This window comes from Kogia breviceps, chromosome 1, assembly GCF_026419965.1.
Source record: "Kogia breviceps isolate mKogBre1 chromosome 1, mKogBre1 haplotype 1, whole genome shotgun sequence".
NCBI lineage: Eukaryota > Metazoa > Chordata > Mammalia > Artiodactyla > Physeteridae > Kogia > Kogia breviceps.
This window is the reverse complement of record NC_081310.1, coordinates 73,541,599-73,829,956: the sequence shown is the minus strand read 5'-3', so window position 1 is coordinate 73,829,956 and position 288,358 is coordinate 73,541,599. Positions and strand designations below refer to the sequence as shown.

The following is a 288,358-nucleotide window of genomic DNA, read 5'->3' as shown; positions in this document are numbered from 1 at the left end:
GAATAAAGGTCTAAAGATTTCAGCTGTTTCCTGAATATCATTAGACTTGGTCTGATTTCTGCATCAACATGAGCCTTTAGCTTTAGATTCCTTGTCATTTAAGTCAGTGTTAAATGTATAGGAGTTTGGCCATAAAGAAGGAGCTGTGTCCCCTTTATATTTCAAAATAATTTTTCTACCAAAGTTGGGGAGTGCATCAGGGCCTATTTTCCCAAACACAAAATTCTCAGTAATCATTAACTAAGGGAAATGAGCATTCAGGAAATGTTTCTTCTTTTTATAAAATTATCTGAAATAAAGATACCAAAATTATTTTCATAAATATCTCTATTTTTTAAATTCAGTCAACAAATATGTACATTAAAAGTTAGATGATGATTGGTCCTGTGAAGACAGAGCAGAGTAGAGAGGGAGAGAGAGAGAGGGAGAGAAGAGAGAGAGAGGAACAATTTTAGACACAGAGTACAGGCAAGGTCTCTCTTCTAAGGAGACAACTGAAAAATAAAGACCTGAAAGACATGAGAGAAAGAGTTATGAAGATAATCAGCAAAAGAGCATTAGAGGGAGAGGAAATGGCTCCTGCAAAGGCCCTGCAGCAAGAGGGTTTATGGCATGTTATAGGAACAGAGAGAGCCCATGCGAAGGGAACAGAACAGTCAAGGGGAGCCTGGGAGACAGGGCATCAGAGAGGTGTCAAGGAGCCAGATCACATCACACCTTTAGGTTGTGGGAAAGATTTTGGATGTTCTCTGAGTGAGATGAGATGCTAGTTAAGGATTTGCCAGGCCATAGGTGGGGAGATGGACTGACAAGTTTTAAAAGTACCACTTAGGTTATAGAACTGATCATTAGGGACAAGGATGGAAGCAAGGTAAGCTGCAGAAGACAACCTCACTAGTCCAAGGGGTAGAAGATGATGGCTTGGACCAGAGGAGATGCTGTGGAGGTGCTGAGGTGTTGTTGGATTCCAGGTGTATTTGAAGGAAGAACCTTCAGGAAATTGCTTTGAATTGGATGTGATATGATCGAAAGAGAGGAGATAAGCATGACTCCATGGTTTTACCCTGAGAAACAGGACCAACATTTATGAGATGAGGAAGAATATAGAAGGAGCAAGGTTGGAAGGCAGTTTAAGAGTTCTGTTTTGAGCCAGTCAAGTTCAAAACATTATGGACATCCAAATAGAGAAGTCTATAGTTCAGGGAAGAGTCTGAGTTAAAGTTACAAGTTTGGGAGTCATCAGCATAGAAATGACTTTTGAAGCTAAGACACTTCAAGCTAAGACAGGATGATATTTTACTTAAGAGTTGAGTGTAGTCAGAAAAGACATCTAAGAGAATTCCCTGGTGGTCCAGTGGTTAGGACTTGGTGTTTTCACTTCCTTGGACCCAGGTTTGATCCTTGGTTGGGGAACTAAGATCCCACAAGCCATGTAGCACAGCCAAAAAAAAAAAAAAAGATACTAGAAAAAGAAAAAAAAATAAAAGACATCTAAGGACTGAGCTGAGCCCTGGAAACCATAACATAAAAAGAGGTAGCAAAAATCAGGAGAAACAAGCAAAAATATAGAAAAGAAGTACTAGACAGTGAACAGAATAACCAGACCAGAAAAAAATTGTACCAGAAGCCAAGAGAATTCTTTCAAAAGTAATCATGTCAGATATACTGATAAGTGAGAAAGATGAGGATTGAGAAGAGCCCACTTGTTTTGGCAAGGTGAGGTCATAGCTGAACTTGGAAGAGGCTGTTTTGGTAGAGTGATGGGGCTGAAAGCCCAACTAGAGTTGGTTGAGAGGAGTCCAAGAGGATAATAAATGGAGGCAGTGAATAAGGACAACTCTTTTGAGGAGTTTTCCTGTAAAGGAGTAGAGCTGGAAGACAGTGTGAGGCCAAGGCAGGGTTTTGTTTTGTTTTCGAAAATGGAGTACAGTATTTAGCTTGTTTGTGATGTGAATAGTTTAGTAGAAAGGAAAAAGTAGATGATATAGAAACATACAAAGGATTTCAGGAGAGGTGCTATATTAGTTTACCAGGGCTGCCATAACAAAGTGTCATAGACTGGGTGGTTGACAACAGAAATTTATTGTCTCAGTTATGGAGGCTAGAAGTCTGAAATCAAGGTGTTGGTAAGATTGGTTTCTGCTGAAGACCTCTCTTCTTGGCTTGTAGATGGCTGTTTTCTATTGTCTTCACATGATCTTCCCTCTGTTCCTGTCTGTGTCCTAATCTTCTCTTATAAGGACACCAGTCTTATTGGATTAGGTTCCACCCATATGACATCACTTAACCTTAATTACCTCTTTAAAGACCTTATGTCCAAATACAGTCACATTCTGATTCTGAGGTACTGGGGTTTAGGACTTCAACATCTGAACTTTGGAGGGACACAATTCAGCCCATAATGGATGCCCTTGGGTAGATGAGAGGGGATGGGCTGAAGTGCATATATAGAAGGTTTTAGCATATCCATAAAAAGAGGCTGGAGGAAGAAAACATGGGAACAGATATACAGAGTTCCCTTGGTTTAGTGTTTTCTTCATGAAATAAGAAGCCAGGTAATGGCCAAGAAGGAAGTTGGAGGAGATGTTGGAGGTTTAAGAAGAATGGAAAAGAGGTAAAGCAGTAATCTAGGAAAGTGGTGGAGTGACTGGTAAAGGGAAATAGAGTAGACTTGCGGGGCAGCACGAGGACCCACCTGAACTAAGTTGCCATGGCTTAAATGTGAGCTCCATACATGAGACTGAGAGCTTTATTCTCCTGTTATGTTCAGCTTCCTAGGAATGATATGGAGTAGAGATTTTAGTTTAATTAAAGTTGCGGTTTTGCTAGATGAGTATGGTGATGGGAGAGAGGAATGAAAGAGCTGAGTTTGTGTACAAGGTCGTGATTATGATGATGAACCATGGAATCAAAGGTGGGAGGAAAAAGAGGAGATAAGGAAAGATGACTGATAGTGCAAATGGAGTAGGATCCATAGGTTTGTAGCTTTCTGTGGAATTAGGGAACTATTGGAGACAAGAGACTAGATAGAGTGAGTTTAAAGGATAGGAAATGCTAGTCATGGAGAGGAACGCTTGAAATGAGTTCTAGAATAGCTGCAGTTCTTTTTCTTTCTTTCTTTTTTTTTTTTGCAGTACGCGGGCCTCTCACTGTTGTGGCCTCTCCCCTTGCGGAGCACAGGCTCCGGACGCGCAGGCTCAGTGGCCACAGCTCATGGGCCCAGCCGCTCCGCGGCATGTGGGATCTTCCCGGACCGGGGCACGAACCTGCGTCCCCTACATCAGCAGGAGGACTCTCAACCACTGCGCCACCAGGGAAGCCCTAGCTGCAGTTCTTGGTCATGACTAAACTGAGGTAGAACTCCAGAATGAGAGTAGAACTAAGAATGAGTGGTTTAGTAAGAGTAGGAGGCGTTCATTGCCCCTAGGGATTTGAAAACATCATGAATATATTACAGGAATTGTTTTATAGAGTGGGGTATCAGCAAGGTGCTGAAATATTCAAGGGATAAAGGGGAGAGGCCTAGAGGTCTGTAGCTGACTGCAGCAAGAAAGAGCAGTAGACAGTAGAGCCTGAGAGCATGACAATAAGCTGGGCAGCGAAGAGGGTAGAGAGGGGGCAGGAGAATGGTCTGGAGGAGACAATGAAGGCCAATGAATGAAGAGTAAGGGGAACACCTCAAGCACTCCAGGTATAGGAAAGAAACAGGCACTGCCTGAGAGGGCTATAGAAAGAGTACCCTCAGAAAGAGCCAGGTTTGGATTAAGATTAGAGCAGGAAAGAGTTGAGGATTGGAGGTTTTTGCTGAAGACAGACAGCGAGTTCCGGGTGGATGTGTCGGGGGTTGAAGAAATCTGTGCCAATGGGTCAGTTTAGGGGAAGAGAGTCTGGTGACAAGGAATGACCTGGGAGTCTTGGGCACCCCATCTGACTGAGATACAGGGGTATGGGGAGGGAAGAGAGAAATACTGACAGTCTCTAATACCAAGGTCAGGGATGCTGTGTTTGGGGTGGAGTGCAGGTCCAGCTGTTCAGGGCCTAGAGAACCATGGTGGAGGATGTGGGCAGGGATAGGGAATGTTTATCCGAATCCTTAGGGAATCAGATAAACACACTAACAGTGAGCATAGGTAACAGGTCCAAAGAGTGTTGGGTAAGTATGCTTATAGGTGTGACCGTATGGTGGTGAAGATAATTTTTAATGCGCCTGTTTGATTAATCATATTTCATGGCCATTCTTTGGGTGAGGTTCATGTACACATTATGATAACCTACCAAGAAATTATATCCAGAACAGGCCTATGGGCATTTAGGATGATGCAGGGGAAAGAACATTGGATTTGTAGTGAAAGGTACCCAAGCTCAAGGTCAGGTTTTGCCCCTTTCCACCTGTGGGGCATAGGGCAGGAAATTTAAGCACTCTGAGCTCCAGCCTACTCTTCTGGAAAATGGAGTTAATAATATCGTAACAGGATAGTTGTGAGGGTTAAATTACATAATGGGTTCAAAATGCTGAGCATTAAGTAGTATTACTAAATGATGTTATGAAACAAAATCATAGATGGATGAACTTTCAACTGAGAGATGGATAATACTAGTTGAGAGGTTAAATCTCACTTTGCCCAGCCTAGGAACCCATTGTTAAGCTGTCACTCTGTCCCTCATCTGGGAGACCTCCAAGACTAGCTGGATCGGCTTCCATCCAGTAGAGGGCAGTCATGAGGGGCACATGTTAGGTACCATGGGATTTATGAAGAGGAGAATTTAAGCTGCTCTTCTGCAGCATCTTCCAAGAGAGGTCCCCTCTAAGAACTGACTTTTCTCTAGACTTCTTGTTATGTGCAGTGATGAACATTCGAATTGGGTTTTTTTAAAGATAGCATCAATCAGGTGCTTCCCTGCAGTTGAATTCCTCAAATGGGACCACCTTAGCAAGCTGTTGTGCACATGCATGCATGTGTGTGCTTGTACATGTCAACGTGAAACACACAACTACTACTCAAGCAGTTCTGACAGTCCTTGGAGCTCAGAAATGAGCGAGTCCCTCTAGGAAGTATTTCTCAGGGAAATGGGCGTGAGGAATGCTGAAAATTTAACCTTTGCCTCACCTTAAATGATCAGCAAAGCATAGAGTGTTGCTTCTGTGTAGAATTGGTTTGGGAACAATTGTGATCCACCTTTTTGATACTCTGCTTGATGTTTTTCTCCTACAGCTGAGAACCGGGGATTCCAAGCACCAGGGGGAGAGGGGAAAATTCGATTCACCTCCAACATTGTTCTCTAGAACAGGCCTCTCCTAGTGTAGCTACATCCTGCAAACCTCCCCAGAATCCAACACCTCTCCCCCAAAAAGGCAAAAAATGCAGTGATTTAGATGCTTATTTTATGTTCTTGGATATCCTGCTAAAATAAATTCATTGAAAGCAGAAGAGACTCATTCGTGTTTTTGAAACCCCTACATGAAATGCTTAACAAGTATTTCTACAATGTGATCCACTGTAAAATGTTGGTCTATCGATACAGAATCCATTCTGGTCTTATCTCCCTAAAGAAAGCAATGGAAATCTATCGAGCCAAAAATGAACCAAGCCAAGTGTTAATTCTTCACAACCCCCTGGCTCCTGTAGATTCCAGAACCTGCCATTGACCAACTTTGACAATTAAGCTTTCCCAGTGGAGGCTTCAAAAACACTAGTGAGTCTCTTTTGCTTTCAGTGAGTTTATATTTCAGCAAAAAATCCAAGAGCACAAAATAAGCATCTAAATCACTGCATTTTTTTCTTATTTTTTGGTGGGGAGGGCAACGTCAGATGCGGGGGAATTTTGCTGGATGTAGCCTTGATTGGCCTTGAGCCATGGACAGTTAAGAGAACTGCAGGTATGTATTCAAACAGATATTTGATTAATGTTTATTAATTTCCCAAGTTTAATGACACACACTCACACATACAAATATACAATGAATACACATGCTTTTTATGTCCTCAAACCCTGGGAAACAGATTGCTGTAATGTGATCAGTCACCCATAGTTGCTTTGTGAACACAAACTACCACACTTCACAAGAACTCACTGAACATATCTAAAAGTGTCAGAACTGAGACTCACAGCTAGGAGCCTTGACTGTTTAGCCACCAGTAAAGACAGCTCATCTCTGCCCCACACTCACCCTACCCCATGCCATGTCCCTGTAAGGTGCTGTGAATCTCAGGCAAATGTCCATGTCAGCAGCTCTCTGTGGAGCCTGCTGTCTGTCTGAACAAGGGGTAGAAATTCTAACCTCTTCTTCCCAACAGTCCAACCCTGTCCCTCATCACAACTGGTATGGGGCTGCCCCCTGGAGGTTTAAGAACGCCTGTTCCCTTAAAGGCAGGCCACAGAGGCATTTCAAATTTTGAATCTGGAAGAGATCATCTGACCCCTCGCATAGGATAGAGCAGCTTCAACATTGGGAATCAAGTAGCACAGATGCAATCATTTTCGGAGATCCCTCCCAGCAATGCAAGACAGTGGGATTCATAGTAAATTTCTCATCAGGGAACTTACTGCAGCTTTTGAAACTGGGAAAAAGGGCTTTAAGTTTATCTATTAGTATCCGGATTGTTCAGGAAGATAATTCATGTCTTGATGGCACTTATTGTATATCTACTGCAGACAAGACAATGAGCTTGGCATTATCCATTAGTCGTTTGCTTCCTGATCACTATAACTAACCTGTTAATCCCAATATACCTAATTTCAGGAAATAAATTATCCAAAGTAGCTGCTCAACTTTCTGGTGCTATGAAAATGATTATGTTTAAAAGCAGTAATCCTCTGACCTCTTTATTATCTGGCAAATGCAAGTAAACAGGCCATGCTTTTTGTATCTCTGCATAATCAGTTTCAGTCAACTGGTTCCCCCAAACTATACACAGTGGAGTCAAACAGCTCATGCTGAATATGGGCACTTGCTGAATATGTAGGAATGAGTGTGTGAGGCTGAGAGAGTAAATAGTGATGAGCATAGACCACCCTGAGTTATCTCACTGCATGTGAAAATCTGTGCAATTTGGGAAGAGCATGTGGAAAGTCTCCTCATTACAGGTCCCTGCTATTGATAGAGATAGGAGTCAATTAAATGTGACACAAAGAGATGATCACAGTATGTTATTAATTAGGAGAAAACCAGGTCACAAAGCCTTCTGATAATATTTGAGAAAGTAAAAATATGTGTCTAAGCCTAGAAAAGCTGTTTTGTTGGGATATTAGTGATTGTCTCTGGCTGGTAGGATAACAATAGATTTTTGCTTTCTCTGAGAAAACCAATTAAAGAAAAAGAAAAGGAAAAGAAAGTACAACACTACTGGAATCCTAGGAGACAGATTCCAGTTCTCAATTGGTGAGTTTGAAATCAAAACAAGCATTAAAACAAGGGGCAAAAAAGGAAGTGCTGGCCTGTAACTGGTGCATGTAAGATTTTTGCTCCCCTACAGAGAAAAAAAATGATTAAAGAGTTGTTATCATTTCTTTTCTAAGCAACAAGCATACTCTTGAAGCAGTTTTGAAATAGCTGAAATGCTTTTTTAAGATGTAAGTTGCTGGACTCTATTTCATATTGACTAAGCTGCAAGTTGTCGAAACTCCTTTGAATAAGAGATTTAAGGATGAGGGCCATACCACTTTCAGAGGGAGATTTCCCTTCTCAGTGGAGCTAAGCGGTGTTTCTAAAATATCTGGCTGGATCTTAAAAGTCATCCATGACAGGTGATAATTGATTACATATTGAGTTTTGCCAGAAACTCTAATGTCATTGGCATATAGAGACACAGCATTACCACAGTGTGTATGTGCAGAGAACTGGAACACAAATAGAGGGCTTCATAAATTAAATTTAATGTTTCGTAGCTCCTCTTTAACTAAACAAAGTAGGTGTGGAAATTATTTTAAGTTAAAATTTATTTCTGTGCAAAATAAAATCCAGCCTCTGGGTGTATATGTGGGACAAGAAAGCAGAATTTAACATCATATGTAGCCCTAATTGAACATTTAAAAAAAAGATATTTTCATATCATAAGGACAATCTCAGATTTTGAAATTTCAAATATTTCCAAACATGAGCTGTAGACAAAATAATAATGATAATGACAACGACAGTTACATACACACACCATTGAATGGGAAAGTTGTCAGTGAGTAGCTTTTAATTGGATAAATTGATCTGTGCATCTCTTCAAAACTTAATAGTCATTTCTATTTTATTAAAAGGTCCTATACCTTTGATCACTGCTAATGTGCCTGAAGAGAGAAGAAATTGAAGGTAGGTGAGGAAACTCAGTGACTAAGAGTGAAATTAAACCCTCACATTTAAGACATTTGTGATTTGTGTAAAATTTCTGAAATTACATTCTATCCCCTAGAGCAAAAAGTGACAAACCAAGTGACCATGGGTCAAATTAGGACCAGACTAGCTTTATTTGGCTTACACAGTACATTTTGTTTTATTTTGCACTTGTTTTGCTGTGGTTATGGTTGTTCCTATTTTTAAGACATTTTAAATATTCTTACAAGGGTCATAGATTATATCAATTTATCCACAGGCTAGCTTTTGTCATACCCAGGCAAATTAACAAATTTATAGTAACTGGTTTATATGTACATCTTTATTTGTTTTGTTTTATTTTGGTTTTGCTTTGATCTCTATTCCAGAGCAGTTTATTTTTTAAAATGTCAATCTCCAGTCATTAGAGGCTGTGAAATCCATTCAGTGGGTCTGGGATCAGCATTGTTTTCCACAAACTAGAATAGATAGAAATTAGCAGTGCATCACAATATAAAGGTAAGCATATTTTATAAAACTTCTACCTTGTGTGCATACCTGTGTGTGCATGTGTATATGAGTGTGCATGCATACACATGTATAGACTATATGTACAAATTTAAAATGCATTTCTTGTGGTGGTAGTCCAAAAAGTGTGGAAAGCACTGCTCTAGAGAGTATCTCAGAAGGATTAAGGTCTTCCTTAAGTTTATATTGAAATTACACATTCCATAAACATATACATATAATTTATTTCACATACTATATCTGTTCTACAAATGCAGATTATATTCTTTTGACAGATATTTATTTTCTGCTACTGTATGTGTGAAGAATTTTTCAAATTCTTCTGCCTTCAAGGAACTTACGTGCATAATGTTGAGTACACATGCTTAAAATATTTGATTACCTAAAGAATCCTTTAGGTCTTTTCTCTTTCCCAGTCCAGGCTCAACCCACTTCCTGTTCACCTTGCCCATCAATTCTTTCTTGATCACCCTGGATGAAAATGAAGAATTAAATCTCTTGCTGCCTGCCTATGCCACCCTTTTGGCACTTATTATATAGGATCTTGTGGCATTTTTTCTGTTGTTTTATTAAGTGACATTTTAATATTGTAGATGAACACAAAAAAACCTCGGTATGGACACTATTTTCCTTCCCTTCCCGGGAAGATCCTTAACTGCATTGCTTGACTGTTGAGCCCTAACTATGCTGAGCACAGTCACAACGGAACTTAAAAAGCAGAGAGATGCTATGGGTCACGCTACATAAATAAGAAAAACATTATTATACCCTGAGAACAGAAGGAAAGATCCAGGAAGTGGGAAAAAGAGGGTGAGAAAGAGGGGCTGGTGATGAATTAAATAGAAGAGTCAGCTGGTCTAGAGTTTGAAATAGATAAGTAAAGGAGATTTTAGGAAGTTTTCTGAATTTAAAAAACTCTCCTTTGCTACCTGTTCAAGAAATCTTCAGTAGAAGCCTCCTGCTATATTTCAATATATATTTTTTTAATAATAAGAGTAACCACGTCTTTTTTAAAAAATAAATTTGTTTATTTTATTTATTTAGTTTGGGCTGCGTTGGGTCTTTGCTGCGCGCGGGCTTTCTATAGTTGGGTGAGCGGGGGCTACTCTTCGTTGCTGTGCACGGGCTTCTCATTGCAGTGGCTTCTCTTGTTGCTGAGCACAGGCTCTAGGCACGTGGGCTTCAGTAGTTGCGGCGCGCAGGCTCAGTAGTTGTGGCGCATGGGCTTAGTTGTTCCGCGGCATGTGGAATCTTCCTGGACCAGGGATTGAACCCGTGTCCCCTGCATCGGCAGGTGGATTCTCAACCACTGTGCCACAGGGAAGCCCTATTTCAATGTTTTATGGAGTGTTTGTGGCACTTAAGGATATTGCACTGTGCCTCTGGGTACCCAAGTTTATTTGGATTACAACTATATTATCTAATACTTCCTAGGACTGTGCTTAGCCTTCACAGTCAGATTGTGACATTTGAAGAAGGAGTTTTAGACTCTACTGCTAACTCCATGACACTGAACTTGCAAGATTCACGTTTGAAGGGCTAGTTTTTATCTTTCCTCTGCAGTGAAGACTCAGTGCATTTGAAGGTAATTTTCCACCTATCCAAAGTTCAGGGTTTGGACCTTTTGTCACCTTTAAAATCATCAGAAGAAAGACATCACACCTTGTACTTGGTGCATAACTTGCCTATGAGGATTTCAGAAAGAATCTATGAAAGTCGATAAGATATTAGAGAAACTACTCACAACAGTGGGCACACTACCCTTTCCTCTCTGCAGTATGTCAAAGAAAACTAATATATTTGGATTTTCCATCAATAAATCTGAAGTCTTGTTATTATTCTGTCCAGTTTTCTGACCTCAGACTTGAAGGTCTTTAACTCTGTCTTACATGACATCAGACAGAATCACTCTGGGAATAAGGCCATTTCACTGCTTCCTGAATTAAAAAGTGGCATGTTGCATGATCATTCTCACTCTGCAATCCCATGGATACATAGTTGTGTATACACAATAGCATTAAATGTGTCAGTTAATCACCATGTGTAACCTATCAATTCAGGAACAGTAATCTATCCAGCATGTGCAGTGCTGTGTGAGAAAATCTCAAGAGAGATGCTCTTATCTCCACATTTAAGGAAACCATTTTCCTGTACACAGAACCAGACATTTGGTATTTCTGTGTCTTAAATGCATTTTCTATTGATGCCCTTTATCAATCTGAGCACTAACTACATACACTGTAATTATTTATTGTTTAAATAAGATTTCTTGCTTTGAGGATATATTTTATATGAGCTGACACCTCTGGACCATTAATTTCCATTTCTGTAAGTTGTTTATATTATGCAGGACTAGTCAGTCACTAAGATAATAATGAGCTTTTCTTTGATGTACCTCAATCTTCACATCTGCTTCAGTTCCTCTACCAGATGTTCTTATTTATTTATATTCTTTGCTTAAGTTTTTGAGATATTTCTGCTCTGGGGAAAGACATATTAGTACAATAAACTATATTACACAGAATGTCAAAATAGTGTGCTCACCAGAATTGAACATAACAAAGTGATATGTTCTATAATTTCTTAAAAACATACTTATAACGAGTTCATAAATCCTTTCTTATTTCATATTCTAAGTCTTAGTAGCCTTGAAGTATCCACTGGCACAATGCAAAGTAGCCTTTTTAAAATTGTTTCATTCCTGCAAATTGTCTAATATAATCAAACCGATTGTATCTCTCTGTGATCATTTAGTGCCTGTAACTACAGTCCTCCCTCTGTATCCAGAGAGATTCGTTCCAAGACCCCCCACGGATACCAAAACTCTCAGATGCTCAAGTCCATGTTATAACATGTCGTGTTTGTATATAACCTACCCACACCCTCCCATATACTTTAAATCCTCCCTTGATTACTTATGATACCTAATACAGTGTAAATGTTAGGTAAATAGAGCTGATGTGGAGTAAATCCAAGTTTTGTTTTTTGGGAACTTTCTGGACTTTTCCAAATATTTTTGATCCAAAGTTGGTTGAATCCGTGGATATGATACCTTAAGATATGGAGAGCAGACTGTGTATCCGAATTACCTCTAAATTTATGTCCATGGCAAAATTGTTTATATGTATTGAACTCTTACTCTGTGACAGGTGTCAACTACAAATTGGCATTTTCCATTGGCACTTGCCATCTACCTCTACAAGGATTAAATCGTGCTGCTGCAGCTGCTGACTTTCAATACCCCCTGAAATGAGTTCAGGGTGGAGGACAGAAATGAGGCATCCTGTGCTCTGAGAAAAACTGGCAGAACAGGTCTTCAGATAGATATTTTCAGGAGCCGATTTTATGAGCCAAATTCTTGTATCTTCTCATATCTAGAAAAGCACTAAAATTCTTCATAGTGATGTCCGCTCCTCGTGACTAGCAGTAACCTGCACAAGACTAGCAGAAAACTTCTGTAAAAAATAAGTGCTGATTGCATATATTCCCCCTTCACCAAAATCACATATATACTGACCTTCCCCCCTGCCTCTTTGGAGCAGTTTCTCAGAGCTATCTGGTATGCTGTCTCCCGGGCTGCAGTCCTCATTTTGCACCGGATAAAACTTAAGTCGCAACTCTCAAATTGTGCATTCTTTTTAAGTCAACACAGGCATATGCACAATTCTTTACAGACCTCCCGTTGAATCCTCACAGCAACATCGGGAGTTAATTGTCACTATAATGCCCATCTTACAGATGAGGAAACTGAGGCTACATGAGGTTGTATACTTGGTAAGTGACAGAGCAAGGGATCAAGGTTAGAACTGCTTAGCTCTCTCCTAACTTCTGTGCTACACCACGTTAATATCAAGCAGAACGATTTCATCTATAAATCAGATATATGTTAATAGACACAATTGATCAGAAAATAAATACCTTGCCACACATCCATGTAGGAACTTGCTTTAGGTTAATTTGTAGAATTTCAAGTAAAGGGAGGCCAGTTGAAGGAGCCCTGGATAGGAGCTGAGACTGGCTCCCCCAGGCGTGTTTCTTTAGGGACAAAGTGGTGCATCTTCCTGGGTAGGATTATTTTTTCCTCAATGATAAGTAGTGTAAAACAATACTTTTAGTTAAAACAAACATGGGTATATTATGGAATGAATCCAAAAAATTCCATTGAAGTTTTAAATTAAAAGTGACAATTACCCTTTCTGGGAGAATTGCCCCAAGGCTCTTGAGAGTCAGGCATGTCCTCTCTCCTGCATTCAGGGTATATATACTCATCGTGCTAGGAGCAGGGGAGCCCTGGCAAAGTCTGGAGCAGGTTCTGCGGGGCATTTCATTCTGGCAACAGTTTGGAAGACGGATGTGAAAGAAGCAAGGTGAGAGGGAGGGGAAAATTTAGAAAGCCTGATAATAAGGGCAAAACACAGGTAAAGGATAAGAAGCAACACACTCAGGCGTTTCTCTCTTTCTCTCTCTCTCTCTCTCTCTCTCTCTCTCTCTCTCTCTCACACACACACACACACACACACACACACACACAGCCTGCAAAATGAAGATGTATAAATGATTTAAAGGGCACGTGTCCAAATATCTCCCTCCACTTTCCCTCCCCAGCCACTCTATCTTCACGTTAAATGTTTGTCACATCTGCGTACGCTTGGCCTGGTTTGCTCATTCAACCTGCCTTACCGAGCAGAGCCCCTCCAGCCATGACCCTGACTAAACATTTTCACACTCTGGGAAGTTTGCCATGGTCATTTTGTCACAGCCAATTATGTTTCTGGGCAAGTCCTGAAGAAGTCTGAGATGTCTGCATAATGGTGCTCTACATAGTCCAATGGACACATGTTTGGAGAAAGAGGGTCTCATGGTGGGAAGGAATGTTTTATTTTTTTCTCCTTTTCAGCTGAAGAGTGTTGTTTCAGGATGTAGTGACTTCCATTGGTGAGAGAGATTTATTACTTACTTCCTGGGGAGAGCAGTTTTCTCTCGAGTGTGAACATTTCGACGGGGACATCCAAAAAAGTCACTAATTTGGGGCTTTTGCAACTTAGAGGGAAAGAGAAATTTAAATCTTCCCAATTTCCCCCCTCTCCTCAGGAGTGAGCAGTGCTGTGCTCTCCAGAACCACAAGGCAGAGAGGGACCCCGTGCTCCTTCTTTGCAGGGAGAGCACAGAATCACCAGCTGCAGCTAACAGCCTCTGTATCCACAAACTAACACAAATTTTTTAGTGGCTTTGGAAATCCATTGCAGCAAGGGCACAGCAACACAACTGCTTATGTATCCTGTCCTCTCTCACATCCCAATGATGGCTGTGAAGATGTGCTTTTATCGATATTTTGTAATTTTACTGAAGGGTGGCAAGGAGGTCTCAATACCTGCAAGGCCTTATTCTCACTACCTTCCCTCCCTGGGCAATTTCATCCATTCCCATTGCTCTCCTTATCACTTATGAGCAAATGATTGACCAATCCATATTCACACCCATGTCCCTCTGCTGAGTGCCAACCCATACAGCAACAACCTAACCTCCTAATCTCCCCTCAGATGCCAAACCCCACAAGTCGAAGCCTGAGCTCATCACCTTCCCTCTCAACCCAGTTCATTCTGGTGTGCTCCATATTTCAGGGGCCAGCACCATTTTCCACTCACTTTCTCAAACCAGGAACTCTGAGCATCCTATTTCTCTCACTCTCTCGACACACAACTTGTTCAATCAGTCATCAGTTTCAGGTGGTTCTTACTTGTAAGCACCTCTAGAAGCTGCTTGGGTTACTTCTCTCCATTCCCACCTCCACCACCATCCAATCGGTCTGTCTGCCCCTCAGTCTTTTGCCCTATCTAATTCTCCATCCTTGTTTCCACACTGCTGCCAAAAAGAATATTCTCAAAAGCATGCCTAGTCATATTAACCCTTTTAAAAAAATTCCCTGATGGATATCTATTAACCTAAGAAGAAAGTTCAAATACCTTAACATATACTATCAATACAAGATACTTCATGGGCTGGCCCTGTTTACCTCTCATCTTTCACGTCTATAACTCTTACATCTATGACTCTACTCCCAAATCCAGACATACTAAGGCATTTGCAGTTTCCTGTATTTCTGTCTCTTTCCCCTAAACCTTTGCACACGCTGTTCTCTTTGCCTGGAACAGCATAAACTCAAGCATACTGTCACCTTTCATACTCAGGGCACGGGACTAAGAGTACATGTGCATGACCCCAAGAGTGGGCACCTGCTTCAATTTTATACCATAGGTGACTTTCTTGCCTCACCCTAGTTCCAGCCCTACGTACACTTAATGTCACTTTCTTCCTGATCCATATTATCTTCTTTCCTCAAAGTGGATTAGGTGCCTCTCCTGTTTTCTCCGTTTGCATTCACTATTCCCCCCTGCTGTGACATTTATTCTGCTGTATTGTAATTGCTTTTTGCTTGTTTTTCTTCCCCATTAAGCTGTGAGTGCTTTGAGAGCAGGGACCTTGTATAACTTTCCTTGTCATAGCACTTGACAATAGTAGGCAATTAATGTGCTTTGCATAAATGAATGTACTTTCAGCCCTTTATGTCTTTGATATGACAGCATACCTATAGAATCAAAGAAAATTTGACTTGAGAGGGACCCCATAAATCATCAGGTTGAACCCCTCATTTTACAAATGAAGAAGTTGAGGTCAAGAAACTTAGGGCAAGACTGTCAGAATGACATAAGCTGGAAAAGTATTCTACTATTTTATTTTTAGCAGATATGAGTTGTCAGTGAAGTGAAGCATAAGCTATTCACCAATGACATTTAATATTCAAGCCAAATAATGTAATATGGTGCTCAAAATGATTTTATAACTCCTTATAAAATAAAATAAATCAAGTTTTCATGAGATATTTTTTTAAGTCAGTAAGTTAGCCTCCCCCCTCCAAACCACCCACATTTCACAGTTGAACAACTGGGAAAATGCTAGAAAGAATAAGTAGAAATGCAACTAGAAAGAAGAGTGTTTACTAATTTGTGATACTATGTAACTTACTAAGCAAGACCTTTCCCTCAACTTCTGAAGAAGAGGGGACAGATGGCATTGCCAATCTCTTGAACATTTCCTCTGTAAAGTTCTTAGAGCCATGAACATTGTAAGGAGTGGGGATTGTCATGAGTGGGCAGTCAAGGCAAGGAGTTTCTTAAGGTGGCACTTATTTCTCTATATGAAATTTTAGGTAATATATTAAGGAATTAAATTATTCATACTTGGAGCACTCAAGCAGTTATGCTAAATATCATTTAACAAAATGATAGTTCATTAGGCTTTGAAATTTAATATCAATCTCCAAACAAATCAAACTTGAATCTGTTTGTTTTATATTCATGAAGAAGGATAGTGGTGAGAAAGCAGAAAGAAATATTCAATACATGGAAAGTATATTTTTAAAAAAAGAAAAACAGAATGCTGGAGAGATAATAATGCTAAATTGAGAACCTTCTCCAGGGTACATGCCAGCAATTAGCAAAGCCATAATAAAAACTTCTTTATCAGCTGTTTCACTTGAAAATCTGAAAAGCACAGGATCCTGCTATGTGTTGTCAATTAACGGTAAAAGATGACTTTGGCGTTTCTACCCTGTGAAAAGATAACTGTTGAAATAAAATGAGCTTAGAATTTTGATGCTGACATAAACTTTATTTTACCACTTATATGATGTGGAGAAAACCATATCTAGCAGGCCGTCTCTCTACCAAAATTTTCCTTTACAGAAAATGTGAAACAATTAAGGACCTGAGGGGGTTCTTATTTACTGAAGATCTCCCTGTCCCATTTCCTACTCCCACTTTGAATCTCTCTGTAGACACTTGAAACCAGTGGTGTGCTGGTAAATGTTTAACAGCCGGTTTTTCAGGGGAAAAAATGCCATGATTTGTAGCATTTGCCAATTTCTGTGTTGTAAATACTCCCACCACGGCCCGTTACAAGTCACCCAGGTCACAGATTGCAGAGTTGGGAAAAGATGTGTGCACAGTCAGCTTTTCAAGGCCAGTGCGAGGCAGCTCCAGTGCACCACTGCTTGAAACCCTGGGGCTGCCTGATCTGAAGAGAAGTCTTCTGTGTCGCTCCTGCCAGAGCAGATCTTCAGGCCCTCCTTGCTTCCAACCCAAATTCCTCTATATTAGCCATGATTAGCAAGGTTATGCTACACAACAAATTAGCCCTGAACTCTCAGTGGCTTAAAACAGCAAAGGTTTATGTTTCATTCATGATGCCTGTCCAGCATGGGTCCACTGCAGGAGAGTACTCTGCTTAACAAAATTACTCAGGTTCCAGACTGATAGGGCTTCATCTGGACAATGCTGGTGTCAGTGAAGGAGAGTCTGGAGATTTGTACTTGGGCCTTCATCATCTCAGCTCACGTTTCATTTGTCAGAACTAGTCTCACAGCTCCACCTATATGCAAGGGATTTGGCAAGTGTGAGGAAGTGGATGGAATGTTGGTGAGTAGCACAGTCTCATCACAACCATGATAGTTTCGGTAGGCATCAGTGTTTCTTGATGGTTCAGGGCATACCAGAGTCAGGGGACCCAGCAGGGTTAAGGAGAAATAAAGGACCCAATCCTTCATTGCTTTGGGGAGATCAGAAGCTCAACAAGAATCTTCAAACAACCTTTTTTTTTTTTTTTTTTTTTTTTTACTGTTAATAAATACTAATGTGCCAAACCAATAGTTCTGTGGCCAGGAAGGAGACTTACAACTCAACAAGATCCCCAGCTAGGTTTTGCTCGGTCCTCTTTGCCACACTTGAGAAATGCGGCAAGTTGTTATGAATTTGCTTGTCTAAACAATAAACTAGCAATTTGACGTTTTTCTGCAGAGTCTAAAGCCCATATCCAGGAGCACAGAGCATTCCTGGGAGGAGGCGGGTCTTCAGAGTCCAAGTCCCCTGGAGACAGGGAACGTCTAAGGCTGTGGGGACTCCCAGGGACTTGCCTAAGACCGCAGCATTTCATTTTGCTTCAACAGATGTGGATTTTGTGCCCAGGGAGAACCAGGTGTGGAGGCTTCCCTCAGGGCTTCTGCAGAGGGGAGGGCATCAGGTCCCTCGAATCTCTTACTCCTTCCTGGATCTGTATTAGCTGATTAGACGCAAGATCACTTTAAACACCTCTCTTCTGAAAGCAAATAGCTATGTGTCTAGGACTGGGAAAATGCACTGAAATGGGTACCAGAAGAATATGATTTCAACACCAACTCGGCCCCTAGTTAATTACCAGAGCTGAACAAGTTTCTTCATCTCTAGCGTCTCCATTTCCTCATCCACACATTGTAGGAGTAGGACTGGAACTACGGTGCTCACACTTTCTTTGTGAAGCCTTCCGGGCTGATCTGCACAGGGGAGAGAAGCTTGTGGGCAAGGCCCCAGGACCCCATTCTAACTTCCAAACAGAGCAAGTATGTATATATTTTTAAGGTATTCGATTTGCGAGCAGATCTTTGGTTTGTTTGGTTTTCTTCCAAAGGGGTGATATCACTTCATAAGAGTTCTTAAAGACATTTCTAATACTTTTTTTTTTTTTTTAACGTTTCAAAGCCACTGGACTCATCTGACTACCTGAGTGAGCTGGAGAAAGTGACATAGACTGATGACACTTCTGTCCCCAGAGGTAAGGGTGCCTGATGGCCCACGTGGCACTCTGCTAGGACGCTTCCCTCCCTCAAACAGATTGTTAGCCAGACTTCTCTAACTGCTGCCTCTCCCTCTAACTTGCCAGCACGTTTCAAAAAGCTCAGACTAAGTAAGCAATATGCAGAGTAGTCGGGAGTAGGACTTGCCTGAAATGAGGTAAAAGATGCAACCTGCTCAGAGAGCATGTGGTTTGGTGTATTTCCAGAGAATATTAAATTATACAAGAATTTTCACTCATCTTCATCTTGGAGGTCACAACATGACTCTCTAATGAATTCTTTATATTGGCAGCTCTTCTGTTTTTCTCCCTTCCTCCCCTGGTTACTCACTCCCACCTCTACCCTCCTCCCCACCTTGCCATGAGCAGCCCTCTCTCCTTTAGTCTCCGTGCGGGAACATGTGGTAATACTTTTCCTTGATGTAGGCCTTGACTTTGGTCTACACCCATGTAGGCCTTCAAGGAACGGCTCAGCGGTCCGCTAGGTGAGGTTGCGCTCTCTGCACACACTTGCTCACCTCCCTGGCAGGCCAGCCACTGCCTCTCCTCCTTCCCCTGGCTGCAGGAATCTCCAGATGGTGCTCCCAATATGCTGGTTTATGAGTCAAGGTACCGGTGATGTGAGATCTCACCTCAGGGTGTCCTTCCTCATGAAGCAAAGGGTTAATTTACAAAAGCTTGCAGCCTCAAAAGAAAGAGAACAAAGAGAGACAGAGAGTGAGAGGGAAAAAAAAGAAGAGAGAAATCATTTGTACTGGGAACTTTTTAATGGCAAGCACTATCCTACTTTAATATGAGGGTGATTTTGTTTCCATTTCATAAGTGAGAACACTGAGTCTCGGAGAAGTCAAGTGAGGTACCCAAGGTCTCAGAACCAGGAAGTGGCAGAACCAAGATTTAAAGACAGATTCTTATTTCAAGTCCAAAATTCTCTCTGATTTATCAAGCCCTTATTTTTTGCTTTTGAAGTTATCCACCATATTATAAGTATAAACCCAGGTACTATATATACTATGTGCCCTATGGACATTCTCTCATTTTTACTACCCAACAAGGTAGGTTTTAATATTGTTAGCTTGAAGATTTACAAGCCTCACTACAGAAATGAGGCTCATAAAGGTTACATTACCCAAGATCACATAGCCAAACACAGAAATGATTCTGATACTTTCTGCCCCAAATCTATCAATTACTTTCCAAGACTTTCCAGGATAAAGAGCTCCTCAGAACTTCCCATGCTTTCAGAATAAAAGTGAATCCTCATCTTAACACACCAGGCCCATCATGGTCTGGCTCCTGCTCACCTTTCTTACTGCTCCTCCATTGATGCCAATCTCCCCTACCATATGGAGCTCTTTTCAATTCCTCAAGCCAGTGTCTCAACCCTGTGCGTCATATGTACTGTCTACTCTTCCCATCTTCATCTACTTTTACCTTCCTCCAACTCAGTTTGTGGTCCCTTTTCTGGGAAGCACCCTGCCCCCACATGTCCCACCACCACCCCCGTCATCACAAAGTCAGGTTTAATTACCAGTCCTCTTGCTCTTGCAATACCTGATGAATATCTAAACCAAAGCACTGAGCACACCATCATGTAATTGTCTGTTGAGGTAACCGTCACCACCATCAGACCCTATCCCCCTTGAAGATACACCATGTATTTTATATAACTTTGTATTCCCAAAGTTTACCATAATACCTAAAACCAAGCAGAGCTCAGAAAGTTTGTTGAATAAGTGAAAGAATGAGAAAAGTAGTAGGGAAGGGGAGGGGAGGGGAGAGGAGAGAAGGACTGAAGGGAATAAAGGGAGAGGGTAATAAGGACTGAGCTCAGATCTTTCTGATTCCAAAGCAGACAAGACTTCTACCATCCCATACTCAACCCAAGATGTTCCCCACTCTATCAAAGATGTGACTGTGCTCTCATTCTCCCATTTAAAAAAAATGAAGTAACTCACAATATTATGTGAGTCCTTTCTCTTTTTCAGTCAGGCACTGAGAGCCTCATTCTCTGCTATAGCTACCACCTGGCTCTGCTCATGACACCAAATAGCTCCCTGCTAGTATTCTTCAGAGTTCTCCATAAGACTACTCTCCTCTGTATATTTGTCTATTTCAATAGCTAATATCTACTTCATAAATGTTGTGAGCAGGCACTGGTCTAAGCACTTTATGTGGATTAATTTTAACCCTCAGAACAATCTCATGAGATTGGCATAATTATTAATTCTGCTTAACATATGGGGAAACTGAGGCAGGCGAGGCTGACTTGCTCAAGGCCATACATAAATTAAGTGGTAGAGCTGGGATTTGAACCAAAGCAGCGTAACTCTTAAGAATGTGCTTTATTTTAAAATCTACTGCTTCACACACACATAAACTTGAGATCAGATTGTACAAACTATGTTAGTAACTTGCTTTTTTGTAGTTAATAATATACCTAGAAAAGTTTTCATGTAATTTAATACTCTTCTAAAACATCATTTTAATAGGTACATAATATTTCATCATATTTATGAGCCATTATTAGTGAATTAATCAATTTCCTATTGGCAGAAATTTAGATTATTTTCCAACCTACTATAAACACACTGTGATGAACATCATAACTGAATTTTTGTTTACAACTTAGAATTGAAATCACTTGGCCGAAAGGTAAGAAATTTACACATATCCACCATCCACACCCTCCAGTGTAGCTCAAACATAAATGGACTGTACAGTAGGTTCCCCCTCATCCGTGGTTTTGATTTCCATGCTTTCAGTTACCTGCAGTCAACTGAGGTCCGAAAATATTAAATGGAAAATTCCACAAATAAATAAATGATAAATTTTAAATTGTGTGCTGTTCTGAGTAGCGCGATGAAATCTCACACGCTTCCTGCTGGGGTGTGAACCATCCTTTTGTCTCATGTATCCCACCCGTTAGTCACTTAGTAACCATCGTGGTTATCAGACTGACTATCCTGTATCACAGTGTTTGTGTTCAAGTCACCCTTATTTTATTTAATGAAAGCCCCAAAACACTAGAGTTGTGATGCCAGCAACTTGGATTTGCCAAAGAGAAGCTGTAAAGTGCTTTCTTTAAGTGAAAATGTAAAAGTTCTTGACTTTAAAAGGGAGAAGAAAAAAAAATCATATGCTGCGGTTGCTTACGGTTAGTTAAGCTTGATGTTAGTTAAGATGGAAAAGGCATTAAATTTATACAAAAAGTATTTTGAGAGAGAGACCATATATTCACATAACTTTTATTTCAGTATATTGATATAATTGTTCTATTTTATTATTAGTTACTGTGCCTAATTTATAAATTAAACATCATAGGTGTGGATGTCTAGGAAAAAAACATAGTATTTGTAGGGTTTGGTACTATTCGTGGTTTCAGGCATCCACTTGGGGTCTTTGAACGTATCCCCCCATGGATAACAGAGGACTGCTGTATCTCAGTTGTTGATCACTGGAGATATTAAGTAGAACAGCTTGCCCTCTAGGGCTTTTCTGCCAAGTTCTTCCCTATTCTTAGGCCTGACCATAATAAATGGAGGAAGAAAAAAAACATCCTAAGCCAGGCATGTGCTGTTGTCAAAGATTGTCCAGATACTTCCCCTTGGACCAGTGCCACCACCTACTGCTCAGGTGCACGCCTCCCTCAGCCTTTCTCCTCTATCAATGCCACATCAGAATGAGTTATCATTTGCAGTTCAGCAGTTGGTCTCATCAACATGGGGCCCCTTCCCATTTGGAATTCCTACCAAAGGAATGACAGCAGGAAGTGGGAGGTGCAGAAAGGTCCTGGAGGGAGAGGTATAAGGAGGATCCCTATAAGCTAACATGCCCATTTACCTACATAGCATCTCCTTGGAGAATTCAGGAGGGGATAAGCAAAACCTCTCTTTAGAAGGTGATGAACCTCACTTAGGATAGGGAGACCATGTAAAATAATCCAAGTGAGAAGAAAATAGAGATAAACAGAAAAGTATGTCTTAAGTGTTTATTAAAATAGTGAAGATAGCTGGAGAATCCTCTGTATGCTAATTAAAGTGAAGAAGAAAGAAATTTAGAAAATAACACACTAAGAAGGACCTTGAGAAATAACACAGCAAATACAGCAAATACAGATGATGGCTGGTATCCTCTGAGTTTTCTGTCAAACCATTTTGTTATGAACCTCCTCATCTGGGCACCATACGAGGAATGATGAGTAATTATCTGACACATTCATTCAAGGATGTCTTATTGAGCCCCTAAAACTAACTAATGTTTACCAAGCTCTTTATAGTTTATAAAACTCTGTTCATACACATTTATCACGTCTTATCCTCAAACAATCATGTGGAGCAATTATTACTATTACTTAATATTTGTGAGTAAACTGAAGCTAACAAACTGAAGTAACTTACCCAGAAGCATATACTGTGGTGGTTAATTTTATGTGTCAACCTGACTGGGTCATGGAATACGCAGATATTTGGTTAAATGTTATTTCTAGATCTGTCTGTGCCTGCGTTTCTGGAAGAGACTAGCATTTAAATCAGTGGACTAAATAAAGCAGATTGCCCTCCCCAATGTGGGGTGGGGCAGCATTATCCAACTTGTTGAGGGCTTAAACAGAACAAAGAGACAGAGGAAGGGAGAATTTGTGCTCTTGGCTCCACTGTGTGAGTGGGGACATCAGTCCTCTCCTGCCCTCAGGCTCAGACATACACCTTACGTTTGTTCTCCTCATCCTCAGGCCTTCGGGTTAGACTGGAGCTACACGTGGCAGACTGTGGGATTTCTCAGCCTCCAGAATTGTGAGAGCCAATTCCTTAGAATAAATCTCTTTAAAAATATATATATAATATATGTATACATATATATTCATCAAATATATATTATATATATAAATCTGTATTTGTTGTGCTCTTTTTAAAGTCCTTCTTAATGTGATATATATATATATCTCCCATTGGTTCTGTTTCTCTGGAGAACCCTAACCAATACACATAGCTAGAGCTGGAATTTGAATACAGGCCTCCTGACTCCAAATCCTGTGGTACCTACTCAGTGCAAGACCTTGCCAGCAAGGCAGACATGAAAGTGCAATGCACGTAGAGAGAGTGCATGAAAGACCAGTGGGGAGGAAACTATCTTTTCTGTGCTTGAGACAACGGCCTCCAGTAATCAATAACAGACAGTAAGTCCCAAATTCCATTGTGTGTCTAACACTGACCTAGGCACATTGGAAACTAAAAGAGAAATAGAATATGTCTGGGGGATCCTTTGCCTAAGCATGAACCCTATTAAGAGACATAAAACAGTTATTGAAATGAAGTTGTTAGTGTTGGCTAGAAGAATTAATAACACTTTCCTAAAGAAGGCAAGATTTAATCTAAGAAAAACTTACAGAGGAGAAGGGATCATTTCAGTGGTGGGTCATAATGAGTAAAAACATGAAAATAATGACCAGCCATGATTTTGTGGGTAGATGAGGAGGAGGGTGGGGAAAGCTAGTCAAAGATGAGTTTAATTAGAATATAGTGTTTGTATTAAAAAGTAGAAGAAAAAGTGGGTGAGTAGAATGAGACCAGGTTATAGAGGAAGACTTAGAAAGCAAACAAAATCCATCCCTTTAACCAAGATTTACTGAGTGCCTTCTATGTGCTAAGCCCCAGGGATAAATAAAAATGAATAAATCATGGTGTCTTCTCATCAAAAGTTATCTGCTCCCAGCCTTCGGAACTTGGATTCCACACTGTAGGCAAGAGAGAGTTATTAAAGTTCCTTGAGTGGAGAGGAACCAAGATGGCGGAGTAGAAGGATGTGCTCTCACTCCCTCTTGTGAGAACACCAGGATCACAACTAGCTGCTGGGCAGTCATCAACAGGAAGACACTGGAACCCACCAAAAAAGATACCCCACATCCAAAGACAAAGGAGAAGCCACAATGAGATGGTAGGAGGGGTGCAATCACAGTAAAATCAAATCCCATAGCTGGTGGGTGGGTGACTCACAGACTGGCAAACACGTATACCACAGAAGTCCACCCACTGGAGTGAAGGTTCTGAGCCCCACGTCAGGCTTCCCAACCTGGGGTTCCAGCAACAGGAGGAGGAATTCCTGGAGAATCAGACTTTGAAGCCTAGTAGGAATTGATTGCAGGACTTTGACAGGACTGGGGGAAACAGAGACTCCACCCTTGGAGGGCACACACAAAGTAGTGTGTGCATCAGGACCCAGGGGAAGGGGCAGTGACCCCAGGGGAGACTGAACTAGACCTACCTGCTAGTGTTGGAGGGTCTCCTGCAGAGGCAGGGGGTGGCTCTGTTTTATGGTGGGGACTAGGACACTGGCAACAGAAGTTCTGGGAAGTACTCCTTGGTGTGAGCCCTCCCAGAATCTGTCATTAGCCCAACCAAAGAGCCCAGGTAGTCTCCAGTGTTGGGTTGCCTCAGGCCAAACAACCAACAGGGAGGGAACCCAGACCCACCCATCGACAGTCAACTGGATTAAAGTTTTACTGAGCTCTGCCCACCAGAGCAACAGTCAGCTCTACCTACCACCAGTCTGTACCATCAAGCCTCTTACATAGCCTCATCCACCAGAGGGCAGACAGCAGAAGCAAGAAGAACTACAATCCTACAGCCTGTGGAACAAAAACCACATTCACAGAAAGATAGACAAGATGAAAAGGCAGAGAGCTATATACCAGATGAAGGAATAAGATAAAACCCCAGAAAAACAACTAAATGAAGTGGAGATAGGCAACCTTCCAGAAAAAAGAATTCAGGATAATGATAGTGAAGATGATCCAGGACCTCGGAAAAAGAATGGAGGCAAAGCTCAAGAAGATGCAAGAAATGTTTAACAAAGACCTAGAAGTATTAAAGAACAAACAAACAGAGATGAACAATACAATCAATAACTGAAATGAAAACTACACTAGAAGGAATCAATAGCAGAATAACTGAGGCAGAAGAACGGATAAGTGACCTAGAAGGCAGAATGGTGGAACACACTGCTGCGGAAAAAACTGAAGAAAAAAGAATGAAAAGAAATGAAGACAGACTAAGAGACCTCTGGGACAACATTAAACACAACAACATTCGCATTATAGGGGTCCCAGAAGGAGAAGAGAGAGAGAAAGGACCAGAGAAAACATTTGAAGATATTATAGTCGAAAACTTCCCTAACATGGGAAAGGAAATAGCCACCCAAGTCCAGGAAGCAGAGTGAGTCCCATACAGGATAAACCCAAGGAGAAACACACTGAGACACATAGAAATCAAATTGGCAAAAATTAAAGACAAAGAAAAATTATTGAAAACAGCAAGGGAAAAACAACAAATAGCATACAAGGGAACTCCCATAAGGTTAACAGCTGATTTCTCAGCAGAAACTCTACAAGCCAGAAGGGAATGGCATGATATACTTAAAGTGATGAAAGGGAAGAACCTACAACCAAGATTACTCTAACTGGCAACGATCTCATTCAGATTTGATGGAGAAATCAAAAGCTTTACAGACAAGCAAAAGCTGAGAGAATTCAGCACCACCAAACCAGCTCTACAACAAATGCTAAAGGAACTTCTCTAATTGGGAAACACAAGAGAAGAAAATGATCTACAAAAACAGACCCAAAACAATTAAGAAAATGGTCATAGGAACAGACATATCAATAATTACCTTAAACGTGAATGGATTAAATGCTCCAACCAAAAGACACAGGCTTGCTGAATGGATACAAAAACAAGACCCATCTATATGCTGTCTAAAAGAGAGCCACTTCGGACCTAGGGACACATACAGACTGAAAATTAGGGGATGGAAAAAGATATTCCATGCAAATGGAAATCAAAAGAAAGCTGGAGTAGCTATACTCATATCAGATAAAATAGACTTTAAAATAATGTTACAAGAGACAAGGAAGGATACTACATAATGATCAAGGGATCAATCCGAGAAGAAGTTATAACAGTTATAAATATATATATATGCACCCAACATAGGAGCACCTCAATACAAAAGGCAACTGCAAACAGCTATAAAAGAGGAAATCGACAGTAACACAATAATAGTGGGCGACTTTAACACCTCACTTACACCAATGGACAGATCATGCAAAATGAAAATAAATAAGGAAACTGAAGCTTTAAATGACACAATAGACCAGATAGATTTAATTGATATTTATAGGGCATTCCATCCCAAAACAGCAGATTACACTTTCTTCTCAAGTGCACATGGAACATTCTCCAGGATAGATCACATCTTGGGTCACAAATCACACCTCAGTAAATTTAAGAAAATTGAAATCATATCAAGCTTCTTTTCTTACCACAATGCTATGAGATTAGAAATGAATTACAGGGAAAAAAATGTAAAAAACACAAACACATGGAGTCTAAACAATACGTTATGAAATAACCAAGAGATCACTGAAGAGATCAACGAAGGAATCAAAAAGTGCCTAGAGACAAATGACAATGAAAACACGATGATCCAAAACCTATGGGATGCGGCAAAAGCAGTTCTAAGAGGGAAGTTTAGAGCTCGACAAGCCTACCTCAAGAAACAAGAAAAATCTCAAGTAAACAATCTAACCTTACACCTAAAGGAACTAGAGAAAGAAGAACAAACAAAACCCAAAGTTAGCAGAAGGAAAGAAATCATAAAAATCAGAGCAGAAATAAATGAAATAGAAACAAAGAAAACAATAGCGAAGATCAATAAAACTAAAAGCTGGTTCTTTGAGAAGATAAAATTGATAAACCATTAGCCAGACTCATCAAGAAAAAGAGGGAGAGGACACATATCAATAAAATTAGAAATGAAAAAGGAGAAGTTACAACAGATACTGCAGAAATACAAAGCATCCTAAGAGACTACAACAAGCAACTCTATGCCAATAAAATGGACAACCTGGAAAAAATGGACAAATTCTTAGAAAGGTATAACCTTCCAAGACTGAACCAGGAAGAAACAGAAAATGTGAACAGACCAATCACAAGTAATGAAATTGAAACTGTGATTTAAAATCTTCCAACAAACAAAAGTCCAGGACCAGATGGCTTCACAGGTGAATTCAATCAAACATTTAGAGAACAGCTAACACCCATCCTTCTCAAAGTCTTCCAAAAAATTGCAGAGGAAAGAACACTCCCAAACTCATTCTATGAGGCCATCATCACACTGACCAAAACCAGACAAAGATACTACATAAAAAGAAAATTACAGACCCATATCACTGATGAATATAGATGCAAAAATCCTCAACAAAATACTAGCAAACAGAATCCAACAACACATTAAAGGGCTCATACGCCACAATCAAGTGGGATTTTTCCCAGGGATGCAAGGATTCTTCAATATATGCAAATCAATCAATGTGATACACCATATTAACAAACTGAAGAATAAAAACCTTATGATCATCTCAATAGATGCAGAAAAAGCTTTGGACAAAATTCGACACCCAGTTATGATCAAAACTCTCCAGAAAGTGGGCATAGAGGGAACCTACCTCAACAAAATAAAGGCCATATATGACAAACCCACAGCAAACATCATTCTCAATGGTGAAAAACTGAAAGCATTTCCTCTAAGATCAGGAATGAGACAAGGATGTCCACTCTCAGCAATATTATTCAACATAGTTTTGGAAGTCCTAGCCACGGCAGTCAGGAAGTAAAAGGAATACACATTGGAAAAGAAGTAAAACTGTCACTGCTTGCAGATGACATGATACTATAAATAGAGAATCCTAAAAATGCCACCAGAAAACTACTAGAGCTAATCAATGAATTTGGTAAAGTTGCAGGATACGAAATTAATGCACAGAAATCTCTTGTATTCCTATACACTAATGATGAAAAATATGAAAGAGAAATTATGGAAACACTCCCATTTACCATTGAAACAAAAAGAATAAAATACCTAGGAATAAACCTACCTAGGGAGGCAAAAGACCTGTATGCAGAAAACTGTAAGACACTGCTGAAAGAAATTACAGGTGACACCAACAGATGGAGAGATATACCATGTTCTTGGATTGGAAGAATCAATATTTTGAAAATGTCTATACTACCCAAAGCAATCTACAGACTCAATGCAATCCCTATCAAATTACCAATGGCATTTTTTTATGGAACTAGAACAAATCATCTTAAAATTTGTATGGAGACACAAAAGACGCCGAATAGCCAAAGCAGTCTTGAGGGAAAAAAACGGAGCTGGAGGAATCAGACTCCCTGACTTCAGACTACACTACAAAGCTACAGTAATCAAGGCAATATGGTACTGGCACAAAAACAGAAACATAGATCAATGGAATAAGATAAAAAGCCCAGAGATAAACCCACACACCTATGGTCAACTAATCTATGACAAGGGAGGCAAAGATATACAATGGAGACAAGACAGTCTCTTCAATAAGTGGTGCTGGGAAAACTGGACAGCTACATATAAAAGAATGAAATTAAAACACTCCCTAACACCATACACAAAAATAAACTCAAAATGGATTCGAGACCTATATGTGAGACCAGACACTATAAAACTCTTAGAGGAAAACATAGGAAGAACACTCTATGACATAAATCACAGCAAGATCTTTTTTGATCCACCTCCTAGAGTAATAGAAATAAAAGCAAAAATAAACAAATGGGACCTAATGTAACTTCAAAGCTTTTGCACAGTAAAGGAAACCATAAACAAGACGAAAAGACAACCCTCAGGATGGGAGAAAATATTTGCAAACAAATCATCGGACAAAGGATTAATCTCCAAAATATATAAACAGCTCATGCAGCTCAATATTAAAGAAACAAACAACCCAATCCAAAAATGGGCAGAAGACCTAAATAGACATTTCTCCAAAGAAGACATACAGATGGCCAAGAAGCCCATGAAAAGCTGCTCAACATCACTAATTATTAGAGAAATGCAAGTCAAAACTACAATGAGGTATTACCTCACACCAGTTAAAATGGGCATCATCAGAAAATCTACAAACAACAAATGCTGGAGAGGGTGTGGGGAAAAGGGAACCCTCTTGCATTGTTGGTGGGAATGTAAATTGATACAGCCACTATGGAGAACAGTATGAAGGTTCCTTTAAAAATTAAAAATAGAACTGCCATACAACCCAGCAATCCCACTATTAGTCATATACCCAAACAAAGCCATAATTCAAAAAGACACATGCACCTCAATGTTCATTGCAGCACTGTCTACAATAGCCACGTCATGGAAACAACTAAATGCCCATCGACAGATGAATGCATAAAGAAGTTGTGGTATATATGTACAGTGGAATATTACTCAGCCATAAAAAGGAACGAAATTGAGTCATTTGTTGAGACGTGGATGGATCTAGAGACTGTCATACAGAATGAAGTAAGTCAGAAAGAGAAAAACAAATATAGTATATTAACGCATGTATGAGGAACCTAGAAAAATGGTACAGGTGAAATGGTTTGCAGGGCAGAAGTTGAGACACAGATGTAGAGAACAAACGTATGGACACCAAGAGGGGAAAGACGTGGGGGGTGTGGGGATGGTGGTGTGATGAATTGGGCGATTGGGATTGACATATATACACTGATGTGTATAAAATTGATGACTAATAAGAACCTGCAGTATAAAACAAACAAACAAAAAAAACAACTATTACTAAACTTTCTTTGGATTATTTGTATGGAAATATGTTAATATAAGTGTTTCAGACATTACATGAAATTTCTAAAAATGTTTTAAAAAATAGGTCCTTGAGTGAAGTAGTGACAAAATAAAAAATTATCTCCACATAGCTATAATCTCTTAAGCAGCAGACAGAGAAGAAATGAGAGGGCAAGAGAATTGTTACAGACCCACCCATGGTGGCAGTGTGGTTATTAGGATAGTACATAGGGCAGGTTACAGGTAGTATTTTCAAAGAAATCTGTATAAAAGAGTTCTAGTGTGAGTGACAGGAACTAGCTTTCATGTAAAGAATCCAATGTGTAGGGAGATAAAGAGGGCCAGAATAAGGGGCAGAGATGCCAAAGGGGGAGGAAGGATGCCAATGTGAGAGGAAAGCATCATCACCTAGAAACTAGACAAGGTGAGAACCCAGGAATGGGAAACAGGGTAGAAACCCAAATAACAGGATCAGGGCACAGTGGCAGAGTTCAGAACTAGAAACAAGGCAAAAGCTTGATGTATGAATCAGAGTACAAAATCAGTCTGGGCCCAGAAGCATGACTGCCTGTCTCTTGGGTCAGGACCGAGCCTATGGATGGAGACGAGACTGATTTATTGGAAAACCTAATGAGGTTCAAGACCCAGGAGTCAAACCGATCATGATTCACATCTCTGAAATTTTCTAAGGAGAGCCTCTGTAATCTGGCTTGATACTGGCTACTAACCTTATATCCTGCACATCTTTATTTTAACACACTCTTGATTCCGATCTTGTTGGTCTCGTTGCTGTAGCCCCCGAACCCACCCCAACTGACTAACATAACACATACACACACACGCACACACACAGCACAGACTTTTCCTTTTTGATGTTTTACCTGTGCCCACTCTCTCACCTATAATGTTCTCTCTCTTCATCCAGGTGCTTTCCAGCTCTTGTCTGAAATTGCCAGATTTAAGGGTTCCTTGCTGTGAATCAGTGGACAGCTTCACCTGCTCCTTCCATTGACTAGCTTCTTTATTGTCATAGCATGGAAAACTTTTCACAGGCCTGAAAGTCGCCGACTCATTTGTTTACTTCCACTTGGATTTTGTTTCTAAGGGAAGTTCATTCTGAATTTCAACTTGGGAGATTAGGAAAATATCCATTCCTTCTCCTTTCCTGGGCTGAAGAAGGGAGAGGACCCTTTCTGTTTCCTAACATTAAGACAACACCAGCAGCAGAAAAATAAGTTAAAGATTCCAGTGGGTGAGAGGTCAAGAAAGGAGATATAATTAATATGCAAGGTTTCTATCTAATATTGCAGATGAACCAGAGGCATTAGCGGCCAGAATAAAATAATAGGGAAAACAGCCATGGGTGTTTTATATGAGTGAATTGGTTTTTGTTTATCAGAGACCATCAGCCTAAAGATATTATAAGTTACTGGTAACATCTATTTTATAAGGCCAATAATAATAATGAAAATGAAATCCATAATGGCTACCGTTTATTGATGTTTATATGTGTCAATCATTGTGCTAGCACTGATTTTACAGGGACTTCTTATGCTTTGTTGTTGGAACCATCAAGTACATGACGAGTCTTTGTGGGAGTAATTACAGGAGCAAGAATCGGTAATTTTGCCTCATTTTCGGCGATTGTATCTCTCTGCCACCACAAAAGTCTTCTCGTTGTAACTATCAACCATGATCAGAATTATGATTTTAATCAGAATCATGGTGACAATATGTAATGCATGGGGAGGGGATGATTAATCCTTGATTTCAGAGGCGTAACATTCTAGATTGGATATTTGATCTGAATGTAAGTATTCAGAATTTCTGCAGAGTTTCAGCACATGTATTTATTTCAGCTTGAATTCCAATCAGCAAGCATTAAGTTGTGTAAAGTACATGTCATCTTAAGATTCTACTTCATGTAAAATTCTACTTCATGTAAATCTGATAACATTCTGAATTTTAACTTAGGAAGTTTGGAAAATACCCTTCTCCTTTCCTGGGCTGCTAAATAGAATTTAATTAGTATGAAACTATTCTTATTATACTTGTGATTTTCAAGTTGATTATTTTCAGAACAGATCCTTTTGGATCAGCATTTCCATGGGCATTGGAAATGTAACCCATTGAGAAAAGTCATATTTTTTCTTTAAACCAGTTTGACAGGAAGTTACATATAAAGTTCTTCCATTATTCCATATTGTCCCTGGATAAAAATGTGAGGGGAGTTAAAATTATAAAGAGGCTCTGAATCTCAGAGCCAAAATTGCTTTCCCTTTAACGACCCAAAGAAAATCCAAACAAGCTCCCCAGACGTCTCTGCATCTGGCTGCCACAACTAGTCTTTCTGTTGAAAACCTAAGCCCCGTACCTTCTTCCTCTTGTTCTTTGTGCTTTCCTCTTCTGCCCCCTCCCACTCCAAAATGCTCAAGAAATGCAATTCACAGAGCTGTTATACTGCCAGCAGCCCATTCCATCTGTTTCCATCCATAAAGCCCCTCCTTAATATTTCTTAGTGCATTGTTCATTTCCCAAGGGCAATATAGGGCCTTGTACACCAGGAAAAAGGAGTAAATGTAGGGTGTGGTTCCATTCAAATCTGCATTTTATATCTATGCTGTTCCCCCAGCAAGTGATTTTGTACAGTTTGTTGCCTATTAATGTGTGACCTTTGACTAGAGGATTTCCTATGCTCTGCATATGTGCTCAGTATTCCTCTCATGTGGTAGACAATGCCTTTGATTGCAATGACATTTATTCCATGCCTGGAAGATTTATTCCATCTCACTCTCAGAAGATCCTTCTGTTGCATTTTTGGCTTACACTAGTTTTCAAAGTCTTTGTGGGGGGATTAGGGTCCAAAGGACACTACCTTTGGCTCTTCCTGAGAATATTTGAATGGTCATATTTTTTAGAGATTTTACCACCTCACATAGGTTCTCTCCTTTATATTCAAGTGTTTCTATCACTGAATAGGTTTTGTTCATTTTTGGTACTTATAAGCAAAAAATAAATATCAATTTCAGGACAATTAATTCTTAAAACTTGTTCACATAAAGAATGTTCTTCCTGGGCTTCCCTGGTGGCGCAGTGGTTGAGAGTCCGCCTGCCGATGCAGGAGACACGGGTTCGTGCCCTGGTCCGGGAAGATCCCACATGCCGCGGAGCAACTAAGCCCGTGAGCCATGGCCGCCAGGCCTGCGCGTCCGGAGCCTGTGCTCCGCAACCGGAGAGGCCACAACAGTGAGAGGCCCGCATACCGCAAAAAAAAAAAAAAAAAAAAAAAAAAAAGAATGTTCTTCCTAAAAGATACAAATACTAATGAGGCTGCATATGTTGAAGCAGAATTGCCAGACGTCCACCACCTGATCAGACGGGAGTTCTTGACTGCGAGGATAATTTAAGAGGAAAGAGGTTACCTGTTGCACTTTCATTTTGAAAGCTGCCTTGTCTAGAATAGACATTATTTGAAAATAGATTATAATACTTCTGACAGTATGATACACTAAGTACAGTGAACAACCTTCTCCTTACGAAAAACTTTAAAATTCTGACTAAAGTTGTATTTTAAATATATTAAAGTATACTATTGAGCTGATAAGAATATAAGAGAAATCCTTAGAGGCCAATAACAAAGTATCTGTAAAAGCAGGAAACCGGGAAGGTAAGGAAGCACCAAAGTGACCATGCGCTTCCATTCTGACAATACCGTGAGGAGCGGAAGGACTAGAGAGAATGCCTAGGGCTTACTCGAGGTGGGTCATTGAATAGTAGGCCCCCACATAAAGCTGAAACTGCAAGGGAGTACAGCTTTGCTGTAATAGTCCAAATGTATGCATATATAAAGTCCACTCCAGAGAGGGTGACAGCAAAGAAACTTGCTTGTCCTAGCCTTGGCAGAGGGTGAAAACTAAATCTCTCTGAGTCTTTAAAACTGCAACCCCACCCTCAAAGCTTTGTAGTTTTGTAATCTGCAAAATTTCAAATTTAGAAATAGCATACATATGCTTATGAGAGAAAGATACCTTCAGTCCAGGCCTTAAATATTTCAGTAATATGTACTCAAAGAAAGTAATAATAATAAAATGCCCAAAGCAGCAATGCTCCATGAGTGAAAAAAGATGTATTCAGAGACACTTACTACTTCAAATGGTAGAATTATCAGGGAAGAATATAAAATAAGCATGCTTACTATGTTAAAAGAAATAAAAGAGTATTGAATAGATCAAGGAATAAATAAGACACACCAGGCACATTTTTTAAAAATTCACATAGATTTTTTTACCAAAATATTGCATATTTTTTTAAATTTTCATAAAAATGAAATATTAAGCAGCAAGTTAGACATGGATGAAGAGAAAATTAGTGTAATACAAGATAAATCTGAATGAATTACAGAAAATTTGGTATAGGCATACCTTGTTTTATGGCACTTTGCTTAATTATGCTTCTCAGATACTATATATTTTACAAATTGAAGGTTTGTGTCAACCCTGTGTTGAGCAAGTCTTTCGGCACCATTTTTCCAACAGCATTTTTTCACTTCCTGTGTCTGTGTCACATTTTGCTAATTCTCACAATATTTCAAACTTTTTTATTATCATTATAATTTTTTGGTGATCTATGATCAATGATCTTTGATGCTACTATTGCAAAAAATTACAAATTGCGGAAGATTCAGATGATGGTTAGTAGTTTTTAGCAATGAAATATTTAAAAAAGTTTTATTGGAGTATAGTTGATTTACAATGTTGTGTTAGTTTCAGGTGTACAGCAAAGTGAACCAGTTATACATATACATATATATCCACTCTTATTTAGATGCTTTTTCCACATAGGCCATTACAGAGTATTGAGTAGATCCCTGTGCTATACAGTAGGTCCTTATTAGTTATCTATTTTATAAATAGTAGTGTGTATATGTCAATCCCAGTCTCCCAATTTATCCTTTCCCCCACTTTCCCCCCAATAGCCAGAAGTTTGTTTCCTACATCTGTGATTCTATTTCTGTTCCTTAAATAAGTTTATTTATACCATTTTTAAAGATTCCACATATAAGTGATATCATATGATATTTGTTTTTCTCTAACTTCACTCAGTATGACAATCTCTAGGTCCACCCATGTTGCTGCAAATGGCGTTATTTCATTCTTTTTATGGCTGAGTAATATTGCATTGTATATGTGTACCACATCTTCTTTATCCATTCCTCTGCCAATGGACATTTAAGTAACTTCCATGTCTTGGCTATTGTGAATAGTGCTGCAGTGAACACTGGGGTGCATGTAACTTTTCGAATTATGGTTTTCTCTGGATATATGCCCAGGAGTGGGATTGCTGGATCATATGGTAGCTCTATTTCTTTTTTTTGGTAGCTCTATTTTTAATTAAGGTATGTACATTGTTTTTTAGACATAATGCTACTGCACACTTACTAGATTACAGTATAGTGTGAACACAACTTTTATATGCACTGGGAAGTTTTAAAATTCATATGACTTGCTTATTGCAATATTTGCTTTATTGCAGTAGTATGGAACTGAACCCCCAATATCTCTGAGCTATGCCTACAAAGAGAAACAAAGATATGGAAAATATAAGACAAGTAATAAATGTAAGGATAGAGTAAGAAGATCAAACATACATCTTGGAATTTCAAATGAAAACAATAGCAAAAATGGATGAGAGGAAATATGTGAAGACATACTTGCTGAGAAAATCTCCATAATTTATTAAAGATATTAATTGACAGATTCAGGAAGCAGAATGAATCCCAAGCAGGATAAATAAAAAGCAGTCATTACTAGATATATCATAATGACACTGTAGAAAATCACAGATGAGGAGAAGATCCTGATAAAACCAGAGAGGGCATAACAGCTACACACAAAGAAACAACAAATAATCTTACTGCTGACTTGTCAGTAACCATGGAAACCAGAAAACTGGAGAATAATTCCTTCAACATTCTGAAAGGAAGTTATCATCAACTTAGAATCATATGCCAAATGAAATTATCTTCTAAGAATTTAGTAACATACTTTTTCATACAAATAAAATCTATTTTATCTCCAAAAGATTATCATTAAAGTAAATTATAAGGGTTGAACTGCACAAAGAAGGGAAAATAGAAGAGGAAAGATCTGAATCAAAAGAAGAAATGATGGGCAAAGAATAACCCAAATAGTGGATAAATCTAAGTACCTAAGCAAACAAACATTGACAATCTTGTTGGGGACAGGACAAATGGAATGAAATACTACCCAACAGCAGTGTACAAATGACAAAGGGTTGATGAATTTTAAAGTGGTCTAAAGTCCTTGTTTTGTTTGGGAGGAGACTTTGATAATTCAAGTGTGCATGTTAAAATTTCTAAGGTAACCTTTAAAAGAATAAAAATGGAGTGTATAACTTGCATACTAGTAGAGGGTAAAAATGAAGCAATCAAGAAAAGCCTCAGCAAATAAACATAATAATAATAAAATGTCAAGAAAGGAGGAAAAAAACTACAGATAGCTAGAAAAGCAGAACAAAGAGTACAAAATAATATGGTAGAAATAAACCTAAATAAATTGTTGATAATAATCAGTGTGTATGCTCTAAAATTAGACAAAGACTTCTGGGCTGAATTTCTTAAATGATTATTTGCTGTTAAACAAAAAGAATACAAAAAGCTTGAAAAGGATGAAAATAGGTGAACCAGGCAAAAACTATCCAAATGAAAGTTTGATTAGCCTTACTAACATAAAAAATAATAGACTTTGGGCTTCCCTGGTGGCGCAGTGGTTGAGAATCCGCCTGCCGATGCAGGGGACACGGGTTCGTGCCCCGGTCCGGGAAGATCCCACATGCCGTGGAGCGGCTGGGCCCGTGAGCCATGGCCACTGAGCCTGCGCGTCCGGAGCCTGTGCTCCACAACGGGAGAGGCCACAACAGCGAGAGGCCTGCTTACCGCAAAAATAAATAAATAAATAAATAAATAAAATAAAATAATAATAGACTTTAAGGCAAAAATCATTCTGCAAAAGCAACAGAATCACTACATAATGATAGAAAGTCTTATATCACTACTAACTAGTGATATGACAATATCACTAATATGAAAATAATAAGGCATAATAGTTCTAAACTTGTGTGAGTCAAATGACAACATATATAAAGCAAAGTCTGATAAAACTTTCAAGGATGAATTTAAGGAGAGAGATTTTACCTTTTAAGGAGAGAGATTTTAACACCTTTCTAAATAATTGATAGATTAACCAGGCAAAAATATCAGCAGGAATTCTGAAAAAAAATGAAAATACAAGCTCAATCTTACCTTTACACAGGACATTGCTTCCACCAATTGAGGAATACTGAATTTTAAGTAAACATAAAACATTGACAAAAATAAAACACAGATTTGGCCATTAAGTGTATGTCAATAATTTCAAAGAATAAATACCATTTAGAACAAATTAATCTTTATACAATTAAGTTAAAAATAAATATAATAAGTTCATACATTTGGAAACATAAAATCACATTTCTAATAACTTACAGGTCAAAAAGAAATTACAATGACAATTAGAAGACATAACAGTAGTAAAATACTAACCAAAACTTGTGATATAAAACTAAAATAGTACTTGGATGGAAATATGAGGGCTTAAATTATTAGTAAATAGAAAAGGTTAAATTAATGTACTACACACTCAACTTTATAAATTTGATAACATCAAATACAACATAGAAAATAGAGGAAATAACAAAGAGCAAAAAATAATAAAAAAGAAAATACAATAGAAAGAAAAAATCTCAGAGTTCTTAGAAAAGACTAATAAAATTGGCAAACCTCTGGAAAGATTACTCAAGACAAAAGAGAGCAAGCATATATATACAACCTTCAGAATGAAGGCAGAGATATAATTACATTCTTTCAGTGATAAAAATAATGGAGAATATTATAACAACTTTATATCATTAATTTTATTTATATTCAGTTTTGTTTTTTATGTTAGAGGGGAAAATGTGATTTTTTTCATGTTTTAAACATTTTTTAATGCAGACAACCTAATCTTAACTGATAGATAACAATTAGAATGTAAGTTCCTTTAAAGCAGAGGTCTTTTACATTTTGTTTAAAGCCTAAGATATAGGCAGGCCCATAATAGAGGCTAAAGAATATTTGTTAAATCTGAACCCCTGAATCTAACTCTTTTCTTTGTATATTGTTTGAATAACTCTCCTGTCTACCTCTTCTTCTCTTTTCTTCTTTTCCTACATAATTTCCCAAATTATTTACTGTATTGTCTTTTTGTTTACTCTTCCACCAGTCTTTGTTCCTAAAATTGACCACTGTAGTTATCTTGTCCCTTCTTATTTAGATAATAGTCTTCCCCAATGAGAAATGAGCAAAATATAAATCTAAAGGACATGAAAATTCTTCTTTATTATTTTCTATCAAATTTGTTTTAAATAGAGACCAGGCTGATAGGCCACTGTATCATTCTTTTTTTTTAATTTTAATTTTATTGGAGTATAGTTGATTTTGATTTTGTGTTAGTTTCAGGTGTACAGCAAAGTGCTTCAGTTATACATATATGTATATTCATTCTTTTCTTAGATTTTTTCTCATATATAAGTTATCACAGAGTAATGAGTAGAGTTCCCTGTGCTATACAGTAGGCCTTTGTTTGTTATATATCATATATAGTAGTGTGTGTATGTTCATCCCAAACTCCTAATTTGTCTCCCCTCCACGTTTCCATCTGTAAGTCTCTTTCTGTCTTGTAAATAAGTTCCTTTGTATCTTTTTAAATTAGACTCCACATATGAGTGATGTCATATATTTGTCTTTGTCTGATTTACATCACTTAATATAATAATCTCTAGGTGCATCCAAGTTACTGCAAATGGCATTATTTCATTCTTTTTTATGGCTGAGTGATAGTCCATTGTATATATGTACCACATCTTCTTTATCCATTCCTCTGATGATGGACATTTAGGTTGCTTCTATGTCTCGGTTATCGTAAATAGTGCTGCAATGAACACTGGTGTGCATGTATACTTTCAGGTTTTGGCTTTCTCTGGATATATATATACCCAGGAGTGGGATTGCTGGATCACATGGTAGCGCTATATTCATTTTTTTTAAGCATTTTAATTTTTTAAAAATGAATTTATTTATTTATTTATTTGTGGCTGTGTTGGGTCTTCGTTTCTGGGTGAGGGCTTTCTCTAGTTGTGGCAAGCGTGGGCCACTCTTCATCGTGGTGCACTTGCCTCTCACTATCATGGCCTCTCTTGTTGCGGAGCACAGGCTCCAGATGCGCAGGCTCAGTAGTTGTGGCTCACAGGCCTAGTTGCTCCGTGGCATGTGGGATCCTCCCAGACCAGGGCTCGAACCCATGTCCTCTGCATTAGCAGGCAGATTCTCAACCACTGCACCACTAGGGAAGCCCTATATTCATTTTTTGAAGGAACTTCCATAGTGTTCTCCATAGTGGTTGTACCAATTTATGTTCCCACCGACAATGTAGGAGTGTTCCCTTTTCTCCACACCCTCTCCAGCATTTATTGTTTGTAGACTTTTGATGATGGCTATTCTGACCTGTGTGAGGTGACACCTCATTGTAGTTTTGATTTGCATTTCTCTGATAATCAGTGATGTTGAGCACATTTTCATGTGCTTTTTGGCCGTCTGTATGTTTTCTTTGGAGAAATGTATATTTAGATTTTCTGCCCATTTTTTGATTGGGTTGTTTATTTTTTTGACATAGAGCTGCATGAGTTGTTCATATATTTTGGAGATTAATCTCTTGTTGGTTGCTTCATTTGCAAATAATTTCTCCCATTCTGTGGGTGGTCTTTTCATTTTGTTTATGGTTTCCTGTGCTGTGAAGAAGCTTTTAAGTTTAAGTAGGTCCCATTTGTTTATTTTTGTTTTTGTTTTCATTACTCTAGGAGGTGGATCAAAAAAGATCTTGCTGCGATTTTTGTCAAAGAGTGTTCTGCCTATGTTTTCCTCTGAGAGTTTTATGGTGTCTGGCCTTACATTTAGGTCTTTGATCCATTTCGAGTTAATTTTTGTGTATGGTGTTAGAGAATGTTATAATTTCTTTCTTTTATATTTAGCTATCCTGTTTTCCCAGCACCACTTATTGAAGAGACTGTCTTTTCTCCATTGTATATTTTTGCCTCCTTTGTCATAGATTAATTGACTGTAGGTGTGTGAGTTTACTTCTGGGCTTTCTATCCTGTTCCATTGATCTATATTTCTATTTTTATGCCAGTACCATACTATTTTGATTACCTTTGGCTATTCAGGGTCTTTTGTGTCTCCATATAAATTGTGAAATTTTTTGTTCTAGTTCTGTGAAAACTGCCATTGGTAATTTGATAGGTATTGCATTGAATCTGTAGACTGCCTTGGGTATTATAGTCACTTTCACAATATTGATTCTTCCAATCCAAGAACATGGTATATCTTTACATCTGATTTTGCCAACTTTTATTTCTTTCATCAGTGTTTTATAGTTTTCAGAAGAGAGGTCTTTTGTCTCCTTAGGTAAGGTTATTCCTAGGTATTTTATTCTTTTTGATGCGATGGTAAATGGAATTGTTCCCTTAATTTATCTTTCTTTTTTTTCATTTTAAAAAATTTTTTATTTGGGTATAATTCATTTATAATGTTGTGTTAGTTTCAGGTGTGCAACAAAGTGAATCTGTTATACAAATACATATATCCACTCTTTTTAGATTCTTTTCCCATACAGGCCTTACAGAGTATTGAGTAGAGTTTCCTGTGCTCTACAGTAGGTCCTTATTAGTTATCTATTTTATATATAATAGTGTGTATGTATCAATCCCAATCTTCCAATTTATCCTTTCTCCCATCTTTACTCCCTGGTAAATATAAGTTTATTTTCTACGTCTGTAACTCTATTTAAGTTTTGTAGATAAGTTCATTTGTAGGCTTTTTTTAGATTCCACATATAGGTGATATAACATGATATTTGTCTTTTTCTGACTTACTTCACTTGGTACGACAATCTCTAGGTCTATCCATGTTGCTGCAAATGGCATTACTTCATTCTTTTTTATGGCTGAGTGATAGTCCATTGTATATATATATATATACCACATTTTCTTTATCCATTCCTCTGATGATGGACATTTAGGTTGCTTCCGTGTCCTGGCTATTGTGAATAGTGCTGCAGTGAACATTGGGGTGCATGTATCTTTTTGAATTATGGTTTTCTCCAGATATACACCCAGGAGTGGGATTGCCAGTTCATATGGTAGCTCTATTTTCATTTTTTGAAGGAACCTGCAAACTGTTCTCCATGCTGGTTGTACCAGTTTACATTCCCACCAACAATGTAGGAGGGTTCCCTTTACTCCACACCCTCTCCAGCATTTATTGTTTGTAGATTTTTTGATGATGGCCATTCTGACTTGTATGAGGTGATAGCTCATTGTAGTTTTGACTTGCATTTCTCTAATAATTAGTGATGTTGAGCATCTCTTCATGTGCTTTTTGGCCATCTGTATATTTTCTTTGGAAACTGTCTATTTAGATTTTCTGCCCATTTTTTGATTGGGTTGTTTTTCTTTCTGACATAGAGCTGCATAAGCTGTTTGTATATTTTGGAGATTAATCCCTTGTCAGTTGATTCATTTGCAAATATTTTTTTCCCATTCTGAGGGTTTCCCTTTCATTTTGTTTATGGTTTCCTTTGCTGTGCAAAAGCTTTGAAGTTTAATTATGTCCCATTTGTTTATTTATTTTAAAAATTGTGTGTGTGTGTGTGTGTGTGTGTGTGTGTGTGGTACGCGGGCCTCTCACTGTTGTGGCCTCTCCCGTTGCAGAGCACAGGCTCCGGACGTGCAGGCTCAGTGGCCATGGCTCACGGGCACAGCCACTCCACGGCATGTGGGATCCTCCTGGACCGGGGCACGAACCCATGTCCCCTGCATTGGCAGGCTGATTCTCAACCACTGAGCCACCAGGGAAGCCCCCCATTTGTTTATTTTTGTTTTTATTTTCGTTACTCTAGGAGGTAGATCCAAAAAGATCTTGCTGCGATTTATGTCAGAGAGTGTCCTCACTATATTTTCCTCTAAAAGTTTTCTAGTATCTGTCTGGCCTTACATTTAGGTTCTTTAATCCTTTTTTTTTTTTTTTTTTAAGTTTTGTCTTTTTTTTTTTTCTTTTTGGCTGTGTTGGGTCTTCGTTGCTGGACATGGGCTTTCTCTAATTGTGGTGAGCAGGGGCTACTCTTTGTTGTGGTGCACAGGCTTCTCATTGTGGTGGCTTCTCTTGTTGTGGAGCCTGGGCTCTAGGCACACGGGCTCCAGTAGTTGTGGCTTGCAGGCTCTAGAGTGCAGGCTCAGTAGTTGTGGTGCATGGGCTTAGTTGCTCCGTGGCATATGGAATTTTCCCGGACCAGGGATCGAACCTGTTTCCCCTGCACTGGCAGGTAGATTCTTATCCACTGTGCCACCAGGGAAGCCCTTTAATCCATTTTGAGTTTATTTTTGTGTATGGTGTTAGTTAATGTTCTAATTTCATTCTTTTACATGTAGCTGTCCAGTTTTCCCAGCACCACTTATTGAAGAGGCTGTCTTTTCTCCATTGTAATTCTTGCCTCTTTTGCCACAGATTAGGTGACCATAAGTGTGTGGGTTTATCTCTGGACTTACTGTCCTATTCCATTGATCTATATTTCTGTTTTTGTGCCAGTACCATACTGTTTTGATTGTTGTAGCTTTGCAGTATAGTCTGAAGTCAGGGAGCCTGATTCCTCTAGCTCCATTTTTCTTTCTCAAGGTTTCTTTGGCTATTCTTGGTCTTTTGTGTTTCCATACAAATTGTAAAATTTTTGTTCTAATTTTGTGAAAAATGCTATTGGTAATTTGATAGAGATTGCATTGAATCTGTAGATTGCTTTGGGTAGTATATTCATTTTCACAATATTGATTCTTCCAATGCAAGAACATTGTATATCTTTCCAACTTTTGTGTCATCTTTGATTTTTTTCATCAGTAATTTATAGTTTTCTGACTACAGGTCTTTTGCCTCCTTAGGCAGGTTTATTCCTAGGTATTGTATTATTTCTGATGCAGTGATAAATGGGATTGTTTCTTTAATCTCTCTTTCTGATCTTTCATTGTCAGTGTATAGGAATGCAAGAGATTTCTATGTATTAATTTTGTATCCTGCAACTTTACCAGATTCACTGATGAGCTCTTGTAGTTTTCTGTTAGCATCTTTAGGATTTTCTATGTATATTATCATGTCATCTGCAAACAGTGACAGTTTTAGCTCTTTTCCAATTTATATTCCTTTTATTTCTTGTTCTTCTCTGATTGCTGTGGCTAGGACTTCCAAAACTATGTTGAATAAAAGTGGTGACAATGGACATCCTTATATCATTAATTTTAAAAGAAATGAAAACATTTTTAGAAAAGTATAACTGGCTAAAACTATCTCACAAATAACTAGAAAACCTAAATAATGTTAAAAACCATTCAAATCAGTAGTTGAATAATTTTTAACAACAAAAGAAATTAAATCACTGGGCCCATATAGTTTTGTAGGTGATCTCTTCTGAATAATCCAGGAATTTTTCATTCCAGTCTTATATAAACTCCATCAGCAGATGGAAAAATGATTATATGGCACAGTCCATTTTGCAGGCTAGTATAAATTTGTTATCCAAACAAAACTAAGACAGTATGAGAAAGAAAATTACAAGTGAGTTTCCTACATGGACAGAGATAATCTTAGTTTCCCTCAAGTGGTGAGAAGGATCGGGTTGAATTTAACCTAAAGGAAAATATTTACTAAGTGTAAGAATATATAAAAATGTCATTGAACTTTTTTCAGTAAACAGCAAAGAAAGGCACTAAAATCAGCAGCCCTATAGTGTTTTGCATGAATAGAGATCATCTATCTGCCCAGTAGAATAGCTTGTGCCCTGCAATTTCTCACAGAAATACATGACCATTTGTGGCCTCCTCTGTGAAGCATCCCATACAAATTCATACATGTCAGTAGCACTCATAAGATACCACTATAGACAAAACACCTTAGCAATAACCTATATTCTTCAAGGAATTCTGTAGTCAAAAATGAGATGTGAAAGAGCTTTGGAATGGAAGTAGTAATATGCTTATCATATTATAGTTTCTTTTCTGCTGGAGTGTGTTTTATGAGAGATGAAAAATTGCAGAGGACAAGGAGTTGGAAGAGAAGTGAGGGTAGAGAGGGAAATAGGTGAATAGAAAGTAGTACAGTCTTGGAAGTGGGGTAATGAAGTATGGTGGGAAAAATAGAGAGATGTGAAAATAAACTATTATGAGTGATGTCAATCCTTGGTAATACCAAAGAGCTAAAGTAAAAATTTAAGCTGTCACCTGAATTCTAAGCCACATGAGAGTAGGGACAGTATCCACCATACTTTCTATTCCTCAGTCCTGAGCATAAGGCCTGGCATCTAATAGGCACTCAACAAAATCTGTTGAATGAATGAATAGCTAATAAAATATTAGCAGGCTAGAAGGAACTGTGTGGTATTGGATTGGAGTGGTAAACATCAGTATGAACTCGTGTTTACCTTAATAGAGACACATATGTATATATAGAAATAATTGTGTGTATGTGTATATACATGTGCTATTTCTTAATTCTTTCTACTGAGAGAGCCTAGAAACAAAACACACTCCAGTAGCAAAGAGCATGCCCAGTGCCCAGATCTGGGTTTTTAATGCAGTTCTCCAATATAAGGAGCTAGGTCTCCTTGGAGAAATGGCTGATTCTAGGGCTGGGGCAGGAATATGCAACATGAGCCCAGAGCATCTTGTAATGCCAAGAAGTAAGGAAGTGCTCAAAGGAAAAAGGAAAACAATGTGGGGGTATATCAAGGAGACCCAGGAGCCAAATGAAAGTACTCCCAACAGCCAAAGCTGGAACTACTGAGTTAAGTTCCAAAATAAATAATGTAGTATTAGATTGTAATCCAAAGGATAAAATAAATATTTATGATCCTTAGTGATGTAAATAAATGATTGACTGATTGAATAAAATAAATGAGAGTAGAAGTTTTCTGATACAGAAGAATTTCAAATATCTGTGTAGATACCGCCCCCCTCAAGGAGGTAGAACATAACTCCCCAGATTTTAAATGTGGGCTGGGACTGCACATAGTGACTTCCTTGCAAAGAATATAGTGTGGAAAGTTGGGGGATGGGACCCTTCTTGTGGAGAAACCTAAGCCAAGTGATCTAGATTAACATCCTCAATAATAAGGCATGTTGAGAGCAGGTACTCTTGATGTGATGTGATTCTCATGAATGGTACCTTATGTCTTCAGTCTTTCTCCCAAATCCCATGACTCCTGCCTAAGTATCAATATAAGAAAAACATCAGACAAACCAAAATCCAGGGACATTCTGCAAAATATTTTATAACCCCAAATTGTCAAATCATCAAAAACAAGGAAAGTTTGAGAAATTGTCACAGTTTAGAGAAGCCTAAGGAAACACGATATCTCAATGGACTTCAGCCTCCTAGATGGGATCCTGCAACAGAAAAAAGGACATTAGATTAAAAGTCATTAGTTAATAATAGTATATCAATATTGATTTATTAGTTGTGACAAATTTAACATGCTAATTTAAGATGTAGGGAAAACTGGGTGTGAGGTATATGGGCACAGTGTGCACTAGCTTTGCAACTTTTCTGTGAATCTAAAACTACTGTAAAATAAAAAGTTTATTTGAAAAATATTAGCTAGCATATATTGAGGGCACAGTATATGCCATGAACTGTACTAAGCAGTTATATCTACTAACTATTTTAATCTTCACAACAACCCTGTAGTGCAAACATGATTATCCCCATTTCAAAAAGAAACTGAAGCAAAGAAGGGTTAAGTGATTTGGTCAAGGTTGTCACACAGCCAGCAGAGGGTGAACCAGGAGAAAGAATTTTGTCCTGTCAGTACAAGATGATCTCTGGAAGTGCCTCTTGGCACACGATTTGATTCTCTGATTTTTAATAAGCCTCTGTTGTATTGAGGAAGGAGAGTATGGCAAGTCAGAAAGCTAATATGGAGGAGTTTGGGAAACTCTGATAATAAATAAATAGGGTTTGAGACTTCTACCAGAGTGAAGTGGGAAGGAGAAGAGATTATGAGCATACATGTGAGTAACTTAAGTTTTATATAGGGACTTCCCTGGTGGCACAGTGGTTAAGAGTCCGCCTGCCAATGCAGGGGACACGGGTTCAAGCCCTGGCCCGGGAAGATCCCACATGCCGTGGAGCAGCTAAGCCCGTGTGTCACAACTACTGGGCTTGCGCTCTAGAGGCCACGAGCCACAACTATTGAGCCCTCGTGCCACAACGAAGAGTAGCCCCCACTCACCACAACTAGAGAAAGCCCACGCAGCAACGAAGACCCAACACAGCCAAAAATAAACACATTTTTAAAAACCTTTATATAAACAATTTCAATAAAATGAGGAATTTACTTAGCAGGATAAATTGGCAATGGTAATTACCCAAAAGTATAGTAGAGAAAAATGGCCATACTCTAAAGGATTAAGACAGCTGGCTCAAATGGCATGCATACTGTTAGGCAAAAATAATCATAAAAGTTTTAAAATGTGGATGATTGACAAATTGTATAACTTGATTGTGAACAAAAATAGAAGCTTAGAGATTAATAGCCAGCCTAAGGGTTCAGGGGGAAACTATGGGAGCATAAAGAAGGCACTGCTATACACAAAAGAAAAAGTGTAACAATCAAAGCACAACAAAGAATGAGGTTTTGTTTAATATAGCAAAGAGTTGAAATATAAGAAAGAGTCAATGAAACCATTATTTTGGTAGGTGAAGTTAGAAGTGGTTGGCTCCCGTAAAGGAAATAGTGGAAGAACTGAATAGATTCATTCAGAAATGGAGTGAGGCAGAGAAAGCAACCCCTAATATGACCTTTAAAAGCAATATTTGTTCTGCTGATTGACTTGTGCATCAGCTGAATTTATTTTATTTTTGAATGAGTATTTTCTTATAGTCTTCCTTTTCTTCCTAATATCTGACTTCAAATGTTTTCTTTTTCCTCATATTCTTTCATTATATCCACTTACATCAGCCATAGATGGAGCTTTCATTGGAAGTTTTCTGAGAATATGTATTTGGAAGGGGACAGAAATTGAGTGTAGGACCTTTTCCTAACATCAGGGAATCCTTCCTTTTTTAGACAGACATTTTCACAAAGCATCATTAAAGTAGATTTCAGTAAGATGGTGTTTTTTCTATTAAATTCTTACTAGAAAGAATCTTTAGGTTTCAATGAAATCCCCTCTTAAATTTCTTAAAAACATAAAAGATGCCAGTGTTGTAAATATTTCTTTATACTTCACATAGAAGCCAATACTAATCGATATCAAAAAAGGTCAAAAAATGCACACAATAAAAACTGCGTATTGATATGATTTTTAAAGAACTCTCTGCATATAAAACCATAGGAAATGTAACTTTTTAAAAATGCACTCTTTTTTTTTTTTTTTTTTTTTTGTGGTATGCGGGCCTCTCACTGTTGTGGCCTCTCCCGTTGTGGAGCGCAGGCTCCGGACACACAGGCTCAGCGGCCATGGCTCACGGGCCCAGTTGCTCCGTGGCATGCGGGATCTTCCCGGACCGGGGCACGAACCCGCGTCCCTTGCATCGGCAGGCGGACTCTCAACCACTGTGCCACCATGGAAGCCCTAAAAATGCGCTCTTAAAGATTAATGTATTAGGGTTCTTCAGAGAAACAACCAATAGGAGATCTATATCTATATCTATATCTATAGATAAAGAGATAGATAGATATTTAAAAAATGAGAGTTTGGCTCATGAGATTTTAGAGGCTGAGAAGTCCCATGATCTGCTCTCTGAAATCTGGAAGCCCAGGAAAGCCAGTGGTGTGCAGTTTCATTCCAAAACCAAAGGACTGAGAACCAGGAGCACTGACGTTTGAGGGCAGAAGATGGATGTTCCAGCTCAGGCAGAGAGCAAATTTGTCTTTCATCTGCTTTTTGTTCTATTCAGGCCCTCAGTCAACTGGATGATGCTCACAGAATTGGTGAGGGTAGTCTTCTTTACTCAGTCTACCGATTCAAATGCTAATCTCTTCCAGAAATAGTCTGACAGACACAGCCAGAAATAGTATTTTACCAGCTATCTGGGCATCCCTTAGCCCAGTCAAGTTGACATATGAACAACCACCACAATTAATTTGATCTAAGAACAGTAAGAAAAATTACCTGCGTAGGAGTTACATTCAAATGAACACTGCTGCTATTTTCTTTTTTTATATTGAAGTTTAATTGACATACAATTTCAGGTGTACTACATAGGGATTTAACATTTGCATACATTATAAAATGATCACCATGATAAGTCTAGTAACCATCTGTCCCCAGACAAAATTATTACAATGTTATTGACCATATTCCTTATGCTGTATATTACATCCCTGTGGCTTATTTTATAACTAGAGGTTTATACCTCTTAATCACTCCTTCACCTGTATCACCCCCCTCACCTTCCTCCTCTCTGGCAACCACCTGTATCCATGAGTGTGTTTTTGTTTTGTTTCTTTAGACTCCATACATAAGTGATATCATAAGGCGTTTGTCTTTCTCTGACTTTTTTTCACTTAGCATAATCCCCTCTAGATCCATCCATGTTGTTGCAGATAGCAAGATCTTACTTTTTATGTCTGAGTAATATTCCATTGTATCTACCACATCTTCTTTATCCATTCGTCTATCAGTGGACTTTTCCAAAGACTTCGAAGTAAAGCAGCCAACCACCACTGACCTCTTTGTTCCTACATCCAGCAGTCATTTTTCAGACTTTCTTACCTGGCTTCTCAGTAGCAGTCAGGACTACTGGGCCCTCCCTCATTCTGGAAATACCCCCAGCCTTTGGCTCCAGTGACCTGAGCCCCACTTGGATTCCTTCCTTCCTCTCTAGCCAGACGCCCACTCCCAGGCCCATCCTCTTCCTCACAGCCACTGACCGTCGGACGCCTAAAGCTCAGCCTTAGACCTTGCTCCCCTGCTCACTGGGTGGTCTCTCCAGGCAAGCTCATCTACTCAGGCTCGATTGCTACATATAAGTAAATGACTCACCTATGTCTACCCCTGCTCTGAGTACCAGGCCCACATACCCAGTTACCCACTTTACATGTTTGAATGTCTCAGGTGTATACAAACTGAATTTCTCTCAAAACCAAAGTCCTAATTTCCTCACCAGCCCACTCCCAGACCCTTCTTCTTCTGGTATTCCCTATCCCTATAAATAATATCACCAATCAACCAGTGAAATAAAATGATATTTAATCAGAGAAATTCATATTCTTTCATGGATATGGATATGTTATAAAATACCACATTTGGAGGGCAGAAGAAACCTAAGCAAGCACACTAAAAGTCATTGAATAAACAAGTGATCTGTGAGTTTGAAATATAAGAGGAAATGAAGCAGCTTCGTCCCACTGAACAGGACCCCTTTTCTCAGTAAGTGGAGCAGTATGATGCCTACAGATAGTCTTAATTTGGGAGCATTTGGCAGCAGAATGTTACACAAAAGTTGGAAGCCAGCAAAAGCAAGATTTTAATTCATGGAAACAAGGAGTGGCATGTATAAGATAGAAAAAAGCAACTCTGCATAGTTGCATTTAAGATGTACAAGATCATAGTTAGAGACAAACTTCCTTGGAAATCATTTGGACATCTCCCTAGTGGTACCCTGCATTTTTTAGGAAGGTTGAGAGAGAGTGTCAAGCTGGAAAAGAGAAAGATAGAAGTTGAGGAAGGAGAGGCAGCAGATAACCACTGTTTGTCTAAACCACCATATATAATTCTCCCAGCTCCTCATAACCCCATGACAAATCATCTTTTCTCCCTAAAAGATTGCTCCATGGTCTGGCATAATACACTTTGGTATAGGTTCCCCTCAAACATAGATTTTGTACTTTGTCCACAATTTTAAAATGTTATTATTTAACATAGTACAAATGTATAAGTAACAGACATCTGATAAAACATTAAGAAATCAAACATTTAGCTAAGCATTTAGAGAAATGACTTACCATGAGTTATGGATTTTGAAATAGTCCCCAAAGGATTTTTAGCAAATCCCTTCACTGAAGACATTTAAAATTAGATTCAAAGAAAAACTTGAGTGAGAGAATACTCGAGTAAAAACTCCCACACTAACAAATATGAAACAGATGAATTGTAGCTTTTCCTATTTTTTCATATATACAACTTATTTTTCTGATTCATTAAAACGTAGATTGATATTCTAAATGCTTGGCCACAAATTACATGAAATAACATAAAAATTAAATCAGCAGCACTTAATTATGGTTCCAGAGATGTATAGTTATATGACAAGACACTCAAGGCCAAAACGGTAAACTTTGAATATTGCTTTTATCATTGACAGAAACAGGGTTCCTAGGAAGTTCCTCTTTATAAAGTGATCTACTCCCAGGCTCCCCACAATTCACTGGGGATTATGAACTGCAAGCACTGCAACTGATTTTAGTTGCCACAGTGATGCATAAGGAGAGATGTGATATCTGGAGTAACTGGCTTCTAAACAATGAGGAGCTTTAAAGATTAAAGTCAACACTTTAAATTGCACTCAGGACGGAATAGGAAGCTAATGCTGACCATTGAAAGCAGGTGTAATATTCTCCATATGTTTTGGACCTTGTAGCTGAAAGAGATCAAGCCCTCTGTATCACACACAATAAAAACTCCAGGACAATGCATTATAACGTTCTATTTGGAACGTTAGAAACACGTTAATCATGATGGTAAATAGCACAACCAGATAGTGAAAGGTGTTCTTAGATGTAGGATGCCAATCTGAGAAACCAGAGGACATCTATGAGTCCTTCTGAGCTGAGGGCAAGCAGGTTGCTGCAGCTAAATGTACTTTGAATGCCTGCAATCTTGGCCTAGAAGCGAATTGGTCCATAGCTCCTGATGTTACCTGGTAACAGTGGAAACACTGGGCACATCAATAGCTGCCTAGAACCTTTCATGTATGAGAGTCATGCCTCAGACATTACACCTGAATAAGAGTTCACTGAACTTACTATAAGATCACAGTGTAAAACTTGAAAAAAATAATTCCATAATCACTGTTTCCTAAAGAAACAGTGCATCCCTAAAAGTAGACGATCCTTGGTGAGCTAAATAATGTTAAATGCAAAATCTTACTGGAAAAACTGAAACAAACCAGGAGTGACTCTGCCAATGTGAAAGAAAATTCTCCAAATAGCTTTGTTTCAGCCACAGACATATGGGAAAATTTATGTAGTAAAGTATATGCTTATAAAGTTTCAACTTATATTTAGTGGGGGAAACAATTTATTATACCAAAAGAGCATAAATGTATGACAGATGGTAATGATTTTTTTTCTATTCTTGCCAGGGTCCCCTTTTAGCTGAATGGCTTTTGCTTCTGAAAACTATGAACATTGTCATTCACACCTATTTTCTAAAATTAAACAGACCAATTCTAAGATGAAACTCCCTATAAATTTGGTTACTGTATAATGTCTTCCCCTTTTGTATCATAACTTATATAGAGTACCACTTTCTCTGGAATAATGAAATAGGCCAAAACTGGCAAAAAGCATTCTGTAATAAAACCTTTATTTTCAATTCTCTAAATCAATTTTGGAAAACCTATATTTAAATTTATCCTGGTAGGACTTTACAAAGGGATCCATAAAAGATTATACTGGAAGTGCATTCTTCCATCCTGAAATCTTCATTTTTTGAATTTTAAAATGTTTAATTCTTTAAAACCATTTGCTAAATTACAATTTAGACTCAGATAATCCTGGATTCTAAATTTGGTGCCATCAGTGATACACTATGGGACTTGGAGCAAGGTTGTTTTAAGAATTAAATAATATAACTGTGTACAGCATATAACCAGTGCTCAAAAAACAAGAGTTGTTATTACCATTATTATTATTACTATCATTATTACTTTGGGAACTCTGTCTGATCAGGATATTTCAGATATTGGTGCTGCAGGTGGGGAAAGGGGGAAAAGACTCTAGTTAGCAGTGGAGGACAGTGTAAAAGAACTGGGGCTACTCAGGCAGAGAAAAAGGTTTATAAAGACAGTAATCCCAACTATAATTATATAAAGGGTCCTGTGGAAGAGTGATTGGACTTGTTTAGTAAGGCCCTGGGAGGCAGAACCAAGACCAAAGCAGAGGATGGAGGTCGGGAGACAAATCTGGCTCACATAGTGAAGCATCTTGGGCAGATTAGAGTGGAAGAGAAAACTGGCATGGGCTGTTTTCTGAGGAGAGTCAGTTCTTCCTTCTAGGTTACCCAGGGTGAAAGTAATCTTGGTGAAGAAGTCCTGGACGGGATTCCAGGGATTTTGAATTTCAGGACAATGCCTCGGGCCAGAGAAGGCTCTAAAAAGAAGCAGAGGGTAGAAGTGAGTAAAAGAAAGCTTGACCAGCTCGAGGCCAGCCTCGTCCTTTCCCTCTCCACTTGCACATTTCTTCTGCTGGGAAATCCAAAGATTTAACCAAGGGGACTGGAGTCCCGCCCACAAGTTGCAGCGTGCTCCAGGAAACTCGGTTGCCATGGCGACAGAAGCGGTTGACCTGAGGATTCAGAACAGGTTTGGCAGAGGGGAGACAATTCCTTCAGGAACTGGGCGTGGCTGAGGTTACTATGGCAGCGGGGACGCTTAGTCCAGGCCTGAGGACTGTTTAGAGGCCAATGCTCCTCCCATTCTCTGCATGGCGCCCAAAAAAGAGAAAGGCGGGACAGCGACCATAGGTTCTAAGATATGGGAACCCTCGCTCATCGCGGAACCCTTCAACCAGGTATGCCCCGAACCCCGTAAATCCTCTCTGCCCCCCCGCAATGCTAAAGCCCGACCAGGCCCTGCAGGCAACTCTGCCAGGCTAGCCTTCCTTTCCAGACGCCACCGCTGTCCCCTCTGAAAATTGTACTTGATACTGCTCTCCCAAGCCTGATGGTTTCACACAAAACGACCCAGGGTCCCATCCGCAGGGAGTGCTTGACCAAATGAGCGTTAAGGGAAGAAGGAAGGGGAAGTGGATTTCAGAAGGTGGTGAAAGGTGCGTGGTGGTGAAGAGACAAGGTGTCCTTCTGACACCTCAGCATCCTTTTCAGTGAAGTCATCCAGATGGCACTCCACAATTGTACTGGAGTTGTCTTTATGAACTGCTCGCTTCCTCCTGACTTCTCCTGAAGAAAGAAGTCCTGCTGGATCATCTGTAGCCTGGTGCATAGTACAGCTTTAATAAATGCTGTATGAAAACAGACATGGAATACCTAAGGTATCAACGTATTTAATACAAGTGAGCCTTCTACAGATAGGAAAGGATGACTTTCTTATGTAATGCCCTGATACCACAATATCAAAAGTTTTGATATATTTTTAAGGTACTGTAGGAGATCAGAGCTAGACTCATCTGTAGGATGACACAAAGGCAATCTATAACCCACCTGCCACATGACTTCAAGTTGCCATCCCAGAGCTGACTAGCTCCCTCACTCACACCCACCCACCTCCAGTGAGCTGGTCAGCCCAATAGTTCCTGTCATCCGCTGCCAGAATTTCACTTCAACACTAAGTTGTTTCTAAGATGACATTTGGAAGGAGGAAGCTAGATTCTGGGAATTCCAGCCTGCCATTGCAAAACACTTTAAAAACTAGAATTTTTTTTTTCATTTTCTATGTGTGTGTATGTTTCACTAGAGAGTTAGTACTTAAAGGAAAAATACATCTAAAGTCTTATGATGCCCTCATGAGAAATGTCTACCTATTTGTCCTTATTTTCCACTATAATTGTTTTTTTCCCTATGAACAGTAATTCTGTCTGATATGAAATTCTACCAGATGAAGAATTTTATGAAAGTAGTTAAGATACTGCCGATGCTGACATGATGTCATGGAATTTGGAGTTATTTCTATAACCTTAGGAATGAAGGATGTCAACTCAGTAATTCTCAGTTACGTTCTCAAATTCTTAGATGTTTTTTGAAATACTCTATAAAAGACCCTCTCTTTTGCTTTTATAAGTTAGCACGAGCCAAAATAATTTTTTCTTCATTTTCTTTGAAATTGTGTAGGCCAAGTTTGGGCTTGGAGTGAACATTTCTGCTTGAATTATAAACTGCTGAACAACAGAGTTTGATGGAGCTGCTGACATTGCATTAGCTTTAGTGCTGCAAATATGAAGCTATAATTTTCCTAGTTGAGTGGAAAACCTAAAGGCACTATTTTTCCTTATGGCTTGAAAACCTGAAATAATTTTCAGCTTTCTTGTTCCTGTTTAAACAATATAATTTCAATAAATCTTATATATTAATAGAAATAATTTGAACTCAAAGTAATATGTAGTTTTAACTACAACAAGTAAACTTCTTCATTGTTGAAATATGGGTTCTTTATTGCAGGGGTAAGACAACTACCCTCCACCTCCTCTCATATTTTTTTCTCAGCTTGGTTTCATGTCTGATCCAAGAGGAAAATTCCCAGATTAAGCCAATGCCCAGAAGCATGCCCTAACCACCAATGTAATAGAGTCTGAATTTTGGCTAAAGATGACTGTAGATGTGTGAATTCCTCATTCATAGGGCTCAGCAAAGTGCTTCGCACATATTGGGTGCTCAAAAAATGTTACTGCTTTAGTTTCCAGAGTTTCTTTCCATAAAGTTGCGACTTCTGTGCAAACTGTGCTCCAGTGTACGTGGTTGAGTATGTGTGTGCTACTGTGTGTGTGTTGCATGTGTATTGGGGGTCGCAGAGAGGGAATTTTTCCTCCCAGTCTTCCATAAGCCAGTTTAGTAATCCTAATCAATAGTGATTTTGAACTCATATTCGTATTGAGCTGCACTAGAGTTGACAGAGAATAAGCAAGTTCACAATTTGCTTTTAGTGAATGTACCTTGTATCACTGTTTTGGGCTATCCTTTCAGGCTAGAATAATCATCAATTTCTCAGTACATTTTAGTTGGTTCTAAAACATAAAATGATAGCAAATAATACAAGGCAGTCTATTACTAAGCACTAAATGATTATATAGAGTCTAGACGTTAGGAGGATGAAAGTGGGCTGGGATAGCCAGGAAATGCTTTATAAAATACTCTCCTTTGGCTGAGCTGTAAAGAATAGGTAGAATTTGAGTGGGTAGAAGGAAGGAGGACAATTATTTTAGGAAAGGAGACCAGCATGTGCCTTAAATAAATCTGGGACACTTAAATTGAGAGAGAGAAAAATGTAGGTTACGCGGCTCCTGGGGGTACATTGCTCATAAATTAATTCTGTCAATCAAATGATCATTTACTGACTTTGCTATCCATGTATCAGATATTTAGCTTATTATTGTATATGTGAATAAATAATATTATTTGTGAGTATATTGTATTAATAATGTATGCAAAATATCACACCTCAAATTAGATATACAGGAAATATTTAGGTACAAGGTTATAAAAATGCATCTTAGTGTGGGCTTTATATGACATAGACATATTTATGATATCTAGCAGCATTAAGAAGTTAAAAATACTGTGGTGTCATAGAAATTAAAATCTTTTCATGAAACTCTCAAGGCAACCTCTGTTGGCCACAGTGAGAGGAGGATGTGTTAACCCAGGTGCTCAGTGACAGAAAGTACTATCTGGAAACATTTTGGTCTAAGATATTCTATTTGTATTTTTTACTGTGGCAAAATATACAGACCATGAAATTTACCATTTTAAACATTTTTAAATATACCATTCAGTGGCATTAAGTATCTTCACATTGTTGTGCAACCATCACCACCTTCCATCTTCAAAACTCTTTCATCTTCCCCAGCTGAAAATACATCCATTAACTAGTTCCCCCACTTCCCTCCCCCCAGCACCTGGCAACCCCCATTCTACTTTCTGTGTCTACAAATTTGACTACTCTAGGTGCCTCATGTAAATGTAATCATACAATATTTGTCTTATGACTAGCTTATTTCACTTAGCATAATGTCCTCAAGCTTCATTCAGGTTGTAGCATGTATTGGAATTTCCTTGTTTTTAATTTAAGGCTGAATAATATTTCATTGTCTGTATAGACCACATTTTATTTATCCATTCATTCGTTGATGGCCATTTGGGTTGCTTCCAACTCTTGGCTGTTGTAAATAATGCTGCTATTAATATGAGTGTGCAAAAATCTGTTTGAGTCCCTGCTTTCAATTTTTTGACTGTATATCCACAAGTAGATTTGCCAAATCATATGGTAATTTTATGTTTAATTTTTTGAGAAACAGCCATACCATTTTCCATAGCAGCTATAACATTTTTATATTCCCACCAGTTTCTCCACATCCTCACCAAATGCTTTTAACAGTTTGTGTTTTTTATTTACATACTTATATATAACAGCCATCCTAATGGGTGTGAAGTAGTATTTCATTGTGGTTTTGATTTGCATTTCCCTGATTATTTTTGATGTTGAACATCTTTTAATGTACTTTTAGGCCATTTGTGTATCTTCTTTTGCCAATTTTTAGTCAAGTTGCTTGGTTTTTTATTGTTAAATTGTTGAGGTTTTTTTAAAAATATATTCCGGGTATTAATCCCTTATCAGATACATGGTTTGCAAATATTTTATCCTATTTCATGGGTTACCTTTTTACTCTTTGACTGTGTACTGTAATGTACAGAGTTTTTAATTTTGATGAAGTTCAGTTTAAGTTTTCTTTTGTTGCCTATGCATTTGGTGTCATATCAAAGAAATCATTGCCAAACCCAGAGTCACGAAGATTTTACCCTATGTTTTCTACTAAGAGTTTTCTGTCTTCCATTTAGGTCTTTGGTCCATTTTTAGTTTATTTATGGTATGAGGTAAGAGTCCAACTTCATTCTTTTGCATGTAAATACACAGTTTTCCCAGCATGAATTATTGAAAAGATTGCCCTTTCTCCAGAGAAAGGGTGGGGCAAGGGAGAGTAGAAGTGCCACAAAATTTCCTACCATATTGAATGTGGCTTTTTATTGATTGGGCATTCATTCGGTTGCTTTAGATCTTTGGTTTCAGAGCTCCTGTAAAGTTATTATAGTCAATCTCTGGTTGTTTTTCTAATGTTTCTGTGAAGGACAGAGGGCCTAGAGCTTTCTAGTTGGCCATCTTGCTGATCTTACTGTGGTCTGAGAGATTTTGTAATCAACTCTGATTTTTTCCATTTCTTACAAACCTACATAGCAGGTGATGCTGGGGAAGGGGAGATTAGTAGAAGCTTAGCTCATGAAAATTTAGGAAGATATACCAAAATTGTTCAAACAGCATAACCATTCCTTTTAGAAGCCTACAGATTGTCACGTGGCCTCAAAATGAGTGAGCTATGTGTTTCAAATGGAATCTTGTGTTATGATCAAGACTTTTGTGTTAACACAGTGGGGAAAATCCTCACAATGTTATCTGTGTTAAGTGACAGCATGATACCAGTATAGTGAATATTCAGAAGCCAGATACAAACCCTTTTCATTTTCTTTAAGGTATTATAGACTTTTGTCCCAAACATGTTCTTCAGAATTTGAGGGTTCTCCAAAGTTTGTCTGAGTTGATTTGGTTTGGGATTTTGTTAGTTTTAATTCTTAAGTACCTTCATATTTTCAAATTATCCAAGATGGTTATTTCTTTTCATTTGTTCCAAGTTTAATTTCTCCTTTTTAGGTGTAGCAAGAAGGCAGCCATAACTTGTGAGACCAACTATTGGCACAGCAATTATTTCATTCACTTACTGTGACCCACCATAGAGAATGTTAAAAAAAAAAAACAACAGAAAAAAAAGTATGGCAATCTACACATTCCCTAACGCAGCCAGCCTCACTATTCCAATTCACTGATTTCATTTTGTAATGATGATTTCAGGTCCCTAATACCAGCTTAAGGGAATGGATACTCATTTTCATTTGCCTTATATTTATCATTAAGATTTTGCTTCTTGGGCTTCCCTGGTGGTGCAGTGGTTGAGAGTCCGCCTGCCGATGCAGGGGACACGGGTTCGTGCCCCGGTCCAGGAGGATCCCGCGTGCTGCGGAGCAGCTGGGCCCGTGAGCCATGGCCGCTGAGCCTGCGTGTCCGGAGCCTGTGCTCCGCAACGGGAGAGTCCACAACAGTGAGAGACCCGCGTACCGAAAAAAAAAAAAAAAAAAGATTTTGCTTCTTGATTAAGCCTTCAAATCTTCTTTAATATAAATATCCACATATTTTTAAATAATGATTTTTTTTTGGGGGGGCCGTGTTGGGTCTTCGTTGATGCACGGACTTTCTTTAGTTGTGGCGAGCTGGGGCTACTCTTTGCGGTACACGGGCTTCTCATTGCGGTGGCTTCTCTTGTTGTGGAGCATGGGCTCTAGGTACGTGGGCTTCAGTAGTTGTGGCACAAGGGGTCAGTAGTTGTGGCTCACAGGCTCTAGAGTGCAGGCTCAGTAGTTGTGGCACCCGGGCTTAGCTGCTCCGCGGCATGTGGGATCTTCCCGGACCAGGGATCGAACCCGTGTCCGCTGCATTGGCAGGCGGATTCTTAACCACTACACCACCAAGGAAGCCCTATGGCCCGCATTTAACCATCACATTGAATTGCTAGAGGCAAGACATTCTCTTCATTGAAGCATAGACACAAAGGAGGCAATGAGTTGCTGGAGAAAGCCCCAGCTCTGGGGCCAGGTAGACCTAGGTGTCGAATCCTGATTTTGAAAGGCCTAATGGGTGACCTACAGGAAATGTCTTACCTTCTCTGATCCTCATTCTCCTTTTGTCATATGGAGATTATAATATCCACCTCAAAGATTTGCTGTGAGGAAGGAGTAAATGATATTTATTTCATTTCATAAATATTTTACCACATCTGGCATCTAATAACCCTTCAATAAGAGAGTTCACTCCCTGCATCCTGCTTTTTCACTCATATTAGTCTCTTTGCTTGAAATGAATTTCCACCTTCCCTCCCCTTATCAGACCCATTCTTCGAGGCTCTCATAAAGCCATGCATTGCAGTGAGCTTTCCTAAATACCCTAACCCACATTTATCTTCCCCCACCTTGGATCTAGGCTCTGTCTTTCACAACTCAGTCCTTGGTTGTGAGAATGCCTTGAATTATTTGCTATCATTTCATGTTTTATAGAGCACAAGTATTGATGTAATGTGAGCTGCTTCACAGAAAAATCATATCTTATACTCCTTATATCTACTCCACAATGACCAGAATGTTTATAGGCACACAGAACCACACTCAAACTCTTTATGAAATTAATTCACTGATTTACTTTGAAATATGAAGAAACCTTTATTGTAGAAACCAGGACAGTTAGACTGAGGAGATGTTTTCTAAGAGAAGAGGAAGGGACAGAAAACATTTATATAAAAAACCATCATAGCAGATATATAGGCTGATTGTAACAGTACCCCCAAAATAACTATGCAATGATTCCATTTCACTTCACAGAGATATTTTATCTGCCAACCAGGAGACATTTAAGTGAACGCTCTTTAGAACATATAGTTAGCAGTTTCTCCTCCTCATTAGACTTCAGCTGAGGAATAATATTTTTCTCTTATTAAATGTAGCTTAGTGACAATAGCTGAGTTGTGCATACTTGAAAAATAGTAACAGAATTTCCTTGGAGTCTTGAACATAGCTTCTATCTTATAAGGGTTTGGAAAGTAGATAAGGGCTCCAGATAGGTATTGCTGAAATATTAATATTACAGACCTCTTAAAGTTGTAAAGTATATGGATACTAGGATGATAACAAGCAGTCTCGGTAGGTTTGGGAGGAAAAATGTTCAATTGAATTGAAGTGCTTGAAGCTGTTATAAATGCAGTTTATCAAAAGAGAAATACATTTTATGGACAGAACCCCTGAATACTTTGTGAGAGTCAGTGAAGAATTTTTCAACTTTTTTGATCTTAAACAGTAAGCTATTTCTCATGTTAATGTATAAGACTTGCTGGAAATACTCATAATATGAGCTGAAGACTGATGTCTGGCAGCAAGGATGTTTCTGAAATTGGATTGGTTTTTATTACTGTATTTTCTGAAATATGCTTTCATGGATATTTACCAAACAAATTGCCAGTTCACACAAAGGTTGTTTTAATAAAGGCCAATGAAAACAACTGAGTTGCTAGGAAGAATGTTAAGAGGGAAATGGACTTTTCATAACCTCATATTATAATTTCTCTTTTTAGACAAAAATGTATTATTTGAATGAGTTTGGAACCAAAGGAAGTTCGCATGTCAAAATATCTACCTAGATGTTATACGTGATTGTTTATATAGCAAATGAAAAATATTAAATACAAGTAAAACGTAACTGTTGCCAGTATGAGTTTGGCAACATACTAGGGAAATGTTAAGAAATGGTAAATGTTGACCATGTTTCAGCTCTAGCCATAGAAACTGTCATTGGCTCCCAGTTACCCACAAGATAAAATGCAAGATGTTCTGCCTGGCTTTCATGGCCCTGCCTAATTTGGTCTTTCTCTGCCCATCCGTCTTTATCTTCCTTTACTCCAGTTGAGTGGTCTCATACTGACTTTTCCCATGTAGTTTTCTGGCCTGAAGATCTCCCTGCCTCCATCCAACTCCTTCTCGTTAAAACCCTCCCTTATATCTTCCAGAAGGGAGCTTAATCACATTGTTCTGGTCCCTACTGACTTTTCTCCTTCCACTAAATTACTTCAGTGATTGTTACCTTTAATTAATTTATTTATTTATTTATTTTTGGCTGCATTGGATCTTTGCTGCTGCACGTGGGCTTTCTCTAGTTGCGGTGAGCGGGGGCTCCCCCTCGTTGCGGTGTGCGGGCTTCTCACCGTGGTGGCTTCTCTTGTTGCAGAGCACAGGCTCTAGGTGTGCGGGCTTCAGTAGTTGTGGTGCGTGGGCTCAGTAGTTGTGGCTGTACTCAGTACTATATTACTGTATAGTAATAGTTTCCCCTCTCTCTCCTAAATTTGTTTCAGTCAGTTCTCCCATTGAAGTCCCTCCTTTCCTGTGACCAGTTTATTTGCCATTTTGTGACTCTTTCCAGCTATTCAATCTCTTTTTAGGTTTTATGCCTAAAACTCAACACAACTTTCCAAGTACTTAGACCCTCTGGTTTTGTACAGTTGTAGGGTAATGTTTTCTGTTTTGTTTCCACTTTTTTCTAGATCTGGTGAGCCAAGGCGTTTCAATGGAACTGCAGCACATTAAGCTGATGGTTATGGGGAAGCATTACATATAGGCACCTTTCCTGTAACTGATCATCAAAGCTTCTAAACTTTTTTTTTTAATTGAAGCATAGTTGATTTACAATGTTGTGTTAGTTTCTGATGGAGAGCAAAGTGGTTCAGTTATACACCTATATTCTTTTTCATATTCTTTTCCATTATGGTTCACTACAGGATATTGACTATAGTTCCCCATGCTGTGTAGTAGGACCTTGTTGTTTATTTTACATATAGTAGTGTGTATCTGCTAACCCCAGACTCCTAATATATCCCTCCTCCACCCCTTTTCCCCTTTGGTAACCTCAAGTTTGTTTTCTGTGTCTGTGAGTCTGTTTCTGTTTTGTAAATAAGTTCATTTGCATCATATTTTAGATTCCACATACAAGTAATATCATACGGTATTTGTCTTTCTCTGACTTACTTCACTTAATATTGATAATCCCTAGGTCCATCCATGTTGCTGCAAATGACATTATTTCATTCTTTTTATGGCTGAGTAGTATTCTCTCTCTCTATATATATATATATGCCACATCTTCTTTATCCATTATTCTGTCAATGGATATTTAGATTGCTTCCATGTCTTGGCTGTTGTAAATAGTGCTGCAATGAACATTGGAGTGCACATGTCTTTTCGAATTAGAGTTTTCTCCGGATATATGCCCAGGAGTGGGATTGCTGGGTCATATAAAGCCTCTAAACTTCTGACTGGAGTTTAGATTATGTTTTCTTCAATGCATTTACTTATATTTTCCACACTGAATATCATCTGACACACATGCTTGCTCAACTCAGAAGGCTTTGTGAAATCTCCCTGTAGTGTTTAATTGTCCCCTTGGCATAATGTCATTGGCACAACCTCTGGCAGTGAAGCCAAGGCAGGGTGGCAGAGGAAGGCCCATAGTCTAGGAATCAGGACATGCTTCTTGCTAGCTGTGTCACCTTGACCAAGTCTCCATGTCATAGATTTTTTTACCCCCACCTGCAAAATGTAGGAATTGGACTAAATGGCAATGAAAGAAATCGCCTAGCATTAAATTCTGAAAGTTTGCGTTTCACTATAGCTATTTACGTATTTCGTATAAAGGCAGTTAAATAAGACATATACAAGGAAGGTTCCCAGGGCTCCCTGCTGTTAACACTTCTCCATCCAGAGAGATGTCTGCTTAACTTTGCCTTTGTTTTTTAGCCAGTTCTCTGTGACAAAACATTTCCTCTACTTCCATGGTAACTCAATGTTTTTGGTATGTAAACTTGTGAAATGCTTTCTAAAATTAAATAAATTGTTTCCTGGCTTCCCCTTGTCCTCACCCCTCACAATCATGATTCTCTGTGTTGTTCTTATTGTGTTTTCTGCTAAATATGACTATAGTGTGTGGCCTTGGGTGGTACAGACAGCATAACAGTTACTCAGGCAGGATATATTGAATAGAAATGGAGAGGAAATCCCCCAAATTATATAAGCACCAATGAAAAATCATGTGATCTCTAAAACTGTCTATGACTCCATATATGTATTTAGTAATTGAGTTTTGGTTAAACTAGTTTGAGGTTAGGAATATTGACTTCAACTGCCTCTGTCTTTTTTTTGAATTTTTTATTGAAGTGTAGTTGATTTACAATGTTGTGTTAATTACTGCTATACAGCAAAGTAACTCAGTTTTGGGGTTTTTTTTGTTTTTTTGTTGTTTTTTTTTTTTGCGTTATGCGGGCCTCTCACTGTTGTGGCCTCTCCCATTGCGGAGCACAGGCTCCGGACGCGCAGGCTCAGTGGCCATGGCTCACGGACCCAGCCACTCCGCGGCATGTGGGATCTTCCCAGACCGGGGCACGAACCCGTGTCCCCTGCATTGGCAGGTGGATTCTCAACCACTGCTCCACCAGGGAAGCCCAGTAACTCAGTTTTAAACACAAACACACACACACACACACACACACACACACACATTCTTTCTCATATTCTTTTCCATTATGTCAGCTACCTCTGTCTTCACATCAAGTATTTAGATGGCTGAGCAAGGATAGAAAGCGTTTCATTATTCACAGTTGTTACTGTAATCATAAAGGTGAAGCATTAGAGAATGTTTATTGTTTAACTTGTCATGCATATCTTATAAATTTAGCACCAACCTAGGAAAATGTTTGGGGAAAAATGATTTATTAGGACCATATTTTCAACCTTTGAGAAGGAAATAACTGTGAATGTGTTATTTTATTCTTTGTGATGAAGATGTCACTTTTGCTCAGAAGGGTATACGCTTTAAAACATATTTAAAGCAACGATTATCTGTTTTTCTGAAGAAAGTTTTTTTGCTTAGTCCCTCTTGTGTTCAGTAATTAAGAGCAGTCATGTCTAGAGACCAAAGAGTTTGGTCGTGTGGACCAGAATTTGGGGTCACGTGAAGTCCATATGGGAACTGGACCTCTGACTATACCCTCATCAGTACTGTCTTCAAAACAGCTGAGGAAATTCTCTCATCTTACACAGCGTATACCACACAAAGAGTCTATTGGTGGCTTCACTGGAAGTTGGTTCTCAGCCTCCTTGGCAGCATTTTTTCTTTCGCTTTATCTCCATGTTGACCTCATCAGCATCTCTAATTAGTCTTATTTTATAGAAGCCAGTGTTCCTCCAAAGTCAAGGAGGTTGAAAGTTTCCTCTCTACTTTGAATTTTAGCTGCGAGAAAAAGTCTTTAAAATTATCCAACTTAATTTGGTCAATGAAAATTTTCGGTCAAACAAACAAGCATCTTGAAACAAAAGAACTGTATTTAAATGTTTTAAATGAATTCAGTAGGAAATATTGTTCATCTTGAATTTTTCAGTTTGGGCTGGAGAAAGTGGGATTAAAATAAAATCAAGCTAGGAAAGATGGATGCCTTCCTAGATCTTCCTTATGTAAGTCTATAGTAGACGTACCCCACTGGTCAATTCCAAGCCCTAAACTTGGTCAGCTGTGGAGCTGGATCTTCTTTCTCCAATGTATCTTTAGCCCAGTAGCAGTTGAGTCATGGGTGAGCCAGGGGGAGAATAGCAATTACTAAGTTGCCAACCATTATCTTCCCCAGACTTGGGGATAAAATTACCCTTTTAATGTCTTCTGAAAGCTCTCCCTATTTTTCTTCCTCTGTCCTGTTTTGGTGTGGACACCTTCCTTCTAATCCCCCTCACTGCCAGTCCATCTCTAGGCTTCAGAGGAGGCAGAGAGTGGTCCTTGACACAGAAACGTACTTTCATAGGGGAATTATTTAAAGCATTATGAATTTCCAGAATGTAAGATAGGCCCATCCCAAAATATAACTTTAAAATGCATTCCAAAGGAAAATAGAAATAATTTCCTTTATTAAATTCCTAGAGTCCATATACCTCTCTACTAACACGAAGAATTGAAGCTTGAGGCTATATCTATATCTAATGTGGTTTTTATACACAAATAGTATATTGTTTACCTGCCATCACTAAGACATTCTCCTTTAGTAGATTTTTAAATATTGGAAATGGTTTAAGACTGAGTACAACCAGCTAGTGAATATGGGGTTTGACCATAGCTCCAGTAAGTGATTAAATTCAGTTGAAAAACATTTGTTCCTTTTGCATTAAACTACTGCCCTGTGTACTACCTGGGATGTGTAGAAAGGGGAGGATGGGTCAATAGAAAAAGGAACAATACAGCATTCCTGCCACCTAGAGCTCATCTGAGAAAACATAGACACCAGTGATTCTAAAAGTGTAATCCCTGGACCAGAAGCAACAGCATCGCCTGGGAACTTATAAGAAATGCAAATTCCCAGGCCCCGCCATAGACTTACTGAATCAGAAACTTGGGGTGGAGCGTAGTTTGTACTTAGATTTGTACTTTAACAAACATGATTCTCATGCACACTAAAGCTGAAGACCCACACTAATATCATGACTTCAATGTAAGTACTATGTTACTAGTATAGTACTGATAATGAGTTTTCACAGGCAAGCGGAGGACACAGCGGTCACTGTTGGGCTGAGATGTTTAGGGAAAGAGCCACAGACGAAGCAGGAATTTCACCTGGAAGCAAGGAATTCTGTATAAAAGGACCATGATGAGCAGAGAGCTGAGAAAACACATGACATATTTGTGATACATAATTAACCACTCACTAGGCACTGGATTAGGGGCTTTACACACACTATCATGGTTCATCCTCACCACAGCTCTAAAAATATTATTCCCATTTACATGGCAAAATTAAGGCTCAAGAACTTACATAGAACAATATGAGAGCTGTAAGAGTTTAGAAATAATGGGAGATACGGTGTTTAAAATTTGTGGGGAAGAGAATGTAAAGGATTTTGAATTCAATAGAGTTTGGACTTATCCCATTAGAGTCGAAGAGTTAGACAGTTAAAATACTTTCTGTGAGGGAAGCATGAAATGATTAAATTGATGTCTTAGAAAAAATTAATAGGTTAGAGATGGAAGAAGCTGGAGGCTTGAATAGACCCTGTAGAAGGTATTTTCAGTGGTCTAGGTTTGAGGTAGTTATAGGTTGAACTAGCCGAATCACCATGAGAATAAAAAGGAAGTGACAGATCCAAGAAATTCTAGAAAGAAAGTAACTGTGATTGTATATACAAAAGGAGAATGAGGGAGGATTTGAAGTATGATGACTGGGAAAAATGGAAAGTCTCAGAAACTGACAAATTCAGTTAAATGAACTTGGATGATTTTTATTGTTTGGGATAGGATTTTGTTTGTTTTGTTTTTAGGGTATACAGAGAGGTAAAGAACTCAGTTTTCAGACTCTGAGTTTGAGATGATGGTAGAACATCAAAGTAGAAATTCATCAGGAAGTCCATGGACTATAACTCACAGTCCATAGTTGGACACGTCGACTCAGGGATTGTCAGTAGAGAAGTGGAGTGGATGCTGTGGGAGGACCTAGAATATCCAATAGAGAGAATGTGCCAGGAGAAGAACAGAAGGTTGAGCACAGAATTCTATGGAATATCTAAAGGTCCTCACTTATGAGGTAGAAAGAAAGGAAAGAGTCTGATGGTCAGAGAAGAAACAGCCAAAGGAATAAAGACAGAATGAGAACAGTGTTGTGTCATGGAAATCAGTCCAGGGAGAAGGGCACGAAATGGCATTTGAAGTCCCCACCTATGGAGATCTAGGGAGAACAGGGCAAGGCAACCATATTTGGCGATGAGGACACAATTAGTGATCTTAAAGGATGCAGTTTCAATAGAGTGAATGGTGGTGGAAGTGAGGGAGGGAGGTGGAAGCAATACTGTGGCTTTTCAGGATCCAGGGCCTCAAGTGCTAGGTCCCATGTCTGGGGAGTTTGACTATGAAGAAGAGAAGATCGTATGGAAAATGGTTAGCGGGGAGACCGGGATTAGGTGAAGATAGCTATGCATTTGTGAGATGGGATAGAGAGGAGAGGGGAGGAAGGGATTGAAAACTGGAGGAGGAGAGATAGGATTGACGGAACAATCTGGAAAAGCAGGTCAAAGGAAAGTGGGTCATTTCCTCTAGTACAACAGAGAAAAGATCAGAATCTTTCCCTCAGCCCTAGAAAAAGGAGCAAGTTCTTCAGACTGGTGAGGGACGTACTGAGATGAAAATGTGAAAAGGGGAAGAAACCTAAGCAAGAGGGCCTTGCTCTTCTGAGGAGGTGGAGGTGTGGCCACTGTGTAGGTAGAAGGTTGACACGCAAGAGACATAGGCAAAGAATTCCTTCCACTCTTTCTTCAAGTGGCATCTGCCCATGAGGCAGGGACATAAGACGCAGGGAGAGATGTGGTCTACAGTAAAACCCGTATCATTTTATGTTCTGACTGTGCACATATCTGCCTCCCTTACTAGAATGTGGGTCTTTTGAGAGCAGAGACTTCCTTCTTTTTTAATGCAGGAAAGCACAAAGGGTAATATAACAAGGACATTTGTACCATCGTGACAATTGCTCGTTTCTCTTTCTTTTTTTTTTTAAATAAACACCGGGAAGAAAATGGAAGAACACTTTGTCCTTACCCCCAGCTCCTGTTCCATTCCTTTCTCTCCCTTCCTAGGAGCACACACTGTCATGAATGTATATCCTCTGAGCCTATCTATGTATCTATTTATCGATATCCATGAATATTATGTAATATTGTTTATGATTTTTTAAATTTATACCAATGGTTCCATATTGTACATACCAGTTCTGCAATTTATCTTTTTTTTAATTCATCATTATGTTTTGAAGTCTAACCATGCTGAGAAATACAGATTTAGTTCATTTCCTTCAATTTCCCTTGTCTTATTAATCTTTGCATCCTTCATTTCCAGTGTAGCATAGGTACCCACATAGCAAAAGGTATTAGCAAATAAATTAGGATAAACAATATAATAAAAGAAATGGATACTTTATACAGCACTTTCTTATGAAATAGTTTTAACTATAATCTCTTTTCTCCGTTATTTGTGGATTTTTCTTCCCCAGACTGATGCTATTTAAGGGTAGTGATTATGCCTTATGCCTGTGCATTCTATTCCTAATACCCATTTCAATGTTTGATACGTAGTAGCTCCTCAGTAAATATTTATTGAATGAATGGATGACTCCCTACTGTAAGTATTATTTTGTTAAGGTCCAGGTTCTGAGTACATGAGTGTTTTTCCAAGACCACGTGGTTGGAATCAGGACTAATGATCAGGTTTTCTGATACTGAATCCAGTGGTCTTTTCATTTATAACATTGAAAGAGCTATTGTAAGGACTATATTAGGGAATCAATAGGAAAGGAATAATTAAAATGAATTACTGCCCTGATGTAACCAAAAAATAGACTCCATGTACCTATGTAGTTAGGGAAAATTAATAACCATAACCAGGTCTAGGGCTTGAAATTTATCATAATCATTAACTTAGAATATATTGTCATGTGGTCCTTAAACCATGTGAGGTTCATATTATAAAGGAGATATGTGAATTATGAGGGCGTATAGGATTGCAGGAGTGAAGGAATGAGCAGGAAGCAGTTTCACTCAAGTACAACTGCTTTTGCTAAGGTCAGTGGTAACCTTCTAATTGCCTTTGACGACATACTCCACTGTTCTGCTGGCTTCAGTGACACCTCCCCTCCTAGCTCTCCTTCACCTCACCTTCTTGTCCACCTCCTAGAAACCCTTCCCTACAACAGAGACAGTTGAGTGGAGATCTGAAGGAAATTACAAGCAGTCTAGGAAAAAGATCTCAGGAGCTGCCTCAGATACCCACCCACGCTCCAATCTGCCCTCCCACTAGGATTGATTGGTACTGATCAATACATTTAACCCTTCACTTGATGATTTGGAGGTTTTGCCCCAGTTTCCTCACTCAGAGGCAGATCTCCATCACCTCTTGTGTCCCTGGAACAAGTCTTGGGTCCTGGGCAGCTGGAAAAGTCAGGATTGCTGCAGAGAACAAGCTCTGGGGAGCAATGCACCCTAACTCCTTTGACAGGCCAGTCAAAGCAACTGGGTAGCCAAGTAGCTTGTACAAGGAAAAGACCTTTGAAGGAACTTATTTTCATGTATAAGCACTGTTTGCCCACTTTCAAACTCCTACCTTAGTCATTTTGGGGTATCCTTTACAGTTTGTTATATCTTGGACATTTAACCAGAGTAATTTAATAAATGCTGGTTGAGTTGAACTCCGCCTCTTTTTTTGTTGAATTGAGGCAGAGCACAGATTCTCTACCACACTTCTTGCTCAAGGTACACTCTCATAGTTTTTCTGACACCCTCAGGGAGTGTTTGGATAGTCTCATCGTTCCCTACTAACGTGACACAAACTCAGGTATCTAGAAGATCTGATACTGCCTGGGATCATCCTTGGATGTCCCTTCTTTCCCACATCATAATTTGAAGACCATAGCTTTAGACCTAAAAATCAGAGCAGGTGGTCAGACAAAGAATTTTTGTTCTGCTTCCAGGTATTAGAGACTGTATGGGGAATGAAATTTGGCTACCAAAATATTGGCATTTCTTAGACATTTTATTGGATTTGGGGGCAAATAGGACAGAGTGCTTGTAATGAGGACAGTCTTATATCCTTGTGATAGAAATATCCTTGGGTGTTCCACACTCACTCAAGATGAATGTAGAAATTAAACTGTATCAGTGGCTTTGTAGTGAACAAATGACAAGTGAGATGTAACAAACCAAGCAGCAGCTATGGGGCATGGATGGCTCATTAGAAGGAGCATTGGTTGGTTATTTTGTTTCCTTTGTGTAGCGTAGTACCAAAGCCATACAAGTTCATGGACTATGTCACAATGCTTAGGGAAAAAATGACATTTAATTAGACAAAGGAAGGTGAGGGGAAAAAAAAAGGAAAGGGCTAAATTGGATAACTAATGAGCTCATATTGAGTCTTGAAAGTATATCTTAATTTTTTAACTTGGAAGATAGTAATTCAATACTGAAGGGACTCGAGGAAGGCACAAAGGGGTCTCATGTCTGAGGAGGGAGTTGATGAAAGGTTGTAGCCTTTAATATCTGATGATGAAAAGAGATCTCCTTTCTTTGGGGTGAGTCCCTGATTCCAACTTTACATTCGTGGAGCAATTAGCAGGACTCCTCTTGGCTTTGCTTGGTCTCCTCCGTTAGAAGAATGCCTCTGATATGTAATATTTGTTTGAAAACCCAAGGAAGCTTGTTTCCTTTTGAGGTTTGCCTTATTTTTTATGTTCTGAAGTTCATTTTGGACCTCAGATTTTGCTCCAAGCAATAAAATTGGCTGGATTGTACTAACATAATGGAGCTGTAATTTTAGCCCACTCTGGGGGTGGGGAGATAGTTAAGGTGTGTAGCGGTTTCTGTGGCTTCTCTGTGGAGTAGAATTCCCTGCAAAGCTTTTCCATGTGGTATTTTAATAGCTGTCTTAAAACTCTCTGATGCATGGAGCAAAACCGAATTAGACTCATGTACTGCATTGCTGGGATGAGCCAAGAACCCTGAAAAACAAAAGACAAACAATCAAACAGCCTAAGCTCAGAGGCTAAACTATCCAAAGAAGATCCTCAGGACATATCCAAATTCAAAATTACAGAAATAATCACCCGTTTTAACCTATTTTTTGCAAAATTTTCTAAGGAGAATAGTAATCTTTTCTTTGCATGCATTAGTATTTTACCTTTGCATGTAGCTTTACAATTTACAAAATGCTTCAATATATATATTTTATCATTAGAGACTTCCCACAACCTTTGGAAGTTTCTATTATAAGCCCCATTTTTATAAATGAGAAAACTGAGTCACAAAGATAGATCCAAGGTCATTTAGCAGAGAAACTACAGAGGCAGAATTCGATACCACTTCAGAGCTCTGTATCTTTACACCAGAACTTCAGTAAGTTTAATTAGTGATCACGTTTGATATTCATGAAGACATGGAACACCAGACAGGTAGTATGTGCATACACAGTAAAGATGCTTCTAGGCTTCTGAGTTCTCATCAGTGAATATAAGACATTACAGTGTTGTCTGAACATCCAGAGGATATGCTCTTCCTTTCATTCAAATGCTCAGTGATTCAGAGACATGGTTCCTTCCAAAGTGCTGAGTATAGCCGATAAAATGCCGCATACTTAGTTGGCATTCTCATACTAAGCATGTGTAAAAATTCTCTTTAGTGTGTGGTTTTGGCTGCTAGGTTCCAGAAACATTTATTGAAAGCTACTATATGCCAGGCACATGGGCAAAGTAGGAAGTTATCCAGGTGGTATGATTCTAGGGGAGCCTTTTATACTGGCCCAGCCCACAGCCTAAAATACTCTCCTTAGCAGGGCATCCCTTTGAGTTAGTCCAGGAGTCACTGGGATTCCTTTTTGAAAATGAAGATAGTTTGGTAAGAAAAAGATACTTTTTAATTAAAAAAATACTTTTTAAAGTATTTTTTTAAATACTAAATTTCACTAAAGCCTTGAGGTATATTTATTCATCCAGTTACCAAAATCAACTATCAAGGCCCTGAGTTGAATAGGAGGTGATGTGGATAAATTTTATTCTACCCAGGAGACGGGGATGGTGAATTCTAGAAATTCACCTGTAAGGGCCCAGGGAAGCCAGGATATAGCAGCAGGTCAGGGAGCCCATCTTATCTGGAGAGAGGGATGCACTAAGTTTCTCTATCAAGAATAAACTTAAGTCACTTTGCTTTTTTTTTTTTTTTTTTTTTTTTGCGGTACGCGGGCCTCTCACTGTTGTGGCCTCTCCCGCCGCGGAGCACAGGCTCCGGATGCGCAGGCTCAGCGGCCATGCCTCACGGGCCCAGCCGCTCTGCGGCACGTGGGATCCTCCCAGACTGGGGCACGAAGCCGCGCCCCCTGCATTGGCAGGTGGATTCTCAACCACTGCGCCACCAGGGAAGCCCTGCTTTTGTTTTTAAGAACTAGCCCTACCTGATATATTTAAAAGCCAAGTTCTTATTTGTTTAAAACCAAGTAAGCAGGTCCCCATCTCTAATGAAAATCAGCCTGGTAGCTGGTCCTCTGTGTGGCTACCTCAGAACTCATCATCTCCTTAGTCAGCCTCTGTACTCCTTATTTAACTAAAATCGATGTCTTTTCACAGTTGATGGATTGAGATCGCTGACAAACCTGCACCAGGTGCAAAAGGATTTAAAGTTCCCTCCTGCCTCCTCTCACATCCTCTCCCACAGCTCTGAGAATTCTATACCTGTAGAATTTTAAATATCCTGTGTTCATGATTTTTGGCCTCTCTTCCAAAGACCTAAAATATTTTAAAAATATGTTAGTTAACAACTTTATTGTTATCGAAGAGAAAATGATTTTATAAGTTGACTGTCACTCATGAGGCAGCTGTCGATACTCTGTTTGATTTTTTTTTTCTTCATTCACCCCTAAGTTTTCCACACTTGAAACAGCATGTATGGAACAACCATGTTTGTTCTAATGACTAACCCAAGGAGAAGCCCCCCAAATAATATCCATCATGATGGCTATGATTGTTGCTAAGTGCTGTGCTCAGAAAGATTCTCTATAGATTGTCTCATTCAATCTTCACAACAATCCCAAAAGGTAGGTACTGTAGTTACCCTCATTTATACATGAGGCACAGAGAAGTTAAGTAACTTGCCCAAGGACACACAGCTGGTTTGCTGAGATTCAAAAACCGGCATTCTGTCTCCTGAGTCCAGGCTCTTAATTACTATGCCACAATGACCTGTGCTTCTCCAAGGGGCCACCAAAATATGAGGGAGCCTCGTCACCTATGGACAAGGGGTGCTGGGGCCCTCCCATGGCAATGACCCCAGTGCTCAGATCCTGAGTGTGGAAGTAGACCCCTGAGATGGCCAAGAGGAAAGGAGAACCTTGGAGTAGTTGGCCCTGCTCTTCCCACAGTGGCCTCTCTGTCCTTACCTTGTCACCTGTTGTTATAGAGCCCATTTTGAAGGATAGTGCTTAAGGCTGGCATCAGCAGACACTTAATTATGAATTCACATAGCACACTGCTGCACAATGTGTATTGGGGTTGGGAGGGGCAATAGATGGAGAGAATCTGCTTTGCCCTCAGTATTTTCTCAGAGCCAGCCTTGGCCTTTTAAATCAAATTCGTCTGTAAGTCAGCCTTAGACCAAAAGGCCTTCCTGGGATGGGGGCCCTCGATGTGCTGGTAAATGTTTAATCACCTGCTCTCCAGGAGGAAAGCTCTTATTGGTAGCATTTGCCATTGCCTTAGTTTAAATGCTCCCACCACAGCAAGTTTCAGGTTACCAACACAGCCCCACGGAACAGAGTCAGGAAGAGCTGTGGGCAATCAGATCCAGCACACTCTTGGGCGAGGTCAGAAGATTAGGTTAGACGGGCCCAGTGGTAGTGCTGCTGCAGGGGGCAAGGCTCAGGTTCAGATTCTGGACCTAGAGGGCTCATTTTCTATGTGGCTCCTTCTCTCCCCACCCTACCCTGATACCTTTCACCATAGACTCAAGCTCTAAGAATATCAAAGGGGTCTTGAAAGATAAAAGAATCATAGAATTTGCAGCCCGTAGGCAGTAGGTGGAAGGGAAAAGGAAGCAGGACATCCTCTCTTGATGTCAGATGGGAGAAAGGAGGAAGAAGGAAAGAGATGGGAGGAATGGTTTTATAATCAACACGTGTGTATGTGAGTCCTTGGCTTTTCCCTACTGTCAGGAAGAGCTGCCTCGTTCCCCTGGCTGCCAGTCTGGTTGCTAGTCTGAGTCACTCCCGGGAAACATGTTTTAGCAGAGGAATGGCTTAGCAGGGTCTAACTCCTCACACCCTTGTTAATGACCCTGAGATAGATCAGATACAGTCTGTTTTCCTCCCGAAGGACTTCAAGGCTATGTATGCCCTGCTCAGTTTCCTGACATTCTAGTGCTTTATGATTCCCAGGGTCAAAATTGTCCTTCTAAGCATTTTCTCTGTTGAACAACAGATATTTACATAGAGAGCCTTGCTCTGTTTTCCATTCACTATTGGACACTATGAGCCGCAAAACACATAAAACAATTTTTCCAGCCGAAAGAGCTTACAATCTCGTTGAGAAAATGTGACAGCCCTGTGAACTAATTCCTAAATAAGGAGCACTTATAACAGCATGATGATGATATGTCAAAGAATAGTCTTTATAATAAATTGTGAGGAACCTATAATTAAAGGAGAGTCTATAATGAGAACTTATTTAGTAAAGACAGTCAAACTGCATATCTTGGTCCTTTATATTGTCCTTGTTTATTACGTAATGTGTACCCATTTTTAAAACATATTCCCGACTCATTTTACAGTTAGAATCCCTTTTTAACAAATAACGATTAGAGCAGCCAGTTCAATGTAATAAAAATATTTCTTCTGCTGGCCAACAGCCCATACTAACACTCCTTTGCTGATGGAGATCCAAGACTCCTTTTGAAGGAAAAACCCGGTATGAGAAAGACATTCACAAATCCCTGTCCATTTGGCAGTAAATCTACTTAACAAAAAGGTTATCCTTTCAGCAGAGTATTGACAAAGTACAGCTTTGCATATCTGCACGGTATTAAATAACTCTTGACAGAACCTGACTTTTTCAATGTTGCATTGATTTTATTTGGGGCTTTTATAGGGGCTTTTGCTTCATAGAGCTCCATAGGCTCTGATCAGTTCAGGGTAGATGACTGTGGGAATCTCACCTCTGATCATCCAGGGCAACAGACCCCCTGACACACTAGCAAAGGCAGCAGAAGAGAGCAGACATACGTGTCTGCCCTTGTCTTCCCTTGTATCAGCTGATTATTTGTGCTAATAGAAGGAAGCAGTCTCACTCTCATCATCCAAAAGCTACTTTTCACTTGCTTTTTTGTCAATTTATTTTACTGAAGTATTTTTGATTTACAATGTTGTGTTATTATAATTTCTGCTGTACAGCAAAGTGATTCAGTTATACATATATATATATATATATATATACATTCTTTTTCATATTCTTTTCAATTATGGTTTAATCACAGGATATTGAATAAAGTTCCTTGTGCAATGTTTCACTTATTTTTGAGAGGGTTTTGGTAATTCTATTAGAATATAGGAACACCTAAGTAAAATTTGGAGAATTTGTAGTATATGAAAGAAAAATAGTTATGGATCTACCCTGTGTCTCTGGGACAGTGGGCTCCTGTGAGTCAGCCAGATTCTCTGCATTTACGTGAGTACTTTCTTGCCATAGAAGTCTAGGGTGTAAGTGTTTAGGTTAGGACTAGGGTGTAAGTGTTTAGGTTAGGACGCCCTCCTGCCAGGCTTCAAATTAGGTGAGGCTGATAAAGTAAATAAAAGGTAATGGATTTTGTCCATACATGACTTCATTCCATCCTTTGAATGATTTTATCAATAACTGCTAGAGGGCAAGACTCAGCAATTACCATGTACAGTTGATGTCTCCAGGCAATAGAAAGCTGATTTTATTTCCTAAGGTGTTTGAGGTGTGCCAGACTAAAACCCTCTTCCTTCACTGATACATCTAGTATGTAGTTTTCCTGAAATGATTAATGTTTTCTTTCTCTAGGCTTATGCTACTAATTACACCCAAGCTCCTTGAACTGTCTTAAACAAATTCACACACAGGTAGGAGCCCTGCAGGACTCACAGGTGTGATGAATCAGGTTCTGTGCCATATGCTTTCATTTCTCCCCTCTGGTCAACATTTGTTTTCTCTGTACTGATTTTTCTTGCTGCCCTGTGAACTGAAATTTAAGGGCTGTGTTTAGCTGCATGTTGGGGTGGGATATGAGTGGAAGGGTGTATTTTAATATTATTTTGCCAAATTTAATTTGGGTTGAATGTTTTCCAAAATAATTTCCTATTTCTAAAACTGCTGCCAGTTAGGAGAGATTTGGAATCTACCCTTATACTGAAATACTAAGAAAAGGCTCAAAAGTTATATTTGCAGAGTGTCATTTACTTAACGAGTCTCCCTAGTTAGACACAGAGAAGTGACTTTGCTCTCCGTTATGAGAATATGGTGCATTTCCTGGCATCTCGCTGCCCCCTAGTGCAACATGCCAGTGAGCGCATCCTTCCCTGCAAGCAATCTTTGCGTTATTACCGTCTGATCAGTCCATTTCATGCTTCCCTGGGTTCTGGAAATGTGATTAAACACTAATCCATGGCTCCAACAGAGTCCTCCATGGGTCCGATTTTGCCAAATAGATCTAACTTTTGGAGCAGGAGTTTGGCGGGCTAGAGAGTACAGATGGGAAAGTGGACTCTTGAGACCCCTTCCAATGGGGAGACATGGCCCAGCTCCCAATGGGCCTTGTAGAGAGCTCTGAACATGAACAAATCTGGACCTGCTCTAAAGCCGGCAGACTGTCTCAGGGTGATCTGAGGGAGCCCATAAGTTTCAGTACAGTGCCAAGAATCAGAGGAACTGATCTTACGTTAAGATACACTCCTAGAGTGCAAAGTAGCAAGAGCCACGGGCTTGAAGAGAGAGACAACCTTGGAAAATTCCCTCCAACTCTTTTAGCCTTTGTAACACGACTATTGATAAAAAGTAATCTTAGACGTTTTAAGATTTTAATACATTCATCTGTTTTTGAAGGTTCTATACACTTTAACATGTGATCTAAATCTTCTTCTATTAGGTTTACTGTGGCCAAAGTAGCCATTAGGTGCAGTTTAAGGATTATGGAAAGGCATTCTGACCCTAAATGCTTGCTCTCAAAACTATTCTGAAATGATCACCAAATTGTGAGCCATGTATGTGATCTCCATGAAGTTCTGCCAAAATGACCTGGAACAACTTCATTGGGCCTCTCTGTTTTTCTATCTATAAAGTATTAGTGCCCCTATTTAAATGGATTACTTAGGGATTCAATGAGATAACATATGCCAGGCACATGGCAGATTTCAATAACTGTTAGTTCCTACCTCCTCCTTCCCTCCCACCCCTTTTTTTCTGGACTGAAATAGTCAACACCCATCTTGGATACCAGATGCTAATGGGTAGATGGTGGATTACGATGCCCTCTTTCTGAATTGTCCCCCCAAAAGCTGAGAGGCAGCCATTGCTTGTCACTATTAGGTTTTGAATATTGGCAAGGAAATTTGCAAGAGGGAGTGGGATGAGGGGGTAGAGGTGGTCGTTAAAATCTTCAGTGCCGAAAACTGTAACTGACAGGAACTTCAAGGTATTGCCTGTTCAGGAACCACGTCTCTTTATTATGGAATGAAAGATTTTTGTTCTTTAATGATGATTGTAATTACAGTTTTGACTGAGGGAGCAGTCAAGACAAAAGAAAGGCATCCAGTGTGGGGAAAGGTCATTTTGTGATCATGGAATTTTTTTTCAGAAGACTGTGTTACAAATATCATACTTGCTTTTCAGAATCAGGCTATTTGAAAAACAGATGCTCAGTCTTCCTATGGTGAATTAGTAAACAAACAAAAAAAGAGTTTAAACTCAGTGTAACAGAGGGAAACACAGAGCCACACCTACATGCGTGTACACGGGTACAAATACATACTTTGTAGATTAAATAGACATTTTTATGCTTTTATATGTGTTTTCTGTTTTGGTGATAGCATTGAAAATTGTGTGGGTTTTGTTAGGTAGTTAGGGTTAGTGAGTTTCCATGGAGAGAAGTAAGAGAAGTTTAAGAACAAATTCTTAAGTTTAAGGACAAATTCCTCCTTACCTTTGATGGTAGGGAAGAATTTGTACTAAGGTCTTTCCTCGCATCTATACTCTAGTTCTGTCATTACCCTGACTATGAATTGGACAGAAACCAGAGAGAACCATGTAAAATTATGCATTTCATTAAATTTGTGTAAAGTCTTTCCAAATCTTCTTAGACATTGTTTTGGAATTGACCAAGGGGGAGTTTTACTCTATTTGTATCAGATCTCTGGAGTGGAACTAGAGGGAAGGTTACATATTGCCCTGTCCAACCCCTTTATTTTATAAATGGAGAAACTAAAGTCTAAAGAGGTCACAGGGCCAGAGTGCCCTCCCTTATTATTATCTCTCTTTCCTGTTGTCTGTATCATGTTTGCTTGGTCCCTCTTCCCATAAGGTGGTGAGTGTTCAAAAGCACTAGACCTGATTTGCATGAGTTTAGCCTTCCTCAGCACCACACAATGGGAAAGTCGGTAAATTCCATTCTTAATCTCCTCCAGAGAATTGCCTCTTCCCAACAGAAATTATAATAGAGAGAAAGGGATTACTGAGTAAGAATATTGGTTTTTAGTAATATTTCTTTACACTATTCGACAAAGAATTTCATGTCCAAGTTTAATATTGCAGTCCATTTTTTTAAAATAAATTTATTTATTTATTTTTGGCTGTGTTGGGTCTTCATTGCTGCATGCAGCCTTGTTGTGGTGCGCAGGCTTCTCATTGTGGTGGCTTCTCTTGTTGTGGAGCGTGGGCTCTAAGCACACGGGCTTCAGTAGTTGTGGCACACGGGTTCAGTAGCTGTGGCTTGCAGACTCTAGAGCAAAGGCTCAGTAGTTGTGGCACACAGGCTTAGGTGCTCTGCGGCATGTGGGATCTTCCCGGACGAGGGCTCGAACCCATGTCCCCTGCATTGACAGGCGGATTCTCAACCACTGAGCCACCAGGGAAGTCCTGCAGTCTATTTCTTGACAGTGGAAAGGTGGAAGGAACCCATATGTGAATTAGCAATGAGAATTTTGTGTTACATTAGGAGGAAAAGATGTGTTCTAGTTCTGTCCTTTACAAAAGTCTGGGATTGAATTTTACCTCCTATAAAAAAAGCCCATTTTGAAACTCGTTCAATATCACGCAACAATCAACAAATATTTATCAAGCCTCTACTGTGTTCCTAGCAGTATTTAGAGTCTTAAGATGTATCAGGAAACAAAACAAAGATTTCTGCCTTGGAGATTGTATCTTCATGTATACTTGTAACATATGAATGAACTATTACTTTCCAACACAAAAATTATTCTTGCACAGCATTCTAATGAAAGTGTGTCTTTTTTTTTTTTAATTGTCTTCCTTAAAATAAAAGACCTCGTTTCTCAAGAAAATTGCTTTTTGGGCAAGTTGCATGAAATTTGTCACAATACTGCCGCCTTGCGGCTGCTTGAATCAGAAACCCACATACACTCTAAGGTCAACTGTCTTTATAAAGGTAAGGTTTATAGGACAATTATCCTGCTCTTCAATGGAAGCCTTTGATACAAAATTACCTAGCCAGGAGTACTTAGAATCTCATTCCTTCTGATTTTGTCACAGAATGACTGGAAGAGCTCCATAGCTTTTGTCGTTGGAAACCGAGTTGAGGATGAACTTCTCATTCAAGCCCTCACCCTCGCTGTCCAAGTTCCTCAGCGCAGACTCTTCAGTATGGTTTCCTGGCAGGACATTCTCCAGCAGGTACCTGTCTCTTCCCACCCCTAAGCCCCTTGGAGACTTTCTTCTTAAAATAATAGAATAAAATAATGAAATAAATAAAACTATCATATTCTTGGGCTGTTTGGCAAGTTTTGGTGCATTACTTTGCACAAACACCTGGCTAGATTAAATTTGAATCATCTAATCTGGAAGGATTATTTTTTTGTCGGTGAATGTTGCCCTTTCAACATTCATTCATTCAACAAAAATGTCTGAGGTCATACTAGGCTCCATGCTAGGTTCTGTGAGGAATTATTTAATAAAAGACTCAATAACAAAAAAAGAAAAAACTATTTAATATTCCAAGGAAGCCCATAACTAACTGGAAAAATGAAGCCTCCAGAGAATCCTAGCTGTCAGAGGTTAGAGGGGAATGATAACACAGAAAAGTTCTGTCAACTGGCACATCCTCATATAATTACTAACAGCTTATCAAAGTGACTGTAAATATTTGAACTAATTGATGACTATCTCTTCCTTGCTAGGTTCCCCAACCCCTCAAGTCACCAAGGTATTTGAAAGTTACATATATCTAAGGATTCTTTAAGAAAGCCTTTCTTTTTCATTATAGATGAATTTTCTTACAGATCCATGGAACAAGTGTACTTTTTGGAAATACATCTAAAAAGGCAGAGAAACCTCTAGGCGGTAGTGCTCCCTTATATTATGAGGTAAGTGAACGTATTGATTGAAGAGATTTTTGTAATTTTTAGAAAACAAGAATTGAAGTAATAATTTTATAGTCACTTTTTAAAAAATTTAATTCATTCTTTGAAAGCAAATCCCCACTCATTGTTGGAGCTGTTTGTTCCTGATGGTGGGCGTGTAAAAAAATCTGCTTCCCTTTTAACAAAATCCCCCTTTAGGACCAAAGTTGTCCCAGATTGTCTACACTGTCACTGTATCCAATTGAAGAATATAAATCAGAAATGTGTGTATACAAAAGTGTTGGATCATACTTTTTCATGGTAATTACTGAGTATGTGACGGTATTAAAGGGGGTTGTGTCATTAGTGTATTACAAAGTGTTAGTTTTACCAAAGAAACACTGTAAAAATGCCCCAGAATGTGCTTCCTGCACATGACAGAGACAACTGGAATAATTTTCCATCCATTTGTGAACTTTGTGTCCATTTTACATTCTACTTTAATCTGTGTGAAAGTAAGGATAATCTTCAGATTAATGGTCCATTCCGTTTCTAGCAGATGCAAAAGTCTGGTCTGGCTGGCCAGTGGGTTTGTGCAAAGGACTTAGAACTCAGGCTCAGTACAGAGGCTTTCCTCTTACCCTGTCTTGTTAATATCCAACTTACAGCTTACAGGAAACTATAAAAATCCAGTGATTAATTAGAATATCACTTGAAATTTTTCAGGCACTATTTTATGACGCTGTAGACTGAAAGCATAAAGATTTGGGGATCTTTCAAGATGAACTTGTTTGTACTTTATTTCAGTGATAACTAATAAAGTTTTTATGTGTCTCGGTTCTTGGGTGATTTCATAATGGACTCTGTAGTGTTGCCTGAGTACTATCTGAACAAGTTCCATTGGACTTATTTACAATTGCCAATACTGTGGATTTTATAGCATTAACTCTTGCTACACTACTCTCACTATCATGGCAAACTAATTCTGCACTGATGAAGTAAAATAATGAGCCTTCTAGCTTTTGTTATGATGTCCTGCATGTGCATGCCCTAGTTGAAACATTATGTGGTACCTGGATTTAAAATATTGGAAGTTTTCTTCTGAAGTAGCCATAGAAATCCATGTCCAATTCTCAGGCCTGGGATCAATTAGCCCCCGCCTCCAAAGGACTCTTTCTTCTTCAAAGATGCTCAGTGAAAATCAGAGATGATAACGGGCCAGTTTTGACGTCTGATGTGGACAGGCATTTTGACTTGGATGTGGGATAGCCCGATGTTATAAATCCAGAGTTCGGTTAGAAAGCCATTCCTCTCCAATATGTGCTGTGACTCCTCGTAGCCTTCACTCAGGGGAGGTCCATTTCACATCTGGCTCTCCTGCATTCTTCCAGTGGAGCATTTGGGCAATAAGCCTCCCACACCCTCTCACATACCCTTTTCTGAATGGTTCCAGAAGAAAAGGGAAGGCAGCAGGAGTACCACAGAGGTGGACCTGGGGTGCACCAGACGTGCATTAATGTCAATCACTGTAGCAAAAATGGATCAAAAACATAAAACAAATTTGGGTTCCTGGGCAGCATCAGCCAAGACCAGAATGCACATCTGGAGAAGAAGGGCACATATCCAACCTCAGTCCCTCCACACTTAGGACCTGTTGTGGTCCTTCTTCCCAAGAGAAGTGAAAAGCTACAAGCAGTGCCTACCGAGAGCCCCAAGGCAGTTAGGAGTGTGGCTGTGAAAGAGACCCACAAGCCAAACTCTTTGGGGACCTCTGGACTTTCCAGGCACACAGACAGCCGGCTCTTGACCCTATTTCTGCTTAAAATCTTGCATGGTCTGTAGCACCTAGGAGAGTGGCTACAGGTGAATTCCTCAGGAGCCTGTTTAGGAAGTCTTATATTTTCCTTCTCAAAGGAAACTCTGCTATGGGGAAAGAAAAGCGAATCCAACAAAATTACTTATGTTACATGGGAAATTCACAGAGTTCTGTTTCCTTTTAGATCTCCATTTTGGAGGAAGGAGAACCCAAGATAGATATTATAAAGGCCACGCACTTACATTGACTTCTATTTGTAGGATACTCTCATTGGCCTTAGATCAGAGCCTTGTCGTTCTTACTTTAAACACAGTTCTAACCAATTTGGCTTTCTGGTTTCCCAGCCTGCGGTCGATTAGGAGCAGAGAATTCGAGTGAAACTTCCTTCTAGCGCAGTTGATCCATGAGTAGTAAAAGAGTGTCAGAACCACATTACATATTTCCAATAACGACTTGAAATGTCTGGGCTAGCAAAGACCACATTCCATAATGATTTGCTCAAGCTTTCATTTGGATGGTTTGGTCCTGTGTACACACAGCCTCGTTTTGAAATTGTGTAATTTTCCCTGAAACTTTAGAATTTCGTCTAGCCATGGTATTGTATATATGAGAGAATATTTATTTATAAACCACAGTTCTTTGAAAACCTGCTTAGATTTGTGCTAATGTGGTTCCACAGAGACATAGCTACCCATGTGTTCCTTCACCTTCTCTTTTTGGAAACAAGTTTTGCTCTAGCAGGAACTACTCCAAGGACCTATGTGGGAATGGGAAGAGAAGTTTCCCCTTTGCCTATAGTCTCAGGAATATTAGCTATCACTTTATTTTTCTTATAATAGTAGTAGTAGTGTAGTAGTAGGTATAGTAGTAGCATTTAATGAGGATGAATATAATTATGATCCCATACACTGGCATTACTTATAAGCATAATTTTCACCATGCAATCCTATTTGAAGAAGTGTACACATATGAGAATGGATATACAGATGTTGCCTGAATTATTAGTGACCAGTTTTACCAAATACCAAACAATTAACCAGTACATTCTTGTTCAAGCACTAGGTGTCAAACACTATCTAGACAATGGAGAGAGGGGAATATGAATATTATAAAGACTTTAACCTCAAGAAGCTTAAGGACTAGTTAGGAAAAAAAGAAAAAGATATATATATATATATATATATATATATATATATGCCTGGCACATAGTAGGTATTCAATAAATGTTTGTTAAATTGAGTAACATAATGCAGAAAATAATCAGGGAAGTCTATGAGGGAGAGATGGAGTGTTCTGAACATTTAAAGGAAGATGAGGTTACTGTTAGCCTGGGTGGATTGGGGAGGGGTGAGATCTAGAGGAGCTTTGCGGAGACAGTGGCATTGGAAAAGAAGGGGAGCTGACAAGTTTGATCTTTTAAACATGTTATCCCGATTGACCCATATCACAGTTCTAAAGGGAAATGTATATACCCGCATCTTACACAGGGGAAGATGGAGGCATAGAGAAGGTAGGAAGCTTGCTAATTAGAAAACTGAAGAACTTGGATTTAACCATAGTTAAATACATAGCCTCAAATTTTTCCACTTTACCACAAACCCAGTACTCTTTCACTGGGCTCAAAGCTGTCCACCCTTTGGATGGATAGATCTTGACTTTCAAATGTGGGAGAGGGCACATTCTCTGAGAAGGGAACAACTCAAGCAAAGGCACAGGAGTGGGAGAGAAGAATGAACGCATATGTACTAAATTTGTAGTTACATGGTACAATATATACAAAATAGGAAAGGTAAACCCTGTACCTATCTTAATTCCAACTTTAAGATCCTAAAGGTGGAAGTCTATGAGAAAACATTTCAAACACTGGGAAAAAAACCACGCTTTAAGATCCATGGCTGCACTTAAATTAATGCACTAAATATGCACAAATATTTGTGTGTGTGCTTTATGGTCCACATAGAGAATCTGACCTGTTCATTTGCAGGTATACTCAGTCCTGACCAAAACCAAAAAGGAAAATATTAATGGTCATTCAAAGCCAACTGAACTGTTACCTATGAGAGAGGTCTAAGTATATCATACATGCAAAGATTATACCTCTTATGGTTAAATCTGATACACGGTATGTGAACACTATGAGAGATGTAAAATTTTCAGACTTTGACATTGTAGTTTTGATAAATTAAAAAGAAAAAACTACCAACTGGACAAGGGGGTTGTTTATCCAACTTATCTGAAATCAGAGTCTACCATCTTAAAAGTTGTATATTCCACTGTGTAGTTCTCATTCCATAAGGGTGATTATCATGCCTCCCTATCGGGAGATGGGCCTCTATCCGCACATAGGCTGTGGTTTATGTGCCTGTCTGTGACTTATTCAGAAAAGACAAATTGGGTCACTATCCAAACAAAACCCAATAGTCTGCTGAAACAAAAATCATCTTTAAAGAATAAAGTTTTTTATGTCCTTGTTTATGTCTCACTTACTTCAAAGAATAGTCAATTCTATACAATAAAGAACTTGGACAATCCTAAAGATTATGTGATACATTGCAATTTTACAAATACAAATAATTATTAATTTTCCTCTTTACTCCTCTCAGTAAAAAATAAAACTTTTTATTTAAATATTAAAATATTATATTAAAATGGGCTTTTCCATTGGGAGATAATTCTGGGAGATTATTAAATGTGGAAAGACTTTTATGGTATTAGATATGAGAGTAATAAACCAAATGCAGTTAAAACAGATATAAGATGCAAATTTTATGTCTTCTGATCAAATTAGTTTCACCACATTTTTAAAACACTTTGATAGTACTTTGGATTAGAATTCCCAGATATAATAGTTCCATTTTTGGTTCCTATTCCTGGGTGTGTAGACATATTTCTCAGCTCTTTCCCCAGAATGTGTTTATAATAACTCACAAGTAAGAACACAGACTTAATTATTATCTAGTTGCCTCCCTTTTCCAGATTCCTAATATGAAACATTTCTTAAACAGTGCCTCAAATTAATAATCTATTCAGTAGAATTGTAAACCCTTATTTTTTGGGGTGGCCCTTGTCTAAATGAAAAATGGAAAACTCATGCTTCAGAGATAGGAACGAATAATAAGTGAACACATTTAAGAAGTTTGAAGTTATTAAAATGGGAGATCTACTGGGAACAGAAAGAGCAGTATGTCATGGAAGGAACGAAGGGAAAGCGAGACAGGAAGCGTTCTCTGGCCTTTTCAATCCTGCGTTTTAAAACAAAACAAAAAAAGTCAGGAAGAATTGGAAGGTAGCCAACCTAATGCCGTTATTTCATAGAGCTTAGGGACACACCAGGAAATTACAGACCAGTTAGTTTAACTTCACTTGTAGGGAAAGTATTAAAAACTGCTGCAGGAGATCAAGTAAAAGGATGCTTAGAAAAGCACAGCTTGATTAAGACAAGCCTGGCCAACGTGGTTTTCGGAAAGGGAAGGTCATGTCTTAGGAACTTGTTGAAATTCTTTGAAGCTATTATGGCCAGTACAGTCTTCAAAGAACACAGCGAGGCCCAGGGTCTGAGTATCTTTTCTGTTCCACATCAGTCCTTCAGGGATGCTTGCAGAACATGGCCCACATCAGGGCCTTGGCGCTCCAGGTTTAGAAACCACTATCAAAATAGAAGAAAATAACCTCTGATGGAACATTTTTAAAGCTGGAACCAATTAATACAACCTGATATTTATAAATGTAAAATAATGACTTGGAACAAAATTTAGGAATATTGAGCTGTAACAAAGAAGTACTACGTTGGGACTATGAAAACAATCTGGGAGTTGTTGTGTCAAAAGCTGGGTTTTGGAGGCATTTCTCACCCAAACGAGGGAAAACGAGGGGAAATCACAGTGCTAGAAATGTTTATAAAGGGTTATGAAGAGTTGCAAGCGAATGAATTTTGTCGAAATGGGAAAAAGAGCAGTCAGATGGGTTATCAACCCCGAGCCTCCTCTTTCTGGAGGAGGCCTGAGCAGCCCAGCAGAGAAAGTAAGGCCAAGCTAGTCACTGAGAAGCAGGAGGTCAGGGCTCCTGGGGTGCAGTATGTTTGCTTCGCATGTCAGAAACCTGGAGTTCTGTTTTCAGAGAAGAGCACAACTCAAGCAAAGGCATTCAGAGACATCCAAATCATGCCCCCAGCTCTTTTCCACCCTGAGGCACAGGCGGCTGGCCAAGCCCACATGGCAAATACTCAACAGTCCAGGGGGAGGCCAGTAGTCACTGGGGAAGAATGGTACCTGAAGCTGAGGACCCTGGGATTCATCAGCATGAAATGCACACCGTGCAAGGATTGGGGTGCTGGCTAGGACCTTTGACCAGTGGGAGAACTGCTGGGCAAGGCAGGAATCTAGTCAAGAATTCCAGGACACACAGATATCAGTGGAGGAGCAGCCACAAGAATAAAGCAAGGTTCAGCTAGTGAAGAGTGGCCATCACTGTCTTAACTGGGTTGGGTTTGGAGCCTCTCCAACATGTTACACTACACTCCCACAATGATTGGAAGGATACTGGAGAAAGAATCATGAAGATGATCTCATCCTATTCCTTTATCTAAGACTGTGATTAACCCCGCTTTATATACGGTAATAATAGTTACCATTCATTGAACACTTAGTTTATTCCAAGTTTTGTGTGCTGGGTGTCTCGTATATATTAGCTAACCTAATCTTCGCAACAACTTGCCAGGAGATAATTAACAAATGATGACAGTGAAGCTCAGGAAGTTTAAGTAACTGGTTGATTTCCTTCTCCTTGTCTTTACACAAAAATTAAGAATAGTTTAGATTCTACAAGTGGTGGTTGTGGTTTCACATTTCTTGAATACAAGCTACTGTTAGTAATTAGAATTAAGCTTGAAATCTCTCAGTAGTTCTGTCATATGGTTATTACTTTTCCTACTAAGGCGAAAACAGTGAAGGTATATCAGCAGATAATGAAGGTGTCAAACAATTTTAGTTATTTTTGAGCCATGTTCATGAGTGGCTTCTGCTCAAATGTTTGGGTCAACAGGAATTTTTAATTCTTAGAGTTAAGATTTGTATGGTTAAGGTGACTGAGTCTTTCAGAGTACCTTCTGCTAGTCTGATGAGACCTAGACCCAGGAGTTAGATGCACTGATCCAAACCAGACTGCCTGGGCTATATGCTGATGGTACTACTTACTAGCTATGTAATCTTGGACAAGTTACATAACTCTGCTGTACTTCAGTTCTTTGTAAACTCAGCGTTGATAATACTATCTACTTCATAAAGCTGTAATGATGATTAAATGAAACAGTAAATATAAAATACTTAGCATAATTCTTGACCTCGAGGAAGTGTCCAATAAGGTTAGCTATTATAATTAATGTTATTTTTAAAATTTCTATTCTCAGTCTCAGTGATTGTTACAGTTTTGTACTTTAAGAAGCAAGAAAGAAAAGAAACATCTATGAGCAGGGTTTTTAATTTTTTATTGTGGTTAAAAAAATACATAAAATTTACAGTCTTAACTATTTCTAAGTGTACAGTTCCATAGTGTTAAATATATTCACATTGTGGTGCAGCAAACCTTCCCAACTTTTTTTATCTTACAAAACTACAACTCTGTATTCAGTAAACAACTCCTCATTCCCTGCCCCCAGCCCTGACAATCATTCTACCTTCTGTTTCTAACAATTAAACAGCTGTAGGTACCTCATATAGGTGAAATCATACAGTATTTGTCCTCTAGTGACTAGCTTATTTCACTAAGCATAATGTCTTCAAGGTTTATCCACATTGTAGCATATGTCAGAATTTCCTTCTTTTTCAAGGCCGAATAATATTCCATTGTATGTATCGATGACATTTTGTTTATCTATTCAGTCATCGATGCACAGACACACGGCTTTGGCTAAGTGATCAAGTGACAATAACTAAGGTTTAAGAAATGCTTCACTTTCATGCATTGCACAAATCTTTGAATGTCTATCATGTACCAAATCTATGGCTGAGTTTATCTTAGTGTATAAAACAGATATAATTTCCTGCCCTCACAGAGCTTATATTTGAATGGGGAAGGCAGACAGACATTAAGCAAAAATCAGAGAAGCAAACAAATATATACACAGTTAAAATTGTGATAATTGCTTTAAATCAGAAGGAATTACATGGGAAAATACTTTAAACTGAGTGTTTGGAGATAAACTGAAAGATGAAAAAAAGGCCAAGTGAGAAGAGTGGGGAAAATATTCAGGCAGAGGGAACAGCACGTGCAAAGAGTCTGAGGCAGGAGTGAAAGATGTCAACCTCTCAGAGGAATGAAAAAGGCCAGTGTGCCTAGAATTTAATTAGAGAGAGAGTGTGAGACAGAGGTGGACAGGGACCAGATCTGCAGGAACTAGTATGTCCTTGTTAAGAAAGAGTTTGCATTTTTACTTCCTAGGAAACAGGAAGCCGTCAAGGCTTTTAAAGGGGAAAGTGACACAATCTGAGTTCTTTTTCAGAATATTTTCCTACTTCAGAGTGAAATACAAATTGGGATGGGGTCATGAGATAAACATGGAAGTGAACAGACCAGTTAGGAGGTCATTGGGGTACCCAGGTGGAGATGGAGAGAGCAGGCAGATTCAAAGTACATTAAGGAAGAAGAATCAGCATAATGATGCCACTGTGAGGTGTGAGGGCTGAGGGAGAAGAAGTGAGTTTCAGGAGTGATTCCAAAGTTCTGACTTGAGAAACTGAGTAAAAATATCTTCCAATAGAAAAAACTGAAGAAGATTAAATTTGGGCAAAACGTGGAAGTACAGTTTGGCCTGGGTTAAATTTGATATGTCTGAGAGATATTCTAAGAGGAGGAATGTCAAAAAGGAAGTCAGATTTTTTAGTCTTTTTCATTTTTTATATGTTTACGTGCCTGATGTGGTGCTGGTACATAATAAGTATTGAAGAGGTGTTTGCTGTCTGAAAAAACTAATTTATTAATGAAGGACTAGTGAGACTTACTGGTAAAGACCACAAGCAGGACACATCGAACCATTTCAACAATGGTAGTTCAGTAATATCTCCTGGGTACTAGCAGTTTGGGTCCCTTCTTTTTTCTCTTTCTTGGTTCCATATCCCATATGGTGGTTTCCTAATTGTGGGTTACAACCCAGTGGTTTACACAGATATTTAGTTGGTGGCAACTGTGTGTGTATGTGTGTGGTTTGTGATGTACACAGTTTTTGCTGTAAATATAGGTCCGAAAAAGTTTGAAAAACCAATACCTTAGAGTCCTCTAAACCTATTTTGTGTTATCTTCCTTTTGCATCTCCCTGGAGTAAAGGGTACTGTAGACACTCATCCTAGTTCAGCCGTCGCTCAGCAGACGTTTACAGAGTTTCTATTGCAGGCTGCATAGCGGGCACAAGATTCAGTTAGACCTGGTCTCTGCCCTCAAGAGCTGGTAGCCCATCATGTTGTAAATACTATGTTTGTTTCCTGCTATTTCATGACATTTTAATACTTTGTAGCAAGTCTGATGTAAAAGTTACAGATTTAATCCTTGGTTATAATTGAGTCTGTCCTTCATTGAGCCCTGTGGCTGACCTCACTTATTGTTCACAACTTTCAGCCAAAAGGGTAATGGTCCCCAGACAGGGTATGTTGGAAAGAGGGGAGAGGGAGGGGCAGAGCCGTCACCAAAACAATCAGAGATGCAACAAAGATATAGATGGCCTTGCTTCCTGAGAGGGAGAGAATATGTAGCTGGAATTGAAGTATGGTAACAATTTTCATGCTTCTACATATTTTTAGTGTGACCTCTATTTCTGAAATTCTAACTCATTCCCCCATCTTTGGTAGCAAGGAAAGGAAGAAGAAATACCAAACTAAAGGTGAGAGAACTGACTATTAGAAATTCATTTATATTTACTGAAAAGCTACTGTGCATATTAATTCACAGAATATTAATTTGAATAAGTGAATTTCAGATAGATATTATGTTTTGAAATCCATCCATTCTTCTATTTCACAAACTTGACTGGCCGAAAAACCCCTCAAACCCAGTTAAGTAGCCTGATAATGTAAGTTAACTAAAATATGATCTCTATGTTGCTTCTAAAATATATTAAAATATATCATTACAAGTTTAGAGGTTTGAAAAATAGAAAACCAGTCGTACAACAATTCTTACCCAGAAAAAGTGAAATCGTTCAATAAACCCCTTCCTTTAAAATTGCATCTTTCGGCTTCATACTTATTTGGATACAGTGCTCCTAACCATTTGAAATCTATAGAGTTCTGATAGTGAGCAAGGCCAACAGGATGCCCTGCAGAATATTCTGTACTACGTCAAACATTCCCAAATGGACAAGTTTATGACTATCCATGTTAGCCTTTATCAAGAATTTATATGAAAAAGGTAAACTCACCTGGGGCTCACTCACTCATTGGGAAATATTTAATTAGATTATCCTCTTCATCGGAAGAACATGTAATTAGTTCAGTTATTCTCAAGTCTTATAACATTATCCTTTATCGCTGGAGCTGCAGAGAAGCAGAGGAGAAGCTAATAACATGTAACATAGTCACAGGCCACCACTGCTGAGTCCTACGAATTTATGAGGAGCTAGTCTTGTAGTACATTCTCAAAGATTCATTTTAGGAATATCATTGAGAGGGGGGGAAAAAAGGGGTAGATCCTATCTGGATTTAATGCAAGGGGCTAATATATTACTTTTTGTAACTAATAAAATTTCAGGGACTGACAGCAAATTTCTGATTTGCTTTTCCCCTAGTAAAATGTCTGCTTTGAATTATGCAGAAAGAATTCTTCTTCCTGCCAACTTGTTTCAATTCCATGTGCAAAACCATCCACAGAACATTGTCAGGGGTTTCTTATAGAGGTTCATTTCAGGATTCCTCAATCATTGGAGGAACACACACACACACACACACACACACACACACACACACACACACACACACACTCTTTTCTCCTCTTTTTGGAGCAAGCAAAGGAAAATGTATTGGATTGGTAAAGTCTATGTATGGTGCTTTCCCTTTCTGAAAGTAGAGACAAAGATTAGTCATCAGATGGGAGAAAGAGGTTTTAGTGTCCTGTTTTATGTATACAGGCCCACCCTGTATGTCGGTGGAGAGGGCAGTTGCTGTGAGATATGATTTAAGAGGTGCTGGAAGTTCTGCCTGTCTAAAAATATCCCCCGCAAGGCCTGGGTTCAGGCACAGGGTTGGTAAAACCCTGGTTCAGATGAAATGAAACTGCATTTTTCAGAATGCCAACCCATTATACCGTTATCCTATCAGCATGCGTTTATTTATCAGAAATAAAAGCTGGACCTTTGAAGGAATGTTCATTTGGATAGGGAGAGTAGGGGAAGGAGTTAGCAAGATCAAAGGCACAGGGTAACAATGCGAGTCCCCAGAAGCAACTTCTGCATCACCATTGAGTGAGTTTGTTGAAACTAAACCTCTTCCACATTCGTTCACTCAGTCAGTCTTTTTTGAATCAGTATTTTATGGAATGTGACATTTTCTCAAACAGGCAATGCTTTTTTGCTGGGACTTTATTAACAAGAATAATAACACATTTGGAAGATGCCTTTTAGAGTATAAAATACTTTTCACACACAATGTAGATTTGATCCCAACAACCTTGTGAAGCTGACTTACATCTTATCATTCTCATGTAGCAAATGAGCAAAGAGTCTCGAAGAGGTTAAGTGACTTGCCTTGCGCCCGCAGCTGATAATGTCAGAGCCCCCTGTTGGAACACAGGCTCCAAATTCAGGCTTCACCCTGTTACTTCAAGCTCTTTGAGACACAGTCCCTACAGACAAGGAGCTGACAGTTAAGTTTAACCTGCTTAGTAATTCACCTAAACAAAGGAGCAAGCTCTCTGGGAGTTTTCTCTAGTGCTGTTACGGAGGAAGTGTTTCCCCTGGTCTTAAAGTTTCTAAAAGAATTGTGCCAAACACAGGCTTCTGCAGGCACACATTTGGCCTCAGACTTTGGATTAGACTTTATTAGTCATTCACATCATTTCCAGGGCTAAAGACATTCCCCACTTAGAATACCTGACCCCTCTGCACAAAGTTGTAAAATAAATAAACCAAATTAGATAGGGAAAATACAAATACGAATCGGCAGGTATTAACTTAGGATTTTCTCTAGAGCCCTTGGGACCTGGGTTTTTTTTTTGAGGAGATAAAAGGTTGGGGTAGAACTTGATCAAGAATGATGAAGTGACTGTAAATCTAGAATTTCTATATCAAATCACGTCTACCTTGCACCGTAAGCAAACACACACACATCTCCATCCCTTTAGGTGATGAAGCCACAGTTTTGTAGCAGCTCTAGCTCATCCCTTTTTAGCCATTTTGCACTTCATTCACTTTATACCCCTTCCTCAGTAAGTGCAAAGTGCATCGAGTTAAATAGAATTATGTAAAATTTAGACTTAAACGTTCCCATTTAGCAGCCAAATAACCCTGTTCAAATGCTATCTCTTTTGTGAAACCTTCTTGGATTCCCGCAGGCAAAGTTCATCTTGCTGTGTTATATTGTGGTTGTTTGTTTGTATCTGCCTCCCCCTACTTTGTAGTGAACGGCATGAGCATTAGAGGACATGTGTTATTCATCACTAAAACCCCAGCACTCTAGGCTAGCAATCCCAAGTTATTTTGATCACATATCCCATCAGTTCAAAAAAAAAAAAAATTGAGCGTTTGTTCCGTGTACATTGTGTGTGTGTATGAACATATTACAGATATCATAGAACATCCTCAAAATTAACAATTAGAAAGGACAAAATAGGGCTTCGCTGGTGGCGCAGTGCTTGAGAATCCGCCTGCCGATGCAGTGGACACGGGTTTGTGCCCCGGTCCGGGAGGATCCCACATGCCGCGGAGCGGCTGGGCCCGTGAACCATGGCCGCTGAGCCTGCGCGTCCGGAGCCTGTGCTCCGCGACGGGAGAGGCCACAGCAGTGAGAGGCCCGCGTACCGAAAAAAAAAAAAAAAAAAAAAGACAAAATAAAGGCAAATGTAATCAGGGGTTCTAATATTTCCCCCCCTCTTGGTGGATAGTCTTGCTCATGCCCAGGGATGCATTTGGAGACCGAATCCACTGATTTTCGCACTTTGGCTGGACACAATAAATGTTTGTGCAGTGGGTCTGTGGAATGAGTCTCTGGCCCATCAGGCACTTCCCCTGACACCAGTCACTTTCTCAATTAGTGAACTAGTGCCAAGTGTCTTCCCAGCCTCCGAGCACACTGACTTCGCAAGAGGAGGGCTGGCTGAATGTCAGCCACGCTGGCCGTCACAGGGTACCCTTTTACAAGGGACAACCTGCACGATGTTTGTGAAGGGCTTTGTGATTTGTGTGCTGATTCTTTCATTCAGCATGTATTGTATTGGTTGTTTACCATGTGCCCATCATAAAGTTAATTCCAGCCTTCAACCTAAAAGACAGATATGGAAATGAGAAGTTTATCACCATATGATAACAGCAAAGTTGTTAAGGGTACATTGAATGCACAGAGCAATGCCTAAATCTTTCTAAAGTTTTGAGGGAAAGGTTTTAGGAAAATGGCTAGAAAGCTGAATGGGGAATTCATGAAGTAAGGAAGGAGGAGGGGGAATTCTAGGCAGAGGAATCAGCCCAGGCATAATCAGGCAGACATAGACAGCACGGCATAACCAAGAAATTCCAAATAGTGAGCATCCCTGAAGGATAGGAGGGAAAGTGGAAGGAGCAGCTAGGAACGAGGCCAGACAAGTATGTCAAGACTAGGTCATAAAGGGCTTGGTGCGCCCTGCTAAGGAGTGAACACTTTATCCTTTCAGTATGGGAATCCATTGAGGAATTCTGAGCTGGAAAGTAATATGAGAGGTGAAGATATTAGAATCAGCGTGCAGGAAAAATTCTGCAGGAGGATGGAAGGGTGGCACTATTAAAAACAGTCCATTGCTGTATATCATTTACATTGTATATTTCATTTTTTGGCTGTTTTATTAAAAAAGCAATACAGTACGTGTTAATTGTGGAAAATTTGGGAAATGTAGAAAGAGCATAGCCCATATAGTATTAGGCGCTTAAGTATCTGTAGACTATTCCACCATTCAGAGATGCATTCTTCTTTTTAAAAAATAGGAACTATATATACTTTCTATCATATCCTTTTCATATATTATGACATTAGCCTTTTTCTAAATCCATATACAGTGTCTATATAATAGAAAGCATGTCTCTATTCAATAATTCACTTAACCACTCCCCCTTTTGCTAAATTTAGACTGTTTACCAATAGTGAGGACCCTGATTGTTTCCTTATGAAAAATTTCAAGAAGTGTAATTACTGAGTCAAAGTATATAAATCTTTGTAAAGCTCTTGACATACATTGTCAAAATGCATTCGAGATAATTTGTGCCAATTTACATTCCTTCTAACAGTTCCAATTTAACCACACCCTCTTCAACATTGTATTTTTTATCTTAGTCAATTTGATAAGCAAAAATTGTAAGGTTAAACATTGAATCATATTTTTATTGGCTGTGTTTTGTTATTACAGAATTCATGAAAGCGAAATGATTACGTAATTTTGTTTTCGGATCTCTTGTGATAATGGGAGGGGAACCACTGTTGTCTAAATTCTGAATGAGGAACATTTGCTTTGATTTCAAAGCAGATTTTAAATGCTGTGAGGGTTACAAAAAGGAAGAAGCCATCATTGGGGGCCCTGCCAAGCTCCAGGTGCCCTGCAGGAGAAGGACACACATGCAAGGCTGCTAATACAGGCGCGCCTGCAGGAGGGGACTGGATGGAAATATGAACAAGGGCCGGGGAGCGGGACCAGGGAGAATTGTCTCAGACAGGGGAATCTGGGAAGGGTTGTTGCAGGAAGGCCTTTGGTGTGAGCCCTTCCGATTGCTAAACCTCTTCTTGCCTCTTCGTGTCAGTGGTCCTCAAAGTGGCAAGCCTCAAAATCACCTGCAGAGCTCATTTAGAAATGCCTATGCGAGATCTCAGCCACAGTGATGGGGATCAGGGGTGTCTTCAGGAAAGTCCAGGAACACACCTTCTCAACAAGCATCCAGGCACTCCCAAGCCTGCACTGGGAGAGACGCAGCCACACCTATGTCCACGTACTGCTCATGGGGCCGGGAGAGGGGCCATCCTCCCCAAAGGTGAACTCTTCATCTGTACTCTGGCTCCCCCTCACCACCACCCAGAACAGGACAATGGCCCCACTTATTCTTCTCCTCCCATTCCCCATTGCCCAGTGTTCATCCATCCATCCATTCTTTCACTTTTGAGCACTTGTGCCAGGCAGTGTTCTCAGAGCTGGAGAAACAGAAGTACCATTGAAGGCCCTTTCCTTTAGGATATTTACATTCTCCAATCTGTTGAGTTCTGCCAAAGTAACAGTGATCTGAGAAGGGCCAGAGAATGTTCATGCTTTGCTCATTCCCCTGCTCTACAAGGCGGATGGTACTGCCTGCCTGCCCACTTCTTTGCCTACAGCCTCTGAGCGAAGCAGAATACCTCTGATCAACATACATGCCTCTAGCGCTAGGAGCAAATGACAGTCAAACAAAGCTGGAGGGGGAGGGTACAGAGTGTAAGCCCTGAAATACACATTCAAGGGTTTTGAGGTTTGCCATGCGTTACCAAGACATGTAAGAAAGCCTGGGGGTTTTGCTGCATAAGAACAGTCACAGAAGATAAATGAAATGCCAGGACTCAGAAGGAGACCGCTATACATCTGATCATGTCTCTTACCTGCTTAAAACTCTGTGTCTCCTTATCACTTTCAAGACAAAATCCAAATTCCTTTAGTATGTTATTTGAGCAGCTGGTGGCCTCACCCCTGCTTACTTCTTCAATGTCAAGTTTCCCCTAATTCTCTCCCCTCCCCATCCCCCCCACCTGCCACTCTTGGCCCCCCACACCCCTCGAGTGCTTTCAATCACTCTCAGTTTCTGGAATACACCCCTCTTCTATGGGCTAGAAAGACTGGGGAAAGCAAAGCAAGGGATAAAGTCAGACTAATGACACTATCACCTTAGCTCTGACAGTCTCAAAATGGTTCTCCTTGAGAACTTGCTATCTTAGGGTGACCAACTGTCCTGGGTGCCAGAGACTTTCAGTTTTAGCACTGAAAGTACCAAGCCCTGGGAAAACCCTCGGTTAGTCACCCTAGGGTCAATATGTAAATGACCTTTGCCCCAGTTCTTAAACTCAAGGGTTTTTAAGAATCTCTAGAATGCTTGTTGAAACTTTATGCTCCTAGAACCTCACCTCCAGAGATTTATTTGGTGGTTCTGGGGGTAGATCCCAGGTAATCTGTATCTTTAACTAGAGTCCCAGGGATAATGGGACAGGTTGTCCACAGGGCACGCAGAGAAACACTTATGGGAAACTAGGCAGCATTCGTCTGCTCACAAGGGGCTCTCCCAGTAGCCAGCTAGGAGACATCCATACCCTCTATGCTTCCTCTATGAGTCCAAGAGATTAGGAGAGGATACGGGAAACTTAAAAAACAAGCCTCTTTATGGGACAGGTTTGGAATAGATTGAAAGTTAGGAGGCAGCAATAGCCTTGAAGAATACTGTCCACAACCAGGCTAGAGAAACACTACAGCTTTTTTATAATTGCCAAGGAGTCGAGTTTTGAGGGGGAAAAAGGTGAGAGTTGACACACTGAATACATTCTTTGCCCAGCAGGACATTAGCAGAGATCCCACTCCAGGCTGTCCTCTGAAACAGGCAGCTTGGTGACTCTATATTTTAGAAAGATAGATATAAAAAATTAAGCAATATAGATGCACATTACTAAGAACAAGGGACGCAGGGGTGCTGATAATATGTGAGTTAAATATGTTAGTATGAAAGGCCACCAAAGAAACCAGAAAGCAGGGGCTCTCAAACCTCGAGTACATCAGGATCACCTGAGAGCTTGTTAAACCACAATCTGCTGGGCCCACCCCCAGAGCCTCAGATGCAGCAGGTCTGGGCGGAGCCCAAGAATTCACATAACTAACAAGTTCCCAGGTGATGCTGATGCTGCTGACCTGAAAGACACATGATCACCGTTTTGTTTTTTTTTTTTTTTAAAAAGTCTCTACTAGTTTGAAGGCATGAATCTCACCATATCGGTACCAGCTTGGTCACCTTACTTCTAAATTCACAAGAAAAAAATTAAAACTGGCTTAGACAAAAGGGAGTGTACTGGCTTGTATAACTAGAAGTCTAGACAGGTTTGGGGGTCAGCTTAGCCCACAGGCTCCAGCCCCACTTCCTGCATCTGTGAGGAACGGCCCTTCCTCCATCTGTGTGGCGGCTCCAGCTTCCTTTGGTGGTGGGATGGCTGCAGCCTCTTCCGAAAGCGTCAGGACTGAGGAAATGGGATCCGGCAACCCCAGGAGACCACTCCTCACATCCCACTGGCCTGAACTAGGTCACAAGCTCATCCTGAGCCAATCCTGGACCAGAGAGAGGTTAGGATTATTTCTAGTGCAAAGGGGTCCAGCCCTGGAGCTGCGAGTCCCCAGAGGCACACAAGCCAATTGGAAGAGGGGTGAACGCCTAAAAAAAGTCAGATTCTCCCAGAAAGGAAGGAAGGTGTGGGTGGGCACCCAGCAACTTCCAGTCTAGGAAGGAAGTGGAACGTGGAATCTAACTAAATGGCAAATGACTCACCTAGTGGTCTGGCGTTGGGGTGCGGGAAGTTCGGGGACCAGCCGTACTCAGATATCTAGGCCAGTCAGTGACTAGCAGGTATCAGTCACTGGACTCAGACTGAGGCAGGATTTTAGGGGAACGGTCCAGGATCGAAGGAGAAGACAACTAGGAAAGGAAGGTGGATGCCAGCCTGAGTTTCTAAGACATGAGTTCAGGCCTGGGGACGAGAGACAGATGAAGTACAGGGGAGGTAACTTTCTACCTTTACCCTTTTAGGCTTCTTCTTGGCTGGGTCCAAGAATTGAATTGACATTGGACAGATGGACAGGAGAAAAGCTTGCAAATTTGCATATGTTTTACCTGACACAGGAGCCCTCGTAAGGAAATTAAGAAGCCCCACTCCCAAAGAAATGGCAAGAACTATGGGGCCTTTATATTGGGTAGAACAGAGAGAGGCAGTGTGAAAAAGTAGGTAAACTATGCGGGGAGGCTAAAAGAAGTTAAGAATTATTTTAGCAAGGTCTTCGTGTATAGAATTCTCTGTGTCAACTTCTGGTCCTCAGTGACGATGATGTTAATTTCCTTCTGGTACAGGGAGGGCATCTTTCACATGGAAGCTTTTATCTCCTGTTTTCATGAAGAAAAAGGGAGATTAGAATGCCCTTCCTGCATCTGCCATTTTTCAAGTGCCTTTAGTTCAGAATAATTCTTATGCCAAAGTGGCACATTCTGCCACCTTTCAGAGCTATTTTAGGATCTGAGGGGTCTCAGATCCCCACTAGGTCTCAGGAAAAAAAAGAAGCACAGCTCTCTAGAGTGGAGGCACCAGGTAAAGAAAAAACTAGTAAGAGAGTCAAGAGTATTTAAACATTAAAAAAAAAAAAGCTACAAAGCTCTACGTCCCTCCAGCTAAGATGGAGACTGGGTATAGAGACTGTGGAGGGGCTGGGATACTAGATGGGAGCCCGGTAGCTCCGTTTCAGGGGTGAAAAGGCTTCTGTGAGGCCACTGAATATGGTGATGAGGAGTAGGACCTTGGAACTAGGTGGCCTGAGTTCAGATCCCACAGCTACTACTTACTTGTGATCACCAGGCCTCAGTTTCTTTATCTATAAAATGGGGTGATGAGTCCCCACCTCAGAGGAAAGGTGAGAGTTAGTTAAATGAGGTAGACTATCTAAAGTGCAATCCTTAGATTATTTTAGTGCCACTGTTGGAACAGTCCTTATCTGGCACATAGTGTGTGCCATGTAGCCGCTTACGTGTTACTTATTTAGACTGAGAACCTACTGCTACTTGCAGTCTACTCCTAGACCTTTGTGATGGTAGCTATGAATACTGGAAAACACCCAGATTCAAGTCAAACAAGAAAAAACTCCAAAAGCCATTCTAAATTTATTCAATGACATATGCATCGATTCTATGCGAGGTTGGAGACAGATGAATCAGATCAGGATCAGCCCTTCCAAGCTCCTAGAGATTACAAACCCTGCACACAAATAATTCCAAAACAAGAGAGCCAACTCCCTTAGGGAAGATTCAAAAAAGTCGTAGGGTTGTTCAGTTGTAGCTTTCATGACAAACTGAAGGAACCAAGAATGACTTCAGAGGGGTGGGGGCATCTTGGGACTGAGGAAAAGAGCTTGATCTAAAATTTAAAAAGGATTACCATGATAATAGAATCGTGTGCTACTAATATACACCTAAAGCTAATATATATCTGAACTTTCTATATCATCCTTCCCCATATTATCATATTCAGCTTCATGTGCCTTTATTTTGTGGGTATACAAAAACCCAAATGCTACTTAAAAAAGGAAAGCTTTAGGGACTTCCCTGGTGGCACAGTGATTAAGAATCCACCTGCCACTGCAGGGGACACGGGTTCGAGCCCTGGTCCAGGAAGATCTCACATGCTGTGGAGTGAGTAAGCCTGCGAGCCACAACTACTGAAGCCCGTGTGCCTAGATCCTGTGCTCTGCAATTAGAGAAGCCACGGCAATGAGAAGCCCGTGCACCGCAACGAAGAGTAGCCCCCGCACGCCACAACTAGAGAAAGCCCACGCACAGCAACAAAGGCCCAATGCAGCCAAAAATAAATAAATTAAAAAATAAATAAATTTAAATTTTAAAAAAATGGAAAGCTTTGCTTTTTCCTTCTTTGGAAGAGTAAGTCCAACAAACATTTCTAAGATAAGTCCTGTGCTTTTTGACATGAGCATACTAGATGTTCAAAATGCACCTCTCCCTTGGGAAATTCATCACATTTCAAATTATACATGTCTGTTAAAGCATAGATCTGTTCTACCTTCTATGTATTTGTTATTGCTGCTTCTGAAACTTCCTTATGGCCCCAAAGAGGTCTTAATCCCTGTCAAATGTTATTATGTTACCGACTTTTATATAGTCTTGAAAGGGGTTGTTTATTTAGTTTCAGTGACTCCTTGTTACTGCCAAATATTATTTCATTTCAGCCCAGATGTAAGGGGTCCAATGACTGGAATTATTTCACAGCCCTGACATTGTCGAGAGATGGATACCAGTTTAATTATGGACAGCTGAAAATGATCCAGGAGTCACCTGCTATGGATATTTATCATCATTATGAACTTCTCACCAAGCTGTGGTCTGAGCCCTTTCATAACGTTCCATTTGCGTTAGACAGACAGGATGACCTACATGGAACCCAGATCTTCTGTCACCTTGAAATTTATGTAGGGACAGCTTCATATTGCTTGATTATTTTCTTTTCCTCTGCTCAAAGTGAGAAAATATGTTTCAGTCATTCCTATTCTTTTTCTTTCCTCTTGTCTCTCTCCATTGCCTTCTCTCACTGCTACCCTGCTCCTTCCAGCTGTTTTTCCAATTATGCCTCATTGGAAATTATTCATTACTTAAAGAATGTGAACTGAATAGACGAGACACATAAAGGATCAAGCAATGCAATGACTGCAATGTAGCTGGCACCCAGTAAATGCAGGAGGAATGAAGGAGGGAAGAGAGTGGAGGGAACAGCAAGGGACGCTGAGGAGTTGCAGAGCACTCAGATCATTACTCTGTCTCATTTTAGAAGAGATTAAGAATAACAGACTTCCTCCTCTCCCCCTCCCAGAATACACTGCACCATAACAGAATCTGTTTTACACCTTTTCTTTTTATCTCTGCTTTCCCTAAATGCATCTTGATCTGTCCTTGTCAGAGCAGAGAAAGGGTTAAATGAAAGGAGCAGCCAGGTTACCACCAGCTGATAATAAATTAAAGTTCCCCTTCTGCCCGCCCAAATGCCCATTTCTCCATTACCTTTTTCTTTCCCCCAACCTGAGCTGAAAGGTCTTCAAGAATTCCAATCCTGCCCTGGATGTAAGCATAACAACAGTAAGAGCTCACTTTAGTGAGGGTTTACTGTGCATAGATCATTCACCATGCTAAGTCTTTTTTATGTGTTTCTTCATGCAGTGCTCGATACAGTCTTGTGAGATCAGCACTATTCATATTCTCTTTCTGTACATCAATGGTTCTCAACCAGGGACAGTTTTGTCCCCCAGGGAAATTTGGCAATGTCTGGAGATACCTTTGGTTGTCACAGTGGGGTAGCCAGAGATGTGCTAAAAACATCCTCTAGTGCATGCAAAAACCTCCTGCAATAAAGAATTAGCTGGCTCAAAATGTCTATAGTGCCACTGTTGAGAAACCCTGCTGTAACTTAAAAAGCTGAAGTTTAAAGGAGTTGAGTAACTTTCCCAAGGCCACCCAGTGGTATTTGAGAAGACTGGAATACAAACGCAGCCTGTGCTTCTGCTTTATGCTGCCCGTGAGTAGTTACGGCTTCAGCAGCTGGTTCATCATCCCTTGTACCAGAGGGCCTAAAATTCCCAACAGGAATCTATTCCTATGAGGGCATCTCCATATAAGTGGCCCTTTTCAGTCACTTGAAATCACCTGCTCATCCATCCTTTTCATCAAATATGCAGAATCAGTCCCATCTAAAGCAGCCCTTGACTCTAAACATTGAAAATTTTGTGAAAACACACACACGTACATAACACACACACACACACACACACACACACACACACACACACACACACACACACTGGGGCAATACTTCCTCTGACTTTGTCATTTTATAAGCAGATATAGCGTATATAAGATAAAAGCAGAATGCATAAGCATCAAACTTTGAAGATGGCATATATAGTTACAGTTTACCTTGATGAATAAATTATACATATTTAATCTGACACGTGTTTAATGATAAACATAAGCACTTGTGTTCTGCAGAATAATTAGCTAAAAATGATAAACAGCAGTATTACTTTTAAGATGTCAATCAAAGATGTTAGTATTCTTCTCTTTTTATTAATTCTTCAGTATCTACAATCTCAGTTTTGCCAAAGTTTTGAGAAACTGGGTATCTTTTAATAACCTTAATCATCCCCAAAGGCAGCTACCAAAGCACACATACTCTTGTGCAGACATGCACACACAGGCACATGCATGCACACAGACCCATGAGTCTGTGCCCAGTCTCGTGGTCACACACAGTCACACACCACATATCCACACACCCTTGGACACAGTAACACACAGACAAGTCCCATGTCTTACTCCCCAGAGCAGCTTCCTTTGCCTTGACTCCTCCCTCACAATACAGAGCTGCTGTCTCACAGGTTTTCTGCCCCACCCACCCACTCACCCTCTCTGATGCTTCTCCTCTGACCGTAATCTGAAGGGTATTTCCATTTTCCCTTCAGAGCCCTTCCTCTGAATGACCTAGCCCTGGTGTATAAGAGCAACTTCAGGCAGTGAAACTTGAGGGTGGATGCATGGGAAACTAGTCATGGCCTCAAGACTGCTGTCACACTGCAGCCTCCCAGTGTCACAAAGGTGAAACCATATTTATCTTCAGAGCCAGCCTTAGGCATTGCAAGCTTTCAGGTTAGAGAGAATAGCTACCTCCCATCCTAAATTCTCAAATGCCACATCTGTTACTTCTTGCTTGAAATTCTATCATCAGTGGCTAGTCCCTTTCATTCTATAAATAAGGGATAAAATTTTATAATACAGCTTACTCACTGGTATGAGTAAAATTCATTCAAAGTGAGTTACCAAGTTAAATATTTTCTATTTTAGCGGCAGGAGGGATTTAGAAAACAAAAAGGTGCTCTGTATCTTTCTGAATTTTTCCTTGGACCAGCCCTGTTTATCCTCACCTGTACAAGGGCACATTTCTTAAATGAACAGGAATAAATGTCTTAGCCTGGAAGTCACAGATTTTCATTATCTTTCACTGTGTAATATCTGAGTGCACCATTACTATTTTATAAGGCATGTAAGCATTTCCTACATTAATAAACTTAGCCAAGGATGGTGCCAAATAGGATATCTTTCCTTTCAGTTTTGGCATAAAATCTAAGGGACAAAGTGATGGGATGATTAAACAAACTTTATTTTATATGTTGAAGTATAGTTGATTTACAGTATTGTGTTAGTTTCAGGTGTACAGCAGAGTGATTCAGTTATATATATAACTGAATATGTATATATATATAAACTGAATCACTTTTCACTATCACACAGACATGTTCTGACCAAAACAGGAGCCACTAGTTACATGTGGCTATTTACATTTTAATTTAATCCATTAAAAAATAAAATTAAAACTTCAATTCCTCAGTCACACTAGCAATATTCAAGTGCTCAATAACCACGAATGACTGGTGGCTACTCTTTTGTACAGTACAGGTAAAGAACACTTCCATGATCACAGGAAGATCTGTCAGCAGTGATATAGACAAAGAAAAGTTGGAGAATATCCAGCGTTAATGCGGGCAGTGGGGAAACAGACCCTTTCGTAGAGTGATGGTAGAAATAAAAATACTGCTAACTTTTCAAATGTCAATTTGGAAGTAACAATAAATATTTAAAATACACATGCACTTAGTAGGAAAAAAACCTGAAATTACCTAAATGTCCATCAATAAGAAACTGGTTATAAATAAATGACCAAACACCCATACAGTAGGAAGTTATGCCAATAATTTAAAAATACATGTGTAAACAATACGTGTCAGCACAGAAAGCTGTCCTAGATAACTTTTTTAAAAAAACATATTTATTTGGGCATACTTTAATGCTTAGTTTTAGAATATAATTTCAAGAAACCCAAATATAATGTTATACACTGATTTTTACCTTGAGATTGGCCTGAATTCTTTTAACATTCATAATTACATTTATGCAAAGACTATTTATACATGAAGACACATAAACACATACACAGCTACTTTTGGGCTATGAGTAATAAGTGGTCTCTTCTCTCATACAGAGGTGTCCTAGATAACTTTGGATGTAAAAACACAAACCACCTGACGATATGAAAGTGTGATACTATTTGTATTAAAATATAAAAAGATATAAGTATATGTCTATATATGCATAGGAAATTACATAAGGATACACAAGAACTGGTTAATGGAATGCAGGAGATTGGGGAAGCATTTTCTTTTCATTGTACATCCTTCTGGTACTGCTTGCACTTTTTACCGTGATGAGGAACTATTGCGCTTGGTCATATGTTAAGGAAATGAGAGAAAAGAATGTGGTACCAAATGAATGAATGAATGAATGAAGAAACAAACAAAGCGAATTAGATCTGCATGTCAAAAACCTGTTTGCTCAGCCCTGGGCTAGTTTGGACTGAGCCCAGTTTATGGATTCTGCTCCTATTTGCTGAGGTCTTTATATATCCAAACCAATCCTAAGTCATTGACCCAAGAATAATGGGTTAAATATGAAATCATATCTTATGCATTTTTACAGCTGCTGTAACAAATACCATGGACCCTCAAGGAGGGCCCTGAAACCAAAAGACTTTTAGGAAAAATGGTGACTATATTTGGAGTTCCTGGAGGAAAAGCGTTCCCTCATCCCATCCCTCTCCTATCATCCTTCCCTTCTCTGCCCCACTTAACCACACCTTTCCCTCTCCTCCACCACCTCTTTTCCCTGGTTTGTTCCAGGCAAGAGAAACGCAGATCCAAAATCTTTACCCTTCCTCAGAACTCACCTGGATTGAACATGCAGCAAGTTAAGCAACGATTCAAGCTGTTCCTTGTGCCTCGTTGTAAGCACACCAGGGAAGCCAGGCAGCAGACCTGCAGACCTCATGGAAGTCCTATCTATCTATCTATCTATCTATCTATATCTATCTGTATCTATCTATCCATATCTATCATCCATCTATTTATGTATCATGTATACACATACATATATGTTTGCATATGTGTTTATATATCTGTATGTATACATGCACTTGTGCACACACATACATTTTGTTTTCATGGGAATCTGTGGAGCAGTTCTAAGTGTTTGTCCCAGCCGATGCCGTGCTTACTACTAATGTGGAGGAGGATCCACAGAGAGGAGGATGGAAGAGGGAAAGGGAGGGCACTAGTGTCTGTGGGTGGGCCTGATCCCCAGGCAAGGAGAGAATTTGGCTCATTTGGTGTATTTTTGTTGGATCAGATCATTAGGTAGTAAATATGACATACGTCTTTGAATCAGGTCAGTGATAAAGAGAGAAATGTTTTTCTTAGTGTGCTCAGAATCACAAACTTCCTAACAGACAAAGGGCATCCACCCTCAAAATAAGATCTTTACAATCGTGTCTTCCTGCCTCAGCTGCACTCTTGGATGCTAAATTTCCTCTTACACCAGTCTTTCCCAGAACCAAGCACCTCGGGTAGCTTGGCCTGGATGTCCCCACAGCCCTGGCAGGTCCCGAGGCCTGGCCTGAGTATGTCCAGGAGACACATACAGGCCTCGTCTGGGAACAGTTTTTCTCCATTTAATAAGTCTCATTTGCCCATAAGACGCATTTTTAAAGTTTCTGACTCATGCCAGGCTCATTTATTTGGTATTCTGGCTTGACGAGTACCTAGGTTTTAACCCACTTAGGGCTGTTTTTCTGCCTAGTTCTGGAAACTTTGGGGTTTGTCTAATTACTCCTCAACCCTGCTCAGCTCACGGCTCCCTTTTTCTCTTGTATCCCTCATCCTCCCAAGACCTACTGCCCTTGTCGGCTTGCCTCCCCAGCACACAGACACACACAGAGACACACACAGAGACACACAGATATACAGACACACAGACACACAGAGACACACAGAGACACACCCACATGGACTAGATACTGGACAAGTAACACTTACAATGCTGGAAGGTTGAAGATTTGATTATTATCTCAGTTAATACGAGTAAGGCAAGGGAAGGGAAGCCTTTCCGGAATGTTATGTGAGAAGCTGCACTACCTCTTAAAATCTGTGTCTTCTGCAGATGTTTTCTTCTTCCCTCAAAGACTTATCCTTCAAACAAAGGCCCTCTAAGGATTTGTTTCTCATCTGAGACCAAACTACTGGCTGTTGATTGGCTGGAAGTGTGAACTATGGGGTGTGAAAAGAAAGACTTTTCAGTAGAAATTCACTTATAAACATTTTTCTTTTTCTGCCTCTTCTGGAGATGACCCACATTCCATAAACATTTTCAGTCTAAGATGTTTTTCAGCAGAGACTTTCATTTACATCAATTATCCCAAGGATTCACATTACCATTCCCTTTGGGAGAAGCACAGAAAGAAAATGGCATGCCTGGGAGTCAAACCTCCTCCGAGCAACCTCCTCTGGGAAGTACAAGCATGCCGGTTTCTGCCATTGCCAACAGTGCCACATGCAGTGCTGTGCCCTCCTCCGGGAGTGTGGGCATCGGCACTGAGTCTGCCTCTGACTAGGTCGCCCTGGGCTGCTCAGGAAGGAGGGAGCATCCTCCAGGCTCGCCCCGCCACTGCTCTTACTGGCTTTGTGTCCATGAGATCACGGGTGCCCAGCTATTCCTAATCTCCCCATTTCACAGTAGGGTATCATTCTTATTTTGAGGCTGTGCCAGATTTTTGTTTTAAACCCAGCTCTCTACAGACGGTTTTCGATTGACCAGAAATAACATTTATGGCCCGGAAAACACCTTTCTCTTGGGACATTTTGTTGTGCTTTGAGTACATTTTAACACAGTGAGGTAACATTCGTAGCCTAATAGGGACATGGGGATAGAAAACAACTCCAGAGACATCCCATCCATCACCATGACTCCAGCAGGCTTCACCCATACCACCCGAGACATAGGTAAATATCCTGTTTTCACAGGTCATCAGGAAAAGAAACCCAGTCCAGTGTTGACTTCCCTTCAACGCTGTCATTAGGTTTGTATCACAGGGAAACGCCCCATCCTAGACTGCTATGAGCTTCAAAACTCAAAGCTGTATATTTTGAACCAGATGTCACAGAGAAGCCTGATATTGGACACACTGTTTAGCTGGTATTGAAAAATAACATTTCAAACCAAATACACCTACCCTTTGAGCCTGGACCCAATCGAACAGCTTTCATTTTATGTGTGACTGTCCGTCCCCTTAGGATTCCCTTCTCTCTTGAGTCTGGTCATCATTAAGTGGTGAGATTCCACAGGTGTATCCTTATGTTTTCCAACTCCCAGAAATCACAGCCATCATGTCCCTTTCCCTAAATCGTGTTAGCAGGAGCGGAACTGCCATAAAAAGCAAAGAGCTCTGTTTCATGGAGGGTGTTTGTTTAGACACATGCAAAGCTTTCTGACATTTGGTTTGTTCCTTTGGTTTTTGGAAACAGCAGCTTTTAAGAAGTCCTTTCCCTGGCTTTCCCCTCCTGTGTTGCAATGCAGGAAACCCCAATGTGGTCTCGAGGCGGTCCGATTACATTTTGGCATATGATAATCCACAGGGCCATCTGCAGTTAGAAGCAAAATAGCCATCTCCCTTTCTTTCAGCTATTTCCCTTGGCAAAGTGAAAAGTCATAAGGAACCGGATTGGTCAGGAAAGCCCTGACCAAGGGCTGGTATGAACCTCAGACAAGATGCAGCCCGATGAGATGCAGTGTGCGCCTTCATTATCTGAGACTGAGGCTGTGAAATTGACACCATATGCGCCCAGAGGAGTAATTGCACCGAGGGGGGAGAAAAGCAACATGTCAGGACATTTTAGTAACACCTAATTCATCCCGAGGTTATAAATAAATCTGATGCTTGCTTGAAAACAAAAGTCGAAAAACACTTTGACTAGATTACTGTTGTGACAGTGCTTCCGGCCGAGGTGAACTTTATTAGGGAGACAACATGAAGAAAGAGAAATACATAACAACTTTTTATGATATATTTTACATGATTTTATTTTTTATTTTTTTGCAGTAAATAAAGTGGTTATAGGGCTCCAAGGAAAAGGGCCTGGATGTTAGAGAGTTGTGTGAAATTTAGAGGAAACAAGCTGTAAAAAGTGCAGTTATAAAACAGGCTGTCAGTGCCACACATCTGGACAATACAGCTGTATGTTCCTAGTGGCTGTCGTCACCCAAAGAAAACTCAATAACCTTATTTCACCCCAATTAGGCTGCATACCAACAGGATCAACCTTAAATTGCAAGGGGGTGGGGGTAGGGGAGCAGCATTTGCTCGGCGCCTCTGTGTCAAACAGCTTTTATCTTTCATTTGAATTTGGTCACCAAGAAATGAAAAACTGCTAACATAGCCATTTCCATTTTTATAAAACCCTATTTAATTTATAGTGTCCTAAGAAGTCAGAGTTTGACAGTTTGGACTATTGGCTGTGCCAAACAACAGACTTTCTGTAGCATGAAACTGACCTACCCGGTCATCCTAACACAGAGCTCCACCTGTCTTTCCTCCACCCATGTTTGGGAGTCTGAGTCTAGCACCATCATGGGAAGCACTTGTTGGAAAAAGTTCATTTTCAGACAACCCAATCTACTTAGAGTAGAGGGTAAATGCCTCTCTTTATGGCATTGGGGCATTTTTCCCTAATTTTCTTGGCCTGCAATGAGGCACCATTGCGGCAAGACAAATATTACAAAACTCAAAATACCATTTCATCTTTTCATCACTGACAGACATGCCAAAGGTTATAAAATGCCACTTTCCTGATAATTGTGTTTCTTCATAGGTTTTAACGGCAGCAAAAGCAATTATGGACAGCGGAGAGAAATTCACCTTACCACTGATAGGGAAACTCTTGAAATTTCAGCTTCTCCAGGTTAAATTGAAGGACCAACAGCGACGGGAAAACGAGAAGAAGGTACTGAGAGGGCGATGGTGGGTTTTCTAAATACGGCAAGGAGTGAGTGAACTGCAGCCAGGTTCTCTGGGGCACTTCCTCTCTCCGTAAGCCTGCCACAAAGTGTTACGTAGCACATTTAACTGTTGCCTCAACTTTTTAGGGAAAAGGCTATCCAAAGCACTGTTGGAGGAATTACATTTTCTCAAAGACAAACCCATTAAAAATAAGTTCTCCTATGCAGAAATGTGACAATATACCAGGGTATGTGGCTGAGGTTGTTTTTATGATAGTCTATTTATATGTTAGGAACAAATTAGGGAACCAAAGCAGAGATACAGAGTCAGGATAAGTAAATATAAAAAGGTGAGAAAACCCCACAAAGTCAGGGTCTAACTATTTTAAATATTTTACATGCTATTCAATAGGAATACCTATTAAACTAATGGGCTATATCTGCATCTTCCTAATAATCTAAATATTTCAGCAGCGCTCCATTACTTCTACTCCTATATTATATACCTGCTTATTTCTTCATGTGTAGACTTTTCATTTAATTTGCCTATGGAAATCAATCTGTGTGTTTTCCAAAGATTTGTATTTTTCATCTGAAAAAATATTTTAAAATAGTTTTAGCAAAGTGATTCCAGTTTCAAATCCATTTGCTGTTTAACCTTAGTCAAAATGAGAGATGTTTTTCTTATTTTCCAAATCATGCTGAAATATTTTTGGAAAGCCAAATGCTTCTGTATGTACATGTGTAATGTGTATGTATGAAATGGGTGTATAAGTAAATTGTTTCTTTATGCCTCTAAGTGGGAGAGGCAAAACCAAGTCATGGAAGAAGAGAAAAGTGAACATGTTCCAGTAATACCTGCTTCCCCTTTGTAAGACCCCCCCCCCAAATCTGGCTTTCCTATTTGAATTGAACTCTTGACAGGGTAACTGTAGAAAAAAATAATAATGCCACCTTAAATTTATAATATAGGGCTTTATGTTTTTCAAAGAGATTCCGCATTTAGCATCTTACTAGGGTGGTGTGTATTGTCCCCAGAAAAATTCTACTTATTTGAAAACAATTGATGGTATAGTTTTCCATCTATATGAAGCTCTTTCCAATGTGTACAGGAGATTCGTACCTTAAAAAGTACTCAGGGACACTAAGACTTGGCAGAAGAAAAATTGGAAAATTTGAAACTACTATAGAAAGATCTTTTCCTGTCTTTGTAAAATTCCACTGTCACATGGGAATCGGAATTACAAAAAGTAGACTGTAAGTCCTGCAAAAATTCTTGCACCTTCTGTTTGCTTTGTGCTTTCCCACAGCACCTACAAATATACATAACACATTAAGAGTGTCAGTTTCCTTGTTTGCCACCTGTTTTAAGTCGGTAATTGTTTGTAATAGGAGTAGGTTTTAGATTTCAGTTAACAAATTTTAAGTAACAATAAATGGAATATCCTGGCAACCGAGGAAATGTTTTTAAAACTAACAGTATAAAGATATCTCTGCACTGTTATTTTGCTCAGCATTTTTTTGAAATGTGAACAATATAATAAGACAGTTATGAGATTCTGAGGATACGGAAATTATCTTTATTTGCTGAAAATTCAAGACTCTTAACGAATTGGGAGTTCAATTTTAGATTTATAAAAATAAAAAAGTAATAGATGCATAAGAGGACTCTTTGAGCAATTAAGAGCCAGCAATTACATAATCTAATTTGATGTCTTCATTAGATTGGGTTCCCAAAACAGCAGCCCCAAATCTCTGAGTTGCAACCACACAAGTCAGTACTAAATAAATTGATGAAAACTGATTGGAAGGGAGAACTCTCCAGAAAAATATTCTCGGTAAAGGCAAGACTAAGGGAGTTGATGGAAGGATGATGATATAATCTATGTTCATTTCAACAACACTGCCCAGCAGGTCATTTGGTACAACGGAGGTTAATGCTTGTCAGCCAGGGAATTTAGCAGAAAGCAAAATAAGTATAAAGTATGTAAAGCTGACACCACACTGTGGTTTAGAAAATGGAAAAAAAAGGAAAGAGGGCTTTACCCAATTTCTTCCTCTTTCTGAACCCTGGGTGAGATTCTGAGATTCCTGCAAGGGGAGTGACTGTCTCTTCGGCTTTTTAACATCAACATAAGATATATGCGGTTGCTTTCTCTTAAATACTAGTTATATGTTTACATCTGTACAACCCAGAATGTTTTGTATCTTCTATGTTGAATTTTTGGAATTGAATTTTTAAAAACGAATGCTTGAAAAATATCCATTGCAGTAATTACAGAAAATACTAGGGAGACGCTGAGGACAAAAACTACTAATATGAGTACATCCCTGTCCTTTTAACCCAATGGAAAAAAAATGTAACGTATACGACATATTTGATAATGTTTTTTTTTTTTTTAACTTGCTTTTTAAATTTATTTATTTATTTATTTATTTATGGCTGTGTTGGGTCTTCGTTTCTGTGCTAGGGCTTTCTCTAGTTGCGGCAAGCGAGGGCCACTCTTCATTGCGGTGCGCAGGCCTCTCACTATCGCGGCCTCTGTTGTTGCGGAGCACAGGCTCCAGACGCGCAGGCTCAGTAGTTGTGGCTTACGGGCCCAGTTAACTGCTCCACGGCATGTGGGATCTTCCCAGACCAGGGCTCGAACCCGTGTCCCCTGCATTGTCAGACAGATTGTCAACCACTGTACCACCAGGGAAGCCCTTTGATTCTGTTTTAACCATCAAAACTTTTCTTAATAACATAGTTACAATAGCCAGATACAGTGAAAATATCATTATTTTAGATTCCACTAATTTTAATAATTTATAACACTTTAGTCCAGGCTATGCTTAACATTGCATTTGCTTTGTCCATGAAGAAAGTTAGCTGGATAATTAATATTATAAAAAATAACACAAGGAAGATATTTCTTAGAAGTACAGTTTAGAAGCCTTTAGCATATAAATTTTCTGAGAGGCAAATCCCTTCCTCTAATTGTAATAAGTTGAATATATTTCAAAACTTTTATATATTCAGAAACATCTTGTTGATTACTTCCAAATATACATATAATGAAGAAAATACACTTTATTTCTAGAAATGTATTTCAGCATTTCAGAACTTCTGAATATGATTCTTTCATATAATTAATCCCAAATTAGATTTTATTATATCTTAAAATCTGAATAAGAGAGTGTTTTGTTTAGAAATAAGTTTTCCTTGCGCACATCATTATCTCAACATTTATTCTGCATTTTTAGTTATATCATTATCAATTTGTTGTTAATTCATTAACTTAACAAACATTTAGAGAAACAATGTATTGAGCACGTATATTTTCATAAGGTTCATTATAATTTTAAAATAAATTGCTTGGTTTCTATTCTGACCATGTTTTAATTTAGTCATTATCTGAATATTACAGTATTTTTCACATTTTTACTTCTTTTTAACTCCAACTTTTATGTTATATATTAATTATAAACATTTTTAAAACCAAAACACTTCATTGTGAATCAAAATATTTAAAATATATTGAGAATTCAGCTAAAAGAAAACATTTAATCATCAAACGATTTAAAACGGCTATAATACAAGCAAAATTAACCCATTTAAATAATCAGCCAAATTAAATCTAGGCTGTGCCTCTGAGTTGAGTTCAGAACATTTGGATAGTTTTTAGGAAAGGATCCAAATATATTCTAACTGTGCTTTTAATTTGTGAATTCAAATAACCAGTCCATATTTTCTTGGATATTTTTAGCATATCTTTTATATAAAAGCAGAACAGTTCTTTCTCTTTCTGGCTTATCTACTTAGTACAAGTTGCCTTATTTTTCAATGTCCTAGAATTGACTAGATGGAAGACAGGCAGTAAAGAATATGGACAGATGGTATGGGTAAACTTTTCTTAAAACATCTCAAAATTAAAAGCACCTAAATTTGATCAGATATCATGAAGAAGCCCAAACAACCCAGAGCCTGCTCCAAAGGACCGACAAAGAGAAATTAGGGTAAATTTCACAGACGTTTTCCAGCTTACTCCAGTTAAAACCCCGAAACACTGGAAACCAGCCAATGTAATGCCATTTTGTATGTGTGTTTTGTTTTAAAAGAAAGGCCATAGGGACATACCAGGAAATTACAGGCTGGTTAGTTTTGATTCAGTTGTGGTTAAAATCTTCAGAAACTATTCTAAGAAATCAAACAGAGGAAGAGCAGAAACTCAGTTTAGAGGGACCCGTGTGGTTTCAGGAAAGGAATAACTTGCCTCACTAACTGGATGGAATTCTTTGAGGCTGGATTATCGAAATGAGGATACTACCAACAAAACTGTTGGATCTGAAGAGCTACAAAATTCAACAATTCAGGGTAAATTATAAATGAGTCCCTGGCTGGCTTATCTGTAAACTAGAGCAGTACTTTCCTAATTGGGATGCTATTAATTAATGAAACCTTTTTACAGACTTCAGGAAAAATGTAAAGAAACACACACATTTAAAATAGAGCAGTATTTTGAAATACAAAAAGCTACAGTTACAGCAGCTAATAATAGTAATTAGGTACCATTATTGACTGCTTGCCACTATACTAAGCTCTGTACATGTGTTTTAACATTTAATGCTTTCAATGACTTTATGAGTTACAGAGTATTATTCTCAATTTGCAGATGGGGAAACTAGGGTGTGAAAAGCTAAGTAACTTTCCCAAGGCTAAATAACTACTCAGGATTTAAATCCAGAACTGTCAGACTCTAAGATTATGTTCTTAACCACTGTACATACCCCTTCTGAGTGTGTCTCAATAATTAACGCAAAATAGCACTCTTGGCTCACAATCAGTAGAGAACTTCCCAGGGATGCTTCTTTGAAGGAGCAAATGGCTTTGCTCAGTGGGATCTACCAACTCGCTAATTATATCATGTAATTCCACGTTGCATAAAACATCCTGAGGTTAACCGGGGGAGGAGACTGGTCAGAGAAAGGAACAAAGTCCACCAAAGACAAAGGCCACTGAGCTAACCAACCACCAATTCCCAAGGGAATCCTGACTTCTTATCCCACCCCTCTGACCAGAAATGAGCTGGTCTCTGGGAGAATCTCTTAGAAAGAGACTTCCTGGGATTATTTCAAACATCCTTAGCCCTTCTCTCTGCCCTTCTGGATGTTGAAGTTGGATAGCATTGGCTGATCCAGTGCTAAAACCTCTAAATCACGTAGGATCATGCAGGATACAGACATCAGGTAGACATCAGACCCACTCCCTCACCACCACCACACACAGACAGGGCCATGTTCTGAGTCTGTGGATGAAGAATTGCACCCTGAAGATGTCAATGTGGCACCCCAGGACTTTGTGCAATCTTTAGATTGCATCATTTGGTTGAGTGAACCCAGTATATTCGTAGGCTTACGTTTTCTACACCTCAGCCACTCTCTAGAAAAGCAAGCTCCTAACTCAATCCCATACATTATATTTTCTATTTGGTAGGTAAGCAGAGAGGGGAAAGAAATAGAAAATATAGAAAAGGAAAAACAAAATGTTCATAATGCCATAACCCTATTATAACTAATGTTAACATTTTGGTATATTTCCTTTGTTTCTGTGGATTTGTTTCTTTACATAGCTGTAATCAGTGTAAAAAGAAATTTTAATCCATTTTTTTTCAATTAAAATATACCATAATTTTTTCTCATTATCACAGCATCCACATCTATCGTTGTTATTGGCTAGGTGACATTCTATTGACTACCATACTTTTCTTAAAGTTCCTTTATTGTTGAACATTTCCATTATTTCTGTGTTGTTTCATAGTAAAAAATGTTGTGATGAACAACCTTACCGTATACAATTCTTCATATTTTGGATAATTTCCTTAGCATACATTTATAGAAATGGATTAATTGGGCCCCCAAATGTTCCCACAACCTTTTCTTTCCAAAATAGGTTCTGGAACCATTTAGACCTAGTTATCCATTAAAAAAGATAACAAATGACCCCCTGTTCAAATTAACTTTATATTAGCTTATTAAAGATGGAGGAGTTTCATGAAAACAAATCTCTTTAACATTGTTTAATCTATTCTCTCTCAAACTTACTTGACACCATACATTTCTTTCAGTCCATCTATTGTCCTCTCATCATCTGTGACCAATAGATTGTTTATGCGATAGAGTGATATCTTGAAAGAGAACTGAGTAGCACTCAGAAGATAGACCCTGTTTCTCATAAGTCACATAATAGTGGGGTGACTTAGTCATTTAACTGCTATGACATCTTTTCTTATCTATATCCTTAATAATATTATTGTGGGAATCTTATGATAGAACATATATGAAGCACAAAGTTATACACAAATATGTAGATGTGCTATTATCTATAAGTAAGTGGAAGTATAGGTATTTACCACCAGTTCCACTGACTTTTACCATTTACTTCCCTTTCACTGTGAAAAACAACAGAATGAATACCCATCAAGGTATTTGAATTTGGGTATTAAGAAGTAATTTAGAAATAAAATACAGTCTAAAATATTTTTGAAACATCAAATAACTAGGTTGCCCAATTCCAGAGAGGGAGAATTTTGTATTTTTCCTTTTAAGAGGTGAGAATAACAAGATTAAGGATTCTAGGTAGGTGTCACGTAATACTCAAGTGAGTGTGTGAAACCCTAATACAGTTTTATTTGTTGCTAAGACAAGAGCCCCACATCTGCTATGTAGCTTAACTGGTAAGAAATCTCCATGCCTACCCAAAGCCTTCCCAGAGGAGGAAAAGGCATCCAGATGCTTTTGGTACACAGTGCATTTTAAAGAAAATGTACTCTGTAATGAACTTGACTCTCGCTTCATATGCTGAGGAGTATGTGTTCCCCAAACACAGTAGAAAGAGGGGCCTGTTAGATACACACCTCCTAAATTTTTATCTTGAATTGGCAAGAGTTTCCTCTGAGTTCTTTCAGTTGTAAGTAGATGACCCTAAATGGGAACATGCATGTTATGCTACCCAAAAGCAAGAAAGGCAAAAGAGGTTGGTGTTGAACAAATTTTAGCTTATGATTTAGAAGGGGGCTCAGCAAACCTGGTTCACTTCTCCCCACTCCCGCCCTTAAATCCCAAGATGTAAACCCATAGAGGGGAGGGGCTTATTCAGAATGTGAGAGAAGAGAGGGAAAGGGAAGGAGATAGGAGGTGATTTTCCTGCAACTAGGGCTTAGTAGAAAAGGATGGACCTTTTGACCAGAGTAGAATTCTAAGGGGCCAAGTAGTCAATCATTGTTCAGAAGCAGAGGAACAAAGGGACTATCCTGGTTCAGCTCAGGTGTGGAGGTTGGGAGATACAGACTGGATACAGGAGAGGAGTGGGGAGACCACCACTAGAGTCAGGCACAGGGGAGTAGTGGGGACTGGGTAGGGCAAAGAACATGTTCAGAAATTTACCAAGGACTTCTCTGCCTGCCCCTGGCACCCAGGAGGACTCAGGTGCTTTCATTTGCTTCTGTTCTCTACCATTTAGTGTCTCTGCACACCAGGAACTCACATATATAGTCACTATGAGGAATATTTTACATAGCAATACTTCTTGATATGCTACCAATTAAACATACATCCACTGTTACATGGAAAATGCAGAACACTAAGTTATATAGAGACAACAATAACGATTACATTAAAATGACGCCTAAACATAATTTGAAAGAATGCATCATAGTAGCCTCTTCACTCATCTTCTCTAGATGGTGGAATTGTGATTTTTGTAAGTTCTCTATGATTTTTTCCAGTTTTTCAGTACTGATTATTTTTAGAATTTAAAAACATACCTAAAGAAGTAAATCAGGATTTAGAAGTACTTTTTAAATGCTTTTGTGAAAGGAGGGAGATCAATATTGCTAATTTCAGTGTTACTGGAAATTAGTTTAGAACATGCTTGTCTCCAGGGTACCAAGTTTGGCCTTGCTAAGGGAATGCAAAGGCAAAAAGAAAGAGAGGGAAAGAGGAGCTGAGGGAAATGAAGCACACGGAGAAACAGAAGAGCATTCAGCTAGTATTATTCAGCCCTTGGAACGATGGAGTAGAGAGGGCCGACAAGCATGGAGAAGAAAGTTGCAAGGGCGTCGAAGGCTGAGGCTACAGGAGAACCATGGAAATAAAATGAGTTTGAGGTTTGGAGTCACACCAACTTGTGTCTCTACCACAGCTGTGTGCTTGTGAAGGAAACTGTTGGTCTTAATTTATACAGTGGGAATAATTACCCATTTGGCATGTTGCTTTGTGAGAACAAATTAAAGATGATGATGTCTAGAAAGCACATATCATACTGTATAGCTGTGTCTCTGCTAAGTTACCACTTACTTTGAAATTTTGGTTGTGATCAGCCTTGCTTCCTCTAGGATCCTAAGAAACCTTACAGGATAAAGGGCTCAGGAAGTTGCTTACCTTGTAGTCTCTCTTTGCTAGAGAGACTCCAAAGGAATGAGAGCTATGTGTCTGCACAGGTCCTACACCCCACCTAGGAGAACCTGCAGGGCCAGAGGGCCCTTTTACTGCCTTACTGGGAAAAAAATGTCCACTGCAGTCAGGAAGTGTTTTTTGGAATGATGGAATATGAATGCATATATAAAGTTGAATGAAATGAATGAAGGTGAACTTTAGAATAATTTAATCTAAAACAGTTTCTTCTTTTCAGTTCTAAAGATCACCCTGCCATTTTATTTCCAATGATAGCTGTAGAAGTTTCTGGCAGATTTTTTTTGGCCAAGTTGGGACTTCTCTATGGTGAGGCTAGCTGTCCACCTCACAGCTGTACAGGTGTTTTTCCCTCTAGTGGACTCACCATGATCCAAGGTGTGGCTGGGAGAGCTCCTACTTGCACGAATCTTACCAGTACCTCCAAGCTGATTGGAGTCAGGGGCACTGATTTGGGCTCTGGTTTCATTTTCAATGAACAATCTCAAAATTTCCAATAAGCTCTCCACATTGGCAGAGAGTTCTACCATATATCTTCAGTAAGCTGGCTCTCCCACTTTCTGAGATGACTCACATTATCTTCTCTAGTCAAACCTCCTACCTCATACCTGCCCATCTTGAGTTGATAACCTTGCCTCATCTTTCACTTGAAAACATTGAAACATTCCCCCAACACCATCAAGACCTCTCTCTTTCTTGCACCTACACCCAGCCACTCATCCCCTCTTTGCTCCTTTCATTAAACTGAGAAATTGCCTTTCTTCCTATCAAAGTCCAGTTATTGACACATTCTCTTCATCTTATCCCATCTTTTCTCCTCAAGGATTTTAGTCTCCCCCATGTTTTCAACGTCCCCCTCTCTGCTGGATCATTCCATCAGCCTGCAAAGACAATATCTCCTGACTTTACTTACATACATACATAGCTTGACGTTATACTCCCCTTCTGCCCACTTATCCACTGAACAATCTCAGATCCCCAGTTCCCCTTTACAAGCAAATGTCTTTTTTTTTCTTTTAAGGCTGTTCTCTTTCCTTTTTTTTTAATGCATTTACATTAGTTTTGTTTTTTACTTTTTTATTGAAGTATAGTTGATTTACAGTGTTGTGTTAATCTCTGCTACACAGCAAAGTGATGCAGTTATACATACATACATGCATTTTAAATATTCTTTTTCAATATGGTTTATCAAAAGATATTGAATCTAGTTCCCTGTGCTATGCAGTTGGACCTTGTTGTTTATCCATTCTCTATATAATAGCTCACCTCTGCTAACCCCAAACTCCCCCTCCCTCCCTCCCCCACCCCCTCCCCCTTGGCAACAGCAAGTCTGTTCTCTACGTCCATGAGTCTGTTTCTGTTTCATAGATAGGTTCATTTACACCATATTTTAGATTCCAAATATAAGTGATATTGTATGGTATTTGTCTTTCTCTTTCTAACTTACATTACTTAGTATGATAATCTCTAGGTCCATCTATACTGCAAATGGCATTATTTCGTTCTTTCGTATGGTTGAGTAGTATTCCACTGTATATATGCACCACATCTTCTTTATCCATTCATCTGTTGATGGACATTAGGTTGTTTCCATGTCTTGGCTATTGTGCATCATGCTCACAAGGAAGATTCCTGAAGCCGTTGTCCACACAAGTGGTCACCCAACTGTTCCTGCCTCTGTGTTAACTACCTCCACACTCCATCATAACTGCTTCCATAATGTAGCCTATAACTACCCATACTTTTCAGTCCCTTGGTTCTCTAGCTTCATACTCTGTAATTTTTCCTACCTTCTAAGTCACTTCTCTCTTTTACCCACATCCCCTCCTATACCCAGTTGGTAAGTATTGGAGTTTCCAGCATGATCCCAGTTTCAATTCTCATATTTCTTGGGAGCTCTTTTCCCAGGGGGTCTTATTTCTTCCCGTGCAGTTAATTACTATCTCTATGTCACCCACACCTGAATTTGTAACTCCAGCCACATCTCTCTTCTGAGAGGAGAACATGTGTATTCAATTGTCTCCTTGTCATCTCAGGACCATCTCAGATTTAACAAGATCTTTCTGAATAGTCTGCCCACCTTAAGTAAAAATTATTTCTCACCCCAATGCTTCTGTCTCTGTGAGTGGCGCCATCAACCAACTTGTTATTCAAACTAAATCCAGAGCATTATCGTTGTTGCCTCCTCCTTCCTTCCTTGTTTCTAATCTTTCAACCCCTGTAATTTCAACATCCACAATAGATCTTAAATCCATCTACCTTTCTCCACTCTACCAACACTTTAATCTGAGTTACTGTTAGGTCTTATCTGGACTATTGCTAGAGTTTCCCTACTGGTGTCCTGGTTTCCTATCTTGCAAAATCACAGTAGTCCTCCATTTAAACCCTTATGGGCTTTCGAATGCATTTTTAATAAAATATAAACTTGTGAACCAGCCCCCACCAAAGCCCTGGATGACCTGGCCCATGACCTACCTTCCCCGCCCCATCCTGGCCACTCTTGCCCTTGCCCACTATTCTCCTGCTATACTCACCTCCTTTCAGCTCCTTGCGCATACCCATCTCCTTTATAACTCAGGGCCTCTGGCACACACTTCACCTTTCCCTGCTTCTCACATGGATGCTCCTCATCCTTCAGGTCTTCACTCAAATATCACTCCCTCAGAGGCCTTCCATCACCAGCTTACTAGCGAGTGGTGACTTGTGTGTCTATTACTACATTGGGTTTTATCCTTCATAAAATTCGTGAAAATTTTCAGTCATACTTTTGTTCCTCTGTTCATGTGCTTTTTTCTCTTTCTTCCCCAGTAGAGTAGGAGCTCAAGAGGATAGAGCTCAACCCTATTTTTTTTCACATCTTTATTGGAGTATAATTGCTTTACAATGTTGTGTTAGTTTCTGCTGTGCAACAAAGTGAATCAGCTATATGTATACATATATCCCCATATCCCCTCCCTCTTGAACCTCCCTCCCACCCTCCCTACTCCACCCCTCTAGGTGGTCACAAAACATCGAATTGAATTCCCTGCACTATGCAGCAGCTTCCCACTAGCCATCCATTTTACATTTGGTAGTGTATATATGTCAATGCTACTCTCTCACTTCATCCCAGCTTCCCCTTTCCCCTCTGTGTCCTCAAGTCCGTTCTCTACATCTGCATCTTTATTCCTGCCCTGCCCCTAGGTTCATCAGTACCATTTTTGTAGATTCCATATATATGCATTAGCATATGCCAACCCTGTTTTTATGGGCCAATTTGTATCTGGTGCAGAGAGAAACACTGGGGCTTTTCATACCCGTGTACTTTACCTTGTGCTTTCCTTGCTGCCTCTATCCAAGGCTATTAGTGGCATCTGCAGCCTCCACTGATATTTCCCTCTGTTGAGGAGCAGGTGGTGGGGAGGTCAAGTTTCCCCACCACTGGAGCCACAGGTGCCAGCCATGCACAGAGGGTCCATGGGCACCTCTGATGCTTCCTCCGGGTGCTACAGCTAAACTGGGTTTGGGACTTCCGTGGCAGTCCAGTGGTTAAGACCCCACGCTACTACTGCAGGGGGCATGGGTTCGATCCCTGGTCTAGAAACGAAGATCCCACATGCCACGTGGAGTGGCGAAAAAGATTTTTAAAAATCCAACACTGGGGTTCTCTGGAACCATCAACATCCAGAAAACACGCAGAGGAGGCAGACGCTCCTCTCCCCTCCTGAGCTACCTTCTGTTAGCTGGGTGCCAAAACAATATATCTTCTACTTTCCTTGTCTCTAATGTCTTAGGACTGAGTTCTTCAAATTTGGTTTCACGACCTCAGGAAAATACAGAACCCCCAATGTTGCTACAGTAATTTAGTTTAGTTATTTTTGTGCCCAATTTTGTTGAACATGGGAAAAATAAATAACATAAGCATATTCTGGATCTTCTGTATGGTCCAATACTACCACGTCATTTCAATGAACTCAACCAATATGTATTTATAACACGTGAATGGAAAGTGTAATTACATTACGACATAATGTACAAAGGTTTTGGCAATTGTTTGAAAAGAAAGCCTTTGTTAGACCCAGATGGAGACCCCAGGGTTAGGCTACTTGATAAACCTAAGTCCCTGCCATCACAATGTACTCAGAATCCACCACTCTCCCTGCCAGCCATTAACTGAGGTTGTTTATTAGGCCAAGGGGGGCTCCTTTAAGATGAATTCCCTTCCAGAAAAATGTGTGTGTGTGACAGTCTCCTAGCATCCACCCCTCTAGTCTTTGTACTTGATGTGCCTTCTCACAGCTTAGGCTCAACCTGGAATCTCCACTATCCTGGCTTGAAGAATGAATCAGTGAGTAAAGGAGTGATTGAATGAAATAAAGATTTAATTCGTCTGACAGTAGAAAAGCCATTGCCTGCTCACTGTGTGGTTTAACCAAAAGTATTCTGTCTTTCCAGGTGATAGAAGACAGATTTAAGGTAGAAAAGGATAAAGGGAAAGCAAAATCTCCCAAGGAGAAAAAGTCCCCAATTGCCAAGGTTGCCAAAGGAAAGGGAAAAGACCAGCCTGAGGCAAACACATCAGTAAAAAAGACCACCCAGTTACTAAGAAGGGGAGAAGAGGATGACACCAAACATTACATTGGTCAGTAAGATGCTCCTTTCACTTCTTGCCTGATGACCTACAAACTTGAAAAATCATTCCAACCACTATGCTTAATCTTCCCCAGCCTTTTCACCTTTTTAAAAGCATAAATCCTATACTCCCCATGACACCCTAATAGAAAAATATTTCTATTTGCAATTCATTTTTGTTTTCAGTCAATATATCTTTAGCATGTGTCTTGCTATAGGCACATTTTCATAGTGCAGATAAAAGATGAATTGACTAGCTGGGAACATTTGAGAAAGTCAGAAACACTTAAAAAGCAAAGTAAAAAGTGATTATTGTCACGAGTGTAATACAGTGGTAATAAAATCAGACCTGTTAATTTGTGACTCAGAGCACGTAGCTTCCTAACCTCAGCTTCTCCCACTATCTGTCCTAGATAGAACAACCAGAATTTTCTTTCATTTAGATTATTGATATAAAAAATTATTTGACTTGAGCAGCTATGGGTAATTCATTGCCACCTTCCCATGAACCCAAGTGGAGCTACTGTTTTTAATTTGTCTCATATTTAAATGAGATGGCACCTCTTCACATCCTTTGACAACTTGACTCCCCTAATATATCTCTGCTCTAAACCCACTAGACATAGAAGCAATTATATTATGGATTCCGTGAGCAGTATCAATACTGATTTGTTTTAGTAGCTGAAGAAAAATCACTACTTGAAGATCAAAAGTTTGTGCATCTGTTGCTCTATTTGTAAATTGATCTTGAAGAACCATTGTGAGACGTGATGTTTTCGTGTACCATCTAGTATTGATATTAAAGTACAACAATTATTCTCACCCCCCAGAATCTCACATTCTAAAATAAACTCATGTTTTAACACTTATAGAACAGTATAGCCAGGACAAAATTGAGGAGAAAAATTTTAGAAAAGTGAGCAATATATATTTTTTAACTTGAATGCAATAAATATATAGCTGCTACATAACCCATACTCAGCATGCACACCTATTGGCATAAACACACAGTATGCTTTGGTAGGGAGTTTGTTCATATTCAGTATTTCCCTCTTCTGTAAACACCTCTGCATATAAAATACCACAAAGCTGCAGCTACTTGTAATTCAGGAGTAAAGCCAGATGTTGCTCAAAAGCGATTAGAACCAAGAAAAATTACAGCCTAGACATTCTTTTTTTTTTTTTTAGAAAAACCCAAGCACACATTTTCCATGACGACAGGCCCTCTGTATGTTTGTCCTCCTATTACGCCTATGTCTCATTTACAAAAGTGATTTAATATTTTGTAAAATGGCCACAGCCTTCTTACTGGAAGGGCAATAATGAAAACCAGTCAACATGACTGCATTCCAGCCAACTGGACTGCTTTTGGCAGCCCGAGGGATGATAAACGCATGCATAATGTATAGAGCCATTGAACTGGCTGACTGCAACCTGTTCTCTTTTAAAATGACGGCTGCTCTTCTCTACGGTATTTTGAACAGACGATGAGCCAGATGACGGTGCCCAGCATTACATTATAGTTGTGGGCTTCAACAATCCTCAGTTATTAGCGATCATGACTGAGCTCGGCATTCCCATAAGCAGCGTGATTAAAATATCATCAGAGAATTATGAACCTCTGCAGACACACCTGGCAGCAGTTAGCCAGCAGCAGGAAAGTTTTCTTCAGCCAGAAGGTATGCAATCTGCTACACAACTTACTGAATCCTTCAATATTATCCACTGTCCTTAAAGTACAAATACAATTTTCTGCCCAAAGTATAGTCATACAATACATACATTATTAAATCCTTTCAAGACTTTGAGTTGCTATTTATGCCACTTGCACTAGCCAGGTGTTGTAAATTTTGCAAATTCAAATCATACCCTGTGTTTCTATCCCTGTGTAGCCACAGAGAACATAGACTTGGTTATCCAACTACATTTCTCAGGAATTTTGCTCTATAACTTTTACCTAAAGCATGAGTGGGATGGATCATCTGTAGGTAATCGATTCTGCCAGAAGCCACAGTCACCAAATGGCCCAAGGGAGGTCATAGCTTTGGATTCTTGCTCAGATTTGCTACTGGCTTATTCTGATAAATCAGAGGGGATGCTTACCTTCCAGGCCTTAGACCAGGAAGCTGTGGGATGAAGTCCCAACTACACTACCATTCAGCCACTACATTACTCTTCTGCACTACTATTCAGACCTCAGGGTCTTCATCTAAGGGAATTGTACCAGACTCCCTCTGTGGGATGGGAAGAAAGTCTACTGTCTATTTCAGATAGTAAAATTAGGATGCAATATAAGGCTGTGTGACCTGGAAGTCCAAGCTCTTTTTGCCATATGCTATTGTGCTTTTTTGTTATTTATTAGTAATATGCTTTCACAGGGCTTTGTAACCTATACAGCCACATCCGGATTTCTATAACACAATATTTTTAAAATTGCTGTTCCAGGTTAGAAATGGCTACCCCTGATAATAATAATAGCTACCATTTATTGGGCACAGGCCTTGGGACTAGGCTTAATGGTAAGGGCTTTAAGTGTGTTGATTCGTGTAGTTTCCATGACAACCCTCGGAAGTATGTTTTATTATTTCCATTTTACCAAAAACGACTCTGTCTAGAGGCAGCTATTATGTAAGAGTATAGATTCAAACCTAGCTATTTCTATCTTAAAGGCTAGTTGTAACATTCAATAACTTATTATTGAAGCCAGTGAGAAAACGCTGCATAAGCTCCATAGTCTTTCTGTTAAAAATATTTAATATATAAAAATAAAATCATAGAAAAAGAGACTTTACAGTAGAATTGTGAGATCTTAGTAGTAGAACCTATTTAGTTATAGATGGAAAAACCAAACCATGTCAGACAAATTTTCAAGTGTAACTTTATGGAAAACTGTCGTTATTTTATACAGTCAGAGCACAAATGCCCAGAGAAGCCAGTAGCTATTTCAATGTGACCAAAAGTTAACTGAAGCAGAAATCATGGATACAGTCTGTTTTTACCCACATGGGAAGGAGAACTGGATCAACTGCATTTCTAACCAGTTATGCAGCAAACAAATGCTAAAATAGTCAAAAAGTGATCTGGCAGAAAAACTGCTCCTATATAGATACAATCTCAGAGTGATGGAAGTGTTGACCATTTTTAGCTCCCCAAATGTGTGACCTTATAATCTTTCTGGGCCTCAACTATAAAATAAAGGGGTGGAAAAAGCTCATAGTTAATAACAATTTCAGGAGTAAAGTCCTCTGATATTTAATTATGTAGTCTAGGTCCAAACACTTCTCAAAATTACATTTCTTTATTTGCATTTTCTGGTACTGTACAGACATCATGCGATGCATATGACTCACCACAAACACTTAAAGTGGGAAGAAATTCGACAGTCTCATTTTGTAGTATAAACATGTTGCTCTTATTAGATATAGAAGCTGAAACATTGAAGAAAGAGAATGACATAAAAGAACTTGAAATCTTCTGGAAGTACTTGGAACCAATCCTGAATAATGAGAAACCGGAAACAAATCTCTTTGATGTCGCTCGGCTTGAATACATGGTCAAGGCTGACAAGTTTCCTTGTGACTGGTCGGACAGTGAGATGTTGGTTAGTACACGCATTAATGAGAGTGACTGGTTTGAACATGTGACACTGTGGTTCCATTTACTCCATTCATTCATTCCACACATATTTATTAATCGCTGTCTACAGAGAAGGCTTTGTGCTAGGTTCCTTTATCTTCAAGACAGTGATCACATTGAATGTCCAATAGTGGCTATAGCCTGATTCTTCAGCTTTTAGTGTATGGATTAATGACAAAGGAATAAGATGACATGAAGAAAAAGGATGGTAAGTATTTTATTTGGTGACGTGGCTTTGCTTCATACCGTAACAATGTTCTAAGCACTAGGGTCTTAATATACATTAATTGTGAAAATTGTAAATTTTACAGTTTGTCATATTACATTGCTTTTTTTTATGTATCAGTTCAAAACATTGTTCTTCTAGGCCCTTGCTTTTATTGCCAAAATTTTATTTTTCATGTATTTTCCTGGCAAGGTCTATCTTAATAGAATGACTTGACCCCAGCCCAACAGTTAGTAGACATTTCCTGAGAGTATTTATTGGCCCCTGCTATTGAGGTGCTCGCAGAGAGGCAAGACCAAAACCGTGAAACAGGGAGGCAGTGTTCAAGGTGCCACGCACCTATGTGTTATGTGAAACACACTCTAAGTTTCCTGTTAATTCAGAAAAAGAAGACATGGGATGCTTTGAAAAATAACAAATGCTAAATACATGAGGGTGTTTTTTAAAAGAACATTGAGTAACTTTATCATTGTTGGGGAAGTTTTCCAGGCATTCCTGTTGTAAAAAAAGAGACCTCTCAGGTCTCTTTCTGGTTGACCCCTGTCCCAACAAACAGGGGCCCAGGAGTATTGAATCCCTTGCAGGGTGATATATATCAGCATTAAAGGGAATTGAACTGAAAGCAGAGTCTTGGAGATGGACCACATCAAGTATGCCGTGAAGGGAGCTGGGAAAAGCAGGATGGAGGAGGGGCACAGGTGTCTGTGGACAATGACACAGCTGTGGGTAGCTGCCAAACAAACAACCGAACCTGGCTGTCTAAGAGGAGGAGAATGACATCAAAGCCTGGAGCAGTTTCCGAGCAAAAGGGTAGGCTGCCCATGGCCATGGATTGGAGCATGGACAGTTCTCACTATGAGAGTCCCTGATTCTGTTACCTTGAAATGGATGTGCACTGGGTGAAGTAAATGAAAACACTGAGGAGGGAAGCCTAGATCTGAACCTTGAAGAATGGACAGGATTTGAATAAGTAGCAATGGAGAGATCAGTTTGAGTTACAGAGACTGTCAACATAAGGCGTTAGATGTCACCATGTAGAAACAGAACACTTAAGTCTGATACCTTGGCAATAGTAAGAATAAATATAAGTCTTGACCTATATATGGAAACAATGCTGAACATAGAAAAGCTGTGGCTGAAGGCAAAGCTTGTTGTAGGCAAAACTGGTTACTGTGGACTCCCTTTGCTTTGTGTCATCCCACTCCTTCATCTAGATATCCTCCTCTTTCCTGCTTTGTCTTTCACTCCCTGCCTCTAATTCTGAGCTTAGAAAAGAGTCCATCTGTCCTCTACTACTTTGTGTTAAGTTGGGCCATGTTTCTCTATCCCAGAGATACTGGCATACCAGGTACCATCATACTATGACTATTCTATCCTATTTTATTGGAATTCCAGATTATGCCCAGCAAACGTGAGATATGTTTGAGAAAGAGGTCATATCCCTGGGATCCTGAAACACTATCTGAAATACAGCTTTCTACTCTTGCTCTATATTAGACCCGCTCTTCTCCCGAGAACATAAAAATCTATGCCTAACTTAAAAACCCACATCCACAAATTTAAGTTTTGTGGAAACAGTCCTCCTGACATTTGGGCCAAGTTCTGGCCACATACCTTATAAAGAACTTATATGCATTTTGGTTCAATAAGGCATAGGAGATCCCAGCCATACAGATCTTGAATCCTAATTCAGAGGAGGCAATACCAAGAGTCTTCTAAGGCAGCCTCAAACCAAGAAACTTTTGCTCCTGTTCTAACTAGAGCTGCCTTCCATGTGTCTTATTTACTCCCCAGGCATAGACTGAGAACAGCTGATGTGCATTGAGCCCAAGGTAGAAGACATTCTGTTGCATCATTAGTACATAGATGTGAACAGCAAGGCACACAACTGCAGCTCCAAGTGACCCAGCACCATTCCCAGCATCCTGTTTCTAATCCCAGTGTTAACAACTTAGTGTTAACCAGAAGATTTTAATCCCTCCGTTTTTAAAGACAGTAAATGTGACTATGTTTTCCTTTTTAAAAATAGAGTGGAAGAGTTTAAATGGCAATTAAAGTTCATAAATTTCATGTTGAAAAAAATAGTATCAGCTTCATTGACATACTGACTTCAGAACTAGAGGATTAATGTCTAGGGTCTCTAGTTGGGCCATGAAGATAAGAGGAATGAGACCATTTAGCTATGCTGCCCAACTGGACACACCAATCTTCTACTGATCACTTTGCAAATATTTATTGAACATCTCCTTCATGCCAGGGCTGCAGTCTGGGTCCAACTGCAGGGGACTTTTAGGCCAAGGCATGCCTCTGTAAGATATGGTTTGTGAGTGAACAAGCCAGCATGGGGGATGAAGGGGAAAGAAAGCCTTGAAAGCAATTCAGTAATAGACTTGGGTTACAGGAGAGAAGGCCATTGGATTTAATACTGAAGATAAAATTCATTTTAAACTTGGGATTACTTACAAAATATAAAAGTAATAAACCTATTTCTAATACCGGTAGCCTAAATACATGGGGTAGATACATGGTATCCCACTCTCAGCTATATCTGAAAGTTGATAATGGCCTCATATCCAAGCCAGGAGCCAGCCAAGTAGTCGTAGTGCTTCTTCCTCTCTGGAAGAAGGAAAGCATTAGTACCCTTGGCTGCAAGCAGGCAAGCTGTATTTCTGCTGAACACAGGTAACGAAAGCTTTATATCAAATAAATGCCCATCAAGAAGTGCTAACTGCCTATGAACAACATCTGCAACATCTCAAGTTAAGCCCTTGGTTGCTGAAATAATTTTCTGGCTTTTAACATGCAAGTTGCTATTTGATTTGAAAAGAAATTAGCTAGTTACCCTAAGGGATAATAGGGCAGAAGTTTTTACTATATTTCTTTTTTTCAAAACAACTTTATTGGAGTATAATTGCTTTAAAATGGTGTGTTAGTTTCTGCTATACAACAAAGTGAATCAATTATACATACACATATGTTCCCATATCTCTTCCCTCTTGCGTCTTCCTTCCTCCCACTCTCCCTATCCCGCCCCTCTAGGTGGTCACAGACCACCTAGCTGATCTCCCTGTGCCAGGCAGCTGCTTCCCACTAGCTATCCACCCTACTTTGGGGAGTGTATATATGTCCATGCCACTCTCTCACTTCGTCACAGCTTACCCTTTCCTCTCCCCATATCCTCAACTCCATGCTCTAGTAGGTCTGTGTTTTATTCCCGTCCTACCACTAATCTCTTCATGACATTTTTTTTTCTTAGATTCCATATATATGTGTTAGCATACGGTATTTGTATTTCTCTGACTTACTTCACTCTGTATGACAGACTCCAGGTCCATCCACCTGACTACAAATAACTCAGTTTCATTTCTTTATATGGCTGAGTAATATTCCATTGTATATATGTGCCACACCTTCTTTATCCGTTCATCTGTTGATGGACACTTAGGTTGCTTCCATGTCCTGGCGATTGTAAATAGAGCTGCACTGAATATTTTGGTACATGACTCTTTATGAATTATGGTTTTCTCAGGGTATATGCCCAGTAGTGGGATTGCGGGGTCATATGGTAGTTCTATTTGTAGTTTTTTAAGAAACCTCCATACTGTTCTCCATAGTGGCTGTATCAATTTACATTCCCACCAGCAGTGCAAGAGTGTTCCTTTTTCTCCACACCGTCTCCAGCATTTATTGTTTCTAGATTTTTTGATGATGGCCATTCTGACCGGTGTGATATGATATCTCATTGTAGTTTTGATTTGCATTTCTCTAATGATTAATGATGTTGAGCATCCTTTCATGTGTTTGTTGGCAATCTGTTTATCTTTGGAGAAATATCTATTTACGTCTTCTGCCCATTTTTGGATTCGGTTGGTTTTTTTTTGTTATTGAGCTGCATGAGCTGTTTGTAAATTTTGGAGATTAATCCTTTGTCAGTTGCTTCATTTGCAACTATTTTCTCCTACTCTGAGGGTTGTCTTTTGGTCTTGTTTATGGTATCCTTTGCTGTGCAAAAGCTTTTAAGTTTCATTAGGTCCCATTTGTTTATTTTTGTTTTCATTTCCATTTCTGTAGGAGGTGGGTCAAAAAGGATCTTGCTGTGATTTATGTCTGCCTATGTTTTCCTCTAAGAGTTTGATAGTGTCTGGCGTTACATGTAGGTCTTTAACCCATTTTGAGTTTATTTTTGTGTATGGTGTTAGGGAGTGTTCTAGTTTCATACTTTTACATGTACCTGTCCAGTTTTCCCACCACCAGTTATGAAGAGGCTGTCTTTTCTCCACTGTATATTCTTCCCTCCTTTATCAAAGATAAGGTGACCATATGTGTGTGGGTTTATCTCTGGGCTTTCTATCCTGTTCCATTGATCTATATTTCTGTTTTTCTGCCAGTATCATACTGTCTTCATTACTGTAGCTTTGTAGTGTAGTCTGAAGTCAGGGACCCTAATTCCTCCAGCTCCATTTTTCGTTCTCAAGATTGCTTTGGCTATTCGGGGTCTTTTGTGTTTCCATACAAATTGTGAAATTTTTTGTTCTAGTTCTGTAAAAAATGCCAGTGGTAATTTGATAGGGATCGCAATGAATCTGTAGATTGCTTTGGGTAGTAGAGTCATTTTCACAATGTTGATTCTTCCAATCCAAGAACATGGTATATCTCTCCATCTATTTGTATCATCTTTAATTTCTTTCATCAGTGTCTTATAATTTTCTGCATACAGGTCTTCTGTCTCCTTAGGTAGGCTTATTCCTAGATATTTTATTCTTTTTGTTGCAGTGGTAAATGGGAGTGTTTTCCTAATTTCACTCTTAGATTTTTCATCATTAGTGTATAAGAATGCCAGAGATTTCTGTGCATTACTTTTGTACCCTGCTACTTTACCAAATTCATTGATTAGCTCTAATAGTTGTCTAGTAGCATCCTTAGGATTCTCTATGTATAGTATCATGTCACCTGCAAACAGTGACAGCTTTACTTCTTCTTTTCTGTTTTAGATTCCTTTTATTTCTTTTTCTTCTCTGATTGCTGTGGCTAGAACTTCCAAAACTATGTTGAATAAGAGTGGTGAGAGTGGGCAACCTTGTCTTGTTCCTGATCTTCATGGAAATGGTTTCAGTTTTTCACCATTGAGAACGATGCTGGCTGTGGGTTTGTCATATATGGCCTTTATTATGTTGAGGAAAGTTCCCTCTATGCCTATTTTCTGCAGGGCTTTTATCATAAATGGATGTTGAATTTTGTCAAAAGCTTTCTCTGCATCTATTGAGATGATCATATGGTTTTTCTCCTTCAGTTTGTAGATATGGCGTATCACGTTGATTGATTTGCGTATATTGAAGAATCCTTGCATTCCTGGAATAAACCCCACTTGATCATGGTGTATGATCGTTTTAATGTGCTGTTGGATTCTATTTGCTAGTATTTTGTTGAGGATTTTTCCGTCTATGTTCATCAGTGATGTTGGCCTGTAGTTTTCTTTCTTTGTGACATCTTTGTCTGGTTTGGGTATCAGGGTGATGATGTCCTCATAGAATAAGTTTAGGAGTGTCCCTCCCTCTGCTATATTTTGGAAGAGTTTGAGAAGGATAGGTGTTAGTTCTTCTCTAAATGTTTGATAGAATTCGCCTGTGAAGGCATCTGGTCCTGGGTTTTTGTTTCTTGGAAGATTTTTCATCACAGTTTCAATTTCAGTGCTTGTGATTGGTCTGTTCTTATTTTCTATTTCTTCCTGGTTCAGTCTCGGCAGCATGTGCATTTCGAAGAATTTTTCCATTTCTTCCAGTTTGTCCATTTTATTGGCATACAGTTGCTGGTGGTAATCTCTCATAATCTTTTGTATTTCTGCAGTGTCCGTTGTTACCTCTCCTTTTTCATTTCTAATTCTGTTCATTTGAGTCTTCTCCCTTTTTTTCGTGATGAGTCTGGCTAATGATTTATCAATTTTGTTTATCTTCTCAAAGAACCAGCTTTTAGTTTTATTGATCTTTGCTACCGTTTCCTTCATTTCTTTTTCATTTATTTCTGATCTGATCTTTGTGATTTCTTTCCTTCTCCTAAATGTGGGGTTTTTTTTGTTCTTCTTTCTCTGATTGCTTTAGGTGCAAAGTTAGGTTGTTTATTCGAGATGTTTCCTGTTTCTTAAGGTATGATTTTATTGCTATAAACTTCCCTCTTAGAACTGCTTTTGCTTTATCCCATAGGTTTTGGGTCATCGTGTCTCCATTTTCATTTGTTTCTAAGTATTTTTTGATAATCTCTTTGATTTCTTCAGTGATCGCTTCATTATGAAGTAGTATATTGTTTAGCCTCCATGTGTTTGTATTTTTTACAGATCTTTTCCTGTAATTGATATCTAGTCTCATAGCATTGTGATTGAAAAAGATACTTGATACGATTTCCATTTTCTTAAATTTACCAAGGCTAGATTTGTGACCCAAGATATGATCTATCCTGGAGAATGTTCCATGAGCACTTGAGAAAAATGTGTATTTTGTTGTTTTCGGATGGAATGTTCTATAAATATGAATTAAGTCCATCTTGTTTAATGTATCATTTAAAGCTTGTGTTTCCTTATTTATTTTCATTTTGGACGATTTGTCCTTTGGTGAAACTGGGGTGTTAAAGTCCCCCACTATGATTGTGTTACTGTCAATTTCCCCGTTTATGGCTGTTAGTATTTGCCTTATTTATTGAGGTGCTCCTATGTTGGGTGCATAAATATTTACAATTGTTATATCTTCTTCATGGATGGATCCCTTGATCATTATGTAGTGTCCTTCTTTGTCTCTTGTAATAGTCTTTATTTTAAAGTCTATTTTGTCTGATATGAGAATTGCTACTCCATCTTTCTTCTGATTTCCATTTGCATGGAATATCTTTTTCCGTCCCCTCACTTTCAGTCTGTATGCGTCCCTAGGACTGAAGTGGGTCTCTTGTAGGCAGCATATATATGGGTCTTGTTTTTGTATCCATTCAGCCAGTCTGTGTCTTTTGGTGGGAGCATTGAATCCATTTACATTTAAGGTAATTATCAATATGTATGTTCCTATTACCATTTACTTAATTGTTTCGAGTTTGTTCTTGTAGGTCTTTTTCTTCTCTTGTGTTTCTTGCCTAGAGAAGTTCCTTTAGCATTTGTTGTAAAGATGGTTTGGTGGTGCTGAACTCGCTCAGCTTTTGCTTGTCTGTAAAGTTTTAAATTTCTCCATCAAATCTGAATGAGATCCTTGCTAGGTAGAGTAATCTTGGTTGTAGGTTTTTCCCTTTCATCACTTTAAATATGTCCTGCCACTCCCTTCTGGCTTGCAGAGTTTCTGCTGAAAGATCAGCTGTTAACCTGATGGGGATTCCCTTGTGTGTTATCTGTTGTTTTTCCCTTGCTGCTTTTAATATGTTTTCTTTGTATTTAATTTTTGACAGTTTGATTAATATGTGTCTTGGCGTGTTTCTCCCTGGATTTATCCTGTATGGGACTCTCTGTGCTTCCTGGACTTGATTAACTATTTCCTTTCCCATATTAGGGAAGTTTTCAACTGTAATCTCTTCAAATATTTTCTCAGTCCCTTTCTTTTTCTCTTCTTCTTCTGGGACCCCTATAATTCGAATGTTGGTGCATTTAATGTTGTCCCAGAGGTCTCTGAGACTGTCCTCAGTTCTTTTCATTCTTTTTTCTTTATTCTGCTCTGCAGTAGTTACTTCCACTATTTTACCTTCCAGGTCACTTATCCGTTCTTCTGCCTCAGTTATTCTGCTATTGATCCCATCTAGAGTATTTTTAATTTCATTTATTGTGTTGCTCATTGTTTCTTGCTTCCTCTTTATTGCTTCTAGGTCCTTGTTAAATGTTTCTTGCATTTTGTCTATTCTATTTCCAAGATTTTGGATCATCTTTACTATCATTCTTCTGAATTCTTTTTCAGGTAGACTGCCTATTTCCTTTACATTTCTTAGGTCTGGTGGCTGTTTACCTTGCTCCTTCATCTGCTGTGTGTTTTTCTGTCTTTTATTTTGCTTACTGTGTTTGGGGTCTCCTTTTTGCAGGCTGCAGGTTCGTAGTTCCCATTGTTTTTGGTGGCTGTCCCCAGTGGCTAAGGTTGATTCAGTGGGTTGAGTATGTTTTCTGGTTGGGGGGACTAGTTCCTGTATTCTGGTGGATGAGGCTGGATCTTGTCTTTCTGCTGGGCAGGTCCATGTCTGGTGATGTGTTTGGGGGTGTCAGTAGCCATATTATGATTTTAGGCAGCCTCTCTGCTAATGGATGGGGCTGTAGTCCTGTCTTGCTAGTTGTTGGGCATAGGGTGTCCAGCATTGTAGCTTGCTGGCCGTTGAGTGAAGCTGGGTCTTGGTGTTGAGATGGAGATCTCTGGGAGATTTTCACCATTTGATATTACGTGGGGCTGGGAGGTCTCTTGTGGACCAGTGCCCTGAAGTTGGTTCTCCTACCCCAGAGACACAGCCCTGATGCCTGGCTGGAGCACCAAGAGCCTTTAATCCACACGGCTCAGAATAAAGGGGAGAAAAAATAGGAAGGAATGGAAAGGAAAGGAAAGTAAGTAAGTAAGGAAGGAAGGAAGGAAGGAAGAAAGAAAGGAGGAAAGGAAGGAAGGAAGGAGGAAAGGAAGAAAGGAAGGAAGGAAGGAGAGAAGGAAGAAAGGAAGATGATAAAATAAAGTTGGATAAAATGAAGTTATTAAAATAAAAATAATTACTAAGAAGAAAAAATTTTTAAAGTAAAAAAAAAAAAAAAGGGTCAGTCAGAACCCTAGGACAAATGGTGAAAGCAAAGCTATACAGTAGACAAAATCTTACACAGCAGCACACACATACACACTCACAAAAAGAGAAAAAGGGGAAAATAATAATGTCTCCCAAAGTCCAAATAATAATATATCTTGCTCCCAAAGTCCACCTCCTCAACTTGGGATGATTCGCTGTCTATTCAGGTTTTCCACAGATGCAGGGCACTTCAAATTGATTGTGGAGCTTTAATCCGCTGCTTCTGAGGCTGCTGGGAGAGACCTCCCCCTCTCCTCTTTGTTCGCACAGCTCCCGGGCTTCAGCTTTGGACTTAGTCCCGCCTCTGCGCATAGGTCGCCCGAGGGCGTCTGCTCTTCTCTCAGACAGGACGGGGTTAAAGGAGCAGCTGATGCGGGGGCTCTGGCTCACTCAGGCCAGGTGGGGAGGGAGGGGCACGGATGCGGGGCGAGCCTGCGGTGGCAGAGGCCGGCATGACGTTGCACCAGCCTGAGGCACGCCGTGCGTTCTTCCGGGGAAGTTGTCTCTGGATCCCAGGACCCCGGCAGTGGTGGGCTGCACAGGCTCCTGGGAGGGGAGGTGTGGAGAGTGACCTGTGGTCGCACATAGGCTTCTTGGTGGCGGCAGCAGCCTTAGCGTCTCATTCTCATCTTTGCGGTATGCACTGATAGCCGCGGCTCGCGCCTGCTTCTGGAGCTCCTTTAAGCGGCGCGCTTAATCCCCTCTCCTCGCGCCCAGGAAGCAAAGAGGGAAGAAAAGGTCTCTTGCCTCTTCGGCAGCTCCAGAATTCTCCCGGACTTCCTCCTGGCTAGCCGTGGTGCACTAATCCCTTCAGGTTGTGTTCACGAAGCCAACCCCAGTCCTCTCCCTACAATCCGACCGAAGCCCGATCCTCAGCTCCCAGCCCCCACCCGCCCCGGTGGGTGAGCACACGAGCCTCTCGGACAGGTGAGTGCTGGTTGGCACCGATCCTGTGTGCGGGAATCTCTCCGCTTTGCCCTCCGCACCCTGTGGCTGCGCTGTCCTCCACGGCTCCGGAGCTTCCCCCTCGGCCACCCGCAGTCTCCGCCCACGAAGGGGCTTCCAGTGTGTGGGAACCTTTCCTCCTTCACGGCTCCCTCCCACTGGTGCAGGTCCCATCCCTATTCTTTTGTCTCTGTTTATTCTTTTTTCTTTTGCCCTACCCAGGTACGTGGGGAGTTTCTTGCCTTGTGGGAGGTCTGAGGTCTTCTGCCAGCGTTCGGTGGGTGTTCTATAGGAGCAGTTCCACGTGTAGATGTATTTCTGATGTCTCTGTGAGGAGGAAGGTGATCTCCGCGTCTTACTCTTCTGCCATCTTCTCTCCTCTCTACTATATTTCTTATAAATACAAACAAACTAAAATGTGTTTATATGCCAGAATGCGGGCAAAGAATATCAGCTTGAAGCTTAACTGAGGAATTCTCAGTCTTAGAGGGGACACATGAAGTCCAGACTGATAGCTGTGCTGTGAGGATGGGCAAGGTTTGGTACTTTCCTGGTCTCACGCCAGACTGTGATTCGCTGGCTCCCACCAGGTGCTTTCTCTCTCTACCTTACCGCTGTGGCTGGGACAGAGGAGGAGCCTATTTAATCCTTCTTTGCTTTCAAGCAGACACAGCTAGTGCTAACAGTGCTTTTCCACTTCTGGAAATGAAAGCCTAGGTAATAGAGGTATCTGATACATAACCCGCTTGCCAGATCATAAAATTTGTGGGTATTATAGTAGTACTAGTCTACCAGGATGTCTTAGGGGTTTTTTTTTCCCCTAAAGGTGGCACAGATGAGGAAAGGAAGAAATCCTGACTGCACACATACTGCAGTGACCTTGTGGGGATGGTGTGCAAAGCCGAGAGGCTGATTGCCATCGCTATTCTTGTGTCTGTCGCCAAGCAAGAGCTCATCCCCAGCTTGTCTTGGGCTGAGGATATGGAAATTACCTATCTAATGAGTTGCTTTAGGAATGGAGATACCTAGAAAATAGGCCACATTGCTGAAATGAATGAATAGGGTACTTTTCACCTCATTGAAACATTAATTAGGCTCTTAGCAATACTAGGCAGCCATAGGCCCTCCAGAGGGAACAGTCTGCATTGTGGTGAACAAGAAGGACCAGAGGGGTTCAGCAAATGGAGACTTGGTCACCATGACTGGGATTCAGTGGTTTGGGGAGCAGCTGGGGAAGGGCTTCCCTGTCAAAAGTGATAGGTTTGGCTCTAAGGGAGATACAAATCATGCATCTGATTCCAACAGTATGAAACTAAGGACTAACTGCCATGAATTCTCTCACCTGTAGCTGGAATTGGGCACCAACATTTTTGAAAATATTGCCTGTTTGATGTACGACAGCCTGGACTGGAAAAGGCAGCACCAGCACTATTTGGAAAACATGCAGCTTATTAACATCCCACAGGTGGTTAGTGAGAAACCTATCATAGAAGCTACGTTGACTTCTGAGGTAGGCATATGCTAGAATGTCTTTAGTTGGCCGAATGATTTGCCGAACAACTTAATTTTCACGTTTATAAAACATGGAGGAAAAAAAATCACATAAATACCGGTAGCAAGGGAACACTGCCTGCTGGGATTTAATGGGTGCGGGTGGGATCCAGGCCCCCAGGCACAGCATTAAAGGGCATCCATGTGATGGAAGCTTTATGAAACCCCCAACTACCTGCCACACACAGAGGGGATGATAGAACACACTTTTCAGCCATGGAGCAATAAATAACATCTGGAACAAGGAGGGTTACTGATAACTTAATCACCATGTTATTTTAGCCCCTACCGTGTGCTGGCACTGTACCAGGTGCTAGTACTGATACTATCATGAACAAGACCCATCCTCTGTCCTCCTCATTGTGGTTAACCTTTAAAGGGGAATGGCAGTCAAGTCAAAGGTGGTTTCAGTTTAGCATGATGAGCACCGTGAGGACAGTCAGCTGAGCTTGCAGGAGAAGCTATAAATACGGCAGCTAACGTGCTCCTGAGCAGAGTAGAGTGGAGAGGCGGGAGTCGGGAGTCGGGAGTCGGGAGGATGTTACCAGGCAGGGTAAGTGATGTGCTGAAGGCTGCAGATGAATTTTCTGGGCAAAAGCTGACTGGGGAGAGGGACAGAGTGGTATTCTCAAGAAGGGGGCAAAGACGTACAAAGACATGGAGGTCAAAGAGAAGAAGTATTGCGTCCAGGACCACACCACGGGGTAGGGTAGTGCTCCCAGGTCATACATGCAAAGTGGAGAGCAGCAACACGAGCTGGAAAGGTGGGAGCCAGAATGTTCTTTGGTGCTGAGCTCAAGAGTTTGGGTTTTATCCTGAAGGTTGTGGGAGAACCACTGAAGGATTCTTAGAGGGAGAATGGCATGATTCTGTGTCACCCCGGGGTTACACAGAAGAGAAATACCCCATCTTCCCATCTCTTTCCTGGCAATCTCTCAGTGGGCTCTGTTAGGAAAAACTGAAAAGTGTCCATACCCATTAACTTCTTTCCTTCCTCAAACAAAACCCATTTATTTGATCCTAATATTAGCAAATGATTTTGTGGTGTGAACATAATCATACAATCTCAGAATCCCATCATACCAGCATTGGATGAAAGCATCTCTCGGCTGGATGTTTCAATTTTTTTTTTAATTATTCTTATTTTAGCCCCCACAAACTGTTGCTGTAAGCCCTGGAAAGAAGAGAGCACAACAATATGAAGAGCTGCAAGCTCCAGCTCCAGCTCCACCACCACCACCAGGCATGTATGAAACCTGTTGCTGGAGTATCAGTGCCAGGAGCTGGTGCTTTGAGGAATGACTGTCCTTGGTGTTGCTTTCACATCTCTCTCCACCTCAAGATCCTACATGTATCAGTTCATGTTCAGAGTTTGAATCTGTGGATGAAATTGTGATGGGAGAAACGGAAAACACATCTTAATTGAACAGCGGAATTTTGTATCTTTTACAGTGGCTTCCGTCATCACAAATGAAGTAGACATGCGATATTACAATGATTTGCTGAATCCAATTCCAGAAGAATTCATTTCTGTGCCCTTGATACTGCATTGTATGCTGGAACAGGTAAGTGGATACACGCTGAAGCTCTCTTCCCAGGTGGGCAACCTTGAGTCAATCACTTCATCTCTCTTTGCTTCAGGTTTTTTTGTTTTTTAACTGTTTTAAAATTACCCTCATAATACCTGAATGCATTCTCCTTTGCAAAGATTAGAACATTTTAGATAAAGCTAAAATCTGCTTTATCAGCTTCAATCCTCTTTTTCTTGTTACATTTTGGAATGATTTTATATAACATTTGCTGAAGTTTTGGTAGGCATATCTTTAAAACTATCAGGTGTTGTTTTAATGAAAGAGAAAGGAGTTGGGCAGGTGGGTGGGGTGGTAAATGGTCCTCAACTGTATTTAACATTTCTTTTACACTTGTAGATTTAATCAGATTTTTCTATTTCTGAGGGCAATTTTAGTCATTCATATTTTTAAATGAACATGTCCATTTTATTTGTTTTCAATATCATAAAAGTTCTTTATTCAGTAATATACATTGAAAAGTTTTCCTCTGTATCTAGTTATGTTCCTTTCCTATGCCTGATGTTATTTATTGGTGCCCTCTTTTTTTGATCATGGATGTCAATTGTATATCGATTATTGGTCTTTTCAAAGAACCAGCATTCTGTTTCACTGATCCACTTTTTACTTTTTATTTTACGAATTTCTTCATGTATCTTTATTATTTCCTTCTTCCTACTTTGTTTGGGTTTATTTCTATTTCACTTTTACTGAAAGCTCACTTTGTTTATTTTTAGTCTATTTCACTTTACCTAAGGCTATGCATTTCCTTTTGAGTATTTCTTTGGCTGCATCATGATGCTTTCAATGTATTCAGTTCTAAATCTTTTAATTTCCACTGTTTACTGTCCATTTCTAATTTTATTGCATTATGGTCAATAAGCATGATCTGGATGTTAAAAATATTTTTTAATTTCCTGGGCTTCCCCTGTGACCTGGTGTATGTGGTCAATTCTCGTGAGTACTGTATATGCATTTGAAAAGAATTTGCTGTTAATTAACTCATTTAATCCTTAGAACAGCCCTATGGAGCAGGAACTATTTTTATTCCCCATTTCTCAGATAAGGAAACTGAGGCCTAAAAAGTTAAATAAATTGTCCAAGTAGTAAGTGACAGAAACCACTTTTGAACCTCATCAGTCTAAGTGGAAAAGTATTTTGGTAGCATTGCTCTGTTGTGGTCTTCCCTTCTAATGCTGCTGATGAGAAGTCTGATGTCAATCTGATACGTTTCCTTTGTAGGTAGTCTATTTTTTCTTTCTGGCAGTTATTAGAGTTTTATCTTTTTTTTTAACATCTTTACTTGAGTATAATTGCTTTACAATGGTGTGTTAGTGTCTGCTTTATAACAAAGTGAATCAGCTACACCGATACATATATCCCCATATCGCCTTCCCTCCAAGGCTACATATAGTTATGGCTTCGTTTTTTCATTGCCTCTGTGATCTAAAGGATTATGATCTGGTTTCTGATCACATTCTGAGTTAAATCAAAATTCCTTGTGCTGGGCAATAAAGACCCTAAAAATATGGTTCTGGGATGTTTGTCATCTCATCTCCTGCCCCTCTCTCCATCTCTCTCTCTCTTTCTCTCTCTCTACTGGTCATCTACACAGACCTTCAGGTTTTTCCTCACATTCACTAATTACACCTTAGTTTTTGTACACTAACTTCTCTTCCTAGAAAGTTTTGTTCCCACATGTCTGTCTGCCTGGTGGATACTCCTTATCATTCAGTCCCCGGTGAAAGTGGCATTTCTGTGACAGGCTTTCTCTGACCACCTGATCTAAAGAAGGCCCACAACAACACAGAGTGCTCTCTACCACTTCACCTTATTTTATTTTCTTATGAACAACTGCTCTTTAAAAAAAAAAAATGTTTATTTGCTTTATGTATTACCTTCTTCTCACTAGAATGTAAGCTCCATGCAAGCAGGGACCTAATCGAGTCTTGTGCTTTGCTCTCTGCTCAGCACACAGTAACCACACCTAGCCCATAGTAGACCCTGAATATATATTTGTTCAATTAAATTATATCTTCAAATATTATTTCTTTTGATTTATCCTAATTATTATTAGACAGATGTTGGAATTTCTAGTTTTTTCCTCCATGTATTTTAAATTTTCTTTCAATTTTACCCCTTTGGGAATTTCAGCTTAACTTCCAACTAATTTATTCTTAGGTGGAATCTAGTCTGCTACTGAAGTTTTGCTTCAACAATAACATTTTTAATTTATAAATTCTCTAATTTCTTTTTATGACTGTCCTTCTTATTTCATGTTTGTAACATATTCCTTTATCTCACTGAATATTAAAATAGTTTTAGACTCTAATCATCTCTTACCTCCGGCATACATTTTTATGCTGTTGACTTCTTTAATTTTCTAACCAATTAGGTAGGCACACTCATATTTGCCTTTAATTACCCTGTAAGGCTTTTGGAAATCAGTAGTTTTATTATATCAATGAATTTGTAAAAGTTTAATAGCCCTATATGGCTTACAGTATCATCATTTTATTTATCTTAATCTTACTTATTTTATTCAACTCAACTCAAAGCAACAAATATTTATTAACCATCTACTGTTTTCTGTGTACCAAAGGGGACAGTTGATGAGCTCACTGCCTGACACATAGAAGGCTCCAATAAGAGATACATGTTGAGTGAATAAGTGCTTAATAATAAAGGGATGAAAAATTGAAATATAAGAGGAATCGGGTGGGATTTTATAGGAGGGGATATTAGAGTTTAACATTTCAGAGATGGAACAGTTCTGCATGGTCTCTTGTGATTGGAGTGGGTCCAAGAGATGGTAGGAAGAGAGAAAGTGGAGACAGGAGTGACTCTTTTAAAAGTAATGTGTTGATAAACAGTAAAGAGTATATGCCTATTTTGTTATTGTTCTCAACGGGGGTGGGGGTTGCCTCCCAGGGGACATTTGGCAATGTCTGGAGATATTGGAGGGGTACTACTGGCATCAAATGGGTAGAGGCCAGGGATGCTGCTAAACATTCTGTAGTGCACAAGATAGCTCCCATGACAAAAATCTAGTCCAAATGTCTTTAAATTTCTTTTGAACAGCAAAGGAAACCATAAATAAGACCAAAAGACAACCCTCAGAATGGGAGAAAATAGTTGCAAATGAAGCAACTGACAAAGGATTAATCTCCAAAATTTACAAGCAGCTCATGCAGCTCAATATCAAAAAAACAAACAGCCCAATCCAAAAATGGGCAGAAAACCTAAATAGACATTTCTCCAAAAAAGATACACAGATTACCAACAAACACATGAAAGAATGCTCAACATTATTAATCATTAGAGAAATGCAAATCAAAACTACAATGAGATATCATCTCATACCAGTCAGAATGGCCATCATCAAAAAATCTAGAAACAATAAATGCTGGAGAAGGTGTGGAGAAAAGGGAACCCTCTTGCACTGTTGGTGGGAATGTAAATTGATACAGCCACTATGGAGAACAGTATGGAGGTTCCTTAAAAAACTACAAATAGAGCTACCATATGACCCAGCAATCCCACTACTGGGCGTATACCCTGAGAAAACCATAATTCAAAAAGAGTCATGTACCAAAATGTTCATTGCAACTCTGTTTACAATAGCCAGGACATGGTAGCAACCTAAGTGTCCATCATTGGATGAACGGATAAAGAAGATGTGGCACATATATACAATGGAATATTACTCAGCCATAAAAAGAAATGAAATTGAGTTATTTGTAGTGAGGTGGATGGACCTAGAGTCTGTCATACAGAGTGAAGTAAGTCAGAGAAAAACCAATATCATATGCTAACACATATATATGGAATCTAAGAAAAAAAAAAGTCATGAAGAACCTAGGGGTAAGACGGGAATAAAGACACAGACCTACTAGCGAATGGACTTGAGGATATGGGGAGGGGGGAGGGTAAGCTGTGACAAAGTGAGAGAGTGGCATGGACATATATACACTACCAAACATAAAATAGATAGCTAGTGGGAAGCTGCCGCATAGCACAGGGAGATCAGCTCGGTGCTTTGTGACCACCTAGAGGGGTGGGAGGGAGGGAGACTCAAGAGGGAAGAGATATGGGAACATATGTATATGTATAACTGATTCACTTAGTTGTAAAGTGGAAACTAGCACACCATTTTAAAGCAATTATACTCCAATAAAGATGTTAAAAAAAATCCTGTAGAGTGGTATGAAATCATAGAGGGTGATTTTGGTATTTAAGGTGAAGAGAACAACTATAAATTAGATGCCTATCTTGATTATATTTCAACTTCTTGTTTACCATGTAAAATTGAACAAGTCATTTAATCTTTCTAGGCCTCACTTTCTCCGTATTAAGAAGAATATTACCCTTTACTGATCTCACCATGTATAACTTTTCTATCTTAAGGACTTGACCTGAATCCCAGTTCCTCCCAGTAAGCAGCCTTGGGCTTGGGCCAGTCATATAATTTCCCTCACCCTAATTCCATTTCTGTAAAATGGAAAATAATAGCTATTTAGCAGTATTGCTGTGAGGCTTATGAGATAATGTATGTGAGGGTGGCCCACACAGTGCTTGGCATGTGGTAGGCACTCAATAAATACTTATTGAATCCAGAGATGTGAGAGCACAGTTTTGAGTGCTTTAAAAGAAAGAGTAAATCATTATGAAAAATTATATTAATATTGTTAGTTTGATTTCTACCATGGTAAATTTTCCTGTTTACCATTTGCATTTTGTGTTATCTATTCTAGTATATGTATAAAAATTATATATACTTTAATAATTTAATATATATATAATTATATATAAATTAATGTTTTAATGGATTATAAACTTTTTTCCTTTCATTTTGGTAGTCACTAGTAATTATACTGCTACTTTGTATAATCACCAAACTTTTTGGTAGAAACTGCCTTGTTTTTACTAAAAGCAATGGAAATACGTGACTATCAGTAAGGAACTGACCATTAAATGGATTCCTCCCAACTCTTTATGTCAACAGGTTGTGGCAAGTGAAGAAGACCTTGTCCCACCGAGTCTGGTGGAGCCGCCTCCCAGAGCAGATGGGCTGGACCACAGAATTGCAGCTCACATCATGTCCATTCTGCCCTCTCTCTGTCTGACAGAGAGGGAGAAAAAGGTCAGATGGTGTGAGAAAACCAAAAAGTGTGCGTGCTTTGAAAAGTATGAACTCTCTCTTTACATCAATACTGTTTTAATTTGAATAGAATCTCCATGAAATATTCTTATCTGAAGAGGAAAATGAAAGCAAACCAGTGCCCAGAGGCCCTCTCCTACTGAACTATCACGATGCCCTAGCCCACAAGAAATACGTGCTAAAGGTAATAAGTAACCAGGTTACCCTGAGGATAACAGATGTAAGAAAGCTCATTAGTAATTATTCAGTTGAAGAAATCTTAATGAGATAGCTTTACCAATGCTTAAATTACCAGTAATGTACGAAGTAGATACCTGCTTGCAAAGTAAGATCTCAGAAAATGGAAATGAATAAAGGAGAAATTACATCAGCAAAGAAAACTGGCCTAAGTACAGAGGTCCAACGGACCATTAAATTGATTATGACTACACCAAATTTGCATTAAAGCCTTGTAGTTATTTGCTTTATACGTCTGCTAATATGAAAAAACTATTGGAGGCCAGAAAAGGATCTCAGAAGGGAGGGAGGAATACATTTGAGACTTTGGCAGTTTGTCACTGTGAATGAGGAATCCATCATTTGTGTGCACCAAGAACCTCTGGCAAAGTGAGAACTAGCTTTTTTGACCTTCAGCAAAATACCAACAGTTTGTCTTCCCCAATTACCATTGATTTCCCCTGTTCCCAAATAATGAGAGCAAGGGTATCATGTTTTGCCTTCTCCATATGCATAAGGCACTTGACAGCTCATTTTAATGTCTTCTGTCATGTTGCTCTTTTTCATCAGGACCTAAAGAATTTTGACCTGGTTCAAATTGAGCAGAAGATGCAGTCTAAGTTGCCACTGTGGGAATTCCTTGAATTCCCTTTGCCCCCGCCATGGAACAGCACGAAACGTCTAGCTGCAATTCATGAGCTCATGCACTTTTGTACAAGTGGTGAGTACATTGCTTTTTCGTAGCTTAAATTCATTCATTTATGGTCACGTGTGCCTCTAACGATTACACCCCCATCTGCAAAAAGTATTTTGATTATTGACGTTTCAGAGTCTGGGGTGGGTATTTTGATTGCCGTTTTCTTATCTTGAATAATGTCATTAGCAGTAGGATGATAGCTATGATGCATAACATTCTTCAGTTTGATGCCCTGGCTTTTCTTTCCACTGTGTTCTACAAGCATAATCCCCTTCTTTATTCCTCCTCCCCGCCTCCCAATCCCACATCCCCTCATTAACGTCATTGGAGATGACATGGTAGCCCCAATCCTGGTTAAGAGGAGAGCTTAGAGCGCCCCCTGTGGTGTAGTGCTGAGAGTGTTAATACCAGTTCACCTCCTCTCAAGACAGGAAGGGCCATTTTCTGCTGTTTGAGGACAGTGGAAGGAGGGGTCATTAAAAATATCTAAAATCAGCTTCTCATTGCAGAGTTCATGGGAATTTTATGATACAGACAATCATTTCCTAAAACATATCCTATTTCCACTTGAGGCAATATGCAAATACCTTCCTGCTTATAAGAAGAAATATGAAATTACATAGACATCTTGATTTGACCTAGAAAAGAAAAAAGCATGTGCAGATTCTTCCTTCTCCTTTCATTTCTAACTCTAAGCAAATTATGAAATATTTTAATCTTGATTTCTTTTTTCATTTTTTTAGTAGGCTTAGTAATAGAAAAAAACTAGTATTTTTAATACTGCCATGCCTTCACCTCATGGAAATGTGGGGTGTAGTCTAGTGGGCCTGGATATGTCATGTCTATTGTTTACATAGTCACCCTCTTCCTGGTGTCCTGAGAACATCTTACCTTTACGTCTCTCCTGCCACACTCCTATTCTCCTTCTGCCCTGTGATATGATTTCTTTCTCTCTCCACCTCACTTCTACCCTCCACGGCACAGGATGCTTGGGTTTTTTTTTAAATATGAACAAGCACATTTATTGAATCATTTTTTTGCAGTAGCAAAATACTGGAAACAAATTGAATGTCCATCAAAAGCTCTCATTAAAATATCAGACACCTATGTGGTACAAAATCATGAGACTTAACAACAATGAGGCATATCTATATCATGATGTGGAACAATCTCCCAGATAATTAAGTTAAAAAAGGAAAGGGAGGGCTTCCCTGGTGGTGCAGTGGTTGAGAGTCCACCTGCCGATGCAGGGGACACGGGTTCGTGCCCCGGTCTGGGAAGATCCCACATGCCGCGGAGCGGCTGGGCCCGTGAGCCATGGCCACCGAGCCTGTGCATCCAGAGCCTGTGCTCCGTAATGGGAGAGGCCACAACAGTGAGAGGCCCATGTACCGCAAAAAAAAAAAAAAAAAAAAAAGGAAAGGAAATAAAAGATAAGAGGATGATTTGTATGCTCGCATTTGCTTTTGTCTTTTATGGGAGAATATGTACACATTTTTTTAATACAATTTTTAAAGGTCACACTCCAGTTACTACAAAATATGAGCTATATTCCCCATGTTGTACAATACACAAGATTCTTGTTTGTGTTGCTACCACCGAAACTGCCCACATATTCTGCTCCCATATCCCATCCCAAACCCTTCTCGCTCTGCCTCTCCTCCTTTTCTCTTTCCTCATGCTTAACAAGTTCAAAACCAAACTCTTGATTTCCTCAAAACGTGTCTCTGGGGCTTCCCTGGTGGCGCAGTGGTTGAGAGTCTGCCTGCCGATGCAGAGGACACGGGTTCGTGCCCCGGTCCGGGAGGATCCCACATGCCGCGAAGCGGCTGGGCCCGTGAGCCATGGCCGCTGAGCCTGCGTGTCTGGAGCCTGTGCCCCGCAACGGAAAAGGCCCGCGTACCGAAAAAAAAAAACGTGTCTCTTCATGGTCCTCCTTACTTCAGTAAATGGCGAATATTTTCTACCAAAACCTTGGAGTCATCCTGGTTCCTATTTTTTCTCACGCCCCACAACCAATCCCACCACATCCCTCACTACCAGCCCAGTCCAGCACCACCTCTCACTTGGACTATTTCAATAGCTTTCCAGTTGGTCTCCAGGCTTTCCCCATTTTACCTACAGTCTTTTCTTCACACAATAATGGGAATGACCCTTCTAAAATGTCAGATCATGTGCCTTCTTAGCCCCAAACCCTCTAGTGATTACCCATTTCCCTCAGAGTATTAATAAAATCTAAACTGTTCTGCCGCCCACTTTTGGAGTTCATCATCTGTCAAGCTCTCATTGTTCTACTCCACTCTGTCTAGTTGGCCTTACTGTGATTCCTTGGACTAGTCACTTGCACCCCTGCCTCCATCTTTGCATTTTTTCTTTTCCACATATCGATATGGTTCCCCCACTTCTTTCACATTTTTGCTTTACTTGTTCAGAGGGCTTTTTTTCTGGCTACCTTATATAAAATAGAAGCCTCTCCCCAACCATGATCACTTCTTATCCCCTTACCTGGCTTTATTCTTCTTATCATCTCTGATACACTGTACACTTAGCTCTTTATTCTGTTTCTAACTGCTACAATGGGTACTCCATAAAATCAGTAGTTCATTGATTTGTTTACTGCTATAATCCCTTTCCTAAAGTCACTGGCAACTAGTAGGTGCTCAGAAAATATTTGTGAAATGAATGAATGAACAAACTTAATTCTGTCACTTTTACCTCTTTCCTGTCTCTCTTCTGAATTTCCTTGTATTTTTTCCAAAAGGAACCTTCCTGCTGCCCTCACCTCTGTTGGAGAGGAAGTGTAGGTGACCTCTGATTCATTGATCTGTCACTGTCATTTCACCTTCCCTCACTGAATTCCATGGTTATTTGTTAACACCTACCTCCCACCTCTCTATCTTGAACTTCTAAAGCACAAGAACCAAATCTTTTCCTTGAATCTCAGGCAAAGAAAAATACATAGAGTACAAAACCTAATACATAGAAAACAAAAACAGGTGAGTGAGTGAACGCATGAATAAATGCTATAAAAGAATAAATATACAAGTTAATATAGCCCCTTGAAGGCTGATAACCTTTAAAGTAAAATTATGAAAAGTACTGTAACCAGTTCGGTGGGTGGAAAGAGGCCTTTTCTTAGCCTGAGTGAACAGAAAAGCCTACTGAACATAACAGCCTATGTTAGACATGAGTGAGTGATTTCTCTGTCTTAAATTAGAACAGCAGCAAAAGTTGCTTTTGCTTAAAAATGACGTTTTCTTAATTTATTTATTGAAGTATAGTTGATTTACAATGTTGTGTTAATTTCTGCTGTACAGCAAAGTGGCTCAGTTATACACATACATTCTTTTTTACATTCTTTTCTGTTATGGTTTATCCAAGGATATTGAATGTAATTCCCTGTGCTATACAGTAGGACCTTGTTGTTTATCCATTCTATATGTAATAGTTTGCATCTACTAACCCCAAACTCCCAGTCCATCCCTCTCCTACCCCCTGCCCCTTGGCAACCACAAGTCTGCTCTCTATGAAAAATGACAAGTTTTAAATATATTCAACCAATATGATACCCCGGAAAGTCCATGTGAATTAATCTGGACACCTAATATTCATTCAGCTATGAAGCAGTTTGTGAGCATTATCTTAATAAATTATATCTTGATTGTGCAGCTTTCTTATTATTAGTTACCTTTGGTATTTGTTGCAGAATTGTGGAGCCCGTGTGTAAAGTCAGGTCAACACCCATCATGGTATGACTCCTTTGTCATTTTGGTGGACTGACTCCCTGGTTGTCCCTCTTTTAGCCCTGTACCGTGTGGTAATAAAGAATATTCCTAGCAGCACTTGTCCTACTTTCTTACAGAAGTCTTGAGCTGGAATGAAGTAGAAAGAGCCTTCAAAGTATTTACTTTTGAGAGCCTGAAACTCTCTGAGGTTGATGAAGAAGGGAAACTGAAGCATTCTAGAATGATGTATGGGACAGATTCTGAGATGTTCAACATACCGTGGGACAACCCTGCGAGATTTGCTAAACAGATAAGACAAAAATACATCATGAAAATGAATACCCAAGAGACCAGACAGCAAACAGGTACACTGCCTGGAAGGAACAAAAAGTATTCTCACATTGTATGATTGTCCATTTGTCTAGCATTGTATCTTATGGATCCTCTTTACACTGCCTAGATAGTGGAATCAAAGACAGAATTTTATTTCTGGATCAGAATTGGTCAACATCTATGCAAGATGATGAGATCAACAAAGAACCTTCCAATCCTAGTCAGCCTGATACTAACAATATGAAGTATTCTGACCTGGATAATAGGAAATCCTTAGACTCTGATTACAGAGAACCATCAGAGCAGGAGAACAGCTTGAAGTCGCAGCTCCAACCTGAGCCTTTGAGTAAGTAAACTTGTGTCTCTGTGTGTGTACGTGTGTCTGTATGTGTGTGCATGCATGTGTATAGACGCTACTAGAGAATGTATAAACCAAAAAAAAAAAAAAAGATTCAAGATGCATTATTTAAATGCCTCCCTATTTCAGTTGAAAAACTGTTTAATATCTAAATTATTTGGTACTTAAATGTTACTGAGTGTTGTTAGTAAGTCCTCATTATTTAAAAAAATTTTTTTATTGAAGTAGAGTTGATTTACAATGTTTCTGATATATATAGCAAAGTGATTCAGTTATATATATATATTCTCTTTCAGATTGTTTTCCATTATAGGTTATTACAAGATATTAAATATAGTTCCCTGTGCTATACAGTTGGTCCTTTTTGTTTATCTATTTTATATATAATAGTGTGTATCTGTTGATCCCATACACCTAATTTATTCCTCCCCTCCCCAAGTTTGTTTTCTGTCTGTGAGCCTCTTTCTGTTTTGTAAATAAGTTCATTTGTATCATTTTTTAGACTCCACATGTAAATGATATTGTATGATATTTGTCTTTCTCTTTCTGATTTCTTTTAATATGATCTAGGTCCATCCATGTTGTTGCAAATGGAATTATTTTATTCTTTTTTATGGCTGAGTAATATTCCTGTGTGTGTGTGTGTGTATACTATATCCTCTTTATCCTTTCATCTTTCAATAGACATTTAGGTTGCTTCCACGTCTTGGCTATTGAAAATAGTGCTGCTTTGAACATAGGGGTGCGGGTATCTCTTTGAATTATACTTGTATCTGGATACGGTTGTATGCCCAGGAGTGGGATTGCTGTATCCTATGGTAGCTCTATTTTTCATTTTTTAAGGAACCTCCATACTGTTCTCCATAGTGGTTGTACCAATTTTCATTCCAACCAACAGTGTAGGAGGGTTCCCTTTTCTCCACACCCTCTCCAGCATTTATTATTTGTAGAGTAAGTCCTCATAATTTCAACCCTTTTTTTCCCCAAAATATCATAAAACCTTTTAGTCTACTCTTACCTTCATAAATGTAGGACAGTGAACATAATTAAAACTTTCATCATTAGTATTTCACAAGGCTATTGTGATTATTTGCAAAAATTATTTAAAATTACCTGCAGTAACATAATGAACTGCCCAGTGCAGAGCTTGGTACAAAATCATTGCTCAGTGAACATCAGTTCCCTTCCCTCCTCTTCATGGCTTAGGCAGTTACTCTCATTCTAGAATAAAGCATAATAAATATTGTTATATTAGGAGGTATAGAAGCATAGAAGAATATTAGGCTAAATTTTTATTGAGCTATCTTACACACAACTGTCAGATTAATTACTTAAAATACCCTTCTGTTATGTCCCTACTTATAACCTTCAGTGGTTCCCTACTACCTGCATTATAGAACCCAACTTCTTGGCCTGCTTTACATGCTTCTTCAGCAATACCAGATTACTTTTCCCAAACCCTTTCTACTTGTTCCCTTTTGCCCACTTATCGTATGTTCTAGCCAAACAGAATTAGGCCCTATTTCCTCTAGGCAGTCTGCTCTTTTCAATCTCTGTGTCTTTTCCCCACAATACCCTCCAACTAGAGTTCTCTTTTTGATTATTATTAGGTTTGAATGGCACCTCCATGAAACTTTGTTACATGTGATCACCAGGAAATGCCTCCTTTACCATTCCATATGGTCATAATTAATCTATGCTTCCTTTATGGCATCAGTTATCATTTCCTACTACTTACTACCATTATTCATATGCCTATATAAGGCCTCCTTAATACTATAGCTTCTTAGAGGTCATAAATATGTTTATCTTAAAAATATTAATCATATACTACATCAGAAAACAAGTCCTAAAACAAATTTTCACAGATCAAAACTACAGAGTATGCTCTCAAACCACAAAGAAATTATGGAAAATATAGATGCAATAGGTAGAACAAATAAAATGAAAAAGTTTAGTTCTTTGAAAAGATTTTTTTAATTGAGAAATTTTTTTTTACAAAAGGCTGATCACAAAAAGAAGCATGAATAACCATATTAGAAATAAAGCTGTATCAGGAATAAAAATCATTAGGAATAAAGAAATGGACTTCCTTTTAATCCTATAGAAATTTAAAAGACAGTAAAAGGATATAAACAACTTTATTCCACTAAGTCTAAAAATGAAAGGAGCAAATTACTAGAGGAGTATAACTTACTAACATTCACTCAAAAAGAAATAGAGAACCTGAATAGTCTTGTAACTATTTAAATAAATTAAATCAATAATTTAAAATCTTCCCAAATAATGTCATTGGCTAGTGATATTCAACACTCAAAAAAAGAAATAGTTCTAATCTTAACAAAAATTAATTCCAGGAACTATATAGAAGGGGTATTCTCTCCCACTCATTTTATGAAACTAGCATCAGCCTTATAATAAAACTGTCAAGGATAGTACAATAAAAGAAAATTATAAATCAAAGTTATTCATGAACATATAGGCCAAAATCCTGAATAAAACATAAGCAAACTGATCTAGCAATATACAAAATGATAATAATCAAGTACAAGCTTTTATAACAAGATTGAAGGAAAAAACATACATTGTAAAATCAACATCATTTATCAATTAACACAGTAAGAAAAATATAATCTCAATAGATGCAGAAAAAGCACTTAAAATTCGACAGCGATTTATGAAGTCAATTTAACAAACTAGCAATAGAAAGAAAATTTCTCTACTTTATAAAGGTTATTTTTAAAATTACTATAATAAACATTATATATCAAGATGAAAAGTTGAAAGATTTCCCTGGATCAGGAGGCTATCCACTATAAACACTCATATTTAGGATTACACTGGAGATGCTAGCCAACTCAGTAAGGCAAGAGAAAGATAATAGTGTAAAGGTTGAAATGGAAGAAACAAAATGTTATTATTTGTAAATAGTGTGTATGTAGAAAACCCAAAATAATCCACAAAAAAATCAGGAATAATATGAAAGTTTAATAAAGAAGTGTGATTGTGAAAGAGCATGTATAAGATGTCTGGAGTGCTGGGACTTTTCTTTATAATTATTCATTATACCAAGCATTTATGCTGTTTGTACTTTTCTGTATTGTTGTATTTCATAATTTTAAAAAGCATTAAAAAATGGTTAGTGCCACAAAAGAATAGGTGTTAAGTCAGTATTGACTAAATGGTCATCTTACCATTTTCATTTACTTAAATGAGGGTAGAAGAGGAAGTCATCAATGGAGTGGAATTAGGGAAAATCTCCTTGCCTGTTAGCAGAGCAGATAAGTGAGGATGAGGGGGACAAAGGAGGGAGGGAGATAACATTTATTTAATATTGCCTGCTATATTCCAAGCACTGTGCTATTTTACATGTATTAACTAATACTTTATATAAACATCAAGCCTATGAGGAAGTTACTATTAGCGAAATTCTGAAGACAAGGAAACAAAGACTCAGAGTGGTTAAGTAACTTTTTCAACCACATACAAGCAGGAGGTCAGGATTCCAAAGAGGACTATCTAACTCCAAATCAATGCTTCCTCCACTGTGTCTTGTGACTTCCTCAGTTCCAGAAATTCCTTGCGATGCATCTGATAGTTTAGCCATATTCATAGTCTCTTTTTCATGGCAATACTTAACCTGATTTTGTTGCCTTCGGGTCTTCCTAGGGCTGGTTCCTTACCATTAGGGCTGGTTCCTTACCATTAGGGCTGGTTCCCTATTTCTCTGTTCTAAATACCCTTACCTATTAGCCTAGCTCACAAAAAATTAAGCCAAATAAGTTAGCCTACAATGTTATGGCATTAGTGAATCCTATGGGAATGTACATGTATGGCAAAGAAGTCATTTTTCTTTTAAATACTTTTATTTATTTATTTGGCTGCACCTGGTCTTAGTTGTGGCACACAGGATCTTCCTTGTGGCATCCGTGATCTTCCTTGCAGCATGCAGGATCTTTAGTTGGGGCATGCAAACTTGTAGTTGCAGTATGTGGGATCTAGATTCCTGACCAGGGATCGAACCTGGGCCCCCTGCATTGGGAGTGCAGAATCTTAGCCACCAGACCACCAAGGAAGTTCCTAAGAAGTCATTTTGAGTTAATGTAGAGCCAGAATAAGCCAGGAGAGATATAAGGCCTGAGGGGTTTTTTTTGCTTTTTTTAATTTTTAATTTTTTTTTTTTTTAAGAGCAGCTGGTATAGTTTTTTCTCAGGCAACTTTTGCCACCTGGTGGTCAAACCACATAAGTTGGTGTTCTGGATCCTGGTGCAAAGTAAATGTTTATAGCAACTCCCTAAATCATCAAGGCTGAAAATGCTGTGATGGACAATGTATCCTAGAGGCCAAGCAATCGTGAGAGCTGAACCCCATAAGGGTGGCCTGTAAGGGATTCTACAGGGAGTAGGCTGGTCTACATCAAGAAACTGTTACATTTGGGTGGGGGAGGGCAGCTGAGCCTTGGTTCCTCACTGTGGCTGTTATATGTAAGGGAATTTTTTGTTGTTGTTGCTAATCTTTTTTTTTTTTGCTTTTTTCCCTAACCCCGAGTCACATTTCTAAAGCATCGACTTTAGGTCTCTTTAAACAAAGCAGAAATTGTTCATGGGTTTCCTACACAACCATCTTAGCATCAGATATGTATAAAAGCCTGTTCCTGGACATGAAGAGCTGAGTATTTGTGCTTTTCTCAACCAAACATCCATCTGAGACTGTTTTTGAACTTGACAGGACCTATTGGATATTTATGAAAAACCTGAGAGTTGATAACTGTGAGGCTATAGGTTTAGATGTGCCCTTTATGCTTGTTGGGTGTTTTTTTAATAAAGTAACTGCTTTGCAGAGGGATCTTGTTATCTCTAAAGTAAAACAGATTAGGAAAGTTGTTTTTCAAAGGGATGAGAATGCATCCATTTCCAGATGTGTCAAAAACTACTGAATCACACTGTCAAGGGATTATGTGGTTGAAGGGAGAAATCAAGAAGAAAGAAAAAATGACTCTTGCTTTACTATTAAATAGAGAGTTCAGATTAGTCTTAGAATGTTCTTTCCTTTGACAAAATAACTGGTGCACAAATTTTTAGAACATATTTTTTAAACTGGAGACTTTTTTCTGCTGGATCCTTAGACACAAGAGGGAATATCAAATCTCCTGGAAAACTGGCAGCCCACAGAATAGAATAATTTTTATTCCACAGATTTCATATCAATTGCTTCAAGGACACATGGGACATCATGGTCTCTTTAGAGTTATAGTTGGCCTGAGTTTTCTCTTGAGTGGGTTTTCTCTTTATATAAATACTGAATTGTCTTTATAGTTTTCTTCTAAATCAAAATGGAACATTCATGCTGTCACCCTCACCAGCCCAAGGCAAGATGGAACTAGTAGCAAAATATAAGTAGCTATGCTCCCCAAAGCAAGGAAAACATTGGACTATCCTGCTTAGACATAATTAACTACTCCCTCTAGAAGCCCAGATAGGCTTCTCTTTGCCACAGAATGAAAACTCAAATCTTATGCTTACCCCCAAATAAGCTTTTGTTGTAGGATTTCTTCCACATTTCTGCTCTCTCTATATGGCTCTGTATTTATTTCCAGTTTCAGTATATTGTATAGACTTCTCTCATTCAATCAAAACATATATATATTTACTGAGCTCCTAGCATGTGTTGGTTGCTCAGAATACAGTTAGGGAAAATAAGATAAAGTTCTTATTCTCTAGAAATTCACATATGATATGGAGAGACAGACATAAACAAATATTATTAGGCACTGATAAATACCATGATCAAAAATAAAGCAGGATAAGAAGTGAAGGCTCTTGAGGAGGTGACATTTGAGCAGCAAAAATATGAATGAAGTAAGGGTTTGAAACAGATGACTATCTAAGGCAAAGCATGCCAGACAGAGCAAAGCCAGTTCAAAAACTTCAAGACACAACAAGAAAGCCAGTGAATCTGGTGTGGAATGAGCAAGGGAGAGTGGAAGGAGGTGTGATTGGAGAGTTAAGCTGGAGCCATTTCATATATGATTTTGTAGGGATTAATTTGCTATTATTCTAAGGGTGATCAAATGTCCGGCTGGCTGTTATTCAGTAGCATGACAGGTATGTTACAAGATTCATCCCCTGACTCTATTACTTTGGTCAAATTTGGAATATGCTATGTACTTTATACATTTCTTTGTTAGAGATTCACAGTCACAAGAGCATATTACAAACTCTGAGACATTCACAGTAAAGATATCTATCCATGTGGAACATATATCATGGAACTCTTCTACGTAACATTTGTTAACTTTAGTAATTACTGAAGCATGGTGATTCAGAAATCAACAGCATGATTCTGTTTCCTCTCTGTCCATTTATATGGCTGTTGGCTCAGTACTCAAGAAGGATATCACAATCCTAGTTATCATATAAGTCTACTGTTTGGTCACGGGGAGAACTAATGTGCATGACTCACATTGGTCCATGGTATGGGGCAGTGGAGTCCAGCTCCCGATTCATTTTATTCATTTAACTAACTTTTTAAAACTCTATAAATCTGCAGATGCCCATTAAATGGGTTTAAAATTAATAAACAATTAATGAGTGGAAAAATAGCTTTACAGGATGGTGTATAGTATTATTTTTTCTGGTAGGAGTTGCCTTTATCTGGTAGTTATATCCTTTCCATACATCCCCTGCCCCTGTCTAGTCTGTCACCCATAAGATATGACCAAGAAGTTTGAAAATCCTTTGTGATAGTTGCCAGCATGACAAGACACAACAGTGCATAGTGAGCAGTTGACATAGTTTAATCAGTAAATATTTGCAGCTTGTAAGGTAAAGGTACATTGTTAGAAGTGAGCCATACAGCCTGAAGGCAGACTATCTAACATGATTTAGGAATGTATTGTATAGGAAGCTGCGTTCTTTTCAAAGGACTTAGCATAACTTTTCTACTTAGACACTGATTTAGAATTATTGACACAGACACCTTTTTGGAGGCATGAAACATGCCTTTTAGGAATTACCTTTTCAGCACAGAAACCTAGATCATATGGCAACCAAAATGCACAGCGTTGACTAAAACAAGAACAAAGCCCAAGCACAACTGGATGTTGGTGTCTTTGATTTACAGAGCAGACCATGAACAATGAGATCAAAGATAAAGCGGTCACAAATGCTGATCCTCTTGAAAAGGTAGGAAATTATTACTCTAAACATGTAGATGCGAGTAAGATGATCTGAGAAAACCATGAACTAAAAAAAGGAGAGAGAGAGAAGCTTAACAGGAGAATGCTGGTGCTAGAGGAGAAGGGATTATTCAGACATCCCCTGACGAGCTCCAACTGGAGAGAAAGGAGTTAATTTCACCAGCCACTCAAGCAAAACTTCCAGGCTCCATGCTCCTCTCTAGACAGTGTGGCTTGGCAACGTCACGAACACCTGCTGGCCATACAGCCATGTAGAACTAATGCTGTCTTGAAGTGAGTTCAGAAAACCTGCCTATAATTGCTAACAGGACTCAGAAGAGTATAACCTAACAATAAAAATATTTAGATTATGTTGCCCATGAAAAAATAAGTCAAAGGCATACTCTTTCTGGCAGCAGTTCTCTTAAAGTGTTGCCATATGGATTTATACATATGCAGATTTCCCCAATTAGATGGAGTGCATGCTGGTTAGTTGATGGAGTCCAAGAGGGCTCCATTTGGACTTAAACAAATTAAGGCTGAAATTGGATTCCTATGATTTTTTAGAAACCCAAGAAGATGACTGTGAAAGCAGAGTTACAGGACATAAAGAAAATGCAGCAACGCAATCTAATGGACTGGAGTTTTACTGAACATTTTAAGCCAGAAGTTCTGCTTCAGGTATTAATGGTCTGTGAGTCTCTGGAAGACAGTCAGATGGGTCTGTAGAGGCATGGTGTGATTTAGAACAGTTCACTTCTAGGTCACTCTCAGATCTAGTTCAGATCAATACTCCCATTTACTTCACCTATAAAGTGAGTTTAATCCCAGATTGAGCTTTGCATGCCCAAAATAGTTTAAAATATACTTTCTAAAAGGAAGTTTTTTATAAAGTCTTTTAAGGAAAAAAACTGTATATATGCATGACTGTTGCACATGTTTTTTGCTTTTTTTAATAGTAATAAAAGTAAGACATTGGGAAGCAACCTTATTTTTCCCCATATTGCCTGTCAGTTCTCTTCAGTTTTCACAACATTTCAAAGTATTTTCTGATACAATTAACAGGTCAATGGAAGCTGTGATAGCTAACATTTACTGAGCACTTACCATATGCTAGTCAATGATTAATATGTATTATTAGCTTATTTAATCTCTTCAGTAATCCTGTGAAGTAGAAACTATTTAAATAGTAGGAAACTGAGGCACCCTGACCAACAGTAACTTTTGTCCAAGGTCACATGGCTGATGAGTGAGAGAAGCAAGATACGAACCCAAGAAATCCAGCCCCAGAACTTGTGCCCTTAACCACTATGAAAAATAATGAGTAATGCTAAAATGAACTTTTTGTTGCTTTTATGTTTTATGCAAAAACCTGTGCTCTTTTGTTTTATCTTTTTAATTTCAATTTTACTTTTATCAAAGTTTTACAACCACATTTTTTTAACATCTTTATTGGAGTATAATTGCTTTACAATGGTGTGTTACTTTCTGCTTTATAACAAAGTGAATTAGCTATACATATACATATATCCCCATATCCCCTCCCTCTTGAGCCTCCCTTCCACCCTTCCTATCCCACCCCTCTGTGTGGTCACAAAGCACCCAGCTGATCTCCCTGTGCTATGCGGCTGCTTCCCACTAGCTATCTGTTTTACATTTGGTAGTGTATATGTGTCCATGCCACTCTCTCACTTCGTCCCAGCTTACCCTTCCCCCTCCACGTGTCCTCAAATCCATTCTCTACATCTGTGTCTTTATTCCTGTCCTGCCCCTAGGTTCTTCAGAACCATTTTTTTTTAGATTCCATATATATGTGTTAGCATACAGTATTTGTTTTCTCTTTCTGACTTACTTCATTCTGTATGACAGACTCTAGGTCCATCCACCTCACTACAAATAACTCAGTTTCATTTCTTTTTATGGCTGAGTAATATTCCATTGTATATATGTGCCACGTCTTCTTTATCCGTTCATCTGTTGATGGACACTTAGGTTGCTTCCATGTCCTGGCTATTGTAAATAGTGCTGCAATGAATATTGTGGTACATGACTCTTTTCGAATTATGGTTTTCTCAGGGTATATGCTCAGTAGTGGGATTGCTGGATTGTATGGTAGTGCTATTTGTAGTTTTTTAAGGAACCTCCATACTGTTCTCCATAGTCATCCACATATTTTTAAAGCCAAAAAATTGTATAAAGAATCTTACAAAAAATAGCAGCTCCCTCCCACTCCCATGCCAAAATTCCCAGAGGTAAAAATCTTCAAGGTATTTACCTGTTTCTTTTGTTACTTAATAATCTCTAAATAACAAGTATATTTAGTCTTAGTTTTAGTTTGGGACATCATCATCAATTAACTCCTTCTTGAGAAAACAGCTTGCCCACCCCCCATATAACACACATTCAGACACATACACACACACACATGCACATACATTCACTCATATACCCCTACACTCACAGCAGCATTTCTCCTTGCCATTCTCCAACACTGTTAACTATATCATAATTTTTGGTTAGATTTCAAGATTTACCTTATTTCAATTATATAAAAACTATTCACAACTGAACTGTATAGTATTCTATGATTACATTTCCTTTTCATTTGTTTAGTTTGTTATGCATTTATCATTACTACCCCCCAAATTCTCTACCAAAGAGTAAATCTCCTCTCAATACATTAAAACCTGACAGATATTCTGTCAATTTTTTTGTCTAAGCAATGCCTTTCCTGTGTGCTCTCAACCTCTGCTTGCCCTCTACTTGTCTTCTCAGTTCACAGGGTCACAAATGAATAGGAATTTTGCCCAAGGAGGGACCAGGAAACTGAGTCTCACCCATAACTGATTTAGAAGATATTTAGATAAAATTTGGGCCTTAGAGTTGATGCTGGAAAGGGTTAAAACTTTGAAGGATATTGGGATTGGGTGAATATATTTTACACATCGGGAGGATATGAATTTGAGAGGCCACAGTGTGGATTGTTAAGTGTTGAACAGTGTCTCTGAAAAGATTTTATAGAATCCTTACACCAGGACCTAAAAGTGTTACCTTATTTGGAATTAGTGTGTCTAAAAGATGTAATCAAGTTAGGATGAGGGCGTTATGGTGTGCTCTAATCAAATATGACTGACGTCCTTGTAAGAAGAAGAAAATACCAAGTAAAGACAAAGACACACAGGGAGAAGAATATTTTGTGACCAGAGAGGCGGAGATTAGAATGATGCAGATGCAAGCCAAAATACACCAAGGATTGATGGCCACTGCCAGAAGCTACAAAGCAGCAAAGAAAATTCTACCAATTTTCAGAGAAAGCCTGCTGCACAGCTGTGGTCCTGTGATCTCCCTTCACTATCATGGCCACATTCTTTGCCTCTATTTCCAGTTAGATACTCTGTCCTCTGAATCCCATGTTGTCCTCCCTCTTGGGTTACTCTTTTTGTAGGGGACCGTCTCTTCAAATTGCTTCCATAAATTTTTGAGGCATTGGTTGTTTGAAAGTATTTTAATTCTATCCTTACATTTGACTGCCAGTTTGGCTTTATATAAAATGCTAAGGTAAAAAGTATTTTCCTTTGACATTTTGAAGACATTCCTCAATAGTCTTTTAGCTTTCCAGATTGTCCTTGAGAAAAGAGAATGAAATTCTGATTCCTGATCACTTGAGTCTGTTTTTGTTTTTGTTTTTTCTTATCTCTGTAAGGTTTTTAAGATTTTTCTCTTTGTTCCAGTGTTCTAGATTTCCTCTTGATGTGCCTTGGTATGTGGTTCTATTCCTCATATTGTACTGGGGAGCCCAGTATAATCCAAGAGACTCCTTCTTTATATTCTGGGAAATGTTCTACAATCATCACTCTAATAATCATCTCCCCTCTGTTTTCTTTAGTCTTTTTTCCTGAAACTCCTATTATTCTGGTGTTGGACTTCCTGGACTGAACTTCCAGGTTCTTTACCTTTTCCCTCCTAGTTTACAACACCTTTTCTTCTTATTCTGGAAATATGGCTCTGCTTTCATTCAATTTTTCTATTGCGTCTTCTGTGTCTGTTGTTATAATGTAAATTTCCTAAAGTTCTATTTATAATTACAAATTACCTCTATAGAGCACACTGTTCACATTCCCTGGTACCATATCTTCTCTTATCTCTATGAGGTTATTAAAGCCCTTTGAAGTCATAGTGTCTTCTCCCTGCATTGTCTCTTTTCCTCAAATTTTTTTTAACTTTTTGTTTTTTAGGGGAGAGGAGGGGAGATCTTCATTTTTCGTATTGGAGAATAATATCTAGTGATATTTGCCTCTTTGTTCATATTAATAATGAGACACTAAAAATATGATAGGAAGTGCTACCTGAGGTCAGGGTAGAGGGAAGTTGTCAATAACTGGACTTTGTTGTTGGGTAAGTTGGCTGGGGGGTTTTCTTGGGACACCCATCAGTGTTAATGTATTAGTTCTGTACTCTTGGGCCATTTAGAGTCTCCAGGAAAAAAAGAAAAATCGAATATCCTGTCTTCAAGATATAACCTACCAGTCAGGGTTTTAGGAGTTGAGTGATAGAGGGAAAGAGTTTAAGGTGTCTTCCCACTCAGCCTCCAGATCTGCGTTGTCCAGTGTGGTAACCACTAGTCACATGTAGTTTCTGAGTACTTGAAATGTTGCGAGTTAAAGTGAGATGGACTATAAGTAGGTTATACACTACATAAGTATAGCTATATAAATGCTGTGCACACCAGATTTCAAGGATGTAGTTGAAAAAGGTGATACATTTCATTAGCAATTTTTACATTAATGACATATTGAAATGTTAATATATTTTTGACATATTAGGTTAAATAAAATATACAGTTATAATTTTACCTTTTTTAACTTTTAAAATATGGCTACTATAAAATTTTATATTACACACATGGCTCACATTTGTGGCTTACCTTATATTTCTCTTGGACCATGCCAATTTAGACTTTTACAGAATTCTTTTTTTTCTGTGGTATAGGTCTCCTTCAGTGGTGCCTAGGGTCCCTCTTCTTAGAATCCACAGGGTCACCTTCTGTTGGGAATAATCCTCCCATCTGCTGAGGTGGGAGATGGACAGTCCCCCAGCTGCTCAGGACTGTTGAGGCTTCTTAAAAGACTTTAACCTTCCTATTTTCAATGCCACTTTCACTCCATTTTCAGAGGTACCTCACTCTGCCATTTCTTGAGCCTTTCTGTATTTCTGCACACAAATGAAGTTCCGTCTGGTCTCTCTTAAAACTACTCTTAGGATTTGGCTTTCCATGTTCTGCTAAATCTGTTACTACTTATCATTCTGCTTTCTAGCTTCTAAAATGCTGTTGCTTTCGTCTCCTCTTCTGTGGCCTTCAACATTGTGATATTAAAACTCAAAATTTTTACAGTCCCTTTACTAAGGGGTTAGGGAGTACATGTGTTTAATCTTCCATTTTTAACTGGAAATTCACTTCAGACTATTTCGATTTAGCTCTGTCCTTCCCACTCCATGAAGCTTCACTTTTCAAGGTCACACATAATTGTCCTGCCAAACCTAAATGAACACTTATCTCTGTTCATCTTCCTTGACCTTTTCATCACAAATCTGATCAATTCCCTGTGAAACACTCTTTGCTCTTGGTTTCCAAGACACCATACTGGATTCCTCCTCAGTGCTCCATTTGGAATTTTGTGGAATACTTCTCCTCCACCTAATATCTAAATATTGAAGTGCCTCAAGTCTCAGTTCTGAATTGTCTTCTTTCCTCTGTAAACATTCTTTTAATGATTTTATCTATTATATATGTCTAACCCTAATGACTCATAAAATTTTATCTTCCAAATTATCTCTATCTTGAGCTCCACATTAGTGTACCTACCTCTAAATTCCACTTGAATTTCTGATAGTCCTCTTAAATATTTAGTGTCCCACATGAAGCAGATAATTTTCCCACCTAAGCATGTTTCACCCCTCATCCATATCAGAAAATATCACCATCAACCCAAAAGGTTAAGAGTCATTCCTTACTTCAGCTTTTCCTTTGTCCTGCATGTCTGATCCATCAAGTTTTGAGGGTATAACCTCAAAATATATCTTCAAGCTCTTCACCATCTCCACTGCTGCTACTTTAATTCAAGTACCATCCTGTCCATCTACTGTAATATCCTCCTAGTCATCAGCCTGCTCCACTCTTGGTCCATGCCAATCCCTTCTGTCCATATCAGATGTTCCATCAATTTCATCTTCTTAGACACACATCTCTGAACTCCAGAATTTTATATAAAAATCTTAATCAGATTTTGGAGAAAAATCTTACCTATCTTGTTCATTTTGTTTTTCTAGAACCTACACAGTGTCTGGCACATAGTAGGTCTTCATTTTTTTTTTTTAACATCTTTATTGGAGTATAATTGTTTTACAATAGTGTGTTAGTTTTTCCTTTACAACAAACTGAATCAGTTATACATATACATATGTTCCCATATCTCTTCCCTCTTGCATCACCCTCTCTCCCACCCTCCCTATCCCACCCCTCTAGGTGGTCACAAAGTACAGAGGTGATCTCCCTGTGCTATGCAGCAGCTTCCCACTAGCTATCTAATTTACATTTGATAGTGAAAGTAGTTAATGAGAACAATATTAATGCAGAATAATAGGTAAAAGCCAAGTTTTAAAAATTTATTTTATTGTAGTATAGTTGATTTACAGTGCTGTGGCCAAATTTTTTAAAAGGACAGGAAATACATTGTATGAAAGCTTATCAAATATTAAGAACTACAGCTCTGAGAAACTTAGTGCTATTAGCAAACCAAATGCAGTAATTTATAAAAAATAAAAGATAACATAATGTACAATTTGAATTTTCACAGGAATGTAAGGTTGAACACTAGAATATCTATTAATAAAATTTAGCACTTTAACAGATTAAAGAATAAAAAAGGACACCTAAAGTGATGCAGAAAAATCATTTGATATGATTTAATAGTCACTAATGATTAAGAACTCAGAACAAACTAGTAATAGGAGGAACTTTTCTAACCTAATAAGGAGTATTAGGTTACATAAACCCTACAGCAAAAAAACAAAAATAAAAACATACTTAATAGATGTCTACCCCAGCAGTAAAAGTAAATGTGAAAACACAAAGATTGTGGAGCTCTCTAATACAAGGAAGAATACATGTTCATCAGAAATAAAAATATTTGGTTTTTGGACTTAAAATATGAAAGGAATTTGCCAAAAAAGTAAAGTAATGGATAGCACCCCACATAGCAAAATTTTTTTAATGCAAAAATATTTACCACATGTGTGTTTCTTGTATTGACTCTCAGGGAACAGATGTAAAAATTTAAATGCCACTTCATAAAGACACTCATAGAGGGGACTAGACTGGGGAAGTACAGGTATTATTTTAGTTATGCTACCAGTGTAAAATTGAAACCAAAAATAAAACAGTCCTTTCCTGACATAATGTGCAATTCCATGCCTTCAGATCATCCGAAAGGTAGAGAACAGAAAGCTGCGGTCACCGAATTGATATGGACAAGGAAAACAAAAGCAAAACCCACAGCTGTCTAATTGCTTTCCCTATGCATGTATTTCCTTATGTTAATTGGCATAAGGAAAAGGCAACAGGACAGCAAGCTGCCTACTCTGCCCCTCTGTGGCTGCAATTGCAATGCTGAAGATAGAATGTTTTGGAAAGAGCCAGGGATAGAAGTCATGTATAAACAATATGTATCAGGAGGACCACTCACAGCATGTCTCTGTACTACAGCATGGTGTAGTGGAGAGCACTATGTGGAGTGTGAAATGTGACATGTAGAGTCGAAAGACTGGTATGGACCCTGGCACCAGAACTTAGGGACTCCCTATTCTTGGACAAGTATCTTATCCCCCCTTGGCCACAACTGATGCTGAAAAATGCAGCTTTTAATATTTTGAAATGGAAAAAAATAATCATACCTATTTATCTGGGGCTTTTATGATGACAAAATGAGATCTATATGAAGGCATGGAAAATGTTAAATAAATAACTCCTAGACTTAATTATTATCTCCCAGCATTAATGAAGAACACTTGAGTAAATGCCTCTGCGCCTGGAGCCTAGGATTTGTTTTTCTTTAAAAGTTGTTAAAATGCTCCTGAAAATGTCTGCCATCTATGCTCTCACCTTGACTAACATCATGGAGATAAGTGGAGAAAAAGAAGGGGCAGAGAAATGCCCTAGCAGGAGACCCTTCTCTTGGGAAAAAGACACAACAATGGATTTGTTTTGATTTTCAGGTTCTTCAAGAAGCCAATCAGCAATACAGGTGTATTGATTCTTATTACCACACCCAAGATAACTCTTTACTGTTGGTCTTTCATAATCCAATGAATTTGCAACGTCTGCACTGTGAACATTGGAACATTGCTCTTCACTCTAATGTTGGATTCAGGTAACCAACTTAGATAGTTTGGTTATTTAGTTGTCTTAGCTTAGTTTGTTAGTTACCTAGTTTTTAGTTCTTATAGCCTAAGCTGGGTGGTTAAACTTGATAAAAAAACATTTGTGTGATACTATAGATTCAATTCAGCTCACCAAGTTGAATGTGTGTGCCAGGCACTGTGATAGGCATTGAAACTATCTCCCCGAGGAAGACAGACGTCATTCCCTATCCCATTGAATCTAGGGATATTATTAAATTACATTTGATTCATTTAGACTCCAATAAAACAGCCTCTGAAAGATTTAAAGTAGGAACTACAAAATATGACATTCCTCATGCTGGTTTGTGGTAACTCCACTTGATCTAGGGAAGACTCAAAAGTAGGGCAGCTGAGTGACACATGCAGTCAGGTTCCCAGCAAACTGAGGCCTCTAGGAATCAGTGATTTTTTTTCTTCCCAGATTCTTATTCCATTGCTAACTTAAAATTTTGCTTTCTCTTCTTATTAATGAGGACTTTTCATTATTTTTCAATACTGGTTAATGTATATTCAGTATTTGTTATTTGTATAGAATTGTTTTAGTCCTAAGGGATACAGAAAGATACAGAGGATGAACATGGTCCTGTAGAATAATTGGGGAAATAGGTTGTGTGCATACATATATGCATACATGGGAACACACATTTTAAAGTCATGAGATGATTTTTCAAAATTAAGGCACACAACAGATGTACCAAGCTAATATCTTAAACTGTGCTTTTCTTTGTTTTGTTTCTCATTCCAGTAATTTTACTTTTCATTTCTTTGCCAACTAGGACTTCCAATACAATTTTGAGAACATCTTTGTCTTGCTCTAGGTTTTGAATATTTATCTATTAAGTATGTTTTTGCTTTTGTTTTTCTGCTGCAGGGTTTATGTAAATACTCCTTATTAGGTTAGAAAAATTCCTCCTGTTACTAGTTTGCTCTGAGTTCTTAATCATAAGTGACTATTAAATCATATCAAATGATTTTTCTACATCAATTTAGGTGTTCTTTTTTATTTATTAAAGTGCTGAATTTTATTTATCGATATTCTAGTGTTCAACCTTATTCCTGTGAAAATCCAATTTGTCCATTATGTTATCTTTTTTTATAAATTACTGCATTAGGTTTGCTAATAGATTATTTACAATATTTGGATCTGTAATCGTGGGTAAAACTCAACTATAATTTTACTTTCTTTAAATGTTCTTGTCTGGCTTTCGTATTGGGGTTTTATTAGCCTCATAAATTAATGGGTGGATGTTCTCCTTTTTCATTTCTATTTTTTGATTTTTTGAATGAGTTTGTGCAAGACTAAGGTATATGTTCCTTTGGCATTTGGTAAAACTTCCAAATAAGAACATCTGGACCTGGGATGATGTTTAATTACTGATACAACTTCTGTCATGGTTATTAGACTCTTTGGGTTTACTATTTATTTATTTACTTACTTATTTATTTATTTTAACATCTTTATTGGAGTATAATTGCTTTACAATGGTGTGTTAGTTTCTGCTTTATAACAAAGTGAATCAGCTATACATATACATATATGCCCATATCTCCTCCCTTTTGTGCCTCCCTTCCACACTCCCTACCTCACCCCTCTAGGTGGTCACAAAGCACAGAGCTGATCTCCCTGTGCTATGCGGCTGCTTCCCACTAGCTATCTATTTTACATTTGGTAGTGTATATATGTCAATGCCACTCTCTCACTTCATCTCAGCTTACCCTTCCCCCTCCCTATGTCCTCAGGTCCATTCTCTACATCTGAGTTTTTGTTCCTGTCCTGCCTCTAGGTTCTTCAGAACCTCTTTATTTTTTAGATTCCATATATATATGTTACCATACAGTATTTGTTTTTCTCTTTCTGACTTACTTCACTCTGTATGACTGACTCTAGGTACATCGACCTCACTACAAATAATTCAATTTCGTTTCTTTTTATGGCTGAGTAATATTCCATTGTATATATATGCCACATCTTCTTTATCCATTCATGCAGTGGTGGACACTTAGCTTGCTTCCATGTCCTGTCTATTGTAAATAGTGCTGCAATGAACATTGTGGTACATGTCTCTTTTTGAATTATGGTTTTCTCAGGGTATATGCCCAGTAGTGGGATTGCTGGGTCATATGGTAGTTCTATTTTTAGTTTTTTAAAGAACCTCCATACTGTTCTCCATAGTGGCTGTATCAATTTACATTCCCACCAACAGTGCAAGAAGATTCCCTTTTCTCCACACCCTCTCCAGCATTTACTGTTTGTAGATTTTTTGATGATTGCCATTCTGAGTGGTATAAGATGATACCTCATTGTAGTTTTGATTTGCATTTCTCTAATGATTAGTGATGTTGACCATCCTTTAATGTACTTGTTGGCAATCTGTATATGTTGTATGGAGAAATGTCTGTTTAGGTCTTCTGCCCATTTTTGGATTGGGTTGTTGTTTTTTTTTGATATTGAGCTGCATAAGCTGCTTGTAAATTTTGGAGATTAATTCTTTTGTCAGTTGCTTCATTTGCAAATATTTTCTCCCATTCTGAGGGTTGTCTTTTCATCTTGTTTCTGGTTTCCTTTGCTGTGCAAAAGCTTTTAAGTTTCATTAGGTCCCATTTGTTTATTTTTGTTTTTATTTCTATTTCTCTAGGAGGTGGGTCAAAAAGGATCTTGCTGTGATTTATGTCATAGAGTGTTCTGCCTATGTTTTCCTCTAAGAGTTTGATAGTGTCTGGCCTTACATTTAGGTCTTTAATCCATTTTGAGTTGGCTTTTGTGTATGGTGTTAGCGATTGTTCTAATTTCATTCTTTTACATGTAGCTGTCCAGTTTTCCCAGCACCACTTATTGAATAGGCTGTCTTTTCTTCATTGTATATTCTTGCCTCCTCTATCAAACATAAGGTGACTATATGTGCATGGGTTTCTCTCTGGGCTTTCTAGCCTGTTCCATTAATCTATATTTGTTTTTGTGCCAGTACCATACTGTCTTGATTACTGCAGCCTTGCAGTACTGCCTGAAGTCTGGGAGCCTGATTCCTCTAGCTTCATTTTACTTTCTCAAGATTGCTTTGGCTATTCGGCGTCGTTTGTGTCTCCAAACAAATTGCGATATTTTTTCTTCTAGTTCTGTGAAAAATGCCATTGGTAGTTTGATAAAGATTGCATTGACTCTGTAGATTGCTTTGGGTATTATAGTCATTTTCACAATATTGATTCTTCCAATCCAAGAATATGGTATATCTCTCCATCTGTTTGTATCATCTTTACTTTCTTTCATCAGTGTGTTATAGTTTTCTGCTATAGGTCTTTTGTCTCCTCAGGTAGGTTTATTCTTAGGTACTTTGTTCTTTTTGTTGCAGTGGTGCATGGGAGCGTTTCCTTAGTTTCTCTTTCAGATTTTTCATCATTAGTGTATACGAATGCAAGAGATTTCTGTGCATTAATTTTGTACCCTGCTACTTTACCATATTCATTGATTAGCTCTAGTAGTTTTCTGGTAGCATCTTTAGGATGCTGTATGTATAGTATCATGTCCTCTGCAAACAGTGACAGCTTTACTTCTTCTTTTCCAATTTGGATTCCTTTTATTTCTTTTTCTTCTCTGATTGCTGTGTCTAAAACTTCCAAACTATGTTGAATAATAGTGGTGAGAGTGAGCAACCTTGTTCCTAATCTTAGTGGAAATGGTTTCAGTTTTTTACCATTGAGAACAATGTTGGCTGTGGGTTTGTCATATATGGCCTTTTATTATGTTGATGTAAGTTCCCTCTATGACTACTTTCTGGAGAGTTTTTATCATAAATGTGTGTTGAATTTTGTCGAAAGCTTTTTCTGCATCTGTTGAGATTATCATATGGTTTTCATCTTTCAATTAGTTAATATGGTGTATCACATTGATTGATTTGCATATATTAAAGATTCCTTGCATTCCTGGGATAAACCCCATTTGATCATCATTTATGATCCTTTTAATGTACTGCTGGATTCTGTTTACTAGTATTTTCTTGAGGATTTTTGCATCTATGTTCAACAGTGATATTGGCCTGTAGTTTTCTTTTTTTGTAACATCTTTGTCTGCTTTTGGTATCAGGGTGATGGTGGTCTTGTAGAATGAGTTAGGGAGTGCTCCTCCTTTTGCTATATTTTGAAAGAATTGGAGAAGGATAGGTGTTAACTCTTCTCTAAATATTTGATAGGATTTGCCTGTGAAGCCATCTGGTCCTGGGCTTTTGTCTGTTGGAAGATTTTTAACCACAGTTTCAATTTCAGTGCTTGTGATCAGTCTGTTTATATTTTCTATTTCTTCCTGGATCAGTTTCAGAAGGTTGTGCTTTTCTAAGAATTTGTCCATTTCTTCCAGGTTGTTCATTTTATTGCCATATAGGTGCTTGTAGTAATCTCTCATGATCCTTTGTATTTCTGCAGTGTCCATTGTTACTTCTCCTTTTTTATTTCTAATTCTGTTGATTTGAGTCTTCTTCCTCTTTTTCTTAATGAGTCTGGCTGATGGTTTATCAATTTTGTTTATCTTCTCAAAGAACCAGCTTTTAGTTTTATTGATCTTTGTTATTGTTTTCTTCATCTCTCTTTCATTTATTTCTGATCTGATAGTTATGATTTCTTTCCTTCTGCCAAATTTAGGGTTTTTTGGTTCTTCTCTCTCTAATTACTTTAGGTGTAAGTTTAGGTTGTTTATTTGAGGTGTTTCTTCTTTCTTGAGGTAAGATTGTATTGCTATAAATTTCCCTCTTTGAACTGCTTTTGCTGCATCCCATAGGTTTTGGGTCATCATGTTTTCATTGTCCTTTGTTTCTATGTATTTTTTTTATTTCATCTTTGATTGCTTCAGTGATCTCCTGCTTATTTTGTTTAGCCTCCATGTGTTTGTATTTTTTACAGTTTGTTTTCCTGTAATTGATATCTAGTCTCATAGCATTATGGTTGGAAAAGATATGTGATATGATTTCGTTTTCATAAATTTACCAAGGTTTGGTTTGTGACCCAAGATAATCTATCCTGGTGAATACTCCATGAGCTCTTGAGAAGGAAGTGTATTCTGTTGTATTTGGATGCAGTGTCCTATAAATATCAATTAAGTCCATCTTGTTTAAGGTTTCATTTAAAGCTTGTGTTTCCTTATTTATTTTCATTTTGGTTGATCTGTCCATTGGTGAAAGTGGGATATTAAATTCCCCTACTATGATTATGCTACCGTCAAATTCCTCTTTTATGGCTATTAGCATTTGCCTTATGTATTGAGTTGCTGCTATGTTGGGTGCATAAATATTTACAATTGTTATATCTTCTTGGATTGATCCCTTGATCATTATGTAGTGTCCTTCTTTGTCTCTTGTAATAGTCTTTATTTTAAAGTCTATTTTGTCTAATATGAGAATTCCTACTCCACCTTTGTTTTGATTTCCATTTGCATGGAATATCTTTTTCCATCCCCTCCCTTTCAGTCTATATGTTTCCTTAGGTCTGAAGAGGGTCCCTGTAGACAGCAAATATACAGGTCTTGTTTTTGTATCCATTCAGCCAGTCTATGTCTTTTGGTTGGTGCATTTAATCCATTTACATTTAAGGTAATTATCAATATGTATGTTTCTATTTCCATTTTCATACTTGTTTTGTTTTGTTTATGTAGGACTTTTCCTTCTCTTGTGTTTCCCGCCTAGAGAAGTTCCTTTAGCATTTGTTGTAAAGCTGATTTGGTGATGCTGAATTCTCTTAGGTTTTGCTTGTCTGAAAAGGTTTTAATTTCTCCATGCAATCTGAATGAGATCCTTGCTGTGTAGAGTCATCTTGGTTTTTGATTTTTCCCTTTCATCACTTTAAATATGTCCTGCCACTCCCTTCTGAGACTTGCAGAGTTTCTGCTGGAAGATCAGCTCTTAACCTTATGGGGATTCCTTTGTATGTTATTTGTTGTTTTTTCCTTGCTGCTTTTAATATTTTTTCTTTGTACTTAATTTTTGATAGTTTGATTAATATGTGTCTTGACGTGTTTCTCCTTGTATTTATCCTGTAAGGGACTCTCTGCACTTCCTGGACTTGATTGACTATTTCCTTTCCCATATTAGGGAAGTTTTCAACTATGGTCTCTTCAGATATTTTCTCAGTCCCTTTCTTTTTCCTCTTCTGGGACCCCTATAATTCGAATGTTCGTGCATTTAATGTTGTCCAGAGGTCTCTAAGAATGTCCTCCATTCTTTTCATTCATTTTTCTTTATTCTGCTCTGCAGTAGTTATTTCCACTCTTTTATCTTCCAGGTCACGTACCTGTTCTTCTGCCTCAGTTATTCTGCTATTGATTCCTTCTAGAGAAATTTTGATTTCATTTATTATGGGGCTCATCATTGTTTGTTTGCTCTTTAGTTCTTCTAGGTCCTTGTTAAATGGTTCTTGTATTTTCTCCATTCTGTTTCCAAGATTTTGTATCATCTTTACTCTCATTACTCTGAATTCTTTTTCAGGTAGACTGCCTATCTCCTGTTCATTTGTTTGTTCTGGTGGGTTTTTACCTTGCTCCTTCATCTGCTGTGTATTTCTCTGTCTTCTCATTTTTTCTTAACTTATTGTGTTTGGGGCCTCCTTTTCACAGGCTGCCGTTTTGTAGTTCCTGTTGTGTTTGGTATCTGACCCCAGTGGCTAAGGTTGGTTCAGTGGGTTGTGTAGGCTTCATTGTGGAGGGGACTCATGCCTGTGTTCTGGTGGATGAAGTTGAATCTTGTGTTTTTGGTGGACAGGACCACATCTGGTGGTGTGTTTTGGGGTGTCTGTGAACTCAGTATGATTTTAGGCAACCTCTCTGCTAATGGGTGGGTTTGTGTTCCCATCTTGCTAGCTGTTTGGCATGGGATGTCCAACACTGGAGTTTGCTTGTCGTTGGTTGGAGCTTGGTCTTAGCATTGAGACAGAGATCTCTGGGAGAGCTCTCACTGATTGGTATTATGTGGGGCCAGGAGGCCTCTGGTGGACCAATGTCCTGAACTTGGCTCTCACACCTCAGAGGGTCAGGCCTGACACCTGGCTGGAGCACTAAGACCCTGTGAGCCACACGGCTGGAGTGCCTTCAGAGTTGGAGATGCTGGCCTGCAGTGTCTCTCCTTCTGTGCTGCACACTAGGATCACCTGCTTGTTACTTGTTTTGCCCCAAAGGTAGTGTTCCACAGAGAAAAACTATAGCCTTGAAGACAGTCACATCTCTGAGATGGCTTTTCTTTCCTTTGTGCTTAGTCTGGTTTCCCTTGCTCACAGGGGGCCACGTGCAGAGGCCTTGCACCTGGCTCTTCCAACCAGAGTTCCTAGTGCTAAATGGCTGCCACCAACACTTCAGCTCAGGCAGGCCATGTGCAGAAGTGCAACAAAGGACACTGCATCCAAGATGGCAGCCAGGGACCGTGTCTTACCATTAAATTTATAAACACACATTTTTACTTAAGGATTGATCCCTTTCCTTCCTTTTGTTAGATTCAGTTTTCTTAGTTCATTCTTAGCATGTGATTTTTTAAAGTCATACATTCCATTTGTATTCTTCTAGAAGTTACACTTATCCTTTTAAATCACATATTTAAACATTTTTATATAATAACTAGGATTAAAGAATATTAATATCATTTCACAGAAAATGTTAAAATCTTTAACATATTTTCACTTACTCCCAAAAAATCTCCTACCTCCCATTTAGAAATTGCCTAAAAATTTTATTTCCAATTGTAAAGTAGTATTTTTTAATCATAAATAAGTGGCATAAATAGTTACCTACATTTAATTGTAAATTTTATTATTTCTCAACTCTTACTTACATGCCATGTTGTCTTGGATGTTTTTTCTTAATGCAGCTGGAATACATTTGTGAGTAATTCTTTCAGAAAGTATCTGTGGGTGGCAAATTTCCTGATTCCTTGCATGCTGAAATATTCCTTATTTTGTTATCTCATTTGAAATATACATATCCATGTTCTCTCATCACGATCAGTAGTAATGATTCTGGGTTTTGTTTAAAATGCAGACTTACTGAAAGGTCCTGAGCATAAGAGAGACATGATATGACTTAAGGATGAAAGGGATTTTCCTACTTGCTCTCTCTAGAATAGACTACAGGGGGTCAAGGGTAGGAACAAGGAGATTTGTTGGGAGTCTATGGCAGCAATCCTAGCAAAAGGTGGTAGTGACAGAACAGGACGACAGTGGTAAAGGGAGTGAGAAGTGATCAGATTCTGAATGTATTCTAAATATGTTTTAAAAAATCACTTCGATTTCCTGACAGATTGGAAGAAGAACATGAGAAACAAGAGTAGTCAAAGATAACTTCAGGGTATTTGACCTATTCAACTCAACCTGATGACAAGTGCAGACTTGCCATCAGCTAAGAGGCCAAAGGGCTTGATGAGCAGTTTGGAGTGGAAGATCAGGAGTTTGATTTGGGGCATGCTGAGTTTGAGATATCTTTTACCTTCCAAATGAAGATGTTGTGTAACCATAATTCATAGTCTACAATTTTCAGTTTATTTCTTTCTCTTTTTTTGGCAAGTAAGGTATTTTATTATTAAAATTTTTTATTATTTTTAAATTTTTATTGGAGTATAGATGCTTTACCATGTTGTGTTAGTTTCTGCTGTACAGCAAAATGAATCAGCTATACATATACATACATCCCCTCTTTTGTGGATTTCCTTCCCATTTAGGTCACTACAGTGCATTAAGCAGAGTTCCCTGTGCTATACAGTATGTTCTCATTAGTTGTCTCTTTTATAACTAATATCAATAGTGTATATGTGTCAATCCCAATCTCCCAGTTCCTCCCACCCGACCCCTTTCTCCCTTGGTATCCATACATTTGTTCTCTATGTCTGTGTCTCTATTTCTGCTTTGCAAATAAGATCATCTATACCATTTTTCTAAATTCCATATATATACATTAATATACAATATTTGTTTATCTCTTTCTGACTTACTTCGGTCTGTATGACACTCTCTAGGTCTATCAACATCTCTATAAATGACCAGTTTTGTTCCTTTTTATGGCTGAGTAATATTCCATTGTATATATGTACCACATCTTCTTCATCCATTTCTCTATTGATGGACATTTAGGTTGCTTCCATGTCCTGGCTATTGTAAATAGTGCTGCGGTGAACACTGGGGTACATGTGTCTTTTCAAAGTATGGTTTTTCTCTGGATATATGCCCAGGAGTGGGATTGCTGGATCATATGGTTACTCTATTTTTAGTTTTTTAAGGAAACTCCATACTGTTCCCCATAGTGGCTGTACCAATTTACATTCCCACAAACAGTGCCAGAGAGTTCCCTTTTCTCCACACCCTCTCCAGCATTTATTATTTGTAGACTTTTTGATGATGGTCATTCTGACTGGTATGAGGTGAAACCTAATTGTAGTTTTGATTTGCATTTCTCTAGTAATTAACAACATTGAGCATTTTTTCATGTGCCTATTGGCCATCTGTATGTCTTCATTGGAGAAATGACTATTTAGATCTTCTGCCCATTTTTTTATTGGGTTGTTTGTTTGTTTTTTTAATTGAGCTGTATGTGTTGTTTGTATATTTTGAAACTCAATCCCTTCTCCATCAGATAGTTTGCAAATATTTTCTCCCATTCTGTAGGTTATCTTTTCATTTTGTTTATGGTTTCCTTTGCTGTGCAAAAGCTTTTAAGTTTAATTAGGAGCCATTTGTTTATTTTTGTTTTTATTTCCATTTTTCTAGGAGACAGATCCAAAAAAATATTGCTGCAGTTTATATCAAAGAGTGTTCTGCCTATGTTTTCCTCTAAGCATTTTATAGTGTCTGGCGTTACATTTAGGTCTTTAATCCATTTTGAGTTTATTTTTGTGTGTGGTATTAGGGAGTGTTCTAATTTCATTCTTTTACATGTAGCTGTCCAGTTTTCCCAGCACCACTTATTGAAGAGACTATCTTTTCTCCATTGTTTTGTATATTCTTGCCTCCTTTTCCATAGATTTTAATTGCCCATAAGTGTGTGGGTTTATTTCTGGGCTTTCTATCCTGTTCCATTGGTCTATGTTTCTGTTTTTGTGCCAGTACCATGCTGTTTTGATGACTGTAGTTTTGTAGTATAGTCTGAAGTCAGGGATCCTGATTCCTCCAGCTCCATTCTTCTTTTTCAAGATTGCTTTGGCTGTTCAGGGTCTTTTGTATTTCCATACAAATTTTAAATATTGTGTTCTAGTTCTGTGAAAAATGCCATTGGGCATTTGATACTGGTTGCATTGGATCTATAGATAGCCTTGCTTAGTATGGTCATTTTACCCATATTGATTCTTCCAATCCAAGAACACAGTATATCTTTCCATCTGTTTGTGTCCTCTTCAGTTTCTTTCATCAGTGTCTTATAGTTTTTGGAGGATAGGTTTTTTGCCTCCTTAGGTAGGTTTATTCCTAGGTATTTTATTCTTTTTGATGCAATGATAAGTGGGATTGTTTACTTAATTTATCTTTCTGCTATTTCGTTTTTAGTGTATAGAAGTGCAACAGATTTCTGTGTATTAATTTTGTATCCTGCAACTTTACCAAATTAACTGATGAGGTCTAGTAGTTTTCTAGTAGTATCTTCAGGATTTTCTATGTATAATACCATGTCATGTGCAAACCGTGACAGTTTTACTACTTCTTTTCCATTTTGCATTTCTTTTCTTTAAAAGAGATCAAGAATTAAAGAAAATAATGAAGCAACTTGAGTATAGAATTCATCTAGCTTTATTTTTTAAAAACTTTTGTCCTCACTTTCATACAATTTGACAGCAACTAATCTTTATTGTCAAACCTAACTATTTCAACCTTTTTCCCTAGCAACAACTTTCTTTGGATATTCATATATTGTAAGTGTACATAACATTTAGTTAAAATAATTACAATAATCAGTATAAATAGAATAAATGGATTTGGGAGCAAATATTACTGAATCCTAGTAAGCAATAAGATGCTGATGTATACATAAATGCACAAGCAGCTTAGGGTGTAGTATTTAGGATGTGGGTATTCAAGGGCCGGTAAGTTTTATAGCAAGAGTACAGTGTTTCAGCTAATCCAGTGAGTCACTTAGCTGGCAGTCAATTAAGATAGTACCTATTGGGCTTCCCTGGTGGCGCAGTGGTTGAGAATCTGCCTGCCGATGCAGGGGACACAGGTTCATGCCCTGGTCCGGGAAGATCCCACATGCCACGGAGCAGCTGTGCCCGTGAGCCATGGCTACTGAGCCTTGCGTCTGGAGCCTGTGCTCCACAACAGGAGAGGCCACAACAGTGAGAGGCCCACGTACCACAAAAAAAAAAAAAAAAGAGAGATAGTACCTATTGTGCTATAAAATTACCCTAAAAAGAGATTTTGCCATATTACTCTCCAATTAATAGCATTGAGAATGACTGTTTCTCCAAACCGTCATCAGTTCTTGGTATTATCAAGCATTTTAATCTTTGGTTTGGATGGAAATATCTAATTTTTAATTTTATACATCTTTAATCGTGAAGGAAGCTGAACAATTTTCAAATGTTTATTGGATGTTTATATATGACTACTTTGTACAAAATATATTCTAGGATATATCGCTATTATATTTGTTACATGGACAATTTAGAATCAGTTCATTTTTTAAAAGTTCATTTGCACAATCAGTATCTTAAGCACTTGTTGACTTTAATATTAACTCAATTGTCACCTGCTGTTCTTTGCTTTTTTAAAGGAATTATTTGGAACTTGTTGCAAAATCCATTCAAGATTGGATCATAAAAGAAGAAGCTGTATATCAGGAAGCTAAAATGGCTGAGGAAATCAGTAGGACCACGAATGAGCTGGAAATAAAATCTTCTGCTGGTACCAAAATTTCTTCTACTAGCAAAATTTATTCTATTAAAAAATCTAAAAATAAGTAACCAGTTGAACTTATACATAAGTCCAAAGACATTCTATTTATTAATTACTCAAGACAGTGAACATTTCAGGATTAAAAAGAGTTGTCCACAAAATTTCTGTGACTCTTCACTTTCCCTAAAAAATAGAATAGCTACATTCTAAATATGATGAAAATATTTGTTGTATATTGATTGATACTTGTCTTATATTGACCATACTTCCTGCCAGATCTGAAAGATTCAATCTATTCAGATCCAGTGTGATACTGAGAAATGCCAAATGTCTTTATTTTGCTGGGATTGATAGGTTCACCTCTCTAAGTTTTGTTGTCAATACGTGGGTTAGATTCAGAGTCAGTATGTCTCTGTAAGAATCATTATGGCTTCCAAAATGAGATTAAAACAAGACCTTCCTTAGAAGAGTAAACAAAATAGTCCCGAGACTAACTGGGAGTTAGAATTTTAAAATGAAGGAAAAACGGATTATTGGGGGCCTGTGACATGGACTCGAGAGGATGTTGGATCAATAGATATTTTCATTTTTGTTGTTGTCAATTTTCATGTCTTTGATGCTGTCAGAGAGAAGAGGGTGAGAAAAAGGGGAAGGATACTTGATAAATAAGTGAAATGTTGAGGTAATTCATCTGGAAAATAAAGATATTTCACTGGGTTCGTACAAAGGAAATGAACTCTGTGTGAATAATACTCATTGTTTCTGTTAACCAAGTTGAGAGTGATTTCCTATAAAGAAGCAAAACTATATAATTTCCAAAGTTTTTGCAACCACTGTAAACTACCAAAGGAATTTGTGCTTGGCTTGATTCGAAAATAAAACTTGAAAAACCAAGTCAAAGATGAAGCATTCACCTTTCACCAAAATGGTTACATAATCCATCCATCAACTCAGCCTTCCTCCTGATGGGGTGCAGCAGGACAGCACTAGGTAATTGGAATACTCAATGGGACTATCTAAAAAGACAGGTAGGGCTGCCCTCTCACAATCGTGTCCAGGCCATACTTTACTGTTAGTAGCAAAAATTGTGGGTTGACTGCCTTTTCTTTATTCTGCTTCTGAGCAGAACCAAAAACTTAATAATTATCTGGGTGTCTATGGACCAAATTCAGAAAATGGTTTATTTGGAATTGGGATTAGAATATACCTGTTAGGTATTGCATTCATTTTGAGGCCTCTGAAGTCAGGACAGATGTAAATCTTCACAATAGAATAACTATAATGGCAAGAGGAGGGCTTCAGTATAGAAAGAAAAGTTAAATTTGTTCTGTTTGGTCTTAAGGGGTTAAATTAGGATTAATTAGGTTAAAACTCTAGTGAGAGAGAGTCCAGTTCAATAAAATCTTCAAAATCTCAGCACTTTGAGAATGGAATGTACTGCCTCCACAGATGGTGAGTTGTTCATTCCTAAAAGAGCTCAGTTCCACTTCAGATGTCCACTCTACAGATGGCAAAGAAAGAATTCAGAGATGAGTGAATGGGGATCCCCTACAACCCAGATGCTTGGTCCTTCTATAAAGCCTTATTTTAGAGAGTTTTACTAAGAAGTTTCATTTTCTCTGGTTATAGGTAACAAAGAAATGAGCAAAACAGAGATATCAGATCAAGAAAAAGAAAAAGAAAAGGAGAAGGAAAAGATTCCTTTTATTTTAGAAGGCTCTCTCAAGGTAATCAAGGAAAGAAAAATGACACTGACAAATCACAAATTCAAAGTTATTTTGTGCTAGTTTGTGTGGTATAACAGGAAATGATCTTTTTTCTAAACTTGAAATGACAATCTCTCCACCAAGCTGTCTCCTTCACCAGATGATAAGCCTTTAGGAAACTGTGCCCAAATCCAGGGCAGTGCCTTGTTCATAGTTGGTAAACTCTCTCTCTGCATCTGCTGCAGGAAGTTGTTTTTGTTTGCATTTTTATTGGAATTTTTAATTACAAAAGTAATACATGCTTTTATAAGAAATCAAACTTAACCTGGCTGTTCTAAGACCCTGAAGTCAGAAATATTAATGATTTGGCATGTTCTATGCTCATACAAGCATGCATGCACAAATATAAGAGGGTATTCATGTTTGGTTTTGGTTTAGGTTTGGTATGTTTCTTTTTAACTCTGCTACATGCTCTTTTCTCTTGGCAACACATCATGAATATCACTTCTGGACAATATCTAGAGATCTAACTTATTTTCATAGCATTATATTAGTCTATGATTTGGATGTTCCTTAATTTATTAAACAATTTCCTTCATAATAAATAGCACTTTTTTCTATTTATACAGAAATATTTAACTTTTATGTAGTCAAATCAATCATCTTTGGCCAAAATTTAAAAGACACAATGCCAGATTTTGTCAAGGATGTGAAGTAAAGCAAATTCTTATACACTGCTGATTGAAGTATAAGTTGGTACTTCCACTTTGGAAAATTGGACATACATACTAAAGTTAAGCATATGATTTCTCTTTAACCAAATAGTTTCACTCCTAAGTATATACCTAATATACTTATGCATGCATGTGTTCACCAAGACGCATGGACACAGTTTTTCTTGCAGCATTATTTTTAATTCTCCTGAACTGGATACAATTCAAAGATTCATCAGCAGAATGCCTAGAATGGTTCATGTAATGAAATGCAATGCAGCTCTGGAAATAAATGACATATAGCTACAAACAGAAATATGGATGATCTCACACACAACATGTTAAGCAAAAGAAGAGAAAGTTAAAAGACTATATACCTATGTAGGATTTCATTTACATAAGTTTTTAAATAGGCAAAGCTAAACTAATGTATTAAAAATTAGGATGATATTTGCCTTTGGGCCAGTACAAGTGGGTGGTAATTGAGGAGAAGCTGAGGAAGGCTTCTGGGGAGCTGGAGATCATCTGTTTCTTGACCTGGTGGTAGTTTTACAGGAGCACTTACTTGGTGGTAATTCATTCAGCTGTTCACTTAGGATTTGTGCTCTTTTTGTATGTATGTTACAGCTTGTCAAAAAAAGGGTTTTAAAAATCTTTCTTTTTTTTTTTATGGTTTTAGGGCTTCTGTGTTTTCGGTTCCATAAGGTTGATTCCATCTTGAGTTTGTATGTTAATTTTCCTGCACTCTCTTAGAATATTTTCATAGATATCATTTTTATATTCAGAGATCTAATCTATTTGAAATACATGTTTTGTAGCATAATGTAAGGGTCTTTTTCTCTGCCCAGATGGACTGTCATTTTACTAGTACCATTTAATTAAATGTAATATTAATCCCCACCCCTTAAACAAATGGGAATATTGATATGTCACATATTAGGTACCCATTTTTTAATCCATTTTTAAAGATCCCTATAAAATGATAAGAGATATCCTGAACTCTTCTGAACACTATAGTGTCTACTGAGTGTTCGTGTCCTTCAAAATTCATACGTTAAAAACCTAATCCCAACGTGATGGTATTTTAAACCATGTTTGAATGCTGTATTCTGTTTCAGTCACCCACTTAATTATTCTTATACAAGTACCATACTATTTTAATTACAGTAGCTTTGTCGTAAGCTTATAGATTGTGTAGGCAGGAGCTGATTTCCCCACCTCCATCAGTATGCAATAACCCTCAAAAGAGCATTGGTTAAGATTGGTGAGCTTCTCTGGCTTCTTGGTATTAATGGTAAAAATAATTACATGGCAAATCTTTAAGTTTATTATTATTTGCTGCTTAATCTTATTAAATTTTTAAAGTACCTGTTGGTATTGAAACTAATATCTATTGGGGTTTTATTCCCTTTATTTAGAAGATATATTGAATTATGAGATTGATTTAACAATATGAATAACCTTCGTATTTCTAAAACAAACTTCTCTTCAGCATTTCCTAAAGTTTAGTCCTTATCCCATGAAACCACATATGCCATAATTGCCTAGGTATCTCTTGGGGGAGGAGAGACTTAAAATATACATGTTTTCACTCCATCCTAACTGATCTTTGGGAATAGAACCGAGGAATTTTAATTTTTAATAAGCCCTGGGTCCATCTTTATGTACATTATTGATGAAAAATTATAGCACCATTTTTTTCATGGAATGTTATTGTAATAATATTTTAATTAATAATTTAATATTTAATTAATATTTATTTTAATAAACAACTGACTGTTCTGATAGTATTTTATCTAGAATTTTTGTGTCTATGATGAATGAAATGATAGGCTTTTTTGTTGTTCTTAACAAGCATTACTATTAAGGTTATGTTGGCTTCTTTTTTGGGGGGGGGCACTGCACCTCACAGTATGTGGAACTTCCCTGAACAGGGATCGAACCCACACCTCCTGTAGTGGAAGCATGGAATCTTAACCACCAGACCACCAGGGAAGCACCATGTGTTGGCTCCTTTTAAAAATTTAGGTATAGTTGATGTACAGTATTATATAAGTTACAGGTGTTCAATATAGTGATTCACAATTTTATAAAGACAGCAATGGCTACTACAAAGGCAGCACCTAATCAAAAGATTGTGAAGCCTGTGAAGGTTCCTGCACCCCAAGTTGGTGGAAAGCACTAAGTTGGCAGATAGATTTTCAAATAAAGATCTGACTATAACTAAAAGAAAAATCACTACATTTATAGTTGTTACAAAATATTGGCTATATTCCCTGTGTTGTACAATAGATCCATGTAGTTTATTTTATACCTAATACTTTGTACCTCTTAATCTCCTTCCCCTATATTGCCCTTCCCCCTCCCTCTCCCCACTAGTAACTACTAATCTGTTCTCTATATCTGTGAGTCTGTTTCTTTTTTGTTATATTCACTAGGATTTTTTTGTATTTTTTAGATTCTACATGTAAGTGATATCATACAGTATTTGTCTTTCTCTGACTTATTTCATGTAGCTTAATACCCTCCAAGTCTATCCATGTTGTTGCACATGGCAAAATTTCATTCTTTTTACAGCTGAGTAGTATTCCATTGTATATATTTATATCACATCTACTTTAGCTGTGCATCTGTTGATGGACACTTAGGTTGCTTCCATATCTTGGCTATTGTAAATAATGCTGCTATGAAATTTGGGTGCATGTTGGCTTTGAAAATGAATTAAGGAAGCACAGCAAGGTTACTGTATGCAAGATTAACATAGAAAAAAAAAATCGCTGGAGTTCCTATTCACCAGCAATAACCGATTAGAAAATGTAACATAAAACCAATATCATTCACAAGAGCAACAAAAACTATAAGGTGCCAAGAAAAATAAATTAATAAAATATTTTTCTTTATGAAGAAAGTTACAACATATTATTGAAAGACAATAAACACCTGAATAAGTGGGAAAATATACCATTGTCATGGATGAAAAGACTCAGTTTAGGATATGAAATATATATCTTTAAAAGTATATACTCGGGCTTCCCTGGTGGCGCAGTGGTTGAGAACCCGCCTGCCGATGCAGGGGATACGGGTTCGTGCCCCAGTCCGGGAAGATCCCACATGCCGCAGAGCAGCTGGGCCCGTGAGCCATGGCCGCTGAGCCTGTGCGTCCGGAGCCTGTGCTCCGCAATGGGAGAGGCCACAACAGTGAGAGGCCCGCGTACCACAAAAAAAAAAGTATATACTCATACTTTCTTTTGTTTTGGTTTTTTAATTATTTATTTATTTATTTTTGGCTGTGTTGGGTCTTCGTTGCAGCCTGCGGGCTTCTCTAGTTGCAGCGAGCAGGGACTACTCTTCTTTGCAGTGTGTGGGCTTGTCGTTGCAGAGCAGGGCTCTAGGCATGCGGGCTTTAGCACTTGTGGCAAATGGGCTAGGTAGTTGTGGCTCACTGGCTCTAGAGTACAGGCTTAGTAGTTGTGGTGCACGGGCTTAGTTGCTCCACTGCATGTGGGATTCCCAGACCAGGAATCGAACCCGTGTCCCCTGCATTGGTAGGTGGATTCTTAATCACTGTGCCATCAGGGAAGTTCCATGGGGCTGTTTTTAAATTGGTACTTTTTCATATCTGTGCCAGGCTGACCTCTTCTAGGTCCTGAGTCAGGTCAGCTCGTTTGGGTTTTGTTAGTTACATTGGTTGATTTTGTTTTCTGCTGTGTTCCATGCACACACTTAACAGCCATCCACTTCTGCTCAGAGCTAAAAGTGTATTCAGCTTTTCTGATATAATCCTGTTGAAGTCCATCAAGACCCATCTTCACTGAAAGAGCAATTAAGGCTCCTTCCCGTTGGTTTCCCCATTGGAGTGTTGTTTCTAATTACAGCATCATTGCACACACAGCCCCCTCAACAGTTCTGCTAACAGATGGGTTATAGAATCCATGAACAAAATCACCATCAACAATCACTTCCCCAAATGGATTGTAGCCAACTCCAGTAACCTTAGCACGCAGGACATCTGAAGTAAATATGTAGGTAACAGTCATTTCATTCTTCGTCAGGGTTCCAGTTTTATCTGAACAAATCACGTTACAGCAGCCCAGAGTTTCAACAATAGGTAGTTTTTTCACCATGGCCCTTTTCTTCACCATTCTCATAACACCAATTGTTCTGTTTCCAGAACAATACAAGGAATTATTAAAATGGCTTCCTCTCTCCCAACCTGTGTTTAAATTTTATCTTGATTTTTTTTGTTCCCACAAATTAGACATTATTATTGTCATTGCTTTATACCGTCAATGTTATTGAGATTTAGCCCCATGCTTACCATTTGTTTTGTTGAGCACTTCTTCTCACATCTTCTATTTTGGGAGTATTTCCTTTAGAACTTCCTTTAGTGGGGGTTTGTTGCTATTGAACATGTCTGAAAAATGGTTTTACATGTCTGAAAAATGGTTTTACTTTACCCTTATTCATTAAACATAGTTTTAATTTATAAAATTCTTGGTTGACATTTTTGTATCCTGTTCGTACTCTCAAGATTTTTTTCCACATTTTTCTACCTGATGCTGTAGTTGTTAATATTGGGTTGGCCAAAATTTTGTTCAGGTTTTTCCATAAGATGTTATGGAACAGACTTTTTGGCCAACCCAATAAATTGACTGTCAATCTAACTTGTCATTCTTTTATAGACAGTTCATCTTTTCTCTCTAACTGCTTTAAAAACATGTGATGGTGTGCTGGCAAATGTTTAGCATTAGCTCTCTAGGAAAAAAACTTCTGTATAGATAGATAGTTTATTCTAAATTTTATTGATATATGGTATGTATAGCACACAATTTACAAATAATAAAATATGTAATACTCTTTATTGTAAATTCCAGTTAGCCAGTTGATTCTCACAAAATTACTTTCATTGATTTTTACTAAGCTCTTACATCTTTAGCCAGCCTATAGTTGCAATTGACAAACAAGTGTAGTTCCACAATGAATGCTGATTGATATTTTCATTTACATGAGCAAGTAAGACAAAAGTGAGCAACAGAGGGATATGTCTCACTTATTCACCAATGACATTAGCAACTTCTTTGCTGAATCAGGTAATAGTTTTTAAACACTGGAAGAATATTTCCCCAATTTTTTTTGTGCTAGTTACAATGTAACAGATCAAAACACAACACACTGCATTATTAGCATCTTCTCCATCATTTTTTAAAGTCTATATAATCAACGAGCAGTCAATAAGTCCCTGATTTGTAGCATTTGCTGATCTCTGCAGTGTAAATACTCCCATCATGGCTGACTTCAAGCTACTGATAGGATGTCACTGTATGCGGAGTTGGAAACAATATGCAGTAGCACACTATTATAGTTCTACCATACAGATACAATTTACATAGATAACCCCGAGGGCATAGATCAGGGGTCCCCAACCCCCAGGCCGCTGACCGCTACTGGTCCGTGGCCTGTTAGGAACTGGGCCGCACAGCAGGAGGTGAGCTGTGGGCGGGGAGTGAGGGAAGCTTCATTTGCTGCTCCCTTTCACTCCCCATCACTCACATTACCGCCTGAACCGTCACTAGCGTTACCGCCTGAACCACCCCCCACCCAGCCCTGTCCGTGGAAAAAATTGTCTTCCACTAAACCGGTCCCTGGTGCCAAAAAGGTTGGGGACCGCTGGCATAAATCGTAGTTAAATGTAACAAAATAGTTAGGAAAGTGGTACGTTTTGAGTATTTATTGCCTTTGTTTTTAATAGTATTTTATTGTGCATTTGTATCGTTTGATTTTAAGAATGGATGTGGTTAAAACTGGCTCGCAGAATTCCTGAAAATTTAACAATAAACTCTCCAAAGTCAATATGACCCAGGTCCAGCACATCACTATCATTTCCTGGGTTTGATTCACTGGTTAGTGTCTTTCATCAGCTCCAGAAATGTCTCATCCATTATCTGTTCAAAACTGCCTTTTCAAAAATCCTATTCCATTTCTAATAGGGCTTTCAAACTCACTGATTTTTGATATGCTCTTATTTTTACTGATACTTTTGATGCCTCCTTTTCTTTCTTTAAGCATATTACTTATTTTGTATTCTCTGTTTGATAATTCCAATATCTGCAGTCTTTGCAAGTATAATTTCAGAGTTTGTTTCTTCTTCAGGTTTTTGATTTTGACTTAGTTTCTCACATTTTGTGATTTTCCTTTGTGAACTCACATTTTGCCCACAATCTTTTCAGAATACTTTTAAGGTGATGTACATTTTGGCCACAAATCTATGTGAGGACAGGCTTGTGGTTAAGAGTTCTCAGGGCCAATTTCCTCTTGCCCTCTCTGCTCCTACTTTAACTCAGGGCCAGGGAAGCTGACTAGGTTTCATGATTTTACTCTATGGGGCAAGATTTTTTTCTAGTTCACTCAGTGAAGGTGCCATTTAAAAAAATACCCGTGCTGTTCACAGCTCTCTGGTCTCCTGGGTTCTGGCTGTAGTCCCTATAACTCCCAAAACCCGAGTTCTTGGCTTCCAGGGTTGGGCAGATAACCCTGGAAAACTGCTGTTCTCAGTGCTTCCTTCCCTCATTGAATTAGTGCTTTCTCATATTTTTTACTTTGCTGCCAGCACTGCTATGCATTACAATGATGATTTGATATTTTAGCCATCATTTCTGAAATATTTTATGCGAGGAATGTTTCTTTGGACATCTAGTCTACCATACTGCTGATTAACCATGTTTATAGAACCTAAACTGGGGATTGAATTCTTGTGGAAAAGTATAAGAGCCAGGGAGAACAGCTAAGAGGCTGATGCAATAGTTCAGGTTAAAGATAAAAAGACCTGAAGTAAAGAAAATTTCAACAGAGGGTGAGAGAAAAAGCTGCAGTGAAGAGAGATCTCTGAAGAGGATTGGCAGGGTTTAGAATACAGAAGTTGGGTGAGAGAAAAGAGAATCAAGGATGACACCACAATTTCTAGCTCAGTATTTTGATCCATCAGAGATACAGCTTATAGAAATCATGTTAAATATTCTCCAGAGTGAACCTGAATAGGATCAGATTTGTTTCAAAATCCTATGAATTTTTTTTAAATGTGTTTACAGGCATGGAAAGAACAACATAGGTTAGCTGAAGAGGAACGCTTAACGGAAGAAAAAAAAGCAGACAAGAAGAGTAAGGAATCTGGTAAAAAGAAAGGCAAGGAAAAACTAGAGAAAGAAGATAGTAGGAATTTCAAGAGCAAAAATGTTTTAAAGGAGAAATTGAAAGAAGAGCAAATAAAGACCCCGGAAATAACAGAGGAGCCCCTCCAGGAACCAGAACCTGAGATCATTTACTCGGTAAAATCAATTTTCTAAAAAGCTCCTTTGGGTCATTCCTAATTGTTTGGGGAAGCACACAGCTTCTGTGGAAACATAAGTTTTTCAGTCTTCACTGCCACCACAGAGGCCTTGGGGTTTCTTCTAGTATAGAAGATCTCAGACCTGCAGTCCACCGTGTGATACCTAGGACCTTCTTTGCAGCCAATCACCAAAACAGGAACACCCTTAGGCCAGTTTTTCTTGAGTGCCATGAAGCTAGGTTTCTAGGGGTGGTAAAGATGGAAATTTGACACAAAAGCATTCACTTACGTGTATGTAAATAAGCAGCTGTGATAGGTCAACATGTTATCAAACCAAACTTGGGTCCACTTGCCTGCACACAGTAATGCCAGTCTACTGACACCGGGTTGTGGTGAAGGAAAGTGCAGCATTTATCACAGGGCACCAAGCAAGGAGTCCTGGGCAGCTAGTGCTCAAAACAACGAACTTCCCGATGGGTTTCAGAAAAGCATTTTTAAAGGCCAGGTGAGGGAGGGAAGTCGCAGGGTATGTGACCATCTCCTGAAGAATTCTCTGATTGGTTGATGGTGAGGTAACAGGGCAGTGTCACAGGGGTTAACATTATCAATCCTTAGGCACCAGTAGGCCTGGGGGCTATGGTGCTCATGGTCATCAAGTACAATAGTTCATTTCTTCCATTTGGTACTGGTTTTAGTATCTGTAAGGCAACTCAGGAAATGTGCCTCAAATACTATTATCTAGGTACTTCAGAGGAGCTAAAGCAGAGGATGTGGGGGAGGAGTCTGTCCCAGGAAGGCCCCATAGGGTCCTGCTCAGTTACAATAGTGGTCAAAGAGGTTGGTTATTTCTGTCTCAGATGATGGGACTTGCTGAGTACATTGGGTTATCTCTCTGTATGCACCCACATTTCTTGCCTGTATGCTTTTGTGAAAGCTTCCCTTTGCCAATCTCTCCCTCAAGCTGTTTTATGAGAAAAACCTAATCAGGAAAAGATGGGGAAAAAGTAACAGCCCTTGTCCTTTCTAGTTACTACTCTGAGCCAGTTGTTCTCAAGCTTTAGCATGCATCAGTATCACTTGGAGCTCTATTAGTGACACTTATTTTTTTTAAAAAAGTCTTTAACACATGACCTTCTAAAATGTAAAGTATCAACACTCCTCAGTATATTAGCTCTCTTCAAACAGAAAATTAACAGCCAATGAAAGAGAAATTGATAACTTTTCGCACTGCCTTGGCAATAGTCCAATGATTTGATTTGCACTGGGTTATGAGGATGCTCCAATGAACAGAGCTTAAAATCATGGAACTCCTTTAATTCTACCTGTCATTATAACACTACAGGAGGTGCCAAAGATAAGATGGACACTGGCCTCTGAGTCTACAAAGTGACAAATCATTTAGCAGAAATTAGGCTTATGGCAGCTTTAACTGGCTCACATGGATGACCTAATTTTTGTCAATTGCCATTCCACACTCAAAGCACGATGTTTTCTTTTCTAGTTTCGTGGATACAACATGGGAGAAACACCAGTCCAAATCTCAGGAACAAATTATTATCTATATCCTTCCGATGGAGGGCAGATTGAAGTAGAAAAGACAACATTTGAAAAAGGTACATTTTGAAAGCAGCTGGTTAATGGTTTGGAAGATATTAACCCATTTCAGGTAATCCTGGGGCCTTATACTCCTGAGTATAATAGGTGAGAGCGGTAATGTGCCCCCAGTGATTCATTTATGCACAATGTTCCCCACTTTCAGACTTCACACTCTTCTGTTGTAATAGCCTCTGCAAGGCACAGGCCAGCCGTGAGGTTACCTGGGCACACTAAGACAAACATTCCAGTTGTTAAAATATGGAAGTATTTCCATAGGATTGGAAAATAGTATAATAGTAACTGCAGTAAGCAAATCGTTACTTAATAATGTTAATTACAACACATAGTGTTATCTCAGAAACTAAGCACATACTATGAATTTAGAGCAAATTCCTGATTTGGTTTCTGGAGCACAGAGTTTGGGGGCCTGCTGCCGACATCCAGTTATTTTTGTTATAAAGAAATTGCCTCTGGATTCAGAAGTCATTAAGTGGGAGGGAGGTCTTGGAGATGAGCTGAGGAGGACCTAGTCTGGAAAAAGGAAATGCTTCATTCTCCCCAAGGGAAGAGCAGATCTGGGCTCTAGGGAACTTATTGGGGACATCTTGTAGAGCTTCTCTTTTCACTGTGCTTTAAAGATTTCTTAGGATGGATTTGAGGACCTGGGTTTTATTTGACAGCTTATTGTCTAGTAGGGAGCTGTGGTCTCTGAGAGCTGGGAAGAGTCAGTGGGGAGGGAGTGTGAGCAGGGTCCTGTTTAATGTCCACAAGATTATGCAACCCAGCAAGGAACACCAGGGATCCTACCACCCACACTGCCTGCGACACCAGCCCACCCCTTCTCACTCCCTACCCTTCCTCCAGCCCTCTCTTAATTTTCCTTCCTTCCTTCCTTCCTATCATCAAATGACCATCAATTTAATGAGGAAATCATTACAAGAGTGAGAATGCTATTCCCTATGTGGAATCATGGCTCAAGCATCATTAGATAGTAACTGCCACATCAAACAAAAGATCCTACCAATGATTTTTAAAATAAAAAGGCCTACAAATTATTCAAGTTATTTAAAGTATGGTTTGTGGTACAACTTATGTCAAATGCCAGACTGTTTTATTATATAAGGTTTGTTTATTTAAAACATGAAAGGGGGGACTTCCCTGGCGGTACAGTGGTGAGGACTCCGGCTTCCACTGCAGGGGGTGGGGGCTTCAATCCCTGGTCGGTGAACTGAGATCCCGCAGGCCACTTGGTGCAGCCAAAAACAATAAAGAAAAATAAAGACATTTAAAACATGAAAGGGATTTTTATTAATAGATAAGTGTGCATATTTATTTATATTACAATATTTTTTAGTGTTTAATATTTTGAATATCAACCCTGGGTGTAGGGTACAAATAGTAGTAATTAAAAATGGAACTCAGAATCACAGAACTGAGGAAAGCACTGGACTCAAGTTTTAAAATACTATGTTCCATTTTCAGTAACCATTCTTTACTCTTATCAGTATTTGCATATGCATATAATATATATGTTTCAGATGGTTCATAGTAAGTATATTTTTATCTTAATTCTATCAACTTTGAGATATGATCATTCAAAGAAAGTTGAAAAGAAAAGGCTGGGTTAAAAAAAAAAAGCTGGAAGATGAGACAAAGAATGAGTCAGAACACTAGCAGAAAATGTGTTGTTTGGGAAATTCTTATATGTTCCTACTAACAATAATAACTACTGTAACTAACATTTAACATGCAATTCTTTATCAATTACAAAATCCTTTCACGTTAACCATCACGTGTGATTGATCATAAAGTTGAGTATAGGTATACCTTAGCCAATTTACTCTCCCTTCTGTAATTTGATTTTAGGTATGAGCAGAAAGTCTGCAAACATCTCCCTGATCCACCTGCTGTTTCTTCCTGTAATTCCACCATCACTTTATTCTTTTAGGTATCTTTTTATAAAAGTGGTGACATCCCTAGGTATTTCTATTCCCTGACTTAAATGCTATGCTGCATTATTTAGAGATCTTATCACAGTGCTTAATTGGGGCATCACAATCAGCCCATTTTCTATCCCATGATTCTTCTCCAGGCCCAACTTTTATCAAAGTGAACGTGAAAAAGGACAAGCACAATTTTTTAATTCATTTAAGAGACCCTAAGAAAATTGTGAAAAAGGAGAAAAAAGGGGATTATCCTTCAGAAGATGAGAAAGAAGAAAGAGAAGGAGAGCAACATTTTGAAAAGGGTAAGCAGCTGCATCTTTGTGGCACTGGGTATCAGTACTTCTTCCATAGGTCAAACCTATCCACCTAACAGAAACACATGCATCGCTGGCAGGTAGCATGTGTAATTTTTACAGATGATAACTGAAGTGTTTTGTCATCTTGTTTATATCCACTTTCCCTAATGTAAAGGGGATATACATCATAAACGTAGCCCATCTATAGTGGGCTGCTTACTTGGTTTTGCCTCCTCTGGGAACCCCAGCTCTTGATTCCAGCTGACATGCTGGCTACCTTTTTGTAGCAACATTGAGTTTGCAATGTCCTTTCTGCCCTGAAATTTGTTTTATGCACTGTACTAAGTGCAATCTCTAGGACTCAGGTCCTTATTAATTGATTCCTACTGAAGGTTTGGCTTCTCTGCAATATTGACTGTGAATGATAGGGTTTCTATCTATGCTCTATCACTTGGATCTCCATGTAGTATCAAATCTCTTAAACTGCAAGAACAAGAAAAAAATCCTAAGTTTGGCCTTGAGCATCTCTACCTGCTTGTAGATGAGAGTTCCAAGTGGATGTCCATTGATCATATACCATGAAACTTTTTGATAACACCATTTAACATGTCCTGGCAACACCAGCTGGAAAAATTAATTGCTTCTTGCCCAGTGTAGGTTATACCTGCAAATGGAGATGAGTTAATTAATAAAATGCTTTTGGACTCAAGTTAGTAATAAGTAATAAGATCAATAACTAAATCTTGCTAATAAATTTAGTTATAGTCTCAGTGTTTTCTAAATTCAAGGTAAGAATACAATGTTTGACAAGTTTGAATGTACCCAAGAACTTAAAAACAGAAATTTAAAAATTACTCTTCTTTGTTTCATCTGATTTAAAAATATGGTTTAGTATAAAGATTAGGAAATATAGGAATACTTTAAAAAGATGACAGTTGCTCATAATTCTACCACCCCAGCAGTAACCACTATTCACAGTGTATTTCTTTCATTTTATCATGATGAGCAGTTTCCTATTCATTGAATATTTTTAAAAATAATATTATAATAACTGTATGGTGCTTAATCTATAAAAATATCAAACCTCTATGCTGTGTACCTGAAACTAATGTAATATTGAAGTCAATTATACTTTGATTAAAAAAATATATATCTAAAGATTTAAAAAAACAAGACTTTTTAATGATTTCATAATAATTCATTGGTATATGTACATATCATAATTTACTTAATCATATCCATGCTTTTACATATTTGGGTGATTTCCACGTCACACTGAGTTTTGCTTACATTTCTTTTTGATAAAACAAAAATGTCCTTGATTTGATTTTACCTTTTAGAAGAATCAAATGCAGAGAATAAAGCTGTCAGCAAGTTTGGATCTTTTTCTGCCACCTTGGAAAATGGAATCTGCCTCTCAATAAGTTACTATGGATCGAGTGGAATGGCGCCAGGTGAATTAAACACAACAGAAAGGATAAGTGTCCCGTGACCAAGGGCAGATGCCCACCCTCCATCAGCTTACTTGTTGATAAACATGTTCTGATTTAATGCCCCTCATTTCCTGAGCAGTGGGAATATATGTGTGTGTACATACATATGTGTGTGTACATATGTATGTACATATATAATCTTTCATTTGTAGAAAATAACAATAGGTTGACATTTTAAACAGCACTTTTCATACATATAATCTCACATATAACCACATGTACATATATATAAGTTATCTTTGTTAACTAACCCATGAAAATAAGTCTGTTAGTTGGTACCAAAAAAAAACCATGATTTACCAAAGAATCCCTTGATTTTCTACTGATTAATATTTCTATGAATCCTGTGTTTATGGAACTCCTCAATGTGCTTCAGAACATTAATCTTAATGGAGCCATTCATTGGACATCTTGAAGGATTTATTTACCCTACTCTTAATAAACAAATTCTCCAACTGGAAGCTATTTCCTTACAAACCACAAAATGACCTGTCACTTTACCAAGAACCAGTTAGGAAATCTTGTGGGTTCTCATGCATTTTACAGGGATCTAACCACAAGAGATTAAAAAAACTGTATAAAATCAAAAGGTAATCCCTATGTTGTGTGACCTTAAACTACATGTGAATTGTGGTGATCCAATTATCTGCCGTACTATGTAGTTTCATTTCTCTAGAGACAATATTCCCATGGATCATTAATCCATGTTTCTTACCTTGTGCCAAGTATTGCAGTACTTTAGTGAGTTAGAGAGCCCATTAAATTTGTTAGTATTTTTGCTTTCTGGGGGGTTTTGACTTTTAATTTTGTAGTTGATTCATTTTTAACCCAACACTTGGAAAAGTCATTTGTTGCCTAACAAATTATGTATTAAAATCCACAATCACTAACAAACCATACTCCTACTGAACAAGGCTATCATTATTTTACATTAAGATATTTACACTCTATATCAACTATGTTGATGCTATTTCCTAAGTGATTTACTTATTCTTGATCTAATCCTTAAATTAATATGTAATCTTTCCATTTAATACAGATGTTCCTAATTTCAGTTTATAGGTACTGCATTTGAAAATGTTTATAGTGTAGATAATAAGTAATGTTTTACTACCTATATATTAAAAAAGTTGAAGGCATGAGTCTTTGTAAAAACTATATTAGAAATTCCTTAAGGATGCATATAATACCAATATTTAAGAACGTTTATCTGCTAGTGGCTAAACAAATTTCCAATCCAATTCCCCCCTCTTAATTCAATATATACAGCTCTCTAGAGCTTATTGATCTTGCTTAACTGAAACTTATGCCCGTTGATTATGATATTACTTTATGCTTCCAATTTCCTTCTCTCCCCAGCCCCTGGCAACCACCATTCTACTCTTTGATTCTATGAATTCAACTATTTTAGATACCTCACATAAGTGGAATCATGCAGTGTTTGTCTTTCTATGACTGGCTTATTTCACTTAGCATAATGTGCTCAAGGATCATCCACATTGTTACACATTACAGAATTTCTTTCTTAAGACTGAACAGCATTCCACTGCATGTATACAGCACATTTTATTTATCCAGTCATCTGTCAGTAGATATTTAGGTTATCTCCAGCTCTTGGCTACCCTAGTCTTTTTTGTGCCTTTCAGTTCCTTGATGAACTGTGCTCTCTCTTATCTCTGACCAATTTCCCATGCTGTGCCCCTTGCTCAGAATTCTTTCTCTTGCTATGTACATCACCACTTTCAACAATGAACTTCCTCCTATACTTCAGGACTCAGCTTACAGGTTACTTGCTCTGAGGAATACTTCACCCATGTGAACTGGGTCTTTGGAGGTGAGAAGAAATTGTTTAGGCAAAGAATCAAAGGAAGGGAATTCTAAACCAGGAATAGCATGTGCAAAAGCTCCGTAGTATAAAAAGCATGTCACGTTTGTGGAAAAGCAAACTGCGCAGTACAGTCAGTTCTCTGTATCCCATATCCATGGGTTCTGAATTCACAGATTCAACCAACCTTGAATTGAAAATATTCTTTTTAAAAAATTCCAGAAAATTGCAAAAAGCAAAATTTTGCCCCCAAATTTGCCCCATGCCGATCACTATGCTGAAGCCACGTGAATAAAGTGATGTGTAGGCACACCCTACTTCGGCCACCTACCATGTCACAGATCTGCACTCTCTCCAGTGCTCATTGTCTGAGCCTTGCTGGTCTGGTGTCCCGTTCGTTTGCTACTTGTATTGTGTGTTCATGCTTGGTTTCTGTGAAAAATGGCTCCCCAAAAGCAGTTAAGTGGTCAAAACAATCCCTCAAACGCCAAGAGGGAGCAGAAAGTGCTGTCTCTTGACAAGAAAATACAAATCTTTGATCTTCTGAAAAGTGGCGTGTGGCTTGCCAAAGTGGGATGTAAGGTCACTAAGAACGAATGGAACATTCTCACAGTAAAGCAGAAAGAAGCCAAAGTTCATGGAAGGGTTAGAGCTGCCTCTACAATGGCAAAAATGGTCTCGCAGTTTCAGGACAAAGTGCTTACGAAGTGCTTGTATTTTGTTTGTGGGTAGGGGACATGTTACAGAAGCATGTCCCTTTGGATGGCAAAATTACGCATGAAAGAGCACTTAGCCTCTGTGAGCACTGTTGTGAGGGGTGGGGAGAGAGAGAGGAAGGAGTTTAAGGGCATTAATAGATGGCTGGTTAGCTGGTAAAATGCTACACCCTCAAGAACTTAAAGATCACAGGAGAATCGACATTGGTCAGTGCCAAAGCAACATCAGTGTTCCCAGAAGAACTCAAGAAGAGAAAGGCTAACTTCTAGAGCAAATCTTCAATTGTGATAATACAGACTGATGCCCAGTCATACCTACATCCATCAGAATGCCAAGCAGGCCCTGGGGTTCAAGGACTGGAAAGCTTACCTTACTCTCAGGCTATGTGGCAATGCAGCAGGTCGCATGATCAAGCCTAGTCTATGAGCAAACAACTCCTGGGCCCAAAAGAACAGAAACAAAAATTGTCTATGCTGTTCTGGCAGCACAACAGGAAAACTTGGGTGACAGCCGTCTTGTTCTTGGAATGGTTCCACCAGTGCTTCATTCCTGAAATGAAGAAATATCTCAAAGAGAAGGAGCTACCATTCAAGGTGCTCCTCATAATTGACAATGCTCCCAACTAACTCAATTTCTCTGCCTCATTGACAAGGAAGTGGAAGTGATGTTCCTGCCTCCTAACACTGTATCACAGCTGCAGCCACTCAATCAAGGCATCATCAAGGACATTAAGGCAACTTATACCTGCCTCACCTTCAGGAAGATTCGTGCTGCCCTTGGTGCTAACCCTGATTGCAACATTGTGGATTTAGGGACTTCCCTCGTGGTGCAGTGGTTAAGAATCTGCCTGCCAATGCAGGGGACACAGGTTCCATCCATGGTCCAGAAAGATCCCACATGCTGCAGAGCAACTAAGCCCATGCACCACAACTACTGAGCCCGCGTGCTGCAACTACTGAAGCCCACGCACCTAGAGCCCGCACTTGGCAACAAGAAAAGCCACTGCAGTGAGAAGCCCGTGCACCACAACGAAGAGTAGCCCCCGCTCACCGCAACTAGAGAAAGTCCATGCACAGCAACAAAGACCCAATGCAGCTAAAATTAAGTAAATAAATAAATAAATTTATTTTTTTTAAATAGTGGATTTATGGAAGAGCGTCACAACTGTGGTTGGAACTGTGCTTACTGCAGAGGCTGTAGGTGCCCTAAAGCCTAAGACAGTCAATGCACGTTGGAAGCCATTATGGAGTGAGGTAGTCGATGATCTCAGGGGCTTCCCCACTATTGATGTAGAAATCAGGAATATCTTGAATGTTGCAAGGGAAGTTGGGGGGGAAGAGGCTTCTTTGATATGATCTGGGGTGACATCGAGGAACACATAGAAGAGTGTAGAGGAATCCTTACCAACAAGGAACTCAAAGATCTGCCGAAGTCATCTACAGATGATTATGATAATACAGAAAATTTAGAGGAAGCAGAGCCATCAATCTGGACACGTGAAAATATTGCAGTGCTTTTTCAATAGGTGTAAGTGTTAAAGGATATGATCCTCAAATACAATCCTTTGATGGACTGAAGCCTCTGTGGTATCCAAGGTATAGCAGTATGCCAACAATCATTGCAAGACTTAGTAGATGATGCAAAGAAAAGGAAGAAACAGCTTCTTATAACAGTGTTTCTAACTAAAGCATCTGCAGTTGTGAAGCCTAGAACTTCAATGCTTGAAGATCCTCAGCCCTCAACCTCCAGATATCCTGACATTAGTATTATTGAGCCTCCTCCAAAGTGACAGAGTCTGCAATTGGAACCCAATTCTCCTGACTAGATAATCCTTCTGACATCCTGTTAGAAGATTTAACTCAACCTGATGTCTCACCACTTACCTAGAGTGCCACACATCTCATCGCCTTGCCACATCGGTACTATAGACACCATATAGCAATCATCATCATCATACAAGGGTAATCAAGACAGGAGAACTAGGGTTTTGGTGATTGTTAATACTGTGTGTGTGTGTGTGTGTGTGTGTGTGTGTGTGTGTTTGTGTGTGTGTGTGAGAGAGAGAGAGAGAGAGAGAGAGAGAGAATTAATTAATTAATATTTTTTCCATGATTATATTTTCTATATGTATCTTAAATATTCTGTGTTTTATTCCATGTATTTCTCTTTTGGGTCATTAAACAAAAGCCATCTGTAAGTGTTGAAAGATAATGTTATGTTGTTGCTGACGTGTACCATGTAGTTAAGCACATGATGGTTGCATGATTCCATCTGTACTGAACATGTACAGACTAATTTTTTGTCATTATTTCCTAAATGATGCAGTATAATAACTATTTTATAGCATTTACATTGTATTAGGTATTATAAGTAATCTAGAAATGATTTAAAGTATATGGGAGAATGTCCATAGGTTATATGCAAATAAATACTACACTATTTTATATAAGGGACTTGAGCATCCACAGATATTGGTATCCATGGGGTGTTCTGGGACCAACCCCCTGTGTATACTGAAGGACAACTGTATATAGTACAGCTTGTATGGAAGTGTTTTGTGGCAAAAATGCCTTTCTTCTGGGTTCCCCTGTTGCTCTGCACTTTCCCTATCACAGACTTAACACACAACATTGAATACCTGAGGTTCTCTTCATCTGAACTTCTCATTACATTACAAGTTCCTGATGTCTCATTCATCACTGGTTACCCAATGCATGGTATATAGTAGTAGGTACTCAGTAAATATTTACTGATTGAGTAAATGGATGGGGGTGAGATGGAGGAGTTTCCAGCTGCCTCTGACTAGATGCCATTCACTATTTATATTCTGTACTTGCTATGAGTCAAGCATCTTGCTGGCACAGAGTCACTAAGATGAATAAAACCATGTTACATCTACTCAAAGAATTCATTGTCTAATGGGAACAGAAACCATAAATAGTGAAATAACTGCATAAGTGCTAGAAATCATATACAAACCAAGTACTGGGGACAGCCAGAAAATACTTGAGAGAGAAAGCATAGCATCTGAGTTGAGACTTTATAGATGAGTAGGAACTATCCTGACAAAGCAGCAAGGAAAGGGAATTCTAGACAGTAAGAACGATTTGTATAAATATACAATTGGGTAAGCATGACATCTTTACAGAAAAATGAGAAGTTAAGTGTGACTGAAGTGGAGGAGGGTGAGCATTGTGTGTCCTATAAGATTTGTGAGCGCCAGAGTTTTTTAAGTACAAAAAGGGAAGTGACATGAAAAGATTTCAGTTTAGGAACATAATCATAGTGATAGTTTGGAAAGTACACTGAGGTGGTGGTATTAGGAAACTGCTACAAAAAATCAAGCAAGAGGGTAAGAATATGAACTAAGGTGGTAGGAATAGATAGGAGAGGCATGATTTGAGAGAAATTTCTGAGGGCTCTGTGACTGGTTGGATGTATAGGGTGAGTCAAAAAGAGAAAATGCATACAATCTCAATGTCTAACTTGAGAAACAAAGTGCATGATTGGTCATGGCATTGACTGAGGTTGAGAACATAGGAGGGAGGGTTATCTGCTTGGAAGAGGAGAGACTTACTGATTTTGAAATGTCTCCAGTACCACAAGCAGGGGGAGATGTCTAAGAGCAGTTGGAAATACAGATCTGAAGCTGAGAAGAAAGCTCATGCCTGGAGATGAAATGTAGGTGACAGCTGGAGCCCCAGTAGTGAACAGGATACTCAGATCTAATAGAGATAATAAAGGCTCTCAACCCTGACTGTGTATCACAATCACATGTGATTGTGTTTCACAACTATAAATGCCTGGGTCTTGTCCCCAGAGAGTCAAGGTGGGGGTCTGAGCATTTCATTTAATTCCATGAAAAATGATTTTGGGCAGCCAGAGTTGAGAACCTCTGTTGTGTAATGAGAAGGGGGAAAAAAACTGGGACCTACCAACATTTAACAAAGAGGAAGAGTTAGTAAAGAAGACTGAGAAAAAAAATGACCAAAGAGGTAAGAGGAGATCCAGGTGGGAGTGTTACCCTGGAACCCAGAAGAGAATATAACCTAAGACGTAAGGGGATGCTTGGAAGTTTCCAACATAGTTCCTCCATGGGTTGGCTCTCCTTTTAGAATTCTGACAATCCATTAAACCCAGAATAAAATCAGTTTTCAATAAGAAAACTTCTTTTATCATCTCAGCCAGAAATAATCTATTTCTTTTCTAAATTTCCTTGTTTGTATCCCTTATGTTTCTATTTAATATGTCCTTATATTGAAGCTATTTGAGTACAGATCTTATTTAGACTTTTGACTTCATAAGGTCCTTTATTTTTCTTTTTCATTATTATCCACTGCTCCACACATTTTACATATGAGCCTCAATAAATATTTCTCAAAAAAAATGAAGAGATGGTTACTGCCCTATCGTTAGGAGTTTACAGTCTAGATAGGGAGGCAAGAGTGTGTGAAATCATGACTCAATCAAATACATCAAAGTATTAAGTGCCTCAAATTTCTAAGCTACAATTTTGATTTCCAAATCAACTATATTACCCTTGAAACCTATCCAACTGATCAATCCTACTCAGCAAGGTAAAAATTGCCAAGTGGTATAAATGTTTGCGATGTAAATTTTATTTAACAAACATCTCAAATATAAATGTCTAATTTACTTGTTTTCTCCTTTTTCTCTTTATAGAGGATAAGGATCCTAACTTGGAAGCAATGTTGAATATCCCATCAGCACATACTCCAACAGTAATTCCTGTTATAGTGAGTATTCCTCAAAGCAAAGGAAAAGAGAAAACAAAAAGCAAAGAAAAACCCAAAGAATCTCTTAAAGAAGAGGAGCTCCCAAAGGAAGAAGAGAAAAAGGTAAGTGGACCTTGCCATGTATTCCCAAACTCTGCTTCTGCCTCAATGTTAACGTTTTTAAAATGATGAGTTATATCAATAGTGTTATTACAGTGCATATATTTTACTGTGCAGATTCAGTAACATTCCTTGTACTTTCAGTTTTGAATGGACAAGAAGAGGTCTGCACACAGGAGTTGAATTCCCACACCAGGAGACATAATGTCTTAAACAAACTGTCTCAGGTCATTCATTTCAAACTGATAATAACTAGTTCAACCATTTTCTCACATTGGATCTTGGATGTTCTTTGCTTAGATGGTCAAGTTCCTACCATTCCTTATTTTCAATACTGAATTTAATTCCATTGAGATAAACAACAATTGGAAGGGGAGGATCTCTAACTAAATAGTGGAAACACTTCTGTTAGGTAGTTCTGGACTTAGATATTGATGTACTAAGAATTCAGCAAGACTAAAGGACAACCCACTTCCAGTTAAAGAGCAGTCCACCCTCTACCTCTAACCCTTCACCATAATGCAAACAAGCGCACACACACACACACACACACACACACACACATGCTTGAGAGCTCTTTGACTCTAAACATTTTCCTAATAGAGGTATATAGATCAAAAGAGGTTCTAAAAGAATGACAAGAAGGAAACTACTGATCAAATCTTGACTCTTTCAGTTTTACTAGTACAGTTGTACAGTTTGTACAATGACAAATTCTCAATTTATTAGAAAAAAAAGTGTTAAAAAGTGATCAGGGACCTGGATTTCAGAGCCTGACCCTTTGAAAGTTATGGGGTTTGAATGTTACTTAGCCTCTGCACCATATTTACACAGCTTTACTAGATGAGTTTTCTCAAGCTAGGACACTTGACCCTTAAGTAGAAATGTTCAAGTACTGAGTAGAGGATCACCAGGTAACTCATTAATTTAGCTGAAAGTAATTTGGTGGCAAACCAGTAGGTCCACCCAACATTTTTTTTAAATTGATGACAATGAAAAGGTGGGGGATAATTACTGGTTTTGAGTGTAGTGATACATTTTTCATGGCTTGTTTGTGTCTTTGAGCAGTATTGTTCATTTTACAGAATTTCATAAGCTTTTACCTCTTAATTTTGCTTTGTGTTTTTAATTGATTTTCAGCCAATGATCCAGATTTTATTCTCTATTAATAACAAAGGCAGAACAACCTAAATGATCAACAATAGAGGACTAGAGAGAATAAATTAAAGATCCAACACTGGAGGATCAGTTGGAATGATTTTAGTGGCAAGCCACTAAGCAAATCAACTGGAAAAACTGAAAGGATTACCGTTAGGGGTGGGTTGGAAGTAACTGAATAATTTTCATCCTGGAGTACATATAGCCAAACAAGGGATTCAGGCATAGTGAGCATAAAATTATTTATAATTTGTTAAGTAGACACACCCAAACCCTCATTAAAACTTATAAATAATCTTTTTTATTGTCTTTTATTATTTTTACTTACTACAAAAGCAGTGTATGCTCATTATAGAAAAATAAAGACATATCCTAATAGCGTAATGTCTCTAGCATCCAAACTGTAAGAATCACACAAGGAAGGTGATGAGGATCTTGGTCAGCCCTTATATCTACATGTCCAAACTGAGGCATCTTTCAAGGCCTAGTTCAAGCTTCAGCTCCTCCATGATCCTTTCCTAATTAGTCTCATTAACTTTGATATCTCCCTTTTCTGAGGAAAGATGTGCCAACCGTTTGGTACTGTTATTTAGCTGTTTCATATGTCTGTGTGCCATTCTACAGGCAAAATATCAACTGCACAAAGGTAGAGTCTCATGCATCCTTATAGGCTCCACTTCAGGGCTCACTAGTCCTGGGCAAGTCATAGTCTAAGCATTCAGCAAGTCTTTGTTGAGTCATAATAAATAAATATCTCATTTAGAAAATGACAGGAAATTATTCACATGTTGAACTATTTACAGGAAGAAGTGGAAACAGAACCTGTTTTACAAGAGACTCTTTATGTTCCCACCTTCCAAAACCTGAACGTGTCTTGCCCCAATGGGCTCCAAGTGACCTTCATTGGGCAAGAGTCCCCAGGTGAGTGCTGGCCAGGAGGTTGAGGAGGCAGGGGGAAAAGGTCATATAGAAAACACTTCAATCACCATTGAAATTGTGTATTTTCCTACCAGTTAAATAAACTTGTTGATAATGAATAATAGGCTAATAATAACAATGACCACCATTTTTGAGCACTTACTGTGGGCCAGGTACTATCTAAATACTTAACATACATGACAAAATACAACTACTATAAGCTAAGTCCTAATAATTTCCTTTCACAAAATAAAGAAATTGAGGCATCAGAAGGTTCAGTAACTTACCCCAGGTCACTCAGTTCCTAAGTGGCAGAGATAAAATGCCATTCTTGGTCCAGTGGTGGCAAAGCCAATGCTCTTAATAACTACTGTTTGGCCCTGTGTCCTTTACAAAGGGCCACAGGAACAGAACTTTGCTGGTCTGATCAAAACAAAGGACAATGAGCACAGAGTAGGTAAAGATAAGTGCAGGTAAAATGGATGAAGAAAACCAGTCTCGTTCCCAGGTATCGGTATATACTTTTATAGAGTCTCTTACTTCTGTTGATTCTGTATGTGGCTCCTTACCTATTAAGATGAATAAGTAAGTACAACAGGATTCCTTTAATTAACCTGATGCAGGGGGGCATCCACATTGGTAATTGATTTGAACATCATTTAAATGAAGACCCCCTATTTCAGTAGAAGTAGGAGAGGCAACAAAGCAAGCAAGGAGCCAGGACTTGAGTTCTAATTAACTGTATGGTCCTTTCAGTAACTTACAGTCTTTGGACCATATTTCTTAATCTGATAAATGTTATATCAGTGAATCCTATTTTCACAACCAAATATACTCTTTATTATAATTTCCTTATGTACCCCATATTTAAAAAGTGTATCAAAGAAAAAGAGTATGCTTATTGAAAAATAATTCAATGTTGTATTCACTTGCCAGCCAAATGAGAAGAAACTTAATGTTGTAGTCGATCTATTTCATCTCAATTTTTCTTTTCACTGGGCTTTCTGAATTATTAAAAATAGACCATGAACCCTTGTTTCTATTTCCATGGATTCCTAGTGATCCAGGTTTTCCATGATGGGACCAACTGTGTGTGCTAAGACTGAAGGCCACTGACAGTCTTCCAAAGTCAAAGATGCTATGAGGGAACTGAAAGGGATATTCTTTTTAAGTTTAAGGACATATTTGTTTCCTTTCTTGTTTTCTTGATTCTGCTAGCAAACCACAGTTTAATACTTGTTTCACTGGTCTTTTCCATTAGTTTCATTTCCTAGTCTGATATTTTCATCTTTATGTCAGGGTAGATAGTGTGGTTAATAATAACTCTGCCTGGGGACTTCCCTGGTGTTGCAGTGGTTAAGAATCCGCCTGACAATGCAGAGAACACAGGTTCAATCCCTGGTCAAGGAAGATACCACATGCCATGGACCAACTTAGCCCATGAGCCATAGCTACTGAGCCTGAGCTCTAGAGCCCATGCTCCACAACAAGAGAGGCCACCGCAATGAGAAGCCCACGCACCGCAACAGAGTAGCCCCTGCTCGCTGCAACCAGAGAAAGCCCACGTGCAACAACAAAGGCACAATGCAGCCAAAAATAAATTAAAAAGTAAATTTATTTTTTTAAATACTGTTGGATCCTTTAAAAAATAATAACTGTAACAAATAATCTTTTTAAAACCCTCCATATATTGTGATTATCCTAATTCAAGTCTGAATATAATTACAGCATAAGTATCAAAGTAGCACTATCTTCATAGAGTCATCCTTGGGCAAGGGAGAGAAGGTCACAGGGTGTAAGAAGAAAGAGCCTAGATTTGAGTTCTTGCCAGGGTGACCTTGGACAAGTCATAACCCCTCCCCACCTGAATTTCTTCATTTATAAAATAACATCATCTACTAAACAGAGTTACTATAAATATTAAATGAGAAAATACTTTCTAATTTGGAAAGTATTATTCCAATGTTAGATTTTTGCTTTTGTTTTTGGTCATGGTAGCAGTGGTTGTTTTTACAGCATAAGAAAATAGTTAAGCACGGAGACTTGGTTCAAATCTAAGCTCTGCTCTTACCAGCTATGTGACATTGGAGAAGTTAGCCTCCATTTATTCATTGGAAAGCTCTGGAAAATGAAAGTGTCTACCTTATAGGGTTGTTGAGGTGGGCTGAACAAAATACATACACAAAGCATTTCACATATAGAAATATCTCAACAAATGTTTATTATTTTATTATTACTTCTGTGACTTGAAGGGTACCATGAAGGGTGCTTATTCCAAAATATTTTCCCACTAGCCTGATATAGTCCTTGAAATACCATCATTTCATGTTAATAAACCACTTTTTTTTCCTCCTGAACCAATGCCTTTTTTTTTTTTTTTTTTTTTTTTTTGGTGGTACGCGGGCGTCTCACTGTTGTGGCCTCTCCCCTTGCGGAGCACAGGCTCCAGACGCACAGGCTCAGCGGCCATGGCTCACGGGCCCAGCCGCTCCGCGGCACGCGGGATCCTCCCGGACCGGGGCACGAACCCGCGTCCCCTGCATCGGCAGGCGGACTCTCAACCACTGCACCACCAGGGAAGCCCCCAATGCCATTTTATTTTAACTTTTAATACAGAAAAATATAATACATAATATAACAAGTACTGATGTGCTGGCCAGACAAAATAAAGATTTCTTTTTGTCATATTTTAATATATTTTTTAAATTACAGACACAGCTGTAACCCCAAATTTCCCTCTACAGTCTATTCCTTCTCTTTCTCCTACAGTGAACACTAACAAGACTTAGATTTTTGTGCAAATAGGTTTATACAAATGTGCTATATGTATGCCTTCATAATAACAAGTAATGTTAAGCTGTAGATAATGCAAAATTTACATAAATTATATTTTATTGTAAATATTTTTCTGCAAATAGCCTTTTTATTCAATCTCTATTTTGGATATTCAAGGTGATACACATTTATCAAATGTATTTCTTTCAAAATCTAGATAACATCTCATCAAATGAATAGACTGTGATTTTTTAATGGACTCCATCACTGACAGACATTGGATTTTATGTTATTAAACCACTTTTTAAATGGAGAAGAGGAAATTATTCAGTTAGCGAAATCTGAGTAGCTGCTGTGTACCAGAAATTCTCAATAATAATACTCTTTTGGAGGAATTTATTAGGTGTTTTCTTCTTGATAGCCAGCTAAGAGTAGAACTCTGAGATAAATCTGGACTTGGTTAGAGATGAGAGGGTTGTGTTAACTTTGAAAGATGATAAATGATTTAAGAAGGGAAAGCCTGAGTGAGTGACTTCACCTGAGGCTCCAGGAAACTGGGGGACCCCAGGGGAACATTGTGTATCCAGGGTGAGAGAAAAATACCAATGAGGAGAAAAGGCAACATCTAAGATAGAATAACTCTCTCCCTTCCTAATTTTGCCCTGAAATGTTCTGGACATCATTAGAAACACTGGCTTATACATGGAGAAAGTATGTATTAAGTACTTGTAACTGACCTTATTTACTACATGCGACTATAAGAAAGGCAGCAAAGAACCAGTACTCTGGCCATCTGTCATGACATGAAAACTGCCCTAGTAACCAGATGTAGACAAAAGAATGAAAACAATTAAGCAGGAAGATAAGATCCCAGCCATACAGCATTGCACAGTTCTCAGTAAGCTCTTTTTTCTTTTTAAGATCAATATTTTATAGACGAGGAACCCACTTGGGACATCATGGTCCGACAGAGCTACCCCCAGAAGGTGAAGCACTATGAATTCTGTAAAACAGTGATGCCACCTCTGGAGCAGGAGGCATCAAGAGTTATCACCAGTCAAGGCACTGTTGTCAAATACCTGTTGGATGGATCCACACAGGTAAAAGAATATGTTAGATAAATTACTTTTTCCTGCTGCAAAGTAAAATACAAACAAGCTAAAGGTGAGGAACAGTACTATGACAAGGAAGAGAAACAACTCATTTGAAAATGAATGATGCCTTAAAATGGCAAAGAATAATACAGTTGGAAGAAAAAACACTGCCTTAGATGCTATACATACTATACATACTAGATAGATATTGATAGAAACTAAACATTTAAATATGTGATAAAGTTTTAAATGTAGTCATTAGAAAAATTGAAATAGGGTAAATAATTTCCCAATTACATAGGGGAAGAGTGAAGAATGGGAAAATGTAAAACAAGTCAATGTGATAAAAGATAGGAAATGAAAAGAAACAAAAAAAGAAAGTAAATGGAAAACAAAGTAATATTATTGTGCTGGTTATTAATCTGTTGTCTCTGAGCTCCAAATCTACCCTTCTATAACATGCTTTATACTGCTGAGTCTGGATGTCAGCAAACAGCATTTCTCTGAGTTATTTTTAACCTATTTCAGTTTGACACACAGTATTGTTAACCAGTTTCTTCCTCGTTTCTGAGAATGCTGAAATTTATTGCTTTTTCTTCAGATTCTCTTTGCAGATGGTACTGTGAGCAGTAGTCCTGGTTCAGGGCCTGTTGGTCTTTCTGCTGACGTGCCAGCAAGCGCTCTCAGCGGGGACTTGATGGACACGGTTTCTCAGCAAAAATCAGAAACAGCACCATCAGAGACTGTCATCGCAAAGAAAGGTAATAACCAAAGCCTCTCAATTTATAATGGATTTAATAAATCCAAGGGCTTAATCAATGTTCAATATTATTATTATTACACTTATCTTTTCATTGAATACATGCAAATTTCAGTGGGAATCACAACATTACACACTGTTTCATGAATTGCTTTTATCTCTATGTAATAAATAGCAAACATTTTCCTGTGTCATCATGTACTCTGACACGACATTAGCTCTAATGCCTACACTATTGTTTTAGGGTTAGATGAGTGATCAGTGATATCAAGTCTCTCTGTAGGCTTCTCTGTCCTTCTCTTTTCCCCGAAATCACAAGAGGGCCACATCAGCTCCAGGCACGAGGGCCTCATGTCGTAACTTCCAAAACAGAAAGGAAAGAGGGTGAACACAAGAGATTTCAAGTGTCTCTCTTTATCATGGAGGAAAATGGCCCCAGATTACACCAGTCTCCCCCACCCCCAGTGGGTCTCCTCTTATATGTCATTGACTAGACCTGGTTGGGGTCCTAGGCTGGGAAAACAGCATCTGAAACTTTTGGCTTTTTTCTCAGGAGATGAGCACTACTAGTAAGGAAAAAGGAAGGTGGAGAAGAGTTTTGTAAGCAATTAACCATGTCTGCCATAATCTAAATTACAGACTTGCTCCCCTCCAAGACATTTGCAATGTATACCCCTACCTCCAGCACAGTATGAAAGTGTCTGCTTCCTCATACCCTTGCCAATGCCGGGTATTGTCATTCTTTTCATGTTACTCAGTTTGATAGACAATTAATGCATCTTATTATTATATTAATTTGCATTTCATTGATTACTGATGAGATTAAACATTTAAAGATGTTTGTTGCTTTTTTTAACTTTTTGTTAATTTTCTATTCACATCTTTCCTTGGTTTGCTGTTGGGATGTTCATCACTTTAATTTTAAGAGATCTTAATGTATAGGAGATGTGTGCTTGTGTACCAGGCACAATTCTGGATACTTCAAAATATTAAGTCAGTGAATACTCACAACAACTCTGTGAGGTGTGTATCTTAATAATATCAATTTACAGATGAGAAAATTGAGACACAAAGAGGTTAACTAACTTCCTTGAAGTCTCTCAACTAGTAAGTGGTAAAGCTTGGATTTGAGTCTGGGCAACTAACCCCTAAATTACACTGTCTCTCAGGCTTTACAAATTTTTCTCAATTTCTCGTATGCCTTTAATGATCTGTGAGACTAAGACTTAGTCTTTTCCTCTCAGATTCACATATCTCACCACAGTACCCAGTAACATTGTATGGAGGCAAAGTGAATTCTTTTTTTGATAACTCAAAATTTAATGAAATGATATACTGGGTCATTTGGTAGTTCTATTTTTAGTTTTTTGAGAAACCTCCATAACATTTTCCACAGTGACTGCACCAATTTACATTCCCACCAACAGTGTACAAGTGTTCCTTTTTCTCCACATCCTCTCCAACATTTGTTATTTGTGTTCTTTTTGATGATAGCCATTCTGAGAGGTGTGAGGTAGTATATCATTGTCGTTGATTTGCATTTCTCTGATGATTAGGAATGTTGAGCATCTTTTCATATGTCATATCATATGATATTTGTCTTTGACTTACTTCACTTAGTATGATAATCTCTAGGTCTATCCATGTTGCTGCAAATGGCATTATTTCATTCTTTTTTATGGCTAAGTACTATTCCATAGTATACATATATGACATCTTCACATCGGTCAGAATGGCTATCATCAAAAAGTCTACAAACAATACATGCTGGAGAAGGTGTGGAGAAAAGGGAACCCTCGTACATTGTCAGTGGGAATGTAAATTGGTAAAATCACTACGGAGAACAGTATGGAGTTTCCTTAAAAAACTAAAAATAGGGGCTTCCCTGGTGGCGCAGTTGTTGAGAGTCAGCCTGCTGATGCAGAGGACACGGTTTTGTGCCCCAGTCCGGGAGGATCCCACATGCTGCAGAGTGGCTGGGCCCGTGGGCCATGGCCGCTGAGCCTGCGTGTCCGGAGCCTGTGCTCCGCAATGGGGGAGGCCACAACAGTGAGAGACCCACATACTGCAAAAAAAAAAAAAAACAAACAAACTAAAAATAGAACTATCATATGAAGTAGCAATCCCACTCCTGGGCATATATCTGGAGAAAACCATAATTCGAAAAGGTACATGTACCCAATGTTCATTGCAGCACTGTTCACAATAGCCAGGACATGGAAGAAACCTAAATGTCCATTGACAGAGGAATGGATATGGTCAAGTTTTTTTTAAAATTCTGTCTGTGTTTGAAAAGTTGAAAACTGCATATATCCTGCAGCTATTGAGTACAGAGTTCTCTTTTTTAAATTAAATTTAATTAATTAATTAATATATATATATTTATACAGCAGGTTACAGAGTTCTCTTTATATCTGTTAGATCAAATCTGTTAGTTGTGTTGTCCAGTTTATATCCAGGTTCAGGAAACTTCTCTGTAAAGGGCAAGATAGTAAATGTTTTAGACACTTGGAGCCATATGGTCTCCATCACAACTACTAACTCTGCTATTGTAGTGTAAAAGTAGCCTTAGAAAATACATAATCAAATGAGCATGCTGTGTTGTGTTCCAATAAAACTTTTATATGTTCACTAAAATTTGAATTTAATATAATTTTCATATATAAAAAAATATTCTTTTGATTTTTTAATTATGTAGAAATGTACAAAGAATTATTCACAGACTGTACCAAAACAGACAGTAGGCCATATTTGCCTCACATTCAAACTTTGACATTTCTTATTCTATATCCTTATGGACTTTTTAATGTACAATGTCAACTTATTCAGCAGAAGTATGTTTAAATTTCCTGAAAGGGTAGAATAGCCTCTTCACTGCTTATAGTTTAATCCATATTTCTTTTTTCTGAAATAGTTGTCTTTTTTATAGTTCTCAGATTTGCCTTTATATATTTTGAGGATATGATTTTAGATACTTACACATTTAGAATTGTTTTATCTTCATGGGGAATTTAACTTTTTATCAGTACACAATGACTTTTTATTCTAGGTTTCTTTTTTACTCTAATGTTGATTTTGCTTATATTATTATAGCTTCATCAGCTATTATTTCATACTTTTCCAGTATAACTTTTCCCACACTTTATTTTACTTTCTATGATTTATGTTTAAAAGTGTGTCTTGTGAGCAGCATATAGGTGTATATTTTTAAAATTAGACATTTTTGTGTTTTAACTGGAAGTTTTAAGCTATTTATGGCATAACAGATATTTTCTGAAAATGTCTTTATGTTGTCCTCATTCTTGAAAAATAATTTCACTGGGTGTAGAATTCCAGATTGACAGGTATTTTCTCTCAGTATGTGGAAAATAATTCTTCATATTTTTCTTGCTTCCACTATTGCTGTTGAAAAGTTGGCTGTCAGTCTAATTGTTGTTAGACAATCTAACTGCCTTTAAAATATTTTCTTTTTTATTATAATATCAATATGATTTAACTAGGTGTGGATTTCTTTTTATTTATCCAAGTGGGCTTCTTGAATCTGTAAATTAGTATCTTTCATTCCTTGTGGAACTTTCTCAATATTATCTTTTCAAATATTGTTTATCATCCATTTCTTTCTCTTCTTCTTCTAGAATTCCAATTAAATGTGTATTAGAGAGCTTTTACCTCTCTTTCATTACTTCTGTCACATTGGCTCTCTGAGCTTCATTCTAAATAATTTCTACAGGTCTATCTTTCAGTTCTCTTTTAATGCTCTGGAAATACAAATAGGTCCAAATTAAATCTTAGGGCAATGGAAAGGCTTAGCTAAATATATCTGTCTTCTTTGGTTCCCCCAATTAGTTGAGTCTGCATCTTACATCAAGATCCATGCCCCAGTGCACATTTCATGGTCTGAATCTAAAGGATCTTCCTGGAGGCAACAATCCTTTACTATATTTTTTGCAATTTTTTTCTTAGTCTGAGTTTACTTCATCATTGAGGCTTGGCAACACTGGCAAATTTTGCCTACAGTTTACTTGTTATTATTTATACAAATGGAGTAAATCTACCTTGACAGAGGGATTGAGATAATATTAACAGGGTTCCATGAGGGTTTTTTCAGTTCTATCTTCCTGTTCTAATTGAATGGGGGTGGGGAGGGGTTGAGAGGGGGATGTGTATCAGATGATTATCAATGTAGTCATTAAACTGTACAAATCCTCTCCATATGAGAGGCCAAGGATATGCTTGATTGGTAATGTTCTCCAGATCCAGGGCTGAAGAAAGATGTTTCCTGTGACTGAAAAAAATGACAAAATCAGAGGAATGAAGAGTTAAAATTATACTCTATTATACTAGAATATAATAAGTCAAAAAAAGGAATCTGAAAATTTCAGAGATACACAGGAGAAAATGGACGCTTTGAAAACCGGGGTACAGGACCCCAAATCTGGAATCTAGGGAGATGTAAGCAAGACCTAAAAGTGTACATAAATTGACAAGAATGGGTATTGTGCCATGGAGAGTGAGCTGTGTATGCACATGTATGTTTGTGGCAGGTGATGGGAATCCAGCCAAGGTTCAAGTGTCAAGTGCCAAGATTAAGATATTCATAACCTGAAATTTTTGCTTCTTGAGAAATAATATAATTGATGAATACCACATAGAATTTCTATGTGGCTGAGGTAACCTACACTGTATTAAAACTTAATGAATAATTCTATATAAGTGATATTATAGTTATATTGTTGCATTTGATTTTTTTTAATTTTTTTAAAAATTTTTAAACTTTTGTTGGAGTATAGTTGATTTGTTGTATTTGATTTTACTTGAACTTCCACAGGAAAAAGTCAGAAAAATCAGTCATCAATGGCACATAAAAATGAAAGCCATGAACCTCTCCCAGAAACAATTCGAACAGTAACTCCTGTGGAGGTTCACTTAGACACCTGGTTTACAACTACACCTCAAGGAAATCGGATTGGCACCAAAGGATTAGAAAGAATAGCAGACTTGGCCCCATTTTTATCCTTTAAAGCCACAGATCCTGTCAATGGAACGGTATGGCAAACTATTATATATTACAAATTTTTCTAAATCGTTAGGGTTCTGAAACAACACATGGAGGAATACCTGTCAAATAATAAATTTTCAATAATTATTTGTTAAGTGGTGGATGTATGGATGAATGGATGGATCCATCTTTCCAAATCTAAAAATATTGTGTCATTCATTTGACTAGCACAGTGTATCATGAAATACTAATTCTTGAAGTGAGAGACAAATCATGAATTTTCTATTCCACTTTTAAGACATATGATTAATGATATCCTATATTTCTTTATGTTTAATGTATTTGTTTATATGTCTTATCTTCTAGAAGTGAGGGGCTCTGATTTATTCCTACTTTTTGTGTGTACCTGACATGAATTATAAAAATTTGTTCATGATCCTTGACTTCAAATAATTTATGGTATATTTAATGAGATGCCCACATTAAACAACTCAAAAATTCAACACCACCACAAAGCAACTATTAAAAAGATTTTATTTATAACTTAAGAAAAAGTGACAAATGAGTGGTATAGTAAATAACGGTTTTGTTTATCTGTCAAGTGGATGTGAAATTGAAACCCCTGAGATGCACAATAACATTTTCTGTAGGCTTTCTGTTAGGGGTTTTGCATACATTCTCTCATTCAGGCCTCACACCAGTGTATATTATACAGATGAGGAAGCTGGGCCTCAGCAAGTTAAGTAATGTGACCAGGAAGTGCTGGAGCCAGGTTTAGAACCAGTCATTGGGACTAAAAACTGGGCTCTTTCCATTCCTCAGCTATTCCTCTAATATCTTATGTGGAGCTTTGCAGCACCCTCTAAATCTAACAAGACAAAGAATTTCCTGCATGCCTTATTTCTGGTTTCTGGACTTCTAGCACTTGTTTACAACCACATGCTGATAGTGGAAAGCAAAATGTCTGCTTTCTATTGAGATAAATTCCTTTATCTAACCAAATGCGTTTTCCTTTCTTCTTCAGCCTACTTCTGAAATAGTTTCTTAATCTCTTACATTGTTTGCTAGTTCTTTGTTGTGAGACTCAAGATACATATCATCTCAGGAGAGGTTTTCTTTGGTGACTGCAAATGACTCACTTTAATTCAGCCCTGATACAGATTATTTGGCTTAATATGCAAATTTGATTAATATTTCTTAGTTAATCACACTCAATTTCCTTTACTGATACCTAGCACCATTATGGAAGCACAAACCAAGATCCAGGAGCCTGGATTCAAACACAGACACCCAACAGTCAAATTACAATCACAACAATAGTAATAATATTTATTGAGCACTCACTGTGTGCCAGGCCCTGTTCTTAGTGTTTTCCACCTCCTAACTTGTTTAATTCTCACAACAAACTATTGTTGTTTCCATTTTACATATGGGACAACTATGCTACTGACAGGCTAAATAATTTTTCCAAGATGACACAGCAGGTGGTAGATTTAGAATGTGGACCCCCAGGTTGTATTCTAGGTCTCATATGCTTAACCATTATTCAAATAAGGGGCAATGATCATATGAAACAAAATTGAGAATGGATGTGTGTGTTTTCATGATATCAGACATGAAGTATCACATTTTAGAGGAATGCCACTGACCTTGCTATGAGGCAGTCATGGGTTTGAACCCCAAGTCACACTTCTTACTAGGTATATGACTTTGGATGTTTCTAATCTAGGTTTCTTTACTCCTAAAATGGAAATAATAGTCATTACCTAAAATAGTTGGGAAGATTAATACCAGATTTAGCACCATCAGGTGTTCAGTAAATATTCTTTCTATTGTGTTCTTGCCACCACTAAAAATAATGATTATCTTACCCTATGGTGATCAGAAAATGTCAATGTTATGTGGTGTTATAAAATGTTGGAATAATTCTAAATAATAATTTGTGAATATCTAAACTAGATAAGGAGTTCCCTGGCAGTCCAGTGGTTAGGACTCTGAACTTTCACTGCCAAGGGCCCAAGTTTGATCCCTGGTTGAGAAACCAAGATCCCACAAGCTATGTGGCACAGCCAAAATAAATAAACGAGTTAAAGAGCTAGTATTTATCATTGCTAACTTGATGACCAATTAAATGCTTTACCAGCATTATCTCATTTAATCCATATAACATCTCTGAGGAATACTAGTGTTGACTCCATTTTGCAGATAAGGAAACAAGGGCCCAGAGAAGGTAAGCAACTTGCCTAAATCACCCAGCCAGCTGTGGAACCAGAATTTGAACTCAGGCAGCTTAACTGCAGAGTCCATGCTCTCAGTCACAGCATTCTACCACAGTATTTCTCATTATACACATTCGATAGATAGATAGATAGATAGATAGATAGATAGATAGATAGATAGATAGATAATAGATAGATATAGATAGATAGATATACATATCTATATCTGTCACTGGCTGAGAGTGCCAAAGATAAGAACTTAAAATAATGATCAGTGTGCACTTCTCTCTTACAGTGATTTCTGCCTACTATAAAAAGATAAAAATGTAATTATGACCTACTCCCAAAAGCACTGGACACTTGAGTCAAAATATAGCTACCAAACTCACTCTCATATCCATCTGGACACTTCAGTGCAAATTGTGTCCCTTACAGTTAGGACAGTATAGAAAACACTCAATGATTTTAAAATATGCATTATATAATTTTAATACACTGTTGACAGTTGGGGTCTCCAGAAGCAAACACTGAAATGAAGTTTGTGGTACAAGATATTTATAAGGGACACCATTTGTGAAAGGAATGGGGAGAAAGCAGGATTGGACAGAGAATCTGAGCTATGATGCAGACTCCACAAAGCCTTGGTTAGCTGGCAGGAGCTCAGAAGCCAGTGTCATCTGTCCCAATGTCCCAAGTCTGGGAGCAGGAACCATATCGGTGTACCCCTGCCTCACTCAGTCACTGGGCCCAGTTCACCTGGAGCAATGTGAGACAAAGCATCTCTCTGCAGCTGAGGCAGATGCTGGAAGAGCTGACATCTGGAGGCTGTTTGCCAACTTCACTCCACACAGCTGGGGAGCAAATCCTGTCTTGAAGGAAGATCTGGGCTATGCATCTCCATGCCTGCCACATCTTCACACACACACACACACACACACACACACACACACACACACACACACAGAGCTGGGGGTTTAGAGCTTCTCTGGTGAAGCATTTAGCTACAGGATACAAAGGTCTGAGTGTTCTTTCAGACTGAAGTACTTGCTAGGACTAAATGAATTTTTTCTGTGTTTCTTACTCTAGTCCACATACTTAAAGCCCTTCACTACTGATTTGCCTGCCTTGGGATAAAGATTGTGTCCTTAATAATCTTCCCAGTTTGGTCCCTCACTCCTAATCTTACTCTCACCACTCTGCCCATTGCTCCCTCCCCAGGGAGCAAAGGGGTCTAGCACCCCTTTCACCCATGCTGCCCCCCTGCACCGACACACAAAATCCAATCTCTGGCATTGCTTCCTCAGGGGAGACCAGACCACATCAGAACCTTTACTACAGTCACCAGTGGTCCCTTGCTTATCTTAAACCTATAGTTTCCAAGGGAGCAGGACCTGGGACCATTTTCCTGGACATACCTGGGTCAGATCAGTCCTTACGTTAACTTTTTACTCACAAATGTGCGACCATGGAGGAAGCACCAGTTTTGAAGTCAGACAGTCTTAGTCCATCATCAGCTCTGGCACGTGCTGAGTGACCTTCAGCAAGTTTCTTAACTTCTCTAAGCCTGAATTTCCCATCCATAAAATGGGGATATCATTGCCTGCCTCCCAGGATTGTTATAAAGATTAGATCAAGTAGATGAGATAAAACTTTTACTTCTAAATAAACAGGATTTTGATGGTAATCAATGCGGTGTAAAAATAAGCACACTTGGGATTAACCACCTGACCAAATGATGGTGCTCTGCCTTTGTATGTTCAGGTTATGACAACTCGAGAAGATAGAGTGATCATCATTGAAAAGAAAGATGGTACTCGGATAGTGGATCATGCTGATGGTACCAGAATCACAACCTTTTATCAAGTTTATGAAGATCAAATTATTTCTCTGGATGATCAAGAGACAAGTAAGGTTTTCTTCTTTTTAAAAAATTTTTATTTTATATTAGAGTATAGTTGATTAACAATGTTATATTAGTTTCAGGCATATAGCAGAGTGATTCAGTTATACGTATACATATATCTCTTCTTTTTTTTTTTTTTTTTTTTTTGTGGTACACGGGCCTCTCACTGTTGTGGCCTCTCCCGTTGCGGAGCACAGGCTCCAGACGCACAGGCTCAGCGGCCATGGCTCACGGGCCCAGCCGCTCCGCGGCACGTGGGATCTTCCCGGACTGGGGCACGAACCCGTATCCCCTGCATTGGCAGGCGCACTCTCAACCACTGCGCCACCAGGGAAGCCCCATATATCTCTTCTTTTTCAAATTCTTTTTCAAGTAGATGACAACATTCTATGTCTTTACAATAAGATAGGTAGAAACCTCACTGATTTTTGAAAATACACATAAGAAAAATAATTTTTTTGAAGAATTCACCTCAACCGAAGAATACTCATGCAATCCAAATGAGGCCCTTTATTATGATCTTTATCCTCAGCTGACGTGGAAGTGATAATAGCTCTAGTTGGCTGATGGGTAGTAATAGTGCCTTTTCCATTTTTACCACTAAAAACTTACAGCCTGGATTGATAGCAACTAAAAGTTAATAATCATGACTCAACTGTTCTGCACATTAGATCTCAAACCTGTTTCCTTTGATCCTTAAGGAATCTAATTTGCATACATAGGTGACCTCAGGTAGGTCATCCTTCAATTCTTTCTGACAATTCTCATTATCAGAAAGGTGATATAAGAGAAAAGCCAGCAGCAGCTACTAATGAACCAGAGTCTTTCGTATTATCTAAAAGCCTACCACCCTTCCTAAGCTACATTTTAAAAAGATTTTTAAATAAAAATTATTCCGACACACTTTTCTTTAATTCCAGTGTTTGTTTAAATGTTTCATTGCCAAATTAAGTGCAACAAATGGGCAAGTGACTGGAAAAAGAGGAACCTTTCCACCCTGCTAGTTAGAGTGAAAATTAGAAGAGCCACTTGGGTGGGCAATTTTTAAATATCTGGTAAATTGAATATGTGCATATCATATGATACACTAACTCAACTTCTGGGTATATATAGAAAGAACTCTTATACATTTGAACAAGGAAACAGGTATAAGGGTGCTACTTGCAACACCAAGTTTAATATTAAAATATTGGGAAAACAAATGTCCATCAACAGCAGAATAGAAAAAGAAAATGTGGTATATACTTACAAAGGAGTACTATATAGCAATTAAAAGGAATGAAGTACACACATAGATGCACCTATTTACACACACATATATATCAAGATGGCTAAAGGTCTCAAAACATTGTTAAGTTAAAAATTCAGGTGTAGAATGATACATAGAGTAATATATAACTTATGCAAATTTAAAGTACACAAAATACTATATGTTGTTTTTGAGCATACATTTATATAAAAGTATAAAAATGGATTGTGAGAAAAAGGAATAAACCCAGAGATAAGAGAGATAAGGAGAGCAGTAAACTTCAACTTTATCTGTATTTTTTCTCTTATGTACATATTAAAAATGAAGCAAATATGGCAAAATATTAACAAGTGTTAATTTTGATTATTGAGCATGAATAGTTAAATTATATTTTGTGCTTTTCCGGATGTTTTCAATTTCTCAAAATAAAAAGAATAGTGGGGGCTTCCCTCGTGGCGCAGTGGTTGAGAATCCGCCTGCCGATGCAGGAGACACGGGTTCGTGCCCTGGTCCGGGAAGATCCCACATGCCGCGGAGCAACTAAGCCCGTGAGCCATGGCCGCTAGGCCTGCGCGTCCGGAGCCTGTGCTCCGCAACGGGAGAGGCCACAACAGTGAGAGGCCTGCATACGGCAAAAAAAAAAAGAATAGTGGGAACAAAAGAGCACACTAAATTAAGAGATATTCTGGAAGAATGACTGCGTTGACATAGAGAGAAGCCTGCACTCCAGCCCCATGGAATGAGTTCTCAGCACTGGATCTTGACTTTGAGTCCAGGTAGCCAGGAGGCAGGAGCACAGTCAGAGTGAGCCAGCAGGAATGTTCCCCATGTGTGCGTCCTATCAGACCTGCTTCCCTTGCATTTGCCCACAGACGAAGGTCCTCAGAGGATCACCAGGCAGGTGAAGTGCATGCGGATTGAAAGTTCACACTACGCCACTGTCATCACCAACTGCGAGGACAGTAGCTGCTGCACCATCTTTGGGGATGGGACGTCTATCATCGCAAAGCCACAGGGAACGTACCAGGTGGGTCTGGGGAAGGATGAGGGGTTCCAAAGGTAAGTGTCAATTTGACTAAGAAAACCCAATCCTCGGGGGGCAGTGAACAGTCTTGACACGTGCACGACTATTGCTCTCTTGTCTCAGTGGATCTGAGAACACACTTCTCAGTCTCTCTTCATTTATTCACCTTATTTTTACAATCCATTCCAGAAAAACATAGTCCTGCTTGTCTTTAAATTCTTGGGTATTTGGGGATCAAGCTTATAAACCAGAGTGTATTTGCTGGGGATCCTTTATGTGGTAGGTGATGGGCACCATGGGTGTTAGAAGCATTCAGTGCTGTCCTGTCCCTACCAGACCAGCTTCACCTCCTGCCACCTCTTATTCATTCTCTCTCTCCCATCCTTCCCACCTCCAGTCTGTCCCCACTCTACCTCATGTCCCCACAGGATGGAAGGACAGCTAGCCTAGCTGAAGCACAGCTTTGTCTTTGGAGGGCTGGGGAAGAGCACTGTTAGAAACTACTCTGCCTCCTTGCATTTCCCCCATTAAACACAATCACCCGGGTTCAGCCTGCAGTCCCTTTAGTCTTAGAAGGATTTGCCTTTGCCTTTCCACTTGCTGAAGAAGGAACACAAGTGCCAGGGTGTCACATCTAAGGTCATAGGATACTGAGTGCTCGAAGCCAGAAGATGATGGACAAAGACCTCAGTGACAAATGTTTGTTTCTGTGAAAGCTGTTGAAGCCAGTTTATCCCTCCCATCTCTCCCAATAATGTTATCCTACCCCCTCTTTACCCTGTGCAGATCTTTGTGTGGCAAGGAAGGTGCTGAAAGTGAGAGATGACTGTGAAATGTTGCAGTTGGAGAAGAGGGTGCTTTTTTTCCTATATAGCATTCAGAATGTCCAATATTTTAGGCAGCATCCATATGCCGGTATCACATGTCCTACCAGATATGATGAGACTCTCCTAAGATTCTGTGATGAGGCCTTATTTTTATCGTGGCCCCAGACTCTAATCATTACAACTATGGGAGCAAAGGAATTTTAGCACCAATGACAGTTACCACTGAACGAAGAGACATAACAGAAAAGAGATCCAACTTGGAGACCTTCAGTGCCTGACACTATTGTATAGCCGCTTGTTTACCCAATCTCCTGAAACACAGACTAAGGAAGGATCAACCTTGATTGCTCCTTATTGAGAAACACACATATCTTAGTTCTCAACTGGAAAAAAACCCTCTAAGTAAGTTTAGCTGCACCTATTTTGTAATTCTCTGGTTTTATAGAATTGAAAGCTGGCGTTCAAAAATACCTTCTGCCTGTCCTCTGTTGGACTTGGCACATTTGTCATTTATTTCCTCACTCACCAGCATGAGAACATTGGGCAGTGTGATGAGGGAGGCCAGATTTTAGGCAATGTATGAAAGGGAGAGTATAGCTTGATATTGGCCACTACTGTACCTTGGTAGCATTAGAAAGATTATTCAAAATATCAAAAAGGAGTTGACTGTAACAATTGTTATCATCCATGATTATAATGTGCCACAAGTGGGGGTGGGAACATCCTCCCAGCTGGAGGGTTTCAAGAAGACAAGATGACAAATAATGGGTCTGTTGTCTCCCATGGGAAATCTTTCTCTGTCCCTGGGTTTAGGAACTAAAACCTGTTTCCCTAGACCAGAAGACCTACTGTCTTTCTGGGGAAAGGTGTGTCTGTGTATGTGTGTGTGTGCTAGACTAAGCTTTTGGCTACTCTTCTATACCAGTCTGTTCCTGACTCCTTTGGGGTAAGATAGAGAAATGTAAGAAGCATTCTTAGGAATACTACTGAAAAGGACTTTAAAGGACTACCACAAACAAACATCATAATGGAGGGTGCCTTGTCCTCTACTCAGTGTGTGAAATCAGTTGAAAGAGGCAAATTTTATAGTAAATTCTGAGCAGTATAGGTATGTAAAACCATGAGAATTTTATTTGCTAACATACATACATATATGAGTCATTGCTATATTTTTCATGTTGAGTCTCTATGCTTCAGCACAGCTGTTTCTCCATATTAGCTTCTTAGAAGGCAGGGCATCTCCTTTTTATAGGTTTTCTTTTTGGCTCTTCTATATGGTTCCTTCACCTATGGTATGTCTTAACTGTGGAAGTTATAGGCCATCTTTTTCTGTCCAGAGCAGCTTTCAGTAAATTACAGAGTCAGTCTGACAGTTTGGATCCATTTTGATGAGGACCTGTGGAGGCTGGGAAAATGGAAAATTTAACCAGCCACGAGTGCCTACTCTAAAATGTGCCTGAAACCACAGAGAAGCCTCAGAACTCATCAAGGTCCAGTGGAGTTCTCTGGGCCTGGGGAATGGTGAAGAGTCAATAAGAGAAACTTCCAGAAGGGTGGAGTAAGGACTTCTGAAAATCTACTCTCCCTAAAAACAACTAGAAACCTGGAAGTATTGTCAAAATCAACTTTTTCAGAAGGCTAGAAATTAATCAAACGGTTACAATATTCTGAGGATTGTTTATTTAAAGACAAAAAAAAAAAAAAGACTGAATCTTGAGAAGAACAGCAAGAATTGTGGTGATTTCTCTTGCCATATTCCCCTCCCCTCCCCCAGCTCCATGGTAGCCTTGAAAATCAACACTTTCAAATGCAAAATAGCAGTGAAAGCCAGCAAGCCAGCAGCCACTGAAAGGAAAAGAAGAGATTTAGAGCTCCACAAAATATTGTCAGTGTTTGAGCTGTCTGGCCCTTCCCTGGAAACACCCACTCACAGGGGTTGTCTTTATTTGATCCGACTCTGAGCTCACTCCCTAAAAACAGCCTTTTCCCCAAACAGAGGTAATTATTTAACATTATAGCTGTCGAAGTGGCAATAACAAACAAGAGGCTGAACAAAAGAGCTAAAAGGAAAAGAAGGGGAACGAGAGGTCCACAGAGAGCTTTGAAAAGCTCTGACGTATTCCCTGGAATCTGGAAAGCCATATTCAAGTGCAGGGCTGTGTGCATGCCCATAACAGAACTCAGAAAGCCCTGATCTTTCACTCTTGCTGATCAAGAGTCTCTGCACAAGCAGGGAGTGAAGCTAAGGTGGAATTACAGACTTCCTGCTAGAGCATTGAAAAAATACGTCAGTATGCAAACGGAGCCCTCAGCAGAAGCTGAAAGACCTATTAATGTAAAGTACTTAAGAAAATATCTGCCCAGTTATGAGCAGACCTCTAAGCAACCAAACAAACATGTTAGGCCCACTCATGACAATAAATATAAACTTTAAAAAAATAGTTCAGGGAAATCACTGAATAAACAGCAACAACAACAAAGCAACAATAACAAGCCCTGGGGAAAGGATCTAATTTCCAGAGTTGTACATTATACTACTTGAAATGTCCAGTTTTCAACAAAAAATTATGAGACATGGGGGGAAAAGGGAAATTATGACCCATAAACAGGGATGGAGAAGGAGGAAGCAATCAATAGAAACTACCCCTGAGGAAACCCAGACTTTGCACTTAAATAGGCACAGAAATTTAAGTCAGCTGTTATGCTTAAAAAACTGAGAGAAACCTTGTGTAAAGAACTAAAACAAAATATGAGAATGGTTTTTTGCCAAGTATAGAATATTAATACATAGAAATTATTATTATTATTATTATTTTTTTTTTTTTTTTTTTTTTGCGGTATGCGGGCCTCTCACTGTTGTGGCGTCTCCCGTTGCAGAGCACAGGCTCCGGACGCGCAGGCCTAGCGGCCATGGCTCACGGGCTTAGTTGCTCCATGGCATGTGGGATCTTCCCGGACCAGGGCACGAACCCGTGTCTCCTGCATCGGCAGGCGGATTCTCAACCACTGCGCCACCAGGGAAGCCCCAGAAATTATTTTTTTTTAAAAAAGAACCACATAGAAATTCTGGAGTTGGAAAGCATAATAAATGTAATGAAAAATTTACTAATGAGGCTCAACATCAAATTTTAGCTGCCAGAGGAAATAATCAGCAAACTTGAAAATAAGTCAGTTGAGATTAACCAATCTGAGGAAGAAAGAGGAAAAAATATGAAGAAAAATGAACAGAGCCTCAGAGACCTGTGGGACACCATAAGGCATACTAACACATGCATAATGAGAGTCTGAGAAGGAAAAGAGAGAAGGGCACAAATATTATTTGAAGAAATAATGGCTTAAAACTTCCCAAATTTGATAAAAACTGTCTATACATGCAAGAATCTCGACAAACGTCAAGTAGGATAAACTCAGAGAGATCCACACCTAAACACATCATAATCAAACTGTCCAAGACAAAGAGAGAATCTTGAAAGCAATGAGAAAAGACTCATCAAATATGAGGGATCTCCAATAAGATTAATAGCTGATTTCTCATCAGAAACTATGGAGTCTAGAAGGCAGTGAGATGACATATTCAAAATGCTTAAAGAAAATGATCTTCAACAAAAACTCATTCAGTAAAATTATCCTTCTAAAATGAAAAAATCAAGATAGTTCCAGAAAAACAAAAACTGAGAGAATTCATTGCTCTTAGACATCCCCTATAAGAAAATCTAAAGGGAATCCTTCAGGCTGAAATGAAAGAACATTACACAGTAACTCAAGTACACACAAATAAATAAAGAGCAATGGTAAAGATAACTACATAGGTAAATATAAAAGACAGTATACATGTATTTTTGTGACTTTTTAAATTTGGATTTAAAAGGCAACTGCATAAAGCAATAATTATAAAAGTGTATTTATCTGCTTATAATGTATAAAGATGAAATTTTTGACAATAATAACATGAAGGGAAGAGGAATAGAGCTATATGGAGCAAAGATTTTGTATATTATTGAAATTCTTAGTATAAATTTAATCTAGATAATTATACATTGAGATGTTGTTTGTAATGCCCAAGAAAAATTAAGAAAACAACTCAAAAATATATATAAAAGAAACAAGGGAGTCGAAATGGCACACTTCAAAATATCTATTTAAAACAAAAGAAAGCAATAATGGATGAATAGAGGGGAAACCAAAGACATAAGACATATAGAATACAAATAGAGACTTCCATTCACACCATCATCATGTTGCAGCATTCTTCATAGAGCTGTGTGGCTGACAGGATCTTACTGCTCCAACTGGGTGTCAGGTCTGAGCCTCTGAGGTGGGAAAGCTCAGGCCTGACACCAGACAGGCCAGAGCTCTCTGGACAGGATATTGGACCACCAGAGACCTCCTGGCCCCTTGTAATATCAATCAGTGAGAACTCTCACAGAGATCTCCATCTCAATGCTAAGACACAGCTACAATGACCAGCAAGCTCCAGTGCTGGACACCCCATGCCAAAAAACTAGCAAGACAGGAACACAGCACCACCCATTATCAGAGAGGCTGCTTAAAGTCATAATAAGTTCACAGACACCACAAAACACAACACTGGATGTGGTACTGCCCACCAGAAAGACAAGATCCAGACACAACCAGCAGAACACAGGCACCAGTCCCTTCCACCAGGAAGCCCAAACAACCCACTGAACGAACCTTAAACACTGGGGGCAGACACCAATAACAACAGGAACTAAGAACCTGCAGCCTGCAAAAAGGAGACCCCCAAACACAGTAAGTTAAGCAAAGTGAGAAGACAGAGAAATATGCAACACATGAAGGAGCAAGGTAAAAACCCACCAGACCAAACAAATGAAGAGAACATAGGCATCCTACCTGAAAAAGAATTCAGTCATGATAGTAAAGATGATCCAAAATCTTGGAAATAGAATGGAGAAAATACAGAAAATGTTTAACAAGGACTTAGATGAACTAAAGAGCAAACAAACAATGATTAACAACAGAGTAAATGAAATTAAAAATCCTCTAGAAGGAATCAATAGCAGAATAACTGAGACAGAAGAATGGATAAGTGACCTAGAAGATGAAATAGTGGAAATAACTACCACAGGGCAGAATAAAGAAAAAAGAATGAAAAGAATGGAGGACAGTCTTAGACACCTCTGAGACAACATTAAATGCACCAATATTCGAATTGTAGGGGTCACAGAAGAAGAAGAGGAAAAGAAAGAGACTGAGAAAATATCTGAACAGATTAGTTGAAAACTTCCCTAATATGGGAAGTGAAATAGTCAATCATGTCCAGGAAGTGCAGAGAGTCCCATACAGGATAAGTCCAAGGAGAAACACACCAAGACAAATGTTAATCAAACTATCAAAATTAAATATAAAGAAAAAATGTTAAAAGCAGCAAGGGAAAAGCAACAAATAACATACAGGGGAATCCCTGTATAAGGTTAACAGCTGATCTTTCAGCAGAAATTCTGCAAGCCAGAAGGGAGTGGCAGGACATATTTAAAGTGATAAAAGGGAAAGCCTACAACCAAGGTTACTCTACCCAGCGAGGATCTCATTCAGATTCGATGGAGAAATTAAAACCTTTACAGACAAGCAAAAGGTAAGGGAATTCAGCTCGACCAAACCAGCTTTACAACAAATGCTAAAGGAACTTCTCTAGGCAGGAAACACAAGAGAAGAGAACACTTACAAAAACAAACCCAAAACAATTAAGAAAATGGTAATAGGAACATACATATTGATAATTACCTTAAATGTAAATGGATTAAATGCTCCAACCAAAAGACACAGACTGGCTCAATGCATACAAAAACAAGACCCGTATATATGCTGTCTACAAGAGACCCCTTCAGACCTGAGGAAACATACAGACTGAAAGTGAGGGGATGGAAAAAGATATTCCATGCAAATGGAAGTCAAAAGAAAGGTGGAGTAGCAATTCTCATATCAGACAAAATAGACTTTAAAATAAAGACTATTACAAGAGACAAAGAAGGATACTACTTAATGATCAAGGGATCGATCCAAGAAGAAGATATTACAATTGTAAATATTTATGCACCCAACATATGAGCACTTCAGTACATGATGCAAATGCTAACATCCATAAAAGGAGAATTCGACCGTAGCACAATCATAGTAGGAGACTTTAACACCCACTTTCACCAATGGACAGATCATCCAAAATGAAAATAAGGAAACACAAGCTTTAAATGACACTTTGAACAAGATGGACTTAATTGATATTTATAGAACATTGTATCCAAAAACAACAGAATACACTTTCTTCTCAAGAGCTCATGGCCCATTCTCCAGGATAGATCATATCTTGGGTCACAAATCAAGCCTTGGTGAATTTAGGGAAATTGAATTCGTATCAAGTATCTTTTCTGACAACAATGCTATGAGACTTGATAATAATGACAGGAAAAAAACTGTAAAAAATACAAACACATGGAGGCTAAACAAAATAATCAGGAGATCACTGAAGAAATCAGAGATGAAATCAAAATTACTTAGAAACAAAGGACACTGAAAACATGATGACCCAAAACCTATGAGATGCAGCAAAAGCTGTTTTAAGAGGGAAGTTTATAGCAATACAATCCTACTGCAAGAAACATGAAACATCTCAACTGAACAACATAATCTTACACCTAAAGCAATTAGAGAAAGAAGAACAGAAAAACCCCAAAGTTAGCAGAAGAAAATAAATCATAAAGATCAGATCAGAAGTAAATGAAAAAGAAATGAAGGAAATGATAGCAAAGATCAATAAAACTAAAAGCTGGTTCTTTGAGTAGATAAACAAATTGATAAATTAGCCAGACTCGTCAAGAAAATAAGGGAGAAGACTCAGATCAACAGAAATAGAAATGAAAAAGGAGAAGTAACAACTGACACTGCAAAAATACAAAGGATCATGAGAGATTACTACAAGCAACTATATGCCAATAAAATGGACAACCTGGAATAAATGGACAAATTTTTAGAAAAGCACAGGCTTCCGAGACTGAACCCGGAAGATATAGAAAACATATACGGAACAATCACAAGTGCTGAAATTGAAACTGTGATTTGTGGCACATATATAAAATGGAATATTACTCAGCCATAAAAAGAAACAAAATTGAGTTATTTGTAGTGAGGTGGATGGACCTAGAGTCTGTCATACAGAGTGAAGTGTGTCAGAAAGAAAAAAACAAATACCATATGCTAACACATATATATGGAATCTAAAAAATAATAATAAAAATAATGGTCATGAAGAACCTAGGAGCCAGTTGGGAATAAAGACACAGACCTACTAGAGAATGGACTTGAGGATATGGGGAGGGGGAAGGGTAAGTTGGGACAAAGTGAGAGAGTGGCATGGACATATATACACTTCCAAACATAAAATAGATAGCTAGTGGGAAGCAGCCGCATAGCACAGGGAGATCAGCTCAGTGCTTTGTGGCCACCTAGAGGGGTGGAATAGGGAGGATGGGAGGGAGGGAGACACAAGTGGGAAGAGATATTGGAACATATGTATATGTATAACTGATTCACTTTGTTATAAAGCAGAAACTAACACACCATTGTAAAGCAATTATACTCCAATAAAGATGTTTTAACAAAAAAAGAAAATATTCCAACAAACAAAGGCCCAGGACCAGATGGCTTCACAGGTGAATGCTATCAAACATTTTGAGAAGAGCTAACACCTATCCTTCTCAAACACTTCCAAAATGTAGCAGAGGAACCCTCCCCCTTCTCAAACACTTCCAAAATGTAGTAGAGGAAGGAACCCTCCCAAACTCATTATACGAGGCCACCATCACCCTGATACCAAAACCAGACAGAGATGTCACAATTAAAGAAAACTACAGCCGATATCACTGGTGAACATACATGCAAAAATCCTCAACAAAATACTAGCAAACAGAATCCAACAGGACATTAAAAGGATCACACACCATGATCAAGTGGGGTTTATCCCAGGAATGCAATATATTGAAGAATATGTGCAAATCAATATATGCAATACAATCAATGTGATAAACCATATTAACAAATTGAAGGAGAAAACCCATATGATCATCTCAATAGATACAGAAAAAACTTTTGATAAAATTCAACATCCATTTATGATAAAAACTCTCCAGAAATTAAGCATTGAGGGAACTTACCTCAATATAATAAAGGCCATACATGACAAACCCACAGCCAACATTTTTCTCAATGTTGAAAAATTGAAATGACTTCCATTAAGATCAGGAAAAAGACAACATTGCCCACTCTCACCACTATTATTCAACATACTTCTGGAAGTTTTAGCCACAGAAATTCAGAAGAAAAAGAAATAAAAAGACTCCAAATTGGAAATGAAGAAGTAAAATTGTCACTGTTTGGAGATGACATGATACTATACATAGAGCATCCTAAAGATGCTACCAGAAAACTACTAGAGCTAATCAATGAATTTGGTAAAGTAGCAGGATACAAAATTAATGCACAGAAATCTCTTGCATTCCTATATACTAATGATGAAAAATCTGAAAGAGAAATTAAGGAAACACTCCCATTTACCATTGCAACAAAAAGAATAAAATACCTAGGAATAAACCTACTTAAGGAGACAAAACACCTGTATGCAGAAAATTATAAGACACTGATGAAAGAAATTAAAGATGATACCAACAGATGGAGAGATATACCATGTTCTTGGATTGGAAGAATCAACGTTGTCAAAATGACTATACTACCCCAAGCAATCTACCAATTCAGTGCAATCTCAGCAAACTACCAATGGCATTTTTCACAGAACTAGAACAAAAAATTTCACAATCTGTATGGAAACACAAAAGACCTCGAATAGCCAAAGCAATCTTGAGAAATTAAAACGGAGGTGGAGGAATCAAGCTTCCTGACTTCAGACTATACTACAAAGCTACAGTATGTCAAGACAGTATGGTACTGGCACTAAAACAGAAATATAGATCAATGGACAGGATAGAAAGCCCAGAGATAAACCCATTCACATATGGTCACCTTATCTTTGATAAAAGAGGCATGAATATACAATGGAGAAAAGACAGCCTCTTCAATAAGTGGTGCTGGGAAAACTGGACAGCTACATGTAAAAGAATGAAATTGAAACACTCCCTAACACCATACACAAAAATAAACCCAAAATGGATTAAAAACCTAAATGTCAGGCCAGACACTATAAAACTCTTAGAGGAAAACATAGGCAGAACACTCTGACATAAATTACAGCAAGATCCTTTTTGACCCACCTCCTTGTGTAATGGAAATAAAATTAAAAATAAACAATTGGGACCTAAGGAAACTTAAAAGTTTTTGCACAGCAAAGGAAACCATAAACAAGACGAAAAGACAACCCTCAGAATGGGAGAAAATATTTGCAAACAAAGCAACTGAAAAATGATTAATCTCCAAAATATACAAGCAGCTCATGCAGCTCAATATCAAATAAACTAACAACCCTGTCCAAAAGTGGGTGGAAGACCTAAATAGACATTTCTCCAAAGAAGATATACAGATTGCCAAAAAACATATGAAAGGATGCTCAACTTCACTAATCATTAGAGAACTGCAAATCGAAACCACAATGAGGTATCACCTCACACTGGTCAGAATGGCCATTATCAAAATACCTACAAAGAATAAATGCTGGAGAGGGCATGGAGGAAAGGGAACCGTCTTGCACTGTTGGTGGGAATGTAAATTGATACAGCTACTGTGGAGAACAGCAGGTAGGTTCCTTTAGAAACTACAAATAGAACTCCCATATGACCCAGCAATCCCACTACAGGGCATATACCCTGAGAAAACCATAATTCAAAAAGAGTCATGTACCACAATGTTCACTGCATCTCTATTTACAATAGCCAAGACTTGGAAGCAACCTAAGTGTCCATCGACAGATGAATGGATAAAGAAGATGTGGCATATATATACAATGGACTATTATTCAGTCATAAAAAGATATGAAATTGAGTTATTTGTACTGAAATGGATGGACCTAGAGTCTGTCATATAGAGTGAAGTTAGTCAGAAAGAGAAAACAAATACCGTATGCTAATGCATATACATGGAATCTAAAAAAAAAAAGAAGAATGGTTCTGATTAACCTAGTGGCAGGACAGGAATAAAGATACAGACATAGAGAATGGACTTGAGGATGTGGGGTGGGGGAAGGGTAAGCTGGGATGAAGTGATAGAGTGGTTTTGACATATATACACTACCAAATGTAAAATAGCTAGTGGAAAGCAGCCACATAGCACAGGGAGATCAGCTCAGTGTTTTGTGGCCACCTAGAGGGGTGGAACAGGGAGGGTCGGAGGGAGATGCAAGAGGGAGAGCATATGGGGATATATGTATACGTAAAGCTGATTCATTTTTTTATACAGCAGCAACTAACACAACAACGTAAAGCCATCATACGCCAATCAAGATGTTAAAAAAAAAAGAAAAAGAAAACAAATAGAAATTTGGAAGATTCAAATCTGACCTAATCAGTAATTACATTAAATATAAATGGATTAAACAACCCAATCAAAATGCAGATATTGGAAGAATGGATTACAAAGCATGATACAACTGTATGCTGTCAACAAGATATACACTTTATGGTCAAAGACACAAATAGGTTGAAAGTAAAAGGATAAAAAAGATATACCTGCAATAAGTAATTGAAAGGGAACTTGAGTGGCTATACAAATATCAGACAAAATAGACTTTACAACAAAATATTACCAGAAACAAAGAGGGTATGTTATAATAATAAACAGATTACTCCATCAAGAAGATGGCAACTACAAACATATTATACACTAACAACAGAGCCCAAAACACGTGCATATTTCCAGAGTTGTACACTATACAAATTAAAATGTCCAGTTAAATAGTAAAAATTGGCATATTTAAAAGGAGAAATAGACAATTCAACAATAATATTTGGAGACATTAGTACCTCACTTTAAATAATGGATAAAAGAATAGATAAGATCAAGAGAATAAAAGACTTAATCAGCAGAATAAACCATGCAGACCTCCTAGACATGTATAGCACACTCCACTCAGTAATAGAATACATTATGCTCAAGTGTAAATGGAACATTCTCCAGGAAAGACCATGTGTTACACCACAAAACAAGTCTCAATAGATAAAAAAGGATTGAAATCATACAAAATATGTTCTCCTACCACAGCGGAATGAAATAACACACAATGGAATCAATAACAAAAGGAAGTTTGGGAAATGCACAAATATGTGAAAAATAACACAAAGAAATCACAAGGAAATTTTAAAATACTTTGAGATGACTAAAAATGACTAAAAATAAAATTAACATACCAAAACTTAATTGAAGCAGCTAAAGCTATATATATATATAGCTTTAAATGTCTATATATATATACACATATATATCTTTAAATGTCTCTCTCCCCCCCATATATATGTAGCTTTAAATGTCAAAATGCCCATATTAAAAATGAAGATCTTGTATCAATAACCTAACTTTCCACCCTAAGAAACTAGAAAAAAGAAGGCAAACTAAACCCAAAGCAAGCATATGGAAGTAAATAGTAAAGATTAGAGTAGAAATAAATGAAAAAATAGAAAACAATAGAGAAAAGTCAGCAAAACCAGCAGTTTTTAGCTGGATTTACAGGGAGAGATAGACAGACAAACAGAAAGAGAAAGAAGGGGTGGGGAGAGAGAAGACTCAAATTACTAAAATTAGAAATGAAAGAGAAGACATTACTACCAACCTTACAGAAATAAAAAAGATTATAAAGAAATACTGTGAACAATTATACATCAACAAATTAGATAACCTAGATAAAATGGATAGATTTCTGGAAAGGCACAAACTACCTAACCTAACTCGAGAAAAAATAAAATATCAGAATAGACCTAAAACAAGTAAAAAGATTGAATTAATAATTTTAAAACTTGGCAGACAGCAAAGCCCAGGCCCAGATGGCTTCATTGGTAAATTATACCATGGCTTCATTGGTAAATTATACCAAACATCTATGGAAGAATTAACACTGAACAATCTTTCACGAACTCTTCCAAAATATAGAAGAGACAGACAATAATAAGTGTTAGTGAGCATGTGAAGAAATGTAAAACCCTCATTAATTGCTAATGAGAATGTATAATGGTGCAGTCACTTTGGAAAACAGTTTGGCAGTTCCGCCAAAAATTAAAAATGGAGTTCTCATACAACCCAGCAGTTCTATTCCTGAGTAGATATCCAAGGGAAATTAAACATATATCTATACAAAACTTATACACAGATGTTGATTGCAGCATTTTTAATAACAAGACTGTGAAAACAACTCAAATGTCCATCAACTCATGAATAAACAAAATTTGATATATCCATACAATGGAATATTATTCATCCATAAAACAGAATGAAGTTTTTTTAAGATTTTATTGATTTTAATTCAATTTTTATTTTATATTTTTATTTTTATTTTCTATTGTAGTATAGTTGATTTAAAATATTGTGTTAGTTTCAGGTGTACAGCAAGGTGAATACATATACATATATTCTTTCTTTCTCAGATTATTTTCCCATATAGGTTATTACAGAATATTGAGTAGAGTTCCCTGTGCTATACAATAGGTCCTTGTTTATTATCTGTTTTATATATATTCCTGTGTATATATTAATCCCAAACTCCTAATTTATCCCTCCTCCAACCTTTCCACTTTGATAACCACAAGTTTGTTTTCAAAGTCTGTGAGTCTGTTTCTGTTTTGTTAGTAAGTTCATTTGTATCTTTTTTTTTTAGATTCCACATATAAATGATAATTGTCTTTCTCTGTCTGACTTACTTTACTTAGTATAAAAATCTCCAAGTCCATGCATGTTGCTGCAAATGGCATTATTTCTTTCTTTTTTATGGCTGAGTAATATTCCATTGTATATATGTACCACATTTTCTTTATCCATTCCTCTGTTGTTAGACATTTAGGTTGTTTCCATGTCCTGGCTATTGTAAATAGTGCTGCAGTGAATATTGGGGTGCATGTATATTTTTGAAGTATAGTTTTCTCCAGATATATGCCCAGGAATGGGATTGCTGGATCATATGGTAGTTCTATTTTTAGCTTTTTAAGGAACCTCCATACTGTTCTCCATAGTGGTTGTACCAATTTACATTCCCACCAACAGTGTAGGAGGGTCCCCTTTTCTCCACACCATCTCCAGCATTTATTGTTTGTAGACTTTTGGCAATGGCCATTCTGACCTGTGTGAAGTGATACCTCATTGTAGTTTTGATCTGTCTGCCACAAGCCAACCCCCTCCAAAGGCCCTCGCTGCACGGGCTGAGACACCTCTCCGCCCTCTGCCCCCACCATGGAAAGTTAAGTTTGAAGAGGAGGAAGAGAGAAACATGGACATGAAGAGGAAGGTCCATCTGGAGCTGAGGAACTGAACCCCAGCAGCTGTTCGAGAACTTGTCCTGGACAATTGCAAATCAAATGATGGGAAAATTGAGGGCTTAATGGCTGAATTTGTGAACTTAGAGTTCCTCAGTTTAATAAATGTAGGCTTGATTTCAGTTTCAAATCTCCCCAAACTACCTAAATTGAAAAAGCTTGAGCTCAGTGACAGTAGAATCTATGGAGGTCTGGATATGTTAGCAGAAAAACTTCCAAATCTCACACATCTAAACTCAGGTGAAAATAAACAGAATGAAGTATTGATACATGCTACAACATAGATGAATCTTGAAAACATTATGCTTAGTAAAAGAAGCCAGACAGAAGAGGCCACATATCACGTGCTTCCATTTATATGAAATGTCTGAAATAGTCAAATCCATAGAGACAGCAGATCAATGGTTGTCAGGGGCAGGAGTGATGCAGAGTGACTGCTAATGGCATCAGGGTTTCTTTGGGGGATGATGAAAATGTTCTGGAATTAGTGATAATGTTTGCACAAGTTTTTGAGTATACAAAATCCACTGAATATATACTTTAAAATAGTGAATTTATGACGTGTGAATTACATCTCAAAAAAAAAAGTCTATCTGAACCAGAAGTCATTATACAAAAGCTATTACTTAAGGACTGTGTCAGCCACCATAGGAATAATGATAAATAAAAGCTTCTAAAAGCATTTGTCCCATAGCTTTTACCCTCTTGGAGATGCTTCTTGCCAAAGAACATAAAAGGATTCCAGTTGTTTTGAATAGTGCCAAGTGTGTTTACTTAAGTTAAAATGTTTTTAATATTTTATATTAAACATCTGAAATAAGGCACAAAGCAATTACTTGGAAGAAATATTAAAGTGAGTAGATAAAATGTGAGACACAGGAGCTATTATATCCTAATCAGTTTGACTCTTTATTAAGTAGTCCTTCCCAAAACTTAAATCTTCTCTTATTTTCTTCCTGGAAACACAGTTTGTGTCTGGGTTCTATGGAAAATATTTTTCCTTAAATGATTTTATAAATCCCTCAAATCAAACAAGAAATTTTTAATAATATCTCTCTTCCTGTTACCCTTCCAGGTGTTACCTCCAAACACAGGCTGTCTTCTTATTGATAGGGACTGTTCAGCTATATATTGCCATGAATCAAGCAGTGATATATACCATCCTTTTCAAAAACGTGAACAGATGAGAGCTAGCAGGTACATCATGAAGCACACATCGGAGGTTATCTGTGAGGTCATGGATCCCGAAGGAAACACCTTTCAGGTAAAGTGCATCATTATTATGGAGAGAGAGGCTATGGCTTTGCTTTTTAGATATTTCACACAAGAGAGCTCCCCTATAGCATTTTATCTTAGCTGCCTTGGGATTAGTTATCCACTAACTGCCAATACTTTGGACAGCAGCAATGAATGTCAGTATCTTCAATTCTCAAGTGTACTTCATTAGGAGATAGCAAGTCCAACAATGAGGATGGTTGAAATGTTAAATAAGTAATTAGAACAAAAGGGAAAAAAGTTACTAACCATCTAAAAATAATGCCAACATAGAGGAGTGATATAAATGCTCTGTATCTGGGTTCAAGTGAGAGAAAATACATGGGGCAGCAGGCAAGTCTGCTCAACTAGGCAGAGAATCCAAAGTGAGAACTATCAGTTAGTGTGAGAGTTCCAGTAGGACTGAGGATGGGGTGTTGGGAAGCCTGGAGAGGTGCTTAGCTATTCAGTGGTAGAGCTCCATCTTCTGTTTCTCTATCCTTCCTCTTATCTCAAAGCCAGGCATTGGCAAACCATGGCCACTTGTTTATATGGGCCCATGAGCTAAAAATGCAGTGACTGCATTTTACATTTTTAAATGGTTGGGGGAAATGAAAAGGAGAAATATATTTCATGACACAAAAATTATAAGAAATTCAAATTTTAGTGTCACTATAAAGTTTTACTGCAACATAGCCACGCTCATTTGTTTACATATTATCTCTGGCTGCTTTTGCATATAATGGCAGAGTTGAGTAGATGCAACAGAAACTCTACAGCCAACAAACCCTAAAATATTTACTATCTGGCCCTTGACAAAAAGATGTTTGCCAGCCGCTTTTCTAGGCACATTTTTTTCACTCCTCACCCAGTGGTGGAATTTCATGTGTTGTCTGGAGGGTGGTGAAGTTACTTTTTAGATTTGGAACCATACCACAGAGTCCCCGACTTTATTGGGGATGCAGACAAGCCCTGATCCAACTTAGGTTTTCTGTGCTAAGTCAGTGAAACTTCACAGCATGAGTTCAGGCTAAGAGATTTCAATGTGCAATAAGTTGAAATTGAAACCTAAAGCCCAAACCCTCTGAGTTGAAACATGCAAGCCAAACATTAGTCTAGACATTGATGCTCTTCTTGGGCATTCCCTTCAGTGGCCTTTCAGCCTGACCACACCATATCTAGACAGTAGTAATGGCTAGAACAGTTCTTCTCATAGTGAGACTCAATCTGTCTCCCTATATATCCATGAGTCCTAATTCTGTGCTTAGAATTCATACTGTCACTCTTAATATTTCAAGAGAACCATCACATAAATAGCTTTCCCTCCATGTTTAAATTCCAAGTTCCCTGAACTTGTCCTCAGAAGATAAGTGAGTCCCCTGCCATCCTAGTCACCTTCCTCTGAATGTATTCAGGTTTGTTTTCCTGTTTGTTTTCACAGTCTAGGTGTGGTTTATAAGTGGAGATGTGCTACTAGGTTTTCACTTTTATTAATGCAATCTATACTTAGTACACAATTCCTTACAAAGAAATATCCCTGATTTTCTGAGTATCCAAAAGATCACCTGCTTTCTCAAATGGGATCAAAAGAAATGTAAGTTTATGGCATTTTTCTTTTCTTTTAGTTGCTTATATACTATGTCCCTTAGGTCATGGCTGATGGTAGCACATCAACTATCCTACCCGAAAACAATTTGGAAGATGATTTAAATGTAAAAGCTGAAGGCTATGACATGTTATCATCCACTCACCTTCATAAGAATCATCTGCAAATCTATGGTGAACATGTCCCCAGGTAATATGATAAAAATAACATCATGACTTTTAGTTTCAATTCCAAGTTCAAGGAGCATTTTAGCTGAATATGTCAAGGGATTAGATTTTTATTTCTTCAAATAGGTTTTTTGTTATCTATGCTGATGGATCAGGAGTGGAACTTCTTCGGGACAGTGACATAGAAGAATACCTCTCCTTGGCATATGGAGAATCAACTACCGTAGTTCTTCAAGAGCCAGTACAGGAACAGCCAGGTAGAGAATCCAGACTGGAACTTGCTGTGTCCCTTTACCAGCTCTCATCCTCCTTATCCAATCTACCCCCATGTTGTCTCTACTTTTTTCCCTTTGCTTGCTTTTCAACGCTACTTTTCACCTGGCCATGTCAACCTATTTATACAGTGATTTATGTTTGTACCATGCTTTATCTAAGCATCAACCTATATAAATTGTGTATGGTCCCCCTCCTACCTATAAGCAGTTTTGTATCTGTGTTTATATCTGTTAGGTATGTTTAGTTATATACCTAGGTTCCTATTTATGTGTTTGTTTCATCTTGGTAGGGAAAGACAAAAGTGAGTTATCTTTCATAAGTTCATTTTTTATCATTTTGAATGTGTTGCCTTGGTGAATTTAGTACAAGAGAAGAAAGTACATTTCACGTGTCAGTTAGAAAATCAACCTGAAATATAGGATAAGTTACATATTATATTCATTGGGCATTTACATGTTTTCATCAATTTGAAAGAAATTAGTGTGTGATTAAAGGTTAGAGACATATATTGCACTAAGTAAGAGCCACTGTATATGTAACGTGTATTTAAACACAGGAAAAAAAAACCTTTCATGTTATCTGTGTACCAAAGCAATGTGCTATATCTAAGTTTATGTGTGTGTTTCCTTTTTATCTTTTCTCTGGTTGGTGGGATATATTTTGTGCTCATTTATGAATATGCCTGCATCTATGTACAATTGTATCTTTGAATGTATCAGTGTACATTGCGTGATATTATAAATTTGCTCTTTCTGTGTGAATATGGGGAGTGGGGAGCTCTGACTGGTTGTTCAGTCTGTGTGTGGAACTGTAAGAGAATAGGAAGTCATCTCAAATGCTTTTTTAGTTGTTTAACTAGCATCTACATGAAAAAAACACTGGCTGGGTGTTAGGAATACAATGGTTAGCTAAGACAGCAATGGACCCTGCTTTCACAGAGCTTAGACTTTAATGAGAGAGATAGGCATTAAATGTATCGTCACACAAATAACTGTATCATTATAAATTGGGATAAGATCTATGAAGTAAAGGAATATCATTCTATGAGAACATCTAACAGAGGAGCCTAACATAGTCTAGAAGGCTTCCCTGAAAACACTGGAGCCAAGAGCTACTGGATAAGTAGGCATTAATTAAAATAGGAGGAGAAGCTTTCTTGGAAGACAGAATACAAAGCAGGAAGCTTAAAGCTTTGGAGAACAGGGGGGAAAAGGCTAAAGTAGCCAAAGTACAGAAGGGGAAATAGCGCAAGTTGAGTCAGGAGTGAGAAAACGTTAAGGCCTCTTGTTTTATCCCATAAGCAATGGGAAGTCAAAGAAGATTTTACATCATGGACTAGCATAATCAGTCACCCTGACTGCAGAGGGAGGTTCATTCAGAGTAGATGTGGGCAGAAAAGTTAGTTGTCACTGTAGTCCAAAACAAGGATGGCTCTGAGGGGAATAGTCTAAGGTAGCATCACTGGAGGGGGAAGAGATAGACGAACTCAAGAAGTGTTTAGTGGTAGAACTGACAGGACTTGGATGTGGTTTCCGAAGGACAGTGAAGTGTCCATTAATACTTTCAGGTGATCTAAATCCAGCTTTTTTAGGTGTTACTATGACTGAGACTCTCCTTTCTTGTTAGACTGTAAGGTCCTTAAGCATAGTCATTGTGTCTGGCTTCTCAAAAGTGTTTGTTCGATTTGGTGAATACCTATTGAATTTCTCAGAATATTTCTGAAAGAGAAATGATCCTCTGATAACTCTTTGTGAACCAGGTGCCCAGAGCATCACTGTCCTTCGCCCTTTCCATGAAGCTTCACCATGGCTAATGAAGAAAGAATTAGATACAATTGTTCCTCCTAATCTCCAGTCAAGGACATGGGAGACATTTCCCTCGGCTGAGGTATAAATTTTTCTGCTATAAAGTAACTATATTTGCATATCCATCTACCTATGGACCAGAGTTCAGCTCTTATAATGTATATTCACATATTTTCCTTATATTGTAAATTGTTAATGGGCTCAAGGAGTTTTATATTTGTAGATTTTAGAAAAATATACCTGACTAGTTTATCTCAGTTTTATTTCTTTTAGCCTACATTGCAGGCTTGAACATCTTCCTATAATATGAAAATATTCAGTTTGAGTAACCCATTACTGATATTTTGAAATACAGAAACCTTCCCTCTCCCACTATTTATTTGTTAGTTTTAACACACAATCTTAGGTCTTTCACTTTCTCTTTAGTCTTAATTTGTTAATCCACAAACTGAGTGTGTAAAAATAATGTGAAATATTAAATACAGTGACTTGCAACTGCAATTTTAAAAAGTAAGCATTGTAATTATGGCAGCTTAGAGAAAGGCCCACCTAAGGTTTTTTAAAGACCATAAGAAAATATCTTGAGCAAGAATCATAAAGTCCTGCATCTTGTCAGATTTGCCATTTCATTTTTTTAACATATTTTTGGAGTATAATTGTTTTACAATATTGTGTTAGTTTCTGCTTTATAACAAAGTGAATTAGCTATACATATATCCCCATATCCCCTCCTTCTTGAGCCTACCTCCCACCCTCCCTATCCCATCCCTCTAAGTGGTCACAAAGCACCAGCTGATCTCCCTATGGTATGCAGCTGCTTCCCACTAGCTATCTATTTTACATTTGGTAGTGTATATATGTCAATGCTACTCTTACTTTGTCCCAGCTTACCCTCCCCCACCCCGACCTGTGTCCTCAAGTCCATTCTCTAGGTCTGTGTCTTTATTCCTGTCCTGCCACTAGGTTCATTAGAACCATTTTTCTTTTTTTAGATTCCATATATATGTGTTAGCATACTGTATTTGTTTTTCTCTTTCTGACTTACTTCACTCTTTATGACAGACTCTAGGTCCATCCATCTTGCTACAAATAACTCAATTTCATTTCTTTTTATGACTGAATAACAGTCCACTGTATATATATGCCACATCTTCTTTATCCATTCATCTGTCAGTGGACACTTAGGTTACTTCCAAGTCCTGGCTATTGTAAATAGAGCTGCAATGAACACTGTGGCACATGACTCTTTTTGAATTATGGTTTTCTCAGGGTATATGCCCTGTAGTGGGATTGCTGGGTCATATGGGAGTTCTATTTTTAGTTTCTAAAGGAAACTGTATGCTGTTCTCCATAGTAGCTGTATCAATTTACATTCCCACCAACAGTGCAAGACGGTTCCCTTTCCTCCACACCCTCTCCAGCATTTATTCTTTGTAGGTATTTTGATAATGGCCATTCTGACCAGTGTGAGGTGATACCTAATTGTGGTTTTGATTTGCATTTCTCTAATGATTAGTGATGTTGAGCATCCTTTCATATGTTTTTTTTGGCAATCTGTATATCTTCTTTGGAGAAATGTCTATTTAGGTCTTCTGCCCACTTGTGGACAAGGTTGTTAGTTTATTTCATATTGAGCTGCATGAGATGCTTGTATATTTTGAAGATTAATCATTTTTCAGTTGCTTCGTTTGCAAATATTTTCTCCCATTCTGAGGGTTGTCTTTTCATCTTTTTTATGGTTTCCTTTGCTATGCAAAAGTTTTTAAGTTCATTAGGCCCCATTTGTTTATTTTTGTTTTTATTTCAATTACTCTAGGAGGTGGATCAAAAAGGAGCTTGCTGTGATTTATGTCATAAAGCGTTCTGCCTATGTTTTCCTCTAAGAGTTTTGTAGTGTCTGGCCTTACATTTAGGTCTTTAATCCATTTGGAGTTTATTTTTGTGTATGGTGTTAAGGAGTTTTCTAATTTCATTCTTTTACATGTAGCTGTCCAGTTTTCCCAGCAGCACTTATTGAAGAGGATGTCTTTACTCGACAGTATATTCTTGCCTCCTTTTTCATAGATTAGTTGACCATATGTGCATGGGTTTATCTCTAGGATTTCTATCCTGTTCCATTGATCTATATTTCTGTTTTTGTGCCAGTACTATATTGTCTTGGTTACTGTAGTTTGTAGTATAGTCTGAAGTCAGGAAGCCCGATTTCTCCTGCTCTGTTTTTCTTTCTCAAGATTGCTTTGGCTATTCAGAGTCTTTTATGTTTCCATACAAATTGTAAAAGTTTTTGTTCTAGTTCTGTGAAAAATACCATTGGTAGTTTGATAGGGATTGCATTGAATCTGTAGATTGCTTTGGGTAGTATAGTCATTTTCACAATGTTGATTCTTCCAATCCAAGAACATAGTATATCTCCCCATCTGTTTGTATCATCTTTACTTTCTTTCATCAGTGTCTTATAGTTTTCTGCATACAGGTCTTTTGTCTCCTTAGGTAGGTTTATTCGTAGGTATTTTATCCATTTTGTCACAATGGTAAATGGGAGTGTTTCCATAATTTCTCTTTAAGATTTTCTGTTGCTAGTGTATAGGAATGCAAGAGATTTCTGTGCATTAATTTTTATCCTGCTACTTTACCAAATTCATTGATTAACACTAGTACTTTTCTGTTACCATCTTTAAAATTCTCTACGTATAGTATGATGTCATCTGCAAATAGTGTCAATTTTACTTCTTTTCTGATTTGGATTCCTTTTATTTCTTTTTCCTCTCTGATTGCTGTGGCTAAAACTTCCAAAACTATGTTGAATAACAGTGATAAAAGTGGGCACCAATATCTTTTTCCTGATGTTAGAGGAAATGGTTTCAGTTTTTCACCATTGAGAATGATGTTGGCTGTGGGTTTGTCATATATGGCCTTTATTATATTTAGGTAAGTTTCCACTATGCCCACTTTCTGGAGGGTTTTTATCATAAATGAGTATTGAATTTTGTCGAAAGCCTTTTCTGCATCTATTGAGACTATAAGGTGGTTTTTATCCTACAATTTGTTAATATGCTTGCTGTATCACATTGATTGATTTACATATATTGAGGAATCCTTGCATTCCTGGGATAAACCCCACTTGATCATCATGTATGATCCTTTTAATGTGCTGCTGGATTCTGTTGCCTAGTATTTTGTTGAGGATTTTTGCATCTATGTTCATCAGTTATATTGGCCTGTAGTTTTCTTTTTTTGTGACATCTTGGTCTGGTTTTGGTATCAGGGTGATGGTGGCCTAGTAGAATGAATTTGGGAGTGTTCCTCCCTCTGCTATATTTTGGAAGAGTTTGAGAAGGATAGGTGTTAGCTCTTCTCTAAATGTTTGATAAAATTCACCTGTGAAGCCATCTGGTCTTGGGCTTTTGTTTGTTGGAAGATTTTTAATCACAGTTTCAATTTCAGTGCTGTGATTGGTCTGTTCATATTTTCTATTTCTTCCTGGATCAGTCTTGGAAGGTTGTACTTTTCTCAGCATTTGTCCATTTCTTCCAGATTGTCCATTTTATTGGCATAGAGTTGCTTGTAGCAGTCTCTCATGATACTTTGTATTTCTGTAGTGTCAATTGTTACTTCTTCTTTTACATTTCTAATTCTGTTGATTTGAGTCTTCTCCCTTTTTTGCTTGATGAATCTGGCTAATGGTTTATCAATTTTGTTTATCTTCTCAAAGAACCAGCTTTTAGTTTTATTGATCTTTGCTATTGTTTCCTTCATTTCTTTTTCATTTATTTCTGATCTGATCTTTATGTTTTCTTTCCTTCTGCTAACTTTGGGGTTTACTCTTCTTCTTTCTCTAATTGATTTAAGTATAAGGTTAGGTTGTTTATTTGAGATTTTTCTTGTTTCTTGAGGTAGGATTGTATTGCTGTAAACTTCCCTCTTAGAACAGGTTTTGCTGCATCCCATAGGTTTTGGGTCATCGTGTTTTCATTGTCATTTGTTTCTAGGCATTGTTTGATATCCTCTTTGATTTTTTCAGTGATCTCTTGGTTGTTTAGTAATGTATTGTTTAGCCGCCATGTGTTTGTACTCTTTACAGTTTTTTTCCTGTAATTGATATCTAGTCTCATAGCGTTGTGGTCCGAAAAGATACTTGATACGATTTCAGTTTTCTTAAATCTACTGAGGCTTGATTTGTGACCCAAGATAAGATCTATCCTGGAGAATGGTCCATATGCACTTGAGAAGAAAGTGTATTCTGTTGGTTTTGGATGGAATGTCCTATAAATATCAATTAAGTCCATCTGGTCTAATGTGTCATTTAAAGCTTGTGTTTCCTTTTTTATTTTCATTTTGGATGATCTGTCCATTGGTGAAAGTGAGGTGTTAAAGTCCCCTATTATGATTGTGTCACTGTCGATTTCCCCTGTTATGGCTGTTAGCATTTGCCTTATGTATTGAGGTGCACCTATGTTGGGTGCATAAATTTTTTTTTTTTTTTTTTTTTTTTTTTTTTTTTTTTCGGTATGCGGGCCTCTCACCGCTGTGGCCTCTCCCGCCGCGGAGCACAGGCTCCGGACGCGCAGGCCCAGTGGCCATGGCTCACGGGCTTCGTTGCTCCGCGGCATGTGGGATCTTCCCGGACCAGGGCACGAACCCGTGTCTCCTGCATCGGCAGGCGGACTCTCAACCACTGCGCCACCAGGGAAGCCCTGGGTGCATAAATTTTTACAATTGTCATATCTTCTTGGATTGATCCCTTGATCATTATGTAGTGTCCTTTGTCTCTTGTAATAGTCTTTATTTTAAAGTCTATTTTGTCTGATATGAGAATTGCTACTCCACCTTTCTTTTGATTTCCATTTGCATGGAATATCTTTTTCCATCCCCTCCCTTTCAGTCTGTATGTTTCCTCAAGTCTGAAGGGGTCTCTTGTAGGCAGCATATACATGGGTCTTGTTTTTGTATCCATTCAGCCAGTCTGTATCTTTTGGTTAGAGCATTTAAGCCATTTGCATTTAAGGTAATTATGGATATATATGTTCCTATTACCATTTTCTTAATTGTTTGGGGTTTGTTTTTGTAGGTCTTTTCCTTCTCTTGTTTTTCCTGCCTAGAGAAGTTCCTTTAGCATTTGTTGTAAAGCTGGTTTGGTGGTGCTGAATTCTCTTAGCTTTTGCTTTTCTGTAAAGGTTTTAATTTCTCCATCGAATCTGAATGAGACCCTTGCTGGGGAGAGTAATCTTGGTTGTAAGTTTTTCCTTTTCATCACTTTAAATATGTCCTGCCACTCCCTTCTGGCTTGCAGAGTTTTGCTGAAAGATCAGCTGTTAACCTTATGGGGATTCCCTTCTATGTTATTTGTTGCTTTTCCCTTGCTGCTTTTAATACTTTTTCTTTATATTTAATTTTAGATAGTTTGATTATATGTGTCTTGGCATGTTTATCCTTGTATTTATCCAGTATGGGAGTCTCTGTGTCTCCTGCACTTGATTGTTTCCTTTCCCATATTAGGGAAGTTTTCAACTATAATCTCTTCAAATATTTTCTCAGTCCTTTTCTTTTTCTCTTCTTCCTCTGGGACCCCTATAATTCGAATGTTGGTACATTTAATGTTGTCCCAGATGTCTCTGAGACTGTCCTCAAATCCTTTCTTTTTTCTTTATTCTGCTAGGTGGCAGTTATTTCCACTATTCTATCTTCCAGGTCACTTATCCATTCTTCTGCCTCACGTATTCTGCTATTGATTCCTTCTAGAGTATTTTTAATTTCATTTATTGTGTTGTTCATCATTGTTTCTTTGCTCTTTAGTTCTTCTAGGTCCTTGTTAAACATTTATTGTATTTTATCCATTCTATTTTCAAGATTTTCGATCATCTTTACTATCATTACTCTGAATTCTTTTTCAGGTACACTGCCTATTTCCTCTTCATTTGTTTGGTCTGGTGGGTTTTGACCTTGCTCCTTTTCTGCTGCATACTTCTCTGTCTTCTCATTTTGTTTAACTTACTGTGTTTGGCGTCTCCTTTTCTCAGGCTGCAGGTTCCTAGTTCCTTTATTTCTGGTGTCTGCCCCTAGTGGGTGAGGTTGGTTCAGTGGGTTATGTAGGCTTCCGTTGCCTGTGTTCTGGTGGTTGGAGCTGGAGCTTGTCCCTCTGGTGGACAGTGCTACATCTGGTGGTTCGTTTTGGAGTGTCTGTGAACTTAGTATGACTTTAAGTAGCCTCTCTGCTAATGGATGGGGTTGTGTTCCTGTCTTGCTAGTTGTTTGGCATGGGGCATTCAGCACTTGAGCTTGCTGGCTGTTGGGTGCAGCTGAGTCTTGGTGTTGAGATGGATATCTTTGGGAGAGCTCTCACCAATTAATATTACATGGAACCGGGAGGTCTCTGGTGGTCCAACATTTTGGGCTCGGCTCTCCCAACTCAGAGGCTCAGGCCCAACACCCAGCTGGAGCACCAAGACCCTGACAGCTGCACGGCATGGAAGAAAAGGAAGAGAAAAAAAAGAAACAAGAGAAATCAGAATGCCAAAAGAAATGGTAACAGCAAAACTAAACAGACAAAATCACACAAAGAAACACACACTTGCAAAAAGAAAAATAAATACGAACAGACAGAACCCCAAGACAAATGGTAAAAGCAAAACTAAACAGACAGAATCACACAAAGAAACACACACACACGCTCACAAAAAGAGAAACAAAAAAGTAAGAGATCCACTAAACCAATAAACAAACCCACAAATGAAAACAAACACTAAAAACTAAGCTAAGATAAACATAAAAACAAAAACAAATCAAATGCAGAAAGCAAACCCAAGTCCACAGTTTCCCCCAAAGTCCACCACCTCAGTTTTGGAAGCACTCGTTGTCTATTCAGGTATTCCACAGTTGCAGGGTTTACCAAGTCGATTTCAGGGATTTAATCTGCTGCTCCTGAGGCTGCACAGAGAGCTTTCCCTTTCTCTTCTTTGTTTGCACAGCTCTTGGGGTTCAGCTTTGATTTGGGCCCCACCTCTACATGTAGGGTGCCCTCAGTCATCTGTTCCCTGGCCAGAGAGTAGGAAGTTAAAGCAGCGGCTGATTAGGGCTCTCTTGCTCACTCAGACCGAGGAGAACGAGGGGTACAGTAGTCACAATTGAGATGCCAAGAGTGCTTGCGGCAGCAGAGGCTGGTGTGACATTGCAACAGCCTGAGGCATGCTGTGCTTTCTCCCGGGTTAGTTGGCCCTGTTGTGTTGCACAGGCTCCTGGCAGGGTGTGGGTAGTGACCTGTTCTTGCCCATAGGACCCTATATTTCAGTTTGGTGCCTATAATCAACATGGTGAATGAAGATGATATGAATTCTAGTCTTGGCTCTATCAGTTATTAATGTGGGATTTGGGAAAAGTCACACTGCATGTCTAACTCCTTATCTGAAAAATAAAAAGACCACACCAAATGGTTTACTAAAACTATCTCCAAGTTGAAAATACTGCACTGTGAGAAATAATATACCACACCTGAGATTAATGAAGGAAGTTCATTCTCTTCCTCCACAGCTCCTATAGCTATGACCTTGTATGCCCAGTGGAGTGGCCACCGAGGCAAGCCTCTGAGTAGCTATCACTGACCAGGCATTTGGCACTGAATAACAATTTATTTTATTTTATGTTATGTTTTTCATAAATGCTGGAGAGTGAGTGGAGAAAAGGGAACCCAGCGCTCCTGCCCTGTTGGTGGGAATGTAAATTGATATAGCCACTATGGAGAGCAGTATGGAGGTTCCTTAAAAAACTAAAAAAAGAACTACCATATGACCCAGCAATCCCACTACTGGGCACATACCCTGAGATAACCATAATTCAAAAAGATACATGTACCACAATGTTCATCGCAGCACTATTTTCAATAGCTAGGACATGGAAGCAACCTAAATGTCCATCAACAGATGAATGGATAAAGAGATGTGACACATATATACAATGGAATATTACTCAGCTATAAAAAGGAATGAAATTGAAGAGCAATTTAACATGAAACACATCAAAGCACACCACTCCTGAAAATCAATTACAAGGAGAACATAGAGATGTGAATCTATTCAAGGCACAGGTTTCTGCCCAAGAGATCCTGGGAAGATTCTAATGGCATGCTTAATCTAGAATGAGCTCAAAGACCTCCCAGATCTATGGGATGGTTTCTCTCTCAAAGGATCTCTCCAGGTCAAAATAAACATGGAACCAAAAGGTTAAAGATTGTTCATTCCAAGTGTCTTAGGCTCCCTGTGGATTTTAAGGAATAGTTGCATACATTTGGCATAACCGAGGCTGCTGCTGCATCACCATGGCAAGAGCATGGCTTAGCATTCCCCTAAATGCTATCCAGTGGAACATCAGGCAATAGGATTTTTAAATATCCTTATTCTTGGTAACATATTTAAAGAGGAAAACTTGCCCAGTACTGTTCCCAATTTCCCTTATATTTGCAAACCTTTTTGAGAGCAGGGATCCATTTTTTCACTGTGGTATTCCCTAACGAGTGGTTCCTAGCATACAGTGTCTACATAATAAGTACTCAGTGGAAAAAAAAAATTCTAACAGTAATATATTCTCATTTGTTTGGTGGTTGTTTTGCTTTGTTTCGTTAATAGAAAAGAACTCCAGGACCTCCATTTGGCACTCAGATTTGGAAGGGCTTCAACATTGGGTCCAAACAGTTAGTGAGCGCCCCAGCCCCTATACGGAAGAGCCCCAGTGTGCTACAGATACGCCAGTTCATCCAGCACGAGGTCATAAAGAATGAGGTGAAATTGAAACTGCAGATTTCCCTGAAGGTAATGGAATTCTGGTAACCTGACTCCAAAGAACCAGGAACAGAGTAATCATTCTTCTTGGTTTCCTGAGGAACCTGAAATTATGTAATTCTGCCAATATTTATCTAATGCAACACATAAATGTCAATCTTCTAGAAGGTAGGAGGTTGAAAGGCAGAAAATGCTTAATGGTTCCCATAAGGTATAGGAAGTATTGAGGCCCCAAAGACATTGAGAAGATAAGTAACTTCTATATGTGATTAAAATGTCATCATCCTCCTCTCTTAGTATATGGAAAACTGATCTAGTAACCTCTGGAAAAAGGTAGAACTGCATATTAACCTGATACTTGTCTGAGGAAGAAAAGGATTGTTGGTTTTGGGAAATAGTCTAAGAATTTGTACATATATAGTTAACTTTATAAGCATATCTATAACATCTCACTGTCAAGTGTGTCAGCTCTCTCAGAACAGGTATCATGTGTTTTGTTTATGGTTATATACCCAATACCTGGCATACAGCAGGGGACCGTTATTTGTGAAAACAGGTCTAATATTTATGCAAAAGGTAAAGTATATTTCTCTTGGAAGCAAAGGCATGAACTGAGTAACTTACATTCATAGATCTCATCATAAAGCCTGTACCTGGAAAGGACTCTAGAAATCATCTAACCCAACTCTGTCCATTTTATTGATGAGGACACTGGTGCACTGAATGAGAAGCTGGGCCTCTCTGAGGTCCTCAGACAATTCTAATATCCTGTGGCTCTTAAAGCTTTGCTTTTGGACTTTTCAGGTCTTTGTTTATTAACGTATTAAGGAAAAGCCTTTCCAGATTGCTTGACCAGTAACTGGTTGTTGAGCCTTGTGAACTTTCATATTCTTAACCTTTTTGTAATATTTCAAGCTGATGTTGACTATTCTGTGTCTCTCTCTACCATATTTCTGCATTTTATTGATTTCTTTTATTCTACTGATTTAGGATTATATAAACTATATTCTAAAGAAAGAAGATGAGCTACAGGAAATGAAAGTTAAAGATTACAGAACTGAGGAGGAAAGAGCCAATGCTGCAGATCTCCTCAAGCTAGTTATGGTGAGAAAGAAATGTTTTTTACTCTAGTGGTTTTACTATTGTTCAATATTAAATGCTTTGAGATAAAATATTATAAATAATAACTGTTTCTGCCACTTCTATGAAGCATTTTCTCCCTCCTTATAATTTCTTATTTCTGTGGAACTCTGATCCCTTATATATGTCGAATTTTACAAAAGCTTTTTAGGCTCTTCCTTAAATCATAAATCTGAAGGCTCTTAAATAAAAGTTTTTATTGTCTTCAGAGAAACTGACATTCATTGAAATGTCTTATGAATTAATGAGTAAAATAGGAAGAAGGAAGAAAAAATTTCTACACCTAAAATGATTTCCATTTTTAGAAATTTGCTAAGTGAAAGAAATGACTAAAAAAAATCAAGTTACTTTTTGTATTGGCATTAAAAAACTAATTCATTTTATAGTAAGTTCCATAAAAGATCAATTTGATCACATAAGGAATCCTTCTAAACAATGTAAATTTTATATGTAATATAATCATCATCATTAAGGAATTCTATCTTCATTTCAGTCTTTCCCTAAAATGGAGAAAACTACAAAAAGTTGTGTTACTGAAGGTAATTACATTTAATATTTTTCTGCAAAATGGTTACAGATTGCAAAGGAACAATCTTAAATACACTTCTCAGTTATTCTCTCATCTGACAGCAAAGTACCATGTACATATTTCTGTTGTCATATTGGCCATGTTGTATTGTAATGATTTATTAATATATTTTTTTCCTGCCTAAATTGTGAGATCCTTCAAACCATGATTGCCTCTAATTTATATTTAACTATCTCATGTTGAATGAAAAAAGTTTACATTTGACTTTTAAGTTAGCCTCCACTTGCGTTTAGAATATAGCAAACATTTAGAACATACAGGAAGGAAACAGTCAACCAACCAACACTCTACTCCCAATACACACACACACACACACACACACACACGCATGCACATGCACACACAGAACTTTGGAGCAACTACACAGGTATCACCAAAACCTTGCACTGTTTTGCACTATATGTGGCCCAAGCAGTCTGCTCTTGGAAAGATTATTTATTTGGGGATATATACAGCCCCAACAAACTTGGTTATATGGTTTCATAGTTCACAGAAGACAAGCATTGGAGAATTTTTGTGGTTTGGGGTTTTCTTTTCTATTTTGGCCATATGACAAAAGTCAGAAACTGGCAGCCACAGGCTCCATTCAGCCCACACAGATGTGTTTTTTCTGTCCCCCACAGTGTTGTCTTGCACAGTTGCTTTTGTTGTTTCTGTATCTGAATTTTCCTTATCTTGAAATGTCCCGTTACCACACAGTGACATGTAGCTGAAGATGATTAGCAGCTGACCCTTTAGAACTGCCATGAACAAAAGAACCCATCACAGCCACCAGTGTCTCCTGTCCTTACACTCTGTTGTCACTCTTTTACCTGGGTGGCCTCTTATGTTAGGGTTGCCAGATTTAGCAAATAAAAATACAGAAGACCAAGTTAAATTTGAATTTCAGACAAACAAGAAATTTTTTTGTTATAAGGATGTCCCAAAATAACATAGAGCATACTTGTACTAAAGATTTTTTGTTGTTTCTCTGAAATTCAAATTTAACTAGATGCCCTATACTTTATCTGGTGACCCTACACTGTAGCATTTGAATTTTTAACCTCTGGTGTGAGGGAACAATCACTGTAAGGTAAATGCACAGGCTGCCCAATAGTGAAGGACAAATCAAACGTATTTTTCAAACAGACAAACAGATGCAGGAATCAAACAGAGTCTTGCATGTTTACAGTTGCCCCTGACACATTAATAGCGGTGATCCTAAGTCAGTGCCCCTGACACATTAATAGCGGTGATCCTAAGTCAGTGCCCCTGACACATTAATAGCGGTGATCCTAAGTCAGTGCCCCTGACACATTAATAGCGGTGATCCTAAGTCAGTGCCCCTGACACATTAATAGCGGTGATCCTAAGTCAGTGCTCCCCAAAGTACGTGCTAAAACACTAGTCTATGAGACAGCTCCAGAAAAAAAAAAAAAAAACAAAAACTGAGTTCTATGCTAACATAAGTTTGCAGAATGCTTCATATTGCCTTATTTTCTTAGACAGCCACAAGGTACATGAACCAATTAAGGGTCCAGGAAAGCTCTACAGTAATGAAACATATTTAACCTTGTAAAAATCAGTGTTTCCCAAACTCATATAACCATGGAACATGGAACCTTCTTTCTGTTTTAATCTCCTGTTAACATCCCGCCAAGACCATGTTCTCTGGAATAAGCTCTGAGAACCACTGCCCAAATTCTCAAATAACTATTGTATTATATTCATATTCTTAGGTTTAGATCTTTATATATTGTTTTAGAAAAACAATTTCAATAAAGTGTTTAATTTTTTTGAGATTTGGTGCTTCAGATATGAAGAAATTCAGTTAGGTAGAACACTGACGCCCCCAGTGATGTGGGACAATTGAGGTGTCACTTACATTTTGACTATAAGATGTGTGATCTCTAAAAGGGTATTTCATAGAGATACCTGGTTTCCTGTTATAGTTTGGTCATGGAAATTCTAGTAATCACTTGATAGACTCAATATAAGCTCTTAGAAAACATCTCAAATGAGTAATTGGGTACTGATTGTGTGTTGGGCTGTCAAGAAGTAAGGATAAAAGTTAAATGCATCTGTTTTTAAAGTTGCAGCCCACCTAACTGATTTATTCAAGCAGTCTTTGGCTAATACTAAAGAATGTCCACCAGAAACCTTTGAGACAGATTTCTCTGAAAAGAAATGGAGGTAAGCTGATCCAATAATGTGTTCCAATCAGTATTAAGGAAATGATGAGGAAATGGAGAGGTGCGGGTGTCATACAGTTGGTGACTACATCAAGGAATTAGCCTTTCATCTTCCATACTGTTAACAATTTATCATACAAGGGTGGGTTTTCTTTTATTATCTGTAAGCTGAGAACATTGCCCTTTTTCATCATATTTTTTTTCCTTTCCTTTTACACAGGCACACAGCAACAACAAAACACTGGAAAGAAAAGTTAGCTCAAAAGAGGTAATTCTACCCCGAATGGTACATAAAATAGGCATGTGAAAGACCCAGTTCCGTGGAGTCATAGAATTTTAGAATGGGGTGGGTTGCAAAGTCCTACCATCCAGGCTCCCTGGTGTTCTTTAAATTCTGCTGCATTTCTGCCCAGCAGTCATTCGTCTTTTGGGCAGTGATGTTATTATCTTTTGAGGAAGCCCATTTGACCATTAGGTAGATCCTTTCTGTCTCATAAGCAAGGAAGCTCTCAGGTATTCTCTGTGCTTTGGTAATTCTAATATACTAATAAATATTCTAGAACTTAATGCAGAGCATAGTTGTAAACATGCAAGTATTCTTACAGTACAGACGAGGAATGTGCTCTAAGCATTATGTGCTCTGGTTTCCTTTCAATCCTAGCTGAGGATTCCAACCCCAGCCCTCTTGCCCTAAAGAAAGGAAGCCAGATATATTTATTAAGTGTATAGTAGTACATATGGTACCACTGTACACATTTGCATGACTCCTCTCCAGAATGACTCCCAGGATGAATATGCTTCTTAATAAAAACGTCTGGGCTACCTTGTGGAATGTGTTGGAGAAGTGGTGAGATAAGACCTTAGGTCTCATGGGCCACCCCTCTATACAAGGTCAGACTAGAAGTGTATACTGTCCTATAGAATATCCCTGAAAGGATATCCAAGAGCCTGGTGACAGTGAGTGCCTGTGGAGAAGGAGACTGAGAGGTTAGGGGATAGTGCAAGATGGACTTCCTTTTCATTATGTACTCTTTTCTACTTTTTGAATTATGTACATTTGCATGTGTTATCCATTCACATTTTTTCAAATTTTTGAAACATTAACAATTTCGAATTTTAACCCATTGGTAGAAATGGCAAGCCAACAAAAGTTTTTGAAGAAGAAAGTGAAACACATAATTAGATATGTGTCCTAGAAAGAGAAGGGCTGGCAACATGGAAAATGGACAGGGGAGGAGGGTTAAGGAAGGAGAAAGTTTCAAGGAAATAGAAGGTAGTCAACAAATGTCAGGTGCCATGGAAGAATCAGAAAGGAGAATGAAAAGAGGAATTTATGCTTATCGGTTGGAAGGTTTACTGATTTCTTTTGTGAGAACAATTTTAAGAGAGAAATAGGCAGTAGCCAGACTGCCATAGATTGATGAATGAATCCAGTGAGGCAGTAGAGAGATTTTAATGAGAAATTCAAGCTGTTTAAATAAGACAATTTTCATTCAGTCAGTATTTCCAGAGAGTCCATCTGGTATAAGAGAAAGACCACTGGTCTTAGAGCCAGCAGACCTAGAATCAGCTCCAATTTGATTATTTGCAGACTGTATGATTCCAGCTGGTTGTTTTACTTCGGTAAAATTTACTTCAGGAATTCAGTTTGCTTATCTATAAAATGAGGATGATTAGACCACCTAGTATCTAAGATCTCTGTCAGCTCACTAACAGCTGACTTGCATAAGCCACTTCTCAAGATCACGGGCTTTGGTGCAGGAAACCTGGATTTTAATTCAGACTTTACCTCTTACTAGTTACTTCTCTTTGCCTTGAATTTTTGATGAATAAAATGGGGATAATAATAGTAACTCATAGGGTTATTGTAAGATTAAATGTAAAGTACTTTGCAAAGTTTTCCTGGAATGCAATAAGCACTTAAAAATGAAAATTATTTCAGATAGGGTTCGGTTTGGCTGCATTTAACGGACAACCCCCAAATCAGTGTTTTACCAGAAAGAAGTTTATTTTTCCTAATGTAAAAGAAGTCAGAAGTGGGCAGTCCATGGCAGGCAGTGCCACATCATCATCAGGAATTAAGATTCCTTCCTTTTTTCTGTTCCATCATTCTTAGCACATGATTTTCATCCTCAAGTTTACTTCATAGTTGCAAAATGACTGCTGCAGCTACAGCCATTTCATTCATATTTTAGGAAGTGGAAAAAAGATGAAGCAAGGACAAAGGGAAAGCCTTCCAGCTGAGTTAGCCCTCTTTAAAAGCTTTCTGAAGTCTTACCCAGTGACTTCAGTTTACATCTTACTTGCTATCCGTATATAGAGGGAAGGCTTGGAAGTGTAGTTTTTAGCTGGACTGTTGCCTCCCCAGTACATTTTCTAATATGGAAAGTCAGCTAGCAAGATTATGATTGTTTTTATTTTACTTTGTGATCATTAATTGCATTATTCATAAGCCATTCATTCCCCACACTGCTACTGAAATTTTGGAAATCAGTAGAATCTAGCTGTCAATTAAATTAAACCTCAGAGAAATGGAAAGACATGCAAAAAGGTCATCCATGTGGTTTATAGCCTTTTGAGATCAACTGTAAAACCAGACTACCAGCTGGTATCATTATTTCCTATCTTACATGAAAGTCTAATTTCTGAGGTCAGAAATGTGACTGATTCTAGAAGAAGCAGAAAATGAACTGAAACAAGCTGACAAAAAATGCCTGAGTTAATTCTTATCAGTTTTGTTAGTGATGCCCATTTTCTGTGGGGTTTAGAGCTGAAACAAAAGCAAATAACATTTTTTGTTAATGTCTGTGTCTTCTTTTGCATTGTTATGGAAATATCCACCAGGAAGGAAATTGAAAAAACACAAAACTATCTAAAGGAAATTAGGAATAAAACAATATCGCCCTACTGCAAATCTGAACTAAGCAAGTTATATCAGTCTCAGGTAATTGAATGTAATTAACAAAAATTGAATGAGTCTTCATAAAAGTTGATACAATGCCTATGCTCTTAATGTAACCTACCTATCCTGATGTTGTTCCTTTCCTGCTTCAAGCATCAACCCAATTGACTAACCCATACTCTTCAAATCATGTCCTCACCAGCATGTGAGAGGGAAATTCTTTGCCAGTGTATTCCTACAGCTCTACCTCCCTGCCTTGCATTATCACTATTAATTACATTCTCCCATCTATGTTAAGCTCTTTTTGGGTTGAATTCTCCCTATTGATGATTATCCTCTGATAAATCCCATCTTGAAGTTTTTATTCTATTAAAATGTCCTCACCCATCAACTGCTGAGGCAACACTGAGAGATTGTGAGTTCTTAGAAGCCCATGGAAGGAGAGCATGGCTCTCCTCTGCTATGAAACCTTGAAACTCTCAAGCAAAGGGAGTATTTTCATGTGTTCAGAACTCCCTGTGCTTCTATGAAAATTCCAGATGTTATTATTAACCAGAGGCTGCCTGAAAAGAAATTATGGGAAATTATGACTAATTAACAAAATCCAGAATTGAGTTAATCAGTTTCTTGAACAACTTGTAGTTTGCAAACTTTCTTTTCAGGGCCTTAAAAAATATGCTTTTATCACTGCTTACCAACTTAGCATGCTTGTAACACTTGCCTTTCAGCCATGTGTAAGTCTAAAATAAATCTTTGATTTTTCCTTTAAGTTTAATTATCTGGACACCCTTTCCAAAAACTTGCCTTCTTTTACCAAGAAAGACAAGGATACAAGCAAAACAGCTGTTCAAAATACATCCAATCTTCCTCCAGGTAATATGTTCATGTTGCTCTTATTCCTGTTAATGTAGAACATAACTAGTTCCTACCACTTTTTGTCTCAGTAACAGCTAATGACATAACACAGTGTGACCACTTTTTGTCTCAGTAACAGCTAATGACATAACACAGCGTGACCTATACATTATAGATTTGGCTGAGTTATATGAGGAAACTAAAATGTAAATAAAATTTAGTTTTCATCCTGTATGTGTAAAATTTACCTAAAAGCATTAAGAAAACCTGACTAAAAATCAAAGGAGTAATGAAAGGTTGTTGGAGAACAAGACATTTACATGGTCTCCAAGTATCACCTCACGTATTACCTGCTAATTATGAGGAGGAGAATATGCCTTTACAATGGAGGGAGATGGCATTTTCCACCTTAAGCAAGTGATCAAACTTCTACCATGTGTGAGACAACCTAGCATTAGATGTTTTCTCATATAATGCAATATGAATATTATTCCCAGTACCTGTGTAGAATTCTCACCAAAAATCTTTAACCTGAATTTAATCAAAAGGAAACAATCAGACAAACCAGAATGTAGACATTTAATAAGACAACTGACCCAGACTCTTCAAAAAAGTCAATGTCATTGGCCCCATGGCCCCGCCCGCATTTCTCATGCTTCAGCGAGGCCCACGCTTTTCACGCATCACCTCAGGGAGCTCTTACCTCATGAAGAACCTCAGGGTAAAGGCACGACCACCAAAGCAGGAGTGAGAGCAACTTGACGCCCGGAAGGAGACACTAAAGAGGCCGCAGCCACAAGAGGCCAGAGTCCTGGCCGCCGTCAGCCTTCCCCAAGGGCTTTGACAGGGCCCCTCAGGCCGTGCACCTGCTGAGCGCCGCCCACCTCACGGACACCATCCTGCCTCGCTGACCCAGTTGCCCTGTTGCCAGAATGAGCTGATGTCTGAGAATTGCTCAGCAGAACCAGGCACAGAATGGGCCTCTCCTCTTGTGGTTTCACTTGCCAGTGACCACTATCTTGATAATTCCATATGGCTGACAGGGTCTTGGTGCTCTGGCCGGGTGTCAGGCCTGAGCCTCTGAGGTGGGAAAGCCAAGTGCAGGACACTGGACCACCAAAGACCTCCTGGCCCCACATAATATCAATTGGCGAGAGCTCTCCCAGAGATCTCCATCTCAACACTAAGACCCAGCTCCACTCAAAGACCAGCAAGCTCCAGTGCTGGACACCCCATACAAAACAACTAGCAAGACAGGGACACAACCCCACCTATTAGCAGAGAGGCTGCCTAAAATCATAATAAATTCACAGACACCCCACAACACACCATAGGACTCAGTCCTGCCCACCAGAAAGACAAGATCCAGCCTAATCTCCCAGAACACAGGCACCAGTCCCCTCCACCAGGAAGCCTAAACAACCCACTGAACCAACCTTACCCACTGGGGGCAGCCACCAAAAACAACGGGAACTATGAACCTGCAGCCTGCTAAAAGGAGACCCCAAACACAGTAAGTTAAGCAAAATGAGAAGACACAGAAACATGCAGCAGATAGAGAAAGGTAAAAACCCACCAGACCAAACAAATGAAGAGGAAATAGGTAGTCTACCTGAAAAAGAATTCAGAATGATAGTAAAGATGATCCAAAATCCTGGAAATAGAATGGATAAAATCCAAGAAATGTTTACAAGGACCTAGAAGAACTAAAGAGCAAACAAACAATGATTAACAACAAAATTAATGAAATTAAATATTCTCTAGAAGGAATCAATAGCAGAATAAGTGAGGCAGAAGAACGGTTAAGTGACCTGGAAGATGGAATAGTGGAAATAACTGCCGCAGAGCAGAATAAAGAAAAAAGAATGAAAAGAATGGAGGACAGTCTCAGAGACCTCTGGGACAACATTAAATGCACCAACGTTCGAATTATAGGGGTCCCAGAAGAAGAAGAAAAAAAAAAGGGACTGAGAAAATATCTGAAGAGATTATAGTTGAAAATTCCCCTCATATGGGAAAGAAAATAGTCAGTGAAGTCCAGGAAGCACAGACAGTCCCATACAGGATAAGTCCAAGGAGAAACACGTCAAGACACATGTTAATCAAACTATCAAAAATTAAATATAAAGAAAAAATATTAAAAGCAGCAAGGGAAAAGCAACAAGTAACATACAGGGGAATCCCCATAAGGTTAACAGCTGATCTTTCAGCAAAAACCCTGCAAGCCAGAAGGGAGTGGCAGGACTTATTTAAAGTGATGAAAAAGAAAAACCTACAACCAAGATTACTCTACCCAGCAAGGATCTCATTCAGATTCGATGGAGAAATTAAAACCTTTACAGACAAGCAAAAGCTAAGAGAATTCAGCACCACCAAACCAGCTTTACAACAGACGCTAAAGGAACTTTTCTAGGCAGGAAACACAAGAGAAGGAAAAGACTTACAATAACAAACCCCGAACAATTAAGAAAATGGTAACAGGAACATACATATTGAAAATTTCCTCAAATGCAAATGGATTAAATGCTCTAACCAAAAGACACAGACTGGCTGAATGGATACAAAAACAAGACCCATATATATATGTTGTCTACAAGAGACCTGCTTCAGACCTAGGGACACATACAGACTGAAAGTGAGGAGATGGAAAAAGATATTCCATGCAAATGGAAATCAGAAGAAAGCTGGAGTAGCAATTCTCATATCAGACAAAACAGACTTTAAAATAAAGACCATTACAAGAGACAAAGAAGGAAACTACATAATGATCAAGGGATCAATCCAAGGAGAAGATATAACAACTGTAAATATTTATGCACCCAACATAAGAGCACCTTAATTCATAAGACAAATGCTAACAGCCATAAAAAGGGAAATTGAGAGTAACACAATAATAGTAGGGGACTTTAACACCCCACTTTCACCAATGGACAGATCATCCAAAATGAAAATAAATAAGGAAACACAAGCTTTATATGAGACATTAGACCAGATGGACTTAATTGATATTTATAGGACATTCCATCCAAAACCAACAGAATACACTTTCTTCTAAGATCTAGAACAAGACAATGTTGCCCACTCTCACCACCATTATTCAACATAGTTTTGAAAGTTTTAGCCACAGCAATCAGAGAAGAAAAAGAAATAAAAGGAATCCAAATAGGAAAAGAAGTAAAACTGTCACTGTTTAGAAATGACATGATACTATACATAGAGAATCCTAAAGACACTACCAGAATACTACCAGAGCTAATCAATAAATTTGGTAAAGTAGCAGGATACAAAATCAATGCACAGAAATCTCTGTCATTCCTATAGACTAATGATGGAAAATCTGAAAGAGAAATTAAGGAAAGACTCCCATTTACCAATCCAACCAAAAGAATAAAATACCTAGGAATAAACCTACCTAAGGAGACAAAAGACCTGTATGCAGAAAACTATAAGACACTGATGAAAGAAAGTAAATATGATACAAACAGATGGAGAGATATACCATGTTCTTGGATTGGAAGAATCAACATTGTGAAAATGACTATACTACCCAAAGCAATCTACAGATTCAATATCAAACTACCAATGGTATTTTTCACAGAAGTAGAACAAAAAATTTCACAATTTGTATGGAAACACAAAAGACCCCGAATAGCCAATGCAATCTTGAGAAAAAAAAATGGAGCTGGAGGAATCAGACTCCCTCACTTCAAACTATACTACAAATCTACAGTAATCAAGACAGTATAGTACTGGCACAAAAACAAAAATATAGATCAATGGAACAGGATACAAAGCCCAGAGATGTACCCACGGGGACGGGGAAGTATAAGCTGGGACAAAGTAAGAGAGTACCATTGGCATATATACACTCCCAAATGTAAAAATAGATAGCTAGTGGGAAGCAGCTGCATACCACAGTGGGATCAACTCAGTGCTTTGTGAGCATCTAGAGGGGTGGGATAGGGAGGGTGGGAGGGAGACACAAGAGGGAGGGTTTATGGGGATATATGTATACGTATAGCTGATTCACTTTTTTATACAGCAGAAACTAACACAATGTAAGGCAATTATACTCCAATCAAGATGTTAAAAAAAAGTAAATGTCATTTAAAAAAATTTTTTAAAGATGAGGTGATTGTTCTATAATAAAAAAGACAAAAGAGGCATAAAAACTACTTGTGATACATTTTGGATGCTGGATTGAGAAAAAAACAGCTATCAAAAATATTTGGATGAATTACATGAGTTTGATTTAGGGACTCTATATGAGGGCATTGTTGGATTACTGTAAATTTTTTCTGGTTCTGTGATGGTGTTGTGGACGTGTAGCGGAATGTCTTCATTTCAGGAGATGCATGTTGAAGAATTTAGGGATGAAATGAAATTTAGTGCTTCTCTTTAATAAACTGGGTGGTTAAAATGCCCAGATAGAGGGATTTTCTACTGTACAATACCACAAATTCAGCTGCCTGGAATGAGCACAGCCAATTACCACAGAGTTTGCAAAACAAAGATTAAGGCTGGAACAATGAGTTGTAGATGTGATGGGGCTAAATCAGGGATGAAGTCTGATTGTGCTTGTGCCGCCACCTGTACCCTGGGCAGATGACACTAACCAATCAAACCAACTCTCCCTTGAAAGGGAGCGAGGCCACAGTTTTTTCAACACAGTCCTCCAGGCAGCCACCACCATTTAACCAGGGTTGGCATACACACAAGTTGAAATGTGTTTGCATCCCCAGTCCCTGATATATTTATTTAAAATTTGTTTCATTTTGCACTGATTTCTTAGAGTGCATTTTACTAAAGAGCTACATGTTCATAGTAATAAATGGATTTAAGAGTGGAAACTTTTTTTTAAATATCACATTTTAGTTACTCTTGCCAAGTAAAAGCAGGCCAAATTACCTGGTCCCTGTTTCATAAGTCAACAAGGTAACAACTACTATGTGGTGATAAGGCCCAGAAAGAACCAGCTAGCGCCTTGGGAGTTTGAGTCTTACAGATACCGTCCTGCTTGTTAATGGCAAACATTTGTCATATAATGATAATCCCAGTCTCTTAATGGCTTTCTTCCATTTAGTCTTTCTAAAGAGGGTGGGGGGAAAGGCCCCTTGTTCATTGTAATACAAACATTAGTAGTCATTGTATCATTGTCCAGAATATCACTTTAAAATATTTGTTCTGGGTTTCTTTTTAAGATTCCCAGAAAAATAAAGTTTCAGAACAGGAATCCTCAGATATGCTTAGTCTTCCAAAATCGGAGAACTTTGTGAATACCAAGGAGTCTGCTAGCAAGAAACAAACTGAAAATTTAACAGTATCTATCAAAGGTATGGCAGTCATTTGCTTTATCTCATTGTTTCTCAACACTGAACATCATGTCTTTTTGGAGTATGGGAGATGGCCCTGGGGGCTGAGGGCATGGTTGGCGGTTACAGAAAAAATTCTAGAGGGTCATGGATCCTGAACCTATGGGACTTTGTAAGGCTTCTTAGCACATCAAAGTATCTCAGAAAATATTTTGAGAATGACTACCAGTCCCACATTGAAGGAAAGAGATGACAAAATTTTTTAAAGATTTATTTTATTTCTTCATTTTATTTTATTTTGATTCATTTATTATTTTATTTTATCCCTCATGGTTCTAAGAGCTTGTGTGATTTACTGAAACTCAGCAACCTGGTAGCTTTGTTTGAGCAGCCAGTGATTTGGTAGTTGGGCTTAGATTTACCTTTTACTCCCTTATTCTGCAGGTGCTAGAAGAGAAACATAAGATGTAGTCTCTGTCTTGCACAGCACATCAACTTATTGGGGTAGCAGAAACTGAAGTGTGGAATACTACAGAATAAGATCTAGTTCTCGTGGAGTCATATTACACTGATTTCACAGCAGTTAATTCAGCTAAATATGGGTGGTAAAAAACAGAAAGAAAGAAAGAAAAACAGAGTAATTAAAATTTTGTAGATACATTTGCAACCCTTGATTCCTGTGGGCATGTTCCATATTGAAAGTGAGCTGGGAATCTGCTGATGGGTCTTAGTTACCTCTTATAGAAGGAGCATCTTGCCACATTTATGGGTGAATTAGGGATTTACTTTGTACAAGCCTTTTGCCTTTCTGACTTTAATCTTGTCTCTCTTATAAGGTTTATTCATTTAGGGGGTGATTTACTCAATGCCAGGCATTGTTCTAGGCATGGAAATACAGCAATTAAGAAGCCAAAGACATATGCAGCTGAACATGCTATGGGAAATCCTAGACAATAAATAAGTAAACACATCAAATTCAGATTATAATAAATGGTGTCACATAATGTAACAGTATAATGTCTGGAGAGTGTCTTGGGGAGAGAGACAGCATTCCATTAGGGGGTATGAAGGCCCCTCTGTGAAGGGACATTTGAACTGAGACAAGAAGGACAAGAAGGAGGCAGCCATTCAAAGACTGGGGGGAAGGAATATTCCAGGTAGTGGGAACAGCAAATATGAAAGCCCTGAGGAGAGAAGAAACAGAAAATAAGGCATGGAGCTTGAAGAAAATGGGCATCAGAACAAGTAGAAGATGAGGTCAGAGAGAGGGACAGCAGTGAGATCCCATGATGCTGCATAGGGAACTTTGAGTTTTATTCTAAGTGGAGTTGTAGTCAAACACCACTGGAAGGTTTTGAGCAGCGGGGTCGTTACCTGACTAATTTATATTTGAAAAAGATCCCTCTGGTAGATGTGTGGCCAATAGCTCGTGGCGAGGGAAGGGAGAAGTGGGGAAGGTGGAAGCAGGGAGGAAGCAACAGAAGATACGTGTGAGTGTGGACAGAGACCAGGACTAAGGAGCTCGAGGTGGAGATGGTGAGAAGCAAATTAATTGGAAATATATCCTGGAGGTAGAGACAACAGGGCTTGCTGGTCGATTGGACATGAGGGTGAGAAATAAGAGGAATCAAGGGTGATTCCTAAGTTAACTAATGTGACCAGTTGTGAAGCTGAGAATTGGTAGTTGTAACAGGTTTCCAGATGGTGCTGATGTTGCTGATACAGGGTCATGCTTTGAGAACCAACCTAAGGCAAACTCTAGAATGTAAAAATCAGGCAGAGGAGGAGCCAGTTAAGGCAGCTAAGAAGAAAAAGCCAGCAAGGTAGATGAAAAATAGGAGTGTGAAAATGACTGGGTGTTTCGAGTATATTAAATGATCCTCAAAAGTCGAGTAAGATAGAGAATAACCATGGAATTGGGCAATAGTGACCACTGATGATCTAGACAAGAGCAGTTCCAGGGCACAGGGGAGACCAAAGCCAACTGAAGCCACTTAGGTATAGAATGGCTAAAGAGGAATCAACAGCAGCAGCAATACATAGATGTAACCAAGAGTTTTGTGGAAAAGAATCAAGTAGTGGGACTGCAGCTGGAGGGAGATATGTGACCAAGTGAGAGTTTCTTTTAAAATTAGACATACTAGAGCATGTTGATTTGCAAATGATGATAATTCTGTAGGAAGAGAAAACTTATGATGCAGGAGAAGGGAGCCTGATTGCAGGATAGCAAAGTGTTAAAGAAGGTGAGAGAACATGATATTTGGGGCAGACCCTGAGTGGCAGATTTGACCTCGGATGTGGGTAGGGCACCTCATCCACAGTGACAGGAGAAAGGAGAAAGAATACAGATACATGGTATTGGGGAGATGAGTGAGTGAGATGGTAAAGGAGTGGATATAACGACAAGAATATAAGATCCATTCCAGAGAAACAGGAAAGCAAAACAAGAAAGGGTGACTGATTGTTTAAAGTGACAGTGTCCATTGATTAGAGGTCTCAAGAAGGTCAAATAATTGCTTGACAGATATGATAGAGGAATAAGCTAGAAGAATAGGAAGTAGTGATCTAGAGAGTGTAGCTTGAAACAGAGATTTGGAAAGTAGTAAAATTACTGGTGTTGCCAAGGACAAAGATGTGACCATGGGAGTTTCTGAGATGGAGAAGAGGAAAAGATGAAGAAACAGGGCGATGGAAAAATGAGAGCAGACAGGGTGTTGGATGGGTTATCCATGGGATGTCACCAAAAGCCATGAAGTGGAAGACCATCCAAGGTGTCGAGATCTGCAATGAATCAAGGGAATGATTACGAAGGTCAGTAAATGACAACTACTTGGAGATGTTGTAGGTAAAACAGTACGATGGCATGAGACTCAAAGGAATGGGAGTGTTTGAAGGAGGAAAAAATTGTTTTGAAACAAGAGGGACACCTACAGCACCCCTACACGCTGAAATACTTGAGCTAATAAGAGATAATAATGTGATTCCACTATAAGTGGTAAATTAAATTTTGATATAAACAATAAAGTTTAAAGAAGTTCAGAGTAGGAAGAGATTAACACAAACAGTGGGGAAAACTATGAGAGAGGTGGTCTTAAAGAATAAATACAAATGCATAGATTTTAAAGTCTAAGATTGGATCACCTGAGACAACCCTAATTTCACTTGAGGAAACTGAAACCTAGAGAAAGTCAAGCAACATCTAAAATCATACAGCAAATCTGGGACTTCGCCAGGGCCAGAAAATGAGTTTTGGACTCTGAATTCTCTATAGTTTACTACACTACCCTCCATATGTAGGGAAGATAAAAGAGTATTTTATGCAAAAAGAAAAAAAAAAAAAAAAAAAAGAAAGAATGTGTTCAAAAGTCTGAGTAGAAATGAACTGGAAGCCATTGTAAGTAGATCAGAGTATTCTTATTTGGTAATAGTACAAGAAATGTTTGGGAAATAAAAGAGAGTCAGAGGAGGTTTGGATTTGGTGAAATAAAACTGAGCTTGTCAGAGTTCGCTATGATAACACTGCATAAATCCTATAGCGGCTAAGCAACCAGATTTGGGGGCTGTGAGCTGATTGTGCAGCCTGCTCTAGACTGCAGGCAGCACATGCTAGAGTTGGCACCAGGCCCCTGAGATCTGTCTCTTCCCAGCCCCACATTCAATGACACCACGTTGAGAGCGTGAGTCAGCCACCATGAGAAATCAGCAAATGCCACACACTTGCAAAGTGTACCAACCAGGTCGGTTTTTCTCCAGGGAGGCAGTTGCGGCCGCAGGCAGAACTCAGGTGTATTCCGCTCCCGTGCTGAAGGAGCCGCACCCTCTGTGGCTGCCTGTCCTCAGGACACAGGGTCGGAGCTCAGGAGAGGTGGATCAGGAGGATCAAGAGAGATGGATTGCGGGCTGCCGCTCTCAGCCTCTGCCCAGAACTGGCGCAGCCGTTTCCACGTACATTTATGGGTCAGAGCAAGTCCTAAGGCTGAGCTCAGCGTCAACGGGGCAGAGAAATACACTCCATCTACAGGGAAGCCATGCTCAGAGATGAAGTAAATAAAGCTATGCTCTGAGAGGAGTCAGAAAACCAAAACCAAGACATTATTGTGCATAAATACCACAGTCGACCTCAGCATAGAAACAGGGGACCATTACTTGTTCTTCAGTTGTGTCGGATTCAGCCGTAATTTCAGATGATTCCACTAGTTGGACCATCCCAGTTGTTTAAAGATTATTTATTTATTTATTTATTTTATTTATTTATTTTTGGCTGCTTTGGGTCTTAGTTGCAGCACGCGCGATCTTTCCTTGTAGCACATGAGCTCTTCGTTGTGGTGCCCGGGCTTCTCTCTAGTTGTGGCGTGCGGGTTTTCTCTCTCTGGTTGTGGTGTGGAGGCTCTAGGGCACTTGGGCTCTCTAGTTGAGGCTCACGAGCTCAGTAGTTGAGGCGGGCAGGCTTAGTTGCCCCATGGCATGTGAGATCTTAGTTCCCTGACCAGGTATTGAACCCGCTTCCCCTGCATTGTAAGGCGGATTCTTTACCACTGGACCACCAGGGAAGCCCTCCAGTTGTTAAGTATTAAAATACTTCTGTATCAGCTGGTGACCAGCTGCTGTTCCAAGCCCCTCAAGTACTCCCTCCTCCACCCCCCATCCCTAGGGAAGCCCTGGGTAGGCTTCAGTGGATAATTATTATGGGAGGCAGTATGGTATACTGCAGAGCTAAGGCTCTACCTGACTCCTTATATAATAGCTTATGACTTATATAATATATAATTTTATAATGACATATATATATATAATATGACTTATATAATAACTTATGTAAGGCTCTACCTGACTCCTCATATAATAACTATGTTACAGTGGGCATTCTCTTTAACCCCTCTATATATTCCTGTTTCCTCTTCTCTAAAGGGGGTATAATGGTATATACATTATAGGGTTGTGAGGATTAAATTAGTTAGTATATGTAAAATGCTTACAGCAGTGCCTGGCACATGCGAAACTCCATATCAGTATTTACTATTAATAATAATAGTATGAGAGATTATTTGGTGCCCATTAGACTGGTAAAATGCATTCATATAAGACAGTAATATGCATATGCTAAGAATACAAACAAAAGGACACATCAAGCCATTAGAATGGTTGCCTATGTAGGCAGTAGTGACCAAAGAGAATAAATACTTTAGAACACTGATCACTGAGCTCCATCCCCAGAGATTCTGATTCTGTTCTGGTCTGAAATACAACTTATCTGGTATGTGGCTAGGGAATCTCTATTTTACCAGAGTCAGCCCAGGGGATTATGAAGCACAGGTGAATTTGGGACACACTGGGTAGTTGTCTAGGAAAAACTCACTACTCATATGGAACACTTCTGTGACCAGGTATGCATGTTTTTTTCTCACACCAAGCAATTCTGCAACACCAGCTGAGTGTCCTACAGTTCAATTCTGACACTAACCAGAGTTAGCACAGACTCTACAGGTTAAGGGCTCAGTCTCACAAGGCTGCCCACCACCCACTTCAGATGTCAGCCACAGGTACAGGTTGTCACTTGTGCTTCTGACCAATCAGCTATAAATTGGGGTTCCCATGACCTCCTATTATGGTTCCATAATTTACTAGAACAGTTCACAGAACTCATATATTATTATATAATAGGGGACATGATAAATGGCCGAGGTGAATAGCCAGAGGAAGAGGTACACAGGGCAAAAGGTCTGGAAGGGTTTAGCATGGTAGCTTCTATCCCTGTGGTGTTGTGGTGCACCACCCTCCCGGCCTGTGGATGTGCTTACCAACTCGGAAGCTCTCCGAACTCTGTGCTATAGGGACTTTTGTGGAAACTTCATCATGTAGGCATGATTAACTCTATCTCCATCTCCCCTCTCCTTCCCAGAAGATGGGCGGGGAGGGGGTGGGGCTGAAAGTTCCAAGCTTCTAATCATGGCTTGGATTTCCTGATGTCCAGCCCCCATCCTGAAGCTACCCAGGAGCCCACGAAGAGTCACTTCATTCAGGTCAAAAGACACACTTATCACCCAGGAATTTCCAAGGGGTTTAAGAGCTCTGTGTCAGGAATCAGGGTCAAAGACCAAATATTTAAAAATACTCCTAACACTCTTATCACTTAGGAAATCACAAGGGATTTAGGAGTGCCGTGCCAGGAACCAGGGGCAGAGACGTTTTCCATTATCTATTATAGACATTTTCTATTATCTTACAGTATCAGGAATGTGATCCTTGTGGAATGTGACACACCTGGGTATACGTCCCACCTTGCCACTTTTCAGTTTCCAGGACAAGTTTTTTTAACTTCCGTTTCCTCATCTGTAGAAAAGAGATACTACTGTTATATTAGTCAGGACTCTTCAATTTGAGAACTGAAACTCAAACCCATTGAACAACAACAAAAAAACCAGTGGATGGGGTGGTGTTTATTGATGCTCAAAAGCAAACCACAGAAAAGTGGCTATGGTGCTAGCCCAGGGATGACTGGATGCAGGCACTCAAGCTTTTCAGGGGAGTGTTTGCGTCTGATTGTCTGTCTCTCTGGGCATCCTCCCCACCTCTGTGTTGTCACATTCTTGCTTGTCCATTTCAGGGGTCCCCAACCCCCTGTTAGGAACCGGGCCGCACAGCAGGAGGTGAGCGGCGGGCAAGCGAGTGAAACTTCATCTGCCGCTCCCCATCGCTCACATTACCGCCTGACCATCCACCCATCCCCGCCACTGCCATCCATGGAAAAATTGTCTTTCACAAAACTGGTCCCTGGTGCCAAAAAATTAGGGACTGCTGCCCTGTTTGGTTTTATCCTCTCCTACAAAGGACAGGCTATGTCCATGCGGCAGGGACATGATCAGAGAGGTCCAAGGTTCTGATTCTTCCAGACCCATAACCCATGGACAAGATGGGATCATCCCGGTCAGCTTCAGGTAATATCCAGGTGAAAGGCCTGTGTTGGCTTTGCATGGGTCGTGTACCATCCTGATGGCTGGGGCCAAGGATGTTGTGGCACTAGAAGTATGTGTGCTAGGAGTGGGTGTGAAGGTGGGCAATGGGGAGAATGCTCAGCATACAAAGATTACAGTTACCATTACCTTCAGCTCAGAGGACTTTATGAGAACTAAGTGAGATGCTATATGTAAAAACATGCATGTGGTGCTTGCCTGCAGACAGTAGACACTCAAATATTGGTTCCCTTCCCTTTCCTCTCTTGATTTAAATTCAAGAAAGGATGTTTAAATATACTGATCTAAAACACAATTCTTATTAAACCTCCTGGATATTTGGAGAAATACATAAAATTGCAGCTGTGTAGATTATCTACTTTTGCTCCCTCCTTCACCAAATTTAGTGTTTTGGGGATTTAATTCCTTGGCTTAATTTATCTATGATTGCTACACCACTTTTTCGAACTATAAATTTACTAGTTGAAACAAAGAAATGCTTAAGATTTTTTTTTTCCTCATTAGTTTTAAGAAATCTTTGAAAGTCAACATTTTATTGAACTGTACCTCGTTGATTTACAGGCAAGTCACTCGATTTCTTAGAATCTGATTTTTCTCATTTATTGAAAAATAGGTGATGCTAATAGCATCTGCCCTGCCCATCTCATAGGATTGTTGTGAAGACTAATTTTAGGTAATATCTCTTTGTAAAATGCAAAGATAGAAACTAGAATTAATAAAAGCCTTTATTCCTATAAATAAGCTCTTTAAGAAGGAAAGAAGAAAATTTCTCAAGTTGGTTCTATGTTCTTCTATGCTCTGGTATGATCTTGAATGTCTTTGGAAGCAACGTCCACACGGTGTAATTTCAATGTTCTCTCTAACAGAACCAGAACCGTGTGTGCCTCTGAAAATTCCAACCCAGTCACTGATACAGGATGTGACAGGACAAGCAAGAAAAGAGAAAGTGAGGCTACCTCACTATTTGCTGAGTACCAAGCCCAAGTCTCAACCTCTCAAAAAGGTAAAACAGACATGGGAAGAAATTTCCCAGAGCCAGTTAGCATTTTATCTATTCCTGGTTGATTGAGGCTATTGATTTCCAGCCACTGTGTACTACTATTTAATATAAGAACCATCCCAACAGGAATCCCTTCAGGTCACACAGAGATAAACCGGGGCAGTGCTTTGCTGGAGCCAGCTTATATACGCTCATGAGAGAAACTTTATGAGCCAGCTGTTAAACCATCACTAGCTTGCAGTCAGTCATGCTGTGAGTTCTTATGCCATAGAAATCAGCAAATGCTACTGATAAAGGCTCTTTTCTGAGAGCCAGTTTACCAGCACACTGTTGGCTGAGGGGATCATTGGGCACCCTTCTCATGACTCTTAGGATAAAATCCAGATGACCTAGCATGACTCCAAGGCATGGCTCCATTTGCTTCTCTACCCTCACCTTGTCTCAAACTCACTACACTTCACCCATTGTGGACTTCTCTTAGTTCTTTAAAAGCACCAAGCTCCTTCCTCAGAGCCTCTAAGATTAAGATTCCATCGCAGTTCTGTTGTAAAGGTTTCCTTGAGCCCACCAATCAAGCTTTGGTAGTTATCCTTTAGAAATTTCATGGCACACTGTGTTCATTACCATCAGAGAAGGTATTGCAGTGTATATAAGTGACATGTGATAGAGGTGCTTCTCAAACTTTAATGTGCATGTGAGCTATTTGGGGACTTTTTAAAAATATAGATTCCAACTTATTGGGTCTGGTGTGGGGCCCGAGATTCTGCAGTTTTAACAGGCTCCCAGGTGAGGTCAGGAAATAACAGTGTAGGGCAATGGTTCTCAAAGCATGATTACCTGACTGGCAACACTGGCAACACCTGAGAACTTGTTATACATGCAAATTCATGAGCCCCATCCCAGATGTACTGATGGAGAAACTCTGGGGTTGGAGTCAGCAATTTTGTGTCTTAAGGAGTCCTCAGTAGCCTGTGCTCCTCTCCAGAGCAGGTTTTCTTTATCTTTGTAGGCACTTCCCCTCCCCACCTACCTACTCTTTACTCCACCCCATCCCAAACTTACTAATGGAGAAACTCTGGGAGTGGAGTCAGCAGTTGGTGTCTTAACCAGTCTTCCAGGTGATTCTGATGGGAGCTAAAGTTCGATCATCACGGGCACAGAAGAAAGAGTACAAACTTTAGAATCAGGCAAACTTGAGTTTGAAACTTTGCCACTTAACACTTGAGCAAGTTATCTGTCTTTCAATTCTCTGAACTTGAGCTTCTTTATCCTTAAAACAAAGCCTAAAATACTTCCTTACAGTGCTGTGGTAAGGATTACATAGACCATAAATGTTTATTTCCTCTCCCAACCAAGCAGTTATTTTTTTCTGGTGACGGAGCCTATTCTTAAAATTGAAATATAGTTGACATACAATATTATGTTAGCTTCAGGTGTACTACATAGAAATTTGACGTTTGTATACATTATGAAATGATCACCACCATAAGTCTAGTAACCATCTGTCCCAACAAAGTTAGTACAATATTATTGACCATATTCCTTTTATTACATCCCTGTGCCTTATTTATTCTATAACTGGATGTTTGTATCTCTTAATCCCCTTCACCTATTTCGTCCCCCCTAATCCCCTCCCTTCTGGCAACCACCCATTTGTTCTCATATCTATGAGTCTGTTTTCATTTTGTTTTGATTGTTTTGTTTTTTAGACTCCACATGTAAGTGAGATCACATAGTATTGCCTTTTTATAAAATTATTTCACTTAGTATAATTCCCTCTAGATCCATCCATGTTGTTGCAAATGACAAGATTTCTTTTTTTATGGCTGAATAATATTCTGTATACACATACACACACACACACATACACACACACATACATATATATCACATCCTCTTTATCCATTCATCTTTCGATGGACATTTAGACATATAGGTTGCTTCCATACCTCAGCTATTGTAAACAATTCTGCAATGAATATTGGTGTGGATATATTCTTTCTAATTAGTATTTTTATTTTCTTCAGGTAAATACCCAGAAGTGAAATTGCTGGATCATATGGTAGTTTCTGTTAATTTTTTGAGGACCTTTCATACTGTTTTCCATAATGGCTACACCAATTTACAGTCCCATCAACAGTGCATGTGGGTTCCCTTTCCTCCACATCCTTGCCAACGCTTGTTATTTGTTGTCTTTTTAATGACAGCCATTCTGACAGGCATGAGGCAGTATCTCACTGTGGTTTTGATTGACATTTACCTGCTGATTAGTTACTGCTGAGCATCTTTTCATGTGTCTGTTGGCCATCTGTATGTCTTCTTTGAAAAAAGTCTATTGAGGTCCTCTGGCCAGTTTTTAATTGGGTTGTTTGGCTTTTTGATGTTGAATTGTTTGAGTTTTTTGTATGTTTTTATGCTAAGCATCTGTTCATGTTGTCTGTTGGCCATCTTTATGTCTTTGATAAAAATCTTACTCAGGTCCTCTGAGCATTTTTTAATTGGGTTGTTTGGTTTTTTTGATGTTAAGCTGTTTGAGTTTTTTGTATATTTTGGTTATTAACCCCTTATCAGATATATTGTTTGCAAATATCTTTTCCCATTCAGTAGTCTGCCTTTTCATTTTGTTGATAGTTTCCTTCATGGTGCAAAAAGTGTTTTAGTTTGATGTAGTCTCATTTGTTTATTTTTGCTTTTGTTTCCCTTGTGTGAGTAAACAGATCCAAAAAAGTACTAAGATTGATGGCAAAGAGCATACTGCTTATGTTTTATTCTAGTTTTATGGTTTTGAGTCTTGTTAAGTATTGAATACATTTTGAGTATTTTTGTATATGGTGTGAGAAAGTAGTCCAGTTTGATTATTTTGCATGGAGCTGTCCTGTTTTCCCAACACCATTTATTGAAAAGGCTATCTTTTCCCTATTGTAATTCTTGCCTCCTTTGTCATAGATTGACTAACCATAAAAGAATGGGTTTATTTCTAAGCTCTCTATTCTGTTCCATTGATCTGTGTGTCTCTTTTTATGCCAGTACCATACTGTCTTGATTACCATAGCTCTGTAGTGTAGTTTGAAATCAGCATAGTACCTCCAGCTCTGTTTTTTCTCAAGATTGCTTTTGTGTTTCCATACAAATTTTAGAATTAAATCATCTAGTTATATTTGATCTGGTTCTGTGAAAATTGCCTTTGGTATTTTGATTGGGATTGCATCAAATCTGTAGATTGCCTTGGATAGTATGGTCATTTTAACAATATTATTTCAATCCATGAGTACAGTATATCTTTCCATTTATTTGTGTCATCTTCAATTTCTTTCGTCAGTGTCTTATAGTTTTCAGAGTACAAGTCTTTTGCCTCTTTGTTTACATTTATTCCTAGGTATTTTATTCTTTTTGATGCAATTGTAAATGGGATTGTTTACTTAATTTCTCTTTCTGATAGTTCATTATTAGTGTATAAAAATGCAACAGATACAGATATCTGTATATTAATTTTGTAACATTCAACTTCACTGAATTAAGTTATCAGTCCTAATAGTGTGTGAGTTTTTCTAGATTCTACCAGTAACATTATTATGTTATACTTGCTTTATCACATATCTATCCTTATATCTATCCATTAATCCATCTTGTTTTGGGTGCACTTCAAAGTAAATTGCAGAGATTATTACATTTATCCCTAAATATTCTAATATACATATCACTAAGTAGAGTTCAATATTTGTTTATATTTTTTCCTTTGATATATAATATACATACATACAATAAAATGCACAAATTTTAAGCACATATTTGCTGAGTTTTGATAAATACATATACTCATGTAACTCAAATTCTAATTAAGATATGGATCATTACCAAGTTCTAATAGATTTTTGGTAACATCTTTAGGATTCTTTATATATAATATCGTGTCATCTGCAAATAGTGACAGTTTAACTGCTTCCATTCCAATTTGCAGTCCTTTTATTTTGTTTTCTTGTCTGATTTCTGTGGCTAAAACTTCCAGTACTATGTTGAATCAAAGTGGCAAGAGCGGGCATCCTTTTCTTGTTCCTGATCTTAGAGGAAATGCTTTCAGCTTTTTATCATTGAGTATGATGTTAACTGTGGGCCTTTTATATATGGCCTTTATTATGTTGAGGCATGTTCCCTCTATATTCACTCTGTTAAGAGTTTTTATCATAAACGTAGATGTTGAATTTTGCCAAAAGCTTTTTTGCATCTTTTGAGATGATCATATAATTTGATATACCACTTGATCATGATGTTTGAGTGTTTTAATGCATTTTTGAATATGGTTTCCCAATACTTTGTTGAAGATTTTTGTATCTATGTTTATCAGTGATATTGATATATAATTTTCTTTTTGTGGTATCTTTTTCTGGTTTGGGCATCAGATTTATGCCAGCCTCATAGAATGAGTTCAGAAGCATTCCTTCCTCTTCAATTTTTTGGAATAGTTTGAGAATGATAGGTGCTACCTCTTCTTTAAATGTGTGGTAGAATTCACCTGTGAAGCCATCTGGTCCTGGACTTCTGTTGGGATTTTTTAAATTACTGATTAAGTTTCATTACTGGTAATCAATCTGTTCATATTTTTTATTTCTTCTTAATTCAGTCTTAGGAGATTATGTTTCTAGAAATTTATCCATTTCTTCTAGGTTTTCCATTTTATTGGCATATAATTGTAGTAATCTCTCATGGTCCTTTTTATTTCTGTGGTGTTGGTTGTAACTTCTCTTTCATTTCTGATTTTATTTATTTGGGCTCTCTCTCTCTCTCTCTCTCTCTTTTCTTGATGAGTCTGGCTAAAGGCTTGTTTTGTTTATCTTTTCAAAGAACCAGCTCTTAGTTTCATTGGTCTTTGTATTGTTTTTTTGGTCTATATTTCACTTATTTCCATTCTCATCTTTATTATTTCTTTCCTTCTCCTAACTTTGGGTTTTGTTATTCTTCTCTTTCTAGTTCCTTTAGCTGTAAGGTTAGGTTGTTTATTTGAGATTTTTCTTATTTCCTGAGTTAAGCTTGTATCGCTATACACTTCCTTCTTAGAATGGCTCTTGCTGTATCCCATAGGTTTGGATCATTGTGTGGTTGTTATCTGTCTTTAGGTATTTTTTTTCCTGTTTGATTTCTGCAGTGATCCATTGGTTGCTTAGTAGCATGTTGTTTATCCTCTACATGTTTGTGTTTTCTGCAGTTTTGTCCTGGTAGTTGATTTCTAATCTTATAGTGTTGTGGTTGGAAAAGATGCTTGATATGATTTCAGTCTTCTCAATTTCATTAAGACTTGTTTTGTGGCCTATTATGTGATCTATCCTGGAGAATGTTCCATGTACACTTGAAAAGAACGTGCATTCTACTGTTCAGGGATGGAAAGTTCTGTATGTATCTATTAAGTCCATCCACTATAACTTGTCATATAGGCCAGTGTTTCCTTATTGATTTTCTGTCTGGATGATCTGTCCATTGATGTAAGTGGGGTATTTAAAATGCCTACTATTATTATATATTATTACGTAACTGTGAATTTCTCCCTTTATGTCTGTTAATATTTGTTTATGTATTTAGGTGCTCCTATTTTGTGTTCATATGTATTTACAATTGTTATATCTTCTTATTAGATTGATCCCTTCATCATTATATAATGTCCTTCTGTGTCTCTTGTTACAGTCTTTAATATCTACTTTTTCTGATATAAGTGTTGCTACCTAGGCTTTCTTTTTGTTTTCAGTTACAAGGAATACCTTTTCCCATCCCTTCACTTTCAGTCTATGTGTGTCTTTAGATATGAAGTGAGTCTCTTGTAAGCATCATATATACGGGTCTTGATTTTTATCCATTAAGCCACTCTCTGTCTTTTGATTGGAGCATTTAGACCATTTACATTAAAGTAATTGATAGGTATGTACTTATAGACCTTTTGTTAACTGTTTTCATGTTGTTTTTATAGTTCTTTTTTGTTCCTTCTTCTTTTAGACTCTTCCCTTGTGATTTGATTACTATCTTTAGCATTATGTTTGGATTCCTTTCTCTTTTTTGTGTGTGTATCTATTACAGGTTTTTGGATTGTGGCTATCATGAGGTTCATATATAACAACATATAATCATATATATGATTATTTTAAGTTGTTAATCTCCTAAGTTTGAATAAATTCTAACAACTCTTCATCTTCCCCCCACACACATTTAATGTTTTTGATGTCATATTTTACATCTTTTTGTTTTGAGTATCCCTTAACTACTCATTGTGGATATATATAATTTTATGCATTAGTCCTTTGACCTTCTGTCCTGCTGGCTTTATAAGTGGTTGATCTACTACCTTTACTGTATGTTTGCCTTTACCAGTGAAATTTTTCCTTGCATAATTTTTGTATGTCTAGTTGTGGCCTTTTCTTTTCTGCTTAGAGAAGTCCCTTTAGCATTTCTTGTAAAGCCAGTTTAGTGGCGCTGAACTCTCTTAGCTTTTGCTTGTCTGTAAAACTGTTTATCTCTCTTTTCAAATATGAATGGTAACCTTAACAGGTAGAATATTCTTGGTTGTATGTTTTTCCCTTTCATCACTTTGAATATATCATGCCACTCCCTTCTAGTCTGCACAATTTCTGCTGAAAAGTCAGCTGATGGTCTTATGGTATTCCCTGGTACATAACTAGTTGCTATTCTCTTGCTTCTTTAAGATTCTCTCTTTATCTTTAATTTTTGCCATTTTAATTGACATTTTAATTTCATTTAATGTGTCATGGTGTGGACCTTTTTGAGTTAATCCTGTTTGGGATTCTCTGTGCTTCCTGGACCTGAATGTCTGTTTTCTTTCCCAGGTTAGGGAAGTTTTCAGCTATTATTTCTTCAAGTAAGTTCTCTGCCCCTTTCTTTCTCCATCTGGGTCCCCTCTTTGCAAATGTTAGTATGCTTGATATTGTCCCAGAGGTCTCTTAAACTGTCTTCATTTTTTAAAATTCTTTTTTCTGTTCAGCTTAGGTGACTTTTTACTACTGTCTGATCCATTCCTCTGATCCATTGCTGATCAATTCCTCTGTATCATCTAATCTACTGTTGATCCCTTCTAGTGCAGTTTTTTTTTTTTTTTCAGTGGTACGTGGGCCTCTCACTGTTGTGGCCTCTCCCATCGCAGAGCACAGGCTCCAGATGCACAGGCTCAGCAGCCATAGCTCACGGACCTAGCTGCTCCGTGGCATGTGGGATCTTCCCAGATTGGGGCACGAACCCATGTCCCCTGCATTGGCAGGCGGACTCTCAACCACTGCGCCACCAGGGAAGTCCTAGTGCAGTTTTTATTTCAGTTATTGTATTCTTCAGCTCTGTTTGGTTTTTCATTTTTCTAACTTTTTGTTGAAATTTTCACCATATTCATTCATTCTTCTCCTGGGTTTAGTGAGCATCTTTATGATCATTATCTTGACTCTTTATTGGCCAGATTGCTTACCTCCACTTTGTTTAGTTCTTTTTCTGAGATTATGTGTTGTTCCTTTGTTTGGAACATATTCTTCTGTCTCCTCATTTTTTCCAATTCTCTGTGTTTATTTCTAATGATGGTTACATTGCCCAATCTTGTTGAAGTAGCCTCATGTAGGAGATGTCCCATGGGCTCAGCAGCATGCTCCCCTCTGGTCTTCAGAGCTGTGTAGTCAAGGGGTGCCCTTATGTGGGCTGCAGGTGCCTTTCTGTTGTAGTAGGGCCTACTACTGTGGGCATGCTGGGGGCAAAGCTGGCTTTGGCTTGGTTGGCTGCAAGGCCTTGCCTTGTGCAGTGGCTGTAGGCTGTCTGGAGGGTGGAGTAAGCTTCTTGCATGCTTTGCTGCACGGTCTAGTCGGGGGATGTGTGGGGTCAGAGTCTTTTTACTATCTTGGGAATGCAAAATAGAACCATTTTATTATGCTTTATTGCTTTTTTTCTCAATGCAAGGTGCAAGATTCTGTTGGAGGAAGAGTGAAAACATCCTCTGTTGCATCTGCTGCCATTAATAATGTAAATTCATCCCCCTTTGGATTCCGTCTTCTCCCACCCTCAGTGATGTTTGGAGTGCTTGAAGAAGGACACACCTATGCAACCACTGTAAAGCTCAAGAATATTGGAGTGGACTTCTGCAGGTGAGGCCAAGTTTCCAAGTGTATGCTCAGATCACCTTCCCCTACTCTGTGACTTTTCTTTGGTTGCATACATCAGTGAATGTTTATTGAACTGAATTGTAATTACACCTGAACTCTTGAATCTTAACATCATTCATTTAATCATTTACTCACTAATTCATCCATTCATTCATTATTCAACAAATTAGTACTTACCAAGCCTCAACTACAGAGTAGGTATTTCTTTGCCTTTCCATTAATTTTTATCCATACTTTGGTTAGAAGCACCTCAAGACCTGATCTGTACTAGCAAAACATGAAAGGGAAGTTGTACAAGTGTTACAATAACTAATACACAAAACAATAGCTAATGGACAAAACTTGAAAGTCTATTTCTCAAATCTACCACCAACTATAATAACAGCTAAAATTGGTTGGCATTTTGTGATCTAAACATGATTTTAATTACATTAATTCTGCATAATTGAGGCAAAAAGGAAAAAAAAAAATTAACCCTTAATCATTAGGGTCATTTTGACTCTGATGATGTGACTTGGAACTATAAACAAGTACCTTAACTCACAGCGTGTACTCCGAATAGAAAATATACTGTATCTGGCATTAAGTGACAAGAGAGTCACCTTAGCCCTTCATTTTCAGATCAAAACCAATAGAATCTTAGAGTGTGTAGAACCTTAGAGACTATTATATAAAGGAACAAACTGAGTAACTTGTTTTAAGGTCTTGTAGGCTACAGCATGGGTAGATCTCAGATCTCCTGTGTACCAGCTCATTGGAGCACCATGCTTTACCAGCACAGCTGTGGTCACTGCTTCTTGTGGGAGATCAGTCCTTCCCACTGGGTCAATATACCATGTATCTATGCCAAGACAACTCCTAATCACAAAATCTCCTCTATACTATTTTGAATTAAGCTTCAGGATTATGTCGAGTTTTTTCCCCCCATAAAAATGGGATACTTGTTTATTTCAAGTGCAGAGTTGTTCTCAGGGTCAGTAGCAAGTTTGAGAATGTTTGTGATTCTAAATTCAGGATTGGAATTCAGAGGGAGCAAAGCTACAGAAGCATCTGATTGAAAAGATCACCGTCCCCTTTTAATTGAGGTGAATTCTCAACTTCAGGAATCACATTTACTTCCTCACAAACAACCTGATGAGGGACCCAAGCTGCCATATCAGACATTATTGTTTATTTAGGTTGTTGCCACAAAGTGGGTGGGGAGAAATGGAGAGTCAACCTCAAACGAATTAAAACCACCCATGCAGACACTGTGTGTCCAGTACAGAATTTTAGTTTTATAGATTTCAATCCTCAGCTTGTTCAACTCAGCCACCACAGGGCAGACAGCAAAGTGGCTGGTAGAGGGAGTGGGGTAGATGGAGGTAGGCTTCCCTTGGCATTTTAATTTACTCCAGGTCTTTAACCTTCAGGCAGAACCCACAAACCACAGGAAGGGGAAGAGATCAATAGGCACCAAGTGTGAGCACCGGGCTTTTCAAGTTCACCAACATTTTCTGAGCCTTTCCTGTTTCTCTTCTCCCCAAACTTGCAAACCCCATACAATGGCAGAGAAAGACTGGCTCCCACGCTCTGCTGCTTTCCAAAGGAGCCTTTATTCTTCAGCTTAATGACCTGGCAGTCAGTATGTGTGTTCACACTGGCGGCTACACTGCAGTGCACACGCCAGCCAAACCTTCGTCACCTTCTGCCCAGACCCAAGCTGCTCGTCAGCATCCGATAACAAAGGGTTGAAACTCAGGTTGGAGTCAGTTTGACGCTGATGAAAACTGTTGGAAAGGCAGTTGTGAAACAGGCCCCAGATTCTTTTTCCAACTGGATATTAGGTTGTTTTTCTACTAGTCTGGACCCCTTGCTCCTGTGTAGGGAATATTAACACCTTCTTGGTTTTATTACTTCCCAGTTCATTTGTGCTCATGTTTTTCATTATGGCATCAATTTATTCCCATTTTTTTCCTGGTAGGTTTAGGGTGAAGCAGCCCGCACCCAGCACAGGACTGAAAGTGACTTACAAACCTGGGCCTGTAAGTCCTATGTGGTATCTGTTGTGTGTGTCCATGTATGTGCATTACCGATATGTATATGTTTCCAGTCAAGTGATTTTTTAAGTCATTCTACCTGTTTCAGTTTAAACCATGTTTAAGTCTACTTTTTCTAGTATCATAAACAAAAGATTCCTGGTATTGGTTAAACATCTGGCTTGATGTCACTTACTTCATGTTAACAACCATGAGCAGATCTGTGTGTAAATAGAGTTAAACTTCCAGCTATGGAACCATTTCTGAAGTTTACTTCACTTGTCCCAATACTGCAGTTCTATACAGTTGTCTGAAAATACCTTTTAAAACATTAAATACGATTTAACATGCACTTGGTAAACTGATTACCTAATGATATCCTGTGACAAATCCTTCTGCAAAGTGAAAAATCACTTGAAAAACAACTATTTCATTGTTTACATCTTATGTAAATCTGGTTTGTTCTCTTGGTATTTGTCAGAGAATATTATTTAATAACATATTAAGAAATAGTAGTATATTTAAAGTCACCATCTGTCTCATTTCTTCAAAAATCTCTGAAAATACAAATTTTAAAATGTCAACCTGTTCTGATTTTATTTGATACATTCCCCCAAATAGGGTGTTTAGTATAAAATGTGTATACTGCCACTTACTTCAAATTAGAATTTCAGAAGTGTAGTGTGTTATAAACAAAAGGTTGTCTCAAAAGATAATAAAAAGCATACTTTCAATCTTAACTTTTATTTCTTGGTCAGTGTATCATCTCAAAAGAAAAAAAATCACACTTTCAATGTTAACTTTTATTTCTTGGTCAGTATATCATCTTGCTGCTTTAACACGCCTTTCATTTCAGTCAACAAGCTTTGAGTTCCTCCCATATGCCAGTGATAGTGCCAGGGTACAGGGGATGTTAAAGATGAGTGAGACACATAAGGAGCTTACAGAGCAGGACACATGGTGGGCACTCGAGAGATGTGTGATTGAGTGACAGATGATGTGAGGAAGTCTGATAGATTCATGAACCATTCGTCACAGATGGGGACTGCACATGCTCATGGGAACTCTGAGCAAGGGCGTCCAGTCCCATAACCAGCACATAGTGCTCAATGAATCCCAAGATCTTAAAGCAGCCACAGTTGTTATACGTTGACACAGAAGCATCTGTTGGCTATAGTGCAAAGAAAGTTGGCTTCTTGTCCTGACTGTGCTACCAAACAGCTCAGTGATGTTTTTGGTTAATTAACCCTCTGCACCTTGCTTTCCTCGTCTATAAAAGGAGGAGCTTAGACTGATCATTTATTAGCCCTCTTCTAGCTCCAGTATCTTATGATCTATATAAAATTGTAGTACACAGGCTGTAATTTCTAAACAGAAATACATTTTGGGATTAGATCGACTAATTCATGAGTACTGCTCCAAAACAATTCATCATTGTACTGTGTCAGAATTTCAGAATCTTCACAACATAAAGCAAAAACACAGTTAAAGCAAGCTTTTCTCCCACTGTTCTGGGAAGTTAGCAAATCTTTTTCATTTAAAGTAGGGATTAGCCAAAAGCCAAACGACTGCTGGATGAACCTTTATACGTACTAAAAACCCAGTTTGTATTCTTTGAAGCTCACTCTATACTGTTTTTTTCTTTTTTTTTCTTTTTGATATTAGGTTTTGGCTCTGGCAAAGAATGTAACCTCTAGACTTCTCCATATCTAAATCTCACCACTGTTCAGCTTGGTTCATTGCCAACACTGAATGAATGTACTCCAAGCCTGGGTAAACTTGTGTGATAACAGTCCTCCAGCTGCCCTTGTGCAGAATGTCATCGTTCCCCAGCCCTTCTCTGGTTGTTGGGCTTGGAGGGCTAAGGGCCCGGGTCTCAAAACAGAGCTGTTGGATACTCTCCAGTGTTCAGATAGATGCTCACAAGCACACTGTTGAAAAAACTGAAACATTTTTAAATTCTATTATTTATAAAACTCTACTGAAGAAAAAAAATTCCATTCGTAGCTAACTGCTTTCCATGTGGTAGTTTGTTCTGATTTATTTTTTCCAGATAACTGTTCTCAAGTCTGCTTTTTAACCCACCTCCTAGAGAGGCAGCTTAGAAACATAAACAGCTCTTTCTTTCCTGGCTAGTGTTCTTTTCAAGGAGCAAGGCAAGAAGCCTATTCCTTGCTGTGTTTCTTCTTCTTTATATATCAGGTTTCATTTTGTTGGTACAAACCTCTTCCATGTAGCTTTCAGATCTAAGCAGTTTGGCATTTAAACTAGTTCTGTCTCCCTCTACTGGCTTTGCCACATTGCAGGTCCTACATTAGGAATACTATAAACCAAGGGGCAGGGCAGGGGAATTGTGGGATTCACCCAGTCTCTTAGATTAAATTTAAGATGAAACTTATATTTATCTTAGATTAAATTTATCTTTATCTACAAGGATGACAATAAATAGAAACTTGCTACTGATATTCAAGAAATAGAAATAGCACAGTTACAGACATCATGAAAGTTTGCCCTCCAGCATCCTGGCATTTAGTTTCCTTATGCTTTTTCCTAACTAGCACTTGATGTTCTCCTTCAGCAATTTTTCCTGGGTCCCGCCTACTCAATGGAATTCAACCTAACTAATCCATGAAGTAATTCTTCTAAATGCTAGAACAGCAATCTTTCATTTGTGCCAAATTTATAGATGAGGAAACAAGATTAGGGAGTTTGAGTAACTTGCCCAAAGTCATGTTAAAAATCAAGATTTGAACTCATACATGTCTGATTCTAAAGCTACATTGTGTCTTATAGGTGGCGGCTGGTTTGCAGGCAGAACTGAAAGTGGAGTTATTTGCCATGGCTGTTGGAGAGGATGGTGCCAAGGGATCAGCACACATCTTTCACAATATAGAGATTATGACTGAGCATGATATTCTGTTCTTACCTGTGGAAGCAAATATCCTTTAAGCTTCAATTTGAGTAGTCATATATAGTGCAAAAATTACATTTGAGCAAGGAGAATACAAAAGTCAAAATGCTATTTTCTAATCCCCTTACATCTGTACTCTGTAGCTTCATTTATTCTATTTTTAAAACCATAGAGTTAAATTTCTTAGGACAAAGACTTGTATCTTCATTCATCTTTGAAAGCATCTAGCAGAGTGCCTAACATAGTACATGTGACTGTAAGTCGGATAAATCTCAATATTATTGGCCGTCTGTGGGGTATCAGACAATCAGAATTTTTTTAAAAAAACAAGTCTTTGTCATGAAAAAAACAACAACTTGTAATCTTGTTGGGGGATAGGAAGATACCTTATTATAGAAGTTGAATGGACATACACTGAATTACAATACATTCCTTCATACTGGTGTCTCTTGCAGATAGAATATATAGATATTGAGAACCTATTATATGCAAGGTACTGTATGAAATATTTTATCAAATATAAAAATGAAAATTGGACTCTATCCTAAAAGACTTACATAGTCTGGTAGCAGAAATAAAGTTTTCATACTTGATTCCTATATTGTACTCCAACAGCATGAATCATATACTACTTTGTGTTACAGTTATATCTATTTGATATTTGAGCTGGGTCTTATAGAATGCAAAAACTTTTGATGAAAGGAGACTTAAACTAGGAAGAATGAACAAAAGTGTAGCAATAGGAAATCTCCAGGTGTTCAGGAGGGGAAGCAGGGAGTTCAACTTGTTGAGAGGTTGGAGTATTAATAATATAGTGGGAAAGTTGGTTGGAATCAAGTTATGGTAGATTTTGAATCCTTGGCTTGACTTTATTATACAAGCAACAGTGAATCATTGAAATTCTCATCCAATGGGTGATATAATCAGCATATCTTTATAAAAATGAATCCACTATTATTGTACAGGATGTGCTGAAGGAGAAGAGCTACTGGATATGCAAAGAACCATTGGAAGGCTACATCAACAGGCCAAGTGTAAGGACAAGAACTATAGTGTGGCAACTATAGTTGGGAAAGAGGGACGTGGATAAAAGACATTTGGCAGGGGGTACTGTAAAATCTAAGGTGGGACCCATTGAGAAAAGCAAGGAAGTACGAGTTCACCTGCAAGGTTTGGGGCTCAGGTAATGAAATGGAGATTCAGGAGTGGATCTCAATTGAGGAGTCAGAGCTGGAGATATAATCATTTTAAGTGTCAGCTACAGAGGTGATGATAGAAGGTATGGGGAAGGAGAAGAAATTTGGAGTCTGTTTAGGGAGCAGGATAAAATAGAGGCACCAGTGGAGACAGAACAAGCAATTAGCAAAACATGAAATATCTCAAAGAATTTCAAGGAAACTATGGACACAGTTGATAGATGCTATAGAAATACCAAGGAGACTTCGGATTTAAATAGGACCACTAGATTTGGTTGGGACAAAAACCAAACTGCAGAACATGAAAAATGGCTGGGTGTTAAGCAAATAGAAATATTGAGTATGGATACATTTTCAATTTATTATTAAATGAAAGAGCAAGAGTATATGGTACCTGAGAGAGTACCTCAGGGAGGCAACAGAGAAAAGGAGAGATTTTCAGTTTAATGTGTTTGTGGGCTGGAAAGAGTGGATCAGAAGAGAAACATTAGAAATATGAATGAGAGGACTGAACCAGCAGTATCCAAAAGAGGGCAAGAGAATAATCAAGAACAGAGCTGAAGTGTTACTCCTGGCAAGGGAGAGAACAAAGATGGCTAAGGATCCAGACATTCTGAGGTGAAAGAAATTTAGGGGAACTTGTGTCAGATGACCTTGATTTCAATAGAAATGGAGTTGGATTCATTTGTTCATTCTTTCAAAGATCATAAGTTTTTCTAATGTGCTAGGCATTAGGGATACAGCAATGAACAAGAGGCACAAATTTCTGCCTTTATGTAAGCTTACATTCCAGTGGGAGGACAGGCAATAGACAAAATAAGTGAAACATGGACTACAATGGTGATAAGTACAAGGGAGAAAATGTAAAGTAGGAAAAGAAGTATAGGGAGTGTTAAGGATTGCAGTTTATAGCAGGGTGGTCATGAAAGACCTCACTGGGAACAATTTTCCCCACTCTGGGAATTAAATCAAGTCCTCTTACATCCTCTTCAAACAAGTTATTAGATGCTGATCCAGACTAACTGAATCCCTGTGGCTGATCACAGCAATTAAATACTTTTGCATTTATGTTAATAAATTTTCTATTTCTTTGCTTATAGATTAGAGACCATCTGTCAGGCACAGAGAGATAAGGAAAAGCGTTTTATTAAATCCTTACTCTACTTCCAGTGACAACAATGATAGTTCATAGTCCATTTCCCAAGGCCTGTCCCCCTGCCACTCCCCACCAGAAAACCATGAAATCTGGATGTTGATGTGGTCTGGGACCTAGTTATGGTGATTGATGGCACCTATAGAAAGGCCAGTCACCCTTAGCAGAAAACATACTCTAGGGGGAACAGAAGAAATTACAGGAGATCAATAGCTATCTGTCATCCCCTAAACCTGGCATGTAGAATTTGCATTAGACAGAAAATACCTAAAATTGAGCTAAATGTGCTAGAGATTCTAATTCTAAAATGTTTTCTGAGTTTGCATATACAAATCATTTGTTCATGAAAGTAATAGTCCTTAATGGGTATTTTACCAGTTTTAACAAGCAGCAATTATGATAAGAGACCAAAAGACTTTCCCCAGGGAAAAGAAAATCCTATGGTCCAGAAGATTTCTACAGTTTCTTCCTCTGCACTTGGAGTCTTCATGTCCCATAAAGTTTCTCCACATTAGGTGTCAGGTAAGTAACAAATCTGTAATTTGATTTTCATCCATTCAAACTTGAGGCCTTAGACCTTGCATTTGTTCCCATCTTCATACAGCCAGCAACCAATGAGCCACTTAGTGTGGTGGAATGAAAATATTTGTTTTTAATAATTATAACAACTACCCCTTCATAGTCATAAACTATCTAATCCTCATACTATCTACAAGATAGATATTTTTCCCACTTTATAAATAAGGAAACTGAGGCTCAGAGAATCTTGAAGAAGTAATAATCTAACCTACTTCAAAGTGATTCTAAAGTTCACTCTTTCAAGTGCAATTTTTGATGTTGATCGAACTCTTCAAAAAGCAAGGGTACAAACACAAACAGCAGGATGCCCTTTTGGACTTGAGAATTTACAGTTAGGCCAGTGGTTCTTAAATTTTTTGGACTCAAGACTCCTCACGTATTCTTAAAAATTACTGAGGATCCCAAAAACCTTTTGTTTATGTGGGTCATATTATCAATATTTACCAAATTAGAATTAAAACTTGGAAAAACTTATAATTTATTAAAAAAATAAACCCAGGGCTTCCCTTGTGGCACAGTGGTTGAGACCCTGCCTGCCGATGCGGGGGGCGCGGGTTCGTTCCCCGATCCAGGAGGATCCCACATACCGTGGAGCGGCTGGGCCCATGGGCCATGGCCGCTGGGCCTGCGCATCCGGAGCCTGTGCTCTGCGATGGGAGGGGCCATGGCAGTGAGATGCCCACGTACCACACACACAAAAAAAAATCCAGTATATTACCATAAATAAATTGTTAATGAAAAATAACTTTTCCAAACAAAAATTAATATAATAAGAGTATTACATTTTTGCAAATATTTCCAATGTCTGGCTTAATAGGACATAGCTGGATTCTCACATCTTCTCTGTATTCAGTCTGTCACCATATCACACATCACATAGTCTCTGGAAAACTCCACTGTACGCTCATGAGAGAAAAAGGCAAATAGCATCTTACATTAGTTTCCTAGGCCTGCTGTAATAAATCTGTATTTGTGTCTCGAGGCTGCCATAACAAAGTACTGCAGACCAGGTGCCTTAAAACAATAGATACTTATTCTCTTGCAGTTTGGGAAGCCAGACATTTGAAATCAAGATGGCAGCAGGGTTGGTTCCTTCTGGAGGCTCGGAGGGAGAATTTGTTCTATGCCTCTTTCCTAGCTTCTGGTGGTTGCCAGCAGTCTTTGGTGTTCCTTAGCTTATAACTCACTCTGATCTCTGCCTCTGTCCCTAATGGCATTCTTCCCTGTGTATTTCTATATGTCTCTCCTTATAAGAACAATAGTCATTGGTTTTAGGGGCTACTCTAACCTTGAATGACCTCATCTTAACTTGATTGCATCTGTAAAGACTCTATTTACACATAAGATCACATTCATAAGTCCTGGTAGACATGAGTTTTCTGGGGATAAACTCAGTACAGTCCACCTCTGGTTCCCCAAAATTCATACCCATCTCACATGCAAAATGCACTCCTTCCATCCCAATATTCCCCAAAGTCTTCACCTATCATGGTGTCCTCTCCATCTATGGACTTTTGAAACTAGAAACAAGTTGTCACCTTGCAAAATAGCATAAGAAGACATTCTCATTTAAAGGTTTTGCACTGCAAAGGATACCATAAACAGGACTAAAAGACAACCCTCAGAATGGGAGAAAATACTTGCAAATGAAGCAACTGACAAAGGATTAATCTCCAAAATTTATAAGCAACTCATGGAGCTCAATAACAAAAAAACGAACAACCCAATGCAAAAATGGGCAGAAGACCTAAATAGATATTTCTCCAAAGAAGATATACAGATTGCCAACAAACACATGAAAGAATGCTCAACATCATTCATCATTAGAGAAATGCAAATCAAAACTATAATGAGATATCATCTCGCACCAGTCAGAATGGCCATCATCAAAAAATCTAGAAACAATAAATGCTGGAGAGGGTGTGGAGAAAAGGGAACCCTCTTGCACTGCTGGTGGGAATGTAAATTGATACAGCCACTATGGAGAACAGCATGGGGGTTCCTTAAAAAACTACAAATAGAACTACCATATGACCCAGCAATCCCACTACTGGGCATATACCCTGAGGAAACCATAATTCAAAAAGAGTCATGTACCAAAATGTTTACTGCAGCTCTATTTACAATAGCCAGGACATGGAAGCAACCTAAGTGTCCATCAACAGATGAATAGATAAAGAAGATGTGGCACATATATACAATGGAATATTACCCAGCCATAAAAGAAATGAAACTGAGTTATTTGTAGTGAGGTGGGTAGCCCTGGAGTCTGTCATACAGAGGGAAGTAAGTCAGAGAAAAACAAATACCGTATGCTAACACATATATATGGAATCTAAGAAAAAAAATATCATGAAGAGACTAGGGTTAGGACGGGAATAAAACAGAACCTACTAGAGCATGGACTTGAGGATATGGGGAGGGGGAAGGGTAAGCTGTGACGAAGTGAGAGAGTGGCATGGACATATATACACTACCATACGTAGGGTGGATAGCTAGTTGGAAGCAGCCACCTGGCACAGGGAGATCAGCTAGGTGGTTTATGACCACCTAGAGGGGTGGGATAGGGAGGGTGGGAGGGAGGGAGACGCAAGAGGCAAGAGACTTGGGAACATATGTATATGTATAACTGATTCACTTTGTTGTAAAGGAGAAACTAACACACCATTGTAAAGCAATTATACTCGAATAAAGATGTTAAAGAAAAAAAGACATTCCCATTCTAAAAGGAGAAAATGGAAGAAATAAAGGAGTCAATGATTTAAGTGTTTGCAGGGCAGCGGTGGATTTCCTAAGGTTTCAAAGCCTCAGCATAATTATCTGTGTCTTGATCTGCCCTCTGGGCCAGAGGCTTCACCAGCAACCCCCTCTAGACCCACAGATGCCTTGTGGGCCCCACCCTCTCAGTTTATAGCCTGGGACACAGCCTTATCCTCTGGGCAGCCCATTTCCTGCTTATAGAAGCCCAGAAGTCTGGCAGCCTTCCTTCATTTCTTGTCTCTGTCCCCCAGGCCAAGCAGGCAGTGTTTCTGCTGATAGAACATTCTCAAAAGCCAACATTCTTCGTGGATATCAAGGAGATCCATGCCATTAGATGTGAGGGTTCTCCACAGGTCCTTCCTGGATAGTCTCACCTCTGTTCCTAGCTTCTGCTGAGATGGTTGATTATACTCATGGTCACAAACCTAATTTCTCCACTAGGCTTTCCAGCTGCACCCTTTATGAACTCTCCAGAGCATGCCTTAGCATTTCCTGCAATATGTACTGGCTGTGAATTTTCCAAATCATCATGTTCAGGTTCCTTTTTGCTGACCATTTCCTTCCACAGTTTATCTCTTTCCTCTTGTATTTTACTATAAGCAGCAAGAAACCAGGACACATCTTCCATATTTTGAGTGAAAACATCAGCTGGAAATCCAGTTTCACTGTTTATAAGTTCTACTTTTTACCCAAAAGCAGAACACAATTCAGCCAAGTTTTCTGCCATTTCGTAACAAGGATCACTTTTCCTCCACTGTCGAATAACATGTTCTTTATTTCCATCTGAGGTCTTAGCAAAATCACCTTTAATGTTCACATTTATACCAACATTCTGTTCATGATGTAGGAATTCTCTAAGATGCTTGAAGTGTTCTTTACTTTCCCCATCACTTCCTTCTGACCCCTCACCAAAAGTGCTTTTTTTGTTTTGTTTTGTTTTGTTTTAACATCTTTATTGGAGTATAACTGCTTTACAATGGTGTGTTAGTTTCTCCTTTACAACAAAGTGAACCAGTTATACATATACATATGTTCCCATATCTCTTCCCTCTTGCATCTCCCTCCCTCCTACCCTCCCTATCCCACCCGTCTAGGTGGTCACAAACCATCTAGCTGATCTCCTGTGCCAGGCGGCTGCTTCCCACTATCTGTCCACCCTATGTTTGGTAGTGTATATATGTCCATGCCACTCTCTCACTTCGTCACAGCTTACCCTTCCCCCTCCCCATATCCTCAAGTCCATGCTCTAGTAGGTCTGTGCTTTATTCCCGTCCTGCCACTAATCTCTTCATGACATTTTATTTTCTTAGAGTACATATATATGTGTTAGCATACGGTATTTGTTTTTGTCCTATGACTTACTTCACTCTGTATGACAGACTCCAGGGCTACCCACCTCACTACAAATAACTCAGTTTCATTTCTTTTTATGGCTGAGTAATATTCCATTGTATATATGTGCCACATCTTCTTTATCTATTCATCTGTTGATGGACACTTGGGTTGCTTCCATGTCCTGGCTATCGTAAATAGAGCTGCAGTAAACATTTTGGTACATGACTCTTTTTGAATTATGGTTTTCTCAGGGTATATGCCCAGTAGTGGAATTACTGGGTCGTATGGTAGTTCTATTTGTAGTTTCTTAAGGAACCCCCATGCTGTTCTCCATAGTGGCTGTATCAATTTACATTCCCACCAGCAGTACAAGAGGGTTCCCTTTTCTCCACACCCTCTCCAGCATTTATTGTTTCTAGAGTTTTTGATGATGGCCAATCTGACCGGTGTGAGATGATATCTCATTATAGTTTTGATTTGCATTTCTCTAATGATTAATGATGTTGAGCATTCTTTCATGTTGTTGTCAATCTGTATATCTTCTTTGGAGAAATGTCTATTTAGGTCTTCTGCCCATTTTTGCATTGGGTTGTTTGTTTTTTTGTTATTGAGCTGCATGAGTTGCTTATAAATTTTGGAGATTAATCCTTTGTCAGTTGTTTCATTTGCAAGTATTTTTTCCCATTCTGAGGGTTGTCTTTTGGTTTTGTTTATGGTATCCTTTGCTGTGCAAAAGCTTTTAAGTTTCCTTAGGTCCCATTTGTTTATTTTTGTTTTTATTTCCATTTCTCTAGGAGATGGGTCAAAAAGGATCTTGCTGTGATTTATGTCATAGAGTGTTCTGCCTATGTTTTCCTCTAAGGGTTTTATAGTGTCTGGCCTTACATTTAGGTCTTTAATCCACTTTGAGTTTATTTTTGTGTATGGTGTTATTAGAGAGTGTTCTAATTTCATACTTTTACATGTAGCTGTCCAGTTTTCCCAGGAGCACTTATTGAAGAGGCTGTCTTTTCTCCACTGTATATCTTTCCCTCCTTTATCAAAGATAAGGTGACCATATGTGTGTGGGTTTATCTCTGGGCTTTCTATCCTGTTCCATTGATCTATATTCTGTTTTTGTGCCAGTACCATACTGTCTTGATTACTGTAGCCTTGTAGTATAGTCTGAAGTCAGGGAGCCTGATTCCTCCAGCTCCACTTTTCATTCTCAAGATTGCTTTGGCTATTCGGAGTCTTTTGTGTTTCCATACAAATTGTGAAATTTTTTGTTCTAGTTCTGTAAAAAATGCCAGTGGTAATTTGATAGGGATCGCATTGAATCTGTAGATTGCTTTGGGTAGTAGAGTCATTTTCACAATGTTGATTCTTCCAATCCAAGAACATGGTATATCTCTCCATCTATTTGTATCATCTTTAATTTCCTTCATCAGTGTCTTATAGTTTTCAGCATACAAGTCTTTTGTCTCCTTAGGTAGGTTTATTCCTAGATATTTTATTCTTTTGGTTGCAGTGGTAAATGGGAGTGTTTCTTTAATTTCACTCTCAGATTTTTCACCATTAGTGTATAAGATTGCCAGAGATTTCAGGGCATTAATTTTGTATCCTGCTACTTTACCACATTCATTGATTAGCTCTAGTAGTTTTCTGGTAGCATCTTTAGGATTCTCTATGTATAGTATCATGTCACCTGCAAACAGTGACAGCTTTACTTCTTCTTTTCCGATTTGGATTCCTTTTATTTCTTTTTCTTCTCTGATTGCTGTGTCTAAAACTTCCAAAACTATGTTGAATAAGAGTGATGAGAATGGGCAACCTTGTCTTGTTCCTGATCTTAGAATGAAATGGTTTCAGTTTTTCACCATTGAGAACAATGCTGGCTGTGGGTTTGTCATATAGGGCCTTTATTATATTGAGGAAAGTTCCCTCTATACCTACTTCCTGCAGGATTTTTATAATAAATGGGTGTTTAATTTTGTCAAAAGCTTTCTCTGCATCTATTGAGATGATCACATGGTTTTTCTCCTTCAGTTTGTTGATATGGTGTATCATGTTGATTGATTTGCGTATATTGAAGAATCTGTGCATTCCTGGAATAAACCCCACTTGATCATGGTGTATGATCCTTTTAATGTGCTGTTGGATTCTATTTGCTAGTATTTTGTTGAGGATTTTTCCGTCTATGTT

The 288,358-nt window shown here is 38.6% G+C and overlaps 1 protein-coding gene across 1 annotated transcript; it reads left to right on the top strand.

The window, feature by feature from the left end:
* Positions 1–52,986: 52,986 nt before the first annotated feature.
* SPAG17 (sperm associated antigen 17) lies at positions 52,987–282,015 on the top strand. The gene is made up of 48 exons (XM_067030751.1): positions 52,987–53,073; positions 79,198–79,338; positions 79,944–80,027; positions 108,541–108,672; positions 121,553–121,739; positions 123,214–123,408; positions 125,149–125,330; positions 136,657–136,818; positions 138,009–138,102; positions 138,312–138,424; positions 143,433–143,570; positions 143,659–143,772; positions 144,375–144,525; positions 148,364–148,591; positions 148,687–148,905; positions 156,040–156,101; positions 156,662–156,775; positions 164,366–164,520; positions 176,265–176,446; positions 178,016–178,113; positions 185,891–186,127; positions 187,631–187,742; positions 189,818–189,973; positions 191,308–191,421; positions 198,686–198,861; positions 200,820–200,937; positions 204,631–204,809; positions 205,405–205,564; positions 210,392–210,609; positions 214,543–214,687; positions 216,806–216,960; positions 232,350–232,538; positions 234,178–234,323; positions 234,428–234,558; positions 236,337–236,464; positions 244,998–245,180; positions 246,141–246,254; positions 246,784–246,829; positions 248,952–249,051; positions 249,271–249,318; positions 251,895–251,994; positions 252,723–252,825; positions 258,009–258,140; positions 265,957–266,093; positions 274,020–274,204; positions 276,186–276,246; positions 279,034–279,178; positions 281,876–282,015. The coding sequence occupies exons 1-48, from the start codon at positions 52,987–52,989 to the stop codon at positions 282,013–282,015; spliced, it is 6,696 nt and encodes a 2,231-aa protein (XP_066886852.1).
* Positions 282,016–288,358: the final 6,343 nt, after the last annotated feature.

Bases quoted from the DNA above. Each gene is read 5' to 3' on its own strand.
- SPAG17 (XM_067030751.1), top strand. From the start codon at position 52,987: ATGGCGCCCAAAAAAGAGAAAGGCGGGACAGCGACCATAGGTTCTAAG. The intron at 143,773-144,374 runs GTAATAAGTAAC...CTTTTTCATCAG, and splicing joins ACAAGAAATACGTGCTAAAG to GACCTAAAGAATTTTGACCT. The intron at 148,592-148,686 runs GTACACTGCCTG...TACACTGCCTAG, and splicing joins AGAGACCAGACAGCAAACAG to ATAGTGGAATCAAAGACAGA.